The sequence below is a fragment of the Larimichthys crocea genome, chromosome XVIII (assembly GCF_000972845.2).
Source record: "Larimichthys crocea isolate SSNF chromosome XVIII, L_crocea_2.0, whole genome shotgun sequence".
Lineage (NCBI taxonomy): Eukaryota > Metazoa > Chordata > Actinopteri > Sciaenidae > Larimichthys > Larimichthys crocea.
The window spans coordinates 14,057,164-14,302,284 of record NC_040028.1 but is presented as its reverse complement, the minus strand read 5'-3'; the positions used below and the strand labels follow the sequence as shown (position 1 = coordinate 14,302,284).

The 245,121-nt window shown below is 39.9% G+C and overlaps 23 protein-coding genes and 1 long non-coding RNA gene across 40 annotated transcripts in view; 9 read left to right on the top strand and 15 right to left on the bottom strand.

The window, feature by feature from the left end:
• The first annotated feature begins 2,479 nt into the window (after positions 1-2,479).
• Positions 2,480-5,718, top strand: mettl5 (methyltransferase 5, N6-adenosine). The gene is made up of 7 exons (XM_027291214.1): positions 2,480-2,694; positions 2,783-2,897; positions 3,873-4,057; positions 4,629-4,711; positions 5,030-5,081; positions 5,156-5,205; positions 5,604-5,718. The coding sequence occupies exons 1-7, from the start codon at positions 2,595-2,597 to the stop codon at positions 5,643-5,645; spliced, it is 627 nt and encodes a 208-aa protein (XP_027147015.1). The 5' UTR covers positions 2,480-2,594; the 3' UTR covers positions 5,646-5,718.
• ssb (small RNA binding exonuclease protection factor La) lies at positions 5,220-11,625 on the bottom strand. The gene is made up of 12 exons (XM_010745946.3): positions 11,448-11,625; positions 10,333-10,399; positions 10,128-10,231; positions 8,318-8,492; positions 8,081-8,188; positions 7,881-7,984; positions 6,760-6,831; positions 6,625-6,667; positions 6,400-6,540; positions 6,132-6,315; positions 5,916-6,041; positions 5,220-5,818 (listed from the first exon to the last, which is right to left on the bottom strand). Exons 2-12 carry the CDS (start codon positions 10,390-10,392, stop codon positions 5,739-5,741), a joined length of 1,197 nt encoding a protein of 398 aa, XP_010744248.1. The 5' UTR covers positions 10,393-10,399; positions 11,448-11,625; the 3' UTR covers positions 5,220-5,738.
• A 1,483-nt stretch (positions 11,626-13,108) lies between these two features.
• On the bottom strand, positions 13,109-16,660 carry klhl23 (kelch-like family member 23). The gene is made up of 4 exons (XM_010745951.3): positions 16,202-16,660; positions 14,798-16,030; positions 13,933-14,085; positions 13,109-13,853 (listed from the first exon to the last, which is right to left on the bottom strand). The coding sequence occupies exons 1-4, from the start codon at positions 16,206-16,208 to the stop codon at positions 13,543-13,545; spliced, it is 1,704 nt and encodes a 567-aa protein (XP_010744253.1). The 5' UTR covers positions 16,209-16,660; the 3' UTR covers positions 13,109-13,542.
• A 1,440-nt stretch (positions 16,661-18,100) lies between these two features.
• On the bottom strand, positions 18,101-24,619 carry phgdh (phosphoglycerate dehydrogenase). The gene is made up of 12 exons (XM_010745952.3): positions 24,335-24,619; positions 22,342-22,493; positions 22,199-22,264; positions 22,054-22,108; positions 21,751-21,849; positions 21,528-21,660; positions 21,294-21,442; positions 21,039-21,191; positions 19,711-19,849; positions 19,359-19,486; positions 18,931-19,153; positions 18,101-18,419 (listed from the first exon to the last, which is right to left on the bottom strand). Exons 1-12 carry the CDS (start codon positions 24,470-24,472, stop codon positions 18,265-18,267), a joined length of 1,590 nt encoding a protein of 529 aa, XP_010744254.2. The 5' UTR covers positions 24,473-24,619; the 3' UTR covers positions 18,101-18,264.
• A 2,300-nt stretch (positions 24,620-26,919) lies between these two features.
• cfap210 (cilia and flagella associated protein 210) lies at positions 26,920-30,637 on the top strand. The gene is made up of 9 exons (XM_010745953.3): positions 26,920-27,070; positions 28,390-28,598; positions 28,694-28,867; positions 28,939-29,144; positions 29,221-29,377; positions 29,446-29,585; positions 29,671-29,863; positions 29,942-30,106; positions 30,199-30,637. Exons 1-9 carry the CDS (start codon positions 27,022-27,024, stop codon positions 30,550-30,552), a joined length of 1,647 nt encoding a protein of 548 aa, XP_010744255.3. The 5' UTR covers positions 26,920-27,021; the 3' UTR covers positions 30,553-30,637.
• Positions 30,638-31,341: 704 nt separating this feature from the next.
• On the bottom strand, positions 31,342-37,352 carry ppig (peptidylprolyl isomerase G (cyclophilin G)). Of its 5 annotated transcripts, none has more exons than XM_027290930.1 (13): positions 37,334-37,352; positions 36,435-36,520; positions 35,497-35,571; positions 35,309-35,416; positions 35,078-35,122; positions 34,896-34,983; positions 34,740-34,769; positions 34,513-34,652; positions 34,196-34,373; positions 33,928-34,113; positions 33,746-33,836; positions 33,478-33,617; positions 31,342-33,332 (listed from the first exon to the last, which is right to left on the bottom strand). In XM_027290930.1, the coding sequence occupies exons 2-13, from the start codon at positions 36,493-36,495 to the stop codon at positions 32,312-32,314; spliced, it is 2,163 nt and encodes a 720-aa protein (XP_027146731.1). In that variant the 5' UTR covers positions 36,496-36,520; positions 37,334-37,352; the 3' UTR covers positions 31,342-32,311. The 5 variants fall into 5 exon arrangements, with proteins under 5 accessions (XP_027146731.1, XP_019110825.2, XP_019110826.2 ...); XM_019255280.2 differs by lacking the exon at positions 37,334-37,352 and adding an exon at positions 37,034-37,168; XM_019255281.2 differs by lacking the exon at positions 37,334-37,352 and adding an exon at positions 37,029-37,152.
• On the top strand, positions 36,484-45,346 carry fastkd1 (FAST kinase domains 1). Of its 5 annotated transcripts, none has more exons than XM_027290927.1 (16): positions 36,484-36,539; positions 39,264-39,390; positions 39,523-40,011; positions 40,100-40,168; positions 40,800-40,925; positions 41,011-41,409; positions 41,500-41,610; positions 42,761-42,892; positions 42,974-43,460; positions 43,538-43,652; positions 43,728-43,856; positions 43,931-44,062; positions 44,138-44,251; positions 44,592-44,736; positions 44,826-44,940; positions 45,022-45,346. In XM_027290927.1, the coding sequence occupies exons 3-16, from the start codon at positions 39,671-39,673 to the stop codon at positions 45,115-45,117; spliced, it is 2,511 nt and encodes an 836-aa protein (XP_027146728.1). In that variant the 5' UTR covers positions 36,484-36,539; positions 39,264-39,390; positions 39,523-39,670; the 3' UTR covers positions 45,118-45,346. The 5 variants fall into 5 exon arrangements, with proteins under 5 accessions (XP_027146728.1, XP_027146729.1, XP_027146727.1 ...); XM_027290926.1 differs by lacking the exon at positions 36,484-36,539 and adding an exon at positions 37,139-37,238; XM_027290928.1 differs by lacking the exons at positions 36,484-36,539; positions 39,264-39,390 and adding an exon at positions 37,136-37,238.
• A 1,383-nt stretch (positions 45,347-46,729) lies between these two features.
• Positions 46,730-49,746, bottom strand: klhl41a (kelch-like family member 41a). Its single transcript, XM_010745954.3, has 6 exons — positions 48,571-49,746; positions 48,332-48,489; positions 48,149-48,256; positions 47,873-48,058; positions 47,327-47,473; positions 46,730-47,236 (listed from the first exon to the last, which is right to left on the bottom strand). Exons 1-6 carry the CDS (start codon positions 49,645-49,647, stop codon positions 47,125-47,127), a joined length of 1,788 nt encoding a protein of 595 aa, XP_010744256.3. The 5' UTR covers positions 49,648-49,746; the 3' UTR covers positions 46,730-47,124.
• A 571-nt stretch (positions 49,747-50,317) lies between these two features.
• On the bottom strand, positions 50,318-55,199 carry bbs5 (Bardet-Biedl syndrome 5). The gene is made up of 12 exons (XM_019255227.2): positions 55,014-55,199; positions 54,683-54,765; positions 54,533-54,598; positions 53,089-53,138; positions 52,721-52,848; positions 52,487-52,622; positions 52,247-52,342; positions 51,498-51,560; positions 51,220-51,354; positions 50,992-51,075; positions 50,719-50,742; positions 50,318-50,606 (listed from the first exon to the last, which is right to left on the bottom strand). Exons 1-12 carry the CDS (start codon positions 55,073-55,075, stop codon positions 50,505-50,507), a joined length of 1,029 nt encoding a protein of 342 aa, XP_019110772.1. The 5' UTR covers positions 55,076-55,199; the 3' UTR covers positions 50,318-50,504.
• A 1,535-nt stretch (positions 55,200-56,734) lies between these two features.
• Positions 56,735-72,144, bottom strand: col28a2a (collagen, type XXVIII, alpha 2a). Of its 2 annotated transcripts, none has more exons than XM_019255212.2 (36): positions 71,983-72,144; positions 71,632-71,778; positions 70,849-71,423; positions 70,195-70,215; positions 69,999-70,058; positions 68,934-68,987; positions 67,923-67,967; positions 67,810-67,836; positions 67,677-67,721; positions 67,508-67,552; positions 67,105-67,158; positions 66,083-66,151; positions 65,922-65,990; positions 65,670-65,738; positions 63,848-63,916; positions 63,220-63,288; positions 63,036-63,104; positions 62,642-62,710; positions 62,450-62,521; positions 62,129-62,197; positions 61,972-62,043; positions 61,691-61,759; positions 61,482-61,550; positions 61,326-61,394; positions 61,175-61,243; positions 61,021-61,089; positions 60,797-60,865; positions 60,492-60,560; positions 60,323-60,403; positions 60,003-60,038; positions 59,884-59,920; positions 58,704-59,261; positions 58,260-58,570; positions 57,932-58,175; positions 57,454-57,645; positions 56,735-57,368 (listed from the first exon to the last, which is right to left on the bottom strand). In XM_019255212.2, the coding sequence occupies exons 2-36, from the start codon at positions 71,765-71,767 to the stop codon at positions 57,361-57,363; spliced, it is 3,708 nt and encodes a 1,235-aa protein (XP_019110757.2). In that variant the 5' UTR covers positions 71,768-71,778; positions 71,983-72,144; the 3' UTR covers positions 56,735-57,360. The 2 variants fall into 2 exon arrangements, with proteins under 2 accessions (XP_019110757.2, XP_019110758.2); XM_019255213.2 differs by having other exon boundaries at positions 56,735-57,365.
• A 2,824-nt stretch (positions 72,145-74,968) lies between these two features.
• On the top strand, positions 74,969-77,942 carry LOC104931038 (ATP synthase subunit beta, mitochondrial). Its single transcript, XM_010745957.3, has 10 exons — positions 74,969-75,136; positions 75,598-75,771; positions 75,859-76,033; positions 76,152-76,273; positions 76,365-76,549; positions 76,649-76,807; positions 76,891-77,013; positions 77,096-77,308; positions 77,395-77,596; positions 77,688-77,942. Exons 1-10 carry the CDS (start codon positions 75,031-75,033, stop codon positions 77,783-77,785), a joined length of 1,557 nt encoding a protein of 518 aa, XP_010744259.3. The 5' UTR covers positions 74,969-75,030; the 3' UTR covers positions 77,786-77,942.
• A 28-nt stretch (positions 77,943-77,970) lies between these two features.
• Positions 77,971-81,025, bottom strand: zgc:172182 (coiled-coil domain-containing protein 89). The gene is made up of 7 exons (XM_010745958.3): positions 80,849-81,025; positions 79,169-79,635; positions 78,800-78,930; positions 78,580-78,716; positions 78,415-78,491; positions 78,222-78,321; positions 77,971-78,136 (listed from the first exon to the last, which is right to left on the bottom strand). Exons 1-7 carry the CDS (start codon positions 80,906-80,908, stop codon positions 78,050-78,052), a joined length of 1,059 nt encoding a protein of 352 aa, XP_010744260.3. The 5' UTR covers positions 80,909-81,025; the 3' UTR covers positions 77,971-78,049.
• Positions 80,600-125,462, top strand: lrp2a (low density lipoprotein receptor-related protein 2a). The gene is made up of 83 exons (XM_027290913.1): positions 80,600-80,840; positions 81,045-81,141; positions 81,614-81,947; positions 87,090-87,197; positions 87,549-87,671; positions 88,083-88,199; positions 88,608-88,718; positions 88,854-88,967; positions 89,100-89,216; positions 89,726-89,869; positions 89,977-90,096; positions 90,551-90,679; positions 91,020-91,189; positions 92,346-92,569; positions 92,997-93,203; positions 93,303-93,505; positions 93,951-94,091; positions 94,270-94,473; positions 95,010-95,202; positions 95,605-95,730; positions 95,874-96,004; positions 96,225-96,362; positions 96,470-96,751; positions 96,888-97,127; positions 97,510-97,629; positions 98,149-98,265; positions 98,363-98,743; positions 99,083-99,097; positions 99,479-99,727; positions 100,264-100,475; positions 100,607-100,791; positions 100,880-101,108; positions 101,235-101,412; positions 101,519-101,647; positions 102,434-102,600; positions 102,796-102,939; positions 103,067-103,176; positions 103,559-103,736; positions 103,886-104,099; positions 104,205-104,444; positions 104,591-104,779; positions 105,713-106,645; positions 106,740-106,905; positions 106,983-107,141; positions 107,239-107,528; positions 107,608-107,808; positions 108,011-108,037; positions 108,139-108,174; positions 108,275-108,517; positions 108,606-108,731; positions 109,518-109,637; positions 110,203-110,334; positions 110,901-111,102; positions 111,190-111,485; positions 111,873-112,539; positions 113,242-113,412; positions 113,496-113,719; positions 114,040-114,217; positions 114,904-115,100; positions 115,185-115,430; positions 115,549-115,677; positions 117,224-117,343; positions 118,092-118,208; positions 118,529-118,645; positions 118,781-118,918; positions 119,050-119,172; positions 119,267-119,395; positions 119,771-119,902; positions 120,014-120,145; positions 120,240-120,383; positions 120,883-121,048; positions 121,140-121,268; positions 121,364-121,587; positions 121,687-121,866; positions 122,487-122,606; positions 122,793-122,883; positions 123,011-123,078; positions 123,466-123,583; positions 123,682-123,802; positions 123,972-124,082; positions 124,396-124,512; positions 124,595-124,666; positions 124,753-125,462. Exons 3-83 carry the CDS (start codon positions 81,878-81,880, stop codon positions 124,921-124,923), a joined length of 14,052 nt encoding a protein of 4,683 aa, XP_027146714.1. The 5' UTR covers positions 80,600-80,840; positions 81,045-81,141; positions 81,614-81,877; the 3' UTR covers positions 124,924-125,462.
• rdh1 (retinol dehydrogenase 1) lies at positions 125,387-131,296 on the bottom strand. Its single transcript, XM_019255265.2, has 6 exons — positions 131,082-131,296; positions 129,386-129,421; positions 128,939-129,269; positions 127,198-127,456; positions 126,326-126,489; positions 125,387-126,234 (listed from the first exon to the last, which is right to left on the bottom strand). Exons 1-6 carry the CDS (start codon positions 131,082-131,084, stop codon positions 126,020-126,022), a joined length of 1,008 nt encoding a protein of 335 aa, XP_019110810.2. The 5' UTR covers positions 131,085-131,296; the 3' UTR covers positions 125,387-126,019.
• An 83-nt stretch (positions 131,297-131,379) lies between these two features.
• dhrs9 (dehydrogenase/reductase (SDR family) member 9) lies at positions 131,380-135,384 on the bottom strand. Of its 2 annotated transcripts, none has more exons than XM_010756602.3 (6): positions 135,186-135,384; positions 134,133-134,181; positions 133,505-133,821; positions 133,146-133,404; positions 132,886-133,049; positions 131,380-131,733 (listed from the first exon to the last, which is right to left on the bottom strand). In XM_010756602.3, the coding sequence occupies exons 3-6, from the start codon at positions 133,815-133,817 to the stop codon at positions 131,510-131,512; spliced, it is 960 nt and encodes a 319-aa protein (XP_010754904.2). In that variant the 5' UTR covers positions 133,818-133,821; positions 134,133-134,181; positions 135,186-135,384; the 3' UTR covers positions 131,380-131,509. The 2 variants fall into 2 exon arrangements, with proteins under 2 accessions (XP_010754904.2, XP_010754903.2); XM_010756601.3 differs by having other exon boundaries at positions 134,036-134,181; positions 135,186-135,383.
• A 3,744-nt stretch (positions 135,385-139,128) lies between these two features.
• On the top strand, positions 139,129-147,742 carry abcb11a (ATP-binding cassette, sub-family B (MDR/TAP), member 11a). The gene is made up of 27 exons (XM_027290770.1): positions 139,129-139,216; positions 139,335-139,347; positions 139,430-139,475; positions 139,608-139,849; positions 139,928-140,012; positions 140,104-140,237; positions 140,321-140,492; positions 140,571-140,695; positions 140,825-140,999; positions 141,093-141,206; positions 141,311-141,421; positions 141,499-141,624; positions 141,706-141,909; positions 141,989-142,159; positions 142,276-142,465; positions 143,084-143,144; positions 144,622-144,700; positions 144,794-144,958; positions 145,062-145,166; positions 145,269-145,430; positions 145,546-145,749; positions 145,835-146,076; positions 146,171-146,327; positions 146,423-146,620; positions 146,727-146,933; positions 147,260-147,406; positions 147,511-147,742. The coding sequence occupies exons 1-27, from the start codon at positions 139,168-139,170 to the stop codon at positions 147,709-147,711; spliced, it is 3,885 nt and encodes a 1,294-aa protein (XP_027146571.1). The 5' UTR covers positions 139,129-139,167; the 3' UTR covers positions 147,712-147,742.
• A 1,096-nt stretch (positions 147,743-148,838) lies between these two features.
• LOC109137359 (uncharacterized) lies at positions 148,839-151,098 on the bottom strand. Its single transcript, XR_003464173.1, has 3 exons — positions 150,929-151,098; positions 149,885-149,962; positions 148,839-149,119 (listed from the first exon to the last, which is right to left on the bottom strand). It is a non-coding gene; the product is annotated as an uncharacterized LOC109137359 (long non-coding RNA).
• Positions 151,099-153,188: 2,090 nt separating this feature from the next.
• On the top strand, positions 153,189-162,923 carry LOC104939952 (bile salt export pump-like). The gene is made up of 29 exons (XM_027290769.1): positions 153,189-153,267; positions 154,582-154,648; positions 154,756-154,768; positions 154,851-154,896; positions 155,026-155,267; positions 155,346-155,430; positions 155,522-155,655; positions 155,739-155,910; positions 155,988-156,112; positions 156,264-156,438; positions 156,567-156,680; positions 156,786-156,896; positions 156,972-157,097; positions 157,179-157,382; positions 157,457-157,627; positions 157,744-157,933; positions 158,460-158,538; positions 158,968-159,046; positions 159,140-159,304; positions 159,408-159,512; positions 159,632-159,793; positions 159,903-160,106; positions 160,192-160,433; positions 160,528-160,684; positions 160,787-160,984; positions 161,090-161,296; positions 161,847-162,035; positions 162,140-162,163; positions 162,205-162,923. The coding sequence occupies exons 2-29, from the start codon at positions 154,600-154,602 to the stop codon at positions 162,379-162,381; spliced, it is 3,945 nt and encodes a 1,314-aa protein (XP_027146570.1). The 5' UTR covers positions 153,189-153,267; positions 154,582-154,599; the 3' UTR covers positions 162,382-162,923.
• Positions 162,924-163,081: 158 nt separating this feature from the next.
• LOC113748192 (bile salt export pump-like) lies at positions 163,082-166,336 on the bottom strand. Its single transcript, XM_027291162.1, has 5 exons — positions 166,291-166,336; positions 163,863-163,977; positions 163,608-163,779; positions 163,406-163,530; positions 163,082-163,241 (listed from the first exon to the last, which is right to left on the bottom strand). The coding sequence occupies exons 1-5, from the start codon at positions 166,334-166,336 to the stop codon at positions 163,082-163,084; spliced, it is 618 nt and encodes a 205-aa protein (XP_027146963.1).
• A 336-nt stretch (positions 166,337-166,672) lies between these two features.
• Positions 166,673-170,781, top strand: spc25 (SPC25 component of NDC80 kinetochore complex). 4 transcript variants are annotated; one of them, XM_019255205.2, is made up of 7 exons: positions 166,673-166,817; positions 167,843-168,006; positions 168,763-168,828; positions 169,002-169,148; positions 169,250-169,375; positions 169,561-169,659; positions 170,235-170,781. In XM_019255205.2, the coding sequence occupies exons 2-7, from the start codon at positions 167,856-167,858 to the stop codon at positions 170,357-170,359; spliced, it is 714 nt and encodes a 237-aa protein (XP_019110750.1). In that variant the 5' UTR covers positions 166,673-166,817; positions 167,843-167,855; the 3' UTR covers positions 170,360-170,781. The 4 variants fall into 4 exon arrangements, with proteins under 4 accessions (XP_019110750.1, XP_027147117.1, XP_027147118.1 ...); XM_027291316.1 differs by lacking the exon at positions 166,673-166,817 and adding an exon at positions 167,199-167,326; XM_027291317.1 differs by lacking the exon at positions 166,673-166,817 and adding an exon at positions 167,434-167,523.
• Positions 170,782-170,920: 139 nt separating this feature from the next.
• Positions 170,921-177,696, bottom strand: nostrin (nitric oxide synthase trafficking). Its single transcript, XM_010737451.3, has 16 exons — positions 177,587-177,696; positions 177,304-177,389; positions 177,138-177,221; positions 176,856-176,918; positions 176,671-176,752; positions 176,512-176,574; positions 175,721-175,819; positions 175,478-175,603; positions 175,080-175,178; positions 174,869-174,994; positions 174,332-174,440; positions 173,549-173,637; positions 173,347-173,472; positions 171,556-171,811; positions 171,385-171,477; positions 170,921-171,298 (listed from the first exon to the last, which is right to left on the bottom strand). The coding sequence occupies exons 1-16, from the start codon at positions 177,680-177,682 to the stop codon at positions 171,162-171,164; spliced, it is 1,734 nt and encodes a 577-aa protein (XP_010735753.2). The 5' UTR covers positions 177,683-177,696; the 3' UTR covers positions 170,921-171,161.
• A 1,705-nt stretch (positions 177,697-179,401) lies between these two features.
• On the bottom strand, positions 179,402-194,473 carry cers6 (ceramide synthase 6). The gene is made up of 11 exons (XM_010737453.3): positions 193,972-194,473; positions 192,892-192,997; positions 192,675-192,805; positions 187,530-187,587; positions 185,503-185,553; positions 185,290-185,382; positions 182,812-182,940; positions 182,440-182,546; positions 180,425-180,581; positions 180,287-180,310; positions 179,402-179,947 (listed from the first exon to the last, which is right to left on the bottom strand). Exons 1-11 carry the CDS (start codon positions 194,139-194,141, stop codon positions 179,789-179,791), a joined length of 1,185 nt encoding a protein of 394 aa, XP_010735755.1. The 5' UTR covers positions 194,142-194,473; the 3' UTR covers positions 179,402-179,788.
• A 1,981-nt stretch (positions 194,474-196,454) lies between these two features.
• Positions 196,455-217,437, top strand: stk39 (serine threonine kinase 39). Of its 3 annotated transcripts, XM_019255266.2 has the most exons (19): positions 196,459-196,849; positions 198,505-198,617; positions 198,937-199,045; positions 199,626-199,764; positions 200,140-200,195; positions 200,501-200,610; positions 200,825-200,926; positions 201,241-201,374; positions 201,530-201,578; positions 201,919-201,984; positions 204,005-204,076; positions 205,111-205,233; positions 205,854-205,883; positions 206,245-206,301; positions 207,029-207,090; positions 212,061-212,113; positions 212,311-212,379; positions 212,691-212,755; positions 215,899-217,437. In XM_019255266.2, the coding sequence occupies exons 1-19, from the start codon at positions 196,738-196,740 to the stop codon at positions 215,971-215,973; spliced, it is 1,596 nt and encodes a 531-aa protein (XP_019110811.1). In that variant the 5' UTR covers positions 196,459-196,737; the 3' UTR covers positions 215,974-217,437. The 3 variants fall into 3 exon arrangements, with proteins under 3 accessions (XP_027146890.1, XP_019110811.1, XP_010735756.1); XM_027291089.1 differs by lacking the exon at positions 206,245-206,301 and having other exon boundaries at positions 196,455-196,849; XM_010737454.3 differs by lacking the exon at positions 204,005-204,076 and having other exon boundaries at positions 196,475-196,849.
• A 992-nt stretch (positions 217,438-218,429) lies between these two features.
• b3galt1b (UDP-Gal:betaGlcNAc beta 1,3-galactosyltransferase, polypeptide 1b) overlaps positions 218,430-245,121 on the bottom strand; it is a 44,607-nt gene continuing 17,915 nt past the window's right edge. For both annotated transcript variants that reach the window (XM_027290793.1, XM_010737455.3), the window contains one exon: positions 218,430-221,193. In XM_027290793.1, the coding sequence (XP_027146594.1) occupies positions 219,969-220,958 (990 nt within the window). In that variant the 5' untranslated portion in view covers positions 220,959-221,193 and the 3' untranslated portion in view covers positions 218,430-219,968. The remainder of the gene's footprint in view (positions 221,194-245,121) is intronic.

Sequence of the window (245,121 nt, the reverse complement as noted above, 5' to 3'; positions counted from 1 at the left end):
TCTTTAACAAATCATTTTGTTTAGTCATAATTTTCAAACTCAAAATTTTAGTCCAGTTTTAGTCAAACCATTAATTCTTTTTCTGTTTATTTCAGGATGTTTTGTTTTTTGTTTATAATTCCAGTTCACTTCTGTTCCAAACTACATGATTAAATGTCTTGAATTGAATCGAATTGAATTGAATTGATGAAGAATTATCTTCAATGCAACTTGCAAAGTGTCTTGTCCTGTTGTTTCAAAACCACACTTAATATATGCACTGATTGTTTTTTTTAGGCATTGTGACTTTTCTCTGCTTCTTAAACAGTGGTAATGTTGTCACTGTTTTCAGTTAGTCTTCGTCTTGTGTCAAAGATCAGTCTTAGTCTGAGCACAAAAATGGTGTGGATAATTTTCAAAACTCAACAATTTTGTCCCAGTTTTAGTCAAAACATTTAATTCTTTTTCCTTTATTTCAGGAATATTTGGGGTTTTTTTTGTTTATTAATTCCAGTTCCACAGCTAACATATTGATAAATGTTGATTGAATTTTGAACTGAATGAATTCATCTTCAATGCAAACTTGTGAAGTGTTTGTCCTGTTGTTTCAATCACACTTAAATATGCCATTGATTTCAATTTTTTTAGGCATTGTGACTTTTTCTTGCTTATATATATATATATAATAGTATATATCCTTATATATCATATATATTGATTTATCAATTCCAGTTCACTTCTGTTCCACAACATATTGATTAAATGTCTTGATTAAATTCAATTGAATGCAACTTTGCGAAGTGTCTTGTCTGTTGTTTTCAATACACACTTACAATATGCACTTGATTTCATTTTTTTGGCATTGTGACTTTTCTCTGCTTCTAAATAATGGAAATGGGCCACACGTCTGTTCACAACAGTTATGACTAAACTTTATTTATATGTAGATTACAAAGTTCTGCACTATCTAAAGTTTTATTTCTGTTTTTTTTTTCATGCTCTTTCTTTTTGATCCTTATTATATTATCATGTAACTATGCCATGCTATGTTTCTATGTTCACATGTGAACTAGTATGACTGAATTTCCTATTTGTTTGTTCTTTCTAAAGTTTTGGAGAAAAAAATAATTTATCTAATTTAAGTTTTTAATCTAATTAAACATCATATATAAGTATTTGATCTAGTAGCTTGTTTATCCAGCTCGGTTCATACCTTTACACAGTGGTAAGTGGTGTTTTGTTTGCCTGTTTCTAGGCAACCGATGACCTCGTTTGGGGCCGTCCCTCCCTTAACTGACTGAGATTAAACAAAACGTTTTAGTTTATTATTAATCCCTTGAGGGGATTTTTTTTGCATTTAAAACCTGAAATACAACCCCCAACCACCACATGCAAATGTGGAGACAGTTGGTGGAATTGGGTTCGGTTGCCTTGCTCAGGGCAGTGCCCAGGAGGTGAACTGGACCCTCCAGCTACCAGTCCACCTTCAAACTTTGGTCCATACTGGACTTGAACCAGCCACCCTCCAGTCCAAGCCAAGTCCCTACAGACTGCGTACTCTAGATTACAAATCAGGTTTCTTTGGTTATTACAGTATTGCCTTTTCCATCTGACTGATTCAATTGCATTGTCCTATTTTAACCGTTTTAATGTTGTATTTGTAATTTGATAAACTTTTTGGTTCTTTTTGTTTGTTTTTGTTATTTGCTGTCTACTTTTATTTATTGTAAGGTGTCCTGGATGACACGAAAGGCGCCTTGAAATAAGAAATAAAATTTTATTTTTTAATTATTATCAGTTCATACATGTTTTTCTTTATTCTTCTTCCTGGTTGGAGTTCCAGTCTTGTACCAGTTCCTTCAAGCTATCTATACAAAAAAAAAAGAAAAACGACAATAGAAAAACAGTGTGTCTTTCATTGGGATGTGTTCAGGTGGACAGTCAATTAATATTGTGGAGAAGCCAATCATAGTTTAGTGGCATTGCAATTAACAAAGGCTGCGGAGTATTTTGTTGACAATAACTCAGGAGTGGCTAATTATTAAAACAAACAATCAACACACTCCTCCTCTCATGATAAACAATCTGAGGTGGAATCTTTTGGATTTTAGGGGCTGAAACATTTATTATTAATAATAATAATAATACATTTTATTTCATAGCGGCTTTCTGTCACCCAGGACACCTTACAATAAATAAAGTAGACACAAACAAAAAACAAACAAAAAGAACCATAAAAGTAATCAAATTACAAGAACAACATTAAAAAAACAATTATTGTCTTCCAGTCTCTATATATATATATATCTATTATATATTATAATATATACTATATACTTATTTATAATAAATTAAATGAAACATGACTTATTTCATTAAAACACAGCTGATATCACCAGTTGTATTTCAATGAAATTTATTCTAAGAATAAAGCAAACAAACACGGAGGGGAACTAATATCACGCGTTCCGGGGGTCAAAGTCGGATTGTTTTGGTTGATGCACACACTCTTGCGGATGTCATGCTGAAAACACACACTAACAACACACACACAGACACACACAGACACACACACACAGTGCTGATCGGGGCTGTCACTTCACAGTAACTCAGTGATGAAGTTAAAGGAGCTGGAGAGTTGTCTGCAGCAGGTCGACGTGTTCGAGGAGCCCAAAATCCTCCTGGAACAATATCCGACCAGTCCTCACATCGCAGGTGAGCTGACGACACGTGATCACAGCAGGAGAGCTTCTTCTGTGACAGCGAGCTTATTGACTAGTTTTGTTTTTGTTTTCCTTCGCAGCATGCATGCTTTACACGATCCACAACACGTTTGATGACCTCAAGGGGAAACTAGTGGCTGATCTGGGATGTGGCTGCGGAGTCCTCAGCATCGGGGCTGCGATGCTTGATGCAGGGTGAGAGAGAGACTGTGGTGGGACAACGAGCTCCCTTTCTGAAATGCATGTTGTTTTGATTAAATAAATTAAGTTTAGAAATCAGAATCAGGTTCATTGCCAAGTACCATACCAGGAATGTGTCTTGGTGTTATTGGTGCATCACAAACATGAAGTAAAAATATAATATAATATAAAATAATGTGTTTTAAGATGAAAAGAGCTGTGCAGTTTGTGTAGGAATATACTAAGTATTCACCAGGTAATGTGCAAATGCCACTTTTATCCTCAGTACTTGTCTGTTTCGAAGGTTAATGTTTATTGTGTAGGTTATAGATATTTCTGTCTGTTTATTGTCTTTTTTGTTGTTGCCTTTTCTACTTTTTTCTAATTGAATGAATAAAGTATATCTAATCTAATCTAAATGTTCACAGAGGTATGCAGAATATTAAAATGTGCAAGATATTATTTAAAACGAGGTAGTCCAACAAATGAATAAATAATAAGGTGTGCATTAATGTAACACATAAGAGTCTGAAATATTTTATACTACTTTAATACTTGTTTTGAATTAAATTGTTCAATTATGAGTATGTAAAATAAGTTTTGCATTTCCTGTGATGTGTCTGTTTTCTGTAGTCACGCTCATGCAGGTGGCACGCATACATCCATGATTAGTTATGAGCAAAATGTGATGATAGTAAGAGGAGTTAAAAAGACGAAACACTGTTTAAAAACTCTCAAAATGTGAAATATTAGGGAGAGAAGTGCAGATAATAAAAAATAATAATTAAAAAAGCCTCCTATGAAGTGTCTGCAGCTGAACAGGGACAGCCTACTCTGTCATGATGGTTGTACTTAAAGAGACGAATATTTTCTCAAGTGGGACACGGTGTAAACAGTTTGAGAAACGCTGATCTAAGATATCCAAGTTGCAATAATGTCAACACATTTCAGTCAGCTTCATTCCTCAATCCCCTTCTCTGTCTTCTTCAGTTTGTGTGTGGGCTTCGACATCGACGACGACGCACTGGAGATATTCAGAAGAAATGCAGAGGAGTTTGAGATTTCTAACGTGGATCTGGTCCAGTGTGACCTGTGCTCTCTGGAGGCAGAGACCTATGCGAAAAAGTTTGACACAATCATAATGAATCCACCATTTGGGACCAAACACAACCAAGGTGAGTCAGCATTGGGCGTTTTGTATAGTTGAGTGGCCTTCAAAAGAATGAATAAGATTTAAGTTACATGATCACATCACACCTATTCTGGCTCACTTACACTGGCTACCGATTATCTACAAAGTGGAGTTTAAGATTTTACTGATAACTATTTACCATGTTCAGGCCATGTTTACTGCTTGTAACTGCACAATTGCAGAATGTGAACCCATGCTTCACATGTTTCATTGTTTTCTTCAGGTGATCATAATTTGGGTTTGCAATGAAGTTGTGGCACAATGTCCATTTAATTTGGGTTCACACTGACATCCAAATTTGTTTTCTGTATTATCTCGCACAAAGTCAGGTATATTAAAGCTTTTAGAGTTTCTCTGTCATAATAATTATACAAGACAGACACTGGTAATCATGGTAAATCCCACATAACCTGAACATGGCATTAGAAAGCTTCAGCATCAGTTTTCACAGGTTGAGTAGTTCTTTGATTGATTTGTGTATACTGATCTTCAGGTGCCCCTTAACGTAGCCCTGCAAAGTTACACATAGTATAACATTTTATTCTTTATTCAAGGGATGGACATGAAGTTCTTACGGGCCGCTTTAACAATGGCAAAGACAGCAGTGTATTCACTTCATAAAACATCAACACGAGAGGTGAGTTCAGCATCCATACTACTTTAGTATTAGACAGAGCTCATGAGGCAATTTCAAGTCTTTGAGGAAATTTACTGTCAGATGCAAGTTCTTAAAGTCTCCATTAAAATTACATTTTAACATGGTTTTATTAGTAAAAACAGTGGTTTACATATCTGTAATGATGCCCTGTCAATGCAAAGGCCAAAACTTAATATTTTGTTTTCAAACAAGTTAAATCAACACTCAAGACAAAAGTCAAATTTCTAGACTTTTTAGGTCTTCATCTCTGACCTGTAGACTGAAATGCTTAACATGTAATTCCTCGCTGGATTACAGCACATACAAAAGAAGGCTAACGACTGGGGAGTGAAGATGGAAGTAATAGCAGGTGAGAATAATACAGTACATCTTCTCGATCTTCAACCAAAACATTCAAACACTAACTGTGTGCTCTCTTTACAGAACTAAGGTACGACTTGCCAGCATCTTACAAATTCCACAAAAAGAAATCAGTAAGCAAACAGTCTTTTTTTTTTTACAGTCTCACACATTTTCCAGCAGAAATTGACAGTCAAATTAATCATGATTCATTTTTATAAATGTTTTATTTGCTATTCACAGGATTTTGCAAACTTAAAAAAAATAGCAAAGCAGATTATCTCGTCACTCGATGTAAAGAAAAATAACAATGGCACACAGATTCTAGATGTCACAGGTCTTACAAAACCAACTAATTGTTCAGGTGAAATTAAATTACTGTCAAAGAGCAGATTTATATTGAATATGATAAAATCAAAGACGTTTTAAGAAGAAAGGGGGGAAAAAAGTGTACACAAATAATGTGAGAGGCACAATGCACAGGGACTCGAAGGCTGAAAACTGACGCCAAGCTTTGCCAATTGTTCTCTAGGTTGACATCCACGTGGACTTCCTACGATTCTCCAAAGCCTGACGCTTTCACTGGAATGGATTAATTTTGCCTCTGCGTTTTCACCGTTTATAATAAATGTTTTCAAAAAGAAAAACTCTCGGTGTGACCTTGTGACTAAGATCCATTTTCAGTTTTGGCGACCTTCGCTGCAGGACCGTCGGCATCTTCTAGTTCTCTCTTTGGGGCTGCGGGTGCTAGAGGAAAAAACCACAAAGTAGATACGACAGGATTACGAGTCAATTTTCTTTCCACCAAAACAAATTTTTAAGCTCTGAAGTATGCTGAACTTACCGTCATCGTCATCATCGCTATCAAATTTCGTCTTTTTGCCTCTGAATTGAGTTCTGCCATGATCTCCTCTGCCACCTCTTCCCCTTCGGCCTCCTCTTCCTCTGCCGCCTGATCTTCCCCTGCCGCCTTTTAAGACAACAAACAATAAGATACATCAGTATCAAATTATAAATACTGCAAATTAATAACTGATGAGAGAATAGTTTGATCATTTACCTCTGCCTTTTCTGTTGAAGGATTCTTGTTGAGCCTCGATTATCTTCTTCAGTACCTCTTTCTCCTCATCACCCTCAAGCACTTGCCATGTGACACTGTTGTCCTTGACTTTAAGTTCGCCCCCGTTTGCCTCTTTGGCCTTATCGAACGCTTCCTTTGCATTCCCGTCAAAAAGGAGGGTGCCCTTTTAAAAAAAAATACACAATTTGAACTACATCACATCTCTTCACCCTGAGAACGAGACTTGAGCGGTGAAGAGTTTACCTACCTCTTTGGCCCCTCTTGTAAAATCGACCCACTTTATCTTTCCATGATTAGAGAACAATTCGTGAAAGTCCTCTCTTGAAACATCTTCAAGCCCCCCTGAAAACTTCAACAAGCAACCGGTCTGCTCATCCAAAAGCAGGCCCTGCAACACAGACGACAAATGATTATTACCATGACCAGAGCACATCGCAGTGAGAGAACTTGAAAGCACCTGAGGGGATCTTACCATTTCTTTGTCTTCTGCGTGTTTCTGCTGCTGTTCTTTGTCCCTGAATAATATTTTTTGGAGAAAAGGGTCAGTAAGATTTCACAAAACGTACAGTATGATTTAAAAACAAAAAGGTATTACTCGTGTACTCACTGTCTAGCTTTTGCTTTGGTCTCTGCTTTGAACTGTTTTCTCTCGTCTGCCTTCTTTGCATGGTAGTCTTCTCTGAAAGCAGAATGACCTGATTATTATACACACTCATATTCAAATGTTTGTATGACTCTGGACCAATTAAACAATTCTCTAGAAGAAAAGTTAAACACTCTGCAGGAAAACTTTTAAAAAATCTTGACGAAACTGCATAGTCCGACTCACTGAATGTTCAGTTCAACTTGCGAAGTGGACTGAAAACGGATAAGCCAATGAGCTTAAAATTTACTTAAAGATACTGTTATGTACAGCAAGTATATGTTCACAACATAACAGAGAGGAAGGGAGGGAGGGAGAGAGGCAGCAACTTTAGCAGCTGTGTATCACACAGGGCTCAAATTCACTGTTTAGTAAGTTCATTGAATGAATCGCTGACCATGCACTGCTCCCTCACAGCCTGAGACTGTCTCAGACACTACTCATTGTCAGGGTTCCCACACCTTTTTCATGAACAAATTCAAGCACTTTTCAAGCACCTTCAAGCACCAGTTTTTCCATTTTTCCAGCACCTTTAAATAGGTAGCCTACTAGTTGTGTTTGCCATGATGGTCTTGGGAAGCGCAGCGGTGCCACTGTATGGCATAATAATATGGGTCTAATTAGCATTATTTCATATGGTGGTAGATTGACTGTTTTGATTTTTAACTAATTGTGAATTGGCTTGTATTCTCAGCTTGTGAGCGGTGTATTTCCTCGGCAGAACACCAAGCGAGTATGATAACTGAGTTCTGCATGTAAAGGCATCGGATCAAGCGCGTAGCCGCTTACGAAACATTTTTGTTTTCTCTTGGTTTATTGAGATAGACATCACACAAATTTCAAGCATTTTCAAGCACTTCACAAAAAATCCAAGCATTTTCACAACCTTGAAAACACTGAATTGAAATTCAAGCATTTTCACGGAATTCAAGCACCCGTGGGAACCCTGCAGTGTAAACTATCAGCAGTGACACACTGGGAGTGATTCAGTAAAGTTTGTTCTTGTTGCTTTAAAAGATTTCAGATCTTATGCTGACTTTATTTTTCAATAAATAGAAAAAAAGACACGACCGCACTGAACTCACCTTGACAGCACGAGCATCTCGTTGTCTTTGAATGATTTGATGTCTGAGCGTTCCAGGAACTGTTTGGATGATTCTTCTGAATCAAAACAGATGAAGACTGATCCCTGTAAAAGAAATGTAATTTAGAAATGTGCCCAAATCTCAGAAAAAACAAACAAACAAAAAAAACATACAAGTGTTACAGAGCATACTTAATATACCTTGAACTGCCTTTGCAGGTTTCTCCTCATCTGAATGTTTTCTATGTCGCCTTTCCCATTCAGCCACTCCTGAATCTCATCGAGGGTCGTTTCGAGCGGGAAACCTTTCTAGATATCAAAATATGTGAATGAGCACAGTGGAAATACAGAGTTGCCTGACATGTAGATGTGTATACAGTTTATTGTGTACAGCTAGGGCTGAAACCAAAGCAGTGTAATACAACAAAAAAGACTTACAATGTACACAGATTTGTGTTTCACGGCGTCTTTGTATTCGTCATTCAGTTCAGGTAAAGGTTTGTTTGCAGACCTCCTGACTTTAGTCTTGTCTTCGCTGATTTCCAAGAGGCCAGTCTTCGATTTCTGGAGAGCTGCAACGATGACGCTGCTTTCTGTAGTCAAAGACTTCAGTCTGAGGAGGAGAAAGAGACACACGTCTCACAAAATACTCCAAGAATCAAGATCAGTTCTGCTGTAAATGCTGCTTCACCTCACTGCAGTGACACGATATTAAGAGACATCTAAAGCCTTTGTTTTAACAATGTCTCGTTTGTCCTGGTCAGTTCAGATGTCATGCCTCGCCACAGTCACTCGTGGCTGAGATTTTCTTGATATCTACAGGACTCAAATCACTGGCATCTGAATTACTAACTCCTCTCCTCCACCAAGCAATCAGACTTGATTAGACAACAGGGAAACAGCTGAGTCACAGACTTCTACAGAAAATATATACAGAGACCAGTTGCATTTTGCCAAGTTGTTAATAAGTGGATCTCTGAGTCAGATGGCCCTGCGTGAATACCTCTTAAATTTAGCTCATTTTCACTTTCCTAATGAGGTGTGCATGTTTTTCTGCGTGCATGCTGTGGCTAAATGTAAGCTGGTTGGTAACGAGTGTACTTCAGGGACAGGGCATGTGTAAATCTTGCCCTGCTTTGTCATGAGTCATGTAATGGGTGCATTGATTACTCATACTTCGACTTCTCCCAGCAGCCAAACTTTACACCTCACCATTGCTTGGTGGTTTTAGTTGTTATTGGAAGATTCAGTATCTAAATTTAGTCATGTTGTGCTGGTGAGCTCCTGACAGTGATGTCAGAGCAAATATTACGAGTGTGTTGCACACTATTTCACAACTGCCTTCGAGATGTTGATTTCCACAATATCAATATTAAAATAAATACACTGTCAGTGCACTAGTGAAATGTAGATTATTTTTAGGACTCCTACTCACACACTCCTTTGAGGCGAAGGGTGTGGTGAGAATAACAAAGAGTCACCCAAACAACACCATAACAGCTTTGTTACTGCAGGTAAACACTAACATTACCTCATGTCATGGACTCCTGCACATTTATGTCTCTGCGTGTAACTACAAGCATCTAGAGGACGGTAAAACATGGGGACTGATGCATAGATCATTTCATATCATTAGGTCAGCTTTAATTTATTAATTTGCTGCAGCTGAATTTGCTCTCTTTGGTTGATTAAATGGATTTCTGTGCTCAAACTTAAGGCATCATACTGAGCAAGCAGCGAACTCAGCGGTAGAACATCACAGCACAGAAATATAAGACAGAGGTTTAGTAGGAAGAGTAAAAATATTTTTTTTTAATCTATAAAAAAGGCAAATCCAACATTTATACAATGTCAAAAACACAGACAGGTTAACATTAAGGATCATAGATATGTACAAGAAGTGGCACATGTACAATAACAAACCTGAAGTACAGGTATGTTCATGATTACGTCCATGATATTGCACGTGATGTCTCATAAATCAGATGGTTGCTTCTAATCTAAAAGGAGTAAATAATCCAGAGACAAAGAGAGCAGGACAGGTCTGAAGCAGTGTAAGCAACAAATTATGAACAGCGAGGCTGCAAAAACACAAAAAATATGACTGATCTCCATCAAGGTGAAAAGGGAATTGGAAACTTAGTTCTGAACGGTGTTGATCTTGTGTAAAGGAGATGGATTAGTGAATAGAGGACTGAAATAAAGCCAAAATATGAGTACAATGCGATAAAGAAGAGAAACAACAAACCTGTTGAATTTAAGCATCGTCTCCAAAGACACCCAGCCGTCGTCAATTTGCAGTTGTTCTTTGAGAAACTTGTCTCTTGGTAGATTGTGATCCCCAAAGTAGTACTAAGAGGTGAGAACGAGAGACGTTACAGAGCTGAATTTAACAGACTTTCACAAAATATAAATGTTAATTTAAAGAAAAAGAAGAAATTTTTTTTAATTACCTCTATTTGTCGCGCCACTTTCATCTCAATAGGAGACATTGCTTCTTGATTTTCTGCCATGGTTGTTCTGTGTAGAAAACAGTAACAGGAAAAAAAAAGGATTACTCTTTGAAGGATAAGACACAACTGTGTGAATTAAAATGCAGAAATGATCAGTCGATTAAACTGTAAACTTAGTTTTATTTTGCTTAATTCAAAAGAAAAGCCAGAATTTAGCAAGACAACCAAGTTACATCCATAAAACAAGAGAAACTCTTATAAATATACAATATTATACACTCACCAGGCACTTCATTAGGTGTAATGTGATCTAAGACAACAACTCTTTATCACTGAGGTCATAATGGGTGGAGGTGTTGACTCCAGCCTTAGTCATAACATGTAGCCTAAAACTGACCATTATCAGAGTTGATCACATTACATGTACCAAATAAAGAGACCGGTGAGTGTATATCTTCAGTACTGCCCAAATCTGGCTGACATCCAGTGATATTTTTTATTCTGGGGTATTTTTTTTACATATTATGACAAAAGTCATTGATGAGGTTAATTTCTCACCTCCTGCTGTGTGGATATTATTAATATATCTTTTAGAGGCAGATTTAAATGAAACTTTCCTGGATATGAGCAGCAACATTAGAGTTTATAGTCTTGTTACATAGCATGAAAACAACATGAATCAGCTGGACACACATCTGACCCATTGAATTAAATCTAAAATAAATAAAAATAATAAAAAGCCCATTTGAACTTGTTAAAACATGAAAATCATCACAAACACTTCATGTCCTCTGATGCCATGCTGCATAGCATAGCTTAGCTTGTGTGTCCACACACACACACACACACACACACTGAAACGCCGAGTCACCCAGCTGGTGGACACGATCCACGCTGGCAGCACATGATTAATGTAACGTGTGTGTTTAATCAGCGTGAGTTTCTTCAGTGTGTGATGTTCAGTCTTTCACTCTGCGTGCCTCGAGCAGGCAGCACGCCGCTCCAACACGCTGCAGGACAAACTGTGTTTCCACGAGCCACACGAGATTCACAGCATAACACATGAAGGTGGTGTAAAAAGCACAGATTAAACACGTTGGGTAACTCGTACTTACGTTGCGTTGAGTCGTCTCTAGCCGCAGTTTTTTAGCTCTTCCTCACTTCTTCTGCTCGCACGTTGTGGAAACTGCGTGCTACGGAGATCACCGAGGGACAAAAAGAGTTCGTGCAGCAGCGCAGAACGCCGGCCACAGCGGCCACGTAAGGGGGATGGAGGTCACAGCCAGAGACTGCGCTGTCATTCATCATAAGGCTGGGTTCAACATGTTGTTAGATTTAATATATTATCACATCAACTCATATTTTATATATATTTATATTGTTTATATTTTAATACTTGTTTTTATCTTCTTTTTTAATGTTTATTCTGCGCTAACTAACACAAGTTAAATTCCTCCTCCTAGTGCAAACCAGCTTGGCAATAAACTTGATTCTGACTTATCTGAAACAAAATTTTTACATTTTTCTGCTTAGATATTTTAATCTGTTATTAATCACTTTTATTTATTTATTTGGTTAGTTGTCTATTTGCATCTTAACCTTAATTTTGGACTCTCTACTGTATTTATTTAATTAGATAGATAAACAACATACATTAGATAGATACTCATATCTATCTATCTATCTATCTATCTATCTATCTATCTATCTATCTATCTATCTATCTATCTATCTAGATCTAGAAAGATAGATAGATAGATAGATAGATAGATAGATAGATAGATAGATAGATAGATAGATAGATAGATAGATAGATAGATAAAGGGATTCTGATTCTCTGATTCGAATAGAAAACTATAGAAAAAGTAAAATAGATTTTATACAAGTAGAGATAAAAAAAACTATATACAATTAAATTAGGCTGTAGAAAATGATCCACATCATTATTATTTTCAATAACCACTTATGGTTATCAAGGTTGGAGTCAATCCCAGCTGATCAGCGTACACCCTGGACAGGTCGCCAGTTCATCACAGGGCTGACACATAAAGACAAACAACCATTCACACTCCCATTAACACCTTAAGAGTCACCGATTATCCTGCATGTCTCTGGACTGTGGGAGAAAGCCGGAGTACCTGTGCATGCAACATGAAAACTCCACACAGAAAGGCAGAAGTCAGCTGGGGGATTCAAACCAGGAGCCTTCTTCTAAAGCGAACATGAACCTCAATGTGACTGTTTACACAAGATGAGATAAACCTTACACAATCCATTGTACCTTATGAGGAACTCACTCATTAAATCAGGCAGAAATCACATCATAAAGGTAGAGATTTATTTCATCAAGTAGCAGCCTGACTGATACAGTTCTATAAAAAACACTGGTGGTATGTGACCTTCCTGTAGTTCTTGGAGGAATCTCTGAAATGTTTTTTTTTTTAATTCAATAAAATAATTTAAAATACATGAAAATATTTTGAATTAAACTAAACTAGAAGGTCACTGGAATTTAATTTAATGTACGTTTTTCATTTTTGTTTCAATATCAGCCTGATACATAGATATGTTCATTCATATAGTGTGCACATACATGTATGATTAGTTCAAATGTGAAATGAATGGTTCAAAAACACTGCAGTCGTGATCCAAACAGGAAATATTAGGAAAGTGTGAAGTATGGATCAGGAGAACCTCTTTAACAACACATGAGCGCTGGTTCTTGAACTGGATCTGTTCAGGATTCAAAAACAGTAAACAATAAATAATCTTCTTCTTAGGAATAAACCTGCGTCCTGCAGGAAATGTCTGTAGCTGATCATGGTCTGTCAAAATAGTGATACGTGGAGAGACAAATATTTTCTGAGGTGGAACGTGGTGTAAAAAGTTTGAGAAACACTGGGCTAGTGCATCAATAGTCTGATGTGTATTCTTTGTATATATATATGGATTTAAATAATAATAAAATATGGATCATCTTCTTTCTGTTTTCAGTCTTTGCTTTAAATCTATTAAAACAGAAATACCCGAAGTAAAATGAAGTGTGAAGCACCTGAGTTTTAAGTGAAATGCTTGTTCTTCATCATATTCACAGTTTGGCATATGTGTAGTTATCCTGGCATGATAGTGTACCTGATGTTTGCACACTTTGAATACAGTTAACCAATTGATCCATTTGGCACAAGATGACAACATCTGCGATAAGTGACACTAAACACTGAAAACACAAACACATCCGTGTGATCTAACCGGACTAGGCAGAGTCCCAACTATCTCCCAAGAGTCCAGCTGAGGGTCGTATTTCTCGATGCTCTGCAGATAAGTCCCTTTTGAGTAGGAGTATCCTCCTGTTACATAAATACAATCGTTTATCACCACAGCGCCACACTCCATCCTCCTCTCCTTCATCACCGATATTGGCCTCCATTCGTCCCGCTCTATGTTGTAGCAGTCTGCGATCGTCGTCTGTCCGCCCACCAAATACAGCATGTTGTCCAGAGACACAGAACACAGCCCGTACTCTGAAAACAGAGGATTTTAAATCAGATTACAGTATTCAGTCACGTTTTGTATTCCTATCTCTTCTTCTTTTTCTCATACCTGGATGTGGACTTAATGTAATGATACTCCACTCATTGACATCTGTCCTGTAGACTTGGACTTTCTCATAGGTGCAGTTTCCTCTGTATCCATAGTGGCCTCCGCTCACATAGATTTTATCTCCAATTGCACAGGCAGTGGCATTTCCTACGCCTTCGAAGGAAACAGAGGTTAAGACAAATGAAAAATATCCTACTAGTTAACTGCTTTTACTGCAATTGTGTTCACTTGGCAGGTAGCGTACAGTGCATTTTTTTAATAAAAAACAGCTTCCTGTGTCTGGAAACAGGCGTTCAAGATAGCAGGAACTAAAACAACAAAGTTGTGTGCAATAAAAACAAAACAATGAGCTGAAAGATGCTAAAATGCTCTATAGATCTGAGGTAAACTGTAAGTCCTGAAAATACTGACTGGTGCAGCTTTAAGTATGTTTTAAGAACATGCTTTTTTTTTAACTTATACAGTGTTTTCAGGGGATTACAGCATGATCCAGTCGTTATGACAACTGAGTCATCTCTTTGACATCGGAGCAAACCCCATCCACTGAGCTCGGAAAGAAGACCAGCAAGTGTGTCCTGTATTAACTGCCATCAAGAATGAACCTTAAAGTTCATTTTTGTGTGTATGTACGTGTTTTTTCGATAAACCGCACGGACAACGAGGCGGTGAATAAAACAAAAAACAAAAAAAACTTTGACTTTCAATCAGAGAAGCATAAATTTAATAAGGTTCAAAGTTCATTTTTGACCCTGGAGACCTTAACCCCTGAAACTCAGCTTTTAGATCATGTGACATGACTGAAAACTCCAGCTTCATCAATAATAGATAATAATAATAATAATACATCACTTCATATGCTGCATACCTTGGATCATTTTCGCCACAGGGAACCACTTCTTTTTCAAAGGGTCATAAAATTCTGTCTCTTGCTCTGGTGCACCTCCTCTGTAGCCTCCGATTGCATAAACACAGCCATGCAAAGCCACTGAGCAATGATAGTATCTAGCTGTGATCATGGGGCAACCCTCAGTCCATTCATCATAGTCACAGTTATAAACTGAAACTGTGTCCAGAGCCTCCACAGTGTTTGTCCTGTAACCACCGGTCACGTAGATATTTGCTCCAAGTAAACTGACGCTGTAGCTCTCTCTTGCAGGGTCTGGCATGTCTTTTCCCTGTACCCAGGTGTTGCTGACAGGATCCCATATGTGAACTTCACACAGAGGATGCCAGTAGTATCCACCGATGACATACATGCTTGAAGACATTTTTCTGCCTGCAGACATCTCCTTGCCACTGGACCTTAAAGCCTGAATGATCAAAGATTTCAATTTCCCTTCACTGTTCAGCAAGCGTGAGTGTCTGTGCACCTCTAAAGTAGTCTTGAAGTAAATCTCATCCAGATCCAGATGGATGGATAACAGCAGGTCCGCAGCATGGCAAACACGACTATCCAAGTCATGTGTCACCCACTTCACTACACCATCTATCAACACTTCATCCCTCTGCACGGTGAGGCTCTGAGCGGCCAAAACTGATCCCATCTTCTCATGATCCAGCTCCAGGAACTCCTCCTGCTGAACGAGCTCTGCGAACCTGCTCAGCATCACTCTGCGGGCCTCCCTCTCCAGACCGGGACACAGATGCAGCTGAGCAAAAGCATGCATCCCCAAGCAGTTATCCACATCCAGTAGACGGATAAGAAACTCCTCACATGCTTGTTTCACAGAGATGAACTGCAGGAGGTCTGCAGCCTCCAGCAAGCTCTGCACGTTGCTCTCGGTGATGCACACCTGAGCTGTGTACACATAGTTCACCAGGGCACCCAGGACCCCGCAGTCGACCCCGCTCAGTTTGATAACACTATTTGACCTCTCTCTCATATCAGCTGTGAACATGACTTTGAAATAGGAGCTGCGGGCTGACAGCAGCGCCTTGTGGCAGTGAAACACCTGTCCTGACTCTCCACATTGCAGGGTAACGTCGGTAAACAGGCCACTGGTGTAGAAATGCCTGAGAGCATCCAGGAGCTCTGCTGCATGGTCACCATCACAGAAGTCATATGTGTAGATTTCATCTTGCTTGTGTGACATGGTATCTAGAGGAAATGCATGAAAATATTACACCTCCTGCACAGAAAAGCAACGCATCCATGTGTCACATTCCCATTTTTTTAAAAATTAATTGCGCTTTTGCGATACAAATGTGGCTTTATTTACTATTTAATTAATAAATAGCGGGCTATGAACAGAACAGAAACAAGGCTTACCTCTCATCCTATGTCCATGAATGCTGATCCACGGTGTCCTCTGTTTAACGCTCCTCTCCAAAACACATGAATCTCAATATAGCTCACGCAGGACGGTCGCAGGCAGTCCTATCCTATTTTGGTATTTGTGCGCAGCGGCCATCCCCCCTTGTCCCCCTCCTCCACCTCCTCCTCTTGCAGCAGGTCCTTGACAAAACCAAGCCAACCATTCAGAGGAATCAACCCAACACCGCTATTTTTCCTCCCAGAGCCTAAATATAACCCTGCACACACAAATGCGCACACACACACACACGCACACTCATAGAGTCTCGTGATGCGCTCACGGACGGCGCATTAGTGAAGCCGACCAACAGGCGGAGAGACATCCACACTGACAGAATACAAATCTTATACAAATGAGCATCGCCTTCAATGCAGGAGCCATTTGCACTGTTCACCATTCATGTTTTCGACCCCCCTCTTCATTCTTTGTCGTCGTTGCCATGGCGTTTTGAACCCAGTTCCAGTATAAGGGCCGAAGCTTTTCCTAATCCTGACAAGGATTAACAGCACAGTCTACAATATTCATTCCTGCACAAGGTCTCAGAGATATGACAGGAGACTCAAATGCATCAAACAAAAGGTGGGAAAAGGTTGATTCGGTGCAACAACATCAACCAGTTTGTAAAATACTGTACACAAATGTACTGAACCCTTCTTCAACATGCCTGATACTAAAGTCCAGTTTTTACAGTGTGACTTTAAAGAATTCACTTTAAAATAAGGGCATAAATACTGCTTTAATTATGCTTAATATACATTTCTCACAGTAGCCTTTTACATATGAAATAGTAGGTAAACACACAGAGGTGTTTCCAATGAGACTAATTAAGGTTCAGTTCCATTTATTGCCAACATGCACCACAACATTTCATGTCAAAAATGGCCAATTCATGCATGACTAATTATGATTTAATGCATTCATTAACACAGGATGTATCCATGAGTTGCTCACCACTAACAAATGAGTCATGACTGTGATTAGTTCATCAGTTAATTAACATTTATTTCACAGATGAATTGATATGTATCAAATTAGCTGTATTCCAGTTACTCCAGTATTTATGTTATGTTTCCATCTGACAACCCGTTTGATTAAAAATCAAGCTTCAGACTTCTATGAGAGCAGAGGATGAGCAAATATATGGGTCTGAAATAAACCTTTATGCAACTGGAATCCAGCTAATTTGATGCATATCAGTTATGTAAGTGATAAATTAACATTGTTTAACTGGTGAACTAATCACATAAACTCATTGTGACTTCATTTGTTATTAGCAACAGGAATTCATGATAAATCCCATGTAAATGTATTAAATCATCACGAGTCATGCTTGAGTTAAGCCTTACTTAAGCACGATTGGTTAACTCTTGAAAAAATATCTGTAGAATATATTTAAATATCAAAGTCACACTAGAGAATGGTTACTCTCAGAGGAGCACATTTGCGTGCAGTATTTTACAAACTGTTTATGTTCATGGTCTATGTCGCATTACGTGTCAACTGTTGGGTAGTTTTACCAGAGATGCATATTTTATGAGTTTGTTTTGCATGAAAAAATCTGCACAGTAACCAGCTGTTGGTTACGAGAGATCAGATATGTTCCACTGTACAGCACTTTATAATAATGTACGATCGACTATCAACCATAGAGTTCAAATAAATCACCTCTGACACAAAAACTGGACTAAACTTCACAAAACAGCTGCAAAGTAACACAAATATGCTTAATAAAAAGAAGCAAAGGAGTCCACTGAAATAAAAACACACCTTAAAATTCTTACATTGTTAGGAGTACTTTATTTTTCATCTCAGCTTTAAAAAAGGTGAAAAACAAACTGAAAAGCACACGACACTGACATTTTTTTAATTTAATTTTACTTCAAAGTGCATGTAAAGCATCTAAACACTGGAATGTTATCAAAATGCAAGTGTTCAACTTCTGAACAAGTTAATGCTAAAGACCAAGACGGATCAGTTATGTTAGACACTCAGAGAATGCATTGTTGGCTGCTGTCATTTAAATGGCGAGCTGTGCCGCCTCCTTAACCAAAGACTGCAAGGCGCTGAGGTCTCGCAGGAGGGAGGACACCCCCACGCAATACCACAGATCCCCACTGCGGTCTGCAGGAGCGCTGAAGGACTCAATCTCCACTCCCTCTGTGGCAAGCAGTCCTAAACAAAGAACAATTGAAGAGAGAAAATAGGTGTGATTCTAAAAAGAAGGTTATAACTCAATACCACGTTTTATTCAAATGGAAAGACACTAAACCAAAAAAAATAAATCTGGTGTACAGTTTTTACCTTGCTGACAGCTGCGTCATTTTGACAAATGGAGCCCAACAGTAACTCAAAATAAGTCTTGCAACATTGTGTAATCAAAATTTACTCACTAGTTTTTGATCACAACTAACACACTAACACTATCATGACAAATACATCGTGTACAGCTGTCCAAATTTACCACAATTGGTACTTATATTAAAGTACCAACTCTAAAAAGGTCCATCGAAACTCTTGTTAGTGCTGAAATTGGTCCTTGACACTCTGTATGATGGATATGTGATTTGGATATGTTTGTTCTGCTTAGGATCCGTCCAGAGACACTAGTACCAATCAGTTAATGCCTTGTTCTATCAACTTCAGTCTCACAGGATTGATTTTCTGCAAAGCGTAAGTTTCTTACCAGCCACTGATGACAGCAGCTGAGGGTTTGCAGAGGCCTTGATGAACAGCAGGTTTCCAGTAAGAGAGACTGGCTGTCTGAACACACTGTCACTCAGCCCCAGTAGGACTGGCACGCCACCTTGAACTGAACCACTAGCTTTGTAGCTGGTGCCACTGGCCACAATCTCCACCTTACACACACCGCTGGCAGCCCCGTCAGACTTACAGTGGGTGTGGTTTACCTGTGGAGTCAATTCACATGCATGAAAAGATCATTATTATCAGATGCTTGTTGTTGTTGTTGTTGGTTGTTGGTTGTTGGTTGTTGGTTGTTGGTTGTTGGTGTTGTTGTTGGTGTTGTTGTTGGTGTTGTTGTTGGTGTTGTTGTTGGTGTTGTTGTTGGTGTTGTTGTTGTGTGGCATTTGCCAGAATGAGCTGATGCTGTACCGTGATTCCAGACTCCTTAGCTAGGCTCAGTACATTGACGAGGTTCGGGCAACATCCAGATCCATGATTCAGCAGTCCGACCAGCACCGATGAAGTCATGTAACCGGTGGAGGACTTCATGCAATCCCCTGCCACAAATAAATTAAACATTTTAGAAAAACTGTTCACAGCAGAAAGTGCATTTATAATTTAATACAGTCGCTTAAGTACAACTGTCTGGCTTCTATCAAATACAATACCTATTTCACGATCACACCACCAGAGGGAGCACAATCACTTCATTACAACATGATCTTTCCACAATATGATCCCCCTTCCAGGTTACACAAACTGGTTAGACCAGTAGTTTTACCTAGAGTAGTAATTTCGACCTGGCTGCATGGTTTATTGGAGGCGGAGCATGACTGCAGCACAGCTCCGACAGCTTCTCCGAGTTTGATCAGTTGGTGAGATTCCTGGGAGAACGTGCTGGCCAAAACCTGTGCATTTACCTACAGAAAGAGAGAGAGACAAGTTTGTGAACTGAATGAGATCACAATACTGATGTGTCTGTCATTTAAACTGATGGATAATTGGGTGATCACATTGAGATGCGTTGCAAGAAACTCGTCACCAGCAAACCATTATCTTCATTTATGGTATGGTGCACCCGGCATGTGCTCCTGTGCACCAGCTATTTTGCCTGACACTTTGCCAAGGCATTTTTGATGCATCTGTAGCAAAGATTTTGTCTAATTGCCACCCTAAGAAAAGATGTTCGTGCCACATTTCCACATTACAGGCACGATGGGTGCTCTTTCACCTCTGAAATAGCAGTTGGAAAAACAATCTCACAAGGTAAATTCAGTAGTCAAACTACTTGAAATGATTGTGCGTTGGCTTCCCTACGCGATGAGACTGTTCTGCAAAAACTGTTGCTTTTCAAAGGTCAAGAACGATCAATCAAATTAGCACCTCAACCACTCGATGGCAATCGTACAAACATCATCTGCTGAGAAAGATCATGTGATTGATAGATACTAGATGGAACCTGTAGTTAACACACCCTGAAAGATCACGTGCTGTGGTTGACTTCTAGGAAAAAAAAAGAAAGAAAAAAAAAAAAGGGCACTGGATGTCGCAACACAGTCTTACCTGAATTCTTGAGACTTTGGCAGATATCTCTGTACCGTTGCCTGAAGCTTCCGCGTGTCTTACATAATTCAAAATACTAACAAAGTCGGTCTCTGTTTCCTTTTATTTGGAAGATTTGGTAGAAGGTAAAGAAGTGGTCATTTTGATGCCTATGAAGTATTTTTATTTATTATGTACCTCAACCAAATTATTTATTTCAAATAAAAAATTTTCTGACTTTGTCAAAATATCCCCATAAATGCTGTTTTTGCTTTAAACTTGTGTGGAATGGCTGACCCAGAACTGAGTTCATCTTGGTCTAGCTGTCAGTAAAGTTAAGTGAAGGTTTGGAAGTGTCACAAGTATCAACTACTGCATCTTGAGGTTCTGTTACATATCTTGAATTTAGAATTTATTCTTCAGTTTTAACATTTTTACACATGAAGTCATCATATTACTATATTATCTGTCCTAGGGAAGGCTGCTCAGTCAGTGAAAACAGTTGTACAATGACTCGACTGCCCCTTTTACATGTTTTGCATCAACAAAACTGAGCTGGGAACTTACTGCTCCGACCAGCTTCTTGCCCTGCACCATGTCCACAATCTGCAGAGCGATGTCCTCCCCACAGCGAGCTTGAGCCTCCTTCGTACTGGCTCCCAGGTGAGGACAGCTGATGACATTAGGATGGTCGACCAATGCACGGTTCTTAGGAGGCTCCTGTGGCCGGTTTGAATTGTAAAAACAAAACTGTTACATGACAGTAATTTGTAACCAGCAAATTTAGATTATTTGTGCGAGGACATGCTCCAAAAATCTTGCCTCAACAAAGACATCAAGCCCTGCGCCTCCACACTGTCCAGACTCCAACGCTCTGAGGAGAGCCTCCTCGTCGATGATACCCCCTCGTGCGCAGTTCACGACCTTCACTCCTTTCTTGCATCTAGCAAATGTTTCATCGCTGAGCAGACCTTGAGCAAAAAACAAACAAAGATTTAAAAAATAATTTATGATAGCTATACAACGTACTCAGGAGAACCTGCCAGTAAAACTCACCAACAGTAGAGGGCATTAGCGGAGTGTGGACAGTAATATAGTCACACTGGGGCCAAAGCTGCTCCAGAGACATCTGCTCCACCCCCCAGCTGGCTGTGACCTCTGGAGGAGTGATTGGATCATAGCCAATAGTCTAAGAAGACCAATAGAAACAAATATTTACATGTTTGCTTATTCTAATTATTAAAAAGTGCAAACAACCTACAGAGAAATGGAACCATACCTTCATGCCAAACGACTGCATTCTTGAGGCGACCTCCTTTCCTATTCTTCCAAGTCCAACTATTCCAAGTACCTTGCCATACAGCTCTGCACCCATGAACTGTAATATTAGACAGCAAAACAATGAGTCCATGTCTTTCGTCTACAGTCCAAAAACTGCACAGATCCAAGTGTCACATCTGATTTGTGATGACTGGCTGAACAATGGGGTCGACCACGCAACAGTAATGTCGCTTTATGCGCCCAGTGCAAACAGTCGCTCTAACAGCGCGCAGGCTTAAAACAGACTAAAATCTCTGCTCACCTTTTTGCGATCCCAGTTGCCTTGCTTCATTGACATTGCAGCTTGAGGCACATTTCTGAAAACAAAAAAAATTGAACAATAACAAAACATTAATGCAATTAATTAAGACTATTGAGAATGATCATAAAAACATGATTCATCTTGCCTTGAGAGGCTCATCAGCAAGGCACATGTCAGCTCAGCGGCACTGATTGTGTTACCGCTTGGCGTGCTGGAGAAAAACAGTCTGTGGTTAATGGACAGTACATTATATTGAAACCAAAACTTGTGCACAGACAGGAGACTTACTTCATGACAATAATACCCTTTTTGGTGGCGGCATCAACGTCCACGTTGTCCACACCAGTCCCAGCTCTCCCGATAATTTTGAGATTGTCAGCAGCATTGATAATATCAGCTGTTACCTTCGTTGCAGATCTAACCACGAGCCCGTCATAGTTCTGAGAAGGAGAGAAAAGCATACATTTGATCTCATGGTGTTTTATGTATCCAAGGATAAATTACCAACCGTACAAAGCTGCCCTGAAGCACAATAAACTGACAAGATAAGGGCTTTAAGGGCCAACTCCTCCTGAGGTGCATTGTGTCAAAAATGTACTACTACATTTGTTTAAGGTCAAGTGTACATAGTTAAATAAGTGTGTGTGTGTGTGTCTATTCATGTTAAATGTGTTCAAACCTGTTTAGTTCAGTTAAAACTACCCCTTTGGTTTGTTTAGGCTGGTGTGAAAACTGCCAAACAAACAACTGGAAGGAGAAACATCTACATAGACTCTGGTTGTAGTCAGTTCGTGGACCGCCACAAAGGACTGTGTGATAACATGTTACTTTAATGACTATCCTGATATATGTGTAATTGATGTACAGCCAACATATTTAAACAAAATCAGCAAAAGTGGACATTTTCCTTCATATTCAGAAAGTCAAAGGTAGCAACAGAGTAAACCCTGAGGTGAGGTCCAGTTACAAATACTGCTCATAACTGATCAGATGAGCAGTAAATGAGCAGGTCCTCTTCCATAGAGCCCACCATGTTTCTACAGAAGCCCAGAATGGACAAACCAAACACTGGCTAAGTGGTTTTTAATGAGTTATGCTGCTGCTACTGTCCAAGGAAAGGGAGGGTGATTCCTACATAGTGGTCCTTTAAGTAAAAGTAGTAAGACTACAGTGTAAAAGCAAAAGTTGTACTTTCAAAATGTTATGAGTACAAAGTATTAGCATTAAAATATGCTGTAAAAGTAGTTATGCAGAACAAACCCATTTAAGAAAAAATATATTAGTAGTCTAATCAATGCATTGCAATCTCCTCACATCACCCTCACCTTCCTGGAGTAAAAGGAGAAACAGCACTTTAAAAAAGGACCATGTCTAGTAGGAATGTAACCATACACTACGACTCGATACGGTTCACGATTTTTTGTTCACGATACGATTTTCTTACTCTTTTTTTATGATCAAATGACTTTACTCAGTCTTATGAAGAATCCCGATTCATTTTTTCCGTCAACCGGTGCGAATCGTCACTTATTTCTACCGATTTTTAAATCGTGTCATGATGCATCGTTACATCCCTAGTGTCTAGAGTCAGTATTTAGTTTGTCTGTTCTGGGCTACTGTAGAAACACGGTGTTTAAACATCCTCCATGAAAGAGGACCTGCTCCCACTGTAGATATAAAAGTAAATAATTAAGTAAATAAAAATTCTTATTTAAAAAGGTGATTATACATACATGAAAACATAGTTAATAAGTCCCAAAATCTAACACACTACACCTTTAATGGGTGGGTTGATAAAAAGGGGGCCCACATCTCAATGATGCCCCAGGAACCAACAACAGTTTAGTGCAGCCCTGACTCTGCTGCAAAACAACCAGTTTGAATGAGCATTGTTTCTAATATAATTAATATTTGTTTAAGTTACATGCATGCACATCCCTGATGCATTAAGCCGATAAAAGCTGCAGCATGTGTGATGAAGGACCGGCAAAGTCAGGGATGAGTTGCATCAGCCTCCCGACGGGGAGGGCGGCGCTTAGCTGAAACAATCAGTTTTCTCACCTTAGCGAGAAAAAATAATAAAATCAAATCAAAGTGCACACACACCTGACATTAAGGAAATTAAGTAGGAACTAAAAAAAAAGCCAAAGAAATTACTTTTTAAAAATAATTTAACACACGCACACACATGAACTTTTTAAAGGCTGCTGCGCGTTACGCACAGCGCAGCACCGGTGCACGTGAAGGCAATTACGTAACACACACAAGCGGCGATCATTACCTTAATCTCCGCCATTAATTCATCTTTCTTCATGTTCTGCTTCTCCGTGACTCGGATGCCATTCTCCTCCAGGATCGCCTTGCAGCGGGGGTCAACACTTTCACTGATGAGCACAGTCTGGATGGAGATAGGGGCCATCTTGAGGGTTTTCTCGCCGGGTTTTGGTAGCTCGCTGTGCCGTCAGTGGTTGGTGGAGGCAACTGGTGTTGAATGGCTGATGATGCCTCTGTGAAGTGATGGACCCTGCAAGTTTTTTTTTTTGTTTCCCTCTGCTGGTTTTGAATGGTTATCTGGGATTTAAGACAACCCACTTTTAAAGTGAACCCGCCTCTCCTGATGTGACGCCACGCACAGGGAGGACGCATCACACATGCTGCTGCAGACAAATCCAGAATAAAACCAGTTTGATGATGAGACTATCAGTGTGATTAAAGTACAAATGTATTATCAGAATATCAAATATGCACAGGGGATAATAAGTTAGCCTATATGTAATTATATATCATAAAAGCATGACTTGATATGAAGCACTGTTTCATACATATCCTTATTTACATCTCACTTTACAACACAACACTGTGTTAATTGTATTTTCCAGTGTTATACTCGACCACTTTTTAAAGACTCTGGAGAACACATAGTGGTTTTGAAATACTTTCAAGGCGACGTTTAATAAAGTGACTCAGGTTTTGTGAATATGAGCTACCTTGGTCTTTACTCAACAACTCAAAGTCTTGGTCCCAATACACTCAAACACATTTACTCAAGTTCTTAAGTGCAAATTTGAGATACTTTTTCATGAAACTTTCTTTTTTCGGAAATATTGTACCATAGTTACTTTACAAATTAAGATTTTTGCACAAACCAATGAAGAGCTTGCAAAGATAAGACAGACTTTAATGCTTCACAAATGTGACAGTTTACTGTGTTCCCTTTTAATATTTATGTCACTAAATACATCAAAATGTCTCACTTTTGGTAAAAATACAAAAACTAAACAGTTAGTTTAATCAATGGATAAAATACTCAGCAGATTAATCCATAATGAAAACAATCATTAGTTGTAGTCCCATACAAAACAGATCAAAGTGAGCTCCATCTCTACAACCACAACAGTACATTTCTGCTTTTATGTGCGCGTCCATGAGGCTGCATGACTAATAATCTAATGATATAATAGGATTACAGCCATAAAGTGCATTTTCCTGACTATATTACATACTTTTAATTAAATAACATTCTTAATCCAGGGCCAGTTTTTTTACTTATATATAGCAATGTATCATATGTTTAATCTGCAAAGTATCTGGTGACTATATAAAGCTAGTTAAGTAAAAAGTATGTTTATATCTGAAATACAATGCAGGCATTAAATGAAACTAAAGTCAAGTACCTACACCAAAGAAAAAGATATCCTGTGATTTAGGTATAAGGATATTATACAAAGCTGGTGTTATGGTGATAGCAGAGATGTGATTTCATAAACTCACACACAGTAGGTTCAGATGAAGCTGTTGAAATGAAATATGATATTTCTTTTTGATGTTGTAAAATGAGTGTCAAGCCTGTTCATGTCTTCTTTCAGTTAACTGCAGATCAGATCAGGCAAGTCAATTTTTTTTTCAGTTGTAATTTAACAGGCACTGTTCATCACCTGACTCATTAGGCTGCACATGACAGCCCCCTTATCTTAGTGTCAGTTCAGTAATAAGACACAGCTGTCACAGCCATACCATCAGATCTGCTTCTAACACCAGATTTTAAACTGTGTGTTGTTTGTTTGTATCCAGAATCTGTGTCAGTATATATCTGTGTCAGTGAACATGCTGTCGAAGAAGTTCATATCCACGCCACGCCTCTGCCCTCCAGCTCCATCTTAGTAAAGAGTCACGTTTCCTCTCTCTGGGAGTAAAGCAGCATGTCCTCATAGCTCTCCAGGAAAGGCACTTTGGGACTCTTGTTTGCCTTCACCATTAACCCTGTAATCCTCGTTTCCAGGGAAGATGTGTAGTGAGTTTCACCTAACAACAGGACCTGGAAATTTTCTGTGCTACAATACAACAACAAGTTCCATTAAGTTAGGAATAAGCAACAAAAAAGCACAACAATTTAAATAATGAAATCTGACACACAGTGATAATAGAGCTTTGTGCTTCACCTCTTATGCTGCATTATGTATGAAATATGTATTTTTATCCTGTACAGTAAAGGAATACCCATGTTTCTTTTCTTTCCTTTTAAAAGAATGTTTTATTTATTGGTTTTGCATCATTACACTTGACATGCTGTAAAATAAATGTTCCAGATCCATCCAGTGTCAGACAAAGACAAAGAGGATTCAGGATTTCCAATAACTTCCAATAACTTGACTAATTTCTCTTTAAAATCATCCCTTCTCATGCATTCAAAGAAAAATGACTGTCTGGGAGGAGATGGTGTTTAAACATTTTTGGTCACTTCATATAAACGGTTTGGAAATAAAGCTGTGTGCATTGTCAGCATATGATGCTGAGAGGTTAAAGGAGGACACAGCGCCACCTGTCGTCCATACAGATTGGTTCAAGCGTTGCCTGGATACAACGCAACAAACGCAGACTGCAGCAGCTCTCAGTATCCTGGATACAGCAAAAGTTTTATTTGGCAGCAGTGTCTGTTTCTTTCATTACCAGCTGATGTATTGAATACAAATGGCATCGGTGGTTCAGTACGGCCGAAGAAGAGGCTCCAGTAAGAGAGGTGAGAGCTAAAAGTACAGAAATTTAGGTTAAATGATTTGATATTGAAATCCTGTAACGTTAACCATTAAACATATTAGTTATTTAATTATTATGCATCCATCTAATGTCAAGTAGCCACTTTCAAAGGAAAACAACCTCCTGTACAATACATATATTTGATAAGCAGTATATTAATGTGAATTATAGTGTTGCACTTATTTATTAGGTTTTGTTACTTTATACATCTATACTGAAGACATTATCTATGAAGTAACACATATGTCTTATGTGATAAACATAAAAAAGTGTAAACAAATATTTTATAATTAAAGTAGTCTCTTATCCTCTGGGTCAGCTTCCTGATGGCGTCATCTAGTTTTCAATTAACAGGTTTGCCTTGTAAAAAAGTTAATTGGTGAAAGATTTCTGTCCTTTTCAATGCGTTTTAGATCATCAGCTGTGTTGTTCAAACACACACTAACATATAGTAAATAGCCTTTTTGACTACACTAGTATTATTGTAATTTACCACATAATTCCATGTGTGTAATTTCATAATTTTGATGTCCTCATTAAAATGTAAACATATGTCATGATGGTGGTATTTGTAGAGGCTAATGTTTTCCTCGGTGTTACACGTTGTAAAATGTTGACACATACTGTTCATATCATTAAAAAATCTGCCATTTTATTCTATGTGCAATGAAAAGAAAGGCCTTAGTGTGCTCACTCATATGAACACATTAAAATTTGTTTGTCATGCCTATTCCAACATGGAAGAAATAAATATGCATCCCACGACATTCTGGAGAAAATCATTTAATGCGATTCTTTCAACTTACTTATAGTTCCTCTTTAGTTTTCGGACCACTCAAGGTGCTTTTACACAACATATTTCATTCACACGTTCACACACACATTCATACACTGATGGTATAGGCACATCTAATCATTCATACACATTCACACTGATCCAGGTTCGGTATCTTGCCCAAGGACACTTTGACATGCAGACTAGAGGAGCCAGGAATCAAACCATTGACCATCTGATCAGTGGGCGACCCGCTCTACCTCTTACCCACAAACTGATGGTACTTAAACTCAGTACTGTTTTTTCCATTCATCCACTTTCTGTAGCCCTTATCCTTATCAGGGTCATGGTGGGGCTGGAGCTTATCCCAGTTGACTTTGGGTGAGAGGTGGGGTACACCCTGGGCAAGTCACCAGATCATCACAGGGCAAATAGTGAAAAACAACCATTCATACTACACTGTAGGCAATTTAGAGTCACCAGTTAACCTATTAAGTACATGTGTCTGGACTGTTTTTTATTAATAGCATCTTCAGCTGAGGAAGTCAGTTCGATGATCCAGCCACCAGACCTCCGACAAGTCACTGTCTTAACCAAGGCCGAATGGCTGAGGATTCAAGATTCACTGAACCATGTCGACAAAGAGAAGCAAAGTCTAAGAGAGGCGACGAAACAGAGAGAGGCACTGTATTCGAAATCACAAGAGGTGGTGAAGCAGTGGTCCAATACTATCGCTGTAAGTTGCTTTCTTATGCTGGAAAGGTTACAAAAAGTCAATATTCTGAAGTACAGTAAAACGTTAACACGCTTTATGTTTACTTTTGTCAAAAGGGTCAAGCCCAAAAGCAGCTAGATGCAAAGAAGATTCGGGATGAGATTGCTGAGGAGAAAAGGAAAGTGGTTGATAAAGAAGAGGCTGAATATCAGGAGCGGAAGCGGAAAGAGGCCATCGAAAAAGCCAAGACACAGCTGTATTATCAAACCGACCGCGTTAAAGGCTTTCATGTTGGTATCACTTGAGAATTATTGTCACTTGTACATGTTTGGCTCTACGTTGACTGTTGCTTCTTCCACAGCGTGCGCTCTTGCTGACAGAGGTGCTGAAGGAGAGGGATGCTCAGATTGAGCTGAAGCAAAGAATCAAGAATTCCTATAAAGATGTGGACAAAGACATCACTGATATGATGAAGACCAAAGAGGACGAAGCCTTGAGACAGGAGCAAGAGAAAGCACTTCAGAAAAAGCTCGAGAGACATGCTGTCGCAGAGGACCTGAAACATCGGTAGGTCACAGATCAGACACAAAAACCCAGCTTTGAACGTGCTGCAGATCATGAGAGTATGGTTTCTTTTCCTTAGGATTAAGGAAAATTTGCTGGTGAGGGAGCAGGAGGCGATGGAGAACAAGAAGGATGGAGAGGAGATCCAACGTCTTAAAGAGCAGTACCAATGGGAGCAAAGAATGGAGGAAGAAAAACAAGCAAGGCAGAAGAAAGACCTCATGCAAGCTCACCTGGTAGGGTCAGCACAGGTTATCTTATATTTGTTTTCTTAGATTATAACACATGTTAACTGTGTTCACAGGAACATCTCACCAATAGGGACCTCATAAGAGCGACAGATACACAAAAACAGGAGGCCGAAGAGGAGAAAAGGAAGGTTTTTCTCACCGCGAAACAAAAAATGATAAAGTTACGCAAAGACAGAGAGGCAGAATTGTTTAGGTAAGCAATAAGGAAACACTCGTATGTCTGGACAACGCATCCCTGGTTGTTACAACTGTACTTGTGATGTTGCTTCATTCTCCAGAGAGGCCCAGATGCGCAGGGAGAAGATCAAGGACAAACTCACAGTCGTGCAGCAGGAGAAAATTGACGACGAGGAGCAGAGGATCGCAAAGGCCGTCGCCGAACGGGACGCAAAAGAGGCAGAACAGCTGTGGAAGGAGGAGGAGGAGAAGGCCGCGATGTTGAAGTCGATCATCGCACACAGAGAGCTCCTGGTAACTGCTTTAAAGTCTTGTGCGTGGTTATTTATGTGGGGTTTTATCACACCTTTAACACAAACTGTGTTCCGTCAGAGACAAGAAAAGGAGCAGAAGGACAAAATGGCAAAACAGAACAACCAAGAAACGCTCCAGGCCAAGAAAGAAGCCGACAAAACCTTTCGTGAGAAGCAAAAACTGAAAGCTCAGAAGAACAAAGAGGATGGAAGAAAACTACAAGACTTCAACGCCAGACAAATGGTAATGTCTCCACCGCATTATTACAAAGATTAACAGTCATGGCTTGGTGGTAAGGTGTGGTCCTTGACTTGACTTCTGTCTTTCAAACGCAGGCTGGAAAACTTGCCCGACTCCAGCAGCTGAGGAGGGACGACGAGGACTTTGAAGAGAAAAGTGCACAGCTCATGGTCGAGGAGGCAAAACAGTTTCAGCTGTATTCACAGCAAGTCATCAGCGCGGCTGCCGAGGCTCAGCGAAACGTGTTTCCACTTTGCAAAGCTGCGAGGGAGGGGATCGGTGGAGGCGTCAGTCCCATTTCCATTGGAGTCATGCCCAGATACCTTGTTCAGGACTCCACTGGTGTTCAAATGCCCAATTATGTGTCTGGTACCACCCAGAACATTAAAAAGCTTAACGAGGCTGTAGATATTGAAGAAGCAAAGAAGAGGCTCGGGTTTTCATGGTGATGGGCCTCTGTTATACCCCTAAATGTACCATCTTTGAACATACTGCTGAATATTGTAGCAATATCTATAAAACATTTTGACAAAGGCTCTGACTGAAATCACTCCATATATGAGAGATCTATTGGCGTCATCGCTTACAGGTGGTGTGGTCTGTGATTTTTAATATTGAGAAAATTAAGTTTTGATATGCTTTTAAATAATTTCATTTAAAAAAATATTTCAGATTCCTCCAAGTAGCACTACAGGTAGGTCGTGTACCAATTAGTGCTGTATGAGCTTTAGTTGGTGTTCTCTAAACGTTTCATTAATGTTTAAGACAGAAGTTTGTTGGAAACATCTGTAGTTTTATGTATTTTGTAGAAAGACTTGTGGTCAACATCCAAAAAACACTGAGAATGTTGACTAATGACAATAAATATTGATAGCCTGTTAATAATATTGTGTAAATAATCCAGTGCCTCTTAAATTTTCAGTTTCTTGGTCCACACTCCAACACAGTAGGTGGTGGTAATGTATCTTAACTTAGTTCTTGTTACAGTTGAGCACAATTAATCTGCTTAAAGAGGCAAAAGATGCACAAAAAGTTAAAGCTGAATTTGAATAATGGCATTTTTTTTCAGATTTTCTATAGACAATATCGTTATCATGAAATCTTCTGGATGTGTAGTAAAACTCTGATATTGTGACAGCGCTAATTTCGAAATACAGTGTAAAATGAACTAATTTTGGATGTTTGGGCCTCCGATAGATTAAGTGTCGTGTCATTTACAGAATATATAAAACAGCTGATTAAAATCAAAGTTGAGCCTTTTAATTAAGTCTAGACTGCAGTCGAGTTCTTCAAACCAAGTTGCACAAAACACAATTTATACAAATTGATTTTATGTTGTACTTACAGCATGAGTTTGACATGTTTCTTTTTTTTTTTTTCTCCCCCATTCAAAAAACAAACCAGAGGTATCTCGAAACTGGTTAACAAATGAGGTTACAGTAAAAGGTCGTGGATGTACAAAAATGAAAAGAAAAAAAAAAGTCATGGATGTACATATTTCGTCTAACAGTGACAGGGATAGGCATGCATCACATTTTGAGTGTTCTCTTTCCAAATTGAGTGTTGCAGTAAAAATAACTTCACAGGTAAACATCAGACATTTGCCACACTCCTAAACTCGGAGAAACTCCTTATCCCCGACACAAAACTGCATTAAATAACTTTAAATCAAATTTCAGGAAGAAAAAACTAAAAGGATTTCTGTTGCAGTAAAATCTTGAACAGTCTGAAATTGTAGCTATTGTAAAGCCAAAATATAATTTACCAAATCAGTAATAAAAAGAAAAAAAAGGCCTTCAAACTGACTTCTTCTGGTCACAATTAAAAGAAAACCTGGTATTTTTATACTTGCTGCTGAGGCAGTACACACTGTACTTATTCAGTCACTAAAACTGTCCGTGCAGCTTCAGCTTCCCATCAGCGGCGTAACGTACTTAACGTGGGACAAATCCACAACTGTGTTCAGTGCCAAAGTGAAGTCCACAGTTCAGTCAAAGCTCACATGACGCTGCTACAGTGTCAGCGCGACATTTTCTCTTTTCCAGCACGGCTGCTGTTGCAATTTCATGTGTTAGCTTTGGCTGAACCTGGGGAGGGTACTGAAAGAGGAACATGACACTCGAGATGGAAAGCTGGAGCGGCATACTACATGTGTGGTGGGTATAAAATAGGGACCTTCAAACTCATTTTAGGATGCCAATCACAGGCTCAGTCGCTGTCAGAGCTTGAGCTAGAGCTCGATTTATTCCTCTTGCTGTCACTTCTGTCTTTGCCTTTTGTACTATCTGGTCTTGCTTTGGCCGGACTTCTTCTGTCTTTGGATTTGGAGGTACTTTTCGCTCTGCTCCGTTTGGGATCTGGGCTCTTTTGACTCTTCCTTTTCGCGTCTCTATCACTCTCAGAGGAGCTGGAGGAGCTGCTGCTGCTGCTGCTACGTCTTCTCCTTTGATTGGCAGCTTCTCTGTCTTTGTCCCTTCTATGAGATGACCGATCTTTACTGTGGTCTCTCTTATTACTCTTGCTTCTGGAGCGCCTGCTTCTGTGAGAGTCTCTAGGCTTGTTTCTGTCTGGGCTTCTTGTTCGATGTTCTTTATCCCTGGATGCTCCTCGCTTCCTATTATCCCTGTCACTGTTGTGTCGTCTTTCCTGACTCCTGCTGCGTTCCCTCGCCCTCTCTCTGTCTTTATCTCGCCTTTCCTCTTTATCTTTTGATGCTGCACGTCTGCCCTTATCCCTGCTCCGGCTACTAGATCTGTGCCTGTCTTTTGACGTCGTTCTTTCCTTGCTTTTTGACTTCGTCCTAGTTCTCTCACCGTTCCGTCCTTTGGTGTCCTCTCTATGTTTTTTATCAGACTCATGGCCCTTATTTCTATCTTTACTCTGATCAGACTCTGGCTCCTTTTCTTTCTTACTAGCATTTCGGTCTTTGCTCCTTGAGCGACCTCTTCTGTCATCACTCTTGTGCTTGTGACCCTTCTCTCTGCTTTTTGACCTCCTACTCTTTTCTCTGCTTTTGCTGCGGCTCTGAGATTTATCCCTTTTCTTTGCCTTGTGTTTGCTTGGCTTCTCATCCTTCTCAACAGTATCCTCTTCTTTGCTTTTGGATCTATGCGACCGAGTTTTGTTGTCTTTTTTACCCTCAGCTGCGTGTTCGTGCTTCGTGTTGGAGGCCCGCCTCTCTCTTCTTGGCGCTTTAGCAGAATCTTCCTTGGCCTCGTTCATGTCACCTCTGTAGAAAAAGTGCAGAGCGAATGTCACCTACAGAGCGCGACGACTGAAGCAACATTATGAAGCTACATGACAGCCTTCAATACTGTTTGTCAGACACAGTGTGTTAACATATTCTTCAATAGGTCGAAGTGAGCTTGACTTACCTGTCACCCTTAATCCAGCGCTCTCCAGTGACCGCCCTCATCCTCTGACGGTGCATCTCTTGGCGCCAGTGCGGAGGTGTTTCACTGCGCCGGAAACGATCTCTGGACCGTGATCGAGAGCGTGACGGAGTCCGATACCGCTGGATGGAAGAAATAACAAACCACTGACTGACTGGAGCCAACGCTGGACGATGCAGAAACCTTACAAAACTCTTTAAAAAAATAAAAAAAAGCCTGACATTACAAAAAGAAAATTGCAGTGACCTACCCTTGGACCTCTGCCTTTTATCTTCCTCCCGGATCGTGTCATCACCAGTCTTCTGTGATACGCTGACTGAGAATTATATGTTGCGCCAGTACTGGCAGAGAGAAAAACAAGGCATGAAAACTACCAGACGATGGCATTACAGCTGGATGTTTGTCTAACAGCTGTTTATCGAGCAGACTAACCTCTCTCTTGGCCTTTCCTCTTTATTTCGTTGATCCTTTTCAGGCTCCTCCTTTGACTTCTGGACCACCTGGGGGCTCCTCCTCATGAGGAACCGATTCTCCGGGATGGGTGGAATTTCTTCAGGACGTACAGTAGATGTAACCAACTCTTCTTGTTCCTTCTCTTCAGCGCTTTCAGCCTCTGACCTAAGGAAGGATCGCAGCTCAGAATAAAAAAAGAACAAAAAAAAAACGCAGACAGTCAAAAGTCTGAAAATAAATTAGCTACCTTTTCTTGTCCTTCTTCTTCTGCTTCTTTTTGAGCTTCTTCACCTTCTTTTTCTTCTTCTTGGATTCTTTCTCGGATTCTTCAGAGTCGGAGGAGGAATCTGAGGAGCTCTCAGAGTCGCTGGAGCTACTGCTCGAGCTGGAGGAGGCTCGCTCTCTCTTTTTTTCGTCTTTCTTTGCTGCAAACATTCAAGAGACTCTTTGAGGAACTGCTTCATGAAAATCTAAAAACTGAATCTGCTCGTACAAAAGCAGAACAGAAAATTCACAGGTTTAACTTATTTTTTAAAGCACTGAAAATGCTTCACACAAACGAACCTTTAGATTTAGGGATGAGCTCTCCACAGTTCAGAACCTTCACGTCAGCATATGGCCTGCTATTAGGATCGGTTTTCTGGTTCTCCATGGTTTGAACAACCTCTTGGCCAGAGATTACATGACCAAAAACCACATGGACACTGAGAAAATAAGGAGGCGTTGAGCCACGTTGATCAAAATCAAGTAAACATATTGTGTATATTTTGCACTATGAAAGCAGCACTTACCCATCCAGATGTGGTGAGGGTTTTGTCGTTCTGAAGTGTCACAACAGGCAATTCAAGAAGAAAAAGGCATATAATCATTTGTATGACTATAGAATTAACTAATAACGTGATCTATGCAAATCTATGATTTATAGGAATAGATAAAAAAGTGCTTACATGAAAAACTGTGATCCGTTTGTATCTTTGCCCCTGTTGGCCATAGACAGCAGGTACTCCTTGTTGTGTTTGACAGCAAAGCTTTCATCTGGGGGGGAAAGGATAAGATTGTACCGCCACCTTGAAGCCAACGTCGGTTTGGATAACAACAGAGATCTCTGACAGTCTGACGGCCTCTTTACCTTCAAAGAAGCCTCCATAGATGGATTCACCTCCTCTTCCGTTGCCTACGATGTTAGAGAACAAATAAAACATAAGCTGCTACATAAAGGAGATTTATGGTGTTGTAAAACAACTGTCGGTTGCTGGTTATTCAAATTTTGGTTCACTGGTTAATGCTTTCGTTTTTAAATCCCATTTACATACAGGATACAAAGAGAACTGCAGTCAGTGTTAAACATTGATTAACTCACCTTCACTGAAGTCTCCTCCTTGAATCATGAAGTCTTTTACAACTCGATGGAACAGACATCCTTTGTAGTGCAGAGGTTTCTGAGTACCTTTGCCAATGCCTTTCTCGCCTGAATGAAAGCACAGTACTTATATTAAACTGCTGTGATATATTCAGGTATATTCATGTGGAAGGAAATACATTAATCACCTGTGCAGAGGCATCTGAAGTTTTCACATGTTTTGGGACAGATGTCTGAGAACAGCTCCACCACAACTCTGCCGACTGAAGGGAAGAGCACCTCGTTAGTTTTGTTTATCGTGAGAGAAGTCACCTCCTAGTTCACGGGTTCTCAAACTGTGGTACGCATACAACTATGTGACTTTCTTGTAGTGGTCTCTAAAATTATTTTTGAAAATAAAATCATTTAAAAACATATACTACTATCAAAAAAAATGTTTTTCTGTTAAGTTTTTCATCAACCTGATGATTAATTATGAGCTAATATACGACATTAACTTCATGAGTGGAGGTAACGGTTCAAAAACTCAAATATTAGGAAGAGACGTGCGGATCAGGAGTAACCCTTTACCACCAAACTAGCTCTGCTTCTTGAGCCGGTTCTGTTCAGGATTCAAGTAAAGAAATTTTGAGTGTGCTTGACTCTGGCCCCGTCGCTCCCATACATTAAGTATGTATCTGTTAATGAGAGAGTTTTACAAAGTCTTTTATTTTGAAGGGACTCTTATTTTTGTCTTGTCTGTGTGTGCCATCCTGTCATGATGGTGGTGCTTTGAGAGGTGAATATTTTCTGAGGCGTTACACAGCGACAGACTGACCTAGTTACACACCACCCTACAACATTTAAAGAAAAATAGTTGAATCAACATTACGGTGCATTAAACTGAGAAGTGTTTCTAATATCCTGCACACCCCGTGTATATCAGTGATGGTAGATAAGTATACTACAATGCATCTTCCACATCACACTTCTCTAAAACAGTTTCAACCAAAACCGAACAGTATCACATTACTGAGGAACATTTACTGCAGTAAAACTTCAGCTTTCAAGCTGTAAACACAAAATAAAAGTGACAACTGAGTGAACACATCAGCAATAAGTCAAAGTTTTAAGTTTTATTTCTTACCGAGCACATTACTGATCCCAATGTCGAGGAAGCACCGAGTGCGCTGAACCTTGATCCCCATGGTCACCTGCGCTGATCAAACACACCTGGAGGGGAGACGCACAGGTAACACCAAGACACGTGACAATAACGCTGTTAATAACTCATCAGCAGGATGTAAATTATTATTATAACGTCCTGCAACACCTACCAGATCTAACACATGGTCGAAAATACACTTAAATAACCATATTTTATGTCTTAATCTCGACGAAAATCACGCGTTTGTTTTTGACCGGGGAGCTAGCGGTGGCTAACTACCTAGCAACGCGTTTTTAAAAGTGTTACCACGCATGCGACGTGCAGAAGATAAATGCTGTGCGTGTTAATCACGCATACACCCGCAAACACACGCATGCAAACAGGCTCACTAATCTAGATCGTTTTGTGAACACACACACACACACACGGTCAGTATCTAACGACAGGCCTGGTGTTAGCATTAGCCTCAGCCACACAACATGTAGACACGGCTTCTTCTTCTTCTTCTTCTTCTTCTTCTACGTTATCTCACACACACACACGTCGCTATAAATGTGGTTAATATGAACTCACGTCACCTGGAAACACACGCAGAGGTATCACTCCATACAGCGAGCAAAGCTCCGACAGACGACGACGGAAAAATTAAGTTTCATTCAGACTGTTTTCTGAAGATGGCGCGGCGGGGACGTCAATGAGTTTCGAGAACCGAGCGTCAGTCGACGTAAGCGCGGCGCGTCGCCGAGGAGGAGGCGAAAATAAGCCCCGAAACTGACCTGACAGGTACCCGACCTTCACCACAACTAACTAAAGTCCGTTTAATGTTTGATATTTGTCTGTAACAACCGATTTTTAGTCTGTGAAAAATAAATACTTGCCACAAAAGTTACTGCGCAGGAGATGTCAGTAACTTGAGGTGGCAACCGTTGCTAAGGAGGGAGAGGGGCTAACTGACAGAGACGGGGTCCTTTAATGTGATTTATATTTTAAAGATTGGTTATACAAAAGAACAGCAAGGTGGGAAAACAGCTCAGTGATCTGGATTATTATGTTACGAACGTTTCGGTTTTTTTAATGAGTAGCCCTGTTAACTGGTGTTTCGGTTTAACGAGTGCCCATGTTAACTGGTGACCGTTAGGAAACGAGCTGGTGTTGTGGAATTTTCCGACTCCCCCTCAGAATCTGACTCCCCTTCGCGTGAACGCGCATGCACTGCAAGCACGTCCACTACACATATTACTACTGTCATTATTGTTACCTTATCTCCATTACAGTTTATAGTTAGTTAATGACTTGCTGCTGCTGTGCATCTGTGTGTGTCTCTCTCTCTATCACAAGTTCCACTGTTCCACTGTAATCATTTTATCAGTCATTGTAATTGTACAATATGTTGATTTGTTCTGTACACATGACATCTATTGCACGTCTGTCCGTCCTGGGAGAGGGATCCCTCCTCTGTGGCTCTTCCTGAGGTTTCTTCCACCTTTTTCCTCACTCGAACTGAGGGTCTAAGGACAGAGGGTGTCACTCCCTGTACAGATTGTAAAGCCCTCCGAGGCAAATGTACTTTATGACTTTGGGCTATACAAATAAAATTTGATTTAATTTCATTCTCGTCAGTTTACCGATTTTTGATTTAAATTTTATCACTGTAAACAATCTTACACATTCTTTTCTGTTTACTGCAAGACAAATGACTATAACCAATTGGCTACATAGCCCAGTAAATCGGCATTTCAATGGTTTTATGATGGATTTCATTTCAAAGTTTCATTAAAAGTCTCCTCTTACGCTATATTAAACAATTAAAGGTATTATAGGCTACCAAAAACAACACCTCTCAATCCATATAAAAGCGCCTTCAGGCCAGATATGGTAGATATGGTATGCCTCACTGTGTGAGTGATAGCCTATGTGTGTTGTGACAGGCAGGGAATGAAATGTTGTATATTGTGTATAGCCTGGTTATTGTATATGCCCTGAAAACAAATTCCAACAATAAAGATAGTCAGTCTGTCTGTACAATAAGTAACACCAACCATTTTCACTTTGCTGGCACATTCTGACCTCTGCTACTTAGGTGTAAAGTTATTTGTAACTTGTGTTAACAGAGAGGAAAAAAGGAGGGGAGTCAGATTTTATATCTGTCACAATCTGACTCCCCTCTTATTAAAAATAGATGTGGGTCCAGGTTGAAAACCAGCCCTGCCGTGATAAGCACTCCCTGTTAAACTTTTACTAGAAAGGTGTCACAAGCATTAAACTGACTCTGGTGACACATACTAGAAAATACTGAAAAGTATTTCATGCTTAAAGGAAGTAAGAGAGAGAGAGAACAGTCGAGAACATATTGTAACTCACTGTGATCAATTAAGACACATTGACATTTACAAACTGATAACTCATAAAGTTTAGTTGAAAATTAATAACCTATTATGTTAAGTGGAAGTAAATTATAAAAAGAAGTTTTTATGACTAATTGATCAGATTCTTTTTTTCCCCCCTTTCTGTTTCAAACCACAGACGCATGCGGCTAGCGGTCACCAGTTAACACGGTCACCGGTTAAACCGAAACACCCACGAGCTGCTGCCCGGCAGGCAAAACTCAGGGTTTAAAAAATAAAACCCCTCCTCCTTGGTTATGACACTGCGGAAGTGCAACATAGCACACATGCTTAGGGGATTTTGACTTTGAATAGATTTTAATGACAGTATCGCATTCGTGTTATAAATATTTCATATATTAATCTCTATAATCTGCAGAAATCTAGCAAGAATCAAGATATTAGGGCTCATCTGTCTTTACAGGTGATTGTTTGTGCATCCACGTGATTACCGCCTCAGCAAACTGTATTTAGCCACTTACAGTCTCTTGAGTTCAGCCAAAGGAAAGTCATGAAATCTCTGGATGGAGATCAAACCATCTGCACCTGAGGTCAGTATGAGCTCACTTCACTGTCATGCAAGTGTTTTCTTTGTGCAACTTATAACCAAGCATGATTTAACATATTATAATGTGTTAATTGTGTGTGTGTGTGTGTGTGTGTGTGTGTGTGTGTTTCTTCAGTTGTCACAGGTCCCTATAAGAGCACCAAACATCCACCTAAAGACTGCACCTCTGTGGTTGTGATCTTAGGTGGTGGACCCTGCCTTGTTTGACATTGTGGTGCACAACATGAGACCCCCCTGTGCTTAGTGAGCTGAAGTCTGTGGTGATGTTTCGCCTCCGGTGTGTGAATTCCTTCACCTTCCTCCGGAGGTTCCTTCACGGGGGGCCGGTGAACCGAGACCACGTTCTGGAGCAGCTGCGGGTTTGCTCTGCTGAAGACGAGGTGTTTGACGTGGTGGGCAAGAACAAGACCAAGCTCACCGTGAGCCATGTCAGCCATGCTGTGGAGATGCTGTGGCAGTTTCAGAAAGAGAAACCACAAATACTCAGGACCGTGGAGCTCGTCAGGAGCCACCCGCAGTTCCTGACTCTCCGGGTTTTGGCGGAGAACAAAATAGCTGTTATGGAGGATTTTATGTTGGCCGACATACTTTACAGCATCCTCAGGTGCGTCAACATAAAGACACGATCAGATTATGTATTTAAAAGATAACATATGTCATGATAACTCACTGTGTTACTGTTCATCTTTTAGGCTGAATATTGATCCACATGACTCTCTGGTTCAGCAGCTGATTTCAGAAGCATGGCTCAGACTAGACCGGTATGATTTGACTATTTATTTTTATTCTGTTTTAAGTTAATGAGATGCACTATGTTCATTATTTAGTAATCCGGCAGTAATTTTGTTAATTATAAAGTCTCTTTTCAACCACTGACAGTAAAAAGAATACACAGTGTACACGTGATGTCAGCCAAGGGTGCCTGAAGATTTTAACGTGAGCACTTATGGATATTGACATGGGAAGTGAAGCCAATGCTGAAGTGCGAAACACTGCAGGCCACTTGAGGCTGGCTACAGAACGAGCTAAACAGTTTCGGTCTCTATAGCTAATTTCCTCGTTCATGACAACTGTACTGAGGCTGAATTTATATAGAACTCACCTGTTCATAATTAACAGCGTGGCTGCTTTGATTGACAGGTAGTTTGTTTGAGCACCCAGGCGTCATTAGGCTTATCTCAGGTCCATTGATGATCCACGTCTTTGCTGATTTTTAGAGCTGGCGGCTGGGTGACACCACTCTTGTCCACTGTCGATTCTTTATGCTGTCGGTGGTTTCAACCAACAGTCCTAAACCCAAAAAATACTCAGTGATATACAGAGAAAAGCAGCAGATCTCTGCATTAGAGACACTGCAGAGTTAATAATGAGATTGTACACAAATCTTTGCAGATTTCCAATGTCATCTTTATCCAAGTTTGCCATCTGTCTAAGTGATCAGGGCCTTCAGCACAGTCCTCTAATGGGCAACATCGCCAATATTGTGGCTCAGAGGTTGTCGTCTATTGATGATATCAGGTTGGTTATGAGACACACATTATCAGATGACTTCAAATATAAGTACATCATATTGTGTAGTTACTCTCTGACCATGTTTTCGCAGGATTCTAACTACGCTGATGATTAGCATATCGTCCTTGTTGTCTCCCCGGCTTCGTGATGCCCTCATTGACAGGGCAGACCATCTCCTGGACACCATGGATGCCTCCAACTACAACAGCCCACGGAGGGTGGTGCAGTTCCTGCGCAACATCAAGCACAGCAACAGGCCTCTGCTGGAGAAGTGCAACAAGGTCCTCCTGTGTAATATTCCCAGTCTGGATGCAGAAAATATAAGCATCATCATGGGGCTGTATCAGTCCCTGCAGTTCAACGACTGCGACTTCAGGCTGGCGGTCAAACAGAGACTAATAGAACTGCTTGATACAAGCACAGATGCTTTCTCATTCACCAAACTGTTTGTCGCTCTGGCTCCGATGGCCACTGAGGAGATCAGAGAAAGGTTTGTGCCAAGAGTAATGAGTATAAATCTAACCCTTTACAAGCAATTCTTGAGTCTCACAGGTCTCCTGTGTGGTTTCATCCCTCGAAGGTTGGAGAACACGGCCCTCCTGGTGGCAGATGAGCTCAGTGCACATCAGGCTCTAGCTGTATGTGAAGCTCTAGAAGAGATTAAGAGCAGGAATCTTAAGTTACTGAACAGGTGAGTTCATATCTATGTTATATGAGTATATGTATGTTATGTGAGTGTGAATGGTTGTTTGTCTCTCTGTGCCCTGGCGACCTGTCCAAGTCAGTGGTTGTAGAAAATGGATGGATGGATGTTATTATAAAAAGGAAAAATATAACTTATTGCAGCTATATCAAGATAACAGTATACTGTATGTCAGCTGAAAAGTACACAATGTTCCCAAACCTCCTTAAACATCAAATTCAAGCCCTTTCAGACCCCAATTACCTCAAATTCAAGGACCCAACACAACATATCTTGAGACATGGATGAAGGTTAATTATTAAGAATTTTTATGTGAATGACAGCTAGCAGGCTTTACACAAGTTCACAGAGGTAGACATTAGACAGTGGGACATTTGGAGCTATTTACTAAAGTCAAGTAAATAATATATCAAAAGAACTTCAATTTCTATTCATATTCCCACACAAAATATAAAAATTCAAGCATTTTCAATCACCTGTTTGGATTTTTCATTATTCATCTATAGTGGCCGTTTAACAAGAAGCTCCAAGTTGTCGGGGCCACTTAGTCTGCTGAGTGTCTTATTTCTGACTCGTGTCCATAAACTGAATCCAGTCTTCTACCCAATGTGATCACGAAGAAACTGAACTGGAAGGATGATTTATTGAGAGTTAACAATTTATAGCTTTACTAAAATAATCCAAAATTATTCCCACATCTCAAGCCGGTCCATTACCAACCTGATGTTGTCCTTCATGTGAATATGGTGAAAAACTTTTCTCAGCTTCTCAGCTAGTTCTAGTAACAATTTATCAGTACATACACAGAGATAAATGACTTAAGTGACTCTTAAACCCCCAAATTCACACATTTTCAGAGACTTCAAGGACCCATGTGAAGCATGAGTACAGGAATGATTTAAAAAAAAAAAGAGAGATTTAAGGGAAGAGACTAATCATTCATTTCCCACATTTTAAATGTTTCTCATCCTCCATTTGGTCATTATAGATTTACTTCTAATTATTTTCTCTAAATCTTTACATATCAAATTTAAAGGGATCTTCATCATGATGAGTTTATCACTCCTCTTCCTTTAAGTCTCTTCTGATATATTTAAATATCTATATAAATGTAATAATTTCTGTAATTGTTTTCCAGAGTTGCATCAGTAATCCAGAGGAACCTCGACGTCTACAGGCCAGTGGAGGTGGCCAGAATCACCCAAACTCTTTTTTTCTTGCATTACCAGAACCCCGAACTCTTCAATAAACTAAGAAACACTCTGGTCAAGTAAGTGTTTATTTGAGCTAAGGAGTCAGTTCAGCTTCTTTCACTGAATGAAAAGTAGGCTGATAACCGTTTATCTTGCAGCTTTTTGCAGCGCAGCTTCTTACCCTATGAAGTCATCATGTTGGCCCGTGTTCTGTCCATGCTGCCCTCCCCACGGCTCTATGACATCATGATCTCACGGGCGAACGCAGTGGTTAGCCAGTGTTCCCTCAACGACCTCAACACCCTTTCGTTTGCCATCGCCAAGTGGGTGCGCAGTGACCCTTCCTACCGCCACAACACTCCCAGTAAGTACGTCCGCCTGCTGCAGAACCTGAACCGCTGCGGGCAAGAGAGGCTGCGAACGGCTGACCGGCTGGACTTGGTGCTGGAGGAGCTCAAGTACATGTCGGGAGAGTGGTTTGAGGAAATGCTGGTCGAAGAGACGATGGCCACGCTACAGAGGATGATAGACCAAATCAATTGGACCAATATGACTGAGTTGGCTCTCTTCTTAACCAAGATAAATCACCTCTGCCCTCCACTGATGGACCGTATCGCCAGTGTGGCCATTAAAGACATTGACAAGGTGCTCCTCTAAGAGACATCGCAATATATTAACTATGGAGTTATTACACATATGTTAACTGTGCTTTCTTTTTTAAGCTTCACTACACGGCAACATATGCCACCCTGTTGCCCTTCTCCACCCTGAATTACGATACTCCACAAGCAGATGAGTTGTATGACGTTTGTATTCGGCACGTCACTCCACGTCTCAGTAAGTAAATCTGTTTACGCTTTTTTCTTTCTCTTTTTAAGCTCACACTCAACACCTTTTTCTCTGTGTTTGTAGGCTCCTTTGACCCACATCTGTTGGTTCTCATGGCATACTCTTTGGCTGTGGCTGACTGTTTCCCTGAGGTGATAATCAAAGAAATCTTCAGCATAGACTTCCTGGGAAGGCTGGATTCCCAACTAGAAAGTATGTTCCCCACCTAGCTGTTAATATGCATTCGCAGCAAAGTATTTATCTAAGCAAGTCACACCTTCTTACAGCCATACCTGATGGCCTCAACTTGCGGACCAGACAGCGCCTCATGGAGCTCAATCGCGCCGTGTGTCTCCAGTGTCCTGAGTTTCAGGTGCCGTGGTTTCATGAGCGCCACTGCCGGAAGTTGCAAAAGAAAAGTAAGAAGATGCTCAGAGAAATAAATGATTTTTATTTTTTAAATTTAGTTTAACGCATGTCATAATATTTTTCAGGGTATGTCGTCGTCAGTCCTGCGCAACAGCAAATCCACAAAATGCTGAGTGAAGTTCTTGGTGGCATTAACCGTGTTCAAGTAGCGGTTGTCACTCCATATTTTTACACCGTTGGTGAGTAATGTTGGGCAATCTCACTATTAAACACTGATGTGATGATGTTTATGACACCTCTTTTATTCTCTTCTGAAAATGTCTTAGCACCTAAGGCGGGGGAAAAAACAATGGGTATTTCTAAACACAAGTCTTAAAGGTGTTTAAGATTTAGTCTGGACGAAGTCCTGCAGCTCCTCGGATGCTGTAATAAATAACTAGTGATCAGATCGATGACAAACTATAAACAGACTGTACAGTTTGCACATCCGCTCTGTCAAAGCTGAACAAAGGTAAACTAACTGGGAAACGAATATTCATGGTGATGGAAGTGTAACATGACCATGTTTTGACTTTGCAGAGTTTGAATGTGTGCTGGACAAACACCTGCAGTCGTTGCCCTACAGCGACACCAACACACTGCAGATGTCAGACAGAGGAAAGGTTCTTTGGACGATGAGCCCAGAGGAAAACATCAGAGATGAGATTCCACCTGGAGCTCAGCGGTATGAATGTGACAAAAACCAGCCTGAATACTAAAGATGAATAATTTAAAAATGCAATGTTTGACACCAGGTTTTTACTTATCACTCAGAGTTGCTGTGGACTTTCTTGATTCAAAGACCTTCTGCAAGAATACTCACCACATAAAAGGTGAAGCCCTGATGAGAAAAAGACACCTTGAAATCCTGGGATACCGTGTGGTTCAGGTAAGAAAACATCATTTAAGGATTACATGTGCTGTTGGTACATCTCTTACAGCGCACACTAAACAATATTTATTTTTACAGATCCCTCACTTTGAATGGAACTCTATGGAGCTCTCGACACAGGACGCCTGGAAGGAATACCTGAAGAAGAAAATATTTAAAGAGCTCTCTCCTTGAAGGAATTATTTATTGAACAATGAAAGTAATGTTACACTTAGCGCTGAGCTTGGTTATGAGAGTTTTCAGGCTGAAACACTGAACAGAGTTTTAAAAACGATGTAACTATGTTAATATACATCAAGTGCTCTTTATTTAAAGACATTGAGCATAAAGTTGACGTGAATCTACCCGTTTCATGTTGATTGTGAGATTGTATATTATGCGCTTTTGTATTAAAGGGAGTATTTTGAATAAAATGCAATGCTTCTGTGTCATTGATATTATATTGAGGCCGCTTACGTGCGAAAAAAGGCCAAGTACTCAGAGCTGGCAGGTGAGTGACGGATGGCTGGCTGGAAGACTACCATCTGTGGAAGTGGAAGTCGGATGCCGAGGCTACGTGGGGCTGTCAACAACATGCCTACTGAGGGACACAGGAGTGACCGGAGGGAACCTAAAGAAAGCAACCAAAGAGCTGGCAGAGGAGGCTGAGAAGGGGAGCTTTTGTCTCTGGCTGAGGAGGAAGGAAAAGTAACCCCAACAACCACATTTTTTAAAGAATATTTCTGAAGATTCCTCCACGTACCACTAGAGAGAGGTCACGTACCACTGTTTGAGAACCACCGTTTTGGCTTTCCTTTATTTTACTTGCAAATAATCCCGCTGCCCTCTCCATGGCGTAGCCTTCCTCTCGCCCAGTGTCGGCTGGGATAGGCTCCAGCCACTCGTGACCCTGATGAGGATAAGTGGTTAGAGGAAAAAAGATGTATGGATGGATAACACACTGCTGTCAAAGGTGGTAGAATGTAACAAAGACTATTACCACATATAGAACCAAATATTCGACTTTTTACTGCACTGTTTGTCTGACATTTTTCCTGTACTTTTAAAGCTAAATTAACAATTACAATATATTATAATATAAATCACGACAAAGCTATAAAACAAGGCTGAGCTCGTGAAAAGTTGATTTTTCAGCTGTTACAAACTATCATGATCTCATAGAATATGATACATTGCTGTACATTAAACTACCCGACATTACATACTTTTACTTCAGTAACTATTACTATATAGTATTTTCACAGTGTGTTGCTTCTTTAGTTAAGGAGCTGAATACTTCCTCTACTGGCTGTGAAGTAAGTTAATATTTGGAGTCTCAGCAGCAGCCAAGGCTTAAAATTAACATCAGCTGATACTTCTGCCCTTTGTTGGTGAGTATTGTATACCAGTTCAACCATCAAACAGTGATTGTAGAGCATCAGCAGACATTTTCCCATAATTAAAATATGTCCTGTCTTTAATAACATGAAATCTACATTTAACACTTTTATTATTCTAACTGAACTAACTGAACCTTTGGTTACTTTAATCCAGTCTGTTCTGACCTGTTACATTTCTCACACAACAAAAGTCTTATCTTATAATGTAACGCAGCAATTTCCTCGTGATAACAAGTTATTTATGACAAAATAACAAATTGTTATTGTGTATCCCAAGATAACAGATAGTTTTCTTTTATTTTATTTTCTCTACATTCACAAGGGCACAATATTTCTGGTCTTGAATGAAATCCATATTTTATAAGCTGTGTTTAAAGAAAAGAAAATCTGAAAAGAGCAGACACGAGTCTGTGTGAGATAATATTTTAATACTGAAGAGTTACAAGGAACTAGCTGGAAAAGGAACAATTCCAGATTAACAAAAGAAAACAATCATCAAAAAACATCTTTTCTATGCAAACCTTTACCAGATAATATTAATAATACTCACATATATTTATTATTGGGTGGAGGTGGGGTGGTCGGGAATTCTCAACACTTGATATGTTTTAGAAGATCTGTCTGGTCCAAACAGCAGTGACTGTTTAATTTTAGACTCCAATGACTTATGAGAAATAAGCCAGTTAAAACTGACAAAATGGACACGTGTCATGTGTAAATGAGCCACTAAATAAGAGCATGTTCATGATATTCTTGTCTGCAGCAGTAAGGTGAAAGTCCCTTGTATGTCTCTGGACTGCTGTTACAGTTTGGGCATCCTGGCTGCATTCAGACGCATGGACACACATGAAGCTCCAGCAGCATATCGCATCTCTCTAATCATGCCGGTCCACTGTTTTTTGTCCTCTTCATACCTGGTGAGACAGTAAAACATGTTACTACAATACACTGTTATCAGGAGAGCTATCATTGTCCAAGAAAGATGCAACAAAATCAACACATACTGCCAAATGTCAACGACTTCACTGGGTGCACACTCTTTGTCCTCGTTCTCCACCAAGGCGAAGCCTCCTACGGCGTACAAGAACCCTCCAGAGCTGACCAGGTTGACTGAGCTCCTCTCCTGGGGAAACTCTGTGAAGGGTGACCACCTGCAACAAGGTAAAATCAGCTGTGAATGGACTGTACTTTGTGCCTTTCTAGTCTTCTGAGCGAAAAAAGTTATACACTGATGGCATTGGCTGCCATTGGTGCCAGCAATTCATCAGGTTTTGGGAGCCAAGCATTCAACGCATTCACACACCGACGACATAGCCTTCAATTTGGGGTTAAGTATTTTGCTCAAGGGCACTTCAACATGCAGTCTGCCAATCATCTGATTAGTGGATGACCCAATCTACTTCCTGAGCTACAGCCCCTTACTTACTTTTTTGGATTTAGAGCAGTGGTTACTAATCTGGGGGGCAAAAACTAAACACAACTATAACCACTCATGCACAACACTTTGAGGGGTATAGAAATTGTAATAAAAAGATAAGTAATAAACATACTTGTTGGTTCCAAAGTCGTAGGCTTCACATGTACCCGTGATGCCGTCTTCATTGACTCCCCCAGCAACAACAATCTTCCCGTTGTGGATAACTGCACCGAACATGGATCTGGGTGTCTTCATGGAGGCCACCTCCTTCCACTCTGACTTCTTGTGGTTGTACGCAAACATTTTATTGGTTGTTTTACTGTAACAGCGAGACAAGAATGATTTCCCAAGACAGATTCGTGTAACGTGAAAATCAAAGATTCTGACTTCATATAAAATGTAGTCTTACTTGTCATCTGTTTTGCCTCCGATACAATACACCAGCCCGTTCTCGGAGACCACACAGTGGCCATGGATTTTCAAGGGGAACTTTTTTGCTTCAGTCCACTTCATTTTTCTAAACAGAGCAGATGAAGTGTTAAACAGGGAATACACATCAGTGCTTTCAGGAAGATTGGTGTACTGAACTTACTCTGTGTCATAGCACAGAACAGTGTCATGAGACTCATTGGACTCTAAATCTTTTCCCGCTACAGCAAAGAGGAGATTTTCAAATTCCCCTATCGCGAACAAACATCTTGGGGAGGGCATGGGTGGCAGAGCGATCCACTGAGCAGTGAGACTGTCCAACTGAAAGACACATTTGAATATATTTAGAAAAACCAAACGAGGGAATAACAATGTATACAATGTAAATTTAAATGTATATACCTGGTAGAGGTAACACTGCAGAGGGTTTTCTTTGTCCTCTTCATCTGCAAACAGTCCCCCCAACACATACAGATTGTTCTTCTTTGATATCAGGCTGACGTGGTTTCGGGGGATCTGCTCTGCCATCGCGGCAAGAAAACACTCGTTCTCCTGGACGTCATAGGCCACAGCAGAAGTGTCATTGATCATCAGAACCATGTCTTTGGCATACATGCCGTATCTGCGGTTATCGTTCAGGTAGCCGGGTAACTTCTCCTCCTCTCCTTCCTCGTCCTTTTTCCTCTCGGGAAGCTTCCCTGCAAAGGCTTCCTTTATCACTTTGATTTTTTTGAGAAGCTCAGGGTTACTCTTAAGGAGGTCATCCTTCTCCACCTTCTCCTTGAAGTACTTTTCTGGGAGTAAACGGAAACGAATGCAGTCGAAGGCCTCTTCTAAGGATTTCAAGCGCTTCTCTTTGTCTTTCCTGATCCACTTCATCAGGGTCTCGAACACTACCTCCTCTTTTTCTACATTCAACGCATCAGCTCCAATAATGGCAAACAGTTCAGGATGAGCAAGCTCTAAGAAGTCCGGATCCTTGGCTAAGGTATCAAACCGATCTGCGATGTAATCTCGAGCTGCAATTGCCAATCTGGCACAGTTCAGCATCAGTCCAAGCCTGTAGATGGCAATGCAGTTTTTCTTTGACAGCTGCTTCTGGAGAAAATTCACACAAACTGTGAACACTGAAGGGATCTGGAAGCGATTGGCAATGGTCAAAATATCCTGCACATTGTTTACATTGATATCAATCTCTGCTGAGTACATGTAATTCACAATGGCCTCCATAACAGTGGGATCCAGGTCATCCAGAACGACCTCCTTTTTGTCCACTTCCTTGCCATCTTCAGAGAAGAACAGCTCCCGGAAATAAGGACTACAAGCTGCCAGAATGAGCCGATGACATGGGATGCCTCTGTCTTCAACTTTTAGGACGCAATCAATCAACTTGTTCTCATTCAGAAGCTCTTTGAGTCCGTCCTGCAGCAAAGTGGTTTGAAACAGACGGAGATCTTCCCTCAAGCTTTGGCGATCCATGTTGTTTTTTTAAGGATAGGAAGTGGGGCAGTTCGCAACAGACTGTTCAAGCTGGTCAAGACAGAGAGAACTATGGGCAGCCAGGTCTGAAGCCACCTCAATATAACAGTGTCCCTCTAAATATAGACAAGCATCCCATCTGTGAAGAATTCGGGTTGGCCAAATCGGAGAGCTCACACAGCTGTCATAAGAGTAAAAACAACTGTGGAGCCTTGTCACCTTGGTGATTAGTAATACTGTTGTACAGACACACGAAAATAACCTATGATCTTTGCATTTATTTTACTTCTGTCTATCTAATAAGGTGAAATATTAAATGTAGTTTTACAGGAAAAACATTTAAAAAAACGCCATCCATTCCAGTGCTGTGTTCACAGATACGGTTGGCATTTACTACAGTCGTGTGTATTCTAGAGACATCTACATGTGGAGTGAATCACAGTTCACTGATAGTGATGACCCCTTCACTACAGTGATTCATTACTGTGTGTGAGACATCCACAGGGGTGTTATCTAACAAGCAGACAGGGTTGGTGAACAGCTGCTGCCACGGGAGGTGACAGTTTATCCGCTTTCACACTTTAGTGCATTGTGTATTTGACCTGAGATCACTGTGTTCTTTCTGTGTATGAGTACAAACCTGCTACAATAAAAAAAATACTCTTTAATATATATTTAAATACATTTATTAATTTGAACACTGATTCACTATGAGAAAAATGTTTTATACAAAATATCCCCAGAACAGATCGCTCATGATAAAAGTATCTACGCATAAACTGTACAACTTTTAACCTCACCTATAAATAAATATACTGTTGTCTTTATGATCACAATATCTATATACATGTTTCACTTCAGCCCATGACTTCCCACAGTCCTTGAAGTGTGAAGCCATCCTTCAGCTTCTCAACGGCGAGGCCCAGCTCCTCGGAGAAAACAGGCTCACGGTCTTGTTGCTTTGGAACAACAATAAACACGAAAAAGAGCCCAAAAGAAGTTAAAACACGACACACTAGACAACATATTTTAAAGTTATAGCTGGTGATTAAATTAACTGTGAGGCGTTACCTTATTTCCATCAGCAAAGTAAGCCTGTGGGCAAGCAACACACACACAAATCATACATGTAATCAACACAATGAGCACATGTTCTCTGTGATAAGAGGTTATTGTTGTCCGATAAACACCACTCTGTACAAACATGAGCACTAGGCAACATAAATTCATGTTTGTTCATCGTGCTAAATGGGGTGAGCTGACAGCTATTCTGGGAGTCTGAAAACTAAACCATTGACTCCCCGAGGAGTGATGAGTGCGAGGGTGGCCAACGGGCAGACTCACTGTGAAAGCATCAGTCTGCTCATCGGGTTCGATTTCCACATCATCAGGAGGCTGTTCCACCGTGAGTTCTCCCAACGGCTGGGGCTGAAATCATTGTTAGGACAAAACAGTGCTATGACAACAAGCTCAGGGGAAACTGGAGTATCCAAAACCTTTATGGAAATATTGATAAAGGAGATCAGCTGTTAAAATTACACATTTTCATGTCATACTGTTGAGGGTCATTACCTTTTCTTCCATTTCATAGTCCACTCCAAAAATGGGGTTGGCAGAGTACACCTTATGCAATGAGTTGATTTCCTTAAGTGCGTCCTGAAGTTTATCCACAGGGTCGATCTTAAACCCGAGCACATAGCCACCACTCTGAAAAACAAAAGGACAGGGTGTATTTGTGTTTTATAAGCAACAAAAGCAGAGGAGGAACTCCTCTTACAACTATCAAATCATTACTTTGTGATTGTTTCAGGTGAATGTGACTCAAACTGCAGCAGAGAAAAACAAGTTACCTGCCGTGAACTCTCTATCACCAAAGCCAAGCCGAACTTTGAGTCTCTTATTCTGATGGACCACTTTGGGGGGAAAAAGAAAGTGAAACATTACATGATTTTACAACAGGAACAAGATCATCAGTAGCAGATCACGTACAAGGCAACAGTCGTGTCTGTCTATGACTTAAAAAACTTCAAGTGTTGTAGTGGCTCGTGCTGTGTGGATGTACATTTTTCTAATGTCTCACTCAAACCATCGGACACAAACCAAAATAAACTTCTTTGCGTCAATATTTTGCAGCTTAAATTGTGAGCCAGACACAGATTTAGAAGCTGGGTACATGAAATAAACAAAGCCAAAACACAACAGGTAGAGTATCAGAGTTTAGTCCATGAATCCACCTGGCTTTAGTGAAATTTCTCTCTGTGGAGGAGTTTGACTGGCATCTACAGCACGATGTAGGGCTGAGTTTTTCCAGAAGTTGGATCTGGCTCAAGTTCTCCACCGCAGGTTGCCGGATGTGGCTTGCACCGGTGCAACCAAAACGCACTACGCCGACTCAAATGAATGGAAAAACCTGCATTTTCAGATCCTGTCTGAATGGCCAACTGTGTTTTATTGTACTTTTTGATGTACTGTGTATAAAGTGTATTATAAAAAAAGCAACGAGGAGAATCCTGTTTATTAGAACCAATCAAAAAGGTAAATATATTTACAATACAGAGCTGTAATGCTCATTTTCTATTATTTAGTGTAATATACTTACAATCTGAAGGTAAGGAATGCTGACATTGAAGCTCTCGTTCATGTTAGCGTGCCACACGATTCGAACGTTGGTGATAAAGAACGTTCCAAGGTTACCCTAAGAGAAAGAAAACCAACATCAGTCAAGACAAAACAACTCAGTGACTCATATTGCAACTTCCAGTAGCCTTCCGTGTATTAAATGTGGAACTGAGATTGAAGTAGGAAATCGTTTAAACAGACACATTTGAAGCATCATTACCTGATCACTGGATAAATTCCAAACTCCATTAATTTTATCATACACCTGCTCCCGGGGCAAGAGCCTCAGCTGCTTATTTTGAATGAGAGCAGCTCGTAGCTTCAGGTCTCTGTACATTTTGGATGTCTCATAGGCCCTGTAACAAAAACACAACATATGTTCAGTAGGACATACATTTTACATTTTATGTAGAATGTAATCAGAGGATTGAACATCGTCTCAGTGTTGTTTTACCTGTGGACGGCAATGACTGAGGTGAAGAGACGCGGACTTCCTGGAACCACATTCGTGAAGATGAACTCAAACCTTGTGTTGTTGGACTTTGTCAGGATGTACAGAGCTTCGGTTTGGCCTCTCAATTTCTAGAAAAGAGAATATTTATCTGTCTTTATCGTATTTATTAGATACTAATTCATTATTTATTCCTCTAGGATGTTGAAATAATGTTATTATTGACTTTGTTCATTTAAGAAGTACGTAAGCAGCATATGTGATGTGTGTGAGGAAATGTAAAAAGATAGACAAGTACTTGGACTTGAAATAATCTGATAATAATAAAATATACATTAATAGGTACAGATGTAAAACATAAGTTTACTTACTGAGTTAGCTGTCCTTGTTGTGATATTAATGATGGAGTTGTAACCCACAGCTGTAAAAAATAACAGATTTGCATTTAGGTTGGTATTTTTCATCTGGTTTCACACTTAGCCTCTTCAGGTCAAGTTTGACTGTGTGCTTCGCCAGCCTCGCCTGCCACCATCACCCTGTGCGACTCCCTAATCGTCACTGTGGAGTCTTTCTGCTTCCTGGGAACCATCATCTCCAAGGACCTCAAATCTTCCTGCAGCAGGACAGTGATGGTGGACTTCTACATCTCCATCACTGAGTCCATCCTCACCTCATCTACAACCATCTGGTACGCTGCTGCCACTGCCAAGGACAACGGCAGACTGCAGCGTGTCATGACCCAGATCTTACACGCAGGGGCGCCATATAGGGAGCGGAAAAGTTAGGACAATTCCAAGGGCCCAAGACTGACAGGGGCCCCAAAAAATAGGTAAACACCAATATAAAATTATTAAACCATCATCATTGAGTATATATATTTTAAATATAATAATGAAATTAATTATCTCTTTGTTTTTACGTGTTTTGGGCAGTAAAAGTTAAATAAAAATATCCTTTAGCACATTTTTACGATGGCTTTTAATCTTGCATCAAACAGTGAACTGCACTGCATAATGTATGCAGACTTGCATGCATGTACAAATCACCAACAGTAAATATTGTACTAGTCTGCCTAACAAAACTAACAACTACTCTGTGCTCCTTTACACCTTTCTCAGCTTATGTCCTCCTCTGTAAGTCGCTTTGGCTAAAAGCGTCTGCTAAATGCAATGTAATGTAATGTAATGTAATGTAGTACTAGTATTGAACTACAAGAAAACAGTTGCAAGCCTTTAATTAGAGTTATGTAAAGCTTTTGATGGGATAGTTAGGCCCTAGAGATGTGGTGACAACAGCTGTGCAGAGGGGGCCCAATTTGGCGGCCCCTGCTTACACGTTACATTAATGTAGGATCTGGATGTGTTACATTAACACACACACATCTTTTATTTAACATTCTCTGAACATCTACACCTTGTTAAATATCTTGCACATTTAAAACATTCTACACACTGTGAACTCTTGCACATTATGTGGCAAATAGTTTGCACATTTCTGCACAGCTCTTTTCATCTTAAAAACAAACTTTTTTTTACTTAATGTTTGTTATGCATCAAAAACACAAAGACACAAGCTTCATCTGAATTTTCTTTCACTCTGAAATCTTTAGACATACTTTAGGTTTGAGCAAAAAGGAAAACTAAATGGAGGAGTGCACATAATCGTGCAATAAAAAACGTTTAAACCCTTTGAAGACGACCAATTAATATAATTTAATAAGGTAATTTAATGTCATGCATTTCCAGGAGAGGACAGAGACGTTCAGATGATGGGTACCTGTGGAGGGAAACAGTTTACCCGTGCAGGTGTACTCACACAAATTGACTCTTGGCAGGGCCAGAGAATGCCAGATGATCCTCAGGTTTGTTACCAGCAGTCGTCCTGCGACAAAAGCAGACATTAGCTCACCAGTTATGAGACACACGATGATGGTTTTAGCCTCCAAGACAGAGATAAGTTACTTACCTCGATCTCCATTGTTTCCTTTGGTGTCTTCTATGGAGTCCAGACAGTCTATCAGCGCTTCTCCTGGTCGTGTTTTCATCTGCCTGCGTGCAGGACAGAGCAGAGATGACTTAAATTAGGTAGCATTGAGTGCATCAGCTGGGTGCAGTGATGTTAGTATTAGGCGGACATCTCTACACTAAAACAAATATCTCAGAAAGCTTCTACTTCCCACGACAGACTCTTAAACATTAAAGATAAACACTAATCGTTAGCTTCGGTTAGCCGATTAGCGTAGCTGAGCTAACTTAGCTTTAAAGATAATGAAACAATAATAACTGAGCTAACTCACTGTGCTGTTATGTCGAATCTAACATCTCTGTCCTCCCAGAGAGCGTCCAAAACAGACGACATGACCGCAGGTTGTCACTCCCCCCCGAGGTTTGTTCAGCGACGTTTACAAGCGACTTAGCTCAGGTTGGTTAGCCAGCGGGCTAATCCGAGAGAGAGCGTCTTAATCACCATGGCAACGGACGGCAAGCCAAAGGGACACTATGGTTTCAGATCAATCAATCAATCTATCTATCTATCTATCTATCTATCTATCTATCTATCTATCTATCTATCTATCTATCTATCTATCTATCTATCTATTAAATTGATCAGAAACAGGTTTATTGCCAAGTAGGTTTTCACAAACGAAGAATTTGTCTTGGTGTTTTTGGTCTAGTAACAAATAAAAAAAATATAGTAATAATGTGGTAAATGTAGTAAAAAGTTTTTTATCTTTCTTATATAGAAAGATAAAAAATTACACAAAAAATTACTATATAGTAATCTATATCTAGCTGATTTTTTTTGGCCAACTTTTAAAAGTTTGTGCGGTGTGTTTGTTTTTGGTTCATTTCATTTCATTCATTTATTTAATGGGGCCATGTACAGTATTAAACATAAATGATTACATTTGATGTACTGCACCAGAGCTGCTTTTCATCTGCTTTTCATCCGCAGTCCCTACGGCAGACACAATTAAAACATATTACAGCACAATAACAAACAGTACCAACCAAAAAAAACACACAGGACACATAATACAAAATACAGTACACAAGTTACACACAATAGCACATAACATACACCCACAATGTCAGTGGCTACAGAGATGAGTATCCTTTAGCAGACTTTTAAATTTTGTTTTAAATGTACTGATGGAACTGCAGCTCTTTATATCGTCAGGTAGGGCCATGATGGGTTTCACAGATGAGTTTTTGGGCGGTATTTGCTTCATGAAACAGCTGTTCTTCAGGTACCAGTGTGCTATAAAACTGTAGAAAAAAATGACTGCAGGGTGGAATGCTCCAAAATTAAGCAAACTATTAAACCAAAATGGGACTCCTAATCAGAGCTTTATTAAAGGCAGGTGTGCCAGAAACCAATTAAGAAGTTAAAAACACATGGATGGAGAATAATGAGGCATACATAATTCATATAGTACAAGCATTATTGTGTAACTTTTCTAACTATGTAACTTTGTGCTCTGTGTACAATCACCCACAAGTCACACACCACCAATGATTTCACTTAGTTTAGTGAATCTAAATCATATTTTATGGTGAAAATGTTTCCTGGTCTGGAGCGCAGGGGGATACTGACAGGGAGTGGAGTTGGTGTCATGCCAGAACTGGAGCTGGGGAAGTGGCCAATGCCAGCAGCCTCTATGGACATAACAATATAGGCTGACTTTTAGTCGTGGGCGAGAGCTTCATGCTGGGCTTCTTTTGCTTTGGGACTACTAAGTAATATTATCTGTCTTGTGTTGTTGCCCTCACTTGATGTTTGGCTGTGTTAATTATTTTAATTTAATAATAATTAATTTAATTTTTCATAATATAATCATAACAAACTTTCCATATTCATGTGGAATTGCACTCTGAAACTAGGGGCACTAAATCGCAAAAATATGAATTTGTATGCAATGTCGCATTGCTTCAGATTTAACAAAAAGGCAAAAATATTGTTCAGAGACTTTTCATCTTCTGTTACTACTAGTAAACAATGACAACATGCATTGTATTATTTTATATTTTATTATTAAAAAACATACAAAACATTTATTCAGATACACACACATTGCCCAAATAGAAAGGCCTTTAATGGATGGATTACAGAAAGCCTCAGTCTTCATCACAAGATGACGTTCGCAGTAGACCTCTGAAAGTAGTACCCAGACAGAAATGGCTCTCTACTACAGCTGCCGGTTATAACCCGAATAGATGACAAACAGGACACACACACAGAAGAATTCATCATCATATCTACACAAGGTAAACAAATTATTATTGCTGTCTTACTATATATTCAGTGAATAGTGTATAGGAATGATCTACAGGTTAGTCTTCTATTTCTGTAGTTGTCATTTTAAATCCAGGACAGCCAAACCAAGCAATTCTTTGAGGTAATATGTTTTTGTGGAAGTTAATCATATTAAATCAGTCAGTAATTCATTGAAGCATATCAGCAGTTTTTCAGGATTTGAATCAATTGATCATGACCTTTTAGCACTGAAAAATGTGTGAGGACACAGTGTTAGAAAAGTGCATGAAATTTTCTGAACACAGATGACAGAATGCATCACATTAAAATGACAAATCAGCAGATCGTAGGGAAGTAAAATCCTCTCTCTGATGGCTTCTTCTTTATTACGCTGCTGGGGACAAAACAGTATTATATTCAGAAACTTAAAATAAAAAGAATAATGTGTTCAGTTGCTGTTCAAAATGCAGAAAAGTTACCTGTTCTGAATAAAACACAAGTCTTCTTGCATTCATCTTCTGTTTCGAAGCGGTTGTCATTACCACCACAGCCTCCATACCAAAACTGCGCACAGGCATTGGCCTGCTTGTCATAATACCAGCGGATGCTATAATTTCTGCAGCTGCCTTGGCTCAAGCTGAAGTTACAGCGGGGATCAAGTGGAACGGCCACTGAAAAAGAAATAGTGTGTGAGATGCACATTTTCCAAATGTATGTACTTCATGAGAATAAGCTTTTTTACAGCAGGTATTATAACTAATTATTACTGATATCATAAATCCATACTCATATCACTATGTGACAACCTTAACCACCTTGTTTTCTAGGCGAGTAATACTTATTGCTGCACTAACATGTCTTTGTCGCATTGTACCTTGATTGTTTCCCTTTTTGTAAGTCGCTTTAGATAAATGTTAAATGACTAAATGTAAATGATCAGGTTATTGCAGTACTCACCTTGAGGCTGGACGGGACTCACCACGGGCTGCAACTGATTCAAAGATGAAACTGAGCCCAGTGTTGATGTTGCAGATGAGGATGAAGATGTAGAAGACGATGCAGATGTTACGACTGCTTCATTGGACACGGAGGCTTCTGCCACAGGTGATAAAGATGTTGATTTGTTTACTACAGCTACAGTACTGCTGCCCCGTGCATGGACTCGTAAGTCTAAATCTTCACCTTCATCGTCTTCCACCACCTAGAAACGACAATGTAAAAATCAGTTTTGTGAAGAAGTCTGTACCACCAGTAAACATAAATACGACAAGTTTTCATCAAAGACCTGAAAAGGAAGAGGATCAGCACTGATGGGCAGCGTGAAAGTGTCTCCGCGGCCTCGGCTGTTGGTGCGTCTCTGATTTTCAATCTCCTCTTGGAAATTGTGACCGTTGTTCCAATATCCATTGTTTCCAAAAACATAACCATTATTGCCATTGCCATTGTATCCATCAGTCTTCTCTCCGTGCCCATTATTTCCGTTGTTGCCATGCCCATGCCCATTGTTGCCATTCCAGTGTCCATTTGTGACGCGGTTGTAAATAAGGGCGCCATTTTCATCTTCACAGAACTGGCTGACAAGTTTAGACTCCAGTGCTGAAAAAACAAATTAGGGAGATCAGTTAGGCACTTTACCACCTCTCAGCTGAAAGCAATTATAATAGCTATATATTTTAATGAGCACACCGCTGAAGGCGTGATATTTACAACATCTGACTGTGATTACCACCTGTTAGAGTATTGAAGTCATCAATGAGGTACATGTGTTCACTGTCGGGATCTGAAGCAATGAGGTTGAGTTCTTGCAAGAACTCGGCCTGTGTAGGATCGGAGGAATTGACAATCCCCAAGGCGTACATCTCAATGTTTGCAGCATGAGCTTCCCTCACAGCTATGTCAAGTTTGACAGGCTCTCGTTTGTCAGTTTGACCGTCTGTGATGACGATCGCTACTTTTCTGACTCCAGGCCGAGCGCTGAAGAAAGCCTCCTGAGTCGCCTTTCTGATGGCGGTGCCAGTGTAGGTGCCCTCGCCCATGTAAGGCATTTTTCTGATTGCCTGCTTGACGTCTTGTTTGTTCATGTAGCGAACCAAGTTGAACTCCAAATGGACATCCAGACTGTACAGGACCAGTCCAATTCTGGTGGCGTTGCGTCCGACTGTGGTCCGGTCCACCAATCTGGTGACAAAGTCCTTGATGATTTCAAAGTTCTCAGGGCCGACACTCTCTGAGCTGTCGATGACGAACACAAGTTCCATGGGCCTTTCTTTACACTTGACGCCACATCCTGAAAACAATGAAATACTGTCACTACATGTACAACTGTTCTGTTTACCTAATGATAGTTTTAAAGCTGCACAAATTAAGATTAAGACCCCATGACTTGTCTTGTCTGAACAACAAGTAGAATTAATAAAACCAGAAATATCAGACAAATTGTAGGTTCTCTTAGGATCCTAATGTGCATGAACACCACACCAGATAGCAGACACTTTAAGTTTGTGGCTTTGTTTGTCAGTTGCTCTTCAGTAGCTCAAGATGAGTTTGTGAGACCAAAATGAAGCTAAAAGGAGAATTAAGTACTTACTCTTTTGTCAGATAGACAAGTGTCCAACTAAATGCTAATGTCTGCTGGATGTGTAAATCATCAACCATTTGCTAACATATTCACGAATAACAGTTTTTACCACTGCGCCCAAGTGGACAAAATAATTATTTGGCCAATTATTGCAGCCATAAAACCAGAAGTTTATATAAAATAGTGCTGTCAAAATCTGAGAATAAACCATCTTTCATATTTTTTCATAGACATCTCATTGCACATTATACATGACCATGCACTTTCCCTTTAGATACCAGCTATGTATTAACAGCTATACTAATAAACTAGACTGAGCTTGTAGTCTTACCACAGATTTCTTTGATCAGCTTAATGATGTCTTCTCTCTGAAAAATATAACATTTACATCAGTCCAAAATCACAATAATTTATTGAATATTCAAACCTAAATTGAATTAATGGATTTACCGTGAGGCCTTGTTCTCCTTTCGCTCCTGGTCTCCCCTGGGATTTAAGAAAAGTTGAAAACAATGTCACTGTTTCTGTAGCGTGTTATTAGATTATGGCGATGAGAGAGATGAGAGATGTACAGTATCTATCTAGCAGAGACTCCCAAGAAAATCATACTCAGAGTAACTTAAAGAGTCTCTCACATTTTTTATTAGTTTACATGATTAATCTCATTCATCCGGGTTGTATAATGTCAAGTCGATTCTTAGCTTATCTTCAAACATCAGCAGTTTGATTATTTATTTGAGGAAGTGAGGACTAAGATCTCTTTTGCTTACCGCTTCACCGGGGACTCCAGCATCTCCCAAGTCTCCTTTTGTACCTTTCATGCCCCGCTCACCCTGTAATCCACGATCACCCTGGAACGAGGCGAGAGTAATTCATCAGTCAGAGACCAGTTAATCAGATATCATAAAAATGTTCAGAAGATATCTGTAAATCCATCACCTTAGCTCCTGGAAATCCATCTCCTTGAGGCCCTCTAGGCCCAGTCATACCTTGAGATCCTGGCTCACCCTGAAATTAGATTTTAGATTTACTGAATCATACAGGACCGTTAAAGACTCTCGGTAGATCATAAATTATTGTTAAGTATTGTCCTGCAGCAAGTTTGTCAGACAATTATAATGTACAACATGTCAGCACTGTGCACCCATTACATCATATTGCTTCACTCTTACAATAAAGAAGTACAAATGTGAATTAATCCAGACTATAAAGATCTTGGTAAGTCCTTGAAAGAGACCACTTACCTTTGGGCCTTGAATACCCTGTCCTGGAGGTCCAATTGAACCAGCAGGTCCGGGCCTTCCAATATTACCCTTAAAACAAATGTTTAAAGTTATCAAACCACTGCTTTATATAAAACAACAACAACAACAACAACAACAACAACTTAGTGAAATTATGATTCTATTCTCATATATTGTCAAAGGTTTGATTTGTGCAGTTATTAGCTATGATAGATCTTTCTTACAGGTGGTCCTTTTGTACCCTCTCCAGGTGGGCCGGGCAAACCTGGCAATCCTCTAAAGCCAATGTCACCCTGAAACCGACATAAAATTAGCAATTTCCACACATAAAAACACAAATAACAATAACAATGCAAATAAAAAACACATGACACAAACCTTAGGACCAGGAATTCCTATTCCTTCTGATCCCGGCTCGCCCGGTAAGCCTGGCAGGCCTGGAGGACCCTGAAACAAGTACATAAATTAGTTTAGACAATCCCAAAATATACAGAATTACCTGGTTGTGCAAAATATTGATGGTACACACCAAAGGACCGACGAGGCCTTCGCCTTTTGGACCAGCTGGACCTGATGGACCTGGATGACCACGATCACCCTGGTGACACAAAATTCAATGATGAAGACCAACAACATCATGCTGATGAGAACAATATGGTTAATAAATGTTCTTGGTGTTATGAACCTTTGGACCGGGTAATCCGTGGCCTGTTTCCCCAATATGACCAGGAGGACCAGCAGGGCCTAAATCACCCTGTAGACAAGACACAGTGATGAACAGTGGATACATGTTTAGTTTTTTTGGTGTATTACATACATCTGGCTGCCTTCTACTTATCTTACCTTGGTGCCAAGATTAAGAGACAGTGTGATGATACGTTTTTATTTATTTACCTTTGGACCTGATATGGACCGTCCTGGCTGCCCTGGCATGCCCTGATTGCCTGGTATTCCACGTTCACCCTGAAAAGTGAGAGTTGGCAAGAGACTTAAGATCATTCATGCTCATCTTCATTTTGACAATAGGTGTGCTGCCAAAAACCTGCAGAGGACTTGTTTTGGCTCTTAGGGTGGCATAAATCTTCAACAGCAAGGTATTCTACAATTATACGAGGTAAGACTTCATCAAGGGAGTTATCAGACCACAATAAAATACTTGTTCCTTTAATTCTTACCTTTGGCCCAGAGGGTCCTGCAATCCCAGGAGGCCCATGTAATCCACGAATGCCCCTCAGACCCTGGTCACCCTGGGAGGGATGCCAGCACACATCGTCTGATTAGCATTTGTTGTCATAAAGATGGTCAACTACACAAAGATAATCCAAAGCATACCTTCTCCCCTTGAGTGCCAATTCCTTGTGCTCCCTCAGGGCCTCTTGAACCAGGTAAACCAGGCTCACCCTAACAGAGGAATGATAGATGAGGCATGGAAAAAACATATTTTTAAAAGGGGCACTTTACTACTTTCAGCCAGTATTTTCTTGTAATACCACTCGTGCCTTGATTAGAAAACCTAGTGGAGCCACTTTGAGTGGCCACTTGAGACAGGGTCCAGAAGTAAGTCAGTCTTCATAAGCAGCGAAGAAGGCTCATGGAGACTGACTGGTTCTGTAGCCAGCCTCAAGTGGCCGGAGTTTGCATCATGTACTTTACCTTCTGCCCTGGAGCTCCATCCTCTCCTGGGAGACCATGCAGGCCACTCACACCAGATGCTCCAGGCTCTCCCTTTAAGAGTAAAATAGCATTATATGATTTTTGATGGATTCAGCACATTGGCACTACCCATACACTAATATAGACCTTAACTATACTGGCGTGTTTGGATCAAAACATGCAATGTCTTACCTTTGAACCAGGTTCACCAATGCCTCTCTCTCCTGGACCTCCCTGCTCTCCTGGTAATCCTTGGTCTCCCTAAAAGAAGACATAAAAAAATGTAACAAGCCTGCGAGGACTTGACTTGTTTGGCATGTTGTTTTAGTTTATTGTTTGGTTGCCGGTTAGATTTCGATATTATACAATTTGTGAATTTTATGTTTACAGTAATGATGTTATATCCATATTATATTAAAGGTATCAGATGAAAGATTATGTGGAATTTACATATTAATTTGATGTTTTTATCCCTTTATTGATAATGTGTGAACAGGCTGCAGCGTAATCATAAAAAATGGCCCCTTTCACAACTTTCTCGGTTGGAAACATTCTTTTAATAAAATCAGTCTGTGTGTTAACAAACCTTAGGTCCAGGTAAACCCTCTCCTGGAATTCCTCTGCTTCCTGGTGGACCTCTTGGACCCTCGACTCCCTGAGCAGCAATAAAGATTTGAGAGCTGTCAGTTCACATAGATATTATTCTATGTATATACTGTATATGTCAGTGTGATATGAAAACATAGATGAAGACATAGAGGTTTGCCAACCTTCTCTCCCTGTATGCCCACTCCTATCGGTCCAGTTGGCCCTGGAAGACCTGGAGGCCCCAATTCACCCTGGAATTAAAAACATTTAATACATAAGTACCAGTTCATGCACATGGGTGACGTGATACACATTTCATGCCAATGGTTTCACACTATTCCACTAATCAACAGGTAGCTGTAACAAACCAAGAAACACAGGAATAAGTAAACTACAGGCTGGCTAACGTGCATGTAAACAAATCAGGTATCAAAATGTTTTGCAAATGTTTCATGAGGAAAGAAAATACACTCAATACAATGTGTTTTTGTGATAAATACTGAGTGTACAATGGCTATCTCCACTTTAATCAAAATAGCGGCACCAAGAAGTCTCTTGAACGAGAGGCGAAACGTCTTCGCAGATCTACCACCAAGTCCAGTTGCCCCAAATTTAATCTTCTTAAAGAAAGATGTCCTGGATGACTGAGAACCTCCACAGACTGCATCAATGACATGTATAACCTCATAACCTCATCTGTATATTGGTTGTCAGTCTTTTACAGTGTATCTTTAGCTCCCAACCTTTCTATAGAAACCAGACTGTGTTTGTAGTATATTCTCTTTGTTAGATGCTAAATTTACAACCTACCCTTTCTCCTTTGATTCCTACACCCTGCTGTCCTCTTGGCCCCCTCGGTCCAGCAAGCCCCCGATCCCCCTGTGGAACAAAATCAGGTAAATCTGTGTCAGTTACATCACAGCCACTTGCTGTTGGGTCACAGCCAGGTCTGCATTGTTCTCAATGAAGAGAGTATGGAAGGAGAGCATGTTGGCTCTTGTTATCCCCTTGTGATTGATAAAAACGGAATGGAACAGTTTTTTCTTCATGGTATTTTGTGATGACATGAAACTTTTCCACTACCAGTAAATTATGAAGTGAAGCAAATGGGAGCAGCATGAGCAACATCCAAGTGCTATGAAGTTCAGACATGCAGACCCAAACATACTTTGTATGTGTGTGCAGAGAAGAGAGAGTTTAAGATCAAAAGGGATCACTTTTTTTTTTACAAGAGGTACAAGTCAGCAGAGGAATAAAATCTATAAGAGCGAGGAAGTCTGACATAAGCCAAACAGATGTGCAGTCGCTTGAGGACATTTCCCATGTTCGCTTTCCAAGAGCTTTCTTTAACAAATAAAAGTGTACATAGATTTCTTTACAGGCAGTCATCAAGAACCACATAAATATGCCTCTCCCATTGTCATTTTTACCCACAAGCCCTGTCTTGTGAGAGGGTATTTATGCAAATAGTTTTACTGTTACTTGAGTAATACACGTTAATCTCACTTCATAATGGTTTGTTTTATATGTCCTGCTGCACACTAAGACATGCTGTCAGTAATAATCTCAATGCATATGGCAAACAATCCAAGCTATCCCCTTTTGAATGGAGGCATTTCCAGACTCTGTTGAAAAATATATATCGCGTAGTGCAGCATGTTGCAGCACGGGAGGAAAATACACTGTTTTTACAGGCTCAACAACACTGAGTAGAAACGCCTGTGAGTCAGTGAGTTGGAACAGAGTGAGATCTAGTTTTGACATATACAGGTCATGATGTGGAGAAAGGCCAAGACAGTGTGCATACACAGCTAGACCTATCAGTAAAAGTAAAATAATGTCAATACAATGTGTTTTGCATTGAGATCTATTAGTAATGCCAGCCACAGGCGTTATTTAACACACAGCTTGTGTTTTGATCTTCAGCTGGCTCATGCAACGTTTAATGCAAAGTGAAAGTAGTAACTTACTAGTAACTTCTAATTTAGATTGTGTTGTAATAGTTTATAATGGAAACATGTTGCAAATATATTTTGAAATTGCGCTCTGCTCATCGATTAAATAATATCTGCAGCCTCTACGTTTTCAGGTTTCATCACACCTTTGACATAACTGAGAGTATGAAGCTTAAAATAAAATTAATTTCTGACACTGCGTTAGAAATAAGGGAAAATGCCACATCAAAGGAGTGATCCATTAAATGTAAGGGTGTAGATGTTTACTGCCTTCTTTAATTTAATTGTCTTCTTAATTTAGGTTTTAATTGCTTTACCAGCAGCATTGTGTGTGACATGTATACATTTTTACATATTTACTCCTGAGCAGCTTTTAAGATTATTGGTCACGTGCACTCTTCAGATATGTGTATATATAAATATATTGAACCAGTGACGTTGTGTAATAGATGACACATCTTTGACAAATGTCATAAATCATCAGTACACAAGTAAAGCATTTCTGCATTACTTGACGATCAACAAATTACTCATTGTTATGTAATAAATGTGACGTTTTTTTTTAAAGAATATCTTCTGTACCCTGTTTAAAACATTAGCTAAGTATTGTGGTAGCTTCTAGTTTTAGACTGGACAATGTCACTATTGTTTTGATGAGTATTCTGATAAAATAATACCTTTGGTCCAGGAAAGCCTTCGCCTTGCGGTCCTTTATCCCCTTGAACACCTTGTGGTCCTTGAGGTCCCTGTAAACAAAGCCAGAGTATATAATATTTAATCCAAACTGTGCTCAGGTCCAGGATCATACAGGTGTATGGGCTTTCTTAACAAATTATATGTGCCACTGGAACAAATATGGACATTACAGACACATTAACGTTCAACCATTTGCCAGTTTCTTAGTTTTCCTCAGTTTATTCATAACTTACAGGAGGGCCGGGTTCACCCACTCCATGAGGACCAGGAGGACCAGCCCGACCCTGGAATCCCATGTCACCCTGCAAAATGACATAGAAACTTAATTAAGCAGACAGCAAACAATCACAAAGTACGAGAAAGTATTCAGAGGATAATCCATAACATCATTTACTTTTGGTCCTGGAAGTCCAATACCAGTTTCCCCTTGAATTCCTGGAGGTCCAGGTGGGCCACGTTCACCCTGCGATAACAAGCATAATAATACTTAACACACAAGATCATTTAAAATGGCTTTTCTCTCTTTTTAACACATCTGTTTAAACTCTTTCATTTACTGTGTGCACATAAGATGCTCCTTTGAAGCTGAAAATAATGCTTTAAATCCCGTAGCTGTTGTGTGTAGTAAATAGGGTAGTAGGAAACATATTTGATCTCTTCTTGCAGGTTGGGACATGTCTCGAAGTTCAAGAAACACCAAACAACAGTGTCTTAAAATAACAAAGAAGGGCTAAAAGCTCTTTACTACATCAAAGTTTGGATTGATTACAATATCTCCTTGACTTTAAGTAACTTAAATCTAAAGTTACTTAAAGGTGAAGCAGAAATGTAAAACCTTACTTGTAATGTAATAATTTAGCTGGGTTTAACTGAATACAACAGTTTCTATGTGCCATTTTACTGCATTTCATATGAATGTAATGTAAATGATAATTCAGAATTGTGAGGATGTGAAGAGGCTTGTCATGAAGGAACATTTTAGGAACCTAACGTAAATGATACCACACAGAGACCACCAAGAGTCCTGTTAATCTTTGCAAATGCTCCCTGCATGTCCTCACATGGTGACTTTCCATGTATGTTATTAACTTGCAGGCCTTGACGATGCTGTAGGCACTTCCCGGTCTGTATTTAGAAACAGGATGCAAGCCATTAAGAAAAACCTGCAGTGAAATTTTTTTTAGCTGATGGTTCATCCCTATGCTGGTGAATAACAGTAATGATGGGGAGGACATTGGCGTATTGCCAAACATTCACACAGGGGTCTTTTAGCAGACAAACAGTCCTCTGTGCTGCACGGAAAAGACCGGGGTGGTAACTCTCCAACCTCTGTTTAAACTAATCATAAAAGGAAAGTAAAGGTCACAGCAGATGTGCACCATGAGGGAAGTAAAAGTTGTTTGAAAGGGGGCTGACCTGCTTCCCCTGAGTGCCCTCTGGTCCAACGTCCCCATGTGGTCCTGGCAACCCCTGGGCAGAAACATACAGATGTTAATAAAGAAATATTTGGCTGCGTGTTTGTGTGACAATCTGTACAGAAAGGAAGAAATATTTGATATGTTTTTGTGATTTCTGTACAGAAAGGAAGAAATATTTGATATGTTTTTGTGATTTCTGCAGCTATTTTGTTATTTTGTGTTCTATAAAGTGGATTTTCCTCACATACAGTTTCTCTAACAGAGCATTACCAATAGGTAACGATACAAAACTTTGCAAATATAGCATGCAACCTTAAAGGTTATGAGTTTACATCAGTACCCCTAATGATCAAAGACATGGCACACATTAATTGCATATTTTACAGTAAAATATTACTGACCTGTAGACCTCTAACGCCTCTTGCGCCAACTGATCCCTCAAGACCCTAAAGTACATCACATAAGGACAGGATTATACCATATGATCAAACACAGTGTACTCACTGTGTATAGTAAGTAGGAATTATTAAACTGAAAATGTATTGTGTAGCGTCAACAGTGCTGTCATACCCTGTCTCCTTTGATTCCTGGAGTGCCACACTCACCCCTCTCACCCTGTGTAGAAATTAAGTAAGTAAGTATTGCACTGGCTTCATTCCAATGGAATAAAATGTTACTGTTGTTATTAATCTAAATCACATACCTTCTCTCCTTTGTAACCTGGTTTTCCCTGCAAATGAAATTCATGATATGTTATGTGTAAACAAACTACAGAGAAAGTAATGAAGGTTTTGATCATGGAGTAGTGTGACTTACCTCACTACCCTCTCGCCCGGGTAGACCACTTAGTCCTGCTTCACCCTAATATGACGGAAAGTGAATTGACTCATTCGATCAACAAATAAGAGTTTATACAAGCTACTGTAAAATAAATACCCTGTCACTGAATAAATAGTCTGTGAGTTTAGAGGAGAAAAAAAGAACATATGAAAAAGTTAAACATCCTCAGTTGGACCAACACGTCACCTACTGTAACACCTACTGTATCCGGCATGTGTACAGTATGGGCCCAAAAATGTTTGTTTAACAACTATTAGAGTCTGAACGGCCAACCTTCTCTAAAGCAATCTCCAAAGACTTGGTTGCCAATGAGAATTACCAGGTACAACAACAATGTAAGTGTGACAGTGATTGTTTTCAAAATAATACAGCCCAGTGAGAGCATATAAAGAGAATAAAATAGGGCCTAAAATCGAACCCTGTGGTACTCCACAGGAGATGAGTGAAGAGGAATAATAAACATTTTGAGTGATAAAAGTTTTCTTTTGGTATATATTGGTATATATTGGTATATATTGGTAATAGCACTGAATGTTTGTTTGTTTTGCATGTGCATCCTAGATCACTCTCCTTTTGGACTTAATATATATAAATAAATAAATAAATAAATAAATAAATAAATAAATAAATGAACAATATTAATTAATAAATTATGACCTTGTGCAGAACAGCAGGTCGTGTTTTATTTCATGAGCAAAATAATTCCATGTCTTAAAAATAAAACACAAATATTTAACTAATGTCAATGCTAAAGTGTACATATGTTTTACAAATTACTACTAGAAAATGATAATCGTAGATCCATATTAACCTCACTTGACTATGAGCATAACCATAAATCTTTTTAAAAGTGTCACCAAATACTCATCGGATATCGGATGTTCAGGAGGAAACGTAAAATTAAGGTATGAAGCACTCAGGAAGTATTGTCTAACTCCTGAAAAAGCCGCCAGCTAAGAAATGTATAGTCCATCAAAAAGCACACACCTTTTGCCCTCTAAGCCCCGGGGCTCCGTCATCTCCAGGCCGTCCTTTTTTCCCCTGCAGAATGAAACAAAATGAGGATTAAGATTTGACTTCCATCTCTTCTAGTGTGCATGAAAATATTTGTTTTGTTTGAAAGACAAAATACGTTAAAGGTAACTGACTACATGTGTTGTATATGTGCTTTTGGATGAGACAGCTGACAGCTGATACCACAACATGAGGTATCTTGTCCACAGGGCCAGGAGGTCATGGTTTTGAGGTGCACCTGGACAGTGTGTGTCAGTCGCTATCCACCAGGAATCACTAGTTTGTGACCACTCAAGTAATGAGAGCAATTATAAGAGCCTTAGTCTGAGTGTAAGAATTTAAAGAATCTCTCTGAGGAGAAAGCACCTGGTTAATGACCATGCAGCTGTCTGTCAGCAACACGATCGTCTGGCAGGTTGCTGGAAAGCTTGACGCATTGATACCTGCGCTATCTATTAACTGAGGAGGAGTGGACATTTGCATATGAGTGAAAATGTACGGGATCATCTTCTTCTAGTCCCTCTATCCCTGTGTGACTGACCATGTCAGTAGGGGTTGTATGTGAGATTTATGGTGGCTAAAGGTCCAGTTTTATAGGGTGTTTAGTTCTAAATGTGGTGCCTCTGGTTTCCATGGGGGCAACTTATGTTAAATGAGAAATGCACAATGACTAGCTGAGACTGTGCACTCAAAGTCTCAGCAAATATATTTCTCTGGGAATAGCAGAGTACAGTTTCTCCTGTCCTTTTAACCGGGTGTCGCCATGGATTTGCTTTAAGAATCTGGGACAGGATCACCTATCCACTAACTCTACTCGTGCAAATGCCTGCAAGCTACACTGACTGAGGAAAAAAGGCAAGTAATTATACTGATTGTTCAAAACAGCACAATTACCATTCCTAAGATATCATGTTAGATTTCTCTGAACATCTTTTCAGGAATTCTTTCTTTCTGACAAACCAACTTGTGACACTTCAAAAGAAAACCTTTCTTTTGGTTGTGGGGGTATTTGGTAAAGTCTGAAGGATAAATACTCACCGCAGACCCACTTGGCCCCCTCTCTCCTTTCTCACAAGAGCATCTCTGAGCCAGAGGGCACTTAAAAGAAAGAGACATGTTTGCTAAGTTGTCATGAATGTAATTCTATACAGTCAAATTGGACACCTTCACCTAATTACACATTATTAAATGTCAAAAGTCTGCATATGAGTTGTCTAAGTGTGACATTACTTACCCCTTCATCAGCCAAACCAGTCTGCAAAGGAAAAAGAAAAGTTAATAGGAGAATTTGAAGTGTAGAAATATTGCAGTACCTCATGAGATTTGTTCAGTCATTGCTTAGTGATGCAGATTTGTTATGATGATTTAATGTAGCACACATAAAGCTACTTAATAGTTAAAGCATTTAAAGAAGGAGGAAGGAAGACAAATATTCAACGTTAACAACAACCTCATAAGGTGTTCATGGATGATGAGTTACAGAATCGTAATAAATAAATAAATAAATGTCTAAATACAAGTAGAGTTTATGTATCAAGAATATCACAGTTTAAACCCAGTTTTAAGGAATGTAGTGTGAGGTTGCAAGACAAACAATCTTTTTCTGAAAGGGACAAAAACAGTCAATTAGTGTTGGAGAAAATCCGACAGGATAATCTCCTGCAGATGTCTAACAGTTCTAATTTTTCTAAAGCTGTGTAAAATCATCCATCATCATCGTCCAGAGCAGCTATATACATTCTTTCATTTGTTTCTCAGAAGCATTGTCATCATTCCATCTCTGTGCGAATACCTGAACAAGCCTGTCCATGTGTCAACTATGAATGGACGCAAATACACGTCTTTTCTTCCCATAAGGCTCTGCTGAAAGACAAGGTATTATACTCACAATCTCAGTGACGATTTTTTCAACAATGTCTTCGTCCTGTAAGTTATGGAGGAACTGTGAGGCCGGAGAGCTGGCAAGCAGACGGAGTTGGGCTACGTTGGCTGGCTCGTTGGCTGCACGGGTGATGCCCAAAGTGAAGAATTTGATGCCCTGGTTCTTTGCATCAGCAACAGCAGAGAAAATGTCAGGGTTCCTCGGGTGGGAAATACCATCTGTGAGCAGCACGGCTACTTTGATGCTGCCAGGGCTGGATTCCTCCAGGTAGATCCTGGTCATGTTGGTGATGGCGTAGGTGGTGTAGGTGCCATGCCCGATGTAGATGATGGGAGTTATTCTTGTCTTGAAGTTCTCTGTGCCCCTCCATTCTCTGAAGGTCTGCTCTGTGATAACGTGACTGCTGTACTGCAGCAATGCCACCCTCAAGCTCAAAGTGCGGCCAGTTTGCAGCCGTAAACCTTGGAGTCTGTCCACCACGTTCATAGAAAACTGCTTTTCTTGCTCATGATTGTCCTTGGCACTTTCAGAGCTGTCCAACAGGAAGGAGAGCTCCAAGCCACAGTCCTCATCGAGGATGGCTGCGTGCACACAGAACAGGATGAAGGACTTTCTGATTTGACTTTATGTCAAAATAATGTTTTTTATTACAAATTTATATCTCCAAACAGAGGAGGAAAACTGTAGATTAGTGCAGTCAGAGTAAGAGATGAAACAAAAAAGCATAAACAGACAAAGAAGCATGAACTTTCCTGTACTAGTAACATTTTAAGTTTCATTCATTCTTACCTTGTCCATCATGAAGGTTTGCAGCCACAGGTCTGACCCTGGATTTCTTGTTTGTTTTCCTCTCGTCATAAAGGTCTTGGGCCCAGACACTGGTCAGTGCTGTGACCAGCAGCACTGAGGTAACGGAGGGGAGCATCTTTGTCCCGACTGTGGAGAAAAATAGTAACAATTTAAATTTTGATTAATGTTACTGCATCAAATCAGGACAGAGCAGTTTGCACATCCATACATTTCATCTGCTTTAAGAACATTTCAGAAAAAAAGTTTGAGGTCAGTGACGAACTAAATTGCTGATTATTATTTAGTTTTGAAAATGAAATATATCCTTAAAATAATTTAACATCAACTCACAGTCCAACCTCCTTTAAAATGCTGCAATTTCTAGTATTCCAGTGTCCTATTATAAGTACAGACTTTTGAGAAAGGTAGCAGGAAAAGCAGAAGACCGGTGTGCACAGTGAGGTCCAGTTATCTCACTGATTGTGCAGCAGCAGCAGCAGCAGTGTCATTCTGTGGAGAAGAGAGTGAAAGACCCTGAGACACTCACTCCTCTTTTATAAGGAGGCACCAACGGACCTGGAGCCTCGCCAAGACTCCACTCTGCCCTCAGGGCAGAGGAAGGCTGCTGGGATATGTCTGCAACAGTGAAGCAAGATTGTTAGTGTTTGCTGAAATTTGTATTTTAATCACTGCAAGTAAAATAAACTGTATGTATGCATTTAAATGTGGCTGATTCATTTCTAAATACCACAGAATTACATTTATCATGTGCTGAAATTGCACAATTATGTGAGAATATAGCTGTCTCTTGTGATTATTGGAGTTTTGTGAGTTGATTGTTGGATAATACAAAAAAAAATTAATAAATTTCAAGTCAGTTAATCTTGCAGAGAAATGCTGGATATAAACTTCATCATAATAAAATACCACTTAGACAAAACTGCAACAATAAAATAGGGTTAAAAGCGTGTTTTAAGAGGCGATCACATTGATGCCAACATAAATTCCACAGGTAGGGGTTTTAAGTTTAGAGGTCCTAATGGCAAAGGCCTGGTCATGTTTGGTCTCCACCCTGGACTTTGGAATGGCCATAACAGATGTGCCTGAGGAAAAAAGGTTAAAAGGTCTAAGAATTTCTAAATTAATTATAAAAACGACCAAACAATGCAAGAAAAAATGTTAAATCCTGTTGTCTTTTACTTTAGAAAAAGTGGATGATCAGAGTAGTCTTAACAGAAACAGACCAACCGATGAAAACTTTGCAGTTAGAGATCCAGAGAGAAGTATGGGAAATATGCACTCTTCGATTGGATCTAAAGAATTTCAAAAATATCAGGGATATCAGGAAGAAATGCTTCTCACATTGGAATGAAGGGCTGATCGGGGACAGATAGTTATGAGGACATTCAGTTTCCAGCTTTTTAGTATGAATATGAAACATTCATATAGGCAATGAGGGCTTCACAACCTCAAACAATGTCTGGTGTGCTGTTAGTACGTTAGATTTAGACAAACGTTCGTTCGTTATTATGATTTGTCTCCTTTAATTATACGTAATGAATAGGTGGTTGCGTCCAGTTGGGGAGTGACATGCAATATATCTCAGAAAATAAATAACTGGGAGCTGTAGGTGGTACTTCACCTTCTAGACCTTAAAAGATGGGCATCTGACCATTGACCAGTCGAGGTGACCTTTTAGCCTACTCCTCTTGGTGTGCGTGGTTTAAAGATGGGTTTGCTCCTGTGCAGGCTGGCTCAGGATTTGTGAAGCTGTTTGCCTGCTGTGCTTAAGGTGAGGAGGCTTTGTATTGCAAAGCTCCAGGCAAGAAGTAATTAGAGGAGACTTTCTGACACAAAGGAATGTTGCATTGAATGATGGCTTGGCAAAATCCATCCTGTCACTTTGCTCTATGATGAATGACAGCCATTCATAGTGTTCCTATGTGCTGCAGCAACATTTGCGAGTTGTGAAAATGACGATGTCAGGTTGTCGTTCATGTGCGTCCATCACTGACTGAATGTTCCTCATAAAGCTTAAACCTGTGATAAAACAGTGTACTGACGAGACAGGCCGTATACAATGAGGTGTGAAAAGAGCTTGTAGGCTGAATCAGAATGATATACTTCTACACGAACATGAATACTCCAGAGGATTGCTCTGCTTTCTTCTTTTAGGTAGAAAATTTTGGTATTTTTTAATGGTTCAGTTCAGCTACATCAAATGAATACATTTCTAAAAGTAGATTACCGTTTTTCTAGTTAAAGAGACTAGAAAAAGTAAATTTAAAACAGTGACTGAAGTAAATTTCTTTGTTTTTTAAGTTTGTTCAGGCTTGAAAAGTCAAGAAGAACAAGAAGAAACCGCCGTGGCTGTGAAGTTAAGCCAATGTCAAAAACTGCAGAACCTTTAACGTCCACTTGAGGCTGGCCACAGAACATGTCAGTCTCCATGTTCAAATGTCCAACTTCACAGCAGAAATAAACATGTTTACAGCCTGGTACAAAAACAGTTTTGGTCTCTATAGCTAATTTCTCCATTCATGACAACTGTACTGAGGGTGATTTTTTATAGAACTCACCTGGTCAAATTATATTAAGGCTTAAAGTATATAAACTCTTATAAGAGCGGGGACGCTTTGATTGACCATTTACGGATGACTTGTTTGAGCACCCAGAAGTTATTTGGCTCACCTCAGGTCCACTGACAATCTTTGCTGATTTTTAGATTAGCCAGGAGGCAGACAAGGCAGGACTGCTACGTGGTCAGAAGCCAGAGCCACAGAGATTTTGAGCTTCAGAAACCTGTGGGTGAGATTATGCATATGCTGTCCGTTCTTTATACTATACTATTTTTTTATTCATTCATTATACTGCCTGTTTCTGTGGCCTTGAATCTGTTTTACATTTAGACTTTTCTTGATCTTCTTTTGGGTCCACTGCTCTGTAAAGCACTTTGTACACTCTGTTTTTTAAAGGTGCTATATATAAGTCATTATTATATTGTATTTAATTTGCTATTTTATTAATTTTTTTCTATTTAAGTATATAATTACTATATATTCCTTATTTATTATTTTTTTTTATACACCTTGTGTATTGTGAGCTGCTGTAACAAGTGAATTTCCTTAATTTAAAGTTTATTTTATCCTAACATACACGTTGCCACAAATTATTTTCAGTATTTTGAGAATGATTTTATATTAAAATAATAAACACTTCATGCATCATGCAGGTAACACTTACAGTGTGTGTTTACGGGGTGTTGTTGTCGGTTTGTGCTGCCCTCTTTCGGTAAGTGAGGGGCTTAAAAACTTGACAGAGTGCGCATGCTCAGACACTCTGCAGAGTTGATCTGTGCAGAGTGTGCAGAGTGTGACTTCACCTTCAGCCATCTTAACCATGTTGGGTGCTGTGGGACGGTGCTGCAGCGGGGCTCTGCAGGCTTTTAAGCCTGGGATCAGCTCCCTGAAGACAATCAGCGGGAGGCATGCGGCTCTTTCTTCCAGTGAGTGAACATAATGTTTAAACATGAGCTAATTTACCAGCTTTGTGCGTCCTCTGGTTTGTGTTTAACGCTAATGTAGCTCCGTGGGACAGGCCTCAAGTTGACCATGAAGTTCCTCCATTCATTTTTTGATGCATTTATTATTGGGTTAAAGCAGCTTAAGTCAGGGATTAGTATCTGTTTGGTCATATTGTATCTTCAGTCAGATGGTGCAGCTTCAGTCTTGTGTTGGTTTACTGTCTCCAGTCAATGACCTCTGCAAGCAACTCAGTGCAAGTCAATGTTTGACACTGAACTTCTCAGCCTGAGTTTAAATATCTGGGTAATGCTATCCTGAAGCACCAAAATGTAGACATATATTTAAAGTTTGCACACATATCACATGCCAAACTTTATATATACTCTGTGCAAAGATTTAATATGTTGTCATGAATGTCCCTTTTCTGTCTTTGCCCTCTCAGGCAGGGGTTATGCTGCCCCAGCTGCTCAGGCAGCACTGGCCAACGGCCGCATTGTGGCTGTGATCGGTGCCGTGGTGGATGTCCAGTTCGATGAAGGCCTGCCTCCCATTCTCAATGCGCTGGAGGTGGCTGGCCGCGAGAGCAGGCTGGTGCTCGAGGTGGCACAGCATCTGGGTGAGTGTGCCGAGCTGTGATACGTACTGGTGGTGTTGAGACGTCTCGCTCTTGCAGGTCTGAAATTTAAACTCTGTGTGTCTTCAGGTGAAAACACAGTCAGGACGATTGCCATGGATGGCACAGAGGGTCTGGTTCGTGGGCAGAAGGTTTTGGACACTGGAGCCCCCATCAGGATCCCTGTGGGCCCGGAGACCTTGGGCAGGATCATGAATGTCATTGGAGAGCCCATTGATGAGAGGGGTCCAATTAGCACCAAACAGTAAGTGTTGGGGAGATGATCGTGATGCTGGAGTTATTTTAGATTTTTATTGTCTCCTAAAAGTTTGAGAACTATTTATTCAAACGTCATCTTTATTCGTTAAACTCTTATCTTGCAGAACGGCTCCTATTCACGCTGAAGCCCCTGAGTTCACAGACATGAGTGTGGAGCAGGAGATCCTGGTAACTGGCATCAAAGTAGTAGATCTGCTGGCACCCTACGCAAAGGGTGGAAAGATCGGTTAGTTGATCATCTGACACCCTAGATTTTTTTTTTTCACATTTTCATACGTGCATATCGTAATAATTGATAACTGTTCATGTTCCTTCAGGTCTGTTTGGCGGTGCGGGTGTTGGTAAGACTGTGCTGATTATGGAGCTGATCAACAATGTGGCCAAGGCTCACGGTGGTTACTCCGTGTTCGCTGGAGTGGGAGAACGAACCCGTGAAGGAAATGACTTGTACCATGAAATGATTGAGTCTGGTGTCATTAACCTGAAGGACACCACCTCAAAGGTGAGTTACATTTATTTTGTTAAAATGCCATTTGGCTTTTCTGAGTCGGTTTTAACACTTGCTAACCTCTCTGGTTGATTCTCGTCTTCATGTTTCCAGGTAGCACTGGTGTACGGTCAAATGAACGAGCCCCCAGGTGCCCGTGCCAGAGTTGCTCTTACCGGTCTGACTGTTGCAGAATACTTCCGTGATCAGGAGGGACAGGACGTACTTCTTTTTATTGACAACATCTTTAGGTTCACCCAGGCTGGCTCAGAGGTACATTTTCAATATTTACCAGACAAAAAAAAAAACACTTCATGCTTAGATTGAGTCTAAATATTTGTGTCCTTGTCCTTCAGGTGTCTGCGTTGTTGGGTCGTATCCCCTCTGCTGTGGGTTACCAGCCTACCTTGGCCACTGATATGGGCACAATGCAGGAGAGAATTACCACCACCAAGAAGGGCTCCATCACCTCAGTACAAGTAAGACAACCCAAGATGCTATAACCACGTGTCGGCAACTTCTCCTGTTTTCCAGATTATTCATACAAAAATCTTTTTTCAGGCTATCTACGTGCCTGCTGATGACTTGACTGACCCTGCTCCTGCCACAACTTTTGCTCACTTGGACGCAACAACTGTGCTGTCCCGTGCTATTGCTGAGCTTGGTATCTATCCCGCTGTGGACCCACTGGACTCCACCTCCCGTATCATGGACCCCAACATTGTTGGTGCTGAACACTACGATGTTGCTCGTGGTGTGCAGAAAATTCTTCAGGCAAGCCTCATGTTTAAATCAACCATAACCGCAAAACAAACTATGAATTAAAACCTTGTCTAACAATGTAAATTTCTTTTTTTTAGGACTACAAATCATTGCAGGATATCATTGCTATCCTGGGTATGGATGAGCTGTCTGAGGAAGATAAGCTGACTGTTGCTCGTGCTCGTAAGATCCAGCGTTTCTTGTCGCAGCCCTTCCAGGTAGCAGAAGTCTTTACTGGCCACTTGGGGAAACTGGTGCCACTTAAGGAAACAATCAAAGGCTTCCAGAGCATTCTCGGAGGTACAGTGCAGTGCCAAGATTCAAGTATTTCTCAAATGGGATGAAGTTAATGGACGTTTGATGTTAATGGTTATTCTCTTCTCTCTTCAAGGTGAATATGACGCCCTGCCGGAGCAGGCTTTCTACATGGTGGGTCCCATAGAAGAAGTAGTCCAAAAGGCTGAGAAACTGGCAGAGGAGCATTCTTAAGTGATGCATCTGTAAGGTTTTATCAGATAAACATTTGTACAGTATAATTTCTTTTTGAGGAAACCTCTGACATGTCATGCTAAGTATGTTGTGTTGTGGATCCATTTCTCTGGAAAAGTGAAGATAAAATAATAAAAAATAAAAACGTTGTAATATATACTTTTTGTGTCCTTTTTTTTTTAAAATTTTTTTTATTGCTGGCACTGTCAGTGAGCAAACTGTCAGTTATTTGCTTTAATGAAACCGATCCAATAATACTGAAGTTTAGCCTGTCATGTGGCGAAGTGTCTTGTTTAACTCCCTTTCTTGTATAAGGAGGTCTGTGCTGTGCTCTTTGTAAGCTTCAAAATCCTGTAAAATGACAGAAGAAAATATGTTCATGTTCTCAGCCCTTTGTAGGCCATTACACTTTTCAATACTGCAGATTTGAACACACCTTTTTGAACTGTGCATATCTCATTGTGGATTCATCGAGAGCAGACTGCATATACTTCACTTTTAAGTCTGCGTTCACAGCTTCTGCTTCACGTTCAAATCTGAGGCAGAGTTGGGGACAAATGTGAAAACTGCTGTTAGACTTAAGGATTTTTCTTAAAGCAGTACTGTGCTGCTGTCGATGCACACCTCACCTTTCCTGTGCTTCAACTCTGGCTTTTTTCTCTTCTTTCCACTTTGACTCCAGCTGCTGGATTTCTTCTTGTTTCTCCTGTGTGGAAATGTGTGTGTGTGTGTGTACATGAAGTGATAATTCATCTGTGCAGAGCTGCGATTCAGTCAGGAGAACAAATAATCACCTGTATTACTTTCCCTCTTTCCATAGATAGATACAATAATTTGTCCTTCTCTTTGGTGAGGCATTTTATGCTTTCTCTCATGTTGACTTCCTTCAAAGCCTGCTCCTCTTCAGCCTTTTGTAGCTTCAGCTTAAGGTCTGTTTGATTTTAAAAAAGGCCACGTTTACAAGTGCTTGTAATTTATAGTGCTTTATATATCGATAACACATTGACTACCCACCTTTGCACATCTCTACAGCTTCTCTGTGCTGTTGCTGAGCATCATGTAATTGATCGAGTAGCGACACCTCCTTGCCTTGATGCTCAGTTGCTTGTTCCTTGAGTTTTGTCTCGCATGCAGATAATTTCTCCCTTAAACATAGATTACAGCGTTAGAATCAACGACGAATCAACTAATTCGTTTAGACTTAAAAAAAGTTTCCAGGAGTCTTCAAATTGCTTGCTTGTGCGAGCAACAGTCCAAACTACAAATAACATAGAAACAAACAACTAATCGGCACACTTTAAAAGCTGGTACCAGTGAATGTTTGGTTGTTTTATTAAATAAATAACTTGTTAAGATGTAAAGATTACCAAAAATCTATCTCACCGATAGTCATTTTCCTTGTTTGTGTATTTTTCCGTCAGCTCTTTGATTTCTTTCAACATTTTTTCAACCAACACTTCTTTATCTTGTAATTTTTGGGAGAAAAGTGTTTCATTTTCTGACTGCAGCTGTTTGTTTTCCAACTTTAACTGGATATTTTGATTTTTGTGCTCGTCCATGAAAGCGGTCATCGCTTCATAGTTGGCAACCAAATCCATAAATCTCTTCTTTAAGAGCTCTGTTTTCCTTCTTTCATCGTCCAGTTCTTTCTGGTAGTCTGTTACTCGACCCTCCTTCTCTATATTGATTTTTTGCAGGACTTGACATCGGAGCAGCAGCTCGTCTGCTCTCTGTTTCAGGATGCAGATCAGACTTGACTGTTCATCTATCCTGGACCGCAGCGTCTCAGTTTTTTCCTCCGCAGAGAGGCTTTGAAGTTTCTCTAGTGCCTTCTGAATACTGTCCACATGCTGTGAACAAAGGAAAAAGTAATGTTAAAACCTAACAGACAGGCAGCTTCCTAAAGTTATGTTGTGTTAGACAAGAACCTGACTGACATTTTACAACTGAAAAATCAGCTAGGAAATGCTCTCTGGTTGTAATAGTTCCTGAAAAATTATTGTCTTTTCTGTACTCAAAATTGCACACAGTTTTATTTATTTATTGTTTTAATTATAGTTTTATTTATATACTGTCTACTAAAGAACTATTCAGATATTTAAATGTATCAATAACATAATCGAATTGAGTAATTTAAATAAAAAAATTGGCTCCTTTAAATACGTAAATATTATCAGCTAAATATATTTTCAGTGTAGTAAATATCAATAGCAAAAGTACTTATTATGGAGGCAGAATGGTCCATGTCATTGGTACACTTTTATAGCTATATCCTTGGATTATTTTTAAATTTATGATGTATTTATGTGTAAGCTGGTCAAATTGGAGCTACTTTTACTAATTTATATCGCATACAAGTGAGGGATTTTATTTATTTAGCTAACTATACTCTATACTGTTTTATATCTAAAACATTGTCTGGTAAAGCTTCACAATGTGATCCAATACAACAACCATGCCATAAATTCTACCATTACTAATTATGTTTCAGTTTCAGTGAGAGGGCCATAATATTAGAAACGCACCTATATAGTGTAATTATAGTTAATAGTTAAATAACACTACTTTATAATATAATAAACTATAAATGTAAGTGAAGCAGTAGGTACTTGCACAACAGTTGCTTCTCAAATAGTATAATTTTTTTTCATTCCATCACTGAACACAAACAATGTAAAGTTACACTGTTACAAGTTATATAAGCAAAATAATGAAAATATATTTAAAAATCATGTAGAAAATCAGAGAAATTTACATTGTTACACATTTTTGGCGCGAGCACAGTAACGTCAACGGTTGCAACGGACTAACGGTTAACGGCTAACGGTTGCTAGTTCACTTAAGTTTATTTTTTTTAAAGTAATTTGAATATCACTCGTATGAAATAGAAGATAAAAAGAAGATAAAAGATCATTTTAAAGTTGGGCAAGTAATTAACTTTTAAAATCTGAAGTATATGCCACAGACTGTCTAAAACTAGCCAGTTAACGGCGCTAGTTTGACAGTTGGAGTAAGGTACGCGGACTCATCAACAACGTAATACAATGGATAACTTGTACGTACCTCCGTCATGTTGCCCTCCACCTTAAAGAAGTTGTCTGTATTTCTCTGTGGAGTTGCCATGATGAGTAAAATTTTTAAATAATAAAAAAAAACACAGTCAAGGTTCAGTCCCACATTTGGTGGAAAGCATCTCAAAGTTTTAGTTGCTCAGTCGCTAATGGCAACCACCGTTGGTCTGTCCTCTCCTTTGATTTAGTACCGGCAGCCACCCGGCAGGTGGAAGGCTGCTTCCCCCGAGCTCGACCGCATGGTGGCGGCGTTGGGCTTCTGATCAGCCCGCTGGCAGTGTGGAGGTATGGACCTAAAAAAAAAAAAAAGTAGTAATTTCTTATATCGTTTAAAACTTATTTCAGTGGTTCATTTTGAATTATAAAGGTTTATTATGTGTTTTTTTTGTCGCTGTTCATGTTGAGATATTTATTTGATTCATACGTCATGTGTCTAATCTGAGGGGAAATATTAATATTCCCACGATACCTAAAGTTTACCTAAAAATGTGGGATAATTTAAGGCATTTCTAACCTATTTTTTTTTTTTTTTTGCATTGGTTTATTATGTAAAACTGTGAAAAATGACCTGCAAGCTTGATGTGGGGAAAACATGCAACAATGGTGCACGGTCGGACCCGAACCAAACATTGTTTACGTGACTCGCCTGGGCTTTCAAGACACTCTAATTTAAAGCCTTTAGTAGTTTTCTATTTTTTTTAAATTATTCCTATCATAATTTTTCTGATTTACACCCCGTTATTTCCCACATAAACAGTGATAAAAGCCCGCAGAGTGAAAACAAATCACTGCCACTCAGGACAAGTCGGACCTGCATGGTATTATGCAGATTCCAGGGCCAGAGGGATTTATCCGGAGGGCCGAGGCTGGCTTGGGGGAGCGGCTGTCCTGGCCTTTGTGCACGCCCCTTTTCATCAACTAGCGGGCCAAGAAAGACAGACACAAGAAAGCAACAGCATCCCAGCCCCAGTCCTTACACAGCTCCTCCATCTGCACAGCTGAGCTGGACGGACCAGCCAGAATGTGGAGAGCAGTGCTACTTAAACTCTTTCTCGTCTTCATATGCTGTGTTAGATGGTGCCACTCTGAAGGTAAGAAGTGTGATTTTTGTCCACCCCCCCCTCCTTTTTTTTTTTATTACATTTTTTTTTGTTCACACAGGTTGTCAGCTGAATGAATCATTGAGGACCCTGCAGCAGCAGCAGCAGCAGCAGAGTTGTACTAGTGATTCACCCTGTGCACTTGTTGCTCATCAAAACACACTAGTTATTAAGCTTAGGAAGAGAGATTGGGTTGTTGCTGAATTTAAATGCTTTCTTTAGCATAGGCAAGAACAGAAACAGTTTTGATGGGAATCAAAGCGGATACATCTACTAAACACATAGAAATGACCTTGTTGATGATTCAGAAAAGCAATTGTTATAATGCAGTTTTGATGAGGCCACCAGGTTAAGTAATTCTGGCTCTAGAGCTAAATGTTTTACCACATAGTATTGCGTTAAAGGTTGAGCACAAAGCCTTCCTCAGACAGATTGGAAGTTCTCTTGAGGAACTTTTGCCTGAGCTTTACTGTTGCTAGGTAACAGAAAAGAGCATGTGACTTACAGACAGTCTGTGAGGACTGAGAGCCACTGGTACAAATCTCATTCAGTGGAGCAGATTTTACGGCGCAAAACCCACTGATTCAAACTCGAATCCAGCTCGAGGAAGAACTTTATTTTCTAAATGCACGACGGAGACAGACGGAAACGCTCAGATACTGCTCTTTATACATGACAGCCGTATGTTTGTCTCATGTGTTTGTAGCCCGGCTAGATCCTACTTCTCAAATTGTAATCTGCTTTCTTTTTGCTCAACCCTTAGTATGTAAGCTCCTTAGTGTGAATCAAGCAACTAATTACACTGCAGCTGCTGCAGAATGGAACCATTTCTACCTAAGGGCCAGTTTGAAGTGAAGGAAAGAAAAAAACTGTACCAAGAGGAAGGTCACGGCCACAGCTTTCTTATTCATTTTTATGAAATATCATGGACATATTTTCTAGACACACAAAAACAGAAAAAAGTAGTCTGTCCATGCCAAAAAGACAATATAACAGTGTTGACACTAAGGCTGTAGCATTCAGAAAATCCACTTGCCATTTCCTTTGAATTACAGCAGTCACCGTACTTGTAGCTGAGATTTGCTGATGACAACTGAGGTGTACAAAATGATGACTTGACTAAAACCGCAGACTCTGGGTAGACTTTGTCAGCAAGTTGTCACGTTGATCATTGGCTTGGATTTGTTGTGATTAACAGACAGTGATGTGGACTGCTTGAATAAAACCGTGGTCATTTATTTAACTTGTTATACCAGTTTAATTCCTCAAGGCTATCTGGTGGTGTGTGAGTCAGACTGAAAGATGTGTCACTTAATCATATACCCGGAAAGATTAGCAATGGCTTATTTGTGTAGTTTTACTGTGAGGTGACAGGGTACTTTCCATAATCTCTGCCTGATTGTCCTCAAAAATCCTTTAGTTTGATAATTGTTTCTTCCGTGACCTCTTGTAACACATTATCCAGGCTGTGGGGTCGAGTGCTTACACTGGCATTAATAGCTAATGTGACTGATTTGTTAACTATCGTCTGTCATTTTTGCTGTTCCAGACATGTTTTGGCAGTAAATACAGCTGTTTTCTCCATTAATTATTGGCCAGTGAAATCTTAATAACCTATTAAGTGCACAGTAAGAACTCTTATGGTGTTACCTATTAAGTTTTTATTATTGTGAAGCAGAATACATGTTTATTAAAGTAACTGCAGTCTGGTAGTATTTGTTTCAAGTGCTGGGCTAGACTGTCTTGAGTTGATCAAAGCTATATTTAGTGTGAGTCTGTAACGACATTGTTAAAATGTCTTCTGTTATGTTTCTGTAACTCTCCTAGACGCAAACTTGGCCAGCACGTGCAAGTTAAACCTCACGCATGCTGGCTTCTTTCCGGTGTAGAAGCCTAAATCCTTGTGGAACAGTTACACTGTGTTAGAAACAGGAACACGGTTGGCACAAACGTAGAGCAAATCCTTTCTTTTCCTGCAGCTCCCTCAGTCTAGGTTACAGACACTGAGGATGGAGTTTAGCCTCTAGTAAAATGTAAGCGCAGACTCACTGTACAGAGAAAAAATAAGTTGTCCAGTGGCTCACTGCATTGTGACAGCTTAATTTATGGTTCTTTTTACTCGAGCATGTACCAAAAAATCATGTTGAATATTCCTCAATTCTAACCAGACCAAGGCTTTATTCCTCACTCCATTTATTCCTCCCTTTTGCTCCCATGCTATTGCCAAAGCCCTTTTGGTTTTTCACTGTTTTGTGTGTAGCAGTAAGAGCCAAAGTCACTTGTTTGGCAATTGACTGCATTCTGCTGCATTGATTTCCATATGAAATAGGCAGCAGCACTTCGCTGTGACAGCGTGGACGGGTCCAGCATTTCATGCTGCCAGCAGCCGTTTTCTCCCATTTTTTCCACACACATTCAGCGAGTGCAGAGGGCAAGGCCAAAACAAGACGGTATTGATGAAAGCTTGAAGACACCTTTCAGGGTGCCCCATGTGACAAGAAAGAGACGTTTCAGCTGTATTGGACAGGTGCTTTCTTAATGGGTGGCCGTGAGAGGGGAGCTTAGTTTCTACTTTTGTTACCTTATCGCAGGAAGGAAGCCTTACTGTACTATGCTTTCTTCAGTCCATCTCCAAAGTGGCTTTTTTTAGGGTGACACTTCCAGTTATGAGTTTGCATCCCTGCTGACACCTCTTTTGTGCCATTGTAATTTCACAGTGGGGTTTAAGGCGTTTGGGGGGCTTCATTCTAATGAAAATTCCTCTACTGCTCTTCTTTGTTGGGCAATAGTAGGGCGCCCTTATCTTCCTGTATGGATAGTGCGGTGCTCTCTCCTGCTGTGGGTTTAAGTTGCTAATTAGAAAAGACAAGGCTAAATAGAAGGGAAAGGAAAACATTAAATTACACAAAAACACTCAACCAAAAAAAAAAAAAAAAAAGAGGAAAAAAAGCAGGGATCATCAGACTCAGATTAAACATTCTTAACAGCAGATTTGCACCATTCACCCTGGCCTTTACCTTCTCTAGTACTGATTGGCATGGTGAAATTGTGACTTTGTCAGGATGAAGACACAGAAATTTGTGGATTAAGGAACAGTTACAAAGAAGACGTTCTTTTCAGAATGTAAGAAGAACCCTCACACGAGATAGTGCTGTTGAAAGGTTCAGCTTCAGTGTATCTGTCACCTTTCCCAGAAGTAATACTGTCAGGAAACACTGGCTTCATTTGAGAGCCTCCAGCAGATTGGTTTCTCCTTGGCATACGTGGTTTTAGGTTGTCAACCAAGGTTTAAATGTATGGCAAGTATAAACAGCTTTTCAAAAGGAGGATTTTAGTTTTTATTTATTTTTTTGTGACATATTCCTAATTTTAATACGACAATTGTTTTTTGTTGTTTTTGAAACTTTGTGATCCTGTACAAACAAAAGTTTTGTCTAGACATTCAATACTGTATGTATTGAATGCTCCCCTACCTCATTAAGGGGAACTGTTGTACTTTTGTTAAATAGAGCGCATCACTTAGTTTCTTGTATACTGTATACAACACCTGCAACTACTACCATGCTATAGATGATGCTGAAACCTCTGGGATCACTGCCTTGCAACAAAGGCTCCCTTTGAGCAGATTGTGAGCAATTTTATCATTAGTAAACTGAGCAAGAAAAAAAAAAAGTTTGCCTCCTGGATGGCTGCTGAAGGAGTTAAATATGCAGCTTGTTTTGCTGGGATGGTCGTAAAGCAGTTTTGTGGTTTGCTGGTTAATTAATCTGAGACAAGAATTCTTGATCGGACCGTATGCAAGGCTTTTAGTGCAGTAGCACAGGCAGTGACCCCGCAACTGTTGTGGAAGAGATCCATCTTTAAAAGAGAGCATTACATTAAGGAGCTGATAAACCTCTGACTCTAAATACAATCAAAGGCTCATTCACACCACATTTATCAAGCCAATAGGCTGTTCGTTTTTTGGCAATTAATTTCTAGTAGTTTAAAAACATTAAATTATTTTGCTCAGGTAAATGCACATGTTGGCATAACATTTATTTTTTACAGCTTGTCACGATAATGCCTTTTACTTTTAGAGTTAATGTAGTTTTTGTAATTGTAATTTATTTTTTTCCAAGGATCATCGGTCTGCATGGACTTACTTGACACTACAAACTTAATAAACAAATGCAGTAAAAATAATAAGTAGAAAAACAAGTAATAAACAGTACATGTCAAAGAATACAAAACCAAAATACGAACACAACCCTGCTTTTAAGGCATTACAAGTATAAAAGGTAACTGAAATACAAGTGAGGCAGAGACTGTTTCTTTAATCACATCAAACATAAAGTGCCCTCCTACGTTGTTGGCAGGCGTTTAACACAACTGAGCAAAGTAAACAATTACTTTAGCCTGCATCCATCCAAACTATACCTTGGTTTCAGACAACTCGATCACATACATCAAGAAGTAAGAATGTGTTCAAAACACTGGATTAAGCAGGACAGAGATAGACCACCAACCCCAAGCATGCACCACCAATCACCACCTCAAAGCTCTTCTCATGAAGAATTTGAGTTGAAATGGTTGCGGTACCACCCAGTACCACTATTTATTCCAATTACATTTCCGACCGGACAAGAACAGCATACACCATAAATCAGGCTGTCACAGAGACAATCAGAATTACACATTCCTATTTGGACGGGTCTGATTGAGTGCTCTGCCACTGAACTATGCTGCCTGAATCAATCTCTCCTGGAAAACGTCTGGGAAGGTAGTGTGGTGGTACCTTATCTCTACAGATGCCACTCAGTGAGAACATCAAAAGGAGGCTCGGGATGAGTGCGGTGAAGGTTGTGTAACTGTCGGGGGATGGCTGGCACGCTTGTCTCCAAGGCTTGTCAATGCTGTTAACAACATGCTTCATCAGTGGAGGAAATCTCTGCCTCCATATGCCATGTTTTTATTAAATATAGGACATTTAAGAAATTCTCTTTTTTATGACCGTATTTTTTATAGCTTTATCCTCTTTCCACAGGGTTCCAGGATGGACAGGATAAGAAGTTTTGAACATAAATAAATAACAATAATAATGTACATGTAGATAAAAGTTCTAAATTACCTACAATTTTATTCTGTGTATAGGATGTGAGTTGGGGCAGTTCCGCTGTGGGACAGGCCGATGTATACCAGGTGACTGGCACTGTGATGGCACTTCAGACTGTGTGGATGACTCTGATGAATTTGACTGCCGTGAGTTACTAATTTTTATCATGCTACCCGTCTACCCAAGAGGGTTGTAGTGGAAGAGGAGTGGTAGAAATACCCAGATTATTTACTTAAAGTTTATCAGCAAAATATACTTAAAGTATCAAAAGTAAAAGTACTCCTCTTTAGTTTAATTAACAGTAACAATGCATCTATCATTTTTTACAAACTCATTTTTTAATGTTTTAAGAGTTTAGAGTACAATATTTCCTAATAACTTTAATGCAACAGAAGTATATGGCAGCCTGAAATGAAAACAATCAAGTAAAGTGTATGGAAGTATTTTACTTGAGCAAATGTATGTAGTACATACGTTCTGTGTGTTTATGTCCACAGCTCAGGTAACATGTGATGAAAGTCATTTCCAGTGTTTGAGTGACGGTGAGTGCATCCCTGATGTGTGGGTGTGTGATGATGAGGAGGACTGTGAGGATGGCTCAGATGAGAGGCAACACTGCCGTAAGTACAGTTTTAGATTATTAGCAATTCTTATAATTGTTTCATGGAAAACATATCAAATCATTATTCCAGTTGTCTTTCAGATGACTAATTTTTTAAAGATTTTTAATCACCTAAATATTTATTTTCTGCTGGGTTCAGTGTTTCATTGAAACTACTCTATATCACATGTATTTCAATTGCATTATTCAGGATGTCATTTTTATGGCTGTACCATTACATTAAATGAAATATTCCTGATGTGTTGATGAAAGAATTTGAACAGCGAGATCTTTAAGATGGACCCACCAAAGGGTCTGTTAAAGAATTAGATGACTGTTCAGAACCTCTATCTACAGTACAAGTAGATCCAAAGTTACGTGCAGAAAACCTTTCTATGTGCTGCTAAATCACTCTCCAATCTGTCCACAGCTGGAAGGACATGCACCAGTGGCCAGTTCAGTTGTAGTAATGGAGCCTGCATCCCAAGAGAATACCGATGTGACCGTCTGGCAGACTGCTCAGATGGGTCTGATGAGAGAGATTGTCGTAAGTTTTCTTCAGGGTGGTTTCCTTTTTTTATTATTTCAGGCTCCTGTGGCATTTTAATCAATTTGTTAAGATTAAGAGGCTCGCTGACTGATAGAATGGGCCACAATATGCTTCTTGTTGTCAGAGGTTGATTGCAGATTCTTTGGTGGATTAGTCAAGCTGAAGTTCAGCTGCTATGCCATTATTGTGCCGACATGGTAGACTCACAGCACTGCACACTGTGGTAATCTCACAATTGCATAAAGAATGCTGTGGCGACTGCTGTTGTTATGGTGGTGGGGTTAAATTTTAGTCTCTTATCCTTCCCATTCGCAGAGCTTTTAGCATGTTGAAAGCTGAAAAGAACACAGTTGTCAGGCTGATTTGAATGCATGCCGTTGCCCTGATGATGATTTAATCTTTCAGATTACCCCGAGTGTGCACAGCTGAGGTGTGCTAATGGGGCCTGCTACAACCAGACTCAGCGATGTGACCACATACTTGACTGCCGTGATGGCTCTGATGAGGCAAATTGCAGTAAGAAGCCAGTTTACTGATAAATGGCTCAAGTAGAAGTCATCCAAAAAAATAAATAAACAAATGCGATACCATCCATAGCATGACACCATCACCAAACAGTTTTTTTGTCGTTTTCTGTTGTGTTTTCTTTAGCACAGCACTGCAATACGGGGCTGTTTCCATGTCATAATGGGGTGTGCGTTCCTCAGCGCTATGTCTGTGACCATGACGATGATTGCGGAGACCGAAGTGATGAGATAAACTGCAGTATGTGGCCCTCTCTTCTCTTTTAAGCATACCCTGCTGTCTGTCTGACTCTGTATGTTCATCCAGACAGAAGTACTTCTAACTTAGTCTCTTGTGTTTTCTGTGCTTTAATATTCTCTACTTCATCTGCAGCATATCCTACATGTAAAGGGAACTACTTCACCTGCCCCAGTGGTCGCTGCATCCACCAAGTCTGGGTTTGTGATGGAGAGGATGACTGTGAGGACAATGCAGATGAGAAAGGCTGCGGTATGGATAAACTAAGTTTAAAGTCATTTTTACTGTTAGGACTAGAAGTGTTGGACATTTGGCTGGTTAAGGAACACTAGAATGGGTAACAACACAGGCTCTCTGTGTGAACCTGATTCATCTCCAGTCTCCATGGTTGTTTTGGGCTAGCAAGACGCTATGCCTGTGCTCCTTTAAGTGTGTTATTCAAATGCCTCTTTGTGGCACAAGATCGCGCAGCCCCCCAAAGGGCTTTAGAATTCCTCCACACGGCTGTGAAGAGTGTGTGTTTTTAGAGGATGGGCTGCAGAAGCCCTCTGAGCCCCCATGTGACCCCCTCAAAGCTCCACTCCCTTGCATCGATTTAAAGTGACAGTAATTTCCCTGACAATAAAGTCCTGGTCCCAGTTTTCTTAAGATCAGCACCACATTACTGTGGAAATAAGACTGCCTGTCCTTAATAAACACATCATACACTGAATATATTTTAATTCCATGTTTTTGACAACAATGTTGGATTTTATTTGCAGATAATGTACAGCGGGAATGTTACCCAGGAGAATGGCCCTGTCCATCCTCCGGCCTGTGTATTCCCATTGATCAGCTGTGCGATGGGACAGCTCACTGTCCCGAGGGAGAGGATGAAACTAACACCACTGCTGGGCGCAACTGCAGTTAGTACCAACACAACTAGTGTCAAGTATCTATTAGAACATGTAATATCACAGTAACTGATTAAACTCATTCACTAATCTTTTTTGTTTTTTTTTGCATTGGTCAGGTATCTGGAAATGTGCCTCCCTGAGCTGTGAGCATCGATGTCATGCTTCCCCTAACGGAGGGACCTGTTCTTGTCCTTCAGGATACATTGTTAGCAGCAACGATAGTCGCTCATGTATAGGTATACATCCATCATTTCTGTGATTTCACCCTTGTCAAGTGAAGTATTTTTTATATAGACAATTGAAAGGAAACGTTAGGTTCTACTTTAGCTCAGCAAATGAGATAAATGCTGAAATACTCATTTACAAGCTGTACACAGAAAAAAGCTTTAGCCAAATAAGACCATAACTTGGTGCATGCAAACACTGGTACTCAATTCTTATTCTGGCCAGAGCCCAATCAACTCAAATCAAGCATGTAAGAGGCTAGAGGCGCACATAAAACTTGCTATTTTTCTTTTCTAGACTCAAAGTACAGCGCACAGTGCAACAGTTTGACCTCATAGCTTAATTTAAACAAAAATTTAAGTTTAAAAATAAAAATAAATGGAGAGGATGGGGCAAATCTGTCATTTGACTCAAACAAATTAGTATTTAACCCTCATCTGCTGTGGTTTGGATTTCTTGCTGAAGACTTTGACGACTGTACGATGTGGGGCGTGTGTGACCAGCTGTGTGAGGACCGCATAGGCGCTCATCGTTGCAGCTGTCGAGAGGGCTACATCCTGGAGCAGCACAGATACTGCAGAGCTGACATCTCAAGTGAGTGTCATTTCCTCTCTGTTTAAACGGATTGCCTTACATGCAGTATCCTCCGATTTTGAATGTGTGAATGATCCATCCAAGCATAGCATAGCACCCTTTCCTGTTTGCCAACCACTGTGGCTGCTTTACTGAGCATCTGCTCTTCTTTCTGGTGCATTGTTGCATGCTGAATGTTGTTGTAGTTAGTCTCTTGCCTTTGTGGAACATAGAAAGAGTGTTGACTGAGAGGCTGACCTATATGCCTTTAGCTTTAGTGAAAAGAGTGTGTAATGACAGAATCTAGAAAGAAATATTTGAGTTGCATAAATAATGCATAAATATTTTGCTTCCTTTGCAGCTGGAGTCCCATCCTTGATATTTTCTAATGGCAGAGACCTGCTAATAGGTGACATCCATGGCAACAGCCTGCGAACTTTGATTCATTCACAGAACAGAGGGATTGCAGTCGGTGTTGACTTCCATTATAATCTCCGTAGGATTTTCTGGACTGATACCATCCAGAATAAGGTATTTTATTCATCCAATTTCCATATTAAATGTTATTTGTATGTATTTATAACCATGTATTTGTTATGCCTAGGAAAGAATTTAGATGGAGTAGACCAGTTTCTTGTTGGAGGAAATACTTGAGTTAGACTGGAGCTGGCCAGTACTGAATTCTTTCAGTTATCCTTTAAAATATCAGCAATGTTGATACTATAATAATGGGATAGCTGTTGGCTTCTTTGCGGCTGGGTTATAATGAAGGGAAGTAGATGTGGAATGGAATCCAAATGGCCTAATCTTGAAACCTCTGATAGGCTGGTATGATGTTCACATACCAGGGTGCAATTTTTGTAACTTGATCTTGTTGGAAGTAATCATGCTGTATTTGTTTTCAGTGGCACTGTCCATCTATATGCATTCTTTGGCCAGCTAAAAAGTCTTTGTTCAGCCTATGTTTTGGCTTCTCAGTGGTTTGAACTGCAGCCACTAGGCTGAAAGACTAGGACATATCTGTGACTGGGCATCTGTGTATATCAGCCACCTCCATGGCAGGATGTCAGATTAGAAGTAGAGAAAGCACAAACAGGGCATGTGAATGCAACCAGAAAGGTTAAACTACCAGGCTATTTCCACATCTTCAGTTTCTCTTTAAACAGGTCAGTTGAAAATCCTGCTTTTTAGACATCTGGATCTTGTTTCAAAAGCAGCAGAGCTGCTAAGAGTAGTCCCCCCCTACTTAACCAGCTGCATGCTGCCAAGGCTTCCAATCTGAGAAACCAGTGCCATCATAGTATCGATGGAGTGGCAGGTTCAGAAAACCACTTAACAGGCTTCAAAGAAAACAGACTAGTCAGACAAGAAAACAAAATAATTTATCTTCTTTTTTACTGCTTCCTAAAATGTGTTTTTTGTTGCCTCTGTTACCTTTATATTTATGCCTGTGACAGCTGTTGACAGCCACTGACTACTCTTAAATATCTTAAAGAATCTTAAAGAAATCACCACGCTATGGCCAGTAAGGACTAATACTGTCATGTACCTACATGCATGTACATATTATGTTGAGATACATTTTTAAAAAATGTCAACATACTCTTAAATATCTTTCCTTTATTTCTGGAAGCAGTAACCACCTATGGGCTAATTTCCTGTCAACAATGGCATCTTTTGTGTACAGGTGTTTTCTGTGGATATGGACGGTTCCAACGTGCAGGTGGTTTTAAATGTATCAGTTGACTACCCTGAGAACTTGGCGGTGGATTGGGTGAACAATAAACTGTATGTGGTGGAGGCCAGCGTCAACAGGATTGACATGGTGGATTTTGATGGAAGTAACCGGGTCACGCTCATCACCGAAAATCTCGGAAACCCTAGAGGAGTAGCAGTGGATCCCACTGTCGGGTAAGCACATCTCCCAGTTTCCATTCATTCACCTATCCACCCATTCCCAAACCCCACATACAGTATCTGTCGTGCTTCATTGGCATGGAATAATGGGGTGTGTGTGTGAGATTAGCAGATTGCCCTGGGTGGATTAGTGAGGAGCAATGTAAGTGATGACCCTCATTGTAATCCAATAGTATAGTTCAAGGGGGAAGGAGAGCCAGGTGGTTGCAGATAAATTGCTTATCGTAAATTAATGTGCAGCTCTTTGGTTAGATGCACAGCCACCCACATTGCGGCATAATTCTGTGGATGCCAGACTTAATGAAGAAGAGGGAAGTCGCCTATATTTTTTCTTAAGTCAATTCACATAATGTTTCTTCTGTGGTCCCAGCTGTACATAGCAGAAAGAGTGGCAGATTAAACATTTAACCTCCTTTCACAGGTATATGTTCTTCTCAGATTGGGAGGCCCTGAATGGACAACCAGGCCTGGAGCGGGCCTTCATGGATGGCACCAACCGTTATGGGATCATTGGGAGTAAACTGGGTTGGCCAGCTGGTATCACACTGGACATCGAGGCTAAGCGCATATACTGGGTTGATAGTCGCTATGACTACATTGAAACTGCAACATATGATGGCCTTCATAGGTAAATATGTCAACAAGCACATTAAAGTGGGGTAAACAAGCGTAAAGTGTCTGTGCGTTTATAGTCTAATAAATGAATATTGTCACATTTTCTTACTAGAAAAACAGTGGTCCATGGAGGTGCTGCGGTCCCACACCCGTTTGGCATCAGTCTGTTTGAGCACAATGTCTATTTCACGGACTGGACCAAGATGGCTGTGATGAAAGCCAATAAGTTCACTGACAGCAGTCCTCAGATTGTTTACAGTACATCACAGACTCCACACGGAGTAGCAGTGATACATCAGCTGAAACAGCCATATGGTGAGCCCTTCATTGAGCCATATGTCTCTTTTGGGAGACATATGGCAGTTCTCACTGTTTATTTTGTGGGATGCACTGATTTATTTTGCCTTGTTGACTGACATCTGCAAAAAAGATATGTGGTCAATATTTATCTGATCTGTTAAATATTGTATTTTTGGAGAAATGACATGTATAAACGATCTGCAAATATCTATGTGCTACGTGCTATCTATGTACAGGCACAAAAGGGCAAATAAATAACAAGAAAAAAAACATCGCCTATCAGCTATCATTATTTTAAACGTGAGAGTTGGTATCGGTGCATCCCTAGAAATTACAGATAGTGTCTGGCATGTAACTGCAAGTGTTTCTAAAGGGAGAGCCATAAATAACTACAGTTAAAGGATACACTTAATATCATTTTGACAGTTACTGGGCTTTTTTGTTTTGTTTTTGTCTCCAGTGCCAAACCCCTGTAGTGTAGACAGAGGAGGATGTGAGCAGATCTGTGTTCTGAGCCATAGGAGTGACAATGGTGGACTGGGCTACCGCTGCAAATGTCGCATGGGTTACGACCTACATGCCGATGGCAAGCGATGCTTTGGTAAGAGAACAATATAAGAAATTATAGTAATCTGTTTCTTGAACATGTTTTATGGTTTAAAGTGTAAAATTAGGCTTATTATGCATCTAACCCTTTCTTTTGTGTTTTTGTGTGGCTGAATTCATTTGGCATGAAAAGCTATCTTGTTTAATACGGTCATCTGATTTCCTACCTTCAGCTGTGAGGCAGTTTCTGCTGTTCTCCAGCCAGCTGGCCGTGAGAGGGATCCCCTTTAACCTCTCTTCCCAGGAAGATGTCATCCTACCCGTCACTGGATCACCTTCCTACTTTGTTGGGGTAGATTTTAGTGCTGAGGACGATGCTATATTCTTCTCAGACACAGTCAAAGATATCATCTATAAACAAAAAGTGGACGGGACTGGTGAGCATCTTGTTGGTCACTCTATTTCTGAACACATTCACAGCATAACAATAGCACAATAGGAAAAACACTATCAGCAGCTAATATGTTTCCACTGTTTTTTTCTGTGCTTACATCCTTGGATAATTTCTTTCATAGCAGAGAGCTCTACCATGTGATTCAGCCAAGCTTACGGGGAGTTAAGGGAGTGCCTGATGGGGCCGACTGGTACTATGGGGGAGGGAGAGGATACGGACAGTGGAAAATGGATCATATAATCAACTTACATATCAAACTAATGACCCGCAACAGACTAATCAAGAATGTTTCAAAACTATCACCTAAGCTAAGTAGTTACTAATGTGCTAATCTACGTGTAGTGGCACCACACACAAAAAAATCACATTGCTCTGATCAGTAATGTTGTTTTTGGAGCTGCTCTAGTTTTTTTGGTCCGGTCCACATGTGGAAAATGCAAGCTGACAGCCTATTTATTTAAATGTGTTCCTCTTTCATCTCTGTGTTAAACGGTGGTCTGACTACTTTGATCTGCACAGGCAGGGAGGTACTGGCAGCCAATAGGGTGGACGGAGTGGAGGACCTGGCTTACGACTGGATTTCAAAAAACCTCTACTGGACAGACCCGCGATACAGGAGCATATCTGTGATGAAGATAGCTGATAAGTCAAGGAGAGCCATCATACGTAACCTCAACAACCCGAGGGCCATTGTGGTGCATCCTCTTATTGGGTAAATCACGGGATGTATAGCTTTGTATGCTTTTAAAGATTGGGAAGTTTCCGCAAAACCAGCAATGTATGTCTGGTACTGCACCTTAAGAAGTGCTCACCCATTCAAAATGTTCTCAAATTAAGCACCCGCTTGATAAAAGGAACCCTTATTTAGAATAAGCTGTTATTTCCAATAGCGTCAAAGTCATAAGGCCTCTCTGTCCAACAGCTGAGATTAGTTCAGCCTGAAGGGCAGTATTGTAGCAAACACTAAGAAGCTGGCTTAAATAGAAAAGCTCCGCAATGTGGAAGTATCCAAAATAAAATCCAAATAAAAAGAGTTTTTGTCACACAGGTGCATGAAATGTATCAAAGTAGGACACTTTTAAATGAATGCTTGTTGTTTATTATACTTACACAGGTATATTTTTTGGACTGACTGGTACCGGCCAGCGAAGATTATGCGGGCTTGGGGTGACGGGTCACATGCCCTGTCTATTGTAAACACTACTCTTGGCTGGCCAAATGGCCTAGCTATTGACTGGAGGTGAGTCAAACATCCTATAGCTACATGGCTAAAAGAACAATCACAATCATGGTTATACCTTTAAATTATGGTTGCTAAAGCAATGATTGTTCTCTTAACAGCATTTGTGACTTATTTTAAACTCTTGCTCTTTTTCCACCCAGCTCTATGCGTCTGTATTGGGTGGACGCCTTCTTTGACAAAATTGAGCACAGCAATTTTGATGGACAGAACAGGATTTCTTTGGACCGCATAACCCAGATCTCACATCCGTTTGGTCTCACCATTTTTGAAGGTAATAGTTTGTAACATAAATAGTTAGTTAGTTCCAGCATAAGATCATGTATTTAAGATAAACAAAGAGAGAATTCATTTTGCCGTCAGTGTCAGATTGGTTTGGTTTATCATTCTTGCTTTAATGATGATGATCATGTCAAAAGAGAAATTACTGTCATCAAAAGGTGAAGAAAGATAAAGTAACTGAGGTTATGCTCTGCTGCTCCTGTTCCTTGAAGGCTATGCTTATTTTACTGACTGGCGCTTGGGTGGTATCGTACGTGTGCGCAAGACCGATGGTGGTGAGATGATCATTATCAGAAGAGGAATCAGCCACGTCATGCATGTCAAGTCTTTCAACTCCAACTCTCAGATTGGTCAGTAGCTTTATTCACTGTTCTTCTCACTCCACTATTCATATGTAGCTGGGGCTCGCACTTGTCAGTCATATTCCTTCGTAATTACACTCCACTCTCCTTCTCAGGTTCCAACCTCTGCAACAGGCAAGCAAATCCTAATGGAGACTGCAGCCACTTCTGTTTCCCAGCCCCAGACTCACAGAGGGTGTGTGGCTGTCCATATGGCATGAAGCTGCTGCCTAACCAGCGGACATGTGTGGAAGACCCTTCCAATGAGCCCCCCACACTGCAGTGTGGAGCCAATTCCTTCTCCTGTGGCAACGGCAAATGTGTCCCAAACAGCTACAGATGCGATGGTGTTGACGACTGCCATGACAACAGTGACGAAGTCAATTGTGGAATTAACAGTAAGGGTTTTTTTGTTAGTTTTTTTACTGGCCCAACCTGAACAGAGTCAAAAAAATGTTTCATGTCTCTGCATTTAAAAAAAAATCAGTTCTATATTATGATATTTAATCAAGAGCATTATCTCTCTTTTTTCAGACACCACTTGCTCCCCCTCTGCATTCACCTGTGCGAATAAGCGCTGTGTGCCTGCGGGATGGCGCTGTGACGGGCACAATGACTGTTTTGATAACAGCGATGAGTACAACTGCCCTACGCGGGTACCTGGAACGTGCCCTTCCAATCAGTTCACCTGTTCCAACAACCGCTGCATCCCACATACCTGGCGTTGTGACACTGATAACGACTGTGGCGACAGTTCAGATGAAGCTGACTGCCGTGAGTATCCCTACAGAGGCTATCAACTTAAAATTACTCAGATTTATTTATTCTAAAGACAAAATAGGCAGAAACAGGGCAAGTACCCGAGATTCATTATAGTGGCAGCAAATTACAAGCAAATATGGTGGAGAAAAAACAGTTAATAAAGACAACACTGGAAAATGGTTGGCAAACAAAACATTTAATGTCTAAAGAGTGAAATTAATATACCTTAAAATAAATCTAGTCCCAGTATTACTTTTTGCCACCAAACAGTAACTCTTAGATGCATGTTTATGGTCCTCTAAAAATAAAATGATTCTAAACTATATTGTATGTGTTGGTCAAGAAACACTAGGAGATAAGCTCATAGATTCGTATTGTTGTATTGCTGTGACAGATCTGGGAAGCACATGCCATCCGGGACAGTTTCAGTGTCCAGATCACCGTTGCATAGACCCCAACTATGTCTGTGATGGGGACAGAGACTGTGTGGATGGGGCAGATGAGCAGGGATGCAGTGAGTACCTTTCTGAACACACAAATAGTTGCAGGTCTCATCTGGTGCTTAAATCATATCAGGTCACTTTACACGAGTGTGTATTTGATAAAAATCTATTTCATTTCATTCTGCTTGTATTTATATTGTATTTATAAAAATAAGAAGATAAGTTGCTGATCGGAACTATTTGCACCAGGTTTCATAACCATGTAGGTTGTAAACATTCTTCAGCCCAGCCTCTTATTTTGATATGTTGTGAACTTTATTCCCCCTTTCTCAGACAAAGAATTAATTTCTTTGTTCAGTCATTCATGTCTTCATTCATGCATTCAAAAACGCCCTGTTTGTACCAGCTATGCATGTTCAAAAAAGTTGTAGAGGTCAATTGAATGCTCTGTGAACTTCAACAAGCATTTGTTAAGCCTCTTAGTTTATTGATCTCATTACTTGTGTTGCTCAACAGTTGAGCTCAACATGCATGCAAAACTGCAGAAATATTGAGCATCAGGTTTAACATTCCCCACTGGATTTTTTCAGTCTATAACTGCACTGTGAATGAGTTCAAGTGCGCCAGTGGTCACCAGTGTATCAACTCTTACTACCGATGTGATGGAGTCTTTGATTGCAGTGATCGCTCAGATGAGCGAGCCTGTCGTGAGTATTTAAATACTGTCTTGCTTGCATATTTTGATCTGTAATTTTGGCCTGTTCTAACGTCCTAATGTTTGTGGTGTTTTCCAATGTACCTCAGCTACTAGGCCGCCAGGGATGTGCCACCATGAGACTGAGTTCCAGTGTCAGTCAGACGGGAGCTGTGTCCCCTCTACCTGGGAGTGTGATGGTCATCCAGACTGTGAGGATGGCAGCGACGAACACCATGCCTGCCCACCTCGCACCTGCCCCTCCTCACTCTTCCGCTGTGATAATGGGAACTGTGTGTTACGCAGCTGGATTTGTGATGGGGACAATGACTGTAGGGACATGAGCGATGAAAGAGACTGTCCCACACCGCCTTTCCGATGTCCAAGCTGGCAGTGGCAGTGCCCTGGCCACAGTGTGTGCATCAACCTCACCACAGTGTGTGACAACACTCCTGACTGCCCCAATGGTGCTGACGAGTCTCCTCTCTGCAGTAAGTCTGATCTCTGCTACCTTCTCAGCCTGGAACATTAGTTTATTTGTCTATCAGGAAGCCTGGATTGTTTTATTACGTTTCTAAGCAACTGCACCTGTTTGTAAGCCTCCTTAAATTCAATTAAATGTTCATATCACATGACAAACAGGATCAAACACTCACTGGAGTCTGTATCTTGTAAACAGGAGGGGCTTTGTTTCACAGAGATTTTGTGTTGAATGTTATCTGTTTGTCTTTGGATTCTTGTGTGAAAATCATGCATGTGTGTTGATTTGACCTGTATTAACCTGGAAATTATCTGTGATTTTCCTTTCTTGCCTTTCTCATTGCTTTCAGACGAGCCTTTGCCAGGTAGGAACAAACTCTCAATCATTGGTAGAAACTCTGCAAGTGTTTTGATTATTTTTTATTAACAAACACAGTTTCTTTATTAACTGTTTTGATATTAGGGAGTTTCAAAATATGATCAAAGACACATTTTGTTGTTAGTAGAGTGTGTGTGTGTGTGGTAAGTTGACATCATCATCACCATTTGCCCCAAATGTTATTAAAAAATAGTTCAGAGTAGCACTTCTAAAGAGACTTACTGAAGTAGATAGTGCTTTGTTGTTTTATCATCGTAATTATCATTAGAGGATGTATATTGATTGGATAAATTGATAGATTTTGTATTTGTGTTGAAAGATTTTAATTTGTATGTTCTAAGTTTTGCTTTCCCTGCTTTCAACTCAGATCAGGAAAGCTGTTCAGACAACAATGCTGGCTGCACCCACGGTTGTATCCAAGGGCCCTTTGGGGCCCAGTGCACGTGCCCTCTGGGTTATCAACTGAGCAATGACTCCAAAACATGTGAGGATGTAAATGAGTGTAATCCCCCTGGACTATGCAGCCAACACTGCTTTAATGAGAGAGGCTCTTTCCGCTGCCACTGCCAGGATGGCTACACTCTTGAAGCCGACCAGCGTACCTGCAAAGCCTCAGGTGAGGAGCAATGTGACTTAAACCTTCTGTGTGAGTTACATAGGAAAAAGGCCAATTATCAGTCCTGCAGGCAGGATGATTTGCAGCACATATCTCAGTTTTCTCTACTGTGCTGGCAGGAATGAGCTATGATAAAGGGGGAGCTTGGGCCCCAGACTGTGGGACTGACACACTGTCTTTCTTCTCCTGTGTCTCTCCTTGCTACTCTGATTTCTTTAGATAAGACAAATAACATATATGTCAATCACTGGCCGTCACTGGTGTAATTAGGACATAATCACCAACAAAGGGCTGTTTATAGGGAGCGTGCCTGACATGAGCTCCTCTTCCACACAGATAACCCATTGAAAGGCCTTGCAATACAATAGATCATTATTTGGACAACAGTGCATTCCCCAAGGATTGCCATTTAAGTAGGGTCTGTTTAACAGCCCTGCCGTAGAGTTTTGGTAGACGTGCAAAAGCTGATAAGTGCTCTGATTAGCATGAGAATGGAAATGAAAAACAGGTAACACCGATTGGATGTGTGTCTACAGATTCTCGTCAGGCGTTCTTACTCGTGGCCAGTCGAAATCAGATTGTGCAAGATGACATAACCACTCAGCCCAATGTGGTCCGCTCACTGGTTCGAGACGGACGTAACATCGTGGCCCTAGATTATGACTCGATCACAGACCGCGTGTACTGGTCCGACACAAGCCAGGACAGAATCTGGAGCGCTAACAAAAACGGCACAGACAGAACTGTGGTGAGTTAGTTTGTTCCATTTTGTCACTGCAGACATATTTCACTAAAACCGTTTTATGTGTTTATTCATACCTTTAGATGTAGTTTTCACATGTAAACACATTTAATTAAGAGTGAGTCTCTTGTGGACAGATATTTGACAGTGGAGTGACTGTAACAGAGAGCCTCGCTGTGGACTGGGTGGGCAGGAACCTGTATTGGACTGACTACGTCTTGGAGACTATTGAAGTGTCTAAACTGGATGGCACCCATCGTACTGTGTTAGTCAGTGAAAATGTCACCAACCCCCGAGCCCTGGTGCTGGACCCAAGGGACAGGTCAGTGTTGTAGGATGTAACACATTTTATGGTCTCTGCTTTTCATGATCAAAGCTGTTAGTGTTAAACGATGTAATTTGTTTTGCAGTGCTCACCTGATGTTCTGGACCGACTGGGGGAGGAACCCCCGCATTGAGAAGGCCAGCATGGATGGGAAATTGAGGACTGTTATCATAAGCAACAAGCTGTACTGGCCCAATGGCCTAACCATAGACTATCCAAACAATTTGTTATACTTTGCTGATGCCTACTTGGATTTCATTGACTACTGTGATTATGACGGAAACAACAGGAAACAAGTTTTGGCCAGTGACCTGGTGAGTGTATGAGGAGAAAGACACATTATTTAAGTAGAGATCTTAATCTAAAAGTGAACAGAGTTTATTTCTTTTTGAATAGTATGTGTAAGACACACTTTTTTTTCCCTTTTGCTCTGTGTAAAGGTACTGCAACATCCCCACGCAATTACCATTTTTGAGGATTTTGTGTATTGGACCGACAGATACATCAACCGTGTGATGCGAGCCCATAAGTGGCATGGGGTGAACCAGACAGTGATGCTGTTCAACCTCCCTCAGCCAATGGGTCTGGTGACAGTACACCCAGCCAGGCAGCCGGCAGGTATGGTAAAGATAATCTACACCAATCTCTGTTGCAGCACGTCCGATGTTTGTGTAAATACATTAAGATTAGTCTGTTGACTTTTTGTATGTGTGATCATTTTTAGCCGAAAACCACTGCTTGAGGAGTCCCTGCACTCATATCTGCCTGCTTTCTGCTGTGGCACCGAGTTACTACTCGTGCGCCTGCCCCTCAGGCTGGACACTGGCAGCAGACCAAATCACCTGCACCAGAGGTATGCATCCTGCCAAATGGAGAAAAAAAATCATCACTCAGTTTGATGAAAAAGGAAGTCAGGTCAGATGCATTTGATAAGTTGATACACTCATAAGGCATTCATCTTAGAGCAAAAAGCAGACATGTGGAAATGACGGTTTTTGCACGCTTCATTTGCAGCCACATTAATGTTGGTAAGAGGCTAAATCTTCGAGAGCACAGAACTCGTATTATAGATCGATCCAGGTGCTTGTCAACAGTCTCCCATTTAGATTCTCTTGTAAACTGCTGTTCCAGTCATAAATATTAAGAATCATATAAGCATGTCTTTCAAGGTCTTAAGAAGACAAGGGACCTTTAATTCAAAGTCCAAGGAGTCCCCCTTAGGTCAACAGCTTAATTCATCTCAGATTTCAGCCCATTCAAGCCAAGCAGAACACAGTCTCCCCCTGAGGCCAATGATTATCCAGGAATGAAAATGCCCCACAACCATTCATCGATTCTAATCTCTGATGACAAAGCAAATCAGATAGTTGAAACAACTTTCACCAGTCAATCCTCTTTATAGATAAAGGCATTTTAGCTCAGGGTTTATTCTGCCACATGTGTCATACACTTTTAGTTTTGGATTATCACGGGCTAAATCCACCTCTGGGGGACACACTTTCCTAGCTTTGTTTCAGAACCTCAAGAAATATTTACAGCTTTGGTGTATTTTGTTTACAAGTTAGAAGGCACAAGTGATTTACTGTAGGATTTGTTGTTTTCATCTTTTCTTAGCCACTACTTTTATGATTTTTTTTAGTTGAAGATCCTTTCCTGGTGGTTGTGAGAGACAGCATCATCTATGGCATTTCCTTGAACCCAGAGGACAAAAGTAATGATGCTATGGTCCCTGTCGCTGGGCTTCAAAATGGCTATGATGTTGACTTTGATGACAGCGAACAGACCATCTATTGGGTGGAGCACCCAGTAAGTTATCATCCAAAGACACTATTTCCAGTTTCTTATTTTCTATCTGCTACAGTAAATATTGCAGTGCGTTGTGAGGGCAGTGCAGAGATGCACTCCTACTCAGTATACAAGAGACTCACTGTACATGTACTGTAATCGTACACAGTTCGAGTACCAGTGCCTGATATGAATATTTCTCCCTTTCTCAACCAGGGTGAGATCCACAGGGTGAAGTCAGATGGTACCAACAGGACAGAGTTTGCCCCCGCAGCCATCCTTGGCTCCCCTGTTGGCCTGGCGTTGGACTGGATAACACAGAACCTGTACTACACCAATCCAGCAACGCAGTCTATTGAGGTTTTTTTCATTACTACTTTAATAATTTAACTAGAATAATAACTAATTATTATTACTTTGTGATAGCACAGATGAATAAGTGTCACAGTACAGTAACTAGCACCTGTTTGTGTTTGTGCTCGGACAGGTTTTGAAGTTGAGAGGGGAGATACAGTACAGGAAAACTCTAATCACAAATAACGGCTCTCCAACTGGCGCAGGCAGTCCTGTTGGCATCGCAGTGGACCCAGCACGTGGGTAAGCCCCATTTAACACAGTCCTGGCACAGCCACTCATCCCCACAGCTACTGAGCTCTAACAGCCTCCTCATAGCCATCTGCTCTGCCTCTAGAGAGAACTCAACCAGTGTTACTGAATACCACACTGCACACTGCAATGTACAATAGAATACAATAAGACATTTCTTAGCCTTTCCCTCTCTACTATTTCATACTTCAACCATGGTCCTCTGTGGATTGGGAATATTCTAAAAGAAAAAACAGTGAATGAACTCAGAAAGTGTCTTTTCCTTTAATTAAATGCTGACAGATGTCTATTAAAAAGTAATAAACATAGATATCCATGACTAAATAGTACATGTTTGAGACATAAACACCTACACTCTTTAATGTCTTCTAAGCAAACTGTACTGGACAGACCAGGGAACAGAGAGCGGCATTCCAGCCAAGGTTGCATCTGCAGACATGGACGGCTTAAACTCTGTCACCTTGTTCACCAACAACCTGGATCATATTGAGTTCCTCACTGTGGACATCCGAGAGAACAAGCTTTACTGGGCTGTTACAAGCACCGGCTCGGTGAGTCTTTACTCTCATATCTCTTTAATAATTAGTTTATTATATAATGTTCAGACACATGTAATATGATCTGCAAGCTAATGCTAATCTTGATAATTGTACAAAATGAACATATTGTAACTGCCTGTTTGGCATGTGACTCACTGCAGATTGAGCGTGGTGATCCAGATGGAACTAATCGCATCACCATAGTGACAGGCCTGTCTCACCCCTGGGGTGTGGCTGTCCATGACAGCTACCTTTACTTCACTGACCGCAACTTTGAGGTCATAGAACGCGTGGACAAGTCCACGGGTGCCAACAAGGTTGTACTGCGAGACAACGTTTCTGGACTCAGAGTTCTGAAAGTGCATTATCGAGAGAGTGAGTAGCACAAGGAGATGTTGTCATTTATTTACTGTTGTTTGTTTTTGGGTTGTTGTTGCTTCTCCTTGTCTTCCTCACACCATTTTATTTCTACAAACTCAGCCTCTGCAGGTACATCCAATGGCTGCACCAACAACATGGGGGTGTGTGAGCAGCTCTGCCTGCCTCGGCCACTGGGTCTGTTTAGCTGTGCATGTGCCACAGGTTTTAAACTTAATGCTGACAACAGGACGTGCGCTCCCTACCAGTCTTTCGTTGTCATCTCCACTCTGTCTGCTATCAAAGGCTTCAGTCTGGAAGGAGCAGACCACTCTGAGGCAATGGTCCCTGTGGCTGGGAGAGGTTAGTGGTTCTTATAAATTACCTGCTACTGTATTTTTACATAGGATCCATTTATTTAAGAAAACTTCTAAAATGATCAAATGTTCATGAATATTGTGTTTGAAATAACAGTAATGGCCACTAACGATTGGGTTATCCTCCTGCAGGCCGTAACGCTTTACATGTTGATGTACACATGGCATCTGCTTTCATCTACTGGTGTGACTTCAGCAGCACTGTGGCAACACAGAATGGGGTCAGACGAATCAAGCCAGATGGCTCAGGATTACGTAGTGTAGTAACATCTGGAATAGGGCGCAACGGGATAAGAGGCATTGCTGTCGACTGGGCTGCAGGTATGCTGCCGTGTCAGCTTACAAATGTGTTCATCTAAATATTTGTTTTGTTTAACCACAAGCTGTAAGTAGTGCACAGTTACAGTCAGGTCTATGATTTCACTGCTCTGCTGGTTGCATTACTAATCTTCACATATATATTTTATTCATATGAAGTACTGCAGGTAGATAAAAGAGGATTAAGTTCACCAGCATCAAAGCATCTTACCCTTATGTTGCAGAATATGTTTTAGACAGTAGGAGCATCTGTTGTTTGATGCTCTTGCTCTGGTATCGGAAACAGTTTAACTTCTAACTGTTAGAATTGCTTGTGTTGGTTATATTCAGTCGTTATATTCATTTGATAATAACGAGGCATACAAGCAAATCTCTGTAACAAATATGTTTTTCATTTTCATTGTAACTTAACATGTTGAACATGCTGGCAAGAACATGCTGGCTAGATTTAGTATCTAATTGTTCACCTTGCTGACTTATATTACTTCTGTCTGCGTCTGTAACAACCTCTTGGACTGTTGATGTAAACCGGAGAACCAAAACAGAGCCAGACGAATTTGACCTTGCTCTATGATACAGACAGCCTCGGACAGCAGACTGCCTTGTAGAGTCAAAGTTAAGAGGCTTTACGACAATGCCAGACTCACTTAACAGGGAGATCAGTCCCACACAGATGACAGCAGAGACGATTATATTAGCTTGTTTAGGAAAAACCAAGACAGCTGCAGAGGAGAAAAACTGTTTGCCTGCTTTGGATTTAAAATTGCATCAGTATAACTGAAAATCTGTTGTGTATTCATATCACCACCATAATGTCAACTGTTAAACTGTCTAATTTAATTATGATCATAATTAGCAGTATGTGGTTGATGACCTCATGCTCTCATATGTTATGATGCCACTTTGCACACTCAGCTAATTGGATTCTTTCTTCAGGGAACCTGTATTTCACCAACGCCTTCCTAACTGAGACATATGTGGAGGTGCTCCGGCTGAACACCACTTTCCGCAGGGTGCTGCTGAAGACGCAGGTGGACATGCCACGCCACATTGTGGTGGACCCCAGAAACAGATACTTGTTCTGGGCTGATTATGGTCAGTACCCCAAAATTGAGCGAGCACTCTTGGATGGAACCAACCGCACGATTTTAGTGTCGTCTGGGATTATTACTCCACGAGGTCTCGCTCTGGACTGGAAAACCGGCTACGTCTACTGGGTAGATGACTCCCTGGATATGATTGCTCGAATCAGCCCTCAAGGAGGGGAGACAGAGATAGTCAGGTATGGCAGTCGCTACCCAACTCCTTATGGAATCACAGTGTTTGAGAATAGTATCATTTGGGTGGACAGAAACCTCAAGAAGGTGTTCCAAGCAAGCAAAGAGCCGGGCATCACAGAGCAGCCCGCTGTCATTAGAGACAACGTCAACATGCTGAGAGATGTTACGATCTTTGACCAGCGTTCCCAGCCTACCACCGCCCAGGAGCTTAACTACAACCCCTGCATAGAGAATAATGGAGGCTGTGCCCACTTCTGCTTCGCCATCCCAGAGTCTGGTACAGGTAACCAGAACAAAAAATGCAGCTGTGCTTTTGGGAATCTCGCAGCAGATGACGAGAGCTGTGTGGTGTCAAGGGATGATTATCTCATCTACACGACTGAGAGCACCGTGCGTAGCCTGCGCCTCGACCCTGACGACCATGCATTGCCCTTTCCTGTGGTCAATGTGCCACGTACCTCAGTTGCACTGGATTTTGACCTCACAGACAGAAGGATCTACTTCACACAGAGCTCAGGTGCAGGAGCAAGTAAGATCAGCTACATCAGTCTGAACTCTCCCACCTCAGCTCCTGTTGTGGTGGCTTCAGGTAGGTTTTGCACCTACACTACAACATACACGTTTTTATGCACGTAGGAATTGATACCATTCTTATTGCTGCTTTGATCCCTGTCTTTGGACAGATCTAGGCGCTCCTGATGGTATCGCTTATGACTGGATAAACAAAAGAATTTACTACAGTGACTACGTCAACCAAAGCATCTACTCCATGTCTGTGGACGGCCTTCAAAGGACTATTATCGCACATGTGTCCAGGCCAAGAGCCATTATGTTGGACCCCTGCAGGGGGTAAGAATAACACACACACTCTCTTTGTTCATCAGATTAAACTGCTATTTAAAGATGAATCCATACTTGTTTCCTAGATACATGTATTGGACAGACTGGGGAATCCATGCAAAGATTGAACGTGCTACCTTAGGTGGAAACTTCAGAACAGAGATTGTGAACAGCAGTCTTGTGTGGCCCAATGGACTGACCCTGGACTATGAAGAGGAGAGACTGTATTGGGCAGACGCCAGCTTGTAAGATCTGAAAAATCCCACTGTTGAAATGTGTACTCAGTTTTGTCTGTTACACCATCAAGCTGCTGCTATTATCATTATTTTGCTCTGCCATCAGACAGAAGATCGAGCGATCTTCACTCACGGGGGCCAATCGAGAGGTAATCGTCAGCACAGCCATCTACCCCTTTGCCATGACCATGTTCGGTCAGTTCATCTATTGGACTGACTGGAACACACGCAGCATATACCGGGCCAACAAGCATGACGGTTCTGACCAGAGGCTCATGATTCAGAACCTTCCATCTCGGCCAATGGACATCCACGTTCTGGCCAGCAGGAAGCAGCAGCAATGTGATAGTCCCTGCCAGCAGTTTAATGGAGGCTGCAGCCACATCTGTACACCAGGTACAACCAGTTTCATGCCGTCACTTCTGCATAATATTCCTTTAAGTGCAGTGTTTGTAACCCTCAATCATTTGTGTAGGACCCAACGGAGCTGAGTGTCAGTGCCCATCAGAGGGCCGCTGGTACCTGGCTGACAACAAGCACTGTATCCCTGACAATGGGACTCGCTGCCAGCCAGGCCAGTTTACCTGTATGAATGGCCGCTGTATTCGTGCCCAGTGGAAATGTGACAATGACAACGACTGTGGAGATGGCAGCGATGAGTTGGAGAGAGTCTGTGGTGAGTTGTTCCTAAAAGAGAGTTTGAATTAATTTAGTTCCTTATTTGCATTTCATCCTCGGTTTGTGTTTTATTAAATGATATAAAATCTCACTGTTGATTCTTAGTCATAGCGCTCCTCTTCTCTTCTCTCCTCTGAATGAGAACTTTTCTCTTTCCCTTCACCAATACTAACAAATTCTGTATTTTTGCTTTAACAAAGGACCTAAGTCTGACTTCCACTATGTTGGTGTGTATGCTTGCGCTTCATGATTAAATTTCCATTAACGGTATTAAATCGAATCAACACTAACAAATGAAACAATGTGCTTCTTATATCTTTGCACGCAGTCCCACAGCTGCTGTCATCCTTTATTGCCTTGTCAGGTAAAATGAGTTTCCACTGCATGTCTATATCAGCCCCCTCTCTCCTGACCTCACTCTCTATTGGTCAGCGCTCTGACCTGTTCTTGATTCTGATTGGCAGCCTTCCACACCTGTGAGCCTACAGTGTTTACTTGTGGTAATGGGCGTTGTGTGCCGTACCACTACCGCTGTGACCACTACGACGACTGTGGAGACAATAGTGACGAGGTGGGCTGTCTGTTCAGACCATGTGACCCCAGCACAGAGTTCACCTGCAACAATGGGCGCTGTATTGCCAAGGACTACGTTTGCAATGGCATCAACAACTGCTATGACAACGGCACCTCTGATGAACAAAACTGCCGTGAGTATCCACAGAAATTAAACAGGTAAACGTTCAAAATCAAAGCAGTTAAATATGTTAAATATGTTCTAATGTATGATTATCTCAGCGGAGAGAACCTGCCAGCCAGAGCACACGAAATGTCAGTCCACCAACATCTGCATCCCACGTTCATACCTGTGTGATGGAGACAACGACTGTGGGGATATGAGCGACGAGAGCCCCACACACTGTGGTGAGTTCAGCAGCAGCCAAATCACAAATCAAAATTTGCCTCAGGGAACCATACAACATTAAACACCTTCTGTCCTTAGACCCCCAGTTTGGGTAAGTAAAAAAGAAACTTCTGCAAGAGGAGGGATCTCAGGATGGCCAAACATGCAATAGTCGCAGATTTTAATGACAGCATTTCTGATGCATGGAAATGATAAAATACTTGTGAAAAATTAAGATCCATGAGGACATTGACCAAACAAACAAGTCAAAATCACAGTCAGCTGTGAAAAAAGCCTATTGTCTTCACTCAGTTAGGCTATGTCCTAAATCACTCCCTCCTTTAGTCATTCACTATTCCCTACATAATAAACACACAATGGTAACTCCACAATGAGAAATAAATTTGATATTCAAACCATTTTGTGTCCTGGTTGACTGTTGTAGTGTTGAATGAGATTATGAGATGAGATTGCAGATGTGCTGCTAGTAAATATACTGCACTAGGTAGCACATAGGGAGTAATTTTGAACACTGCCTTATAGTTTCAAGGAAACAGCATTGATGATAGAGCCCCTCACAACCACAAGAAGAGGATCCCTAACTAAACTAAAAGGATGTCACATCAAAATGTGACATCCTTTTGATCTAGAATGGTTACAAGCTGGGTAAAAAGGATTTTTATCAACCTAAAGTTGTGAGAAAGAGGATATACAAAGAGTCAAAAACAGATCTGTGTTCATCCCACCCTCTCATCAGCATGTTAAGATTCCCTCAAAGTGATTTCATGCTTTTCTTCATCTTCTAGCTGCTTCCACATGTTCCCAGAGTGAGTTTCGTTGCTCCAGTGGCCGCTGCATCCCCGCCCACTGGTACTGTGATGGAGGGGCTGACTGTGCCGACGGCTCTGATGAACCCCTCTCCTGCAGTGAGTGTCGCACAACTCTCTCACCCCCAAAACAGGCCTGTTAGCTTTGTGTGTCTGCTCCCGCCCCATTATCAGCTGCTCGGTTATTGTGTGTTTGTGTCTGTCCGCCAATCTGCATCTGTGTGTTGGAGTGAGAGACCGCTGTGAGTGATGCAGCAGAGAGTGCGAGTCAGTGGTGTATTTCTTTGTTGACGATGTGGTCAGTCAGGCCTCCTATTGTGTGCTGCATTCCTCTGCGGTGACGCCCCTCAGTGTCCTCTGACGAACAGCACCTCCCCCTCCCTTTGTCCACCAGGGGTTACAGAGCCTCACTTTGGCTTTTGTTTAGATAGTTCACCATGCATGGGAATGTGGAGTTGCCATGACTATTTTGAGAGCTTTGCCAGTGTTGTATTGTGCTTTGCTTATTAGATGAAAAGCAGTGGGGGAAGTGCCTTAGGTAATTGGCAACAAAAATAAAAAGTGCTAAAAATAGATTTATACTGAGTATAAATAATTTGGCAGACGATATTATAAATATCAGCAAAGTATCTATGGTTTAATGTGATATTATTTGTCTCTGCAGCCACACAGGTCAGAACCTGCAACACAGATCAGTTTCGTTGTGATGATGGCAGGTGCATTGCCTCATCCTGGATCTGTGACGGGGACAATGACTGTGGTGACATGAGTGATGAAGACCAGAGGCATAATTGTGGTATGCATCCTTTCATTTCATCTTATACTCTCTTTCCTCTTCTTCATCCTTCTCTGCATCCTCCCATCCTCTCCTTCGAGACCATCCTCTTGTTTCCTGTCACTTTGCCCCCTCCTGCTTCCCTCATCCTCTCGTTATTTAGGACGCTGATGGATTAGGAAACACACCACTGGGGGAGTGTTGTGTGGGAGACACAGCCAGCATCTTAGTCTCCTGTAGAAGGTCTCCATTCCAAGGAGCTGACATTCCTGATTTCTCCTGCCTCACTCGTTACTTTGTGCATGTCTCCATTCTCTGGCTTCCTGGCTCAGGGTGGATCAAGACTCTTATGTCTCACCAATGCGTGCTCCAACAATACGATGCCTGAAGCTAAAGATTTCACTGCCTGAGCCTCTGTAGGAGACTCACTTCAAACAATGTGGATCAGTCACATTAGATGGATAAAGAATCTGAAGTCACAGCTGCGTGTTTTGAAATACAGTCTGGAATATTTGGACTGTCAAAAACACCATCGTCATTTCACGTCTCGCAAACCCCCCTGCCTGATGTTGTTTTTTTTTCTCCAGCCAATCGCACATGTTCAAGTACAGAGTTCACCTGTGTCAACAACCAACCACCTCAACGCAAATGTATCCCACGTGATTGGGTGTGTGATGGTGACGCAGACTGTGCAGATGCATTAGATGAACATCAAAACTGCACACGAAGATCCTGCGGCATCAATGAGTTCACCTGTAGCAATGGCCTGTGCATACGCAGCGCCTACAGGTGAGAACAACTTCAAATATCAGAAATTACATCTGTAATCAATCTGTCTGGCAATGCAAGTTCATCTTTTGCGTCTTCTAAAATCAGGTGTGATCGACGTAACGACTGTGGGGACAGCAGTGATGAGCAGGGCTGCACATACCAGGCGTGCCAACAACACCAGTTCACCTGCCAGAACGGCCGCTGCGTGTCGCATGACTTTGTCTGCGACGGCGACAACGACTGTGGTGACGAGTCTGATGAGCTGGAGCACATGTGCCGCACGCCAGCACCCACCTGCCCCCCCGCAGAGTTCAGATGTGAAAATGGACACTGCATCCCCGTGAGCCAGGTGTGCGACAGGGACGATGACTGCTCTGACAACAGTGACGAGAAGGGATGCGGTGAGTTTCCCCAGATTTCCACAGAATTATGCAATGAAAAATGTCTTCTTAACCTTTTAGTTTCTTTAGTGTTTGTCTGCTGTTGGGTTTCTCCAGCTGCTGCATGCTCCCTCTAGGGGAGATGTCCAAGAAGTGCTGGAGGCGGTGTGGGGAAAGACAGGACAAGACAAATGTGCTTTCTGCAATTTGGCAAATATAAAAAAAGATTGGCAGATGAAATTAAATGAAAAGTAGATACTGATTATGATCGTGTCTGTGCATCTCATATTTATTTTTAAAATTATTCTTAAGAAACAAAGAGCCACAGTATACATCATGTTTTCTCTCTTTATTGATAGATTGGTCTGATGATTTTAATAACTGTGTTGTATGCTTCTTTGACTGTAGGTATCAATGAATGCACAGACCCGACCATCCATCACTGTGATCACAATTGCACCGACACACCCACCAGCTTCATCTGCACCTGTCGTCCGGGTTACCGCCTTATGTCGGACAGCAAAACGTGCGACGATATCAATGAGTGTGCAGAGACACCGAGCGTGTGCAGCCAGGTCTGCGAAAACACAGTCGGCTCTTATGTTTGTAAGTGCGCCCCCGGATTCCTCCGAGAGCCTGACGGCCACAGCTGCCGTCAGAACAGCAACATCTCACCCTACCTCATCTTCAGCAACCGCTATTACCTTAGGAACCTGTCGACAGACGGGCACGCCTACTCTATGATACTGCAGGGCCTGACCAGCGTGGTGGCCATGGACTTTGATCGTGTCGACAAACGTCTTTATTGGATAGATGTGAGTCGCAGAATGATTGAAAGGATGTACTTCAATGGCAGTAACAGAGAGGTGGTGGTCAATGGAGTTCTGCATGGAGAGGGCCTTGCAGTTGACTGGATAGCCAGGAAACTGTACTGGGTGGACAGCTTCTTGGATTGTCTCAAAGTTTCTGAACTGGATGGCCGATTTGTGAAGAAACTGGCTGAACACTGCGTCGATGCCAATAACACCTACTGCTTTGAAAACCCCAGAGCCATTGTGTTGCATCCCAAATATGGGTGAGTCTGGAGGCAAAGAGGGGAGTCCTATGATGAGTCAGATTGAAATATCGGCAGGGCCAATAATCTAAGCTGATATTATCACAATATGTTGGTATCAGCATATATGATGATAGATATTCTAGAAAGGAAATTACATTGAAGAAAACTGCAGAAAAAAGTGTTTTATAGGGAGAATTATTATTAATTATTTAGTAAGATTGTGAACTCCATTTCTAAATCATAATTTATTAATCATTTATTGTTAGAAACTGTTGATTTCCTGTAGACAAATTTAAATGTTTTGTGTATTAAGATGACTAAAAGACTCTTTGGGTAACATTATCAGTTAATTGAAGTTATCTGGAAATGTATCAACTGAATGTTAATAATACCTATAATTGGCACAAAAATACAGTTCTCAAGAATTTATAGAGAAATTATTATTTATTTAATTATTATTAATAATATTTACAGTTTTAGGTAACTGTTTAAAATGTTCTATTATGTTACTGCTACTGTCATCTTTAGCGATAATGTTTGTTGTTCACCTGTAAAATATCCAAATCTGAGATGAATTTTAGGGATGCTATTCAGTATCGTTATCTAAAAAAATACAAAGTCAGTATTTCTCATTCTCATACTGAGTAAAAATTGCTCTCCTGTCTTCAAATAGATGACGATAGCATGTTATCTAAAGTCATCTTCTTTGCTTCCTCTTAGATTTGTATACTGGACCGACTGGGGAAACAAAGCCTTTATAGGTCGTGTTGGAATGGATGGAAAGAACAAAGCAGCTATCATCACCACCAAGATCGAGTGGCCCAACGGGATCACGATCGACTACACGAATGACAAGCTCTACTGGTCCGATGCTCATCTCAGTTACATCGAGTAAGTGTAACTTGTCAGGTGGTGATCACACTGTTTTTGTCTGCATGAGACTTGGTAACATAACTTTTTATTTCTCTTGTTAGATACTCAAACTTGGATGGTCAACACAGACACACTGTGTATGATGGAAATTTGCCTCACCCGTTTGCTCTGACCGTGTTCGAGGACACTGTATACTGGACTGACTGGAACACACGCTCAGTGGAGAAAGGCAACAAATACGACGGCTCTGATCATCAGGTCCTGGTCAACACCACTCACAGACCATTTGACATCCATGTATGTCATCCTTACAGACAGCCTATTGGTGAGTTTAAATCTCTGAATGTTTTTGTTTAAGCTGATTTAAAGGTCCAGTGTGTAAGATTTAAAATGTGGCAGGTTTCTATGGCAGTTCACAATTGGAAAACTTTTCTTAGCTTTTCTTTTCTTAGCCACTGTAGTTTTTCCTTCACTCAAGGATGAGATGAGGAAGTGGCAATCGATAACCACACCACTAGATGCCACTAAATCCTATACACTGATCCTTTAAGTAGAGGTATCAACCACAACATGAACAATGCCTGGCCTGTGATTGCCCAGCTGCGGTGAGATTGTTAGTCGAACTTGTGGCTCTTCCTCTCACAGTAAACAATCCTTGTGCGGTGAACAATGGAGGCTGCTCTCACCTGTGCCTGATCCATCATGGGGGGCAGGAACACACCTGTGAGTGCCCTGATCATTTCCTGACTGTGCAGATAGGAGGTGTGACCCGATGCCTTCCCATGTGCACCAGCACCCAGTACAGATGTGCTAACAATGAACGGTTTGTAAATGAGTTTTTGCTGTTCTTTTTAGGCGGTGTGCAGCATTTTGAATATCAGTATACCACTGTTGAACTGACTATGATGCATTAGTGGTGCTACCATGTATAGACCACTGACAGAAAGGTTGGTAGTTGTAGCCTCGTAACAGGGATTTTGTATCACTTTCAAAAATTGAAACCAGATTTCTTATCATGAACTTTATATCACAAAAAAGTGTTGGGCTACTTTCATCTCGACATTGCTTTGCTTTGTGTTTTATTATTCTCTTTACTGAGGAGGAGAAGCAAAGCACTGAAACCTTGCAAACGTTGTCAAAGTAAATCTCTGCTTCTCTTTGCAATGGGAAAACGCTGCCCCCTGCTGTTTGTGTCATGATATAATCCACCAGATTTTTAACAAAATCTTTCTTTGTTGACACAAATTGTGCACACACAGTGCAGTCATTGGCTCAGCAGAGGCTACAAATCTTTGTTGCATTCAGTTTTTAATGCCCACTTACATTTTTGCAGCTTTTCGTGGAGTTGTAAGTAGTTATATAAGCGATGCATTTTGAATGGTTAAAGGCAGTCAAGGAAATCTTTTTAAAAATAAGTTTCATTAAACATTCTTTGCACATTAGTCAATGCATGATGTAGAGCTCTGGCAAACACACTGAGCATTTTTGTGCATGCCTCTGCTTCAACAGTTGTATTCCTATCTGGTGGAAATGTGATGGCCAGAGGGACTGCAGAGACGGCTCAGATGAACCCTCCACCTGTCCGGCTCGCCACTGCAGGCTCGGCCAGTTTCAATGCAATGATGGAAACTGCACCAGTCCGCACTTCCTGTGCAACAGCAACCAGGACTGCCATGATGGCTCAGATGAAGACCCTGTGCTATGCGGTGTGTTGTGATTTATTTAATTTTTTTATGTAATGTATTCTTTTGGTACATCTTGAAATAACAAGTCTCTGTCATCCCCTCTAGCTACACACCAGTGTGAAACCCACCAGTGGCAGTGTGCAAATAAGCGATGTATCCCTGAGTCATGGCAGTGCGACGGTGAGGACGACTGTGGTGATCAGTCTGACGAGGACCCTGCCCACTGCTCCACCAGGACCTGCCGTCCGGGACAGTTCAAGTGCCGCAATGGACGCTGCATCCCCCAGAACTGGAAATGTGATGTTGATGATGACTGTGGCGACAACTCTGATGAACCCATAGAAGAGTGCAGTAAGTAATACAGTCTGTTGTTTGTTTGTATCTTTCTTTAACTGGACTCACAATCTGAGTAGAAACTGTCAAAAGTCTTTGCCTCCTTTATGTGACAACCATGATGTTTTCTCCACAGTGGGACCGGCATATCGATGTGACAACCACACAGAGTTTGACTGCAGGACCAACTACCGCTGTGTGCCACTTTGGTCTGTTTGCAACGGCCACAATGACTGCAGAGACAACAGTGACGAGGAGGGCTGTGGTGAGTCAATGACTGGACTGAGGTCCTGATCAGATCACATTTATTCGCTTATAAATATTCCGGAGATCTCAGAGGATTAAAATGATCACTGGATGGACTCGAGATTATGTAGTTTAAGGAGTGAGTGAAGGGCAATTAGCCAACACCTCAGCCTCTGGTGGAACATTACACAGTGAGGTAGTGGGAGGTGCTGATGGAGAGGGTCTCACTGCTCACCCTCCCCCGACATTTGCCTCTCTCTGAGCGCACGGCAGATTTATAAGCTGTCCGGTGGTATGGGTCTACATATATATGTGCTCTGTCCTTGCGTGGGGGCAGGGTTCACACAAGTCTCTTTGTACTTTTCTACGATCCAAACACACTTGCGGCGGCCCTCCCGTCTCTTATCGGAGGCCCTCACTCCATTAGTGCCATGCCCGCGCAGGACGGGAGATCCGGGCTAATCTTCCTGTAAGAATGTAGCAGATGGGCCAGGTGGAGGGCTAGGAGGACTAGCTAATGCTGCGCTATCTTTGACCCCCTCGGCACTGTGTGGTAGAGACGGCTCAGACTAGCTCTCCTCCACTCCTCTCCCGTCTGTGCTTCTCATCTCCTGCAGTCTTATCCTCTACAGGCACATACAGGCTCGGACAGAGGTCACCCATCTGTCCTGAGCACGCTGCTCTCCCTCCCCATGACTGTTGCGGTTTAATTAAAAAACAAGATGCCTTTCATTTCAAACTGACAGTTTCATCATTACTTAAAATCCAAAAAATGTCCCAAAAATGTGCTGTTTTTTTTTTTTTTTTTTACAATTATTGGTCGGAGCATCATCATCTTTTCTCTGACTGCTGACTGCTCGATGTAGAAAAGTGTATAAAATGTAGCTTATACTGTGAGAGTCCTCACTGTATTATTCAAAGTTTACTATACAGACATGTGTTGGTGCCACTGTGGTACACTTATGGTTAATTCAATCTAATACAACAGCGCATCATCAGTTTTTGTTGAAACTCTTTTTGAGAGGTGTTGATTCAGCTTTACAGTCTTTTTTTTTGAGCTTGCAGTATGCAGCACTGTTAACCAGTGTTGTGTTATACTTACAGATCTTACAGTCATTTATAAGTGAGGATGGCAGGGTGACGAAATTTTAGAAACACATTTCACACACTATAATTCAGAAACACCACAAGCAACTACAGCTTTTAAAGTGACCATAAAGTTCAATCAACACTTGATATTATTTTGATATTTAACATATTTAACATATTTAACTAATTAAATATTTAATATTAAAATGTAATATATTAAAATCTCTAAGGTAGGATTGCATTTGATGGGTGTTTTATTTAGTTTAGCTTGACTTGCCTATATAGTACAAATTAATAGGTACTGAAAGACTAACTTAATCACATGCAGTCCAAACCTCAAAGTGCCTAAGTTGAAAGAAATGATTATTATAAGGCAGAAAAGGTAGAAAAGACACTTTGAACAGACTGTACGTCAAACATAATGATTAAAAACAAGGACCTTGTGCAGGACATTCACATATCTGCTCTTTTCCCAGATGAACTGACCTGTGATCCTAACGGAGATTTCCGCTGTGACAACCACCGGTGCATCCCGCTGAGGTGGAGGTGTGACGGGGACGACGACTGCGGGGACAACTCTGATGAGCGCAGCTGCAGTGCGTGCTGTTCACTGTAACAGATAAAGTCATATCACTCGGTGTTTGAGGGCTTTAGTTTGAGTACTGATGAGAGCATGAGCATTGAAAATCTGGGTACATTGTCATGATATCAGGTTTACTGTGGGATTTTAGCATAGCTCCTGTAAATTGTCCGAATGAAAAAGGAGTGTTGATGTCAAAGAATAGTCCGGCTATCATTTTATCAGACAGCAGGGAGGTTTTGTAAGAGGCTCAACACTTCTGCCGACAGCAGAGCGCTGAGAGAGGTAGTCTTATCAGCTGCTAGAGAAACAGGCTGTCCTTAGTGTGTCAGAAAGAGGGAGTGAAGGAGTCTGTCACCCTTTGCCCTGGAGAGTTTAGACATGTCTGAGAACATGCCAGTTAATAGCGATAATGCAGCTCCTCAACAGAGAAATAGTGACTGGGGTTAAATCATGGTGGTACCGCTCCCCTACTTGCTATGCTGCTGATGCCAGGAGAGTTTGACTCTGGTGAACTCATGAGCTCACTGCAGAGTAACGGCTGTTCATGCTGCTTGTGATAGCGTGGGTGTTTTATGTCATAATACGGAGGAAGCATTTAAAAACCTTTGACAGGTTTGAGAAATGTATCAGTTCAAGATACATAAGAGCTTCTGACATCCCTCTGATTAATGTGTATTCGTCTGTCTGGAAATTGAGTAAAAACAAAAAATAAAACGCTTGATTCCACGCCTTTTAATTTCTGTTTTCATGTTTCCCCTCAGCTCCACGCGCGTGCACGGAGAGCGAGTTTCGTTGTGATAATCTGCGCTGCATTCCTGACCGTTGGGTCTGTGACCATGACAACGACTGTGAGGACAACTCAGATGAAAGGGACTGTGGTAAGTGGAGGCTCTTTGTTTGCTGGCTGTTTGTGAGTAACGGAGGGCTGCACTAAACAAAGAAGCAATAAAACTTCACGATTTGAAGCATGGACAGACAGGACCACCAATAATGTTTAAAAATAGTTTATTCACTCTGCTACGCTCACTGAACATCACATAAATAGAAGTTCTTATAGATAAGATGCAAGAAATTAAATTAGTGTGTGTGTTTTTCCATGTAGGGTCCTGTGAGAGTCTTTTATTCAACTTGCTATATAAGTTGTATACTTTTATGTGAGGTAATGCTACATTTCGTGCTGGTTTGGTTGTTGTTGCAGAGCTGCGGACTTGTCATCCCGGTTACTTCCAGTGCGGCAGTGGACATTGTATCGCTGAGCGCTTCAAATGTGATGGCAATGCTGACTGTCTGGACTATACAGATGAGACATCTTGTCGTGAGTGTCCCACACTTAATAGTTTTCCCTGTGACGATTATTGTTGTCTTTAAGCAACGAATACAGCATGCATGTGTTCCTTTTTATCGTATTTGTTTGCAAACTTGAGTTTGACAGAACTCTTCCGACTTTCAGCGACCCGCTTTCCCAACGGCACATACTGCCCTCCCTTCCTGTTTGAGTGCAAGAACCACGTGTGCGTCCAGCCTCATTGGAAATGTGACGGCGACAACGACTGTGGAGATAACTCAGACGAAGAGCTCCACCTCTGCTGTAAGAAGTCTAACACACACACAAAACTAAAGTATATTAGATTTCTGTCAGGTTGTACTGCTCAGAATAACATCAAACTTAGTATTTGATCAGTATTTGTGAGTGGATCTGCTGTTTTTGTTCATCCACAGTGGAAATCCAGTGTGAGACTCCTTTCCGTTTCCGCTGTGACAACAACCGCTGCATCTACAGCCATGAGCTATGCAACTCTGTTGATGACTGTGGTGATGGCTCTGATGAGAGGCAGGAAAACTGTGAGTAGATAGTTTGCAGCTGTTTCTTTATTAAACATAACTACATGTATGTATCTACGGGATCTCTTGAGTTGATGTGTTTCTCTCCATCAAGGCCAAAGCCCGACTCATGGACCCTGCACAGATGACGAGTACAAATGCAGTAACGGACAGTGCATCCCTCTACAGTACGCCTGTGATGATTTTGATGACTGTGGAGACCAGTCGGATGAGCTTGGCTGCCGTGAGTACATTAACAAAGAACACATTAGTAATTGCTAAACATTTTAAAATCAAATAAAGTTTTAGAAATTAGTCATTACTGCACAATGTATCAGCAGGAGTACAAAATTAGATTTTAAATTTAAAAAATAAAATCATAACTGGTTTCCAATACTTTGGATGGAAATATGTTGAATTTTGGAGACAAGATATCATAAAAATGTATTCTTCTGAGTTATTTTAGTCAGATTATAAGAAGTAATAATATATCTTATGGTGGATTAAACCTCTGGTTCTTCTTAAAGACTTCCACTTGACTGATACTAGATTGGTACCAGGACTAACTGTAAGTAGTATGCAGTTATCTCCAGTGTGTTTTTGTATTTGCTCCTCTTAGACCACGGCAGTGGACACACGTGTGGTGACAACATCTGTGAACACAACTGTACCGACCTGACAGAGGGAGGCATGCTCTGTTCGTGCAGGCCTGGCTACAAGCCCAGAATGACAGAAAGACACACCTGTGAAGGTAAAAGACAAATCAGTTAGTCTTGATTCATCTAAATACGGACACAGAAGTATTATTTTACAACGCTTGATTCATGTTTGTTCTTTTTATTTCTTTTGCTTTTGGAAACAGACGTGAACGAGTGTGAGGTGTATGGCACGTGTCCTCAGGAGTGCAAGAACACAAAGGGCAGCTACGAGTGTTTTTGCGCTGAAGGGTTTCTTTCTTTTGGTGAGCCGCATGGGACAGAGTGTGCTGCCCAGGGTAAGAGCTCAGCATTCACACGTAGAAGGAAATTCTTTACAAATGTTCCTCTTTATTTGCTAATAGTGTTCACCATGCCTACATTTCTTTATAGGAAATCCACCAGTGCTGCTCCTACCAGACAACGTTCGCATCCGTCGTTTTAACCTGTCCTCTGAGCAGTACTCAGACTATGTAGACAACGCTGAGCACATCCGAGCCTTGGACTACGTGTGGGATCCAGAGGGACAAGGACTCAGTAAGGACAAGGACTTCTGCTGTCAACATTTTATTGCTGCAGTGAATTTCACTAACAAAGACCACGGCAATAGATTAAAGTTTAGATGGGTTTATTGCAAGTGGAAATGGATGACTTACAGGAGAGAAGAAGTGATGGAGGGTCGAAGGTATGGAGGTTTGGAGGGTCAAAAGTATGAAGCGCTGAGGGTCAGAGTTGTCGAAGGTATGAAGGGATGAGGCGATGTAGGGACCTAGGTCGGAGGGAGGAGAGAACAGGGTCGTTGGTGGATGGAGGTTGACCGGTATCGGGAAGACTGGATGAAATCCGCGAGTTGAGACTCTGGGTGGGGGACCGTCTCTCTGTAGCTCTATGTCTTAGAGCCCCATGGTTCCTGTGTATGGATGAAAGAGAGAAGAGAAAAAAAGAGAGACGTGGACCATGTTCCTGAACCTAGTTATTAAACTTCATATAAAAAATCTATCATTTTGTGTAACCTTTATCCCCTGATGTGCTGTAGGTATTGTGTACTGGACAGTTCTGGGTCGGGGATCTGAGTTTGGCTCTATCAAACGTGCCTACATGACCACATTTAACGATTACGGCAACAACCCAGTAAAAGACGTGGATCTGAACTTGAGATACATCGCTAATCCTGACGGCATCGCCTTGGACTGGGTTGGCGGGTAATTCACAAACATTACGTCTTAACCATTGCAGAGGTTGCTGTGGATATAGTTCACTTGCTCAGTGTATATTTATCACCTTTTTTTACAGGCACATTTACTGGACAGATTCAGGCACTAATCGGATTGAAGTGGCCAAACTAGACGGACGGTACAGGAAGTGGCTGATCCACACAGACCTCGACCAGCCTGCTGCTATTGTTGTCAATCCATCACTTGGGTATGAAGCGATAGAGTGTGAAAATAAGATGTCTCCATCCTTCATTTCTTTGTAGAGTATAAAAAACAATATTTTGTCTTTGTGATTGTCGACAGAATGATGTACTGGACGGACTGGGGCAGGAAACCCAAGATCGAATCAGCATGGATGGACGGTCAGCACAGAGAGGTGCTGGTGAAGGAGGAGGACCTGGGCTGGCCTACTGGTCTGGCTCTGGACTATCTAAATGGAAATAGGATCTACTGGTGTGATTCAAAAGAAAACATCATTGAGTCCATGAAGCCTGATGGCACAGACAGAAGGATCGTCATATCAGGAGGTCAGAACACTGAGATGTAGGACAGCAGAAACACAAACACATATGAAGTTTTATAATAAATCAAGTATTTCATTCAAAATGCATTTTTTTCTGTTTCAGACATTGGACATCCATACAGTCTGGATGTGTTTGAGGGGCATGTGTACTGGACAACAAAAGAGAAAGGTGAAGTGTGGAGGACGAACAAGTTTGGGAGAGGAAACAAAGTCAAAGTTCTGACCATCAACCCCTGGCTGACTCAAGTCCGCATTTACCAGGAGCACCGGCACAACCAGTCAGGTCAGAAGATTCATTCAAGAGGGATTCGTACAATGCTGTTTCAGAATACAACAAAAAAATTAATGTATCTCATAAACTGATGTTGGCAAATTAAATCTAAACCAAGTCCATCCATCCATTTTTACTTTTTCTTCAGGAAAGGTAGTAAGTATTCTTTTACTGGGGCACCCTGATGGCTCACCTGATGGTTCACCTGGTAGCACATGTGCTCCATGTACAGAGGCTCAGGTCTTGCTGTTTTGGCCCAAAGTTGAATTCTGATCTGTTGCCCTTGGCTGCATATTATCCCCCCTTTCTCTATCGCTACCTTCCTGTCAAAAGACTCAAAAGCCCCCAAAAAATAATCCTAAATAATAAGAAATGCGATTGTAAAATGATGAATGAAAATTTAAACCAATCAAATCAAAGATTTATTTCTAGACGCAGCTTATATATACAGCCTGTTAAAGAACGAACATCACAGCAGTGATTTGAATTCACAGAAAGAAATAAAGTTTAGTGTTGATGAAGATGAAGCTGCTCAGGGGTGAAGATGATCTGTGATCTTCACTTCACATCGTTTATTTCCTTTTTCGCTCTGAACAACATCTAACAGTGTTTTTCCTCTCTCTCCTCTTCAGTACCCAACCCTTGTAAGAACGTCTGCAGCCACCTCTGCCTCATGCGGCCTGGTGGATACACCTGCGCCTGCCCACAGGGGTCGTCTCCGGTGCAGTTTGACTCCAATGAATGTGACGCAGGTACGCAGCAGCCTGAGTGCATCTGCTGCCCTCACTCTCAAGTGTTGGCTTTTGTGTTGCATCTCATTTTGCATCTGTTAATCCCTTCTTCACATGTGCCTGGCTGCTCCTGTGTGGTTTTGTGAAACTGTGGTGTGATATCGTCTCGTTGTTGACTCTGTGTACGCCTGGCTTTTGCTCCTGCAGCCATTGAGGCGCCTGTCGCAATGCCTCTTGCATGCAGATGCATGAATGGTGGAACGTGCTACACTGATGAAGGCGGTCTGCCCAAGTGCAAGTGAGTTTAGTTGTAGATGTACACCATCAGTCGTATCCAGTAATGCCTGATATTTGTGGTGTTCCACCTTTTTCAAGTACACTCCAAGATGTTGTTTTCCCATGTAAAAAAAATGTTTGACTTGCAGATGTCCGTACGGTTACGTGGGCAGCTATTGTGAGATGGGGAAGTCGAGGGGCGCACCGGCAGGAACGGGTACTGCAATTCATCTGTTCTCAAAGCTTTCATGTATTTGTCTCATGCACACAAACGTGTGGCAGCGAGGTCTTTTGACATGATCTATTGGATTCACTTGAGCAGATCGAGGCCAAACGTGACCAACCAAACAGCTTAGAAAGCAGTCTGGCTCAGCAATTGTTGATGTTTTCTGGCTAAAACTTCCTTAATAAACAGCCAAATAATACGTGAATTGATCACTCATTAACTTCTCTAATGGTGTAGCAAACTAAATGGGTCATTAACTGAGATGTGCATTAATTTAACTAGTCAGCAAAAAGTTCTCACAGTAGGAATGTTTAAGATCAGCATCTCATCGCAAGGTCCCGATATGCATACAACTAAATATGTCTGCCTTTTCTTCAGCTGTGGCCGTTCTACTGGCAGTCATTATCATCATCATAACTGGAGCGTTGGTTGTTGGAGTTTTCCTCAACTACAAACGAACGGGATCTTTCATCCCCTCCATGCCCAAACTACCCAGGTATCTCGGCTCTCTGTGACTGCACGTGCTCGTCAATGAAAACTGGACCAAAGTTTCAGATCAGAGTTCAAACAGGAGTGTTTTGTTTTTGTCCTCAGCCTCAGCAGCCTGGTGAAGTCCGGTGACACGGGCAACGGGGTGACGTTTCGCTCGGGTGATAATGTTGACCTTGGACCATCACACATTGGAGTGTCATTTATTGACACAGCCATGCAGATGGTGAGTCCTGCAGAGACGCTCATTAGCGGTTAATATTTTTTTTAGTATCGGCACTTTAGACTCACAAAGTCTTCCTTATAGAACTGCTTGTATCAGCATCAGTAGGGAAACAATAGCGTTCCTTTTAATGAATGTAAAAAACAATCTAATCAACATAATTTTCCCACAGGACGATCATTTTGCCATGGAAGCTGGGAGGCAGCCAATCACATTTGAGAACCCGTTATACGCCACTGCTCCTGGAGTGTCCGGTGATCCTGCGGTCATTCATGCCACGCAGGTGCTCACACATGAATGATTTGTTTTGTTTTCATGTCACAGAATTTAAATGGCCCATCACACATTAAAACCACATTTAACATGAAGACTTGCAGAAAGACAAACCACAGACTGTACAGGTTTAACATCATAACCTTAAAAATCATGGACAGAATTCACAAATGTACTTTAATTTAACTGTAATCACATGTTTATTTAGACTGTCTGTGAGAAGTGCATCTCAGAAGTGTACAGTATGAACTTTTCTTTTGTCATGCCACAAATGAGAAAAATAATGATAATGAGACTAACATGACATCGCTCTTCTTTACCAGGTGACTGTTAACGTGAGCGGCGAACAGCTGGAGAACAACTTTGTGAACCCGGTGTTTCGTGGAGATCAGAGTGTGGCCGTTGTGAACACGACATCTGTCAGCGCCAAACCTGTGCAGGTGAGTCTCCCGTGTGCAGTACGTCCGCAGAAAAACCACATTGTGAGTGTGACGCCGCCTCACGGTTTGTGTTTGTTTGCAGGAGTCAAAGTGGAGCCTGTTCAAGCGAAAATTAATGCCAAGCACCACATTTGAAAACCCTTCATATTCAGAGGTAAGCTTGGTGTTTGTTTTTTTAAGTTAGTTACCATACAGAGAGTATTCTTTCAGGTTGTTTACCCTCTGCATTATTTTTTACAGATGAAGGATGAAAAGCCTGCAGGAAGCAGCGGGGGCTCTTCTGCCCCTGAGCCGTCTCCGTTTGTCCCCCCAGCCAAACCTCAGAAGAGGGATCGTCCGAGCACCTTTTCGCCAACCGAGGACAGTTTTAAAGACACAGCCAACCTCGTGAAAGAGGACAGCGACGTATAACCCCTCTCTCGCAGACGGGAATTGAAAAAAAAAAAAAAGAAGAAGAAGAAGAAAAAAAAAGAAACACACTTTGCACAGAATTTATTTTTTTATGCAGCCTGTGTACAAAACTCAAAATTGTTTTAGGAGAGAGAAACACATTTCTATAGAATGAGGAAAGAAGTCTGCTGTTGACTATGCCTTCTGACATTTCTTATGCCAATTCTTGTGTTAATGTTTTCTTTATTCTGATGTACTATATGTATATCTTTGCACTGAAGCTGCTGATAGAAATGTTAATAAATAAGTTGTATATTTGTAAATTTGAACAGGAAGATTTTGTCTGAAAATATCTTTGAAATAGATCCTATGAATAATTCAACATAAACACAATAACACACAGAAGAAGTGAGCTGCATTCTGAATGTACAGTACTTATATGATCGAAGGTTATCAGAGAAATGTGTTGAGTTTTTTTTTTTTGTTGTTTGCCACTGAACAAAACTGAAGATGTATTATTCATCTTTCATGTTTATATACCTCATTTCAGGGCGGGAAACTAAATAAAAGCGAGAATAATTGGATTTTAACTTATGATTTTCATTTTCCAGGATAAACAGATGCAAGATGTTGAAATGTGCACAAAGCATACTCATTGTACTCAATCAAACTAATGTTCCCTGACTTTATGAATCATGATCTTTTTTTTTTTTTAAGTAATAATATTGGAACGATGGCCAAAATTGTTTGAAACAATACTTGAACGTGCCCCTGTTTGTTGCACGGAAATGAATTCATGTAGTTGATTATCGTTGAAGAGCAACACGTGACCTGAGGATGCAGACGTTTTATAAACACGGTGAATAAATTCTTTACAGAAATGATTTATTTTGCATCATAATGAGGACAAATAAAAAAAACACTTATCTGTGATCATCCACAACATGCTGCTGAGACGTGAATGAATAAATTTCCTATTTTGTAACACAGTCTTGAAACATTATTTTTTTTAAATCTTTTTTTCCACAATATTTCTTTTATCACTTTTAGTTGCCATGCACACACACACACACACATACACAAACAGTGCTCACACCAAAGGAGAGGTTTAGTTTCTTTAAGCCTTCGGTAGGGGAAGAAGCGAACGGACAACAAAGTCCAACACAAATGAAGGAAGGTAAGACAGAGGAATCCAAAAAAACTTGGCATCCCATCCGGCACTATAACGCGTGCGTGGGAAACGAGCTGTCAGCGCGTGCTCCATACACCTGGTCACCTTAGAGATATCTGGGCTACACAAGATGTTCATGGAGAAGTCTTGAGATTTCAGATCTGATGGTGGGAAAAAACAAACAAAATAAATTTGTCATTTAGAGTAATTTATTTGATTTGTTATTAAAGAACATGGTGTATTTCCACTCACAGTCATCAAAGTATGTAGGTCCATAGGAGTCTTTGATATCTTGAGGGAGGCGAGTCCAAAGCCTCTTCAGGTCAGCATTAATAAGATCGATCTGGGTAACGGCCGTCTTGAAGAAACCAGGCTCAATAATGCTCACTTTGATGCCAAAGTGTTGCATGTCCCTCCTGAGAAGCAGAAGAAGCAGATCATTCTATTTCTTTGATTCAGCTTTATTTTGAGATTTTTGAATGGAAAGTAACTAAATACTTTTACTCAATTTTTGAACATCTTGAACTTGAGTATTTCCATTTTATGATACTTTGTACTTCACTAAATTTCATAGAGAAATATTGTACTTTTTACTCCACACTACAATTATTGCAGCAAAAATGCAGACATGCGGCAAAAAGACCACAGGTTAGAGTCGAACCTGGGCTGCTGTGTTAAAGACTGAGCCTTTGTACAATGGGTGCAGACTCTACAAGGTGAGCTTGGTGAGCTACATTGTGTCTAAAACAAACAAAAAAAGATGTTCATTGACCTCCAGATCATCTTCGGTTGCTTCTACCATCAATGAAGGGGAGCTTGTGAATGTGGTCCAGCAGTAGGCAGGATGATAAGCTTTGCATTAATGCCAACACAGATCAGCTCTAATATTTACTATTATTTGTGTGTTTGGCAGTCACTCTTAAAAACCCAAATCTGGTGATTTTTTGCCACTTGTACATCCGTAGGTCATCTTACTGGACTCTCAGCACTTTACACAGTGAGTTTAAGCTTCAGTCAGGATGGAAGTTTTGGGCTTTTTGTGACAGATTTCTGCAGTAATGTTGGTGTTAACCTGCTTTCTGTGGTTTGATAAATGTGTGATAAATCTGTTGTCCTTCTCTTACCTGAGGGAGTCGGAGAAGGCTTCCACTCCATACTTGGACGGGCAGTATCCTCCACCGGTGAGAGTCAGTCTGCCCAGTATACTGGCCACGTTAACCACCCTGCCCTGGGCCTTTTTCAGCAGTGGTAGAAACTGGAGGGTCACATCAATAACTCCTATCAGATTCACATCCAAAACCTTTGCGAAATCCTCAAACTGCATCCATTCTGGTGGGCCGATCGGTGTGGACCTGCCAGCATTATTCACCAGACCCCAGAGACCTGCAGAGGAGAGAGAGAGAACATGATTATCAGCTGATATCAACTTCTTTACTTTGGCACAAAAATCTAAAGGACAATGCTTGATCAACTAGAATATTTTTTTCTTGTTGTATCTTTGTATTTACATCAGACCTGCAGCTAATTGATAAACATGCCAATCCTTTTCAGTGAAAAATCACGTACAGCTTCATTAAATTCTGGTTTTATTCAAGTGATTCACCATATTCTGTCACGTATGACAAATAAAGCATCCCCTCCACCTGTCCACTAGGCGTCCCTGTTGCTCACCATCATCAGCTATGTGATCCACACCTGGGCAGGTGTGCGACGCCCTCTGAATGCCTGCATAACCCTGCAGACGCTCCCTGCTCCGACTCATTCCTGCTCTCTCTGACTCAGTCTCAACTTTCAGGCTCTGGCATGTAAGTGTGTATGGATGAGTTTTCTTCATCCATACACACTTTACACCACTGACTTACTGGCTGCTACATGTTTTTCTGATATGTGTTTTGTAAATAAATCTATTCACTTCACTACCACCTCATGTTGTCTCCTTTCTTGTTGCTGTCTTTGAGCCGGGCTGTGAAACTGTACATGACTAAAATCATAAATTAAGTTTATATGCATTTAAATTTGTTTCTATGGCACATTTTTCACTGTAACCTTTGAAGCTCAGCCTCTGCTCAAAAATATCATACCCAAAATGAATAAAAAGAGGATATCTCTGCAACTACAAGATCTATTTGAATAATAATTGGCTGCTGGTTTACTGAGTTTTTGTAAGAGAGTGACACTGATGGTAACTGTTAAAAATCGGCACAGTCTCAGACTTATATGTGCTTGTTGCAGAGTTTCTCCTGTTTAATTTAATGTGCAATATGATTGTATTGTGACGTGATTAGTACAGTGTTTTGTGCTTTTTGTTGCAGAGTGACCTATTCTGTTATCATGTTTCTTTATTTTGCTTCACTGGCACCAGCACAAAGTCTATAAAAATGTAAATGTATCATTGTCTCATAATTCTAAATAATAAATGAGGGATCAAACTAACAAATCTCATACTGCATGAGACATTTATAAAAACATATGTCTGCTTGAGATTATGATGATGGAAAGGCATTTATCTAATCATTGTTGAAATGGGTAAATATCATACAGTACTATGGAAACTAGGCTACATACTTTGAGTTATGTCCACTGCTCAACGCAGAAATGTACAGGCATGATCTCTAAATCCAAGAGTGTTTTTATCAACTTGAAGTTCATATTTATGTTTGAAGACGGTTCCCTGAGTTTCTGACTTTAGAAATACAGCACATGAGGTAAGCATGTTCTCCCCCCTCTTTAAAAAATGTGTTAAACACATGAGTAGGAGGATGATGAGTTGACGATGGGATGGTCCAGGTTGCCTTTATCTCTTCCAGTGCCTCACTCTAACTGGCACCCTATCAATGTGTACCCCCTGTCATCCGCCCAGCTCACCTCGCTCCCCGACCTCTTTGCTCACAAACTGCACCGCCCTCCTAATGCTCGAGCTGTCCGTAACATTCAGCAGGAGGGTCTTCAGTCTGGGGGAGGCCGTTGCTTTCAGATCTGCCGCACCTTTCTCTGTGAGACATGCAGCTATGACATGGAAACCTTTCCCATCCAACTGTCTGGCGAGCAGATTCCCAAAGCCGCTGTCACAGCCCGTGATGAACACATGCTTCTTGTTGAAGGCATCCACCTTGTAGGAATCTCTGATGTACCAGTGGATGGCAGCGTGAGCAGCCAGAAGTAAAGTGAAGGTTAAGACCATGTGTGACAGGGCTACCTAAAAGACACAGTCCAGAGATTTCAGGGGAGAAATATGCTTCTTTCTTCTTCTAAATATTCCACATATATTCTCCTTAAAGGATACAAATGGTGAAAATAAAGAAACCAACTTACCTCTAATAAATATGATGTCAGATTGTCAGTTGACACCTGAGTGGAAAAAGATCCCAAGAAATGGAAATGCATGAAATATAACAACATTATTATAACCAACACCTTTCGTGTCCACGCCATCCTCATTAACCCTCATCTTTACTGAGAGTAAGCAGCAGTAAATAAGGGTGAACCTGCTTTCCACACAGATCCTCAAAGGTCCCATATTCAGTATGTGCCTGCTGGTTTGTGATACTGGGATTCATTCTAAATTTACCTGTAGATACACACGACTAACACAGACCATCAGCTGAAACGTTAAAGACTTTAAAGGATTGCATCTAGTGGTGCGACCACTGCACTGCTAGCTCTTCACATCACCCTCGGCTCTTCCTAGTGTAAAAAACATTTGAAAAGGCCTTTTTGCACACTATTATACCTGCAATATTTTAACTGAAAGCAGGGTTTGTTTATCTGTTTTAGCCATAACATTAGGACCACCTGTCTAATAATAATAATACTGTGTAGGTCCCCCTTTGCCGCCAAAACAGCCCTGGACTCCACTGGACCTCTTAAGGTGTGCTGTGGTATATGGCACTAAGACGTAAGCAGCAGATCCTTTAAGTCCTTAAGGTTCAGAGTTGTTCGTCCAATCTGGGGACTCTGGAGGTCAATTCAAACCATTCATGAACCAGATTTGTCTCGTGGCAGGTCGCATTTTGCCATCAGAGAATAGCATTTCCAGGTAAGGTGTACATGATCTGCAACAATGCTTAGGTAGGTCAGATCAGACCACATGGGTCAGCCTTCGCTCCCCACAGGCATTACTGAGCCTTGGCTGTCCATGACCCTGTTGTAGCTGCATTTTTTAAATGCTCTGACCCAGTTGTCTTGCTGTCCCAAAGTGACGAAGTCAATCAAACCTTATGCTTGCCCATTGTTCCTGCTTCTAACATCAACTTTGAGGACAAGATGTTCACTTGCTGTATAATATATCTCATCCATTGACAGGTGCCATGACAACAAGATAATCAGTGTTACCGGTCAGTGGTCACAACAGCTGATCGGTGTTTATTCCTGTAATAGAGCCATTTTAGAGTCCAGTCCATCGAATAAATGTGAATCCTTTATACAATAACATATGGAATAATAATAATAATCTAACAAATGTGGCTACATGTGGTCAAATAATGGGTCCAGTCCACTAAAATAACAAGAAAAATAACAAGAGTGGCATTGAGTCGTGCACATACTGTAAGTCTTATCATGAATTATGACTTTTACTTTTGATACTTTAAGTACATCTACAAATATTTATGTACTCTTTCAGGAGTTTAGAATCTTTGTATTGTGTTGTTGCAACTTTTAAATACACACACACACACAGAGTCCGAGAGTAACTGAATTTTGTTTGCAGCTCTCAAATAATTTAAAATCAGATTTTATGACCATGAACTAAACCAGATTCACAAAATCTTTTATTTTATTTCATTTATTTGTTATAGTTGAGTGAACTTTTAATTTCAACCACTAGATGGCGTCAGAGCTCATTAAACTGGTTTGTACAAAAAAACAAACAAACACTCTTATTCCTTCAAGTCCCTTAATATTAATATCAAATAAATCGACATAATGATGCAAATATTCAGACGCCAACTGTCACTGATAAAACAATATTAAATGTATAATAATAATAATAATAAAACTGCAAACATACCATGGCTGCAGTTGTTTAGATGAAGATGCGTCTTCCTCAACAGAGAATATGAGTAAACTGAATGCAGTGACGATCCTTTCTGATTGTGTTTGTCTACAGAATCAAAGTCCATAGTGGATATGACAGCAGGGCTAAATGTTTCACTAGCATGGTGTTGCACAATAGACTTCACCAGATAACATGACCCATGTTTCAGGTAAAACCATTCCTCTTTCACCTTAAATCCACTATGAGAACTCAACATCTGAGCCCAAACTCTGTGTTTGCACCTCAAACAAATAATGAAAAGACAAACAAGTTTTCCAATACAGGCATTTTATAGATTGCTGTCAATAGTATAAAGTTTTATGTGCAAACATTGATTGCAGTGCAAATGAAAGATGCATGTGTGACCTTAAACTTTTCTCCACAAACTCATCTGACAGAAACTACGGTGCAGATAATTCTGGTCTGGGGTTGGTTAGAATAAAAAGTCTATCCGTGATGCAGGTTGGCATGTACGACAGAGGCAACCACAGCAACTTTGCGTCCCATCCAGGAGAGTAGCGAGTGCGAGGGTGAACGGCAGAGACGGCGTGCTCCATACAGCTGATCACCTTCATCAGGTCACTGTCCGTCAACTGCCTGAACCTCGAATCCAACTTGTCAAGAGCTGAAAGAGAAGCATTTCAGTTCATTAATAATTAATTAATTACTTTCTCAGAAGGAGCTTTGTAATTTTGGCAGTGCTAAGAGGTGAAATACAGACAAGGTTCAATTAGTACACTATCAAATAACGAACCACAATTAAACACTAAGCTAGAAGATCAGCTGAACTGGCAGAAATATGTAATTTGTCTACAGAAATGCATACAATGTTTTTTTCAGGAAACATTCAAACTAAAAATAGATAAGTTCTGAATTATGATGAGCTGAGTGAGCCTAATTACAGAAAATAATTAAGCTCCTACGACACAGGATGATTATTTCATTATAAAATTGAATTTCTGTGCCACCGATGGGCATCAGATCCTCAACAAAAGAAAAGAAAATCAGGATTTATTTCTATACATACCATCAGAGACCAAAGTCAGACCAGTGCTCTCCCTCTAATCAATCAAACCCAGACAAAAGCAGCATGTGGAGTCATGCTGAATATTTAACGCAAAAATGACAAAAGGGCTAAAGGTTGAAACATATCAGTGTGGCCGAACAGCCTTAGACCAGATAAAACAGCTGTTATCAACAGTGATTGCCTCTTTGCAGAAACTTTCTGGAAGCTTACAATATTCAGTGTCTGTGCTGTTACCCGTCAAACTGTCTCTCATCTTGACTACTGTCAACAAATTATGCTCCACACTCTTCTTCCTCTATTTAAGAGATCTTCAAAATGTTTCCTCGTGTTTGTTCTAAGGAAGGATTTAGTCTCAAAGATGATTGCACCTTTAGTACCTTCAGTATTTTTAGGGCTTGTAGATTCAAGAGTTTAAAATTAAGAGACCCGGTTCATTTGGGGAATTAATTTGACTGTGAATGCAGCACTAATTATTCTTTGTATCCTACATGTGAACATACATCACAATAATGAAAGATATGTATAAATAATATTGCCTCTAATAGCAGAAATAAATAAAGCCTCCGTTTGAACAGTGGAGAGAAAAAGAGAAGAACAAGAAAAAAAAAATAGGCAACATAATTATTTATTTACAGCAGAACTGGCGACTTGTCTCTCGCCCAGTGTCAGCTGGGATCAGCTCCAGCCCCCTGCAGCCCTCATAAGAATAAGTGGTGATGGAAATTGGAAACAAAAGATGCAGTAACTCACATGATGCCAGGAAACCTTTTCCATAGTCGTCCTTTATATCCTGAGGCAACTTGTCCCAGAGGTTCCTTATGTTATCTTTTACCAACGCCGTATCAGTCACATTCGTTTTGAAGAAGCCTGGCTCAATGCACGCGACCTTCACTCCAAACGGTGCCATGTTTAAACTGGAACACAAAGAGGGTTACTGTAAGTCGAGACGCCACTCGTGAGAATAATAATGTACTGTATATACAGCATGAGCCAGTTACATGTCGTCTCACCGCAGGCTGTCATTGAAGGACTCCACTCCGTACTTGGATACACAGTAAGGTCCGCCGAACGGGCTGATTCGCCCAAACACACTGGCGACGTTCACCACTCTGCCCTTGGTCATCTTGATGAGAGGGAGGACGCTCAGCGTTACGTCGATGACGCCGTACAGATTGACAGATATCATGGACTTGAAATCATCGATGGTGAGCCAGTCGGTGGGACCGGATGGCACAGAGACTCCGGCGTTGTTCACGACAGCCCACAAGCCTGATGATGAGACAATAAACACAATGAGTTGAGAATCAGAATACTCACACGCACTTTGCATCATCTAGAAGTGAAAAAAACAAAAAACAAAGCCACTCACCTTTCTCTCCAACCACAGACTTGATGAACGCCGCTGCTTTCCTGACGCTCTCAGAGTCGGTGACATCCAGGTGAATGGTGGTCAGTCTGCCGGAGGCGTTCTTCTTCAGCTCGTCTTCACCATTCTCTGTGTAACAGCTTGCAATCACACAGAAGCCCAGCTGGTCCAGGTGTTTCGCGAGGACGTTACCAAATCCACTGTCACAGCCAGTGATGTAGACGTATTTATTCCCCTTGTTGGGCACTCTTTTGCGTTCCTTGTACCAACGATAGATGAAACAGACAGCCACCGGTACGAAGACATACATGAACATTTTTCTATAGGCAAAGAAGAAAACCACGTTATTATATTAATGTTTGGCATGATGATCTCTGGAGGGGAATGGCCTCCTAAAAACCAAACTGTGCGAGTTCAATGAGAAATAACTCACATTAAACAAAAACAAAAAAGAGAGAGAGCTGCTTCAGAAGATTGTATTAATTATGCATAACTTTCATAAAAACATGCAAGAAAGCAAAATTAAGAACATACAGTCTGATTATGGATATCATCCAGAGCACTGTGTCAGTCTTAATCTATCCAGAGAACAGAGGTCCGTTTGTGGCCAGTTGAGATGTGGACCAGTTACCTCTGGCGGTGAAAACTGGACGCAGGATAGAAAGTGTCTCCTGTGTGATCTGTGAGAGGTCAGAAATGATACACACTTTTTGTTCAATTGTCCAACATATCACAATATTAGATACAGGCTTTGTCTTAAGATGCCAGCAGAATGTCCTGATTTATTTTCTATGAAATAGTTCTGATATATCACAGTTTGAGATGGCTGCAATAAACACAATCCTCCATTTGTACCATATTAAAATGGACAGACTCGAGGACAGCTGTGGCCAAAAGCTACTTCAGTTTCTTCCACTGTGTGCATGACGGGAAATAATCTCAAAATTAATCTAGTGTTGTGACCTCTTTGCACAATCACAAACAACTCTATGACTTTTGACACACTGTCTTTACATGACTTGTCTTTTAAAAGTTTTCTAGTGTTTGGTAGACTTCAGTTGCTGTTCTGGAGCTTTCAACTGTAACACATGATCTTCTTCAGTACGGCGGATAAATTAAATACACGGTAGATAAAAAAAAGTCTGCCATCAGTTTCACTGAAGTTCCCATGACCGTAGTTGTACAACAAACTGTGCAAATGTTAGAAATTAAATAATTATCTTAGTTCTTATAAAACCAAAGCGGTCAGAGAAAATGTGGAATGTTAGACTCATATTTTATCTGATTAGTTCAACTCCTATTAATACTTTTTAATACCTAACATCAGACATTTGACGTTTTAGTATATGCAATATCAGGTTTTCTTCATTTATAATAACAGCTTAAATTATCAATTTACTGATCACAGACACTCCAACATGTGTGATATTAAATTGGATATCTTTGTGTTTTGATTTTTTTCTTTTTTAATTTAATTAGATCTGTTTGTGTCTCATTCTTTCTCGGTCCAAATTGTTCTGAAATGAACATCTAACTAACATCACTCCTCATGTGCTGAAGGGGCTTCACGTTACCACTGTAGCCGGGATTGAACGCTTCGTACACGGACAGTCAAGAGGACAGCACCGGGGCAACTTAAAGCTGTTTAAAACACCTCAGTGGGGATAAAAAACAGACAACTTACATGAATCAGTCGTGCAGGGTCAGTTCAAACAGACACAGATGAAGGCGACAGCAACAAAACTTTGTTTTCTTCTTAATTTTGTGATGTTTTTATGCGACTTCCGGCCAAAGTCTTCCGCACTCGGCTCAGGACAAATGAGGTGTGAAGAAAGAGCGTCATCTGCTGCTGACCCAGGTAATGTCTGCATGTGGGACAGACAGACAGACAGACAGATAAAAAAGAAGGCCAACAAGCTCGACAGGTAACAGACAGAATATGAATAAGAAAATAGTGTGATGGTGCAAAGTACTGATGGGAATTTCGGCTCTTTTTGGAGAGTCGGTTCTTTTGGCTCTGCTTACTACAAGGAGTCGGCTCTTTCGGCTCCCAAACGGATCCTCACATTTTATTAACTGTTTTTTATTGATTATTATTATTATTGTTGTTGTTGTTGTTGTTGTTATTTTATATTTTTAAATGTTATAATATTTTATTTTATTTTTGACATTGTGAAGCACTTTGGTCAGTGCATGCTGTGTAAAAATGTGCTGTATAAATAAAACTTACTAACTATTTAATTAATTTATCACCCAAAATAATGCAAAACTACCTGAAAAAATGAATTACTAATGTAAAAATACATGACATGACATCAAATGTTTATCCTTTATGGCTTTATTTTACAAACACACTCAACCTTGAAAAAATGCCTTTGAGCTGCTGGTGGCATTAAAATAGGTCCCAACGATAGATAGATAGATAGATAGATAGATAGATAGATAGATAGATAGATAGATAGATAGATGCATGAGGTAAAAATCGGTGACAACAGTATGAATAGAAGGAGGAAGAACATACTCTTGTGCACTAACTTGTGCAAATGTGCATTGTGAAAAACTTAAATGAGTATGGCATATACAATATAGTCAGATAGTCATGATATTTATATGTTTGTGTACATATTTTCAATAAAATGTGGCAACCTTTTAACAACTTAAGAACAAGAAGACAATGGAGAGTGCAACAGATGTGAAAAAGAAACATGGTTTATGATTGCTTTATGTGCATGCTCATGCATCTATCTATCTATCTATCTATCTATCTATCTATCTATCTATCTATCTATCTATCTATCTATCTATCTATCTATCTATCTATCACACGCTACTGAGGCTGAATAAATTGTTAAATTGCCAATATGTCTTGTTTCTTCACACTTCAATCATGCAATCCACCAAACAAGAGTCAACAGCAAAGAAAAGCTGTTTGTCAGAGAGGATTTGGCAAATTTTTCATGGGCGCAACTCACATACTCAGCTGTGCTGCTCATCTGTGCATCTATGCATGTTCTTTACAAACCATTGCACCATTTACCGTACAGACACAGGAGGTAAAACCAACTCTGAGTCATTCATGCTACTCTGTGAATGGCAAGAATGCTGCAGGGCGTGTTGGGAACTGTGTCACACCTGACACAATGAAGTGCTCTGAAGAACTAGTTCTAAAACACACAATATCTGCATAGCAAGTAAATCCACAAATGATGCCATCACAATACTTTTCTCTTCTGCACTAACCCGCCTCAAGGAAAAATGGGTGAGGATGCTGTTTAGAGTCTAGAGTCCCACATTCACCACTATTGACCCCAGCAGGTGGGTTACTAAACTGTTTGACCTGGGTCTGACCCACAGAAAGGCTGCATCTAGGCTGTGCATCATGGCTGTACATCAAGGCTGTGCCCCCTCCTATATTATATTTTTTACATGTTTAGCAGGATGAGAAAACCTGTGAAGACAAACAATGTCTTACAAATAAAAAGCAATACAGATCTACAGTTTTGTAAAAGTGTGAGAGCACTTAGTACATGTTGTTCTAGCCTGTTTGAATATGCCCAAAAATGTTTCATCAGTGCTGGTTTAATTTAATTTATTTTGGTTGGCACACATTGGAGCTGAAGTCATGGTAGCTGTCAGGAATCTGCTGTGAACACAGGCAGCACAACCTTCAACCTTTACTGCTCTCTGTCTCGTCAGGAAGCTCTGGTAGTAAGGACCTACAGTATCTATCTGCAATATTTCCAGTGCTTCCTTTGATAGTCTTTAATCACCACACAGCCTCCTGGTTTGAAGAGGTGCTGTGGTGAGTTGCCTAGAGTGGACAGTAAAACCCGTGCAGAGCTGAAGGGGAAACTGATATGTTGACACAGTATTTTAACATACTGCCTTAATACAGGTTAGAATATAGCAATATGGTTTCTGGTCTAATCCCCATGTTTGATTGCCTCCCGTAATCTCAAATGGATTATGAAATGATGGATGGATCACTTCAAATGATGTCTAAAAGTTGGACCATTGCCAGTGCTAAGTTTGGTGGAAATTCCCCATCGTAGGATGATTTCTCTTAGGAGGACCTTAGTCACATTGTCTGAATCCTGTTTGGAAATGAGGGAAAAACACTAACCCATTTGCTGAACATGTCCACCAACACCTTTTCTTGCCTTCTGAAAGTGATAGCTTAATTAAATTCATCATTCAATATTCGAAATGGCCCCTGTGGCCTTATTATTATTATTTTTTTGGCTAGTAAGTAAAGCAAATCTGCCAGCAACTTGTATATTTTAGCTTGTGGATGCTAATACTGATTTGATGCACTGCCAAAATGTTTTCAGTGTTGCTAATGGTATCAGCTACTGTGCCTTTGTAAGTTAACTATAGTGGCTTTGGCAGTTTTGCCAACAAACCAACAAAATGTCACTGCAACACATGCAACCCACTGCTACTTTACCACTACTTTAACGTTTTTAATTTAAACAAACAAGAAGTTATGACGTGTTCATAACTGACCTTTAAAGGTGTTGGTTTGGTCGATGTTATTACTTTTGGACCATACTTTCAGTGTATTTCCAACATACATACACGAAAAGTCCTGTCCGGTATACTGTAAATATGTGTTTCTTAAAACTTGATTATTGTTTTATGGATTTCATGTACCATGTACAGGCATCTCCTTGCCAGACAACCCTCAGCTCTATGAGAGAGACGCAACAGAGCAGATAGTTTCTCAAGCGTTATCACCGTGTTTCTTTGATTTGTGGTATTATCAATCACCTGTGTTGTGAATGATAACTGGCTGTAAAAAAGGAGCAAATTCCTCTCTACTACTTGTCCTAGCGGGCATTAACCCCCTGAACATCTGCTTGATTACTATTATTGTGTCTTAATTTCCTTTTTAATAAACCACATATTTTAAATATTCATATTTTCTGTACTGACAATGCTTCATGAAACTGAGTTCTAATAACAGTCTGGGGACCAAACTTTGTCTATCTATGACATTTAAATTGGATTATGTATGTACTGAGACAACACATGACCATAACTAATGGCCTCACGGTCATTAACCTCATTTTACAATCACATGATTTATATGTAAACTTTTTTTTTTTATACAAAAGGATACTTTTCCAAAAAATGTTACTTCACAATCTAGAAAGTCATACTTGATTTGTTTTTAAATATATAATAGTAGAATTACAGTAATTGCAGGTAACTTGATTTAGGCTTTCGAAGGAAGTTTCGTGAAGGTCTAGAGCTGACACAACCCTTATCAGTCTAATGAGGTTGTAGATAATGGGGAAGGACAAGCATAGGTTACCTGTAAATAAGATAGGGAGTTACTATGATGAGGCTCAGTGGTGCTAGTGGATTTCTGAAGTAGTCCAGGTACAGTACATTTTGCTCATCTTCCTATAGCCTATATACTGCTGTCTTATATATACTCCACTGGATATATTTAATTTATTTAGATATTTTCCAACTTATAATATATAATATGTAATTTTTTAGAAGAAGGAACAGGTTTTGTTGTCTGCCTGCCCTGCTCCACCGCTGGCTCTGGATTTATTCACGTAACTTCTACCAAGCATTGGTTTTAATAGACTTGTGATAATTATTTTGGTCCAGGACTTTTATCCACTGTTGTCAAGTGAGGACCTGCCAGACTCATGGCAGCAAACACAAAGAAAACGATCAAATCTACAACAGATGACAGAGGTGAGTCATTTTCATTGCCAAAAAACAAAACAAAACAAACCTGGACTCAATAACAGCAAATAAAAAGAAAGAGAAAAATATTGACTGTAAATATAACTTTTATTTTATTTTCTTTCAGACATTGAGAATGGGTAAGTGTATTTTGAGATTTTTCAGGCCACAATATGTTGTCATGAAATATTCTTGGGGCTTCAATTTAATTTTGTGTTTCAGAGATGAGAAGAAAAATAAAGAAACAAGTGTTGGATACTTTGAGCTGGTAAATACTGCATCTTTGTTTTGGAGTCACTACATTTTACAATATTTTACATTCATTTGGTAGATTACTTATAATAAGTATATTCAGACAATTATTTTACCCATTTTTGAATTCTCAAATTCCTTTTTGCAGTTTCGATTTGCCACCTGGAAAGACAAGGTGATGATGGTACTGGGGAGTTTGTGCGCCCTCTTACACGGTGCAGCTGCACCTCTCATGCTTCTTGTGTATGGCATGGTAACGAACACATTTGTGGCCTATGAGCTTGAAGTCCAAGAACTAAAAGACCCAAACAAGACATGCATCAACAACACAATCTACTGGAAAAATGGCTCTATATATGAAACAGCTGAAAATAACACAGTGTACTGTGGGTAAGTCTTCAGTTAATTGCTCATGTGACTGTTGTTACAGGGTAAAAGCTGCTGTTACACATTTTAGTCTCTTGGCAGGGTGGATATTGAAAGACAGATGACCACATTTGCATATTACTATGTTGGAATCGGATTTGGAGTTCTGATTGTTAGTTATTTTCAGGTAAGTGTTTAATGCTTAAAATATTCAGCTTTAATTTGACACATTATTTCACACAAATAATTTTGTACCACTCTGATTGTTAAAACTGTAGATTGCCTTCTGGGTGACAGCGGCTGCAAGACAAATTCATCAAATAAGAAAGACCTATTTCAGAAAAATAATGCGAATGGAGATTGGATGGTTTGACTGCAACTCTGTTGGTGAACTGAACACAAGGATATCAGAGTGAGTTGGGGCTCTTTATCTGCAGAAGAGGCTGTTATCAGTGTGAATGTTTTACTCAGAACAGTGTTTCTGTTCCTTTGCAGTGATATCAACAAGATCAACAATGCCATAGCTGACCAGATGTCTATCTTCATTGAGAGGATTTCTACATTTGTGTTTGGCTTCATGGTTGGATTCATTGGCGGATGGAAGCTGACTTTGGTGGTCATAGCAGTGAGTCCACTGATAGGAGTAGCTGCTGGACTTATGGCCATGGTAAGAGACCATCTGTGAAACAATAAGCAATATTTGTTTTAAATGTTTTTTGTATAAATTTCTGTCTTGCTGCCGAAGGCTGTGGCTCGGCTGACAGGACGAGAACTAAAGGCCTACGCAAAGGCAGGAGCAGTGGCTGACGAGGTCCTGTCATCCATCAGAACGGTAGCAGCGTTTGGTGGGCAGGGAAAAGAAGCTGAGAGGTATTTTGTCATTTTCACATGAAGATCACAAGATACACAACTCCAAGCTCCTTCCTGATGTTTTTGTACTTTGTAAATGAACCATTACTGCATGATTGGAACTGAAGTTAAAATATGAAATTTGTACAGATATGACGGCAACCTTGAGGAAGCTCAGGTCTGGGGTGTGAAAAAGGGCACAATCATTGGCGTTTTTCAAGGATACCTGTGGTGCATCATTTTCCTTTGTTATGCTTTGGCCTTTTGGTATGGATCTAAATTGGTCATTGAAACCAAGGAGCTTTCTCCTGGAAATCTCATTCAAGTATGGAAAATTACATGCACTCAACTTCTGATAAGCTATATGTGTATTTGAACGACAGTAGCCTTTGTTTCATCATGTGGCTGCTTTTTTCAGGTGTTCTTTGGTGTACTTGTGGCAGCTATGAACCTTGGCCAGGCCTCACCCTGCCTGGAGGCCTTCGCTTCTGGCCGTGCTGCAGCAAAGAACATTTTTAACACAATTGATCGGGTAACATCTTACTTTATTGCAGATTCAATCCAGATTGGAAACAGTACTAATAAGAGAGAAGTATTATCACCATAAAATAAAGTTCTGCGTTGTTACATTCGCAGGAACCAGAAATTGATTGTCTCTCAGGAGAAGGTCACAAATTAGACACAGTTAAAGGTGACATTAAATTCCATAATGTCACTTTCTTCTACCCATCCCGGCCTGATGTCATGGTAAATTTCTTTTCTTCACTTTTTTGTCTATTTCTCAGCTCTCACTATTTAACTGGATAACATTTTCCTTTTTTCAGATTTTAAATGATCTGAGCATGCAGATCAATGCAGGAGAAACCACTGCTTTTGTGGGACCGAGTGGTTCTGGAAAGAGCACCACAATCCAGCTCATCCAAAGGTTTTATGACCCAAAGGAAGGAATGGTAACTGCACAGACACACAGAAGATCGGTGGAAAGTTTGAAGGCTTCAGTGTAATGTCACATCTATAATTCTCATCCTCAGGTGACTTTGGACGGTCATGACATTCGTACTTTAAACATCCAGTGGCTCCGATCTCTCATTGGTATTGTAGAGCAGGAACCAGTGCTGTTTTCTACGACCATTGCAGAAAACATCCGGTTCGGTCGACCTGGAGTAACCATGGAAGACATTATCCAGGCAACAAAAGAGGCTAATGCGTATAATTTTATCATGGATCTGCCACAGGTAGAGTCTAATATGTGATTTTTGTGTTGGTTTTTAGTTTTAACATATAAAAATCAACATGTTGGCTTTTTTGCTTCAGAAATTTGATACTCTCGTCGGAGAAGGTGGAGGACAGATGAGTGGAGGACAGAAGCAGAGGATTGCAATCGCTCGAGCTCTGATCCGAAACCCAAGGATCCTGTTGCTGGATATGGCCACATCCGCCTTAGATAATGAGAGTGAAGCTGTTGTTCAGGAGGCCCTGGACAAGGTGAGCCACTCTCTGACCATAGACTACATAACTGACCATCAATCATTCAGCAACACATCATGTTTTGTGTGAATGACACACTAATCACTGGTACATGTATATGTGTGTATGTGCAGGTCCGCATGGGCAGGACAACAATTTCTATAGCGCACCGTCTTTCCACCATTAGAAATGCAGACGTCATCATTGGTTTTGAGCATGGACAGGCTGTGGAGAAGGGAACACACAGTGAGCTAATAGAAAGGCAAGGTGTCTACTTCACCCTGGTCACCCTGCAGAACCAAGACACATCCAGCACACCTAATGGTAGGATTTACATAGGGCTGCAACTAATGTCTTATTTTGTCCAACAAACAGTCCACAACAGAAATGTATTCAGTCATTCCATTTTATAACATGGAAATATATTTTTTTTGCTTAATAAATGACTTAAAAGATGAATTAAGTATATATAAATTCATATTAATAAATAGTTGTCTTGACTGTATTGCTATCTGACATTGTCATATTAAGCCAGATGTCATAGCAGGAAAAGCACAGGTGTTGCTGATAACCTGAACAATGGTCCCAATCATATGGGTCTTAAGAATTGCCACTGACTCAACATACACATTACAGGAGCCCTGGAACTGCTGAACCTATATGTAATGAAGCCATAGGAAATGTTATTAATCACACCTATGTAAGGACAATCCAATATGTTTGCTGTAAAAGAGGCCTAAATAAAATAAAACTAGTATTGTATTCAATGTTCAGTGTACACAAATAGATTGGTTCCACAGCGAACATTTTGACATGTTGAATCCAGAAAAAGGTGGACTTGATGACATTAATGATGGCTGAGTTACATTAGGTCTCCCAGTGACAGTAAATGCCTAAATACTTGTATTAAAGCTGTATTTATTTATTTATTTTTTCTGCCAGATGAAGACTTTGATCTAAAAGTGAGAAGCTTTAGGAATGGTAGTTGCAGATCGAGTAAAAGGTAAATCCATTTCAAAAAGATCATAGTCAGAAAGAAAAAATGTTATAACCAGACATGTGACTCAAGTCATTAGGCCCAAGTCTCTAGCAAGTGGCAAGTAATTTCTTGGGCATGAAAAGTCAATTCCCCAACTACATAGTCCTGGGCTATATAGTCCCTCAAACAGGTTCTGCAGAGATCCACAATCTCAGACTTGAAGGTGCTGACTCCTGTCCCAGCCGCTTCACACTTGCTGCAAATCACCTCTAGTGCATGCTGAAGGTCATGGTTTGATGAAGCCAACAGAACCACATAATCTGCAAAAGCAGAGATGCAATTCGGAGGTTCCCAAACCGGACACCTTCTTGACCCTGGCTGCATCTTGAGATCCTGTTCATGAATATCACAAACAGAATTGAAGAAAAGGGTCAACCTTGGCAGAGTCCAACACCTACTGAGAATGTATTTGACTTTGTTCTGAGAATATGGACACAGCTCTCACTTTTGATTTATGGACCAGATGGCTCATAGAGATGACACTTTTACCCCATGCTTACTCAGTGCCCCCAACAGGACTGCCCAGTGGACTCATAGGCTTCTTCCATGTCCACAAATTTGGAGCACACCCTCTGGTCCACCTTTTTGGAGATAGTAAAAATGGAAAAATCCACCACCCTAAAAGCTTCCTGACTACCTACCTTCCAGGGCTTTACTTTGCCAGAAATATGGGCAAGGCTTTCTTTGCCTTCTCTTTCCCATTCTCCCTCCTCCTTAAAAGGTATGGTTGAGTTCAGGAGGTCCTCAAAAGTGCTCTTAGCCAAGCCATGCTTCCCTTACTTAACAACTGTGACCACATGTCTTGAAAACTCTGTCAAGACATGTGACATGTGTGCTCTGAGGGGAACCAAACTATATCTTGTTATAGTCCCGCACCAGCTCTGGTTCCTTCCCCACCAGTGCTGTCACGTCCCTAGGACCTAGAACGTCTCTTTGATTGCCACCTGGCTTTCAAAGCGCAACCCCTATACATCTCCAAGCACTTTTTCTGGCTGTGCCTGCCTGGTCCCTATGGACCAATGGAGAGTCACCAGATGCAAGCTTCTCTCCCAGGTCTGGCTTCAGAATGGCACCCTGGATTCCCTGATCAAGGTCCAACAATATTGGTTCCAATTCATAAGGGTTTTGATGAATCACATTTCGTCTGATCCCTCCCCTGGGACCAATTTACCTTGGGAGACCCTACGAGGTGTTATTGCTTGAGACAACAGAGCCTTCAGGATCACAGAGACACACAAACCCCACCACGTGAAGTTAGCGATTCTTTGAGGGATCAAGTCCAAGTCAAGTCTCAAGTCATTTATTTTTTGTCAAGTCCAGTTGCAGGTTGTCAAAACAGTGACTTAAGTCCAAGTCACAATGACTTGAGTACACATCTCTGGTAATAACAGATATCATTATATCACTAAATAAATAAAATCTATTGTTCTCTATCCTCTAGTGGCTCTATTCGACTGCGATCTCAGAGCAAATTGTCAACGGATTCATTATCAGACGGCCTCAAGATCACATCAGACAATGTACTGAAGTTCTCTTTCACGTTATGAAATACATTTCCTTTATTAGAAGCTGTGCAGTGTAAATGAATAGCTTCAGTGCTTATTCTTTAACAGAATTGTAAAGATGAACCAGGTGAATATGTAGAGACTGCCCCAGTAGCACGAATCCTCAAATACAACCAACCAGAATGGCCCTACATGCTGATGGGGTCTCTGGGAGCTGCTGTCAATGGCTCTGTCAACCCCATCTATGCTGTCCTGTTCAGTCAAATTCTTGGGGTGAGGTTTGCATATTTCATAGGCTTCCATAGCTTGTGATGAATTATTGTTCTAAAGAAGTGTGTTGAAGTGCAAATTACTTACATGATCTATGTATTTGCAGACGTTTTCCATTCCTGACTCGAATGAACAGAGGGAGCAGATCAACGGGATATGTGTTCTATTTTGCATTGTAGCTGTGGCTAGTTTCTTTTCCCAATTTTTACAGGTTTGTATCAGAATTTGCAACATGATTAAGATACTAAGTGTATGCATATCTTTGTAATGAAGCAGAACAAAACAATTGAAACAATCTAATTTAATGTTCCAGGGCTTTGCTTTTGCAAAGTCTGGAGAGCTGCTGACCCGTCGTCTAAGGAAACTGGGCTTCCAGGCCATGTTGAGTCAAGAGGTTGGCTGGTTTGATGACCCCAGAAACAGCCCTGGAGCTCTGACCACCAGACTGGCCACTGATGCATCCATGGTGCAAGGGGTAAGTAATGGTTTAACAGACATGCGTGTATACATATCATGTTATTTAAAAATACAATATGCATAGGTTTGGTACTGCAACATTGTTTTAAATGTGGCTGGTGTGGTTTCTGCAGGCAACGGGATCTCAGATTGGAATGATCGTCAACTCGCTGACCAACATTGGAGCATCTTTGATCATTGCATTCTACTTCAGTTGGAAATTAGCTTTGGTAGTTTTGTGCTTCTTGCCATTCATTGGGCTATCTGGGGCATTCCAAGCCAAAATGCTGATAGGTTTTGAAAATAAAGATAAAAAAGCCATGGAAGAAGCAGGTCAGGTAAGCACCATGGAAGATTGGTGACCCTATACATCTCTCTGAGAAACCAAAGGCTACAGTATAAGATCATAACTTTCTCCCACAGGTATCCAGTGAGGCTCTTGCTAACATCAGGACGATTGCAGGATTGGCCAAAGAGAACTCATTTGTGGAATCATATGAGGAGAAACTCGAGCCTCCATATAAATCTGCCAAGAAGAGAGCCAACGTCTATGGACTCTGCTTTGGTTTTGCTCAGTGTGTCATCTTCATGGCAAATGCTGCTGCATTTAGATATGGAGGTTATCTGGTTAGCGCTGAGGGGTTACATTACATGATGGTTTTTAGGTTGGTAAAATTGTTGTCTTATTCAGATACTATATTAAAATATTGTTTGTGTTTTGTGATGTGATTATCAAACATCAACCTGGTGTTTCTCCAGAGTGATTTCAGCTGTAGTTGTCAGTGGGACAGCACTGGGCAGAGCTTCCTCCTTCACTCCAGGTTATGCCAAAGCCAAATCTGCAGCTGCTCATTTTTTCAAACTATTGGACAGAGTTCCTAAAATCAGCATGAGCCACACAGAAGGAGAGAAATGGGTTGGTGAATTCATTACTAAGATTGTATCATGTATAATAAGATGTCATTTTGTTATGTTATTTCTTAATGATTAAGCTGAATTATCCATCTTTAGGAAAACTTCAGAGGTGAAATAAAATTCGTCAACTGCAAGTTCACCTATCCAACACGGCCAGATGTCCAGGTGTTGAATGACCTGGTTGTGTCTGTGAAGCCTGGTCAGACTTTGGCGTTTGTTGGGAGCAGTGGCTGTGGGAAAAGCACCAGTGTCCAACTGTTAGAAAGGTTCTATGACCCTGATGATGGGAAAGTGGTAGGTAGACTGATTTAGACATGCATTTTGTTAATAAAAAAAAAATCTGTATAATCTATTCCAAAGACATTGACTCTGTTTTAATCATGTCATCTGTTATTTTCAGTTGATTGATGGCCGCCCATCTCTTAGGGTCAATGTGCCCTTCCTAAGATCTCAGATTGGCATAGTGTCCCAGGAGCCAGTGTTGTTTGGCTGCAGCATAGCGGAGAATATTCAATATGGAGATAACACACGCAGTGTTAGCATGGAAGAGATTGTTGAGGCCGCTAAGAAAGCCTACCTTCATGACTTTGTCATGTCGCTACCAAATGTGAGTTCAAATATCTGAAGCATCCTATCCTGTCATTAATCTTGGTTATTGATTAGGTATTGTAAGCAACTCTTTTAGCTTTGTTGAAGGTTAATTTGACTTTGGTATTCATGGTATGATATAGTTTGCTTATTTAACAGTTATTTATTGCAGAGAACTGGCAGGGTGGTCAAGAAAGTAGAGAGCATTATCATTATGAGTTGTACTTTCATCTTTATTTTGTAGAAAAGTTTCATATTATATTATTATTATTATATTTATGCATGAAAAGCATTGTTGACTTTGTACTCTTTTGCTTTCTCCACTTCTCTCATTTACATTTTTAGAAATATGAGACTCAGGTAGGTGCCCATGGCTCCCAGCTGTCAAGAGGACAAAAACAACGCGTTGCCATTGCCCGGGCCATCGTCAGAAACCCCAAGATCCTGCTACTAGATGAAGCTACCTCTGCCCTTGACACAGAAAGTGAAAAGGTAATACATTTATAAACACATAAACATAAAGCCATATACTCATTTTCATAAGTAGATCTTTTTATGATATGAGTCTACTTAAAGTGGGTTCTGTTTTCCTGCAGATTGTCCAGTGTGCTCTGGATGAGGCAATGAAAGGACGAACTTGCATTGTCATCGCTCACCGGCTGTCTACTATCCAGAAGGCTGACATCATAGCGGTGATGTCTAATGGAGCTGTCATAGAACGAGGCACACATGATAAACTCATGGCAGAGAAAGGCGCCTATTATAAACTGGTGACAACAGGCGCTCCTATTAGCTAGACACCTGCAACCACGTATGATCAAAGTGATTTTATATCTTATTGTACGTTTGAATAAATGTGTTCACTTGTGGTATCACACTGGGAAAATCTTTGGTGAAGTACTGACATTAGATTTATGCAACAAGATTGTATGTAAATCATGGGGAGGCATATAGGGATGAAACTGTTCTCATCTTCTGTTTCTTCCCCCAAGAATTGCCCCTCCAGGAATCAATAAATATTCTATTTCTACTTCTTCTTTCTCCAAGGAAACACGTTTTCAGAGTCTACCAGTGAGTTTTGTATTATCCTTGCATTTGTCTTGAGAAATCCAAATAGTTGAGTAACAATAATACAGTCCTGAACATTTGTTTTTCTAATGTTTTTAGTGAAATTAGTGAATCTGGAGGAGTATCTCTAGCTCATCGTTTCTGAAATAATCAGTAAAAAGTTGATTTTAATACTATAATATATATATGATAAAGATATATATATATCTACATATAGAGAATTACACACACACACACACACACACACATAGACATATAGATATATATTATACAATATAGATTACATATATCTACATAATATACTATAGATAGAGAGACATATATATATACATACATATATACATATATACATATACATATATATATATATATACATACATACATACATACATACATACATACACACACACACATAATATATTATAATACTTAGCAAATAGCCTGCTCACTTAGCACAATTACTGTACATCATTTAGTGCCAGACCTCAGGTGCCACTGAACACTAAGAAACCACAGACAAGATGTGTAAATGGGTTCTGCTGTAGAGTTTAACTAATCTGCCCAATGTAGTTACATTACAGACTCTGTTCTACCTCATTACATTTTGGCTGAATAATGTCTGAATTTGAAGTGACTCATAGAACTTAATATAGTTCAAACAGAGCAGGATACACAAATAAACCGATCATACATGTGTGTGGGTGCTGCAGCAGAGAAACCCTGAAAGATTTAATGGGTCCTTCAAAATGCAGAGATGTTAGATCTGACATATGTTGTTGAACTGTTACCATGGATCTTTAAAACTGAATGAATGATTTTCCAAAATTATAAAAATCTTTTATTCAATTGTATTTATATAGCGCCAAATCATAACAAAAGTTATCTCATGACACTTTTCATACAAAGCAGGTCTAGACCGTACTCTTTATAATATTATTAACAGAAACGCAACAATTCCACCATGAGCTGGAAGACTTCATGAAGCACGAGGAGATCAAGGTTAGATAAGAGTCACAAAACAGGTTTCACAAACTCTGCACAGAGTTGATAGTGGAGGAAGGCCTCGTGAAGTTCAGAGCAGAATGATCATCACATACCACACATATGACGAGCCCATGGCGTGACAGAATGGACTTCCTGTATAAAGAAACATGGATAAAAATGTTACATCATTCTACTCTGAACTTCACGAGGCCTTCCTCCACTGTCACCTCTGTGCAGAGTTTTTATTTTGTATCATACCATTACATCAGTGTTACCTTTAGCACTGAAATAATACTTCTAATAATACGTCTAAATACTTCTGTCGTTGCAGGTTTGATCTTCCGAGTTCTGGGGATGTTTTTTGAATGAGTGTTTCAGTACATGCTCAATCACAACATTTCAGTTGTTATCCAGCCTTTAATTATAATTTCTGAGCTACTACACAATCTTTACATGTATGAAATCAAATCAAGTTTATTTATATAGCCCTTTACAATGGCCAGACGGTAACCAAAGTGCTTTACAACAAAGCCATAAAAACAATACATAAAATGTACATACCTAATGAATACAATTAAAATTAAAAGTGCTATAGTGGTAAAAACCTCTCAGAAATACGTAAAAAGCAGCAGACAGAAGGAGTACACTTGAGGAACGGCACTGCCCTAGTTGGAATAAAACGCCAATCTAAAAAAGGGGCTCTTAAGATATGACTTAAAAAGGCTGAGATCACTAGATATTCACATAAAGGAAGACAATGGTTGGTGGTTTGGCAAACTTAACGGGAAGACACGTAATTTCCCGTCAACTTATGTTGAGGAGCTGCCTGTGTTAAGCCAAGTCAAATCATCTGATGCCTGACTGACTTGACTCATGAAGATCAAAAATACAAAACTCATCCTAAATCAAACAAATTACCTCCAGCGGTATAAATAATGTAATGATAACCGGTCACTCATGTTGGGATCAGTGATGGACGTCATGATGTTCAGATGTCTGCGAGAAAAACAACAACAGGACAGGTTTCATCATGTGCACTTAAATTAAATTATTCTCAGCTATATTCATATTGCAGTATAGATTGTAGCTGTTCATATCGTCAGTGTATTATTGTCATTTATATATTTAATGTCTGGCTGTATTGAGAAATAAATACAAAAGGCCAAAGATGATGATATCCAGTCCACTTTCTGTAAATTAATTTATTTTAAGATCTGTGCCATACCTTTTTACACTGTTTTATATGATAGGTGCCCTTACCTATCATATAAAACAGTGTAAAAAGGTATGGCACAGATCAATAGTTAAACCACCACACATATACCTGCAAGCCTATATGGTTGTTATATAAATAATACATTAATTAACCATAAATTGGGATTGGTTGACTTTAACATCTGTTAAAACAACAACATTAAGTTACGTTAGTTACGTTTGTCCGTGTATAACATTAACGTTACCGAGTAAAGTGTTGACAGATAACAGCTGAGTTGGAGAGGATAACTGTATAACCCTATAACTGGTGTCATATAAGCAGGTTAACTTTACGGTGTTACGGTTTAACGAGTCGCCGTGTTAACTGGCGACCGTCAGCCGAAATGTCGTAGTTACGACAACTGCTGAAACAGGAAAATAACACGTAATTGTCGAACAAGACACGAATCAGATTCACGGGTGTTTGTTTGTTTTGGGTTTTTTTTTTACATTGTAACCTTAATTAAAAATAAACAAATAACCCATCTTCCTGTTTACAACGGCTGCCGTAACTATGACAACTAAAGACAGTCGGCAGTTAACACGGTCACTCCTTAAACCGAAACACCGGGAATCGCTAGCGGTTAGTCAGTTAGCCGTTGCTTGCTTCAGAACTCGCCTTGCTTGAGCAAGAGATGAAACGAAGTGACTTGTTTACAGATGTATTTCACATTCGTTGGTTTGTTTAAATATAGACACGGTACTTACAAGCTTTAAATAAACGTGCAGCCTTTGACTTCAGTCTGACTCCTCAAACAGTCGTTATTTTTAAAAAATCCGCGGTCTGCAAGAGGCGGGGACTGAACACAGGAAATGACGTTTGTTTGACTTCCCCTGTCTTTACTGCCACTCTTCACCACCTCGTGGTGAATCTGAGGATGTTCACGTGCAAACGTCGAGTTAAAATACTGTTTCTGCACATTTTGCACATACAAGTGCTCTTAAAAAGATGAACTGTGGTTTTTAAAATGTAAAGAAAACATGGTAATGACAGATCCACAGGATATCTGTAGATGGACAGTTTTGATGTTTTGCTGCGATGTTCACTGAGAATACACACACCTATCACAAGACTGGTTTTAAAACACATACAATCTACAGAGTCCACAGACAATGCCGTCAAACAGCTCTCCATGCTGCACTGACCCACCTTGAGCTAAATGGGACATATGTGAGGATGCTGTTTATAGACTTCAGCTCCACATTCAACACTATTTTCCCCAGTAGGTTGGATACCAAACTGTTTGACCTGGGTCTCAGCAACTGTCTCTGCATATGGATCAAGGACTTTCTATCAAACTGTCAAACAGTCAGACTTGGTACCGAGCTCTCTCCAAGCCTGACCCTGAAGTAGTGATGTGTCAGTCGCAAACAGTGGCACATCACTAATACAGTGTGCTACGAGTGTCATGTGCGTGTTGTGCAACCAAACACATAAGGTTAGACAGGAATACCGCCAAGACCGCTGTCAACAATAGGCTACGGCATTTTATTGATATAAGAAGATGTAATATTTACTTTTAATACTTCAGTACAAAGGATGTCAAAACAGCGCTAAATCTGGCTGAATTATATAAAAAAAGTATAGAGAAAGAGAGAGTGAGGAGAAACTGGAAAGACAAACAATGACTTTCACTTGAGCTACACTCAAACTGACTGACTGTATAGTAGAACACAAGATGTATTTATATCTATATGTGCCAAGACAGAGGAAACCTGAGCTGGTTTAGATGTGTGGGTGCAGAGGTGTTTTTTTGCAAGGACAGAAGTGAGCAGTATGAGTATGAGAAAAAAAAAGTAACTTGCCCCACATATTCCACCTTTTATCATTCATCATTATCATCAATTTAGGTATGTTTTTATTAGGTATGTATTTATGTTACATCTAAGCTATGGTTTATTTAAGTACCACAATAGTTATTCTGGATTCATTAATTCATTTTTCAGCTGTTCTGATCAACTGAGACAGCGTTGATACATCTGAGACAGGTGTCGACGAAGGACAACAGAAATGAATGACTCAACATGTGTGTAACAACAACACATGTGTAACTTTGCACTGCAGTTTAAGTGGGAAAGGGGACAAGACACGGGCCTTGGGACAAGGTGCCTCTTATTGTATTTCTCTCTTGCGCATACAGTATGTGTCTATATGTGTTTGACTCACAGGTTCTCCAGGGCAGTTAAACTTTCACTTGTGTGCAGAGCTGAAGGGGAAACTGATAGATTGACACAATATTTCAACATACTTGCTTCATACATTTTAGAGCCATAAAATTCAGACATGCCTTTCATAGATGGATTTCTAGAGATTGGACCATTGTGACCGCTTAGTTTGGTGGAAATTGCCTTTTATTATAGGATGATTTCTCTTAGGAGGACCTTAGCCACGGAACCTGCATCCAGTTTGGAAGTGTGAAAAACCTGAATTCATTTAATGAACACCTTTTCTTGCTTTCACAAAGTAATACCTCTGTGTCTGCATTTGGGTCCACTCCTAAACCAACCTGTGACACAAACACATTGCATTACAATTTGCAGATGACACAGCAGTGGAGATGAGACAGCCCACAAACTAGTTGGATGGTTTACAGAAAACAACCTGTGGCTGAACATAAAAAAAAATTATCACAGATTTCAGCAGACACCGTAGGAACTATTTTTTTCCTAAACATCACAGGAATTGAAGTGGAGTAGGTCTCGAGCTCCAAGTTCCACATTGCGGAGGAGCTCACATAGGACAATCAACTCCACCACTCTGGTTAAAAAAAAAGAAAAAGACGGCAGCCTCAATGGCAGCTCTATTGATATACCGTATTACAATTACAGCAAATTACACTGCCAGGGGCAATGTAACAGCATAGTACCACACCTGTTTGGATATGCCCACAAAGGTTCCATCAGTCTAGGTTTAATATTCATTTTGTCTGTTGTCATTGGAGTTGAAGTCATCATAGGGTTCAGGAATCTTTTTCGCAGTGGCTGCTGTGAACCCAGCCGGCACAAGCTTCAACCTTGACTGCCTTCTGTGTCATCAGGAAGATCTGGTAAGGACCTACAGTATATATCTGTACTATTTCCAATGCTTCCATTGTCTTTAATCATGGTGCTTGGTTGAGTTGACTGAAGTTGGCAGTAAAACTTTCACTTGTGAGTGCAGAGCTGAGGGGGAAATTGATAGGTTGACACAATATATTTAGCATACTGTCTTAACACAGGTTGTGTCTGAAGGTTGGACGATTGTCACTGCTGAGTTTGATGGAAATTTCCCATCACTAACACATTTTCTAGCTCAAGGAAATGCATTGTCCAGTATTCAAAAGGGAAATGTGGTGGGGGAAGACCGTGCTGTGAAGCAAAACTTCAAGTATCCAAGTATATGTGACAGACATGGCCTAGTCAGAATTTATTGGAAAACGTGACACCAGATTTTGACTACAATGTTTTTTCGTCAGAGCTAGCAAGTTGTATTATTGTGGGGAGATCAGTACAAGGGTTGCTGTCAGGCTGTGGGGAGGAAAAGAAGATGTGATACACCATTTGGAGCAGCAGTTTTAGCGGCCGCATCTGCAGACACATGTCAAATAGAAACTGGGCCTGTTAGTGTAAGCAAAGTTACAATTCATGCACCACCCTAAATGCAAATGGACAGTCTGCTTAGACGTTAACTGACTTTCCCTAAGCATATTTAAAAAATGTAACTGTAATTTGGCAGATGAAACAACTAGTTGGCAGATGAAAGAAGTGGTGCAGCAAAACCTGTTTAATTTATCCCTGTTTGACTGTTAATGCAAAATATATGCATGTAATGTATGCTAATATCAAGCCCTCTGCTAGCAACCTTACTACATACTGTTTGATTCAGACTTCACGTTCCAACTACATGTCAGGAAACTTGTCCAAGCTTAGTTTTTCCAACTAAGAACCATCTCAAGGGTCAAATCCATGCTCTCACAGTCAGACCATGAAAAGATAATCCATGTCTTTATATTTTCAAAACTGAACTTCTGTAACTCGCTATATGGTATCAGTGAAAAATCTTTCTCATGAAGCTGGGCTTCTAACAGGTTTTTACAGTTTTTTTTTTGGTGGTATTATCAGTCACCTGTTTAATGAATAATAACCGGCTGTAAAGAAGGAGCAAATTCTCTCTTCTACTTGTCCTAACGGGCATTAACCCCCTGAATCTAACTACTATCATTGTGTCTCAATTTCCCTTTTAATAAACCACATATTTTAAATATTCATATTTTCTGTACTAATACTTATGTAATAATAAAAACAAATGAATGACAGATCTCAATTTTGTGCCCAGGACTGACAAAACTAATTTAGCTTTTCTTTTATCCACTGTTGTCAAGTGAGGACCTGCCAGTGTCATGGCAACAAACATGAAAAAATGTATCAACTCTACAACAGATGACAGAGGTGAGTCATTTTCATTGCCAAAACAAAACAAACCTGGACTCAATAACAGCAAATAAAAAGAAAGAGAAAAATATTGGCTAAATATATGTTGTTGTTTTTTTTTTCAGACATTGAGAATGGGTAAGTGTATTTTGAGATTTTTCAGGCCACAATATGTTGTCATAAAATATTCTTGGGGCTTTAATTTAATTTTGTGTTTCAGAGATGAGAAGAAAAATGAAGAAACAGGTGTTGGATACTTTGAGCTGGTAAATACTGCATCTTTGTTTTGGAGTCACTACATTTTACAATATTTTACATTCATTTGGTAGATTACTTATAAAAAGTATATTCAGACCATTGTTACAATTTTTTAATCCTCAAATTCCTTTTTGCAGTTTCGATTTGCCACCTGGAAAGACAAGGTCATGATGGTACTGGGGAGTTTGTGCGCCCTCTTACACGGTGCAGCTGCACCTCTCATGCTTCTTGTGTATGGCATGGTAACGAACACATTTGTGGCCTATGAGCTTGAAGTCCAAGAACTAAAAGACCCAAACAAGACATGCATCAACAACACAATCTACTGGAAAAATGGCTCTATATATGAAACAGCTGAAAATAACACAGTGTACTGTGGGTAAGTCTTTAGTTAATTGCTCATGTGACTGTTGTTACAGGGTAAAAGCTGCTGTTACACATTTTAGTCTCTTGGCAGGGTGGATATTGAAAGACAGATGACCACATTTGCATATTACTATGTTGGAATCGGATTTGGAGTTCTGATTGTTAGTTATTTTCAGGTAAGTGTTTAATGCTTAAAATATTCAGCTTTAATTTGACACATTATTTCACACAAATAATTTTGTACCACTCTGATTGTTAAAACTGTAGATTGTCTTCTGGGTGACAGCGGCTGCAAGACAAATTCATCAAATAAGAAAGACCTATTTCAGAAAAATAATGCGAATGGAGATTGGATGGTTTGACTGCAACTCCGTTGGTGAACTGAACACAAGGATATCAGAGTGAGTTGGGGCTCTTTATCTGCAGAAGAGGCTGTTATCAGTGTGAATGTTTTACTCAGAACAGTGTTTCTGTTCCTTTGCAGTGATATCAACAAGATCAACAATGCCATAGCTGACCAGATGTCTATCTTCATTGAGAGGTTTTCTACGTTTGTATTTGGCTACATAGTTGGATTCATTAGCGGATGGAAGCTGACTTTGGTGGACATAGCAGCGAGTCCACTGATAGGAGTAGCTGCTGGACTTATGGCCATGGTAAGAGACCATCTGTGAATCAATAAGCAATATTTCTTTTAAATATTTTTGTGTTAATTTCTTTCTTGTTGCCGAAGGCTCTGGCTCGGTTGACAGGACGAGAACTAAAGGCCTACGCAAAGGCAGGAGCAGTGGCTGACGAGGTCCTGTCATCCATCAGAACGGTAGCAGCGTTTGGTGGGCAGGAAAAAGAAGCTGAGAGGTATTTTGTATTTCACAAAATCCACTACTCCATGCTCCTTCCTGATGTCCGAGCTCAACCGTATTTCTAAGATCACAAGAAGTTTTTGTACTTTGTAAATGAACCATTACCGCATGATTTGAACTGAAGTTAAAATGTGAAATTTGTACAGATATGATGGAAATCTTGAGGAAGCTCAGGTCTGGGGTGTGAAAAAGGGCACAATCATAGGCGTTTTTCATGGATTCCAATGGTGCAGCATTTTCCTGTGTACCGCTTTGGCCTTTTGGTATGGATCTGAATTGGTCATTAAAACCAAGGAGCTTTCTCCCGGAGATGTCATTCAAGTATGGAAAATTGAATGCATTCTTATACTCTATATATGCCTTTGAAAGAAATTGGCCTTTGTTTCATCATGTGGCTGCTTTTTTCAGGTGTTCTTTGGTTTGTTTCATCATGTGGCTGCTTTTTTCAGGTGTTCTTTGGCGTATTTATGGGAGCTCTGAAACTTGGCCAGGCCTCAACCTGCCTGGAGGCTTTCGCTTCTGGCCGTGCTGCAGCAAAGAACATTTTTAGCACAATTGATCGGGTAACATCTTACTTTATTGCAAATTCAATCTAGATTGGAAACAGTACATTTTAAGAGAAAAGTATCATCACCATAAAATAAAGTTCTGCGTTGTTACATTCACAGGAACCAGAAATTGATTGTCTCTCAGGAGAAGGTCACAAATTAGACACAGTTAAAGGTGACATTGAATTCCATAATGTCACTTTCTTCTACCCATCCCGGCCTGACGTCACGGTAAATTTCTTCTTTTTTTTTTTGTCTATTTCTCAGCTCTCACTATTTAACTGGATAACATTCTCTTTTTTTCAGGTTTTAAATGATCTGAGCATGCAGATCAATGCAGGAGAAACCACTGCTTTTGTGGGACCGAGTGGTTCTGGAAAGAGCACCACAATCCAGCTCATCCAAAGGTTTTATGACCCAAAGGAAGGAATGGTAACTGCACAGACACACAGAAGATCGGTGGAAAGTTTGAAGGCTTCAGTGTAATGTCACATCTATAATTCTCATCCTCAGGTGACTTTGGACGGTCATGACATTCGTACTTTAAACATCCAGTGGCTCCGATCTCTCATTGGTATTGTAGAGCAGGAACCAGTGCTGTTTTCTACAACCATTGCAGAAAACATCCGGTTTGGTCGACCTGGAGTAACCATGGAAGACATTATCCAGGCAACAAAAGAGGCTAATGCGTATAATTTTATCATGGATCTGCCACAGGTAGAGTCTAATATGTGATTTTGTGTTTTTAGTTTTAACATATAAAATTCAACATGTTGGCTTTTTTGCTTCAGAAATTTGATACTCTCGTGGGAGAAGGTGGAGGACAGATGAGTGGAGGACAGAAGCAGAGGATTGCAATCGCTCGAGCTCTGATCCGAAACCCAAGGATCCTGTTGCTGGATATGGCCACATCCGCCTTAGATAATGAGAGTGAAGCTGTTGTTCAGGAGGCCCTGGACAAGGTGAGCCACTCTCTGACCATAGACTACATAACTGACCATCAATCATTCAGCAACACATCATATTTTGTGTAAATGACACACTAATCACTGGTATATGTATATGTCTGTATGTGCAGGTCCGCATGGGCAGGACAACAATTTCTATAGCGCACCGTCTTTCCACCTTTAGAAATGCAGACGTCATCATTGGTTTTGAGCATGGACAGGCTGTGGAGAAGGGAACACATAGTGAGCTAATAGAAAGGCAAGGTGTCTACTTCACCCTGGTCACCCTGCAGAACCAAGACACATCCAGCACACCTAATGGTAGGATTTACATAGGGCTGCAACTAATGATTGTAGTTATTATAGATTAATCATATTTAGGCCAGAAATAGTAACAAAATGTCTGTAACCTGTAGCGTGTGTCCTGTAGTCTAAGTTGAAATGTCTCGTTTTGTCCAACCCACAAATAGACTGGTTCCACAGCAAACATTTTCACTTATCAAAGTCTGAAAAACACAGATGGACTTAATGACATGTTGGCGTTAATGTTGAGTTACATCACTAAACCAGCATACACAATAGCTGGACTATCATTAATACACCTGAGTACATAAGTTTCCTGCTATGACATGGCAAAATGTCTGCTGTGCAACCAGTCCACTCTTCCCAGTATCATTAAAGATTGGTGGGATCAGCCAATTGGTTTAAATAGCACTCATCAGTGGACTCAGTAGGAGTCAGTGGGCAATCCTATAAACTGTTTGAAGGTCCTTCCTGTGCCTGTTAAAGAGCAGCGGAAACTTCAATACTTGTATTAAAGCTGTATTGATTTCTTTTTTTCTGCCAGATATGATCAGAGAAGCTCTTAAAGACTTTGATCTAAAAGTGAGACGTTTTAGCAATGGAAGCTGCAGATCCAGTAAAAGGTAAATTCAACAAAAAAAAAGCTCACAATCAAAAATAATGTTACAACTAGACATGTGACATTAGTCATTAGTCGAGGTCTTAGTTAAGATACGTAACTCCCAAGTCAAGTTCATAGAACATCAGGTATCGTCATAAGATGCTTGCCTGACAGAGTAGTCATTAAATGCCATTTCCAGTGTGTGCTCTCACACAAGGTAACTTCATATACATATTTGTAATGTCAACATGGGTGATATTGAACCTTTTTAATATTTAACATTTAAACTTAAAACATAAAACATTGTTTAAGGCATCATGTCTTTAACTTGCAAGTCCGAGTCGCGTCTCAAGTAATTTATTTCAGTCCAGTTGCAGGTTCCCAAAACAGTTTCTGGTGATAACAGATTATATCACAATAAAATGCTTTGTTCTCTATATTAATCCTGTAGTGGCTCTATTCGCCTGCAATCTCAGAGCAAACTGTCAATGGATTTATCATCATACGGCCTCAAGATCACATCAGACAATGTACTGAGGTTCTCTTTCACGTTATGAAATACATTTCCTTTATTATAAACTGTGCAGTGTAAATGAATAGCTTCAATGCTTATCCTTTAACAGAAATGTAAAGATGAACCAGATGAATATGTAGAGACTGCCCCAGTAGCACGAATCCTCAAGTACAGCCAACCAGAATGGCCCTACATGCTGATAGGGTCTCTGGGAGCTGCTGTCAATGGCTCTTTCCAACCCATCTATGCTGTCCTGTTCAGTCAATTTCTTGGGGTGAGGTTTGCATATTTCACAGGCTTCCATAGCTTGTGATGAATTAATGTTCTAAAGAAGTGTGTTGAAGTGCAAATTACTTACATGATCTATGTATTTGCAGACGTTTTCCATTCCTGACTCGAATGAACAGAGGGAGCAGATCAACGGGATATGTGTTCAGTTTTGCATTGTGGCTGTGGCTAGTTTCTTTACCTACTTTTTACAGGTCAGAATTTGCAACATAATTAAGATACTAACACTATGCATATCTTTGTCAAAGCAGAACAAAGTAATTTATTTATTTAATTAATTCACATGTCGATTAACTTTGAAATATTGTTCCAGGGCTTTGCTTTTGCAAAGTCTGGAGAGCTGCTGACACGTCGTCTAAGGAAACTGGGCTTCCAGGCCATGTTGAGTCAAGAGGTTGGCTGGTTTGATGACCCCAGAAACAGCCCTGGAGCTCTGACCACCAGACTAGCAACTGATGCCTCCATGGTGCAAGGGGTAAGTAATGGTTTAACAGGCATGCGTGTATACATATCATGTTATTTACCATACAATATGCATAGGTTTGGCAACATTGTTTTAAATGTGGCTGGTGTGGTTTCTGCAGGCAACAGGATCTCAGATAGGAATGATCGTCAACTCGCTGACCAACATTGGAGCATGTTTGATCATTGCATTCTACTTCACTTGGAAATTAGCTTTGGTAGTTTTGTGCTTCTTGCAACTCATCATGCTGTCTGGGGTATTCCAAGCCAAAATGCTGACAGGTTTTGAGAATGAAAATAAAAAAGCCATGGAAGAAGCAGGTCAGGTAAGCACCATGGAAGATTGGTGACCCTATACATCTCTCTGAGAAACCAAAGGCTACAGTATAAGATCGTAACTTTCTCCTACAGGTATCCAGTGAGGCTCTTGCTAACATCAGGACGATTGCAGGATTGGCCAACGAGAACTCATTTGTGGAATCATATGAGGAGAAACTCAAGCCTCCATATAAATCTGCCAAGAAGAGAGCCAACGTCTATGGACTCTGCTTTGGTTTTGCTCAGTGTGTCATCTTTATGAGTAATGCTGCTTCATTTAGATATGGAGGCTATCTGGTTAGCGCTGAGGGGTTACATTACATGATGGTTTTTAGGTTGGTAAAATTGTTGTCTTATTCAGATACTATATTAAAATATTGTTTGTGTTTTGTGATGTGATTATCAAACATCAACCTGGTGTTTCTCCAGAGTGATTTCAGCTGTAGTTGTCAGTGGGGCAGCACTGGGCAGAGCTTCCTCCTTCACTCCAGATTATGCCAAAGCCAAATCTGCAGCTGCTCATTTTTTCAAACTATTGGACCGAGTTCCTAAAATCAACATGAGCCACACAGAAGGAGAGAAATGGGTTGGTGAATTCATTTCATTCACTGCATTCAAGATTGTATCATGTATAATAACATTTTGTTATGTTATTTTTAAAAGATTAAGCAGAATTATCCATCTTTAGGAAAACTTCAGAGGTGAAATAAAATTCGTCGACTGCAAGTTCACCTATCCAACACGGCCAGATGTCCAGGTGTTGAATAACCTGGTTGTGTCTGTGAAGCCTGGTCAGACTTTGGCGTTTGTTGGGAGCAGTGGCTGTGGGAAAAGCACCAGTGTCCAACTGTTAGAAAGGTTCTATGACCCTGATGAAGGGCAAGTGGTAGGTAGACTGATTTAGACATGCATTTTGTTAATCAAAAAAAATCTGTATAATCTATTCCAAAGACACTGACTCTGTTTTAATCATGTCATCTGTTATTTTCAGTTGATTGATGGCCGCCCATCTCTTAGGGTCAATGTGCCCTTCCTAAGATCTCAGATTGGCATAGTGTCCCAGGAGCCAGTGTTGTTTGGCTGCAGCATAGCGGAGAATATTCAATATGGAGATAACACACGCAGTGTTAGCATGGAAGAGATTGTTGAGGCCGCTAAGAAAGCCTACCTTCATGACTTTGTCATGTCGCTACCAAATGTGAGTTCAAGAGAGAGGATTCTCATTATAAGTTGTACTTTCATCCATATTGTGCAGAAGAAATACCTAAAAGTTATATCTCAGTTTTATATCTCAAAATCTCGATCTTTTGATCTTTAAGTATCAACATGCATACAATTTACATTATTATATATTTATAACAATGATAGACTATGAGAAAGAACTTATCTAATGAGTTATCATGAAAAGAGCCCAACCTAAGGATTTACAACTTAGCATCTTTTAATCTTAAACATGTATGTATAAAACCGTTAGCCGTGGGGGCAGGGAGGTGCAGATACTACATGTGCTGATGGGAATGTGAACATTTACAGCTCCATGACAACTGGGCAAACTTCATCTGAGGATCCGTCATCATAAACAATGTTTAAATCAAATAAGACACATCATGCATTGCTTCTGGAGACCCAAGAAGTTTATATTGTATAGATAATAATAGAAAGCATTTTAATGTGATGTGACAGTTTTACAGCATTGTTGACTTTCTTTTGCTTTCTCCACTTCTCTCAACATATTTACACATTTTTAGAAATATGAGACTCAGGTAGGTGTCCATGGCTCCCAGCTGTCAAGAGGACAAAAACAACGCGTTGCCCATGGCTCCCAGCTGTCAAGAGGACAAAAACAACGCGTTGCCATTGCCCGGGCCATCGTCAGAAACCCCAAGATCCTGCTACTAGATGAAGCTACCTCGGCCCTTGACACAGAAAGTGAAAAGGTAATACATTTATAAACACATAAACATAAAGCCATGTACTCCTTTACATAAGTACATCTTTTTATGATATGAGTCTACTTAAAGTGGGTTCTGTTTTCCTCCAGATTGTCCAGTGTGCTTTGAATGAGGCAATGAAAGGACGAACTTGCATTGTCATCGCTCACCTGAGGCAATGAAAGGACGAACTTGCATTGTCATCGCTCACCGGCTGTCTACTATCCAGAAGGCTGACATCATAGCGGTGATGTCTAATGGAGCTGTCATAGAACAAGGCACACATGATAAACTCATGGCCGAGAAAGGCGCCTATTATAAACTGGTGACAACAGGCGCTCCTATTAGCTAGGCACCTGCAGCCACATATAATGATGAAAGTGATTTTATATCTTTTTGTACTGGTTAAGATTAATATTGTTTGCTTATGTGAGCATGTAAGGGCACCCTAACGTTATCAAGTTTTCTTGCACATTGGGCTACAGTAGAAGGCACTTCATCGTGTTTTAACAATCACAGAAGCATCCAACCATATCACCCATGTCCAATCTCAGGTTCAGGCCTGGTTATAACTTTGATGGGTGACCACATGAGAATACTAGGTGCTGTACGCATTTTTGGGGGGAGGGGTGGCAGTTTTTAGCCTGTAGGGATTTGGCATGGGAACTAGAGGGTGACCGGTTCAAATCCCGCATGGAAGGTGGACTGGCAGCTGGACAGATGCCAGTCTTCCCCCAAGAATTCCCCCTCCAGGGATCAATAAATATTCTATTGCAATCAATTTCTGGTTCCTGTGAACGTAACAACGCAGAACTTTATTTTATGGTGATGATACTTCTCTCTTAAAATGTACTGTTTCCAATCTGGATTGAATCTGCAATAAAGTAAGATGTTACCCGATCAATTGCGCTAAAAATGTTCTTTGCTGCAGCACGGCCAGAAGCAAAGGCCTCCAGGCAAGGTGAGGCCTGGCCAAGGTTCAGAGCTCCTACAAATACGCCAAAGAACACCTGAAAAAAGCAGCCACATGATGAAACAAAGGCCACTTTCTCTCAAAGGCATATATAGAGTATAAGAATGCATTCAATTTTCCATATCTGAAGCAAAGCATAACAAAGGAAAATGATGGACCACAGGTATCCATGAAAAACGCCCATGATCATGCCCTTTTTCACACCCCAGACCTGAGCTTCCTCAAGATTTCCATCATATCTGTACAAATTTCACATTTTAACTTCAGTTCAAATCATGCAGTCATGGTTCATTTACAAAGTACAAAAACTTCTTGTGATCTTAGAAATAGGGTTGAGCTCGGACATCAAGAAGGAGCATGGAGTCGTGGATCTTGTGATCTTCATGTGAAAATGACAAAATACCTCTCAGCTTCTTTTTCCTGCCCACCAAACGCTGCTACCGTTCTGATGGATGACAGGACCTCGTCAGCCACTGCTCCTGCCTTTGCATAGGCCTTTAGTTCTCGTCCTGTCAGCTGAGCCAGAGCCTTCGGCAACAAGAAAGAAATTAACACAAAAATATTTAAAACAAATATTGCTTATTGATTTACAAATGGTCTCTTACCATGGCTATAAGTCCAGCACCTACTCCTATCAGTGGACTCACTGCTATGACCACCAAAGTCAGCTTCCATCCGCCAATGAATCCAACCATGAAGCCAAATACAGATGTAGATATCCTCTCAATGAAGATAGACATCTGGTCAGCGATGGCATTGTTGATCTTGTTGATATCACTGCAAAGGAACAGAAACACTGTTCTGAGTAAAACATTCACACTGATAACAGCCTCTTCTGCAGATAAAGAGCCCCAACTCACTCTGATATCCTTGTGTTCAGTTCACCAACAGAGTTGCAGTCAAACCATCCGATCTCCATTCGCATTATTTTTCTGAAATAGGTCCTTCTTATTTGCTGAATTTGTCTTGCAGCCGCTGAAGAAGACCCAGAAGACAATCTACAGTTTTAACAGTCAGAGTGGTACAAAATTATTTGTGTGAAATAATGTGTAAAATTAAAGCTGAATATTTTAAGCATTAAACACTTACCTGAATATAACTAACAATCAGAACTCCAAATGCGATTCCAACATAGTAAAATGCAAATGTGGTCATCTGTCTTTCAATATCCACCCTGCCAAGAGACTAAAATGTGTAACAGCAGCACTGCCAGAGGCAATGTAACATATTCTAATATGGTATATCAACAGAGCTGCCGTCGAGTCTGCCGTCTTTTTATGTTTTTAACCAGAGTGATGGAGTTGATTGTCCAAGTGAGGTCCTCCGTGATGTGGATTCCTAGAAACTTCGAACTTCAGAAACTTCAGAAACTGCTCGAGACCTACTCCACTTCAATTCCTGTGATGTTTAGAAACAAATAGTTCTCACAGTGTCTGCTGAAATCTGTGATAATTTTTTGAATGTTCAGCCACAGGTTGTTTTCTGTAAACCATCCAACTAGTTTGCGGACTGTCTCATCTCCACTGCTGTGTCATCTGCAAATTGTAATGCAATGGGTTTGTGTCACAGGGGGGTTCAGGAGATGCAGACACAGAGGTATGGTGTAAGGTACGGTCATGTACATGAAAAGTGTCTTTAGTTACTTACTTACAAGGATGAACACAAAGGATGAAACACAAAACAAACTAGAAGGCAACTGTTGATCCAGGCAAATAGAAATGAAGGTTCAATAAACAAAATCCAGAACTAAGAAGGAAAACGGGAACATTGGCAGGAACGTGGGTAACACGAGCAACAGACACCTGCACACATGTAATGAACAGACAAAGACAGAAAGGAAACGCAGGAACTAAATGACAAGACAGGACAAAGACACTGGTGAAAACAATAAGGGACAGGTGGGGAGAACACAAGTAGGAAGGAAGCAAGTAGAACTACAAGACACAGAGAGGGGAGAAATACAAAATAAAACAGGAAACATAATTGTATTGTGAGGGGAATTACTTATATAACTATGTATAACCTTAACCATTTAATTCTACAACTCTTCTCCCAACACAGGATGATGGTAATCCTGATAATACGGCCTCTTCTCATATTTGCTTATATATGCTGGAGGCAGAGCGTTCCCCATAGGTAGACCTCAATGACACACATCTCACAAATGCTGACCTCAGGCTGTTTGAGGGTGACTTTGCACCAAGAGTCAAAAAGGCTTAAATTATTGAAGTGTGTAAATATGCAGAGTGAAAGACTGTTAAGATCTATGCAGATTATCAATATGCATATGAGGTGGTGCATGACTTTGGGACTTTGGGGTCTTTCTCACCTCCTCTGGCAAAGCAGTTGGCAATTACCACTTGCTTCTGCACTTCTGGATGCTATTATGTTGGGGTAACTGTAATGAAATAAGTTGCTCACATCCTCTTTTCATCTCCACAACCTAACATTAACCTTTGTGCTGATCTTCCCACCATCCAACAACTTGCCTGCTCTGAAGAAAAAGCATGGATCCTTTTGAATACTGTAGGATGGATTTCACTGAGATATCACTTAGTGAAGGCAAGAAAAGGTGTTGGTGGAGATGTTTCACACTTCCAAACTGGATGCAGGTTCTGTGGATAAGGTCCTCCTAAGAGAAATCATCCTATAATAATTGGGAATTTCCACCAAACTCAGCGGTCACAATGGTCCAACCTCTAGACATCCATCTATGAAAGGCATGTCTGAAATTTATGGCTCTAAAATGTATGAAGCAAGTATGTTGAAATATTGTGTCAATCTATCAGTTTCCCCTTCAGCTCTGCACACAAGTGAAAGTTTAACTGCCCTGGAGAATCTGTGAGTCAAACACATATAGACACATACTGTATGCGTGAGAGAGAAATACAATAAGAGGCACCTTGTCCCAAAGCCCGTGTCTTGTCCCTTTTCCCACTTAAACTGCAGTGCAAAGTTACACTTGTGTTGTTGTTACACATTTGTTGAGTCACTCATTTCTGTTGTCCTTCGTCGACGCCTGTCTCAGATGCATCAACGCTGTCTGTTCAGTCCCAAATCTTCCTCCTCACACGGCTGATGGTAGTCTCAGTTGATCAGAACAGCTGAAAAATGAATTCATGAATCAGCCTTGTCACTGTTTGCGACTGACACATCACTACTTCAGGGTCAGGCTTGGAGAGAGCTCGGTACCAAGTCTGACTGTTTGAGAGTTTGATAGAAAGTCCTTGATCCATATGCAGAGACAGTTGCTGAGACCCAGGTCAAACAGTTTGGTAACCAACCTACTGGGGACAATAGTGTTGAATGTGGAGCTGAAGTCTATAAACAGCATCCTCACATATGTCCCATTTAGCTCAAGGTGGGTCAGTGCAGCATGGAGAGCTGTTTGACGGCATTGTCTGTGGACTCTGGAGATTGTATGTGTTTTAAAACCAGTCTTTCAAAGCACCTTGTGATAGGTGTGTGTATTCTCATTGAACATCGCAGCAAAACATCAAAACTGTCCATCTACATATATCCTGTGGATCTGTCATTACCATGTTTTCTTTACATTTTAAAAACCACAGTTCATCTTTTTAAGAGCACTTGTATGTGCAAAATGCGCAGAAACAGTATTTTAACTCGACGTTTGCTCTTGAACATCCTCGGATTCACCACGAGGTGGTGAAGAGTGGCAGTAAAGACAGGGGAAGTCAAACAAACGTCATTTCCTGTGTTCAGTCCCCGCTTCTTGCAGACCGCGGATTTTTAAAAAATAACGACTGTTTGAGGAGTCAGACTGAAGTCAAAGGCTGCACGTTTATTTAAAGCTTGTAAGTACCGTGTCTGTATTTAAACAAACCAACGAATGTGAAATACATCTGTAAACAAGTCACTTCGTTTCATCTCTTGCTCAAGCAAGGCGAGTTCTGAAGCAAGCAACGGCTAACTGACTAACCGCTAGCGATTCCCGGTGTTTCGGTTTAACGAGTGACCGTGTTAACTGCCGACTGTCTTTAGTTGTCATAGTTACGGAAGCCGTTGGAAACAGGAAGATGGGTTATTTGTTTATTTTTAATTAAGGTTACAATGTCAAAAAAAACAAAAAAAAACAAAAACAAACAAACACCCGTGAATCTGATTCGTGTCTTGTTTGACAATTATGTGTTATTTCCTGTTTCAGCAGTTGTCGTAACTGCGACATTTCGGCTGACGGTCGCCAGTTAACACGGTGACTCGTTAAACCGTAACACCGTAAAGTTAACCTGCTTACATGACGCCAGTTATAGGGTTATACAGTTATCCTCTCCAACTCAGCTGTTATCTGTCAACAGTTTACTCGGTAACGTTAATGTTATACACGGACAAACTTAACTAACGTAACTTAATGTTGTTTTAACTAAAGTGAAGCTGCCTATTGTTTTCTTGCTAAAGCTTGTCGAGGAATTCAGTCGTGGATGTTGAGGCTACTTGGACAAAACAATCCCAATTTATGGTTAATTAATGTATTATTTACATAACAACCATATAGGCTTGCAGGTATTTGTGTGGTGGTTTAACTATTGATCTGTGCCATACTTTTTTACACTGTTTTATATGATGGGTAAGGGCACCTGTCATATAAAACAGTGTAAAAAGGTATCTTAAAATAAATTAATTTACAGAAAGTGGACTGGATATCATCATCTTTGGCCTTTTGTATTTATTTCTCAATACAGCCAGACATTAAATATATAAATGACAAGAATACACTGACGATATGAACAGCTACGATCTATACTGCATTATGAATATAGCTGAGAATAATTTAATTTAGGTGCACATGACGAGACCTGTCCTGTTGTTGTTTTTCTCGCAGACATCTGAACATCATGACGTCCATCACTGATCCCAACATGAGTGACCGGTTCACCAATGCAATGGAGGAGATCCACAGCAAACAGCTTAAGTCATATGGGGAGATAATTGACGCGACTTCAGAGTTTTGCCAGTCCTACAGACAGTTTGTGAAGTCTGCACATGGTATGTTTGAGATATTGTTTTTTTGTGATCCCTGGTTAGTTACTTTGGCAAAAACTACTTTTCCTGGGGGGTCCCATATTAAACTAAAATACATATACTTAACAAGGTTTGCACTTATATTACAGTAAGCAGTATATTTATAGCGTTAACATTATGAAAAATGTTTGACATCAAAGCCTTACATATTAGAAAACATAGAAATTAAAGTAAAGAGTAGAACAATTTAAAACAATGAAGTCATAAAAATCCTTTATAGCAGAACAAGAACTATTCAGAACCATCACAATTAATCAATTACAATCCTGACCTTCTGTTTTTAATAGCTGTGGCCCATATGTAACAGCTGTACTGTGGGGCATAGTTAGGTTAAAGGAGTTTCTTTTTTTAAACTCGTGAACTGATATTATTCACAGTAACACAGAGGAGTGCTGACAACCCTATTAATCACCATAAAGCATGGCAGCGAGTTTTACAAGTTGTGAAAAAGAAGCAACACATCAATGCTGTGTCAGTGAAGGCTCGGTATCATTCTTTTAAATACGAATACTATTTATATCTAAACATTAGTCTTACAGTTTCAGTATGAGTCATGTCTTCTAATTTAATACAGAAAGAACTGGTCATGTTGTGGGAAAGTGCTTTTAAAGTGAATTATGACAGAGTGCCAGTGTCATTTTTATACAGGTGTCTGTTTTAGTTAATATTCAACACAGCAACATTAAAATATGAAAGCTGATAGTTGTACTTTTGTTGCAGATACATGTTTAAAGAAATGTCAGGATGATGAGATGCTGTTTGAGACGATACAGACATTCAAAAGAGGTAAGTATATATATATATTAGTCCACAAAACTTTGCATCTGTGCTGTACAGTTAGTCGCATCTGTGTATATACAAGATTGAGGAAGTTACTGGTACTGACCCTGCTCCATCTGTATTTTATGTCTGTTTTTATGTGAAAGCATACAAGGACTGATGCAATGTTTGTCTCCCAGACTCACAACATAGAAATGCATCATTGAAAGAGAGACAGCAAGCCATTTCTGGAATGATATCTGAGATACAGCAGAAGGAGATGCAGAAAGACGACATTATCCAGAAGATAGAGAAACTTAAAGCAGAACAAGCCAAGAGAAAAGACTGTAAGTTGATATTTGAAAATGAAATTAATGGTTTAGATCACAGAAATTCAAATTTTAGTAATTCACCTCTGCACTTTTTTCTCCTCTCTCTGTCTTTTTAGTAATTGAGTCTCAACATAAAGCAAACAAAACCAGACTGAGGAATCTCCAGAAAGCTAGACTCGTCTTTCAGGAACATTTGGGGATGGAGATACGAACAATCCACGGCAAAACACAATTGGTTAAAGGTGTGACAGTCATGTACATTTTCCATTTTAATCTCTGTTTTCATTATGCGCCACTGTTTTATACATTTGGAGCAATTAATATGGAAATTTTGGGAATTTGTGCAGCTCCTCTTGCTTTCTTTCTATCTTTTCTAAAGCACTCTCTCCTCAGACATTTACAGAATGTGTTTGTTGTCCTTGTAAAGGTGAAAAGCTGCAGTTTGTTTTCCGGAATATAAACCCTTCAGATCAGGACAGCGCCTACGTTGTCACCATGGGGATTAAAGAAGACGGAGCATACCAGAGTAAGTACATATCAGGAGGCTGCACTGTGTATGTAACTATGTCAGTCAAAGTAACTCACTAATATCATTACCTTTGTTTAAAAAAAGGACGAGGCTGACAATGTTTTATATTTTTCTTACTGTCACGAATTCCATAAAAAGACCAAAACCAACAATGAACCCACATTCCTCCACTGCGATCCAAAATCTAAAATAAAAAAGTATAAATGTGCCACACTGCTGCACTGGCTCACATTTCATTTCATTCTCATGAACACAGCCACTGCAGTCTATTTAAAGCCAATCCTATATACAGTATAGTACACCACCCTACTGCAACTCACTAGGGCACCAAATGTGTATTAATCCATAACTGAAAATAGTCCCTAACAACTGCTTTGTTTAAAACTGAAGTGACCGGCTATGTTATTTAATGAACAGGTTGTATTTTGTTATTGTAGGGAAGTCAGACTAATGTTGGTTGTAGCCTTTTTGTGGAATTTACCGGCAATAACACAAACATGAAATATCACCAGCCGTATCCTGCAACAACCACTGTGAATAGTTTCTATAATTCAAGCCTTCAATTTCCACAGTTGTGTCGAGTGACCCCGTGCTTGAGTGTTTGCCGGCCTTGGAGAGCCGCCTTCAGGAGACCAATAACCTGCCAGCATTCCTGGCAAATATCAGGAAGGAATTTATCTCTCAGGCACGCCGCTAAGAGTGGAAGAAAAGGAGGATAAAAATGTGGACTGGTTCCAGCAAAGAGCACAGCTTTCAGTCTGTATCTACAGTACAGGTCTGTAAACAGAACATCAACTGCCTTGTCAGGACTAATAGATATTGTAAATAATAATAATGGTAATAGTAAATCTGATCTTTTACCTCCATAAATACTGGTGTTAATTGTATGCACAGCAGTGCAGTTGTGTCTCATTATTTCGGAGCATGGTCCCGTTACAGTCTGCTGCATATTTGGCGTTGGTTCAAATCCTGGAGTTTGGCCTTGAGAGAACAGGTGTTCTGGTGGAAATGGTGACGGGGCCTCACTGTCTATTGTGTCTCTCTAAATCCTGAACGATTCACAAGCTTACTGTAGATGTCGCTCTTCAAAAGTCAAGATCAATAAAATAATCATTCACAGATTATGTAAACAGTTTTCTTTTATTTTCTCATGTCATTACTCAATTTTGGGGATGCACCGATTATCCTGGACTCCATATTTTACTAATAAAAAGTTAATCATATTAATCTATTAAATACATGTTTATTAAATATTTACTATAGTTGAGTTTGCTTGTATACAATGTGGCAAAAACTATACAAATACACACGAGTCATCGCAAAATTACTCATGGCAACAGAGGAACATGCACTGAATGCTTTTTATTAACCATTTAAAGTCAGTCAGTATAAACACAGAATTTATATTTTTAGTTGTCATTACATTATTTATACCGCTGGAGGTCATTTGTTTGATTTACGATGAGTTTTGTATTTTTGATCTTCATGAGTCAAGTCAGTCAGGCGTCAGATGATTTGACTTGGCTTAACACGGGCAACTCCTCAACATAAGTTGACGGGAAATGACCGGTCTTCCCGTTCAGTTTGCCAAACCACCAACCATTGTCTTCCTTTATGTGAATATCTAGAAGATCTCCTGTAAATTATAAATCTTTTTTATTATGTTGTAAAGCTCTATAGAGTTGTACTGTTCAGATAATCTGCGGTTGAGTTGCCACTTACCTTCTTTCAAAGTCAGTTCATCATCCTGTTCAGGTGTGAAGTCGTACAGGGCCTTGCATTGTCCTATACTGGATGACTCTGGTGTTGTTTGACCTGTTTGACGTTCATATTTTCATTGCATTTTCATTAATTTGATGAATATAAATAAAGCTTTCTGTGTTGATGTATTACCTTGCTCTTTGTCGTCATCAGTATGAGGCAGGTCTCCATTAACAGTGCTGTCACACTCTACAGCTACAGTTGTGTGCGTTGTAGCTGTGGAAGTGACTTCGTCGGTGGGACTTGGTAAAGTCTCTGCAGACTGTTGGGTCAGAAACTGAACAGGCCCTTTGTAAATGATGGAAGCTCTCAGTGAATGTCGAGATCTGTATGCGGTCCTCCTGAGTTTGACTGGACGAGTCAGCTGAACAACACTGTGCTCACAGTCCTAAGACAGAAATATAGACTGCGTTATGTTTTTGTTTTTAGAAATGTAGAAAATGATTTAAAATATCCTGTAAGTGATTCCTAATCATACATGTAAAGACTGTGTAGTAGCTCAGAAATGATAATTAAAGGCTGGATTGAGGCGCTGATAACAACTGAAATGTTGTGATGGAGCATGTACTGAAACACTCATTCTTAAACTGGTGTACGTGTAGTCCTGGCAGTAAGCGACCTCTCTAGTAGTACGTACGTAAGGGAATCTTAAAAATTCAAAAATTACATAAACTAATAAACATATACTGCCAATACTACATCATTTTCAAATTAACTATTAGATTTAAAGATATTTTTTTGACTGAGAGCTTGAAGAACAACATGAAATGTGGGAAGAGAGAGATGGGGAATGACATGCGGTAGAGAGCCACAGGTCTGATTCGAACCCTGGGCAGCTACGGCAAGGACTGAGTCTTTGTACATGGGGCGGATGCTCTACCAACTGAGCTAAACAACACCCAAATTAACTATTAGATTGCTGAATTTAAAATGTCTTCTGCATTTCTTAAAAATATTTTCTTTTAGTATCAGCCTGCTACTCGGCTACGTTCATGCACGTAGCAAACACATTCATAATTAGTTATGAGCTAAAATTGTGACAGTGTGATTGTAAGTGGCGGGAAAACAAACATTTCATAAACACTACAATCGTGGAAATATTAGGAGGAGAAGTGCAGATCAGGAGTACCCCCCTTATTCACTAAATTAGCTCTGGTTCTTGAACCGGTTTCATTCAGGATTCAACAATAGACCCCAATAAACGATCTTCTTATTAGGAATAAACCTGCCTCCTACATAAATTATCTGTAGCTGGGATAGGATCTGCCTACGCTGCTGTATTTTAATGTCTGTCATAATGATGGTACTTAGAGAATACTAATATTTTCTGAGGGGTGTAAAATGTTTGAGAAACACAATCAAAGGAGAGTCAAAATTGAGAGCTAAAATTGAATTAAATATAAATATTTTCTGGAAGTTTTAGCTCATATGTACCAAGGGTCTAAGCATTAAGGATAAATTTGTGATTTGGGGCTGTATATATTAAAATGAACTTCACAAATCTACAACATCCAGCAGCCAAGAGCTCCAAGCATAAACAGTGACAATCCCAGGATCAGTTTTTCTTACACATAGAAACAATATTCATGTTTACTAAAAAAAAAAAAGGTTGGGAATCACTGTCTAATAATTTCTAAGACTCCATACAGCTGTTCCTTAAGTGGGCAACACACTAACACATAAAACTATGTAAACAAAAAGGCTGTTTCACAATCCCCAGATAGTATCATACTTTGAATACTTTCCTGAGACGTCTGACATGTTGAGAAAGACCTTAATTCTTTTTTCACCTCCACTGAGACATTTTCAGTTCGTTTTGGAAATTCGGACCAGCGGTATAACAATTATAAAGTCTTGATTAATCAATAGGTTACCACTACCCCTGAACATACCTCATATCCTGAAGACGATACATAGTCTTACCTTATCTTTATATTTCACAATGCTGTCCTTAAATCTGTAAAAGGACCTGGGCTTCTCTTCTAATTCAGACAGCGATACAGAGAGTTTGTAGTGAGTGGCCTCCAGGAGATCCAGTTTTAGAGTACTCTACAGGCAACAGGATGACATCAGTGAACACTTCAGCAAAACTCTGTTCACTTAACACACACCGTACACTGTTTACCTCGTCAAGCTGCTGCTCGGTTTCCTCAAGGTTCTTCTGGTTTGAAAAAGACGGATTTTCAGCGTACATTTTCATCAGCTTTTCAACTCCTGCAACGAAGTGTCGAAGGTAACTTAGAAACAAAATGAACGACCTCATGGCAGTGTTGTAGTCAAGACCAGAGTGTATCAAGACCAAGACTTTGAGAGTGGTCGAGTCAAGATCAAGACCAGACAGTGCATGGCCTACTTAGGTAGATAACATGTGGCTAGTATTCGCCATATTTCCACTCACCATTCATCACGATCTAGGAGTATGTGAAGAAAATTTGTCACTGTTAATGGCTGTTAGTCATCAACAGTGATAAAAATTTTAAATTAAAAATGAGTTATTGGTGCCGAAGCAGGAAGTTTTACCTTGTTCATATTCAAGTTTAATGTGTTGCAGCTGTTGGCTCGTGGTCTTTGTGGGTAAATCTCGACCTGACCTCTCCTGTCCTCTTTAGTTTTCTGTGTCACACAGGTGTTTGCTCTATACTGTAACTACAGACTGTGGAACAACTTTTTAAAGTGTGAAACTATTTTCTGTTAATTATGAAACTGTGGTGGGAAAAACTTGACATCATTATTATTATTATCCCCGCAGCTGTGGTCTTGACATAAAATCCAGAGTCCTCTGTCCGAGACCAAGACCGATCTTGCCTCATGTATCATTGAGTCCTACTATAAGTCACATTTTCTCCCTCTATCAGATTATATTGTACGATCTTAATATATTATTTCATGGATATTATACTGAACTGGCCTTCATGGTCTTTTTTTGTTTTTGCAATGCTGTCCTCCAGACGCTGAAGTTTGAGTTTTATGGCGTCTTTCCTTCGGTCTTTGTCCATCAGTGATTTGCTGTCCTCCTCCTGATGCATGCAGAACACAGATAACAAAGATTCATTGAATCACATCAGTAGCTGTGATGATCTTGGTTAAAAATCTTCTGTCTATTCATCTTTTTTGTGCCAAAGCTACAAGGTTGTCGTGCTGTAGGTTATTGTCACTATCGCTCTGCATGTTGATTATATCACTTAAATCACTATCGGATTTTGAAGGAAGACGTCAATGCAACCTGAGAAATGTGTAATTTAAAACTTAAAATGACAGAAGAAGATGATTAAAAAAACCCAGTAAACATTAGATTACATTTTAAAAAAAGCCATCATGCCAGGCTCTGTCACAAAATGAGAAATACATCTATATATCTAGGTCTTGCACACCCCTGCTGAGATGTCTTTGAATGGGTGAGTCACCAAATGAGTCTCCAGACTCTCAGAGCAAAGTAAATACTTACGAAATAATCAGTCATCAGAAACTCTGTTACGTGATCTTCATCTGTAATGCTGTTTTCCTCCACCAGGGTTTGTATGTCTTTATCCATGTCCACCCTTTGGACCGCCTGTTCTATCTGTTTTTGGCCCTGGAAGCAGCAGAAGTGTATATGCAAGTTATAATATCCATATCCATACAATAGCCAATATGTGTTTGAGGTCAGGATGTCTTACATGTATGATGGCTTGCCCAAAGCTAGACATGTGGAGGTTGTGTCTATTCAAGATGTTGCACAGAACTTCAATTCGCTGTTTCTCCAGCTCCTGTAGGATCTGAAAAAGAAAGCAGCGCTGTGATTTTGTTCTATGCAGCACGTTAAATCCTTGTACAGACTATTGTCCATTTACTCTGTGGAGACACGTCTCAGAGAATACAGCGTGAAAGAAGTTGCAGGATACGATTGCAGAATGATAAACTGGTGCTCCAGCGGACAAAAGCTTGCTTTGTCAACTCTTATTATTACTCTATGAGGTGTCCTTAAACAAGACACTGAACCTACTTCTTCACTCACAAAAAGCCACTCTGGATAAAGAGGAACACATATGACAAGTAGCAAAGCATCTCCCTGCACCTGGTAGCAGTTTTTCAACGTGTTTTCCAACTTGAGTCTCATCTGATGACCCTCCATGTTGATTTTAAAGTACTCCTCATCCACCCGTGCCTGCGTCTCTGCCGACTTAGTCAGCCTGTTCAACATCTGTAGTAAAGAACACATCTTTAGCTGACAGCTTTTCCAGCTTATATTCACTCCCAGATGAAAATACATACAGCATGTAGCGGTGAAAAACAGTTTGTCAGCTATGTTTCTTCTTACCTTTTGTTTTTCTTTTATTGTGCTAATATGTTTGTTGCTCTCAACAAAATTGAACAATGCCTCGTGTTCTTTTGTTAGTCCAACTAATTTCTTCTTTGTCTGTTTTATAAAAGGAAACGTGAAACATGTTATTAATATAACAAAATCATATAAGTTAACTCTAATTCAGCGCTTTGCTCGAGCGAGGGCGGATCAAGTTATCTGTAATAAAGTATCTATGAAACTTGTGACAGTTGGTGTTTCATAGCAACAGCCGGAAGATTTCAAACATCACTTTTGCTTCTACCTATTTTGCATGAAACATGATATAGTTATATGAACACTACAGAGCAAAGAGTGTAGTCATGGCTATTTTATGGTCATAACAGCTTAAACAGTACCAAGGTTTTTATAAGACTTTATAACCTGTCATGTAAAACGAATAGACTGATCACAAACTGGTATAATCCTTGAATTTGTCCAGTATTGTGATACTTTTAATGGCTTGTAACTTGTTTTGCATTATTGTAGCTTACAGTAACTCAGTACTTCATTATGCATGCATGCATTGTAATGCATTATGCGGGTAACTATAACACTTTATACCGTTTATACTCATAAAGCTTCTATAAAGTTTACCATGTAGGAGATAATATACAGCAAACACGTTGGTGCAAAATAAACCCTGACCACAACGATGACTGTACGCTATCCCTTCACCACACATCACATAGTTGACACTTTACTATGATTCATGGTTTAGCAGCATTGTCCCTGCAGCAGCTACATTATAGCTGAGGAAGATTCTTTACCTTGAGTTGCTCACTCCAATTAATGGTAACAAATTTTCCTGTTCTTTCAATGGCATTGTCAAGCTGTTGTTAAAGGGCAGAAAAGATTAGAGACACATTACGTCCGGAAGCTAGAGCAGACAGATACACTGATGTAAAGATAAAGAACCGCTTGCGTACAGGCCTCTTCCTCTTATTATGTTCGTCTAAGACTTGTCGGATTTCCAGAATCGCTTCTTGTTGAAATGCGTTTCCTAGTGACCTGAAATGAGAATAACATGCTATATTTAACTCAAAATCTCCCTAACCCTTTATTTAATCCGTGGACAGACACAGTTATGAAGTGAACTTAAATTGAAAACTACCTGTGGGCGTCTGCTCTTGAGTACATCTCATCTGACACATGACACCAGGCACTGTAGGTGGAACTGAATAAGGAGGCAGCATGAAAAGGTTAGAGCTGTGGGCTAATTAGCCTTGCACCTGCCTTTGCTTTGATCCCATCTAATTTGCTATGCACATGTTATTTCCCATGATACCATTATTTCTCTACGCCACTTGGCAGTTAGTTCTCAGGAAGAGCTCATGTTAAACACAAAACAGACAAAAGACAGAGCTGATTAAAAATTCAGCAGCGCGTCTCTTACTTGCTTGACATTTCTTTGGAGGCCCTGATGAGTTTGCCAGCAAGTTTTTGTAGTCCTTTAGCATAGGTAAGCTCCAGCTCAGCCCTAAAACAGGAAAGTGCCACAGCAACTTAGTCAAACAATAACTCCTGTCGCCGTTAAACCATAACCGAAGGCCTGGACCTACCTTTGCTGAAAAACTGCCATAAGTTCTTTGCAGAAGAACTCCCCAGTTTTTGAAAGTCGCTTCACATTTTGATAGAGTTGGTTGTACTGAAAAACAGAGAATAGGGCTCCCTGAGATCTTTGGCATTAATGGCCAATGAGTTCAGACTGATACAAAGTTAGCTGCGATAGCTTTGAGGTCTGTCCAAAACAATAAAGTTCATATTAAAATTAAATTTTCTGCTCCAGTGAATTTGGAAAGTGAACAAAGAACTAGATTTTTTTTCTTTTGTAGAAATACTCACAGTGCAGGTGCTGATAGGATCCTTCATCTTAAGACTGTGACTGTTTGTTGACTTTGGACCTGGAACTTTGACCACCCTCCTCCCAAAGTCACTCATGCGGAAATCACCTGAGCTTTTGTCAGTGCACAAAGGAAAATTCCAGTGAGGGGAGGCGGGAGAAAAAGTACAAATGTAAAGTCAAACAGTGTGGCAAGTAGGAATAAAGGAAGAGAAAGATTTAAGCACTGACAGTGGTGACCAAAAAAGCTCTGTGGCAAAATAAGAATTACTCTATTCACTATTCACTATCTAACTGGGTACTACTTTCTAATAACTCTAACCCTTAAAATATCATTTTAGTAATTAGTAAAACTTTTGGGTTGTCAGTTTATCTTACCAACCTGAGTCATCCTGGTAAGCTCGTTAAACCAGCAATAAGTGATATTATGGCAGCTTGAGAGCAGCAGAAACACAACACTGACATTTGATCATGTTTGAAGTTGATATGGCCAAAGATTTAGTAAACAATAGCGTATTTACACACCCAGCTGAAACAGAGCATAAATTTGGAGTTGGTCCACCAGAGTGATGTTAAGTCTAATATTCACTCTAATTTTAGCTCTGTTTTTGGTCTCTACCCACTCTTAAGTGGAAATATCTGACTCTTTAGCTGCTAAAAGCCTTTAAAAAAAAGGATCTGCTGTCTGCTGTTAAAATATGGCATTAAATATTACAGTGCTTTACTGTAATATTAGCAGTCTCTAAAATAAAATACTACTTTATTCTGCATAAATGCCCTTAAAACGGCGTATAAATAAAGGTTTTGAAGTATTAATGTGTTTAACTGTGTACAGGAAAACACAGTCATACTGCACTTCATGGCATATTTTACAGGCTTTTACTGTCATAGTTTGTCAGTTTGCCTTTTTTTTTTTTTTTTTTTTTACAGTATACTATGGACAAAAATTACACTGAGAGCAGTGAGAGTGAACCAAAACAGTAAAGTTGTGGGATGGAAACAAAAACAAGCTGGAAGACTGGTTAGGTTAGGTTAATTCTTGGAGGATTCATCAGTAAGAGTGACCCCTTTATCATACAAGAAGTTGTGATTTGTCACTAATATAAAAACAGATTAAAGTTGCTTATATCATTAGCATCATTGTTCTATTCAAGTGTCCCCGTCAGTCATGACGGTACGCCAGAGTATGCAATATCCTGGAACTGTAGCAGCTAAAAGGGATTCAGCGTTCACCATCATCGTTGTTATTATATTATTTGCTGTTGTGCTTCTCTGCTGTGACGCATCAAAATGGCTTCTTTGTAAAAAGGACTGTGGCTGTCATCTATCATCACAGCATCATTCTTAATGCTTATTAATGAATAATCAATGACAACATATTGAACAGACCCACACATATTTGCAATCTTCATGTTTTTTTTTAATTGAATAATTCAAACAACTCATGTCTGCCTCATCAGAGGACAAATGGCCTTTAATGAAATGCTTACCAGAAATGTACCAGAATACTTAACAAAATGCTTTAATAGGGAATACAGCATCTAGCCATATCTGATGCACACACATAATACTGTTAATGACATCTCATATACAGTTCGAGTGGAGAATGTATTTCAAAATGTGAGTAAACGTCACACATTTTGGCATATCTTTGGGGGTGTAGCATTGAAAATAAAACCCAGATCTTCAGCATTTTGCTCATACTCGTTATTGTGACGTGTGGTGTGAAAAACAGCTGTTGTCAAGATTTAATCCATAACACTGACATCAAAGGAGAATAGATGTCTGACTACCACCTGCAACTATATTTATAAAAAATAAATAACATAGAAAGACACAAACATAAGAAAAATCACACCCCCAGTATGCCAGACTACTGTATGTTAAAGTAGCATGCTTACACCATAAAGTGAAATGCTTTCATTCATTGGCTAAACGGAGAGTGGGTTGTACCGATAAGGAGTGCTTGGATGTTTCACTGAGTGCAGTTCGATGCAAATATATAGATGAAGAGAAGAAATTGCGTGAGGAAATTAGTCAAACTGATAACAAAACTGCATTCACATAAATCTATCAAGAACTTCCAGTACCAGACAGGCAATGCTGTTCATGTCTCCACCATACACTCAAAATACACATTCACACACGTACATATTGATGGATGGTGTCTGTAGCATGGCTCCAGTGTCGTGATATCAGCTTAGTCAGTGTTCGTCAGGATATGGGGCTCCTGTCAGGTAGCCGTTGGTCCCGTGATTTTTGTTGGTCCCGTTAGTGGAGCTGCTGTGGTGCTTCTGATTGGGTGGGGGGCTGTCGTCCTCATCAGAGCTGGACTCGATGTCGCTGCGGTCGTCTTTAGATACCTGCGGAAATGAGTGGGAGGCTTGGAGATTAATTTTTTTCTCATTAAAATTCTTATCTGTGTCATTATTTGTCACAGCCGTGCATGCTGGTGCTGCAAAAAAAGTGCTACTTTTGCGTGTCAAACTCAAACAAGTGTTTAAAATTTGAACTTTGAGGACCCAAAATAGTCAATAGCAGCAGTTGTAGACTGATTCTGTCGTCCCTGCGGCCATAGTTAAAAATACACTGTTTAGGACAGTCAGGACCATGATAATGCAAATGATTACAGAGCTACTAGAGAAATGAAAATAAACAAACCACACATTTTTATTGCGATGTTTCCTTTTAAGGCTACTTACATGTAAAGGATTCCATTTCCCCACCTTGAAGAGAGAGTAGAAAGAGATTCAGAGTATTTATATATGCGCTAGCGGCAAAAACATCCCATTATTCAAGAACACCTTACTCGAGAAGAAGAGCTGATTGTAGTGACTCACCTTTCCTTTGGAGATGGCTCGGCACGCTGTCTTCACTATGAGGTAGGACCAGAAGGAGTGAAGAAGCTGCAGCAGGATCAGAAGCAGGTTGAAGACCCACCAGGACGGGTAGGGCCCTACAATCTCCCAACTCTCGAACAAGGTTGTGTTAAGAATCCTTCCGTGGCAACACATGGACAGGGAGATAATTAAGATAACATGTTTCATTAGCAAAGCCACAAGGTTTGAATTATTATCTAGCCCGACGTGCGTGTTGATAAAGCCAAACATAAGCCGGTGAAAAAAAATGAGATGGGTCATGCTGCAGCTCTTTATCTTCCATGGAACAGAAGGGGCCAAATGCACAAAACTCTGATCATCACATTCACCTATAAACCATCGCTGTGGCGATGGCTCAGATCGTTATTAAATATGAGGAGAATGATCAATAATTAATCTATAGAGCGCATATTGAAACAGACTTCACAAAATGTTTTTCAATTCAGTGTAAAACCAAATGATGAGTGATAAATAATTAACAATTAAATTATGCTTAGGCGCCTTACTTTACATTTTACATAACGCTGCGTGACTGCAAAAATAAAAACAATCTGTGAAATTGACAAACAGTCTAATAAAGCAGGAAAGTTTTACCATAAAGTTACACTTTATATTTCGTGTCCTCTCTATCATATCACACATTTTCACCGCACATTCTTTGTTAAATTATACCAGTTTATGTGGGAGAAATGTGTCTTTGAAACAGCAATTTGTTTATAGCTCATTGTGCAGCAATTCTAGATGTAATTAAAACTGCTAATGGAGATGAAGTGATATATCGCCAAGCTACACACATGACATGCGATCATAATTTCGAGGATCCGTGTTAAATTTATCCCCGAGCAAATTCTTGCAAATGGCTGTCTGTGAATCATCCTCCTGATACTGAAGCCATGGCAACAGCTTTACAGTAATGACAACTTTACTACTGGTGTGGTGGGGGCTGACTAAAAATGTAGTGCAGGATCATCATATTACAGCATGGAAACAAAGGCAGCAAAGAGTGGTGTGTGTGTGTGTGTGTGTGTGTGTGTGGTCATAAAACACTGCAGAGACTAACATAAAAGCTTTTGTATTTCACAAACACTTTCATCAGAATAACCTTAATTATTAAAGACAGCAAACTTGAATCTCGAAATAGCATTTTTGTGCTAATCAAGAATCGATGGTATCTTAAAGGAAAGAACTGCAACTGCAGCTTCCTGACTCTAAAATGAAATCATGTCGTATGAAGTCTGATAACACTGCTGCTGATGACAGCAAGATAAATGTTGTGCACACTTTCAAGGGCTAAAACTGATTCCTGGTAACTCTGCAAATATCACCAGAAAAGCCTGTTATAATTGGCATTCAGCACCGCAGCAGTCTAAGTAATTAGACTTAAAATAATTAAATGTCTGAGTAAAACAAAGCCACAAAAAATAAATTTAAATATTTGAACCTGTCTCTGTTCTCTGGAACAGCAATTTGGATGGGTTGGCTAGAACGTGAAATGCTGAATAAATGCAAATTATAAATGTAAAAGCAAAAAAAAAAAAAAGCAAGAGCACGAAATGATAGAAGATCCTCGTGAGCAGAAAACCCTTTGATGTCTTAACAAATCAGGTGAATCTCCAGACACTGTTCTCAATGATAAAGCAATAACTATAATGATCTCCTTTTCATCTGTTGATTTTGTTTGGCTTTCTCTGAGAGGTCAAAGCTGCTGTATCCATAGTAACTATTACTTAGCAACAAAATTCAGAGAGATGTGTCTGAACTGCAAAGCGTTGTGGAGAAAGTAGTAAAAAAGCACTGAGATCTCCATGGCACTGACATGCATTTTCAGGGACAGGCTGCCAAAATGTGGAGAACAACTCAAGAAATTTGCTGCACAGGCTTTTAAAGTCTCTGCCTGCCTGTATGGACTGTACTGTATACTGTGACAGCCATTAGTGCTGCTAACCATGCTACACAGAAAAGAGAATAACACTCACCAGACAGGGTAAACTCCCAGCCTGGAACTTATGAAGAGAATTGCAAACATTGCAAACAGGAGGTTGCACAGTATCTGACATTTGGCATAGTTGGCCATCTTGGCAGCCTTGATAGAGAAAGAAAAATCAGTCATTAATCAGACTATGTAAACAATAAAAGAATGAAAATGTTCCAGCATTGTTCAGGTGTAAAATGAAACTGTATCAGGCAGTCTGTTACAAGGACATGATGTTCAGAATGTAAAGACCGCAGTTAAATTTAGATAAAGATGGATAGCTGAGTATGTAAACTCCTAACACTCCACCCACACACACCCATCCATCTTTCCCATCTGTCCATCCACAGCATTTAATTCCCTCACACATCCTCACCTCTATCAGCACGTCGGCTGCATCGTGGAGACACATGACCAGAGTTCCCACTCGTGCCATGTTGTTCACGTAGGAAAAGGTGATGAGGGAGATTGTTGCCACATGGTGCAGGAACATGATCAGGAAATCCTGCGGACACAGTTACCAAGGAAATATCACACAATTAAAGTACTCTCAAAAATGCCTCATGGCTGTTTGAGCCGCTGCATGCTGAACATACCAAGTGTATTTTGTGCAGGACAGACGTGTGATTAAGTGAAAGTGACATGGCTGCTGTATGCACATACAGTAGCTTTCTGTGTCTGGAGTAATGCATATCAGTTTGTAAGGAAGACAAAACCTCTACTGTCGACTAACATAAACTGAACTCGTGGAACAATTGCACAAAAAAACACAGCGGTGCCTATTTTCAAACTTGCGGCAAGAGGCACTACATGCTTGTGTTTTCGTGACCTTCAAGGGTGCTTTGCCCAAGTTAGTAGCTGCTCATGTAATCACTGTGTGGATTGACGGGTTTCAAAATAAAATCTCTATTTTGGTGAGCCCTGTCCGACGTGATTGGCACAGCTATAGAAAAGACAAAAAAAAGTTCTGACAATACAATGATTAATCACCACTTACACAAACAAACATAGCAAGTACACCCCTCGGTGTCCGAGCACCATGAATGCGTTCGTGTTCGTCTACTGAATGCATTTATGTGGTTTAGCCCTCATGTCATTGTGTCAAAGTGCAATGCAGCAAACATAAAAATGTTTCAAAGTGTTGGTGGGGAACAATCCTTAAAAAACTGCAATTGAAAAAAAATTATATGTCACTTATCACTGGTGCATAAATGAAAAAACAGTATTTTACTGCTGTTGGTCTGTGGAGCTACTTTTTAATGATTCTATATACTGTTGGGTAGTTTCATCTATTTAATCCATGATATTTTGAATTTGCTTTGCATGTATTATCTTATTTTTTTTAAGTACTATAGATGTCAAACAAATGTAGCAGAGTAAATAGTGTAATATTTCCCTTTAACGTGTAGGAGAATAGAAGTGGCATGAAATGGAAGTACTTAGTTACATTCCACACCCTCATGAACATGAGAAAAAACTCTTTGTTCCCCCTCTGGAAATCACCTATGTACAACCACCTAATGTATGAGCTGTTGGGGTTAGGATTTGACAGGACCTCCAGTTGACTAGGGATGCAGACAAGTGGTATGGGGAAGCATTCCTCTAAGCAAATCTTAAGCTACTGAAATATCTCAGCCCAAAGCAACCAGAACCAGTCCAAAATGGCAAGAGAATGAGGAATGAGGAAGATGAGAAGGAAAGAGTAATGATGCAAGATACAGAATGAAAGCAAGGCAAGAGTGTGCGGGGAGAACATACTGGAATTGGCAGGGGATGCAGAGGGCCTCCTCAGTGTAGTACTGTGCATGAAAAAACTGAAAGGAGAAACAAAAACAGACAACATGCCAACAGTCAACAAAGAGATGACAGAGTGAAGGCATACACAGCATGGCATCATGGGGGGCTGCTGTGAGTGCAGTGAGTGAAGTGTGTTGTGGAGAGGGAAGAGCTGGGGATGGACTGGAAACACAAGTAAGATCATGGCTGGAAGGCATGCAAATTGATATTTAATGAACCAAAAGTGTAAAAAAAAAAAAAAAAAGAGAGAGAGAGAGAGAGAGAGAGATGAAAGTGGGTTGAAGTTGGCCGTTACAAACACTGACTGAGTTGGACCTTTTTAGGCTTTATTTATAGTACAATGTGCATAATGTATACAGTGTAAACTGATATCTTGTAGTTATGAATGTAAAGTTAATGACACCTGCAGCAGCTTGGTGGAAGTAGATGTTACAATTACCTGCTTGATACATTAGGTATGAATGAGTCATACAACTATTAGCCTATTGCCATTCCTACCAGGATACATTCCGATTTAATTATTTACATAAATAACAGGCTTAATTTGAGATACGTCTTTACATCATTACATGAAGTATTGTACATCGCCATTATTAAAACAGATTAGAAAAAGCAGAATAATTGTCTGAGCATATTATTCAAACACATACAGTGGGGGAGAGCTTGAGAAGCGTTTTTTTGTTAAGGTTGACAGGGAATCCAATTTCTGAATGTTCGAAAAAAAAGTGTTAATCCTTTTTTTTAACTCTCCCAGTGTTTTGTTATTTCACACATCAGCGAGAATACACTGAGGCAGAAAGCAAACGCTCACGAGCAAATAGACTGAAAATTATAGAGTCGTGGTGACAGTAAGAAAAGAGATGGACAGTCAGACAAAGACAATCAGATTTTTTTTTTTCTGTGACAGCACAACTAGCAACGGCATAAGCTGAGCAGGAGTTTCTGGTTTTAACAAAAAAACGTGATTAAAAGTCTTTTTTTTTGTTGGCCATTCAATGGTCCATATTATTGGAGATGCGTGATATATGTCTTGGTGTGACTTTGCAGTCGTTCTTACCTTCCTCCTGATGTCTGTGAATTGGGAAAAGAGTAAGGACAGGTAGAAAGACAGCTCCAGTATATAGTAATAATGGATGTCCACAGTCAGTGGCTGCATAAACACAAAAAGCAACAAGAATAAAATAAATATTTGAGTAATGCAAGTCATCTTGTCATATTACGATTACTGAAGATCTGTGAAATGCTGCATTAAAAAAAAAAAAACCTTTACCTGGTATGGGTAGTTGTACCAACACTCTTTAGTGTTCCAAAGCCACGGAGTCTGCAGAAAATGAAAAGAGTAACTTAGAAATCAATATATGGAACAAATAAAACTAGATTATATCTTCAGCTATATCATCAATCAATATCATGAGACTGTGACTGAGGTTGAGAGAGCACTCTAATACAATTTACTGTGAAAACTGCATGCCGGGAAGATGAAAACAGCCTTTGTCTCTATCCCTGAGAAAGTCTTATATGTTGAATATCATCAACCGAACAATATATGTATACATGCCAGTTAACCTAATTAACTGTGACATGTTAGATCAGCAGTTTTCTTTTAGCATTTCACAATTTTTCATGTCTTTTGTTGCCACTTTTCCAACTTTTTTTTTTTTATGGTGGCATCAAATTCAAAATATCGCATATCAGTTCCAAAAACAATAAAATGTCTCAGTTTCAACATTTGATAAGTTGTCCTTGTGCTATTTCCAAATATTAAATATGAGGTTTCAATGTTTTACACAGCATACAATTAATTTCTATTTACATTTCACACAGCGTGCCAACTTTTTTAGAAACACGGTCCTTTGATGAAACATCAATGAGGTGGTTTATAAAATGCTTTTTTTTTTAATAATGATTTTGTTGCAGTGCGTGCTTTGACAACCAAGTAATGACATAATGACATCGGAGCGAAAATAGAAATGGTAACATGAATGTGAAACATAAGAATGTGTTACATGCAAACAGTGACCCATCACTGAGTTTTCGCCTCCTGCGCTCCTCTCCAGACCTGCTCTATTAATAAATCCCACAGAGACTCCAGCCTGCAGCGAGGATTGCCAAGGAATGAACTATTTTCATAAAGTGCTTTGTCATGCAACTCGTGTCTTTTTTTTCCTACTCGGCTATCTCAGCTATTGCTCTGTTGATTACATACTTTCATGTATTTTCATGATTATACGGTATGTATGAAATATATTACTCTATCCCAGCCACATTCATCAGTAGTGGTGAAATGTAGTACTTTAATCCAAGTACAGATTGTCCTTAATACTTCTTACTCCATTACATCTCAGAGGCAAATACTCTACATATGATGATCTTATAGAAATATGATGCATTGCTGTAGATTAAATTACCCAACAGTGTATACAGTAGTTAAAATTAGCACATTACATTAATGCACTGTTAATATTAATCTAACAATATCATATATAATGGTAAAACACTGACAGTGACCATTTTTCTACATAATGAAAGTGCCTACTTTTCCTCCAAGTCCATTTTGCTGATCATACTTTTACTGCAGTAAGGTTTTAAAAGCAGTACTTTTACTTGTAGCGGAGTGTTTTCACAGAGGTTTGCTACAAAACGACACAAGTGAGGCTCATTGATGCTTGTCACTCCTCAGTAAGTAAGTAATTTAAAACTTATTTCAAGGGTCAATCGTATTATTAATAAAAAGCTATGAAGCGATACATTACTGTTAACACATATTTAAGTCTCTCTGAAGCAGCAGTCACAGTAATGTTGCATCAGTATTGGGAGAACCACTTTATTCAGTTAATACAAAGAGCTGTGATTTAAGAAAAAAGCTGCCTACATGAAAGGATCACTCTGTAAGCAGACAGGGATTTTAAGGACGCACTGAACCGACACGTCCTCGATGAACACAAGCAGTTCACCAAAAGACAAGACAAATCATCACTCAGCACCACATAGTTTGTGAAAGGGACTGCATATTTAAAGGAGGGCATTATTTAATATTGGGAGTGTTATTTATTTGTCAGCTGCTCCACCTTTCCTTGAACAATCCCAGTAAGATCTATTATTAACAAACACTTTTTGTACTAGGCTTTATTACAAATGTCCTTAATAAAGTGAGTCCTTTACACCAGAACATCCATTTCACTTGCCAGTCTCATGACTAGGCACCAACCTATTAGGTAACCACAAGATTTCTATGCGAGCCATGCAGAGAATCAAACCACAGTGACTCATACAAACTTTATAACCAGCAACGCTTACCTTTTTAAGGAAACGCACTCCATAGGTAAATATGTATAGATAGAATGTAAATCTCCACCTGTAACACATTAAAAAAAAACAAATATATTATGAATATGAAGCACAAAATGATTCAATCCTCAACATTTGACTTGTTTAGGCAACAATCACTACCTTTTGCAATCTTAACTTTTTTTTTCTGGTATGGCCTTGAAGACTCTGGGCGTAACCACAGTGGTTTTTTAGTAGGCCACGGGTTAAGTGTGGAGCACAGTAACCTTTAGCTATGCACTGTGTCTGTATTTTCTCAAATCTACACTATAATTTTAGTTGAAGGTTAAGGATTAGTAAATTACAGAGTGAAGAAAAGTGTTTTAATCTGCTAAAACCAATTTTCAGAGAATAATGCAGCTGCAACCACATTCTGAGGTCATACAGTTTAGATACATCCACAAAATATAAACATTACCAGGACATTTGTAATTAATACAACTTGTCCTGTATACTACTATCTATGTAGTTTTGTCCCTGTGATTTGTGGCTGTCATGCACGTAATCAGAAATCTAAAGTAGTGGTGTGAGGTCGTCTTACTTCCCCATATCTGCAGTCTGTGAGTCACTGAAAATGGGACATCACGGACTTGACATTGGTGAGTTTCAGGGACAAAGAAAAGACACTCACACTGTCCAGCCCCAGCCCATTTTGCTCGGTGCTTTACATAACCCCGCACGTACTTCACCGTAACTACAGCTACACAATGTTACGAAAGTGATCATGAGGTTTGAGCATGCAGAAAGAGCAGAAACTTCTTCAGCTGACACCACAGCAATCAAAGCCTTGGTGAACTGGGAGATGTGCACATACTGCACACCCACTTCATACATAACAGCCAGCAACTGTGAGAAAGGATTTAGGACTGGCCACCTAGTAAGCCCTGTTTTTACACAACTCTGGAAGTTGCATCAGGGTCTCTGCAGGCAACAAAAGTAAGTTTATCTTCAGGGCTTTAAAGAGAGACCACTTGCTGTGCGTTACTGAGTTGTCACAGCATTTCACAAATTTACAACCAATTATATTGAATGTTTTTTTCCACAGTGGAGTCTGTACTTTAAGATTCAGTGCCCAAACTTCACAAAGTAAACCATACAGAAAAGCAACAAAAGAAAGCTTCTGTGATATGGAAGAAAACATCCACGGATGACTCCCATGACTGTGACAGGAGCTATACGGCCTGTCATTTGAGACGAGATTTGCATACTTTAAAAGGGTTGTGCCGAGCGGTTGTTCCAGCTGACCACAAATCAAACACATTTTGACAGCCGTAGCCTCTAAACACAACATGACATCAACACTCAGAAAGAGAGCAGGGTAAATCCGCTTCTCAGTTCAGGCACATGCAACAGAGCTTGTCCTTTTATGTGAATGTTTGTTTGAGATATTCATCTGTGACGCCTGAATTAATATCGGAGAGATTATTAGCAGGTTAACACATGGCTTGTGGAAGCCGTCATTGACTGATTTTTATGCTTGATCAATTAACAAGACAAGTTAATAGGACAAGTTTACCTGGCACACAGTAAAGACTGTTGCATGGCAACTGGTTCATCAAGCCTGCTAGAGTCTTTTTCAAGTGCTGTTGAATTGCTGCTATATATGTACAGTCACAATGACTCACAACTGCTTCCTGTGAATAGTTTATTATATTTTTTCAGCCACAGTGTTGAAAGAACTAAAATGCTGTGCATGTAATTATTCTCGAGCCGCAGTTTATTAGCTGCACATGATGTTGCAGCAGTTAGCCAATTACACTCTACAATTAATTACTGATAAACAGAATTAAATTTGTGTGTTAGGATGAACCTGTGGTTTATACAACACAATAAAAGTAGGCTTATATGATGTGTTATGTTACATAGAGATCCACCATCCTTTTATAACAGTGTGATTAGAGTAATAAATTATTCATGATATCCGATGAGACTGTGTTTTTAAACTGGGACAGATCCACTGATTACTATTAAATCAAATGTACCTGTTTAGCCAAAGCATAGCCTGAGGGAGGAAAAATAAATGTAGGTGGGAAACTTTGATTTTTATCAAAACCTCCATAATGAGGCTTACTTTATTTATTGAGTGTAGCACCTATTTTTGGAGTAAAATAATAAAAAAAAGCAGCTCATGTTGGCTCATTTAATTCCACTTTGTCACTTCTCCAGGTCGGTAGTTTGAACACCAGCCGGCTGGAACGCTTTGCATTTGGACGGTTCAATAACAATTACTAAGGACGGTCCAGCTTTGATCACTTGTGCAAAAGTCTTTATAACTTTCCTCTCTGCGGTTACATTTACAGTTACGCCTCTGTTACTCTTCAGGTAGTTATAGCTGTTCCTTTCACCTTTGTGTATTTGCTAAATTTGATTTATTTACTATGCATGATTTTCAAATTGCCCGAATTGAAAAAAGAAAGGAAAAAAAAAAAGCTGTTTATTTTAATGTGATGTTCGAAAACTGCATCTAATTTGGCAGTCCCCTCTAAAATGCACATGTAAATAGATCATCTCACAGCTGTCTTATAAACATCTGCTGAGCACAAATATGCTTAGAAGTTGTCTACTTAGCTGCTTCTGAGCAGTTGTATTGATTGAAAGGTATAAAAATGGTTTACAGGGAGAGCAATAATGGGAATATTAGTAATCTCAGCTGCTATTAATTGCATGTTTCTGTCTGATGAAAGAAAAGAGAAGGAATGACAAATTAAGAGACTTTTTTTTATGCATTTCATAAAAGGCATTAGATGGGACATAATTACAATGACCATCCACCTCAAAAGCAGCTAAAAAAGTTCAAAAGGTATAACTGAACATTTCAGGAAGGAGGCATATTTGTTTTTACTTTCTGAGAGAAAAATCGATCACTCTAGTATCTGTAAGGTAAATATGAAGCTACTGTTGGCGGCTGGTTACTTTGCCTAGCTTTTAACAAGGACTGGAAACAGGGAAGACAGCTAGCCAAGTGTGAAAATTAAGTTGTGCTTGTGAGAGATTATGTGTTGAACTATTGGCTGGGCGCAGTGACTTCCAGCTGGTTGGCATGGCAACTTCAAAGTGATGACAACACTATATATATGAAGGGGGGGGTCATCAAACTTCTCATCTAACTCTCAGGGAGACAGTGAAAGTGTTAGATCTAACATTCATAGCTGTAATACATATGCTGAAAAAGTAAGTGGATGATTTTGAATGTATATAAAAAAACAAACATTTTAGCATACATCAAATGTTAACTTAGGCCAAAGATAGATGACAGATAAAAGCAGCAACTATATTTAGTTTTAAAAGAAATATAGACTCTGTGGCAAGATTTATAAAAGACTGTGAATTGCGAATTATTCTGCTTATGATAATTTCTTTGTTCTCACTGAAAGCACGGAAGAGAAAGGATGGAGGAAGATGAGATCAGACAGCAGAGGCTATTGAGGACATCAAAGCTTGAGCTGAGACGGGAGCTCTCAAGTAACTACAGTGAAAAAAAAAATCTTAATTTGTCATTTATTTATATTGAAGTTTAAATCAAATTCATTTTTCTTATCACAAATAACTTCTTCTCATGTGGTGAAATACTACTACTACTTGTATCCAGTGATTTTCTGTTTGTTTCTCACTGTGTCTTACTACAAGCACCAAAAACCTGTTTTAGGAATATAAAAAAAATCAATACTCAAACTTGTTGGAAAGGTTTTTTTTGCTGTACATCTTGGAACAGTCACTAATAGCAGCTGGTAAACAAACTCCATGCAGAGTCTTCATTATTTCCAGACCAAATGTGTCTGCTACGTACTCTCTGTTTACATAATGAAAAGAAGAGACAACAGATCAGCTAACCTGACGATCGAGAGACACTAGAAGAACGCTATCAGTCTGCAACAGCTGTGCATGAGGACCTAATTAGAGCACAATCACTGCTGGAAGGAACTGAAGCCAGGGCCCGTTTGGAGAATTGCACTGCAAGCAACCAAAACAGACAACCTGGCCAAACTATTGCAATGTCATCTGCAGTCAGTTATGCTGCATGCAGATAACAGCTTTGATACAGCTGTTGCTTAGACAGCTAAGCATGTCCAGAAAGCTCACACATATATTCCAGGAGAAGCACAAATCCAATCTATTTTTTGTGTTTAAAGAAAGCAGGTTTTCAGATTCCTCTCGGAGGTTGTGTAAAAAGGGAGTCCGGTGGTCTCATCAGCCAGCAGTGTTCTCTTGAGTTGAACAGCAGCCTCGGGCAGATCAGAGGATGCGAGGCTCCCCGTGTATCAAAACTGCCAGATTGGCTCTGCTGGTGTCAGACATGACTCTGCTCTGACAGCCACACTCGCTTGTTGGCCTTTAACATCACACTGCTAAGTAACTACAATCTCCCTGATGGCAAACGCTCTACTGCAGATTAGCCAGTTCTCCCTTGCAGCCTGAGTGGGTTTGTTGGTCCGCACAGGGACACATTTGACTATTATCCTTCAACAACACCAGCATTCATGTTGCAATCTTTATACGCTGTGTGCTATAAGATAAAGCTAAAGCAAAGGCAAAGTTAACCATTACTGAAGTACAAGCATAATGGCTTTTAAAGGACCATACTGACATTCCTGCTTCTGTTGGTACATAGAGCTAAAATGATGGACAGAAAGCAAAAAAATTGGATTATTAAGAGTTTTGGACTGTTAATAATCAGCAGATTGTTCCAATGAATGATCAAACTGATGAAAATAAATATTATATAGCCATAAAAGCGACCTTTACACTCTTACCACCATTGAGCTTTAGAAAAACATGTTGTTCTTGTGAATGTGTGCTTTTCCCTTCATTTCCATACATTATGAAAATGAACTTGGAGAAACATTAAACTTGTTTTGGATGAAGTTATCAATCACAGTGAACATCGTACCTGCTTTCCCTGCTGTCACCGATGTGTTATTGATGAGCGGTAATGCAGCGCGGCCTATTCAAATCAGTCTTCACACAATAAAGCGACAATACACGTGACAGCGATAAAACAGAAGTAATGTTCACTGTGATGGATTACTTACCCACCTACCTCAAGTCTATGTTCTGTTCTGGGATTGTACTGCATGTTAAATATACTGCATGTTGTGGTGCTTCAAAGTGCCTTACATGCTTTCACAGAACCGGGCCAGGGTACTGGGCTTCTCCTGATTGCGGCGTTGTCTGAACCAGCGCTGGATAGTCCGCACATCCCAGTCGAGCTGCTTGGACAGGCCCTCCAATCTCTTCTCATCTGGGTGCTGGCAAGACAAGAGAAACAATCCATATGTAAGATTTAACTTGTGAGATGAAACATTAAAGATTGCAAAGAGGACACGATCCCTACCTTGGTTATAGCAGTGAAAACCTTTTCCAGGATCGCGTTGGGTTGTGCTTTTTGGGGCCCGTTGGCTTGGATCTTCAGCCCCATGGCGCATGGTCTTGCGATGAACCTGCAATTAAAATACCATACATCTAAATTAATACAGAGACAGTATCTTTGATACTACATTAGACAGTATCTTTGAGGGGAATTGTTAATATTTAGGGATTTCAAGGGACACAAGCCATTCAATCACCAGAAGACAAAAGAATGGTCTCCTGCAAGATGATCTGTGCTCAGTATTGGTTGACATCTCCATGTGGACACAGCAGTGTGAGGCTACATTTGGCATTACGAACCATGATACAAATCACGCACAGTCCTAATTTTTTGTAAAACACAAGCAGTGGATGGGTGGGGATAGGCTGAAAGTTACTGTAAATAAACAATATACAAAAGAATATATGCACTATCTCTTGGATTTAACACCTACAGGGTGAATATTACAACTGTTTCAGATGATTATATTGCATTTTTTAGGGAGAAATACTGAAAAGAAGTGAGGGGTTTAGCAGGGTAAATGACTCAGTCACTATTACCTAAAGATACTCCTGACCCCACATGTACAAGACAAGCATCCCTGTGAGCATTGCTGTAAATGGATGATTTTGTAATATAAGTAATAGATAACATGATGCAACATATTATAACTGGAGCAGTCGAGTTAAAAAAAGCCAGAATTAGTAAAAGGAGCCTGTCTTCAGCATGAAATACTTTTTTTTTTTTTTAAGCTGAGAGGACAGTAACTGGATTTTAAGCAGGAATGGCAACTTGTCTGCACAATGTGTGTGTGTGTGTGTGTGTGTCCTGACAGATGCATCAAATGCAGACAGCATACTGCTGCAGGCCTGCAGACAGAAGGATGACCAACCGTGGTGATTTGTGGGCTAACCAAACAAGATGCCATTGTTTAGGTAACAGTCTTGACGAACACGGACAGCCCCTCTGCACGCTGCATCATTCACCGGAACATTTCATCGACATTACAAACCCTATCACAAGCCACCACCAGGAATGATCGCATGTGCTCAGAGCCAGACCCACCTTTCGAAAACCAGCCGTATCATAAAGATGCAGAATGCTAAAGGACACGCCAGATAGAGATCCTCGGCTTGCGGGAACGTTGCTTCATCTGTGTTTTTTAAGTCAGCCCAGGTTACATTATGGGGAAGCCAGAACCTCTCGTTCCAAAACCACGCCAAAATACCGGCCATCTCCCTGCTGCAGACACTGTGACCGGGTCGAAAGACACAAATCGATGGCCTCGTTGTATCTCGGAGGTCTCTCGCAACGCGATCTGGCCGTGCAGACTCGGGTGATGATGAGATATCCGTGCGAGATCGCCGTCTGTCCGTTTCCCCTCAGCTATTCCTGTGTAGGGAAGTAGACTCAATCAGCTCCTCCGCAAGTGATTGGTGCGTTGAAATGTCATGCAATACAGTGTGTGTGTACGTTATGGCACGTAATCAAGGTAAACCACTTCTTGTATCGCACCTTTAGAGTAACACTCAACCAAACAGTGTGGGACGGTTTCTTTATAAACGGACTACAGCACAGTCTTTATTCGTTTTTGTTTATTTCTTTTGTTTCACACATCTTAAGTTCTTATATATTCCCATAATCACACAATAACCTGCTCACCACGTGACGTGTCACCTTTAATGTGTTATTGTTGACAGATCGATAGTTAAGTATTTTTTTTAGTAAAACAGTCAAATTTAAGCGTATTTAATATGGCAACGCTTCAGCAATGGGCTTCATCCTTGGTAAACTACGCCACCTATTGACAGATTTGATGTAATACTCACTAGATGTAAACCTGACCTTGTAAATAACATTTGTCATAAATGGTGTGACCTAGTTTTATTATATTCTGTAACTCTGAGAAAAGTGAAGTTTACTTTTATTTATTTGGGTAGATAGCTTTGGGCTCTTATAAAATATATAGTATATATATGTAGGCTGTGGTTATCTTGAACTGTAGCCATTTATATCAATTATAAAGCACTACAAAATCATAAATTTAAGCTTGATAAGTTAAATCCAAAACATCTTTAAAAACTGAATATCACAGCCAACATAAGGGGAGAATTTATGGCATGGTTGTTGTAATTAATTACATTAGTTTTAGCTCTGCGTAAAGTCAGTGCATATACTGTATAATCAGAATCAGAATAGGATTTATATATATTATTTAGATTTAGGTTTTCAATTACAAGTAATTGGTCTTGCTGTTATTGGTGCAAAACAAACATTAGTAAAAATATAAGGAAGATAAAAAAATCTAAGTATTAAAAAATATAAACAATATAAATATTTGTTTTAAAATGAAAAGAGCTGTTGTGCAGAAATGTGCAAGTATTTGACAGGTAATAAGAGTAAGTATCATATATATTTCATTTGCTCAGTACAAAACATGAACAAAGGAATGCCTTTAATGTATATACTCTGTATGCCTAATATAATACAAAATAATCATTATGTTATTTAGTTTTAATATATTTTATATTATTTAACATTACAGTAATACACACTATCTTTCTGTCAGTTAACAAATGTAAGAATTCTGTAAACCAAATATTACCATATAGGACACTGAATAATTATTTTGAATCAGAATCAGAAATACTTTATTAATTCCTGCAGGGAAATTGTTTTTGTTACAGCAGCTCCCAAACGTAAGTGATAGCAAGAAAACAAAACTTTAACATCTTACAACTTACATCTATACAATATCCTATTGTAACACTATATACACATGTATAAATAACAGTTAAATAAAAAACAAGTAACAGTGAACTATGCAATGTGTAAATCTAAAACCTTATAAAGAATTTAGTCTTTGAGAGACTGTACAGAGAACACACTGATTGTTTAAGTGCAGTATGCATGTGTGTAAGATTGCACAAGCCTGTTCAGTAGGTACTGGACTTGATATTTTGAGGGAGGAGTTGTAGAGACAAAATAATGAATAATCCTACGATTATTATCTAGATTAATCGATTAGTCCAAAAGACAACCAACCAATATCCAGCAAGAATAGTCAACATGCTGTCATATATATATATAAAACAAAGCGAAGCAGGAAATATTTACATTTAAGAAGCTGTTTGACATTTTGAGAGTCAAATAAAACAAGTAAAAATCAAATAAGGAGTAACTAATAGATAAAACGGTAAATTGTTGTACATGATTAATCGTCGATTATAACGTCTTTGTGGTTCAGTAGTCGACACCAGAGAGGCGTTGCCGCCATCTTGTGGTCGTCCTTGACAACGTCAGTTGTAGTTCTGTCGGCATGTGACATGAAACAAAGCGTCGTTTTTTTAATATATAAAACATTCAGACAGCATTTAAGTGATAAATGAACCAAAAAATAATCAGCGAGTTAAGTTATGAATCTCTAAAAACCGCCTGATAGTGTTGTACGAAGATTAATTTGATTTTAATTAACGTCTTCCCGTGCGCGCGCGCGCTCGTGTGTGTCCAACAGTCGTGTTCTCCAACTGTCACTAGCGCGCGAGCGTGTGTGTGTATATATATATATATGTATGTATACATGCGCGCGCATGTGTGCGGTCCGTTATTTTCCGGGTTGTGCTCGCAGTGAGCGGTAGCTGCTCCGCTCCAGCTGCCAGCTGACACTTGTACCGAGGAGGTGAGGTCAAATTTGACTCGTCTCCCTCCCTCCTTCCCTCCCCTCTCTCCCCTCTATCTCGGTGTCTGTCTCTCTGTCTGAGAGAGAGAGAGAGAGAGAGAGAGAGAGAGAGAGAGGCTGCTAACTAGCGCAGAATCATCATCATCATCATCATGGCGGATCAAGGCGAATCTCCGGCTCCTGTCCTCCAACACCACCCGCAACCAGCGCTGACAACCAGCTGGCCAATTAGCCGGGAGTCGTACGAGCTGCAGGAAGTCATAGGTTAGTACCCGTGGATGTGATGAAGGCTGCGTATGATCGTGGAAAGCCACGCCGCGGCTTGTTATCAGCTGTGAATGACGATGAGGGCCTACCGGCTTTTTTTCCTCTGTCTCTCTCTCTTCATATGCAGTAGTAGCCTCCTGCAATGCTTTGCAATGCGGATGTTAACAAGCACGTTGTAGAGACTGCCGGTGTATCAGCATGAGGTGGAAAACGTCACATCATTTTTTTATGTTTTTATTTTTATGTGGCTCTGATAATAGAGAGCTGTGCCAGTGTGTGTGGCACGTGTCCAGTTTATTACTCAAATCACAGATGCTCAAACAAACAAAAAAAAGTGTTATTTCCAGTTGTTTATGATGGCATGCAAATAGCATCACATCATTTCAAGTGGACAGTAATGTAACACGTGTTTAACATAACAAGAACACAACTTTATTCTAATACTATTAATAATAGTGATACATGTAGGTCTTGTAGAGTTGTTTATTTTAACATCACTCAACTTTGTGTCTGTAAAAAAGTGAGAGACTCAACTATAAACACGGCTGTAACTAACTTTTGTTACTAATTAATATGTTGATTTTTTTTTCCTTAATATTTTTGGCTGTTTAAATGTCAGAAAAGAGTGAAAGTGTGTTATGTTTTTGAGTGTGCATTGTATTTAACAGTCTAAAACTTAAGCATAATCAATTATAACATTTATATAAAACAGTGAAAAGAAGCCAAATCTCACAAAAACACATTTTGCTTACACATGTTAACACATGACTTAAAGATGAAGCGATTACTGTGATGGTTGTCCTTTCACTTTCTGTAATTGACCAGTCGTTACAGCGCTTACTCACTCTTTTTATATCTGAATATTGTTACTTCTAGAATAAAAACAACAATATATAGCCTCCATGTGTGTTTATGCATGTTGTTAGTATGATTAAACCTGTGGATATTCTGACACTTGTTGTAGATTTCTGTAACAATTACATGTACTCTGGGACTTTCTCCTTGTTATTCTACTTTTTTTTTTAAAGTTACGTGTCCCACTTGAATTCATAGGTTGCTTGATTTCAGTTTTGTTATGATTAATTTCATTTTAGAAAAAAATCATTACTAAATAAAGCAACAATGAAAATCTTAAAAGTTCTAAAAGGAAGTTTCCTGAATATTTTTTGGCAAAGGCATGAGTTGTGCAGTTGAGTTGACAATTCATATCATCACTGATAAGAAAAAAAGACACACAGCTGTGTGACTGTGATGAGTTAGTGGGACCCCCTCTCTGTTTTCAGAATCAGCTGGTAAACAGTCAGAGCTCATGTGTTCCCTTCTTCTCCTTATCTGCCGTTAACAGTTGGCAAGCAGTACGCTGTGTGTCAAAGCTTCTTGGTGTGAACAACTACACTACTGCAGGATGGCCTGATTTGTAAAGCACCAAGTAAACAACCCCTCACGTTAGAGGGGGGAAAAATGCTTTGCTCAACGTCAGCTTACGTCATTGTGTTTGTTTAATGTATCAGCCAGCGCACATGAAAGATGAATACCATAACATAAACACAAAAACCGAGGAACAGAGTGGTTGTCTTCCAGCTGTGTGTGCGGGGGAGTCCCACTTTGCTCCTGTTCACTTTCTCATTGCTCTGTTGTGGTTGTGATCCCAGGCAGCGGGGCCACAGCTGTGGTGCAGGCAGCCCTCTGTACCCCCAGAAAGGAGCGCGTCGCCATAAAGAGAATAAACTTGGAAAAATGCCAGACCAGCATGGATGAGCTATTGGTGAGTACAATAAATACAGGCGTATTTTTCTCAGTGTGTGTGCACAGAGTGTTTTTGTACCACTCTCTAATGCTGTACTACTACATTCCCTCTGATCCCTTTGATTGTTATTGTTATGTGAAAAATGGTATTCATCAATATGCCTAAGAGGTTGTAATACATAATTTACTGTAAGGTCATATATACTGAGATGTGTATCAGTTTACTGACTCCTGTTACTATGGTTATTACAAATAAAATACAAGTTGTGATTAATCGATAATAGTTGAACATAATTCAATCTGTCATATCCTCGTCGTCTTTCTCTCTCTCACAATAGAAAGAAATCCAAGCAATGAGCCAGTGCAACCATCCCAATGTTGTCACCTACTACACCTCCTTTGTAGTGAAGGATGAACTTTGGTTGGTTATGAAGCTTCTGAGTGGAGGTGAGCCTCAGCTGCCGAGCTACGTGGAGCAAAATCCCACGTCTGGCATGATAATAACTGAATGTTCAGTGGATGTGACGATGCTACATGTGCTTTGATCTATGTAGTTGTCTCAAATGAAAAGTTGTGTACGTGACATTACAAAATTTACTAACATAATGTTTTGACCGCATTAGTCATCATATTATTATTAATCTGTATTTATACCTACTCATTAAAGATTAAATCAGACTTTAAAATTAGACTCTAAAACCAATCAAATAAAAAATAATATTTTAGGCTGGCTTTATTGCGGTTGCATGTGAGTGCTGTGGCACATTAATGCTAATGGTAAATAACATCTGTGGTCTGATGATGTTCCTGTGCACATCCTTATGACTCTCACTTGTGTTACTCAGTGTAATGTGCAGCCTATTACGTTTTAATGTTTAAAGCACTACAAGCACTTAACAGACACTGTAATAATTTGCACCTGGTTGTAAACATCGATCATGTAAGGACTCAGAGTAACACTGCCGCTGATTTGTGTTTCTCATTAATAAAAAAGTGACTGAATATTTTTTCTTTGATGTCTTTTTAGGCTCTATGCTGGATATAATTAAGCACACAAGCAAGGAGGAGGACAGAAATCGAGCACTAGATGAGCCTATTATTGCCACTATATTAAAAGAAGTCCTAGAGGGCCTGGACTATCTGCACAGAAACGGACAGATTCACCGGTAACACTTTTAACTAACTTAACGATACCTCTTTGATTTAAGCTCATGAATGGTTTATTATAAGATTTAAGCAATAACAATGCAAGATATAATGTACTTTGTGTTTGTGTTATGCTCTGGATAAGAGAGTTAAACAAATTATTAGAACATGTAAAAGTAAAACCGATCATTGTATTTATTGACAAGCAGTCCAGTTGTGATCTGCAAAGTCCCTACATTTCAAGGTCACTGAGAGGCAGGCTTAAACCTCCATCAGCCCCTTGGGCAGTGTTCCAGATGGTGGTGGGCTGTGGGACTTGTTTACACGGATGGAAGAATCAATGCAGCTCCACATGACTTTGTTGTTTGTCTGTGTTTGTCTTTTGTTGACCTCAGGGACGTGAAAGCTGGCAACATACTACTGGGAGAAGATGGATCAGTTCAGATTGCAGGTGTGTTGAACGTGGTTCTTCTGTTGCACTCACACTTGAGTCTTACATGAGACTGATAACATTGTTGACCTGATAATGAAAAGGTTTGTCTAGTGTTTTGTATCAGCTACTTGAACCCTTTTCTCTGGAGTTGTAGTGTAAATATTATGGATTTTCCTCAATTAGCTTTTTAAATTCTGGTGACTGAAGTTAATTACAGCTGTTAAGAAAAAAATTTTTTACAGATGAAATTATTGTACAGCTGTTTTCTTTTTTTCGACATAACCAAATGTGTCTCTATGTTGGTTATTTATCTATAATTTCAGATTTTGGAGTAAGCGCATTCCTAGCCACAGGGGGAGATATGACTAGAAACAAAGTACGAAAGACCTTTGTTGGCACGCCATGCTGGATGGCGCCGGAGGTGATGGAACAGGTAAGTCTATCCGTACAAAAACGCAGATGCAAGTTCATCATATCTCATTGAAAATGTATTTGCCTGATCAGGTGTCTTAGTGCCAATCCATTTTTCTAAAGTAGTGCTATTACCTGATGTATTTATGACACGCTAACCACTAAATCACAGCATTAACATAAAACTACAGAGGCTGTATATGATATTACAGGTTATTGTATTTTTCTACCCACAGGTCCGAGGCTATGATTTCAAAGCAGATATCTGGAGTTTTGGAATTACAGCCATAGAGTTAGCAACAGGCTCTGCGCCCTATCACCGCTACCCTCCTATGAAGGCAAGTGTTCTGCGTTGTGTCATAATCATAGCTATTCTTGTAGCATTCACACAGCACAAAAATCAAAGTACCGACTTACTAAGCTTAATCTTAAACTGACTCTTGTTTTGACTTGCTGCTTTTACTGTGATTGGGAAACCAAACCAATAATAAAGAGGCAACCTTTAATCTTGCTTGTTTTACTTTCCACAGCATTTCCTCTCTAAACTGTTTCCTGCTTTGAGTTTCTTTTCCTCATCTACAATATTTGTGTCGCTGTTGAAATGCGAGGGTGGTTTTTGACTGTTTTTTTTTTTTCCCTCTTGTCTTTTTAGGTTTTAATGCTTACCCTACAGAATGATCCACCCACTCTAGAGACGGGCGTAGAGGACAAAGAAGTGCTAAAAAAATATGGCAAATCATTTAGAAAGCTAATAACTATGTGCCTTCAGAAGGATCCTGCCAAAAGGTTAGCACTACATACCATATATCCACCAACTGTTTTAGTGAAGGGAGCTGATGCAATTTGTGATCAATAAAAAGCATCTGATTAACATTCAGAGAGTGAGAGCTGTGTTGTGATGTTGTGATTCAACTTTCAGTTCTTCCTTTCTTTATCTCCAGGCCCACAGCCGCAGAGCTTTTGAAGTGTAAATTCTTCCAAAAGGCAAAGGTATTTGATTAATCTCAACGGTTTTGTTATATTATGCAACATTATGTTAATGTTTATGATGTACATACTAAAATTATATATCCTTGTCTATGTCTGTTAATTCTGTAACACCGTGACTTTCTGGACATTTTATAGATAAATGCACAATATTTTCACTAATTTCACATAACGATGATTCACAAATGGGTTCTGATGAGATATAATAGTTATTCTGATCATCAGTAAGTAACCTTCATACTAAACACCGTCTGAGAGTTACACAATAACACAATATTTTTTTATTTTCATGACAAATTTTTTGATTCTTTATATTTTGATTATTTTTTTTTTTCTCTTGCAGAACAAAGAATATCTGGTTGAAAAGCTTTTATGTCGTGCACCAAAGATTTCCCAGAGAGCGAAGAAGGTATGTTGACACAAACTTTCCCTGAAACTCTGTTATTGACTAAACATGAACAAATTATGGCAGAGTGCTGGGATCGACTGAAGTATCCCTCTCCACCAGAGTTGGCCATTTACAGTCAACACAAGCTACGAACTCTGACTTTCTTCAGTTCCTCAAACACTTGCACAAACTGTTGTGTAGCTTATGTAAAAATATGGGCCACAGCAGCAAATAGGTTGATGTATGGACGTTTTGTGTAAGCGGTGCAGCTCTCTACACGTGGAACACTGAAGACAAACAGGATTAAATGAATTGTTAACATCAGATAAAAGAGAAGAGGACATTATTGTTTAGTTTGCTTGCTTAGTTGCCCACTGGTCAGAGATAAGTGGGAGGAAGTGCAGTTTTTAGGCACAGCTGATATTGGCTTAACGTAACAGTCCGCCTGGATGGCCGGGACAGAAATGGGAACACAGGGCGATTGCCGGAAGGCCAAGTCGAGGGGTGGAAATTCACTGACTGGTTAGGAGTAAATGGAGGGCATAGTGGTTGTTACTGTGTATGACGTTAACATTTACGCACAGACAGGGTAGGGGGTCAACTGTTGTTAGTGTGGCTTAATATTGTTGACGTTTGTTGATGATTAATGTCGTAACCACAGGCATCTAGCAGTAATCACAATGAATGGAAAGTACTTATTGCTAAATTGAATTTTGTTAATACAGTGCATTACAGCCGCCGGTCTTCTCTGAGGCAAATTATTCAAGATTGGATGTAAAGCAATGATACTTTAACCTCCAAATGGAAATGCACAACTACATATTCACATTGTTTCTATGTAAAAAGTGTAGAACAGACAGCATACACAGTACATACAGTCGGGTAACTTATGAGTCACAGAGCTAGCGTCCTTGTTGTTTTGTGCTGATTTGACCTACAGAGTCATCTGCATTATACATTCAGCAAACATTACCTAAATCTTGCAGACACAGGCAATACTGCAGAAACCTTGTTATCTCAGGATGCTGTGACCTCTTTATCAACACCACAGTGGCCTGACTCTCCTAAGATCTTGTCCAGTCACTCCCAAACCTCTCTCTCTAGAAAACCACCTTCAACCCTATGACCTCTCTGAACTGCAGTAGTTTCCTTGTGCCCTCACGCACCACTGTTACTCTGCGTTCTTGTTATGTTGCTGTAGTTTTTGCCCTGTTTGGTATTCTGTAGTCATGGTAACGCTTGCAGTTCTACTGCAACAAGTACAAGGTGGGCTTAAGAGACAATACATGAAGCCAGACAGCTGGTATAAAACCTTGCTCTCTATTAAGGCTTTACATGGGAACTAACCTCTCCTTGAACAAATTCTGGTGAAATGAAAAGGAGATGGCAGATCCTTCGGTCAGCTGTCACCAATAAAGTAATTTTAATTTAATTTGAATTTTTTCTAATGAAAAGCGTGAGAAACTCAGGAGTGATTTCCAAAACAAAGAAGGAAGTGAGGAGTAGAGGAAATTGCCTTTTACAAACCTGACAAACAAGGATTTCTCAAGGCCGTATTTGAAATATGAATGTAAAAGATCCCATTCAGAGTGAATGACAGTGTAAACTGTACAGGTGAGTTGAGTTACCAGCAGAGGGCACCCTGACACCCACAATAGAGCTTCCCGACGTGTCAGGCTTTATTATTTAAAGATTAGACATTAGTGACTTACAACTAGCGTGGGCTCGTGTCATTGATTTGTTACATATTGAAAACTGGGGAAAAAAAGAAAAGCCGTGATAAATTCAAATGTATGGTCCAGTGCACAAATGATGATGGAATATGGATTGAGTTCTGCATGGATGCATGGACCCGAATGTGCATCAGATTTCTCCCCTGCACACCCTGATATCTGCTCACACTTTCACTTTCTGATCTTACAATGTTTTAATTTATTTGCAGTGGTATGACTTTGTCCGCTGCACATTTGGCGTGTTTGTTATGCCAGTCAGGTGATCGTGTGGCCACTGAGTGCATTGATCTGTGTCTGTTTTGCTCAAGGACCCCGAGAAGAACTGGGGGAGCCTTGGTTCTATGTCAGGTTTGGAAAACAAACCCGACACCAACAGGAGGGTAGTGCTTCTTTCAACTTTTAATTCTGGGGAATTCATATGACCCCGGTGCTAGTAGCTTCCAGTTTTGTGTGCTGCCTGTTCTGTAACACTGTGTTCCTCTTATATCTTACCCCACACTGCTAGACTAGTCACGTGTTGCTTGCCTTACACACTCTTCCAGATTGCAGAACGGCAACAAATTACAGGCTTCACCACAGTGATTTTGCTATACTTATATGCTGCTTACATTTGCAGTTATAACACTACTGGTTTATATATAACTTATTAAATATCACTGATATGCTTTATAGCTTTTTTGTATACTGTGCTGTACTTATTGTGCTGTACCTACTAAACTGATGTGATTTCTATAGGAGTACTGAGCTTTGAGTTTTATTAGTCAGTGTACCAGCAACATATACAAACTAAACTAAACTCTAATGCACCAAGGGACTGTGAAAAATGTCTTGGTTTAACACATTTTCATTATTCCATTATTGCTGCATATTGAATTATTTCGTTTGTGCAGGAAACCTTTGCTGTTACAACACTACAACACATCTCTGCTGACGTAGGCTGCAGTGTCATCTCCTGATCTTACGTACTGTACATACCATGATAAAAGATGTGTTCATTTTGTGAGATAACAATAAAGTTTTGTGATTTTTTGATGTGTTGTTATAACAAGCAAATGTTTGTATAAAAAACGAATAATTCAAAAATTGAATTAGAAAATATGCCATAATAGCATAAAAAGAAGACATTTAATGGGAGAATTTGTCATAGTGGCAACAATAAGCTCCCTTACCAGAGGGCTCTTCAAGTCACCAGGCAAAGTGATTTGAATGTGGCTTTGTACATTTACTTTTAATGTTACAAGGTGCACCAGTTGTAACTCTCAGGGAGGGAATCCTTTAGCAACATCATCTCATTAGTTGGTTCCAGTACTCAGAACAACCGCTCTAATATAAAGTCCTCTAAAACCTAATGAAATCATGACCAAACCACAGTGAATTACATCAGTGACGTTCAGTGTGCCCGCTGTGTTTCCAGGTGAGGAGAGTCCCAGGCTCCAGCGGCCACCTGCACAAGACAGAGGATGGGGACTGGGAGTGGAGCGACGACGAGCTGGACGAGGGCAGTGAGGAGGGCAAGGCAGCTGTGAATCAGGGCAGGGTAGGTGAGACTCCACAAAGACCAGCCTTTGGCCCGTCAGTAACGCTTTTTATAACAACGAATCAAGATTATGTTCTAGATTGAGCTCAGTGTGCATAGAAGTTCAGCATTATTGTTGCACGTCATGTCTAACCTGCAGACCAAACTGTTATGTAACTTTCCCTCCAGCTTTGACCCTGTATATTCCTTCACCTCCAGATCAGTCAGTGTTTGTTTATAGCAGATGACTTATCTCAGAGAGAGCCTGTCATGAAGTTGCTGTAATGAGCTGGAAGACACTGTAGCTCCAAGGATTTAAGGAAGTAGACAGCCATGATCAAAGATCCCTTTCATAAATGTACCCGGCTTTAATGTATGATGCAATAAATAATATGTGACCAAAAGTAATAGTTTAAGAAATAAGTCGTTGCTGATAGAATTTTCATCGATCAGAGGCTGATTACTTTTCTGCAGTTGTTCTGTTCTTTTTTCATAAAAGTAAAAAATTGGTTTGGGCTGACAGACGGAGGGACAGACCAGTTTTATGCTTTTTGGGAACTTTAGAAACATCAGAAAATAAATCATTATTGTTGTGTCCTGTTGTGTAAATATGAAAATGTGTGTTTGATTTTTCCCTCCAGTCACGAAGGGTCAAAGATGAGGCCAAAGATGTGAGTTAGCTCTTCCTCTCATACACCCAATTTTAACATGCAGTTCAAATCATCATCAAACTACATATACATACATAACATAACAAATAAGCTGTATCCTCACTGCTTCTGTAATGTTTGATAACTTGGCAGAGGGGCATTTTTTGGATATGCAGTTATATAGCTTCCTTGAGCTGAAGCTTGAGTAAGAATCATAAACTCAATTATGAATGTTTGTTTTACCGCAACAGCCAAACACCTGTTTAAACTGTCTGACAAAGCCAGCAAATGTTGTTGTCTTTATAAGATGAGCTCTGATTTTATAATTACCAAGAATGTAATAGCATTTGCACAATTCTGCCTCTCATTTTGTTCCTCCCAGAATGAGGAGAATGCCAACAATGTCCCTTTTGAAGGGTTGTCTATTCAGCATCCCCAGGTGAGGGATTCAGCAGCAGCAGCAGCAGCACTAATTTGTCATGATTCAATGACCTTCATGCCACACTGACTGTGTGTGTTTGTGCACATCTATGCTGTACATGTGTGTGTCTATCTGTGCATGTGTGTTGGTGGATGAAATATATATATATATATATATGTTGGTCTCCTGGAGCTCCTGGATGCTCTCAGCAGTAATAACTCAGAGTAAATGGCTGTCTGTCTGACGGTGCCAGCCAAGACTCACTGCCATTGCAACCCATTTTCTAAGGCCATTGTCATTTTGAAAATGAGCCAAAGCAGTCTGAGGTGTAGCCATATGCTCCAGTCAGGAATTAAGTCTGACAGCTACTCAGCAGTCATTTCTTGCTCCTAATGTCCATTCTTTAAAATACAAAGACCCCATTTGTAATATGGTAGTGATAACTGTGATAGATCCTTACACAATACACCTTTTATGTATTGTTCCTTTTTCTTTCCTTGTTCAACTTCCCCTGCAGCTGCAATAAATGGAAGTCATTTCTCAGAAAAGATAAACCCCAAGGGCTGAGTGCGTGATCAGTGCTGCACACATTTGTGGTTTATGTCTTCTGACCGTATGTTCATCTCGCTCTGCAGTGCAAGCTGTACCCAAAGCTTCTTCTTCTAGTCCACGCAAAACATTTTCGTGTTTCTGATCATCCATCATGCATGTAAACTGCCACGTCATCAGGTGTTTTGTCATGCAGGTTGAACCGTATGAGGACACACCCTACATTCAAGGCGCTGTGAACATGGTACTACGGCTAAGGTGAGACAGATGTTTCTTTTCAGATCAATTATCTGCTGATAACGCAAGGCAAGGAAATCTCTCATGGCAGTGTGGTCGTAAAAAATCTGTTTAAAGATCTCTGCGGAGTGAAAGCAGAAGCAGATTTTAAGAATTGCAAATTAAGCTTCTGGATGCATCAGCACTTCACTTTGTCCTAAACATGCAGAATATTAACACAACTAATGATCTTTGCCGGCTACAGTGGAGGGGATTTGGCATTGCCATGGATGGCTTCACCTCCCTTTGTCGCACAGGTCGTGTTGTAAGGAGGAGAGTGTTGCACTCCATTGGTTCTCTGGCTGTGCTCCACAATCTGCTTCCCTTCTCTCATAGCACCCTTTGCCTCTTGCTGTATGCTATATTCCAGACATTGCTGTTCATAAACACATTTTAATGACAAAGTGGATGCTTGTGCTCCAGCCACAGAATGATCAAAGCTGTTATAAAACAGTACCCGTTCATTTAAACATGTAATATGATGCAGCAGATGTTCACGTTGCACACATCATCTGCATATCGTATACATTTTCCCTCTCCTACTTGGTATGCAAACACGCCAACAGAGAAAGAGAAAGGACATCTTCAGGGATGCAGCAGCAGACAATGATTTTCATTTTCGGACTGTTGAAAGTCTGTCTGTAGCCCCCTGATGAGCTGCGTGCAGAGCACACTCTTGGTTGAACAGACATCTGAAGTTCCCTCTCGTGGTGTCCAGCATAGCAGAGAAAACCCTTTTATTCTCAACTAACAAAACAGGTCTGGATCCAACAGGAGACACTTAACTAATGAGGTCATATTTCTAACGTGATGATTAAAATAAAACATCAGTTTTGATGGTTGGCTTTTTTTTTGGTTCCTCGGTTTCACAATTTATCTTTGGATTTCAACACTCAAAGACAAGAAGCTGATTAGATGTGGATATTAATACTGCATTTACAATATAAATTACAGCTCTTATTAAATGTAAAAAGACTTGTATCCCAGCAACCTCAGGACACGCTTATAAAAAATGTGTCAAAGCAAAGTCGTGCGGCCAATGAATTAATTTCTACAGAGATATGTATTTACTGTGTTTAATGTGATCCTAGCGTTAGCCTGTCAAGTCCTCGCTTTGATTTGTCAGCTAGAATATTCAGTATTAGAGGTGCAGACATGTGATGGATGCATTCTTAGATGTAGATCCATAAAGCTTGATGGCACCGTTTCAAATGTTCATATATGCCTTTTCATTATAGCCTCTTCTTTGACATGCTGTCCAGTGTTACATAGGGGGATGTGTTAATGGAATGGGATTTTTATATTATACTTTATATTCCCTAAACTAGAAATGATACACTTGACAGAACATTACATTATGTGGCCACAAGATACATGAAACCCCCTTTGAAAGGTTGAATAACATCTCTCAGCACCTCTCTGTCATTGTAAGAGCTTTATTTTGAAATCAGTGCAAGGGAACATTTTCTGAGCAATTTGCTTCTGACTGAAAGTGTATCTTTAAAAGAAAATTGACCTTTTTTCTTGTGGTTACTGTTGAGGATTTGGCTGGTATGTTTTAAAGTGAATCAGCACAGAAGGTATTATAAGATGAGAGGCTGCATTCATATTTTGAGATTTCCTCTGGCTGTGTTCCTATGTTGTTTTTTTTAGGGCAGAACAAGATATATTTATGGCCGCAAGTAATGTGAGGCTGCATAAGACGTAAGGCGATTAAATGAAATATTTGTCTGGAATATCAATATAAAAACAGACAAGTTGTTTTTCTCAGCCCTCTAAGAAAATTGCTTTTGGATCTTGTTGTCAGTTGTCAGGTTATATATCGGTGTCCTGACAGGAAACACAACAATAAAACCTTAATTATACCAAAAAAATATGGTTCTTGGGAATTTGTAAAAGATTGAAGTTAAATAGTGAATCCATGAAAGTAATTGCATTCAAGAGAGCAAAATAAACAGCTAATTGGTCTCCTCTCTCATCTAATAAGGGAGTTCAGCCCATTAGCATGAGTTTATGGTAATATGATCCCCTCAGTAGCAGAGACAGGGGAACAGCAGCAGCATGATTGGATTTTTGTCAACATTTTGCTTGGAACTCATTCAATCTCTCTCTCTCTCTCTCTCTCTCTCTTTTATTTTTACAAAGGCATTGAGGCCTCTTGAGAGTAATATTGTCAGCAGTTTGAAGGGGAAGTTCAGACTTGGATAATATGCTTGCTGTTGGTGCAATGTCATTAGAGCTTAAAAAACCCCAAAATAGCACAGATGTAAATTGAAATCACTGAACAGTCCAGTCCAGAGGTGACATTTCCATGTTTTTCTAAAGGTTCTTCTTCATAAAGGGTAACTAGAAGTTGACAAATATCAAGGTAGCTTCTGAAATATCTCCTTTTTGAGAAACGTGATAAGCCTGAAGTTGGGTTTACAGGACACAATTGAATCCCATACATCTCTGCACACACATTTCACTAGGTGTCGCTAGTACAATTCCAAGGACGCGCTCCGTCATTGGCTCATTATATTGTTTATTTTGGGGTTTCAACCCGTTCGTTGGGGAAAACTATTTGAAGGTGGCATTTTCTTACAATTTTATGACTTTTATGTGGACCAAAGGCATAATCAATGAACTGCAAAACACTGTAATCATCAGATTAATTAATAATACAAAAGAATCAAATCAAAACACAATTCAAGCCCAAGTAAATATTTATTCAGTGATCATTTAATATTGAAAATTGTATTCTCCACAATTACTGATTTGTATTTGTTTCCCCTCCAGGCAATCAGTTCACTGACTGAAAGACACATAGCAATTATTTAGAAGTTAATTAGAAAATAATTAACAGAAAAACACAGAGACTGAATGCTGTCTTAATATCCCTGTAACTAATAACAAATACCATGGTTTGTTCCAGGAAACGTCTTGGAAATTATTAGGAAAATGTTAAGTATGATACGTTTTCTGTGTGAAATCTAGTTACCCTTTTCTTTTTATGTGTATTTATCTATTTGCATATTCAATTAAGATATAAGTTATGGTACGTTTTAGTCACAACAGTGGATTCTCCCCTCACATACTGTGTATTCACAGTATATGTAAATGTGTACGTGCTGCCTCTCTGTCAGTATGAATGATGTAGTCTGAGTAGGGTGTCTGTCTGTTGCTTTTAGCATCATAACACCTTGAATTTTTCCATGATCTCAATGTTTTTTTTGTTTGTTTTTTTTACCTAAAAATACCAGTCGGCTCCACTGTCAGTAACCTCTGTGACAGCCAACAATGCAGGACTGTGATGTGTCATACTGACAAACATCATCAGGTGTACATGTGGGGACATTTTTTTAAAAGGGTGCCCTGAGAGATTTCCCTACCAGTCACTATTATGTTTGCCAGTGAAATGTTTGTACCTAAAAACACAGAGGAGTGGAAAAGCAGTCTGTACAGGTCTGTGCTGTACTTTTTGTCTTTTTAAAAATAATGTATCACAAAACTGCTATTGTCCGGTGAGTCATCTCGCATATGTAAGTTAGCTCACAATGTGTCAAAAATAAAAAAGACAGTTGGTGGGTGAAATGCTAATTGTACTGCTGTTGAACTGTGAAAACATTAAATCTTTAGAGTATTTCAACTCTCACGTCATGATGTTCAGTCTACTATATATGTGATCTGACAGAATGCTTTCCAAACATTGTTGGTTTTCTACAGAGGAGGCAGATTTCAGACACGATCTCAGGGTTATGAGCTTTGACATACATGCAGCCTTGCCTTGGCAATGTGCACCCACTGCTTCTACTGCTGGGAATAGAGATGTTGTTTACGTCCATCTGCTCCAGCACAGTTTTTATCCTGTTTATTCTTTTCTTTTTCAACTGTAACTCTCTAAATTTAAAAGTCAAGCTGACTCACGGCAGAGCTGATAGTAAATCCTCACTCCCACTATTTCGTATGGACTTGCTACTAACTAATCTCATTGCAGGTGTGTCTTAGGTTATGTTTGTGTTGAGATATGGCTCTAATCTCATCTAAAATGATGGTCGTGGGCTGGCCGTGTGAGTTATGTAACCTGACTAACCAAATGAGTTCTCTCCTACACCACACTTCTTTTGGGTTGCACTGACACATCCTGCTTTTCCTCACCTGTCATGCACACATTTTCAGATTTTTCTAATGCCAGTGATGGAACTGAATTCAGGTTGATGTGGCAAAGAGGGGCACATTTCATAAACGCTGGAAAAAAACATGCTGCAATCTATGGTGGAGGCATACACACAGCCTCAATGTTACAATGACATTACAGCTGTCAATCACATTTAATTTTCACAAAACATAGACTCTAGACAGGTGTAGACACAGACACGTAGAACATTTTCTTTAGTTCTTCGTGTAGTCTTTTGAACTTTACAGCATACCTCAAACCATGGCAGCAGGTGTGAGGTATGCTGTACAAACTGAGCTGTTACCTTACTGCTCACTATGTGGAAAATTACTGAGACATCTCTGCACATTCCCTATAGTTGGTTCATCCATTGCAGCAACACATTTCTTCCCACGTAACCTAATTATCTAATTATTGCGTTAGCTACTTAGGTAACAGTGATTTACATTTACATTAAACAACGGACTGAAGTGAAAGTGTAATATGAAAGTTGTCGTTTAAGTGCTTTTCAGCTCATTCTTTTGGTTTTCATGCCCAAAACTTTATTGTTTTAGGTCACTCACTTTTCTAAAACGTTAAAAAAATAAATCAACTGTATTCTCCCTGCTTAGCACCAAATGGCACACAACCTATTGACTTGCTCGTGAACATAGTGGAGTGATATTTTAGTCAAGAGATGGATTCAGGAGAGTGAATATCGGACTAACATTTGTCAGCTGAACACAAACACGAATTCAAGTGAATGTTCCTGCATGAATGAGTGAATACGCCACTTGTTTGCTGTCTCCTTTTTCAGGAACTCTAGAAAGGAGCTGAATGACATCCGGTTTGAATTCACTCCTGGGCGAGGTAAGAGCTCTGGCTTTTATGGATTTGAATGTGCCATTCTCTTTGTGATAATATCTTCAGGCACCGTGGGTTGTTGTGTGTGTAATGGATAATGGCAGTGCTTGCGCGCATGACAGTATCTAATTCAATATCTAACACAATTACATGCTAAGTGGAATGATGCCGGCTCAATATTTGTTATGTAACTTCCTCACAAGACACCGCTGATGGAGTTTCCCAGGAGCTGTTCTCGGCCGGCCTGGTCAATGGACATGATGTTGTTGTTGGTAATGTTCCACCTCTTTTTTTTAGTGAATATATTTTTTTTTAAGTCCAACGTCACTGAGAAAATGCACTTTTTTTTAGTTCTTTATTTGGCCATCGATACCTGACACGACTGACAAAAAGAAATAACATATTTTTATATGTATTGTGTGTAATTTTGAGATTGACTAAAGTCTAAAAATATTTACCCGTACAGCGACTAATCACATCAAATATCTTATTTTTCTGACTTCCACTGTTGTACAACACGTGCTGAAATTTAAAACTTGATATTATATGAAGGTGTTTTTGTTGTATGCCCTCTATATTACAGTTGCTGCTAACCTTCAGAAGATTGTAGATGACCCAACTACCTACAAAGTGTTGACCTTTAAGCTGGTGAGTTTCCAGATGATTGATGGTTGATGACACCCTCCTGGGTTTATCCTGGCTGACAGTGTCGAGCTGTAAACAGCTTGTTGATGAAAGGTTCAGTGATGAATGTCAGAGCTGGAGTTACTGGAAAGGTCACAAATAAGCCAAATAGTTTCAGCATGACAATAATGTTTTGTCTATAAAGGACAATATTACTAGATATTCTTACCCTCTGATTTTAAATGGCAAAAATAGATGTGGGATGGTTAAGTTGACTGAATGGAAAAAGTGCATCCCATCCGCAGGAGCCCAGTGCAGATGCTGGGTGATGTACGGCCTCGTAAAAATAGATAACGATGGATTTCTGCGGTGCTAACACTACCGCAGAAAGGCTGTTCTCCATTACTGGAGATATAACACAGCTGAGCTCATCCAGACAAAAGAAGAAATAAAAACTGGGTTTTGATTGAAAGAGGATTCAAAGATTTCACCCCGATTTGTACAGTAGATAGTTGATATGACAAACTATATCTTTCAATATGAACGTAAAACGTATTTTTGTTCTTATTAGGTCATGGTCATTTAATCATTTTAATATAAAATATAGAGAAAGAAATCTAAACTCAAGGTCCAATTACTCTTTTGACTGTATCACATCAACAGTTTGCTGGGCTGTCTTTGATTTGTAGATATTTAAAGTAATAATTAGATAATAAAAGTTTTAATTCTTTAATTTAATAGTACAGAACAAAATATGGAAAAAAAGTTAAACCATTCACAATTATACATTTCTCTATACCTCTATTACATAAATACTCTGTGCAGTTCAGTATTTAGTAATAAACAACCTTACAAATATGTTGCCAAATAAAATAAGAGACACACCATACGCTAAGTAATATTTGCATGTTTTAATAAAAACATCTATCATTCACAAGAGTGTGTAGGTGGACATTTGTATACGTGTCCAGTCATCAGCTAGCTTTGAAGGGTTTTTTAAATAGTTTCTGCCAATACTAAAGTCAGTCCAAAATCTATTTTTGTTGTCTGTTTAATCGTGTATAACACAGCTGCACGAAGTACACTAAACCCACAGGAAGCCTACATAAAAATAATGAAGGAGTCGAAATATGTTTTACTGCTGAACAGCTCTGCATCTGAAAAATATACATTTGATCACAGCTGTGTTATGTGTGTGATTGAGACGAGTGTTAGGACTTTGAGAACCCCTGTACTGAAGGTCAAAGGTCGCTTTCAGCAGTGCTGTTTTCTTTCTGCTGGCTTCAATCAATGATGCACCTTGATCGCCTCGGTCATAATTGAAAATTCTGGGTGCTGCTTTATTTATTTGTTCGCTCTGCAGTTCACTGCGGGTCACTCATTTTGAGGACAATAACGGTTATATGAAGTCTGCATGTGGTCCAGACTCATTTTGTTCACAGCAGAGGAGAGAGAACAAACAAAGTGCATATTGTGGATGCGCCATTTTAAGAAGTCACCTTGTGTGACTTTTAGAGAAACTGACATCTGTGGGGGGAAAAAAATGAAATATGTAAATTATGGTTTACTGACCTTTCTATATTTGTGGGTAAACAACATCTGTGCTTTGGGTCACAGTGCTTTACAAAGTGACCTTTATGCTATGTTTGCCATATCAGCACCTAGTGAGCGTCACAGGTGGATCGGTCTCTGGTGAGTCAGAGCGAGCGCAGTGCTCGCGTTTACCATGTAGATATATGGACCTGCTACCTTTTCCATGTGCTAACTGTGCTGCACTGCAGGCAGCGTGAAAACTGCTTGTCTGAGCGAAGAGCTACGAGCGCAGTGTGACAAAACTCAGGGAGTGAGAATAATTACCCTCGTTTATAACACTTTATATAGACAATTTATGGTGTGGGTGGCACTAGAGCAACTTCATGACTTAGCTGAACAAGAGGTCAGTGTTTTCATAACAGTCCCTTCATGATTATCAGACAAAGGCAGAGCAGAGATGGAGTGGCGCTCCCCCGTTCAGGTGTGAATTGCTAAAGGTCCAGCAGGTTTTAGGCCACCCACTCACCTTGATGTTTCCACAGGAGGAGAGCTGAATGTGGTTTTCAGGGAAGACAAATCTAATCGTGCACTGCCTTTAATGCTGCCTTTAGGAACAGCATCTGAGCAGCATAAGAACTGAGCTGACATCAAGGGCTAGAGGGTTGGACTGCCTGAAAATAAATATTGTGCTTTGTCTCTGGGAGTTGAGTTGATGATGCACTGCATGTTGACACCTAAACATAGTATGAGGTTGCCAGAACATAAAAATCTCCTTCCAAAATGATTGGTAACAATATGCTGTTGTGACAGCCTCTGGGAAGGGTTCCTACTTAAATTTTGGAGCCTAGCTGCAAAGCTTTGTTGGCCACAGATGTTAGTCGATGAGCCTGCAAGCTGGGTCTCATCCAAAGGTGTTAGATGGGATTGAGTTAAAGGGCTCTGTGCAAGCCAGCCCATATTTTTATGGACCTCAGTTTGTGCAGGGATGTATTGTTGTTAGAGGCACACTATTGTCTAAAATCTTATTGTATACTAGGATTTCCTCTCATTGGAACAGCTTCGGGCCAAAAGTACACATATTATGTGTATGATACATAACGGTTAATGTGTATGTTCCACAAAGGATCAAGACTTTAAAATGTTGTTTTATTTTCACATTTAATCCGACTGCATAATAGGGATGCTCCGATCTGATATACTGCAGCAGAAATGGCGCCAATACTGACCTTATTAAACCGACTTTGTATCGTCCAGATGTGACTCACCCCACATTAGAATGCTGTTTCTTACTCACTGTCATAAAATTATAAGAGTGCACTTTTATAAACCTTCTAGAACAATATGATTAACATTTGCACAGCCTCAAAAGATTGCTGATGTAACTGTCTCCATTTATAGTTCAAAGCTGGAAGATCAAAGATCACGAATCTTGTAAAAGACCAAAACCAACGATATGTCAGTCCGTCTCCCAATACTTTCTGAAGTGCCTGCCTTGTCTGCAAACCCCTTTTTTCTAAGGGGTGTTAACACAACACTGGGATTTGTAGATCTTTTGCAGTTTTACTTCTTTTGATGGACATGGGAGTGTCAGGGTGCCAACTAATCCCCCGTTGACCCTCTTCCTGCTCACACAGGCATCCGGCTGCGACGACACGGAGATCCCAGACGAGGGGAAGCTGATCGGCTTTGCACAGCTAAGTGTTAGCTGATGCCCTCTTCATGCCTGAAGCAGGTGAGACAGGGGAGACAGTTCAGGGCAGACAGACAGAGGAACACACCATCACTTCCTGCAACATCTTTCCCAGCATCTTCCCTAAAAAACTCACTCCCCCACCTCCTCCCTCAGTCCTTTTTCACCTTTCCCCTCCCCCTCCGTGGCCAAGCTCCCCCCACCGCCCTGCCTACACCTCCTTAGCACCGACTTTTCCTGCTCACTGTTCCCCGACCTTTAACCTTAAACAACATTCCACCGCCCAGCGCACAGACCGGGATCAGGATACAGCCCAGGAACCTAAAGATGTACTCAGGTGGTGACATAAGGTGATTAAGATGTAGCTTTGAATGTTTTATTTATTGTTTCTTTTTCTCATTTTTTTTCGTTTTACACCATATTACCTTTGTGTTCAGCAAAGCTCTCATTATTTATTGAAATGAGAAGGTATTTTTTATTTCGTTCCTTTTGCCGTTTCGTTGCCACAGTGAAAACAAATATTTGCTTTGACTTGCATCTCACAAACCCACACATTTGTGACGTTTCCCTGAGGTCTTTGTCAGAATGTAAGTTTAGTTAATTTATGGGTAAAAGCACATTTTCTTAATAACATAATGAATGTCTAAAAAGAGAAAGAATTGTATTTATGTTTCAAGGCCTGTTTTACATTGATAAGAAGGGAACCCTTTGCTTGAGTGTGCAGAAAACAAAATGAGACCTGGATGCTACTGTGTATAATTTGCTGCTCTTGACAGTGCTAATGCTTCAAAATGTTAGAGGTGCCTTGTTCATTTTTCTGTGCCTAAGAAAGTAGTCAATGAGTGAGACCACACAAAGAGCAGAACCTGCTGATTACCATTTCATAAATGTATTACTAATACAGCAATGACTCAATTCAAGTCAAGTATCTTAATGAGACAAGCTACAATGCACTTTTGGGCTGAGTGTGTGCACCCGACAAGCAGATGCTTAGCCCCCTGGAGACAAGTTAACTCGTGTGCTTTTGTCAGATGAAAAATAAAACATTACAGAACCTGTAGTCAATTAATCGGCTCCGGTTGATGTGTATTCAGAAGCCAGGTTAAGAGACAAAACCACAACAGTTTAATTTTCTTGCTCTGTTCTGCTGCACTACAAAACATTCTTGTTTCCCCAGAAAATATAGTAGTTTCTAAAAATGTACTGTATGACAATGCATCTGAGGATGAAACCAAAAGGCAACTATCGAAAGGGTGATGAGCCATTTGTTTGTTCAAACAAAGTCCAGTAGTTCTAAATAATTTTTAAGTATTGAAGTGGTAAATAATAACTTCTACTAAATTCTTTATTTTGAAGTAATTTATTGTTTTTTTTTTATGTACAGTATGTGTACCATTTCAGCATATTACCCCTGTTCCCACTCTGTACTCAGCTGATGTCAAGTTTCTGACGAGGAGCAACAATAAAGAATTGCTATTATTTAGAAAAGGTGTGGCGTATTTACTTTCAGCTGACAGCATCATAACATAATCATAACTTGCTTGATTGGCGTAAACTTCAAATATCAGATGATTTTGAAGAAGTTGATTTTCTTGTTTTGTTTAATTTAGCAGATATTTGGTATAAAAGGACTTACATCTGTTCCTTTTCTTCAAGTCTACAGTTCAATTCAGTTTCATTTATGAAGCCAAATATCCAACTCACAAATTTGCCTCAAAGGGGCTCTACAGTCTGCACAGTATATGACACCCTCTGTCCAGATTCCTAAATAAATAACTCCCTATAAAATCCCTTTAAATGATCAGTGTGTAGGATTTACTGACATCTAGTGGTGTAGTTGCTGATTGCAACCCTCTTGTTACACCCTCTCTGCCCTAATTAGAGCCATTGTTGTAGTTTGTCCATTCTGTAGAACTCTACTGTAGAAACTCTGTGTTTTAACACGATGGACTCTGGAAGTGGAGTCGTGGTGCAATTTTCATTTTCAGGTGATTACACACTAATGGAAAAGTTATATAAAAAAAGTTATATTCCATTTCTGCCATATTCTGGTAATAAAACCCCATGAAATTTTACACATTGGACCTTTAACTGGGGGGAAAAAATGGAAGAAACCTCAAGAAAGGTACTGGAGGACAGACAGACATGAAATCGATGTTTTATGCAGAATGAAATCATGAGCCATAAAGGGTGAGCAGCTAACAAATGGCTGCTTTTGGCTACTTTACATAAAAAAAAAAAAAAGAAATAAAGAATTGTGTTTATTGTTTCTAAAATGACTTTAAAGCAACACTATGTAATTTTTGAAAGACGAATTTAGACATTGTTCTTCTTACAAATGAAAAGTTGAATTCACGAGCAATAAAATGCACCGCTGCTCAAATCAATACACTCAAGGATTTAGTTTCAACGACCTTACTTGGTCTGGTGTGACCAGTGGTTTATAGTAGTACATGTTGTGACCTGCTACTTGTGCTAATATCATCCTTATCTTGTAATTTCAGTCTTTTCAAATGTGTCATCCAGAAAGTAAAACAACCTGATCTTTTAATTGCAAGTACATCAACATTAAAAGAAACCTTCAATAAACCTTCAAAGTAACCGTCTGGAAATGTGGACTTGAAGTAAGTAACAAGTAAAAGCAGTAATATAACTTTAATTATTCAAGTATTTGTTTTTTAATATAAAAAACATACAATATGACAACAACCCCTTGTTGATGCTTTCACAGTAAATGTCACATTAGCTTATAATACTACAGAACTTTTGGAAAAGGAAATGAACATTTGGCAATGAAAGCCACGTTTTCTGAGAAACAAAATGATGTCAGTAGCAGTAATCACTGATATGCCAGATACATATGATAATACATCCAGTCTGTAATGGTCTTAGCTACAGTTAAACTCATACTTTCACAACATGATACTGTATTTCTCTTGATGTGTGGAGGAGCTGCACAGCATATATAAACCAAAAGCGGTAGCTGAAGTAATGAGAAGCCAGTAGCTGGTAGCTGACAAACACAATTATATAAAAATGTCAAAGAGATTAAAAAAAAAAAAAAAAACTTCACATCTGACTTTTTCCAGAGATGTAAACAAAAATATGTAAACAAAAACATCAGACAAAGCTGTGAAAAAAAACATCCAGCAAATTCAGCTAAAACTTTCACTATTTACCACTGCTAAAGGAAAAAAATACCGATTGCAAAACATTAAATTATCTTTTGACTTGTTCTGTTTGTAGACTAATAATATACTGCAGCTTATTTTCAGATTTGTATCCGACTGTGTTCATCATAAAGACCAAAAGAAGGTAGAGAGCAGCATTTAGTGTATATGTAGTTTTATCTCAACAGACGACCTGGTTTGTTGTTGTATAGGATTAGCATTTGCATTCTCACTGATCTGGAACTCTCCTTTCTAAATAATACTTTTAAAATGCATAACATTATAGATGTAATACGGTAATTTAATATTTAGATTCCTGCACTGAAGTTATTTTGGCTTGCACTCCTGCAGGAAGATCAGGGTGCTAAGTCAGCAGCCATGCAGCTGGTGCAGATTCAGTGTCTTGCTCAAGGACACTTTAACAGGGCTGAATGTTGTCAGTGTGAGGGCTCGAACCAAGGTCATCTGACTGAAACACTGCCTCTACACATTAGGCCACACTACTTAACGCTGACCGACTTAATGCTTATAAAAAAATGTTTGCTTAGATTGGACCTGGAATACATAAAAAAAAAATTACTTTCAGGAACGACACCACATTTTAATTATGCATGAGAATACGCGCTTTACAAGCCTCATGCATTCGTTAACAATCGTGAGGTGTAATCAACAGAAACAGACAATGATGGACTTTGATGAAAACATCTGTCATGAAATAGACACTTGCAGCAGCCCTCAATGTTTTTTTTACATTACTCAGCATGATTCAAATTGAAAAGGAGAGGGAAAAAAAAGGCAGGAAAAAAAAAAACGTTAAGTTGTTGTTCGGTGGTCCTCATGTCCCCTAACATCTCAGGTGCTTCTTGCTGGACATGTCATTCCAAATGCGGTGCATCTCCTCCGGGGAGATCTGGTGCACAGTGAAAACCCGCCTGTATCTGCACAGACTGTAGGCCATTTTCCAGTGATTAAAACCACTGTTCTGATACGGGTGTATACCCAGCTTACGCAAGCACAGTCCCACATACACATCCTCCAGGTGCAACAGTCTTGTGTGTAGTGAAGTCTTGTAGATGAGCTCAGCTACGTCTGCTGAGAACACGTAGCCAGTGCCTGAGCAGAAAGGTGGGTATTTACTGTCAGGATACAAGTCCCTGGACATGTACCACTTACTGCGCATATCCCTTATGGGACCACCATTTATAACATAGCCGGTAAAATATCTCCTCCTCGGCTTGGTGCTGGGCTTTAGGAGCTTGTAGATCAGATTGTCCATATTGACAAAGATGTCACTGTCTGTCTTCATGACATACTGCGCTTTGGGGCAGTAGGTGGCCACCCAGCGCATACCCATCATGGTCTTGAGGGTAAGGTTGTGGTAGGAATCGATAAAGTTCTCCACCACTATGTCATGGAAGATCTGGCTCTCCTGCTCCACCATCTGGTTCAGGATGGCGTCCGTGTTCTTGCCCAGCAGAAAGATGGTGAGGATGTGGATGTCGCTGAAGGTGCTCTCATCCCCCCAGGTTTCCCGGATGGCCTGTCGCGCATCGAACTCCTTGTGCGTGGTGCTAATAAGGATGACCAGGAAGGGAGTTACGCTTTCGCACTTCTTCGGCTCATTGATGACAAATTCAAAGGCGTGTGGGTTAAGGGAGCGGGTGCGGATGTTGGTGAACGTTGTGAGGTTTTTATGGGTTTTCGCAGTCTTACGTATAGGCAGAGACATGTGGCCGACATAGGTGGATGTTGGGCGAGATATGCTCAAGTACCACAGAGCGCTCGCCCAGCAGACCACTGTCAGCAGGTACAAACATGACACTTTTGAAGGCATTATGCTGCATTTAGGTGTATTTTGATGAGCTGGATCTTATAAGGCTTTCTTTCCATTAGCCGTATTTCACTCAGCGAGGCAGCATGAAGCTGCTCCAGCACGCAGTTTGACATTAATTGTCAGTAATGGATTACTTCAGAGAGAAGTGATGCTGGTTACGTTTTAATACAGAGCACTTTAAAATCATATGGATGTCCAATATCTGTTGGTGACACTTTTGCTTCTCCATTTACATCTGAAAGAGAGAGAGAAATTGTACATTAATATATATATATGTATGTATGTATATGAGACAGGCTTTAAAGAAACGAGTGATTTATTAAAAAAGATCCAATAAACTCAACAGTGGCTACTAGAATATGAATAAAAGACACACCACACACTTTGGTATCAGCAACAGGTCAAACAAATGAGGAAATGCTGCCTGAGTATCATATTAATTCTATTTATACAATAAATAATCCTTGGAGTAAATCTAGTCAGACTAACAAAGTAAAGGACTCAGATGAAATCAATATCCAACAAATGACTAAAGTGGTTGAAAAGCATGTGGGAAAATTGCGATGCCTTCAGCGTCTACCAAAAAGTGACTCATCATCGTGTTCTGCAACTGGACAAATTCACTTTGTGATAATTTAACTATGACACTGATTATGACAGTGATCCGCAATCTAAATTTGTTCTCACATTCGATTTACAGGCAGCACAGATGAAATAATAAAGCAGAGTTTGGTAAAGGGCAGGAAAGCACGGTCACACAATGACACAATGTCTTCATGTATCAGCATTGCAGATACCTCAAGCTGTAATATATTTACCTGAAACAATTGTTTTGTTCATTGAAAGTCCTTTTTATTTAAAAATGTTAATGCTGTGTCCTTGCTAAACTATTATATAACTATTATATATTACTTTTTTATTATAGCAGATACAATCCTGTGCAAGTAGTAGTAGAGTCAATTTAAACTAACGTGTATACTATTTGTTAATTTAATCATATTTTATTCATAAGTATGTAGGATTTAGTGGCATCTAACAGACTGCAGCCAAGTGAATACCTCTTGCCACACTGTTTCCTATCTACACATTTAGGAGAAAGGCTCTATCTAGAGCCCGTGTTTGATTTGTCCGTTCTGGGATACTATATTGGACAATATTTAAACATGATGGTTCGGCACAGTGGACTCGAACCTGCAGCGTCTGTAAGGCTCATTCTAAGGTAATGAAAATGCAATTCTTACTTTCAGGAGGTTATACACTAACGAAAACATAGTTATGAATATTATATTGCCACACATTACCCCTGGACTTTTAATTTACTAGTTTTATGGAGTAAAATGGAGTAATATTTCCCTGAAGATCTGAAGTGGAATAGAAGTATACACAGGAATGAAAACTCAAATACCTCAAAAATAATTACTGTATTATTTTGCAATAACTAACATATTTTGTTCAGTTATTTATTTACATCCAGCAGATACAGACTAACATTATTATTCATTAGGAGTTGTGTTCAATGTTTATCTCAATCTCTCCAACTCCCGAGGGAAATGTCTGGCTCTTTGGCTGCTCTAACGGTGTCTGTCTGCCATTTGGTGCTGAGCAGGTAGTCTACAGTTTAGAGCTTTTTCCACTGAAAACAGTTGCCTTCTGCAGCCAGAAGCAACTCTATGAGAACAGTGAAAATGAACCAAAACGGTAAAGCTGTGGGCTGGAAAGCTAAACAATGCACTGAAACTCATTATAAAGCTTCAGGAAGGTGAGAGGAGCTGCAGATTCAGGTCATAATTGTGTTTGGGGATACATTGTTATAAAAGCCGATCGATTATAGCCGCTTTTAGTACTAGAGTATGTTAAATGTACTGTACTATGCCTGGAAAAGTGGGTGTACCTGATGCCGACTGAAAAATAAGAAGTTGTTTTACTTCAGCAATAGATAAAGCCATCAATAACATCACTTACTTTATTGCTGTAAACTGAATTCAATGTTTATACCCGTATGTGAATGAGTTGTAGATTTATCCGGTATCAGAATTTCACAAAATACGTGACAACATTTTCAACATTCAATACACGACGCTGATCCTTAGGTTGACATTTCAGAAGGGCAGACACATGCCCTTTTATAAACTCCAACCAAAAGCAAAAGAAAAACAAAAAAGAAAGAAAGAAAATGAAACGGGGTACAATCTCTCTTGTTCGGTGGCTCAAAAGAGCTGTGGGGTTGGCAGGATTCTGCATGACAGCGTGATATGGTGGCACAAAGGGAACACTGTGCCATGATAAGCCTTTCCCCCTGGGGTGATTTCTTTCTCCAGGTTTGTTCAGTGCTGCACTGCTATACCATCCGCTTGTTACTGAGCAGACAGAAATTTGGCATGCCTACATTTCGAGCTGTCGTTCTGCAGCGTGGACACTGAAATGTTTGTGCTTTTTGCGCAGGTGGCTGAACAGCTACAGCATGCGATAGTGTTTTGATCATGTGTCCTGGGTTTTGAAGGTGACTTTTCTTTTCAGTCAGAGAAGGCAGAAGAGACGATGCTTTTCACAGGAGAGGGTGTAATGCAAAACAGCTCTATCTCTATTTAATTTTTTGTATATTATGAGAAATATACCTTCCTACCTTGGACTGTGACTACATCTATGCTGTTTATTTGTTGTGTTTCAGAACAGATTGTAGAGCAGCAGATTATCAGTCTAAAACTGTCTTCCTTCAGTTTATTGTGTACCGAACCCTTTTCTCTGGAGTTTTTCAGCAAAAACTCCTGTGTTCAGAGTATTTGTTCACATTATCAGACTTGAAATTACTGTTGAATCTCATAGGATTTGGACGAGCAAACAACAGTTCCCTTTAACAACAGTTTACTCAGGACGCATGAAATACACAGAGAGACAATATTTTCTAATACCAGAGGAGGGTGGAGGGTCAGATAGAGTGAAGACGGAATAACAGAGGGGAGATCAAGCCCAGACTGTTTGCTCCAAGGTTAATAACATAGTGAAAACAGAAACCTCCATCTACACATGTTCAAATACACAATAACCAGGCCAGTCGGTAGCAAGAAGTCACACTTAAAATGTCGCTTTCCAGACTGAAGCAAAAAATATTTATGAGTCAGGACTGAGACAATGCTGACAGTTCATTTGGCCGCCAGTCTGTAAAACATAACCTCCAAACTTTTCAAGTTGGCCTAGAGCTCTTGTGCATACACACCACTAGATTTTACTACTTCTGAATGTCTGTCTTTAATTAGTACAGAATGAACTGAAGTGAGACACATCACACATGGTCTTGTTTCTAGTAATGACTCGTGTCCTGACAACCAGTGGCTCAGAAAACAGCTGAACATTTCTTACTGTCGCCCAATCAAACCAAACGAGTAGTCACTTCTCTGTGTGATTATAATGATCGTGATGTCTGCGTATCACTGAGTGCATCACTTTAGTTTCACCAGCAGACTTTTATCCCTGTGGGTGAGATAGCATATGGTGAAATATTAATATTAATTAGATATAAGAGGGAGGCGAGGTATAGAAGAGAGCTGGGAGGAGGAGGAGAGAGGGCTGTATATACTGGTTATGAGAGGTTTTATCCTGATTGTTTGTGCAAGACGTTTTTGACCTCAAACTAACATCAAGAAGAAATATGAAGATGTTCTGCAGAGACGCTGCCATTTACAATGGTTAATGGCATCACAACTCAACTGGTGGTATCAGTTGTCATCAGTGTTGTCGCAGAGGACTGTAGCTTGGTGCCGTTTATTTATTCACAAAACATCCTGTGGATAAAGGTAGCCCCTAAGAGACAAAAATAAGGGGCTCGTCAGTCCTAACTTGAAGACTGCAAAGTTTATGTATAGCTTGCTGATGGTCTATTTGGTTCAGATTGAAATATCCCAGAGGATAAATTCTGACTTTAGTGATGGCTTTGTCTTTTCTTAAACATGAGATTTGTGATTGTAGATGAAATGTCTCAAATAAATTGCCATGAGATCAAGTAAACACATTCATGTCAAAGATAAATGGTATTATTTTGCCGTTCCTTTTTATTTACTGTCATCAGCAAGTCACATTTTTATGACTAAATACAGACAAAATGAATAACATTCAACAGCTGCCATACTAAACTAAGACTGTGAACATGGTCAACATATTAGCAGATTAGTTTTTAGCTGGGGCTCTTAGACTTGGTGGTCAGTATTTTACAGAGCTTTTCAGTGCTGACGTTAGTTCATAAGTGAGAGGTTAGAGGGAGGTTAGAGAGGCACTAACACTTGCTCACTCTCAGCCAGTCATCTGCTGCATGTAATGGACCTTGTTTTGGAACTACATAATGATAATGAACTTTTAAAAGCATGTTTTGAGTCTGCCTCTACTCTTTGCTTAGGAGTTCTCTCAGTCCCACAGCAAAATCCGGTTTCAGCTGCATTGTAAAGGAGACTCTTAGTAGGAACTTTCAGCAACACTTAACACCATTCTTAAGATAAAATACTTTGTGAACACAGCCCCGGACTTTTTTTTCTTTAACACAGCTTTGTAATTTCTTACAATGGCCTTCCAGGTTCAGTGTCTTGTTGTCTAAGATGTGTGGAAGCTGAGATGTGACTCTAGCTTGTGTTTAGATCACTGGAGCATGGAGTAAAGCCCACAGGCAGGCTGCCAGACCTTTGCAGAGCTATTATTCCAATCAGTCTCCATAATACTGGGTGTCACACAGAGAGTCAGTCATAAAATCTCCCACTCTGTGTGACCAGATTGGGCCGGTGACTGGCAGAAAGGACAGTAAAGTATAAAACAGCCTATATGGGGAGGAACACGGTCACACCTCTAACTCTGGACCTTGAGGACTTAAAACGTGCTCAAGAAACACAACAGAGAGGGGAATGAAAAGGAAATAATTAGCCTGTAGTACCACAGAGAACCCAATTTGTTATGATTTATTATATAGCAAGAGGTAAACTTGTATGGGGAGCATGGCACAAAGACAGCCATTCATCAAGACATGACATTTCTTTCTCCAGTCCTCTGGGTTGAATGTTTGGTGGGCTGCTTTCTAAAAAGGGTTATTACGTTCTCCTCTGCACACGACAAAAATGTTTTGATTCATGGGCCCCTGACCATCTATAGACAGGTCTAAAGTGTTTTTCCAATAACAACATCTCAGAGCTAATAGATTGCCAGATTGAATTAACTGGTTCATACGAAGCTGGAGTACTGAGGACAGCCTGCGCCCCCAAATTTAAATTGATTACCTTGGCTTTCATTTGACACAACACTCTTTGAATATTGCTGGTTATACTTAATATCACAGAGTGCACAATTCACAGAAGCTTGGAGATAATAAGATTCATTTTAATAACCCATGCCTTGCTAAACCATGCTGGTTACAAACACCCGATTTAGCGTTCAGTAATAAGCGAATGACATGAAGGTTTCCTTGTTTTGTCCACTGCTCTCCTCAGACTTCAACACTGGAATTGAACAAGCCTATATTTATAATAAATAAGTAAAATGATATATAAAAGACTGATAACAGGACCGCCTGATGGAGCAGAGATGTGTGAAGAATGATTTGAAAATTGTAGCACAGCAAGCGGTAAAGTCTTAAATCTCCCGGCCAGCATTATGTTGCTGAAAGTCACATTTGTAAGCTTATAGCCGAGATTTCACTGACCTTGGAAAAGGAGAGCAACCGTGCACGCATTTTCAGAGCCATTAAAAAATGTTTTTCACAACATTTACTTGAACCTCTCTATATTTTATGAGCCATTTTTTTCCCCCCTGGCAGTCTATTATAAAACACAAATCAAACAAAACAACAAGTTTAAAAGACAATATTTCAACCATAGCATCAAATCCTTTAACCAAGAATGAGCCTGTAAATCACCCTGCCTCTATAAATCCAATCCGGGAAGACTGTTGTGTATCGTAAGATCTGTTGTTCTGGAAACACAGATGGCTTCAGTATATCATCTGAGAAAACACACTTTTTCTAAACACTGTGGCATCGCTTTCAGTGACAGCTCTGGTAGATAATTCATGTATTTAGTAAGTAAACTGTAGCTGTATTTATATAATTATTTATGGTTCATGCTCTGTGCCAATTACTCATTGGAGTGTACTTCATCAGGTTGCTATGGTGACCCAAAGTGTTCAATACTGAATAAATGTGTATAATATGAATGCACTGCAGAAGTCTGTATTTTACAACGGCATTCACTACATGTACAATAATTCAGACTAAAGCACAGCTACAGCGACAGCTAATCATATAACTGGCCCCTACCCTGTCTGACATGGCTAGTATTCTCTTTGTGATGGAAAGTGGCATTATGAAGACATGAATGAGATGCAATACACTCAATAACGTTTCATACTATTGACCTCACATCAAAACATGTTAAATACTCTGTGTTTACATAATTATTTTCATAATGTTTAAATCATTAATTAAGGATCCCCTCCAGACATCCAACTATCTATTTTCTGTAACCGCTCATCCTTATCAGGGTCATGCGGCTGAAGCCCATCCCAGCTGGCAGAGGCGGAGTACAACCTGGACTTGTCTCTAGTTAATCACAGGAGTCCTTCAGACATCTTATCACAAATATTAAAATGCTATGCAATCATGTTTTTCCACAAAAAAGTTCAATAAATGACTTAATTCTTAAAAGCACATCTACTTCTTCTCCCTTATGCAAATATCTTTCATTTAAAATTTAAACTGTAAGATGCAAAATGTCTCCTATCACTGAAAAAGACAGTTCCCATGTCACACTTGTGTACGTCATTAAATATTTTGGATCATAATTAGCTTCCAAACTAGTTTCAGTGTTACAAAATCCTGCTCATACGTACACGTGTTAAACTCAGACTTAAGGGGAGCACAGAGAAACTTTCCCCCTCTCAGCAGATTAATGTGAAAACTACCTTCAGTGGCAAACATGCATCTTTCTGCACAGTGAAGGTCAAACATCCAAGGGAAGTAAACAAAAAACTAAAGGGATTTCAAATAGGCTATAGGACACTTTGTGTCTCCACAAGTTTTATCTTGTCCTGCATGTCATTAGTGTTGCTTGAAATACAAAAAATAAAAATTGCTCTGATGCTGTCTGACTGCCATCTCACTGCAGAGGGAGATGAGATTTGATTTTAAAAACCAGCCAAACAAAAGATTCTCTCTGTTTTCCACCGACCCTCTCATTTTTTTTATTGCTCGCTGACTGAAATATTAGGGGAATATTGTCATTTACATATTTTATGCTTAGGGCTTTATCTAAATAGGGTTATGCTGCTTTTATATCAAGCCAAACACACTAGAGGAAAATCTATACTGGCAATTAAATGAGTGAAGGTACATTAAGCTGCATGAAAACTTTTGATAGATAGAGAAACATAAAACTGGCTTCACAGTTACTTTATTCCCATTGGTAGAGCTGATACCTTCAGTATTATCACGTCCTAAGAAAATTGAAGAATTATTATGTATGTTATTGTAATGGTGATACTGATTGTATATGCAAAACACAGACTCTGTTCTACTGTATACATAATTCAAGCAAAATGCAGGATTGGCTTCATAATAATAGTGTTTTTCATGCATACCAGATGAATAAAGGAAGTGAAGTGTAACAAACAGCTCTTCTGGGATTGTTGTTGAGTGGTTGTTCAGGTTTCATGCTGATCAAACATAATTACGTGTTCCTATACAACAGTGCAAGGGTAGTCTAATTTTAATAATTTAATCATTTTAAAACAATCTTTTACTGACTGAGGAGGTCGTAATATGTAAAACACTAGAAAGAACTTGCTAAACCAGCTATTGTCCATTAGGGCTGCCACAAACGATTATTTTGATTTTTCGATTAATCGACTAATCGTGGCAGCTCTATTGTCCATAATTTATCAACCTGCACAGTACGTCTATCAAAACTAAACACACGAGAGTAACAATATAAGACAGTGTTTGTTTGCTCTTTAAGATGCAATCGTCAGTGTTGTCTAATGAGTAGTATATAAATGTTATTTTCTATGAGACAAGGTTGCACTCTTAGTCACCCTGCTGGGCAGTTTGTTTTTGATTTCTAATGTCCGTCTATTTAATTGGTCATTAGCATGACACTGTCCTCCACTCCTGTACTTATTAACAAGCTAGAACACAGAGATTTTGAAGGTAACCCACCTTCAGACACTTGCTGGTTAAACTGTTGTTGCTGATTTTAAGATTGGCGCAGCAAAGGCTGTAAATAAATCATTAGCTGTGTCTGAAACAATAAGATTCATTCCAAGTTTCAATAGGAGATGATAGGCAGACAGATGGTGGGTGCCAGAGCAGTAATAACAGTGACAGAGGAACTGGAGGAGGGATGAAGAACAGAGTTAAAGATCCTGACTCAATGGTTACCGCAGGGGACTGCTCGCACCTTTCTGCCATCGAATATTGCCAAAGAATATTTGTGTCGAGGCAGCGTGAGTTGGAGGTTTTCAAAGCAGAGCTGCAGATGAACAGGAAGTTGGCGTCCCGTTGGGATAATGCCAGCTTTCTACCTCCCTGAACAGATGCTGCCAGAGTCCACTGTTCTTTGTTCTCTCCTCCACACGCTGAATGCAGATCGAATGAAAAAGCTCACCTTGATGCCAGTAAAGAGCATGGTGCAGTGAAAAAATAACAACATCAACGTCTTGAAACCATCAAACACTCCCTCAATTTTTGATGAGCTACTTTGGACATGGTGTATACAATGATGACTTGCAGGGAGCTACTGCTAAATGTTGCTTTATAAATTCAGGGCTCAGTTTGAAGGCTGAAAACTATCCCGGAGATGTGTCTTTGTTACACCGCGGGCTCAATGGATATTTAATATCACAGCTCTGAATAGGGGCACTGAGAAAATGCCAAGAAATGTGAGAAGTCGAATGCAACCTTCCTTTTTCATTACCAGCATTACACAGCAAATTTCTGCCAATGATGCAGGGTAACTAAGTACATTTACGCAAGTACAATATCTGATATGTAATATAAATATGAAAATGTCCACTCACTGATACATTTTGATGTGATTACGGTTTAATATCAGTATACAAAGTAACTGAAATGAACTCTACCTTCGTGAAATGCAACATTGGTGAAACACACACATTAACACACTGTACCTGTGAACTGTGCAACTGGAAACAGCAGGTGGCTCATGTTTCAGTGTTATTGGAAATAACTTGAAATTAATCTGAGGCGAGATCGCAAAGACACAATAATGAGCAATGAATAAACAATGTGACTGTTTGATCTGATTGTACTAATAATTACTGGTAGAAAAAACACACGGTAATGTAGTTAAGGGCCTGAAAACTCAATAAGTTATAAGCCTCTAGCAGTTCTTTTATCTTTAACTGAACGGAAAATGAATAGGCTGATTAATTACTGTCATTTTATTCAGATATTTCCGTACTGAGAGGATATCTTGTGCCTCAGGCACTTCACAACAAGCAAAAACTGCTCATAAGAGGACATATTAGGTTAAAAAAATGTTCTCACTCTTCAGTTTGTTGCCTGAGTTTTTCCAGATATAAAATTCGGTGTATTTGGGTTATTTGAGTGGAAGGAAGACAAAGCTGGTTTGTTCCTTGAGGACCAGAAGTCAATCAGCGAGGCACCTGCTGTTTACTCCTTACAATTGAAGTTAGCTTTCACTGCTATGCCTGATCAGTTTTGATGTTCTGCTCCTCATAACTGTCCATGAACTTTTCAAGCTTTTCTCACAGAAATCAGTGAGAGGCCTGATTTTCCACTTGAGGTGTCCTGTGGTGGCCGTTTTACTGCTTTTACCAAATGTGTATTTCTCTGAGCTGTCCAACAAACGAGTCCTCGCAGTAAAATAAACCATAGGTTTGACAATTAATGCTAATCTTAGAAGTACAGCCAGTACTTTACTTGAAAAATCTAAGCACAGTCTATTTTCATTGAATACTTTGCATGGAGTATTTCTATGTGTGCATTATTAAAATCATGAGCAAATTATTAATGATCACAAATGTTGGACAGTGATCATACTGCTGTGCCTTGTTTTATCCTGTGTTCTCTGGATCCGGTCCTGGCCTGTCTGTGTCTGCATCTTGTCTCAAGTAATATGATGTGAAGGACCCTCATTACTGAGGCCAGGACACAAAATTAAACAGGACGCGACCATGCACAGCACAGCAATCTGCAAACTGCAATCCTCTGATCCCTCTTCCAAGTCTTTAAAGCAAACCTGAATTTTTGAACCTGTTTCAAACTGTGTCTAAGTCACAAATGGGAACAACAATTTTCGAAATCGCTCTACTATTGAGTGAGCGTGCTTTAGCCAGCAGCAGGTGGAACAGTCTGCAATGTAATCTTTTGTACACTGTCGACCTGTGGATGCCTGCTTTGTATTAAAAAGTAAGATCTCTTTTGTTTAACCAGAAACAGCCGTTACATCGCTATGTCCACCAAACTCTTTTGACAAAAACAGTATTTTTAACTTGCAGAACATCAGAGTTGTTATGACTTTACTCGTTAGTTTGGATTTATAAACCACCAAGTTACAATAGCGATTAAAATAATCTACTCGTCTATCGCTGCAGGGTACTCTCCATAATATTGTCAGACACTTATACATGTAATAGAAAAGAAAAATATTAATATGGCAGCTGATTTCTTGAACTGGGATGAAAATAGATCTTTTCTATGTCGACTGTGCACTCATTTTGAGCCAATGTAACTATGACTTAAAGCAAATATTAAACATAATTAAAGAATATTTAAGTTAAATAGTGACACCAATATATTTTATATTTGTTTTCTGCATTATACACCAGAAGAAAAACTGTTTTCATAATGGCACGTATCAGATAACATCAACGTCAATATAGTTATATCTGCAACAGGCCAATATGAGTCTCTCATTGGCAAAAACAAGCACTTTTAGTGGAAATGTAATGACGCAATTGTCCAGAAGCATTACATTGCAGGTAGCAGATAGATTACATAGCAAGAAATGAACACCTAAGGAATTAATATGAGCTTTTGCAGAAGTTTACAAGCCTGACTCACAATTTAGTTTGATGCTTACAACTTATGAATGATACATAATTGATTGGTCTGGTCCAGGAAAAGACATGTACAAAAACATTTTTCAGTAAAAACATTTAAGCTCTTCAGAGAGCACCACCAAAACTGGACCTGCTAAATCTATCCCTCTAGTACTGTCACAGTACTTATTGCTGCACTAACATGTCCAACTAACTCTAACTGAGGATGTCTTTTACATCCGCAACACTGATTGTTACCAAGGGACCAGTGAATCCAGTGAAGGGACCAATCAATCCATAGTGAATCTGAAACTACTGTGATTGTATTACAGAGGCAGAGTATTAAAGAAGCCTTAAAGGGTAACTTTGGCATAAAAAACATGGAAAAATATTCCCAGGTTAAAGTGCAGCTGTGAAGCGGGCTACAACATAATCCTTGCAGGCAATTACACATTGTGAAATTAAGTCTTAAACTATTGAGCGATGAGAGATAATACTGAGTATTGAGCAAACTATAGTTTTAGTCCCTTCATTGAATTAACTAATAATAATAAAACTATAGAACCCTCTAAATCTACAGCAAACTAGAAAGCAGGGCTCAAATGAAGATGTTTGTCTATGTAATATATCCCCTGACTGTTTTTTCAGATTAAGTGTTTACTCCATGCTCTAAATAATGAAAGTAATGACACAGCCTTCAGCTAGATGTTATTATGCAGAAGATTATCTTACACAAAATGCCAACAGCACATATAAGAATCAGTTCTCAAATGTCAAGCGAGCACAACTTTGAGTGATGTGTTCAGTGTTACGTAGAGTGCCCTGGATATTTTGGCATTAACACACAGCCAGGGGATAAAGTGAGTCAGCGCTGCCCGGTCATTGGCCCTGGCATACATGCTCTCAGACATCATCAGGCTCAGCTAAGACCTGACATATCGTCCATCAACGGCAACATTATTCACTCATGCTGTGGAAACAATAAAGGGATTGTTTACATGCTAGTTATTAAAATGAACTGAAATTAATTTTAAAAGACTGACAGTGACTATGAACCACCCACTGTGTACCGTGTCAGCACTGACATGATTAATGTGTGTGGTCGAGCAGGCTCAGTCACACGCTGTCGGTCATGTAGCTGAGCTAAGCTACTTACTGTGTGCCTCTTAAGTACATCTGATATTTTGATTCATAATTCAATCTGTGGAGTAGAGTGCTAACTGCATTATCACTTAAACAAACAGACTTTAAACTGAATTGTTTATGTGAGCTGTAATGATTCTGTAACCAGAATACTGTTCCTCCATCTCCCTGCGAGTCGGCACATGTGGTGGTGTGGTGGCTGTTGGCAATCCTAGGAAAGCATTTGTGTTGTATATCATTGCAAGGGGTGGTTTTGATACAGTACCAGACTTTTATTTAACAGGGATCTGTTTCCTGTCTGCATATCAAAGACTGTCTGGATGTTAAATTATTATATAAAAGGAAGCCTGAGAGCAAAAGCCTTAGAACACAAAACACATTAACCACGGAGATCACTTTATCTGTTATTTTTAAAGTTATGTACATGAGCTATTAGTGCCATTTACTCAGTGTAGGATAGTTATTATTTCTTTTAGTTTAGTTGCAGCTTCAAATGCCCTCAGACTCACCCTGCACGATAAAACTGAATATTGACACATCACTGACATCCATTATAGCTGCCAACACAGACTCTCGAACATCCACAAACCAAAAGTCTGTGTAAAGTAAGAATAAATATGTGAGTTTGTCAGGCAAAGAAGAAAGTGTTATTAACCACCCAGCCAAATTCGAATGATTAAAAATATCAACAAGTTTTTGAATTTACGTGTTAAAATCAAGTAAAAATGAGAAGTATTCTCAGCTCTGCGACTGTTTGGGCGTGTCCGATGGATGCGCTGAAGCCACGCCCACTCATGGGAGCAGTCAAGCAGCAATTTTGAAGTGACTGAAACGTGTCAGATGAGTTCAGAAAATTACATGACTAACTATGAAACACTTTATCTCTCTGCTAGGAATGCAGGGGTATGCTCAGGGTGGCCTCAGCGTGTCATCGAACCACCCTTTAGGACCGCCCACAAAATTCTGGACTGAAACTGGTGAAAAACTGTTTTAACCTCTGACGCCACATTTTAGTAATATATCGTTCAAAGTCTTTTCACATTTCACAGTTTTCAGCAACTACTTCCCAACATATTTTGATGTATTTTGAAAGAAATTCATCAGAATTGCCTTTACACCGACTTTAAAGACCTATTGTTCCCCCTATTTCTTCAACATGTTAACTGCCCACAATAGGAACAAACACATGCATCACGCACCGCACCTACTGAATCATTGGTCTCCCCACCCCCAACCTCTCAGACCTCAACAACAAAGCCATTATACACAGTGGAGCAATCAGTATAGCACATACTGCTCACTGTCTGGTCACACATACAAGTCCCTGGCCTGGAAACAGGCACGCTATGGCAGTTTTGTCCCTTCTGCTATAGCATCACCTTTCAAGACACCTTGGTAACTGTTGTGTGTAGGTGCTATGGGACGTGGGTAGAGAATTAGCTGTATCAGATGTCTCTTTCGGTGGTTATGTTGTGGTGTATAATGTATATGTATTTATGTGAGGCTACAAACTGTGTTGAAAGGAGAATAAAGAATATATCTATATTGTGAGTCACTCACAGGATTATAAGAACCGTGATGTAGATCATTACCCTGCTATGTCAAATATATTCACATCAGTGTTGTGTAGGGAAGTATTCTAATTTTAACAAGCAAACTGAGAACAAAGGAAGACACTTTTTTTACTGTACACATATCAAAATAAAATCATCACCTCCTTCTTCCCCGTTAATGAATATGATGAAGTACATTTCTGTGCTGCTGGACGAGACACAGGCCTGATCATGTGTCATCAGTTGTGCAGAGTTGTGTAGAAATTCAGAGACTTAATGAGAGGATGTTCGCTATGGAGCCTCTCCAGCCAACCGTGTCACATCACAGAGCAACCAGGTAGTCATTAGAGGGACAGATGGTGCTGCGGCTGATTGGTCTCTCTGCTGACCTATTTCAAGGTGTTTTTCCTCCTCATCATGCCTCTCCTCAGAAGTGGTGAGCAATGTTGGAAATAGCGAGGCTCCAATAAAGACAGGAATGCAAAGTACACTTCAATCATCTGCAGGAGGTATATTGCAGCTTTGATGTATGGCAGACTATAAGGGGCTAAATGATCTTGTGAAGTACTCATGAATAAAAGTGCAAAACATGTCTTCTTATTACATAAAGCCATATAACTGGGGTTATACATATAGCCCGTGTTGCCTGAGGGAAGACTGAAACGAGTCTTCAGTATGGGGATTGATTCATCACTGTTGCAGGTGAAGCTACAAAAGACCCGGTGCAGTCTCTCCTCCTCAGTTTCCCTTCCTCAGGGGACATACACACCTAACCCCCAGTTATATTGCTTTATGTAATAAGATTACGTTTTGCACTTGTGTTCATGAGTAATTCATAAGCTTATTTAGCCCCTTATAGTTGTAGTAACACACCAGTTTGGGGTTAGAGTATCACATTATATAGACTGAGGAGATCTCAGACTTTTACAGTGAAAATGGCAAACCTTTTCCACTGATGTCTGGAGAAATCCTGGTAGCTCATGTGTGACCCATGTACAAGACTGAGTCCTTGCTGCAGAGGCATTGGTTCATTTCCAACCCGTGGCCCTTTGTTTTATCTGTCTTGACAAAGGCTAAAAATAGAAAAAATATTTTTAGTTCTGTATACATATGCATGTATAAAAACTGAATAATACTCTGGGTGGCACAGTGATGCAGTGGTTTCGCACTCACAGCAAGAAGGTTCCTGCTTCGAAACCCCTCTGGGGACTTTCTGTGTGGAGTTTGCATGTTCTTCCTGTGTCTGCATGGCTTCCTTCCACAGTGCAAAGACATTTCATACTTCACTTGATTAATTAATGGGGTAATTGGTGACTCTAAATTACTCCTTAGTTATGAATATGACCGTGAATGGTTGTTTTGTGTGCCTTGTTATAAACTGGCGCCTCTTGCCCAATGCCAGCTGGGATTGGCACTGACCTTTGATACTTTGCTAGACCTGCAGGTAGAGCTTCTTTTTTTGGACCCATTCCACTTTGTGAGGTAATGTGCTAAACAAAGGAGTCATTAGTGAGCTAAAGCTACAGAGGTGTAGAGGGCAGATTTGTCAACTAAGCTGTGATAGTCTCATTGGCCTTGACAGGCGTTTTGAGAGTGGTTCTTCAGATTGGTTTCCAAGGATGCAATCCCTCATACCGGAGTGTACTGACTAAAGGGAAGCAGCTGTCATTTTGCCATCTTGAAATGTTCCTTTTGCACAAAAATAATCTGCAGTCAAGACATGAGAGATGGATTACGTGCAAAACCAAAATGCCAAAGCATAAATTGTGTGAGAAACTAAAGATGATTTTATGTAGGTCTGTGCTGAATGTCAATGTCAAATGCAGAGCAGAGGGGAAGGTGGTTTTGCCATCTGAGCAGCCAGAAATCCTTCTTATATTCTTAACAACCAAATTACCAATGTATAGAAAAGATCAACAACAACCTAAAGCCAGTAATCTATTGATGATGCCTCTGATATTCTGAATTAACATTTCAAACCATACGTTTTCTTCCTTGTATCAGAAATAACAAGACAGGACTTTCATGTCGCAGAACACCTATTGAGTTTCAATTCAGAGCAGTATGAAGCGGGACGCAGCAGCCACTGCAGGAATAATCAAGACTAGATGGAGGAGACATGAATTATGGGTCACTTCTATGGTGCCTGTCACTACATGTCTGGCATCAAAAGATAGAGCAAAAGGCGTGGAGGAGCCTTTCATGATCTTCACAAATGGTGAATAAACTGAACGGAGACATCTATAATTTTCAAAACCACAAAATAAACAACATCTTGTGAGGAGGAAATACAAATCTTGCAACGCTTGACAAACAGCCAATTTAGTCACGGCTGTTGTTTTTCTTGTCTGCAAAGTATCACACCGAGGGATTTCTTTAAATATATTTTCAATTTTGTTGAATTTATGTAAAACTCACCAATACCAGTTATCTAGCGAGGTCGAGTCTGCTAAGGATGCAGAACAACTTTAAAAAGACTGCACAAATGTAACCTTTTTAATCAATGTGTCAAACTGCTACTGTAGGTAGGAATGTTTGTTATATTGTTACCTTGAGGCAGTTCAATGTTCATAATGGAAGTGAGCAAATTTAAAGCAGTTCTCCGTCGCGGATGAAAAAGACATTTGACTACAGCACACAGGGTGCATAATACACGATAAAAAAAAATCTCTCTGTCTCTCAGGGAATTTCTCTCACTACTCTTTATGGATGGATCGATGTGTTGAAAGCAAAGAGTCTTTTATACTAGACATTTCTTGGTTCTGGAGGGGGATGTTAAAGACAGGTTACAGATTGTACTTCTCCTTTCTTTCTTCACAGTAAAAAAAAAAAAAAACGTGACATCAAAACAAAGCAAAATCAGTGCGTTTTGTTTCAAATGAATCTTTTCTGTACAGATAGAGGAAAGAACTGCAGCTACTTGAGGCGAACAGCTCGAGCTATAATCACACATTACAAACTATCCGCTGCAAAAAAAGCTGGTTAGTTTAATTACACTTCCCAGTAGCGTTTCAGTAGAGTAACTACTCTTCCAGTGGTCTAATGTTTCTAGTTGCAGGCAATTTTTTTCACTAAGTAGTGGGAAAGCGTAAGATAATGAGCACATTTGTTTATTATTGCTTTACAGTAGAGGTGTCATAATATCTCCAGTGTATGAGTGATGAATTCTTTTTCAGAGCAGCTTGTAATTGAGATTCTTGTTGCAAAGTGTAGTGTTACTTTACTTACTGTAGACCTTTAAAAGCACGTCACGTCACCTCAGGATGGCATTGTGAAGGAAATATCCGTAGACGTGCGCTCCCTGCTACTTTTTTTTTTTTGGTGATACTCGTCTGCCAGCCTCAAAGGTGCCTAAAACAATTTTTTTCTGTCCTGCTGGCAGCCTGTGATTGATGCAACCAAATTCACAAAGCTACAGCAGAAATATTGTTAATTAAAATATTGTATTTGGCTCTGTTCTTTGTTTGCTTGCTTGGTAAAAAAAAAAAAAAGATTTAATGCTGTCAATGTTTCTGGCTGTTGTATTGCATTGTTACTTTCTGTATGCGTACCATTGTTGTTTATAAATATGTGCATTATGATGCTTCTATGCTACTTAATGCTGAATTCATTTTGCTGCCTGCCTCTCAAGGTTGTTTTGGAGGGCCACAGTTGGCTCAGAACAGACCCGGTCTGTAGCAGACACTTATATTGTGTATTGGGTTTAGGAAAGTTTTTCTGCCGAGCTCGGTGTATGTTTGTGGGGAAAAAATAAATATACACACTCTGTTGTGACACAATAAAATCTTTTCCATGCGAGTTGACTGACTAAGATTTTCTAATTCTTCAGTGTCAAGTGTCCTTTCAGAATACTTTGCTGTAAAGATATTTAAGTAAACTAGATACAGTGAAAGGAAAAAAAATTATCTTTATTATACTATATACTCATAATGAGCACTGTATGTGACATATACGTCCTTACCATAGACCAAAGATGATGTTGCACAGCAGTGGTTCCCAACCTTTTACTGTCATTGAGTGAACTGACACCCGCTGACTATGGATAGTTCATATTATATTCAGTAAATGACAATAACAGCACAGAACAATTGATGAACTGTAATATTAGAGATGAATTTTGATAGTTTTAGGAACGTTTTTATAAAATCCTCTGCATTCTCTCTGTTTTGTTTAAATTTTTCACAGTCGTACTTAAAAGATGTACTTGTTTTTTACATAGTCAATGTTTCCTTCGCATTGTTCTGTTGGCTCTGTTTAAATTGCATATCTCTTAATGCAGGATGAGTCCAGAGAGTGAAGGTTATGTGAATATACAGTACATGTTCAGTTCACCGTGCCTTTATCCTGTGCGTTTTTTTAAACTTATCTATGTATTTATTGTAAACTAAATAATCTAAACTTTAGTTTTACTGTATACGTTTGAACTTTACTGTGTAACAGTACTGCACCACCACCTCTAAACGTGGCCTTTAGTTCATTTCAAGCCATTTTCAACAAATTTACTGAAAGCAAGTGATGTGGCTCTGTTCATGTGATGTATAACAACACGGTGGGAATCATAACCCTCAAATTAAATCCAGAGACACATAACAGAAAGCGAACATGAACACTTTCTGTAAAATCTCTTGAAAACACGCCTGAATGCTTTCGATGCAGTGTGGGCTGAGGAGGTGTTGACACTAACCCTGCAAAATATCAGATAGTGCGAACAGTGTTGAGGTGCAGTGTCAAGAGTGTGCAGAATGAGTAAGCACCAAACTTATACAGACGGTTGATGTATGAGATTGCTTGTGGTCATATATTACTGCATAGTGCATGGAACAAATTACTATAAATAGACGTCTCTGTGCACTACTGCAAGGCTCCATTGTGTTACCACACATCATGACGGAGCACTGATCATATTAAAGACAAAAGTAGATGGAAAAGTAGATTTGCATCCATTATGAAACCTCTAGGAGCCACCACCATTACAATATCTAAGTCAGGGACTTATTGTTTAGTTCACTGGTTACACAGATTTAGTGGAAAAGGTTTTGCTCTTTGAGGGAGCTCTCAAAGAGTCGAACAGCAATGAACATCCTGCCGAAAAACTATTCTGTCCTAAAAAAACAACAACATTAAATCAAAGTTAATCAGCAAAAAACAAATACCAAAAAAGCTGAGCACATACGGGACAAGGTTGGGACAGTAGAGAGATCCGAGACAGTGTGTCAGGTTGCATGAAGCCTGTTGGGATTTGATTGGACATTACTTGTCAGCTGGAAGCCAAGTGAGCCAGTGATTGTGAAGCATGAATAAAACAGCTGATCAGCTAATGCACCCATGACTTCAGTCTGAGCCAATGCTATCCTCCATTGCACTACTCTTGTAACGTTTTTAAATGGTTTGTCTTGTAAGCAAGACTGTTTCATCCCGATATATGACACAATATATTCTATATTATATTTCTTATATTACATACAGCAGTGAAAAACAATTTCAGTTCCATTTTAAAGCTGGAGGCTGAATTCATAATATAGCATTTGAACAGGGACCCTCCCTTCAACCGCTCTCAGAGTGGGTGGGTTGTCTCTCCAGATGGCCACTGAAAAGCTGATCCGACCTGTATCATCTCAGCTCAGGTGGCAAACTGAACCATGTGCTTTTCCAGTGTGTATGAAACGAATGCCTCACCACCTCATGTGGGAGAATCAGCTACAGATCATCAACTCTTGGAGCTGGCAGTGATTTTTCCAAACACGCTTTTACAAGGCAGATGCTTCCCGACATAGAGTGTGATCCCAAGCTGTCCAGTTGATACTCATTTGGTAGAAAAATACATTGAAAGATTCGGTAACTTTAATGTAAAAATAAAAAATGCTGCTGATGATGATGGGCGTTTATAGCGCAAACATTACATCAGTATGATGTAATGTTTCACAGCACAGTTTTAAGGCTGTGGAACACAAAATGTCCCCTAATGTGAATTAATAATAAGGTTAACCACAGAGCCACAGATACCGTACTTTGCCTGGCTGACTGTAAATCATTTTATATGCTTATCGCTGGGAACACTAAAAGCAAAATGTATTTTATTTAGTTGACTGTGCAAATTGGAACAAACATGCTCCTAATGAGGTTCTCATCTCCAGGTTAACAGGGGTCTGTAAATGTGTGGTTTATGAAGCCAGGCACTGATGTATCGATAGGCTAAAAGCAGCTGTGGGACCTGCACATGTGACGGGAAGTAATTAAGCTTCCATTACAACGAGTTGCCAATCTCTGCACACCATTACTGCACTCCAAAGATTTTCCTCTTGCACTCTCCAAATGCATGGCCACAGTTAATGTAAATAGCTGTCTCCACAGTGGTAACATCAGCATTAATGATGAATCATTATGCAGGGGGGAATCTGGAATTTTCGTCTCATTATCTGACAGGCTGCAGCTTTCCTGTCAACCCCAAAGACACCTCTGTCTGAATCCTATTATCTCTCTGCTCCTTCAGCAGAAGAGGACCACCAAAACCTTCTTATAAACCACTTCACCATGACACATCTTGTTGACCACAGTTACACCTATGCCGCGCTGCACTCGAGTCACACAGTCAAATAAAAGGATTGCATTTTGAATGCAGAATTTCGTGACACACTGTACACCCACACATGCAGACACAGGGTGCACACAAGTGTTTTTATTACCATATGCACCCACACATGGACAAAATCAAATAAGCAGGCAAAATACAAAGACACACATTGCTTTTGTGTCACCACTGCTTTGTCTCTTGTGTTACTTCTGTGAATGCACCGGTTCTCTCCGATTCACTGCTCTCCCCTCTCCCTCACTCCCAAAGCTCTGTCATGAAATATGCATTCACATTCAATATGTTGGGATCCAGACAGAGTCAACACACGGAACCGCAAGAATTGCCTGCCTTCTTTGCCAATCACAGTAGTAAAACCATCTTCTTTTATCCTCTAGCACCTGTTCACCAGTACAGTTCTCTGGATAATTTATGATACAAGTTAAATCTCGGAGACAAACACAATTAAAGTCGGCCACTGTGCGTCACTCAGTCCTTTTTTCTTCATTGATCATCAAATGAAGAATGAAAGTACCCAGCTTTTCTTGTTATTAGGCTCAAAACTTAATCTCTCACTGAAACAGGATTTTGTCAGTAATAAATGCATATTTTTTTAAATATCATTACAAAGTGAGCGTTATGTATATTATGTATCTTTGGACTGTCAAATCATGCAACCTGGCTGTCTGCTGGAGCAAAAATGAAGCAGGGAGCCGGCAGAACCGATTGTGAGACTCAGCAGGAAGGAAAGCAGGGCATGGCAAAAGATGATGGGAGACATACAGCGCTTGGGCTCCTATTACAGGCACAGGATATAGAAAGATAACAGAAGACAAATGTCTCCAAAGAAACTCTGTCCAAAAAACTTCACCTGGTCTGAAACAGCATTTCAGTGCCAAGCGAGGTAAAAGAGATGATCATAAAAACGTCCAAAATTTAGATCCTGTACGAGTACAGTTGTGGGATTCTTCTTACTTTGCGATGCAATGAAATATTTGTCAGAAAAACAAAACTATTTATTTATGAATGCAAGGAATTGCAAAGGCCTCATTAATAATGCTGTTCAGGAGTTTTTGACTAATACGGCTCTTCTTTACAAACAGATGGCTGTAGCCACTGAGACAGATATGCTAATTCCAGCTCTGTCCCAGAAATACATGTACTTCAAACAGTTGGCCATATGTCTAGACAGCACCACATGCAGAGACAAGAATATAATGGACGCCCAACATCCAAACTAATTCAAGGACGTTCAGACAAATGACATATTTGCTGTCATTTCAGATTGCTGGGTATCAATAAAAATACTCCAACGTGAAAAGAAAGAGAGCAAGCTACACAGTTTTATGAAAAATCAATACTGTCTTCATTCTCTGTGATACAACGACAAAGTGATTCATGTCCACATCATCAGAGAGAAAGCTCGCACCATCTGAAGTGTTGTTCAAGGCGGTATATTCACTTCAATAGGCACAGGAGCTTAAGATGATGAATGAAAAGAAAAGTGGAGGAAGACGTGGTAAATGTTGCACCAAATCTACGTGTTCTTTTCTGTTTTCCTTCACCTGAAATATTAAGGCACGACTCCGCACACAGCCTTCAGCTCAGATTGAAAAAGACACAACCCATGAATAGATCTTGGTGATCCTCGTGAGCTTTATTTGAATTTTCAACCTAGTCGATATATACAATACATAAATATATATAGACCTACTGCTCTTTGACAGTTTTGGTTGTTAAGGAGTAGTTATTGTGTTTTAGGTCAAAAGTGCATACACAGTAATAATATATGCTTCCACTAAGCCATTTTGGCTGGGAGCCTCAGTCCGCTACTAAGTGGTGTTCAAATAGAGAAAGTAAATTACCATAATGTGTTTCCACCATGTTTCTGGCTACAGTAAAAAGCAGGACATGGAATCACACAGCAAAAATAAAAAATACTCATGTGAGCCAAAAGCTGTTTCCAAATGCTAATAACATTAAATTGCGTGAGAGGCCTCCTAGGATATGACCTCTGGATGCTCTTTATGATGACTCCATGCTTTGACCCACCGCCATATAAAAAGGCAAAAGGCAGCTAGCGTGTGGTCGTGTGGATTCAACTGAGGACTCATTCAGTCTGTGCATGACAAATACAATGAAACTATTCAGCCTGCAATAGCTGATAAGAGAACTTTTTTTTGGTCAATTGGGAACAGCCGAAACAAGCTGTGACACTGAACATTCATACATATTATCACAGTTTAAGCTGATAATTGTTAATCAAATAATCAAACCTTTTTTTACTCACATATCCAGGAGAGATGTAGCAACATCAGCGTTTCCACATGGCGGTCAAATATGAAAATTCATATGCAACAGGTGAACATTTCTCCGGAAAGTAAAGTGTATTTTTCAAAATGTCAGCTACCTTTAATGTGCACACATGACTCAATATAAACAGATATATATGTGAGAGGTTCAAAAATCTGGATGTGATGGGTATCTGCCTCGACAGAGAAAATCTATATCCATCACAGCGGGGCAAAGAAGGTCTCATGCTTTTTCAGAGAGAGATGCTACAGAACTACTGCCAAGAGGAATAACATGCAGAGCACAACAACAGCCTCCCATCCATCAAATGCCAACGCTTCAGGTACGGAGAAATGTGTTTGAAATGAGAGACGATGCTGCTCGTTTGTGTAGCTTGAGCAAAAAAAAGCAAATAAGTGCACCGCTGTGTCCTTGTTTGCTGCCGCGATTAAAGACCCAGAATCTTAATCATGTGAGATGTAAGCATGTTTCCAGGTGCAATTATTCACCTTACTTTCTACTTCTTTTCAACAGCCCTCATGGACACCTATTGCTTCTCTGCATGGCTTTGTGTTGTTTGTCCAGTGCAGTTGAAACCGCCTTTGTACTTGAAAAATACTCACTGCCGTTTGTTTTCATTTGGCAGTTCGGCTGCACATCTGAGCTTACCCACAGGAACAGCTAAAATGTACTGTTTTTTTTTTCTCCTCTGGAGACTCTCTGCCTCTGAGATCAGGCATATGGTGCAATATTTGGGAAGATTTGAACTGATAATTATAAATAAAAAAGCGGCTGTGTGAAACTTTGAAATCCGTCTTTAAAACTTGGTGTTTCTCAGAAGAAATGCAACATGAACACATCTATTTTTATTAATAATAATAATATAATCAAAGAATGACACAGAAATATTGTTGCCAAACCAATTTATGCATGCAAATTATCAGTCCAAAATGAAAAACTAAATCAGCACAGCAGTAGAAAATAGTAGGAATGCATAAATCCCTTCATTTTACAATGAATATAATCTCAGAAATACGCCTCTTATCGCTCATTATTACTCTGATGGTGTCAAACTAGCACTCTCTATACCTTTTATAATTATTGCTGATGTTTATTTGTATTGTGTGCAGTGTAGACGGAGGTGCGGCTGTTTTCACCTCTCCTTGAATCAAAATAGTCTGTCCCCCATGAGCAGCCAGCACTGCCTGCCTCCACATTCAGGCTCTGCTCAATGAGACTGGATCGTTCTTATTTCAGGGTCAGTAACAATAGCCAGGCATTCTGTCATCACATACAGTCTATTTAAGGACAATTGTGTTTCTAATTTATATAGTTTTGCAGTTTTGTAGCAGTTGGAGACTTTGAGCTGTTGTTTGCAGATTGCAGAATATGATGTATGCTCACTAATATTGAATGTAAGTGGGTAGAGACCTTTTTCAGGCCTGCATGGAAGTTTGGATTTACAGAATTGTGCATGCATTAAAATGTTTCATACACAATCCTCAAATTAGTTTATAACAGATTGAAAAACATTTGAGTCTAGTCTAAATGGCTCTCT

What these genes read in the sequence shown, in the direction of transcription:
- mettl5 (XM_027291214.1), top strand. Translation starts at nt 2,595, where the DNA reads ATGAAGTTAAAGGAGCTGGAGAGTTGTCTGCAGCAGGTCGACGTGTTC. An exon ending in GACCAGTCCTCACATCGCAG is followed by an intron (nt 2,695 to 2,782) that starts GTGAGCTGACGA and finishes TTTCCTTCGCAG; the next exon opens with CATGCATGCTTTACACGATC. An exon ending in ATAAAACATCAACACGAGAG is followed by an intron (nt 4,712 to 5,029) that starts GTGAGTTCAGCA and finishes GCTGGATTACAG; the next exon opens with CACATACAAAAGAAGGCTAA.
- ssb (XM_010745946.3), bottom strand. Translation starts at nt 10,392, where the DNA reads ATGGCAGAAAATCAAGAAGCAATGTCTCCTATTGAGATGAAAGTGGCG. An exon ending in ACCTGCAAAGGCAGTTCAAG is followed by an intron (nt 7,985 to 8,080) that starts GTATATTAAGTA and finishes TTTCTTTTACAG; the next exon opens with GGATCAGTCTTCATCTGTTT. An exon ending in ACCAAAGCAAAAGCTAGACA is followed by an intron (nt 6,668 to 6,759) that starts GTGAGTACACGA and finishes AATATTATTCAG; the next exon opens with GGACAAAGAACAGCAGCAGA.
- klhl23 (XM_010745951.3), bottom strand. An exon ending in TGTGGCGAAAATGATCCAAG is followed by an intron (nt 14,086 to 14,797) that starts GTATGCAGCATA and finishes TTTCCTTCGAAG; the next exon opens with GCGTAGGAAATGCCACTGCC. An exon ending in TACATTAAGTCCACATCCAG is followed by an intron (nt 13,854 to 13,932) that starts GTATGAGAAAAA and finishes CTCTGTTTTCAG; the next exon opens with AGTACGGGCTGTGTTCTGTG.
- phgdh (XM_010745952.3), bottom strand. Translation starts at nt 24,472, where the DNA reads ATGGCCCCTATCTCCATCCAGACTGTGCTCATCAGTGAAAGTGTTGAC. An exon ending in AAGGGTATTATTGTCATGAA is followed by an intron (nt 22,265 to 22,341) that starts GTAAGTCTCCTG and finishes GTTTTTCTCCAG; the next exon opens with CACGCCAAGCGGTAACACAA. An exon ending in GCAACTGGGATCGCAAAAAG is followed by an intron (nt 21,850 to 22,053) that starts GTGAGCAGAGAT and finishes CTAATATTACAG; the next exon opens with TTCATGGGTGCAGAGCTGTA.
- cfap210 (XM_010745953.3), top strand. Translation starts at nt 27,022, where the DNA reads ATGGCATCGGTGGTTCAGTACGGCCGAAGAAGAGGCTCCAGTAAGAGA. An exon ending in AAGAGGCTCCAGTAAGAGAG is followed by an intron (nt 27,071 to 28,389) that starts GTGAGAGCTAAA and finishes TTTTATTAATAG; the next exon opens with CATCTTCAGCTGAGGAAGTC. An exon ending in ACCTCATGCAAGCTCACCTG is followed by an intron (nt 29,378 to 29,445) that starts GTAGGGTCAGCA and finishes CTGTGTTCACAG; the next exon opens with GAACATCTCACCAATAGGGA.
- ppig (XM_027290930.1), bottom strand. Translation starts at nt 36,495, where the DNA reads ATGGGGATCAAGGTTCAGCGCACTCGGTGCTTCCTCGACATTGGGATC. An exon ending in AGGAGGAGACTTCAGTGAAG is followed by an intron (nt 35,123 to 35,308) that starts GTGAGTTAATCA and finishes CTAACATCGTAG; the next exon opens with GCAACGGAAGAGGAGGTGAA. An exon ending in GAGGAAAGGCCAAGAGAGAG is followed by an intron (nt 33,837 to 33,927) that starts GTTAGTCTGCTC and finishes TCTCTCTGCCAG; the next exon opens with TACTGGCGCAACATATAATT.
- fastkd1 (XM_027290927.1), top strand. Translation starts at nt 39,671, where the DNA reads ATGTTTCGCCTCCGGTGTGTGAATTCCTTCACCTTCCTCCGGAGGTTC. An exon ending in ATACTTTACAGCATCCTCAG is followed by an intron (nt 40,012 to 40,099) that starts GTGCGTCAACAT and finishes TTCATCTTTTAG; the next exon opens with GCTGAATATTGATCCACATG. An exon ending in CTAAGAAACACTCTGGTCAA is followed by an intron (nt 42,893 to 42,973) that starts GTAAGTGTTTAT and finishes TTTATCTTGCAG; the next exon opens with CTTTTTGCAGCGCAGCTTCT.
- klhl41a (XM_010745954.3), bottom strand. Translation starts at nt 49,647, where the DNA reads ATGGATCGCCAAAGCTTGAGGGAAGATCTCCGTCTGTTTCAAACCACT. An exon ending in TACGACTTTGGAACCAACAA is followed by an intron (nt 47,474 to 47,872) that starts GTATGTTTATTA and finishes ACCTTGTTGCAG; the next exon opens with GTGGTCACCCTTCACAGAGT. An exon ending in GAAGTCGTTGACATTTGGCA is followed by an intron (nt 47,237 to 47,326) that starts GTATGTGTTGAT and finishes CTGTCTCACCAG; the next exon opens with GTATGAAGAGGACAAAAAAC.
- bbs5 (XM_019255227.2), bottom strand. Translation starts at nt 55,075, where the DNA reads ATGTCGTCTGTTTTGGACGCTCTCTGGGAGGACAGAGATGTTAGATTC. An exon ending in AGATTCGACATAACAGCACA is followed by an intron (nt 54,766 to 55,013) that starts GTGAGTTAGCTC and finishes TCCTGCACGCAG; the next exon opens with GCAGATGAAAACACGACCAG. An exon ending in ACTATGAAATGGAAGAAAAG is followed by an intron (nt 51,076 to 51,219) that starts GTAATGACCCTC and finishes CAATGATTTCAG; the next exon opens with CCCCAGCCGTTGGGAGAACT.
- col28a2a (XM_019255212.2), bottom strand. Translation starts at nt 71,767, where the DNA reads ATGCTCCCCTCCGTTACCTCAGTGCTGCTGGTCACAGCACTGACCAGT. An exon ending in CTGGTTTGGCTGATGAAGGG is followed by an intron (nt 70,059 to 70,194) that starts GTAAGTAATGTC and finishes CTTTCTTTTAAG; the next exon opens with TGCCCTCTGGCTCAGAGATG. An exon ending in AAGGCTTTCCTGGACCAAAG is followed by an intron (nt 63,917 to 65,669) that starts GTATTATTTTAT and finishes TTTGTTCCACAG; the next exon opens with GGGGATCGGGGGCTTGCTGG.
- LOC104931038 (XM_010745957.3), top strand. Translation starts at nt 75,031, where the DNA reads ATGTTGGGTGCTGTGGGACGGTGCTGCAGCGGGGCTCTGCAGGCTTTT. An exon ending in GTGTGCAGAAAATTCTTCAG is followed by an intron (nt 77,309 to 77,394) that starts GCAAGCCTCATG and finishes TCTTTTTTTTAG; the next exon opens with GACTACAAATCATTGCAGGA. An exon ending in CTTCCAGAGCATTCTCGGAG is followed by an intron (nt 77,597 to 77,687) that starts GTACAGTGCAGT and finishes TCTCTCTTCAAG; the next exon opens with GTGAATATGACGCCCTGCCG.
- zgc:172182 (XM_010745958.3), bottom strand. Translation starts at nt 80,908, where the DNA reads ATGGCAACTCCACAGAGAAATACAGACAACTTCTTTAAGGTGGAGGGC. An exon ending in TGGAGGGCAACATGACGGAG is followed by an intron (nt 79,636 to 80,848) that starts GTACGTACAAGT and finishes CTTTGTTCACAG; the next exon opens with CATGTGGACAGTATTCAGAA. An exon ending in AAAGAGGGAAAGTAATACAG is followed by an intron (nt 78,492 to 78,579) that starts GTGATTATTTGT and finishes ATTTCCACACAG; the next exon opens with GAGAAACAAGAAGAAATCCA.
- lrp2a (XM_027290913.1), top strand. Translation starts at nt 81,878, where the DNA reads ATGTGGAGAGCAGTGCTACTTAAACTCTTTCTCGTCTTCATATGCTGT. An exon ending in CTGCAGAGCTGACATCTCAA is followed by an intron (nt 90,680 to 91,019) that starts GTGAGTGTCATT and finishes CTTCCTTTGCAG; the next exon opens with CTGGAGTCCCATCCTTGATA. An exon ending in CTCTGATGAACAAAACTGCC is followed by an intron (nt 108,518 to 108,605) that starts GTGAGTATCCAC and finishes TGATTATCTCAG; the next exon opens with CGGAGAGAACCTGCCAGCCA.
- rdh1 (XM_019255265.2), bottom strand. An exon ending in CAAAGAGGTCGGGGAGCGAG is followed by an intron (nt 127,457 to 128,938) that starts GTGAGCTGGGCG and finishes TCTCCTCTGCAG; the next exon opens with GTCTCTGGGGTCTGGTGAAT. An exon ending in ACCTACATACTTTGATGACT is followed by an intron (nt 126,235 to 126,325) that starts GTGAGTGGAAAT and finishes TCCCACCATCAG; the next exon opens with ATCTGAAATCTCAAGACTTC.
- dhrs9 (XM_010756601.3), bottom strand. Translation starts at nt 134,055, where the DNA reads ATGATATCCATAATCAGACT. An exon ending in ATGATATCCATAATCAGACT is followed by an intron (nt 133,822 to 134,035) that starts GTATGTTCTTAA and finishes CTTTGCCTATAG; the next exon opens with AAAAATGTTCATGTATGTCT. An exon ending in TCCTTCAATGACAGCCTGCG is followed by an intron (nt 133,050 to 133,145) that starts GTGAGACGACAT and finishes TTTGTGTTCCAG; the next exon opens with TTTAAACATGGCACCGTTTG.
- abcb11a (XM_027290770.1), top strand. Translation starts at nt 139,168, where the DNA reads ATGGCAGCAAACACAAAGAAAACGATCAAATCTACAACAGATGACAGA. An exon ending in ACACAGAAGGAGAGAAATGG is followed by an intron (nt 146,328 to 146,422) that starts GTTGGTGAATTC and finishes ATCCATCTTTAG; the next exon opens with GAAAACTTCAGAGGTGAAAT. An exon ending in TTGACACAGAAAGTGAAAAG is followed by an intron (nt 147,407 to 147,510) that starts GTAATACATTTA and finishes GTTTTCCTGCAG; the next exon opens with ATTGTCCAGTGTGCTCTGGA.
- LOC104939952 (XM_027290769.1), top strand. Translation starts at nt 154,600, where the DNA reads ATGGCAACAAACATGAAAAAATGTATCAACTCTACAACAGATGACAGA. An exon ending in ATGCCTCCATGGTGCAAGGG is followed by an intron (nt 159,794 to 159,902) that starts GTAAGTAATGGT and finishes TGGTTTCTGCAG; the next exon opens with GCAACAGGATCTCAGATAGG. An exon ending in CATTACATGATGGTTTTTAG is followed by an intron (nt 160,434 to 160,527) that starts GTTGGTAAAATT and finishes GTGTTTCTCCAG; the next exon opens with AGTGATTTCAGCTGTAGTTG.
- LOC113748192 (XM_027291162.1), bottom strand. Translation starts at nt 166,336, where the DNA reads ATGCTGTTTATAGACTTCAGCTCCACATTCAACACTATTGTCCCCA. An exon ending in ATTCAACACTATTGTCCCCA is followed by an intron (nt 163,978 to 166,290) that starts GTAGGTTGGTTA and finishes GGTCTTCTTCAG; the next exon opens with CGGCTGCAAGACAAATTCAG. An exon ending in CTGAACACAAGGATATCAGA is followed by an intron (nt 163,780 to 163,862) that starts GTGAGTTGGGGC and finishes GTTCCTTTGCAG; the next exon opens with TGATATCAACAAGATCAACA.
- spc25 (XM_019255205.2), top strand. Translation starts at nt 167,856, where the DNA reads ATGACGTCCATCACTGATCCCAACATGAGTGACCGGTTCACCAATGCA. An exon ending in GATACAGACATTCAAAAGAG is followed by an intron (nt 168,829 to 169,001) that starts GTAAGTATATAT and finishes TTTGTCTCCCAG; the next exon opens with ACTCACAACATAGAAATGCA. An exon ending in AGAAGACGGAGCATACCAGA is followed by an intron (nt 169,660 to 170,234) that starts GTAAGTACATAT and finishes CAATTTCCACAG; the next exon opens with TTGTGTCGAGTGACCCCGTG.
- nostrin (XM_010737451.3), bottom strand. Translation starts at nt 177,682, where the DNA reads ATGAGTGACTTTGGGAGGAGGGTGGTCAAAGTTCCAGGTCCAAAGTCA. An exon ending in ATAATAAGAGGAAGAGGCCT is followed by an intron (nt 176,575 to 176,670) that starts GTACGCAAGCGG and finishes CTTTAACAACAG; the next exon opens with CTTGACAATGCCATTGAAAG. An exon ending in TGAACTGACTTTGAAAGAAG is followed by an intron (nt 171,299 to 171,384) that starts GTAAGTGGCAAC and finishes TATAATTTACAG; the next exon opens with GAGATCTTCTAGATATTCAC.
- cers6 (XM_010737453.3), bottom strand. Translation starts at nt 194,141, where the DNA reads ATGGCCGGTATTTTGGCGTGGTTTTGGAACGAGAGGTTCTGGCTTCCC. An exon ending in TTTTCACTGCTATAACCAAG is followed by an intron (nt 192,806 to 192,891) that starts GTAGGGATCGTG and finishes TTGTCTTGCCAG; the next exon opens with CACCCAGATGAGAAGAGATT. An exon ending in CAGCCGACGTGCTGATAGAG is followed by an intron (nt 182,547 to 182,811) that starts GTGAGGATGTGT and finishes TTCTCTATCAAG; the next exon opens with GCTGCCAAGATGGCCAACTA.
- stk39 (XM_019255266.2), top strand. Translation starts at nt 196,738, where the DNA reads ATGGCGGATCAAGGCGAATCTCCGGCTCCTGTCCTCCAACACCACCCG. An exon ending in TGGATCAGTTCAGATTGCAG is followed by an intron (nt 200,196 to 200,500) that starts GTGTGTTGAACG and finishes CTATAATTTCAG; the next exon opens with ATTTTGGAGTAAGCGCATTC. An exon ending in CGCCGGAGGTGATGGAACAG is followed by an intron (nt 200,611 to 200,824) that starts GTAAGTCTATCC and finishes TTCTACCCACAG; the next exon opens with GTCCGAGGCTATGATTTCAA.